Source organism: Idiotropiscis lumnitzeri, chromosome 10 (assembly GCF_059441095.1).
Source record: "Idiotropiscis lumnitzeri isolate Australia: NSW breed Sydney's pygmy pipehorse chromosome 10, RoL_Ilum_1.0, whole genome shotgun sequence".
NCBI lineage: Eukaryota > Metazoa > Chordata > Actinopteri > Syngnathiformes > Syngnathidae > Idiotropiscis > Idiotropiscis lumnitzeri.
This window is the reverse complement of record NC_142400.1, coordinates 18,331,371-18,558,294: the sequence shown is the minus strand read 5'-3', so window position 1 is coordinate 18,558,294 and position 226,924 is coordinate 18,331,371. Positions and strand designations below refer to the sequence as shown.

Genomic DNA, 226,924 nt, shown 5'->3' with positions numbered 1-226,924 from the left:
TGCTGTACTCTGCTCTCAGTTCTGTTATTAAAAAAAAAGAAAAGAAAAAAAGAAAATCAGTCTCACAACATATGAAACATAACGGTTATTAACTGGCTTCTGGAACAATCGGAAACATACTTAAAAACCTTAATGAACGTGACAAACTTCAGAACAGCAATGCCATGCCGTCTCTTCAATAGTGCAAATCTCGTTTGGTAACCAAACAATTAGATTGGCTCAATGGTCATGGAGCTTACTTTTGGTAGCTTTACTTAAAACTGTATCGTACTTAAAACACACAGCCTGTGGCAGCCACGTATTTGAGGAAAAGAAAAAACAGCCATGTGACAGTGCAACCTCAAACAGTAAATTGTAAATGGTAAATCAGATTGGCGTGGAATAGATGTGCTGTTTGGGAGCTGCGCCGGATTTCCCAATTGACAATCCCCCCCTCAATTAAATACAGCATAGTAATCGTTATTGTAGTTTTAACTTGATTTTAGCATATACAAAGCCGTGGCTTGGGAAAAAGAAGGAGCCTTCGGGTCAAATTCTTACTTTTATACATGTTTTCCTCACATTAAGATCATCAAACTTGCGCAAATATCAGACAGATGTTACTCATGTAAACATTAAATTAAGTTTTTAAATTTTATTCATTAAGGGTGAATAAAATTCAGATTTTCAAAGCGACTGGCCCTGGGTTGAAAAAGCACTTGCCCTCGAAACCGAATAACTGGTTAGACCACAACCCGAAGGTGGAGGGAGGCTACCTTCTCATCCACCGAGGTCAACTCCAACGCACAGGTGCCAAGCCGGGGGCAATAATTACACCCACACCTGCCTTCAACTTGAAGAGTGTACAACCCCTCTCGAGAGGACTGGTACCGGAGCCCAAGCTGTGTGTGGAGTTGATCCCAACTATATCTAGAACTTATCTGTGTCACACACCAGTTCGGGCTCCTTCCCTGCCAAAGAGGCGATATTCCATTTCCCTTCAGATAGTTTCTGTCGCCAGGGATCAGCCAAGGTCGATGCCTTTTGCCACCGCCCAACTCATAGGGCACCCGAAACCTTTTGCCCCTCCCACAGGTGGGGAGCCCATGGGAAGGTTTTTTGGCTGAGCCTGGCCGGGCCACATGGATGCAGGCCCAGTCACCAGGCACTCGCCAAAAAGTGCCATCTACAGGCCTGGCTACAGAGGGGGCCCCCAGTGACCTGTCAAGTGAAACTGTTTTTCAATATCGTTGTTCATCAGAAGTGGTCTGTTAGTTTTTGGAGGTCTAATAAGACGAATAAAGAGCAGGCTGCCTTCGAAAGTTGCACCCACTATTTCAACCTGTCCAGCAGTAATTTGTGATATACAGTGTCAGATTCGCCATTAACCTTAAATATAATCAGAACAGTTTCAGTATTGGAAACTGTACATTTTAATTGCTTGTATGAATACCCATGGTCCAGCCACCGGACGACACTGACTGAAACACTATCTTTCAGCGGCAATGTCATGAAAAAAACTCCCACAACCCCCAAGGGTGCAACACTCTTGCTTTCATGTGAAAGCCAAAAGCGAAGCAGAACTGCATTGAGTTATGTTGAATGCACAGATTAGCATTGGTCAGTGGCGATAGCTTCAAGTAACGTACTGTTCTTGATTAATCCATCAATTTGTTGACAGTTGTGGTGGAAGGTTATTTCACACATTGTAGTATATGAACGGCTTCCTCCACAATAGTAAATTGTCTCCACGGGCATTAACTATTTTCCACACTCTGGGCTTTGCTCCCACAACATCGTTAAATCAAGTAGCTCTACTTTGGTCATCATGGTGACAAAATCCATACCTGCCGTTGGCCAAGGAGTATATGAGACGCGGTGACAGGAGCATCCTTTCAAATGAGCCACTTCCAGCAAGAAAGAACAAATAAGTGCAAGAAGATGGATGGATGGATGGATGGATGGATGGAGTGTCTCCTTTAAAACTTGTCTCATGCACTGACTGTTCTGACGACGGGTCACCATTGGAAGAGATTGACTTGCCGCACAAATTTTATTCATAAAAAATAACATCTTTTACAAAGTCATTTTCATTATTGTTTTTCACAATATGAAAACGAAATCGGTGAAAAATACTGACGCAGCAAAGCAAGCGAGACACAAAATCGTAATCACTGCCGAAACTTTTGGCCATGACTTCTCTGTTGTGTCAAGGTATCAAAGGCAACAAGCTGCTTATCATCCAGCTGCAAGCAGAGGCCTGTGTGTTTTCCGGGGAGAGTTGTTAGTGGTGGGTCGTTGTGTGAAACGCTCCTCGCCGTGGGAGCTGTGCCTTACTCCTGTGTACCACCTGCCACTCCTCCAATCTTTTTCCATCCATCAAAGTTAGGAAGCACCCATCCCCATAGAGACAGAGGGCAGGCCTGGGCGGTGTTCCCCTGGATGACCGTGGTAATCCCAAAATAGCCCCACAATATATGTACTTTGGCAAACACCCCCCTTTTTTCCTGGCACTCTTTCTTTACCTTGGTCTTATTCCACTGGCAGCGTGATTCCCTGGAAGACAGTGAAAAAAATGACTCAGCCAGGCCATGCTTTCCACTCCTTTGTGCATACTTCGACAATTTTCTACTTGAACCCTGTGGGATTTGTCTTATTTTAATTTTCAATGGCCTGCACTGCTCTAAGAAAAATACTTAGTTTCAATTCTAAAATGAGGCATCCCACATAATAATAATACTACCAATAAAACCAGCATGCAGCATGAGAGATGATCTTACCAAAGAAATTAATTGGAAACTTCCAGTATTGGTACCAGTAATACATCACAGTTTATTATATATCAATTATTGCACACACACACACACATATATATATATATATATATATATATATACATTAGGGAAATGGGAGATGCAAGACGCTACACCTATCGTTAAAGTCTCTTGCAGAATATCCCAATCCTTGCAACACACTCTCTTGACAGAGGAAAGCATAGCTGTGGAATGACCACACTGGCACCAAGCCAGGTCTTCTCGCCCAGTGCAGCGTCTTAAATTTCCACTGAACTGTCGCTTTCTTCCTCTGACTGCTGAAGATTTTCGTCATTGGTGTACACCAGTTCGAATCAGTAAAGACGTATTGCACCTGCAAAATCCATCAGTCAATCCGTCAGCCGAAGGGCCACCAGAAGCAATGTAAAAACACATATGTCTCCAATTTTATCATTTTTAAACATGTTCGCGTTAATGGTATGTCTGTAATGCGGAAACCCCTTTAATATAAAAAAAAAAACATGAAAAAAAAATGGTCGTTTTTCACAAAACTGTGACTACAAACTAAGATGTGCCATAATTCATATCTAATATGGATAGAGTAATGATTATGTGTATTATTACTCTCTACCTAATGATAATTATGTGTGAATAAGCTCAGCTTGTGCATGAAGTAATAATGTGATGTTTTCAAATTCATTCATGAGACATGCACACACATAATTGTCATCTTTTTAATTATAAACAACACCACACTGGATTTCAAACGAAACGAACAAGATGTGCTTTAATTGCAGACGTTCATCGTTAATTTGAGGGGATTTGACGTACACCCAAATCAGGTAACAACCGTAGGAATTATTACCAACATATGTCTATTTGACTCCAAGTTTTAATGGTGGGTCCGGCTAGCTGCATAATAGCATAGAATATCCTCGGGTTAAAAACAAGCTTCCTGCGAGAAAAAAAACACTTCAGTCATGAACATAGCGATTTGCAGCCAGTTGGAATGTTCATTTTATGTACCAAAGAACTTGCTTTGGATATTTAAAGATTCATTGGCAATGGCTGTTGTGAAATGCGTAATCTAAATAAAGTTGTATTGTATTGTATAGTATGGTTTACAATGTTGATGCTATAGTGTCATTATGAATCCAACCAAAAAAAAAAAAGCTTCATAGACGTACAGCAAGATGAGTTTATCCGGACACAAGCAATTTAATAAACGGTGTTTTACACCATTAAAGTAGTGACCTATATTTTTTGTCAACCAAAAGCATTATACCTTTTTTTCTCACAAGACACTCAGTGGACATCTGATGTCCATTCAACATTAATATGTTTTCAAATTCATTCGATTGATGTCATACTGTTGTACAATTGGCATCAGATGAATCGTGTCACTTGAACTATGCTTGGTAAATACAGCCTAAAAGATTCCTATCAGGCTGTGGAGGATGTTTGCATGTCGCTGGCGTCGGACCAAAACCCCCCCTTTGTCACAATAAGTTAAGTTTCATATTTTTTTGCCAGTCTGTACTATTGGTCAGTCATATGTGGATGTTATTATTTTATAAATTATTGACCAATCTAAAACATTGAAAATGGCTTGCTTTCTATGACGATGCAATGTTTAATGGTTGAACAAATGTGCAGTTTTTGGGGTCTCCTGAAATGTTATGATTTTGGAGGTTCAAGGATTCCGCCTAATGCCAATGATGCATGCTTTCAATAGGTATGGTTTTTGAGGGGAGAGCTTCTCCAGGTGGACACTAAACTTTTCATGTGACATCTTCTGCAGATGACCTGCTGATGATCACATGGTAGAAGACCCTCTGACAAATGACCATTTTAAAAGACACCTTAAGGGGCACCCAGGAAGACAACCAGATGGCTCGTGGAAAATCTTGTGGTGTCTGATGCAGTCCATCTGCAAGCATTCAACATCTTTTGTGATGTGTGAAATGTTTTGCTTGATTTTCCAAACATGTTTCGACAGATGTTTGAGACCAAAAATGTGATGAGTGAGAATCATTGGTGACTCAGTTCCTTGCCAATTCATAGCTTTTGGTTTATTCACTCGTGCATTTTATTTATTTTAACACAATGTAGTGATTCAAATCCCAAATTGTTAATCTCATCTCATATTTCCACACTTCCATTTTCAATTCTTCCAGTCAAATAATCATTTAGCCAGTTTACTGTTTAACACTGCCATTAAAATAATGTATAATTTGGAAGTAAAAGATCATGATTTAGGTCAGTTTGGTCACATTATTCAGAATTTTATTGTTGCAAGTCACACAAAACTTTCAAATTAGCAGAAAGACAGAAGCAATTCTTGTAAAACCTCAATTCAGAGCGTCAGATGATGAACTCTTTGGGCCTATTTTTGTGCCCATGTCTATAGTGTTTTTATTCTTTCGGCATTTTGCAAGACTTTGTGGCTGTAGAATCGGGTGTACCTCGGTGTTTGCGCCTTTGTGCGCCAATATGGAATGGAGCATAGTATTTTCTCAGCCAATTTTCACTGCATCCTTAATTTGCATAAAAATTAGGCAGGTACGGAACACACATGAGTACACTGTGCATCACATGTGAAAAGATAAATTAGACTCGCTATATCTTGCATGACATTGGCAGGAAAATTTGAATATCTGCCCTTTCGGATGATGTAGTCAGCCGTGTGTGTGACGTGGAAAATAGGAGAGCTCGCGCCACCGGATTGTGCGTGCCTCCTCACCCGTCCTTCTAGCGAGGCTGGCCAGCCCGAGGCGGCCTCCGCTCCGCACTGGAAGCAGCCATTATGGCGAGGGTGCCTGACCTGTCACCAGGCCGCCCGCTGCCACGGAGTAAGTGGCAATAACCTGGTTGATCCTGCCAGTCATTATGTCTTTTTCATCAAAGTGAGATGTGAAGTCAGTTGGTCAGAATTTTGATTTATAAACTGCCGCTGCTACGGTCCGGTCAATCATGGCTTCGTCACATGATGTCTGGAATCTATCATACGGGTGGTGTGATTGGTCCGCGGATGCTGCAATAAAATGTTTGACTGAATTTTTTTTTTTTTTTCCTGATGGGCCCTTGTGTTCTGTCGGCCCGTGGGCTCAAGCCTGGGTAAGCCCGTTAGTAAAGGAGGCTCTGTCTACAGTGATTCTGAGGGATTGTCCCATGCACGTGTCACATTCCTAATGAAATGCTATGATCTCCACCACGCAAGCCTGCGAAGGGCCAAATCCATCTGCCTGCGCTTTGATTAACTATACCAAAATCGTATTAGACCATCTGCGCCACAAAATAGACCACCTTTTAGGCAGTCTAAAAAATGCCTATGTACTTTTTCTACTTTTTGTCACCTATTGCGAGTTACGCTGAGGGGTGCAGCGGGAACACCCATGAGAGGTTGCACGTCTACGAAATTCATTCTACTGAATTAGACCGCTGCTCCGACACGAAAATGAAGATACACCAGTTTTTACACCAAGCTCCACTATATGTCACCACTATATGTCCACAACTGAACTGGCGGCAGAAAAAAATGACTGGGGGGGCATTAAATTTTTTTTTTTTAATAAAAAGAAAATGTGAATGTATAAAATTCATAGCAGAAACATCACCGGAATAAACAAAATAACATTTGAATTAAAATAAAGTGAAACAAAATAAAAATACCAACCCTTCACTTTTTTAAAGTACTTTTATTTCCTGTATTTACAAAGTAAGTACAGTATATTAAAACCAGAAAATGATAATTGCTGTCAGATACTTTTAAGACTTTTACTCAAGAAAAATTTTAGAAGGTAACTAATTTCTGTCAGTTTTTTTTTTGGTTTGTAATTTTACATAAAACACTTCAAATAATGACATGAAATTTCGTAAGAATGATGCAAATATTTGCATTACGCCTTCGCAATTAATTATTTCAGCTATATGACTGAATGCTATACTGTTTTTTGGGTAGTATTTTTTCCATGTAAAAAAAAAAATAATGAAAAGGATGATTATTATCTTGAAGTGTGTGTTTAATCACAACTGTTCTCGAGTCTGCACATGTAAGTGAATGGAGTCGATATGTTCTTTCTGGTCCACTTTGTGCGCTGCATTTCTTCATGGAGACTTCCCAAGCAATCAGTCGTCCATTGCTGGCTGTAAATGTTTTAGCACATATGCACAATGTTTACGTTGAAGTATATTGTAGCGCACATTAGAGATATACCTAATGGGCTTCAGTAAAAGCCCTGGCTAGTCCAGAGTTCAGGCAGGTGCAGACTCTTACAGTAGATAAAGCAGACGGGCACTGAAGTGAGTTCATGACAAACACTGTGAGGCTTTTAGACGCCTTCTCCGAGCTCAATCTTCATTTCCCCTGACACTGATTTTGCAATAAGGATCCGGAGAAAAGGGGAATGTCCATCTATTCATTTTAATGATCCTTCATTATTGACTGCTGGCAGGGAGGGGGCGGGTAAAGGTAATGATTCTTTGTCTTTGCCGGCCAATCACTCCTCTTAAAGGAATCAGACTCTAAATAAGGCCACTAATGGATGCCCACTGTGACCTAAAACTGACCCCGAGTGCAATCCAGGACTTCCGCACATGCTGGAGATTGCAGTGTTGATCTTTTGTCTCAGTGTTGGTTACAACTTCTCACATCACAGAGGGTGGAACTGTGAACACATCCTATCCTAGCCACAAATTCAGTGCGGTTTGCGATAATTGATTCCAAAGACGAAGCACACTGAAATCATGATGACAATAATTATTAATAATATAATTGTAGACTATTATACTCTCCTTATTAGAGAAAGACAAAGCGGTTGACATTTTGGAAAATATGTCGAATGGCTTTCTTTCAGAGTTCGACGAATCGCACATGTCTCTACACTCATTTATAAAGCCACAGACTGAGGTCTGTTAGCTCAGTTTAGCGCAAAAACTTGAAAACAGACCCAGACAGACTCTGTCCCAAGGTTACAAAAGCTGCTCGTCATACCTGCCGCGTCCACAAGTATGCTAAGATCCACCACATGTCTGCGTGCAGAAAACAGAGAGGGTTTGTGTACCTGACAAATTGTTGAGTCTACTTGCAGTTGTCTGCTCACTGGCTGGACTGTGCATGGAGAGCATATGATGAGGTGACTGCGAATCACTTCTATCGCTAACAGTAAACAGCCTGCCGATCTTAAAATCTCCGAGTGTGTGTTTCTGCCAAATGGCTCCTTTTCCACACTAGTTATTCCCGTTTGGCCTATTTCATTCATTAGGCCTGCGTTTTGTTTTTGCTGTGGTGGACAAATGTTTTCCACAAGCTACAATTCTAAGATTTTACAGGTGTGCAGTTGAAATCAAATTGCATGCAAGTAATTATATCCATTTCGCAATGCTGTGCTTTGAATGAGAAGAAGTTGGTGATCAACCAAATATGACGGTACAACACAGTTGCACAGCCCTCTTCTACCATAAAAATGTGCATTTTTTTTTAATAATAAAAGAGAAAAAATATCTACACAATGACATCCATCCACCCATTTTCACCCAACCATGATGTCATTTTTAGTCAACAGAAAATGGCCACCCCCTGAAATAGATAAAAAAAAGTTTTGTTCTTTTTTTGGGATGGTATTGGATTTTGCTGCTTAATTTATATTCCACAAACAAAATATGAATCAGGATCCCGTGTTTAGAATAGTGGGGCTGCCTCAAACCTATTATTGTCAAGAATTCTTTTTGACTTGACCTCGCCTTTAACACTGCAATGACAACATCTGCAGAAAACTCCCCACATAGGGTCTCACCATCAGCTTGCTGGAATGCACCACATGTAAAACGAAGTAAAGCAATGTCATCACCCAGGGGACATAATGTGAAAAAATGTGATAATGTGGCCCAGCGCCAGGATCTGTTGCTATTATGTTGACAGTTAAAAAAAAGTGAGTTTGTTTTATTGTAAGCCGATTGGATGTATCCAATTTTTATATGGTTCAAACAAAAACTAATCAGAATGCCAATACTATGAGCACTGAGTTTATTTGTTGTACGTGCATGTGTCAGCTGTCATCAAGCTGTCAATGTAATGAAGCCTACTTCGGTCCAGCCTCCAACAGCCCTTTAAGGCATCATTCACGCCACTGAGGAGACACACTCAGGTATTAGTAGTCCTGCCTGGATGGTCCACTGGATGATGGGTGGGCGGGGATGTTATTAGCAGCATTCATCTCCAAGGCTCCCCAAGCTATACTACATTGAAACTGACCACAAGACAACCCTATCATCTTCAAAGATTACCTGTCTCCTGCACGCTATATGAATGTTTTATCATAAAAGCTTTTCTTTTTTTCTTTTTGCTAAGTGCCTCCTTGAGTGTTTGCTTTCAACTTTTGATTACTTTACGTCTTGTTGCGAAGAAGAAAAAAAAAGGCCAAGCCCATTTGAATATAATGGACCTAACGGGAAAGGTAATCTCCCATGCATTGGAATGATAAATGCGGAGGTGAAACTCCATGTAACAGGTGTGAAAAGGTTCTGAAACATTTTTCATTTTGGTAACCAAAGCATGTATTTCACCTTCAATCTCATTAAGATGTTGAGTAAAGGGAAAGATTCAAGGGCATCGAACTGTTGAGAGAAAATCACAAAATATGTTCCGTATAGAATCCATTTTTCCATGTGAGAAAAATTATAGGATGTGGTGCATTTGCGTGTAAAACGTCTCACTTAAAACCTTTAATACCAGTCTTTTTTTTTTTAACGGCCTCTATTGATGTGGCCATTCGTCTCCCATTTCTCAGTTTTATATACACGATGGCTTAGTTTCACTTTTACATATAGTCTTGAGTCATTTACAAGAAAAAATATTTGACACTCCTTTGGTCCAGACACTGAGGTTTCCAGGCCCAAGACACCCCCTCCGCACCCCTACCCGCTCTTGTCGAGGTTTTAGCAGACACTGCGTTGCGAGTGGGGAATGGACGATTGCATAACAAACAGGCGAGACGTGATTGTTCCTGGCCATTTTACAAAATTCATTCTCTGCAGTCCCATAACGAAACATTAAAAAGCAGCGTGAATGCGGATATTTAGTCATATGTTTTAGATTGAAATCCGAGGGCGCATAAAAGTGCATGGAGCAGAAGCAGAATTTCAGGGGGAAAGGAGACAATGTTACACATGAAGAACAGAAAGATAAATAAAAACTTAATAGTGGACTTGTAACTCGTTTTGCCTTTAAAATACATGCCACCCACATTTATTCTGACCATTGTCAAAGGGCCCCATTTAAATGAATGGACTCAGTCACCTCCCCTTGCAAATCCTTCCAAACTGCTCTGCAGTACTTACACAAAGCACACCATAAGTCATAGAAACTACTGGAAGAGATAAGCGCCAGCAGGTGATGTATGAGCCACAGAGATGATGACCCCAGATGTTCAAAAGGAACCTCTGGGGATCTGAATCAGACACTGACTAGTTATAACTTTGTCATTCTTACCTGTCCCTGTGGATTAAAGGAAAGAAAAATGAACACACTTCTTACACACATACAGTCTCTGATTTAGTGTGTGTGGGGGGGATATGATGCAGAGGCTTTAAAATGGGCAGACCCCACCCAGAGGGATGCATCATCAGGCCACCCCCGAAGTACGATAGCATTTGTATGCATTAGGGAAAATGCAACAAAGTTCTCATACGACAAAAGTTCATATTTTGGTTTTAAATTGGTTTCATGCATTTTATGTAATACCATTTGGACCATGGCGTCTGCGGAAAAAAAAGTTGAAGGTGCATCAATTCTTTTAGTTTCCCATTCAGACAGAGACACCTAGTGTTCATTTATAACATGTACAAGTTAGGCTCTTACCTAAAATACAGCCACCAACTCAAAGAATCAGAAAATCATCTTCACAATATAATGACAGCACAAGTACTGACATAAAAAAAAATATAATATTCTTTGCAATATGATGCACACTGTGAGAGAGGCATTTTCCTAACAAAATGGTTGAAGGGTGCATTACAGCAGAAAGCCTTTTTTCTTGATATTACAAACTCGTAAGTACATTATTTGATACATCCTTAAGAATAAGTGTTATTTTTAAACAATTTGCCGTACGACCACAAACAGGAACAACCCATGTGTATAATGACCCAGAACTATATACTACAATATTTATTTCGTTCCTGAGACTGCAATGCAAAAGAGAAACGGTAAATCTAACCTTGTCTTTGTTTGCACGTGGACCATCCCAACCTAAAGTCACTTGGTGAATGTTTCTTATTGTGCTCATATAATTCAGTATTGTGCGATCATTCACAGTGTATTTTTTTCATAGATATAATCTTTAATGCGTTACTAGAGTGCATCAATCAAAAATAATTATGATTCGATTGAAACAGGTGCTAATTACACTAATACAAAACCAGGAAAATATGAAAGACAATTGGACAATTTAAGACTCATCACATTATTAAATACAAACTACAACATTTTTGCTGGCTCTATTGCAGCAACACTAAAACGGGGAGTTTCAGACCTAATTAACGAAACACAATCACTATTCCTTAGAGACAGAAATATTCACGACAGCATTAGACTTGTTTTGCAGTTACCGGATTGCAAGTGATTTTATTGAAGAAAAAAGTTACATTTTTTTTCTCAGATTTTCACAAAGCATATGATTCAGTTGAACATCCCTTTATTTTTTTCAAACACTTTCTCATTTTGGTTTTGGGGAAAACATATTAGCACCATTGGTATGATATATTATGACAAAAATATTCAGTTTCTTTGGGTCGTGTCGCGTGTAATAAATTCAACATAAGTAGAGGTATTCGCCAGGGCTGTGGAAGCTCTCCCTTCTTGTTTGTAATGGTTGCAGAGATGTTAGCAATCTTAATTAAAAGTAGTGCAGTTGCAGGACTCGTGATAATGGGTAAACAGTTAAATAAATAAATAATAATAATAATAAATAATGAGTCCGCTAGCTGACGATACAAACCTGTTTTGGAAAAATGAATCTCAAATTCCATTAGCGCTGCAAATAATTGATCATTTCTCAAAGGCCTCTGGTCTACACCTAAATATAAATAAATGTGAACTATTTGCGCTGAAAGAGCACCCTATGCTATTGTCATTAAACATAAAAATTAAAAAAGAGGTTGACTATTTGGGGATGATTATAACAAAAGACAGAAACATTTCAGAAAAGGTGAACATTTTTTAGAATATCAACAAATGCAAATAATTTTTTAATCGGTTGCAAAACGATATCTCAGTCTTTGGAAGAATATTATTGACCAAGATGGATATTCTTTCCAAATTAATTTACCAATTCCCTTCCCAAACAAGTTGATTAGAGTAATAAATAACTTGAGCTTCTTGAACACTTTTGAATGATGAAGTTTTTTTGGGGGGTAGAAATTTCAAATCCATTGTACCAAGAAGAAATACAACCAAATAGTAAAAGCTATTAAACAAGATGTGGGGGCACAATGGCCTCACAGTGCAGAGCCTTCCTGTGTGGAGTTTGGAGATGTTCTTACCGTGCCAGCGTGGGTTTTCTCTGGGTACTCTATGAAAATAAACTGATTCTAACAGTCTAATTCACTGTTTTCGAAATATGTGTGTATTTATTACTAAGGACCAACATCCTTGACACACCGCATTATATTATACATGTCAAGAATAATGACAAAATGGCCACTAGAGGACACTGTTAAGCAACAAATGAACGTCAAGACAGCAGCCTAACTGCTCGACAGTATGACGCCAACCACGAACATTAAGTAGATAGTCTCACGTATTATACCATGCACATGTCACGACTAAAATGAAATGTGAGACTACTAAACAGAAAGAAAAGAAGAAACGAGGTGACTTTTTCACGACGGCACTACCTCCGGGATTTAACCACGTGACCTACTCAACTTGCTGCTCTTCAAGACCAAATGTGAGGTAAGCTTGACGTACCGTATTTTAAGTAATAAATCTACTTTAAGGATACTCATGTTTGTTTTTTAATGCAAATGTCCTAGACTCGTCGTTAGATTTGTTTTGTTTTAACCGTGTTTCGGCCATGTTTGTCTTTCTATCATTAATAAACAAAAAAGTTTTATCACACGTCTTCAACAGCCTTTGGAATACGTTTCATGAATGTGTGTGCCATTGTAAAAGGAGTGTGAGGAGAGCCCCTTTCAATCATCATCATCAGATTGTCAGAGAAACCAGTATTTTTGTATTTAATTTCAAATTTATCAAGAATAAAGAAAACAATCGGGAACCACTACCACCTCGTGGCCAAAACGAGACAACACATTAAGTGAAGCATGCATGTAAAAAAATAAATAAAATAAAATAAAAATAAATACATAAATAAAAAAGTCAATAAATATTCGACATTATTCAAAGAAAAACATACCAGAGATGGACAATATTGACACACAAGTTAAATAATCTTATTTATAATATGAAAAAAATATTCCTCGGTGTTGGTCACATAACCAGAGTTAAAGTCAATTTGTATAATTAAAACCATATAAATTATCTTAATCCCGGCTCCAGCCTTCCTGTGTGGAGTTTGCATGTTCTCCCCGTGCCTGCGTGGGTTTCCTCCGGGTACTCCGGTTTCCTCCCACATTCCAAAAAACATGCATGGCATGTCGATTGAACACTCTAAATTGCTCTAGATATAAGTGTGAGTGTGGATGGTTGTTCGTCTCTGTGTGCCCTGCAATTGGTTGGCAACCAGTTCAGGGTGTCCCCCGCCTACTGCCCGAAGATAGCTGGGATAGGCTCCAGCACCCCCCGCAACCCTAGTGAGGAGAAGTGGTACAGATAATGGATGGATGGCTGAATGACCTTAAAGGAGGACATGAGCCAAGATGGCCAATTTCTCACTAACAAGTTCAGTTTATATATTCTTTTTATCAGGAAAAAGAAATTTTCTTTTCATCTATGCATGTTGGAGAAATTAGGAAATAAGTGACGACTTGAAAAATGCCTACTTTGTATGAGGAATATGGCCGTGACCCCCTGCGCTCTCCCCATGGTACTGCAGAGTCAGTCAAGGTATCGATTACAAACTCTCCATTGAAAATTGTTGTACTTTCATTGCTTATAACGTCCAAAAACGGTGATCAATTGGCACCAACATTCATGTGGACATAACCTACCTTTGACCACATCAACATATATCGAAAGGATTAACCTCTCCGTGGCAGATTTATATGAAAATGAGGAAATGTGAAAGTGAGCATAGGTACATAGATTATGCTGCTAGGACACGGTACACCACTTCTTTGCTGATCACGGTGACGACGCACGGCATGAAAACACCAGTCGGAATATTTACAGAGGCTGAAGTAGGAATCAGTACACAGGCACATTTATTTGGATGAGGATTTTTATCAACTGTAGACGACATACCTACAACGCGCCGTTTTATTCATTGGAATGTAACAGCTACGGGATACGCATACACCAATCAATGGAGCATTCCAATGCGGCCTCACTCGGCTGTGGAGTTGGCATCCTTGCTGAAACTTTTTGTTCGCTGAACATTGACGCTCCCGAAGAGGCCCCGCAATGCGCACCGTTCAAGAAGACCAGCTCCAGGGTTGATCGATGAGGACTTTATCTGAAATCAACACTGATTCGCGCCGCAACGCTGACAGCTTCACAAATTGGCTGCTAGCGATGGTGGACGCGAACGTGCATGCATGCCAACAGCTAGGCATCAAGTAGCCAGTGAGAAGCTAGTTTTGTTGTGCTAACGTCATCTGTTTAGCAACCAAAAGCTAACTGCTGCCCTGAGCAGTGCTGTTAATTTTAACTCGATCGAAGAACGTACTATTACCGTGGGAGGTGGGAGGTCAAACTCGCCCATCAAGGTTTGGTGGGCAGGTCCTGACACCTGATTGGTTGGGCTGCTCATCAAGTCAAGGCAAATCAATTCCAGATTAATGGATCGATAACAACCGAGACCGTCCTGTGAAAATGCTCCGATACAGTGAGTGACGCTAATCACCTCTACATCGGTTTAAATGGTCAAGCAAAGCAACTAAATACAAGTCTCGACTGCTCAATCAAGGGAGCTCATGAAAGTCCTCCATCATCGTAGCCGCCATGTTTGCAATCACTTCATGCCAAAGCAATGGCTGAGGCGAGATCTGAGTTTGTCAGCGTTAAGCCCCGCCATCTAACTTTGATGGGCAGTTTGACAGATAAAATTAATCCATGAAACACTGCAATGTGGGACCATAGAATAATTAAACACAAAAATAATTCTGTATATTTTTTTAAATCTAATCATTGCTAATTTAATTAATTACATATTTATTTATTTAATTCCATATTTAATTAATAAATGAAACATTTAATTAATGACAATTCTAATTAAACATTTTATTGTGTGTTCATTTATTTAATTAATTTTGGTACTTTCAGTCCTTTACAAGGGGGGGGCATGAAGAAAAAGACAAATACATTTACTGTTGCCACCAATGCATTCTAAATTAAATATATGGGTAATTGTACATCTATTACTGAGTGTCATATTTTGTCAGGATTATAATTTTAATAGGGGCCCTTCTGGGTGCCTAGAATTATTTTCCGTATTCTCCCCTTTTTGACGCCCCTGACCACAAAGGTTAAAGATGCACTCCACAGCATATTTACCTTAAAATACCTTTACAATAGCTTATTTATTTAACCCTTTAAATCAGGGTCCTGAATCCTATTACTCGAGGGCCAGTGCCCTGCCTGTTTTCCATCTACCCCTGCAGCAACACATTTGATTGGGGACCTCAAGACATGTCAATGATATAACACTTCGAATGTCAACTTGATTTGTTTTTAGTGTCAAAATAAATGGCCTCCAATGCACCTTCTTTCCTACAATGTCGGATTCGCTTTGTGTTGTCAACTGAAAACAAAACGTAATAACAAAAATTTAACTCAGACGTTACAATATCCTTACTAAGACTGAGAGGCAGCGCATGGCTTGTTATGCCACAATTTGAGAGTGGATTTTTTAGAAGCATGGGCTCATGTGTCCGCTTTCAATGAGCTTTCACAAAAGCCGGCATCATATTTGAGGGGCCTGGCGGCAGCGCGACTGGCTGACCATGACAAGAGGGAAGCTGCCGTGTTTGATGGAAAACTCGTCCAGCTCTTCATTTCGGGTACAGAAGATGAGGACTTTGATAGATTTGTGGATGAGGACTGATCAAAATGTGTACATTGTTAAATACTTAAAGTACAAACAAAAACTTTGTCTACTTATGTTAAATAAAGTTGCTTGAATTTTTTAGTCTAGTGCGCCTTATGTTCGTGTGTTTACATATGCGCACACACACATACATATGTTTTCATTAAAAATAAATGAGAAACGTTGACATTCCAAAAAAACTCCTCTAAATTTCATTTTGGTTTTATTTGGCATTGTCTTAACAGTTTCTCCACCCCAGTAACATTATACAGCAGTTTGTACTTTAATGAAACAACATACTCTGAAATCAATATCTTAATAAAAAAAAAAAAAATAAAAAAAAAAGTACCACATCTTAGAGGCGCACACTCAAAATAATACTTAAATACTTTTATATTATTATTATTATTATTATCATCATCATTATTATTATTATTATTATAGCTGACCTCCTTAGCATCAACTAAGGAACTGAAAATGCAAAACTCAAAAAGACAGATGAACAAATATAACAACTGCAGCAATATTTAGATCTGGACTTTTTTTTATAGTCCTTACTCTTCCAGAAGACTGATAAAGAAAGTGAAATAAGAAATCTACAATGTATTACCAAGTCTGTTTACACAACAAAATGGAGTGACATAAGCAACCTGAGGCACTTCAGCTGTGTTGAACAGTTGGAATTTTGAAAGGCTTTTTAACACTCCTACTAATGTGCCCATATTACAGTACAAGTGCATGTTGAACTTCTGGTTTGTACAGCACTGTTTTGAAACATTTCTTGGTCACATGGGACACTTGGTGTTGCAAGGATCGCCTGACTTAAAAAGACCATAGACGCTAACGAGGGGAAACATGGAAAGGGCCCCTACCATGGAGCCCAACTGGACTACTGCCCCACACCACACGAGGGCGCTATGGCCCTCATCACGTAGAATTACTCCAATTATTACCTTTACATAGGACAGGGAGAGAACAAACACTATCCAAACCAGCACCTGAAGGACACAAGATGTAAAATAAGTGCATAAAAATAATACATTTGGCTGTATTGGTAGTAGCACAGGACAAAATCTAAAATAAAATAAGTAATAATGGTAAAAAAATGAAAATGAAATGAGATACAAAACATAAGCCATTTCTGGTGGAAAGGTCAGATAACATAACATTTGCAGCTGCCCATGTGTTACAAGCTATTAGGATGCCACCTAACTGACTGAATAATAACCTCCGTATTTAAATGCGTTATAACTTGTGTTTGTGTAACTGCCGTACAGTGCAAATAAAGTCCGTACTGCTGCAGCGTTACAAAGCTGGCCTTCAAGCAGCGGCAAAAAACATGACTTCCGGGAGTATGGGCAACAGTTTGACATAGACGTGATGCTTTTTCTTTTGTTTTTTTTTTTTTAAACTAGTTTGGCGCAGGTTAGTGTGACCTGTTTACTATAATATGGCGCTGATTTATAAACTTGGGCGGGGGGGGGGGGTCTGTAGAAGAAGAAGCAGCTTTGACTGAGATCACTGAGTGTGATTATGGGATGCATTGGCGGGTCATTCTGCGCATGCTTAAATTGCGTCAAATATTTTGACTCGATTAATTTAAAAAAAAAAAATCAAACACAGCTCTTTCACACAATAATTTTGACAGCCCAAATTGGAACATACATTGCAAATACGATCTAATGAGTTTTTCAGTGGAAAAAAGTTTCAGTTCTACGCTTCCATACGTTTGCTTTCGGTGTAGGGCAAAACAATTTATCATTTTGGGACTGAAAGCGCAATCTCAGACAACACGATTTTGAGATCGTCAAAGATGCATTTTTTCTTTTTTTTTTTTAAAGGGCTCATGTCCCACGCTCACAAAGCAGTTCACACTAACCAGTGGCATACTGATTAAAAAAAATAATAGTCAATAAATAAAAAGCGTTCCATAAGTCATTTCTTTCGCTACTGCTTGAATGCTTGGCACCAAGCTTCTTGCGCGGCAGCAGTATGGACTTTATTTGTACTATATGCATATCCATGCAAAACAGCAGCAATGAGCTGAGTGATCCAGATCATCGCCTCCGTGGTGACAAATGAACTACCCTTCTAAAAAGTAGCGTTTGAAGACATAAAAATCATTCATTTTTTTTCTCAATCTCCCACCCACCCTCAACCCCCGTTAGCCCCGGGAGGGAAAAAAAAATCCTGCCGCTGTACATGCTTTGTGTACTGTAAGTAAAATAAAAAGCTTGAGAATTGAAAGAGTCTTACTATAACAGCAGTTCCAGTTCCACTGTGGACCAGCAAAGGACAAGGACTAAGAGCAGCCATTGCCATGATGTAGGCTCCAAATCCAGTGCCAAACACAGTCAGAAAACACATGAAGATGAGTGACCTGGAAGCAAAGTAGATATTCAATGAAAACCTACATTTTCAGTCTTGATCTAGTCTTTTGGCTAAACGATCACTTATATTTAGCTAAAAGAACATCATTCATAAATTACTGTAATTATTAGAACCCCAGTATACATGCTACTATGTTTCCTGTGCCTTAGCTATAGTAGGTGTCATTACAGAAATATTTCGCCTTTGATTAGCTTATATTTGTAGATGAGGATTTTCAGAATGCTCCATTAGTCACACGTACCTGATTGGCATAAACATGGCAATGAAACAGGCCAGTGGGTTGGCAACAGCTGCCATTGTGGCAGCCAGATGGTAGGCCTGTTTCCCGTAAGGCAGACAGGAGTAAGACTGCACTGATGGCAGCACTGCATTGGTCAGAGCGTTCACCCAAGCCAGTACGGCAAAGATGATAGCCACCTCAGAGTTGCTGTACGTACCCCTGCCAAAGGAGCTGCGAGGTTCCCTCCTTGCAGATTCGAAGGGATTTAACATTGGTTTTTGCTCTGGTGTTTGGGTGTGTAAAGAGAGAACTTGCTCTCCCTTTCCCAGTGTCACTTCTTCAGTGAAAAACAGCTTCTTCTTCTTCTGCCGAGCAACAGCTGGGTGATGGTTAAGTAGAATGAAGGCTATCAAGCAAACCACCATCATAACGCTGAGGAACAGGAAGAAGACCTGAGCAGAGAATTTTGCAGGTTCATGGACTGTTTGGAGCTTCTCAGTGTCAATTGTGAAATTCTCAAGTGTTTTGTTCAATGAAACTGTCAATGTGGCATTATGACAACGATCCACACCGACACCTTGAATAAGAGCTACTAGTGCAGGCACCAGACCGCTGAGGCCTTCACCTGCAAAGTAGCTGGTGAGGTACTGGGGGCAAAGACGCATCATAAAAGGCAGAAAGGTGACTGAGGAGGTGCAGTCGACCACAGAGAGTAGGAAACATAATATCAAGAGAGGCAAACTGTGCGGGGAGCTCCCGATGATTACGGTGTGCTTCCAGAAGAAAGCCAAAAGGAATGTCGCAATGCTCCCCAACACAACGATGCTGTAGACCACCGGCTTCTCATCCAGCACTCCAGGGCGAAAATGATGCATCAAGGTGATGATGAGGGGGCCTATGTTGGCAATCTGGATGAGGACTGTGAGGTAGGATGGCAGGAACCAACCCTCAGGAATCTGCGGCACGATCAGCGGAAGCTCCACCCACATTCCGTTGATCGCCACCCAGGAGCCCATGCCAAACAAACATGCCAGCACGTGAGTCAGCACTGACATGATGGCGGTGTTGATGAAATGGATGAAGAAACGGAGGTCTATGCAATCTGGAACACATGAAGAAAGCACAGTTTGATCAGATTATTTGGTGGGGGATAAAAAAATACTTTCAAATATGTTGAACTTTTTTTCATTTCAAAAACAACTAGGTTTCTAATTATCTGCCAGAAAAAAAAATCATAATCATGGTTTAAAGTTGTGTAGGATTTGTGAAACTAATAAAGATATATGCAACTGCTAATTCCCATGTCCATCATTAATGTGACAAAATTTTGAAAAAGTTCCAACTTAAAGGATAAGGGACAAGTTTTGTACACATTTTAATATGTTGTATTACACACAAAAAAAATAGCCGTGTCGCCTCGAACAGGTTCTCAAATTGCTACACATTAACCAGCTGTTGTGAAATATGCTGTACAAATAAAGTTGTATTGTATTGTATCGGATTTAGTGTAACGGTTTGAAACACATCCAGATGGGGCCAGCGCCACTGCAAAATCGTGAAGGCGCCCAATATGACGTAATCGAGCCACGCCTCCGACTTGCTGGTTGTGAAGTGTGCCGTTGTAATTTTTCTTCTGATTCATTGTCTTTTTGTTTCTCTTGGATTATGCTGCTGATGCAATTTTAATCTAGGCTCCAATTCCAGAAGTGTATACAGGCCTGTTTTAAATGTTATTACTTTTGAACTTTGTTTTTTTTTTCCATTAGCAGTTACCTGACCTTCATTCATGATACTATTTGAGAGTGAGCATCATGCTCCAAATTGCAAAATACACTTGTATTTGCATGTGCATGTTTAGTACAACAAATGCTTGAGATATTCAAAACCCAAACTAAACAAAATTGACATACGCTGAAGACTGTACTCGACCTTCCCTCCTCATCTGGTGAAGGATGCCATGAACTTTCACACACTACCCCACTGCTCCTATAAAAAGCACTGTGTGGATGCAACGCACTCACCAAGGTAAATAAATATTGTTAACGTTTGCTTTATTGAGTTCTACACTCCTAATCAACAATCAATGGCAATAATGGGATGAAGCCGTATTGTTGTAAAAAACGATGTATGATGAACTAACATCACACTCAGTGACTTTGAACTCTTGGTAGACGTTGACACAATACAGTCGAGTGACATTGACGATGCGATAGTACACATATCACACACCAAAAACTATTCGCTTACCGTGTCACATGGAGCTCACTTCTCACGGCTTCCACAAACCGTCCCAATTGAATGAGTTGACTACGTTACGTCGGTCGCAAACGCGAGTATAAGAGCGCGCGTGTTTGATGTGCGTGTGCGCGTGCCGGCAGCCATTAAACTTCCGGTCTGGGCTTCGAAGGCAGTCATGCGCATGCGTAAATGACATCCTAAACTCCCAGATGAAAAGAGGTGACTGCTCTTTGATGTTTTCCTCTGCTGCTGTTAAACCAACTACCAGTGAGTGCAGCCGTCAGATTTTTAACCCCCTCATTACTTAAACCTTTGATCAACTTTGACTTCCCTCATTAAACACTGAGGCACTTAGCTGTTGGTTCCAGTCTTCTTGTAGTAATATTTTGGTTTCTGTGGCTCCATTGAAAATGATGCGGCCAAAAGTAAGACCGGGGGGGGGCATGGTTAATGAGAGAACTTGTGCAGTTAAACAATAATCCCGCAAAACTGACCACAGGTGGAAAAAAGACGGGCTGCGGATCTTGTATCAAATCCTAAAAGACTGCTGTCGCATTTACCAAAGCAACGTGAACGATAAACAATGAAAGTACAATGATTTCCAATGGAGCGTTTGCAATCGATCCCTTCCGTGATTCCCAAGGAGACACGGCGAGAGCGGAGGAGGGCGTAGCCGTATTCCTCATTAAAATTGGTCGTTTCTCAAGTCGTCAATTATTTCCTAATTTCTCCGAAATTAATAGATAAAACAAAGAATATGACAACTAATGTCAGTTTCCTGATCAAAAAATAAACAAACTGAGCTTGTTAGAGAAAATGGGCCATCACGGTTGGCTAATTCCTTTAAAGCAAGTAAATTGACTGAACTTTATAAAACAACATTAAATTCATCAAATTAATCTAATTCCGATTTATACGCAAACGCAAACAGTTACGCACGCACACACACAAACACACGCATGCGCGCATACCCGGATATAATTGGGAAACAATGTATGTTTTTTATCCGGTACTTTCCATTATTAATAAGATCTATTCTATAGAGTATATTTGGAAATTCCAGAATTTCTATACATTTTTTGTCCAGTCTGCTGCATGAAATTTCAAAATCATTGCACAAAATACAGAAACGCATTGTGTTGTGCTTAAGGAGATAATGAAAAGGTGATTCTAATGCTAAAACGTGGTTACAAAATACCTCTATAGTACCATCAGACTTTTTGTGTTTATTTTCTCTTTTCCCTCCTTCTTGGTGCTTCTTGGGGTGTTTGATAACAGACATTTTATAATCTCTCAACATTATGCAACCCCAGGCACGTGCCAGTATTTTTTCCCCGGGGCTAAGGGGTAGTTGACTTGACTGGTTTTTTTTTTTTGTGTCCTTGTTTTTTTTTTTGCGCGCAAGTCATAGCGGCCTGTGGTTTAAGATCGCCGATTATTTATTGTGAATTATTTTATTATTTATTTTAAACTATAGTATTTTCTTAATTGTACATATTTTACTAAATTAAATTCAGTGAATTAATCATTTCCATGGTTACTCTATCACTTTGATGTTCACACTTGCACTGCCCCTCGTTTGCACACTTTTTTTTATCTTCCCGTTAAACTTGCAATGCAATGCAGTGTGGTCTCTGGTAACCCGTTGAGTGACCATTGATGCTCACTACTTTTCCAAGTGCATTGTGGGTAAATTTGAGTGCATTTCTTTCTCTTGGGCTGTGTCTGAATGTCCACACTATTGGTGCTTATATTGTGGCCACACCAATTTATAGCGGCGTCCTAATATCCAGAAAGATGCTTTTAGATGGTTTTATCTTTGAAAAGTCTTTAGCAGACAAGTCAACCCCAGAGAGTGGTTGAGGTCTGTGTGCAGGTTTTGTTCAAATAGCATTTTGAAACCTTAGTCATTCTCCATGCTGGGTTTGTTGCGACACGCTAAATATGTGTGCCAAAATAATAAACTTGAGGGGACTATTTTCTCTTTTGTTTAATGGACAAGGCGGCCGCCATGCCGGCTGCAGCTTGTGGGTCGTCACCTGCATCAAAATAACATAAAACACACGTTACTTATGACCACATACCATTTCCGCTTCTCAACAGGAATTAAGGAGTAATCAGCAGAACTCGAACATTTTCCCGTATGCGCCCCACGTTTCCGTCTCTTTCCTCAAACTAACAGACATAACTCCTGATTAAAGTAACCACGCCCTGCCACACAATGTAACCTTTAACTATGACAGCCAGTTGCACAGTAACCCAAGTAATGTGGAGTATTTAGTAAATTACATTGCAATTTTACAATCACGTTGAAAGGAAAATATATTTGAATATAATCATAAGCCTAGAATCACAGCAGTTACACAATTATTTACAGATAACGATGATATGGTGATGATGTTATGTTATAATAATATTGTCAATGAAATATTCAAATTTTGTAGTTATTATTTAGTGTAATTATTTTGTAATCTTTGCAGATGACATCAAATACTACCTACCTGCCTGTGGGAAGGGAAATGTTGAGCCTGCTCTCGTGAAAGGTTTCACACCCGTGGAGGAAGGTATGCAGCTACAAAGACACTGCGCAGCAAATCAGCTTTGGCCTTTTGATGCTCCAGTGGAGTATGCATTATTCACTTTGACTCCAGTGCTTTACTAATCCGGATATTTGGATGTTGTCATGTGACTGCTGAGGGCTGAGACAGGGGTCCGGCCTGGGAATCAAACTCAGAGGAAACATGGGTGGGGGAATGGAATACGGCAAGCTAGAGCAAAATGAAATACCGTATCAAAAAGAATCCAATAAAAGTAAAGGGTTTTACCCTAACCTAAAACAAAAATAATTTTTGTTCCATACGAAAAAGCTAGTTATGTTTGGGACATTCAAGGAGGTGACATCAGTTCATTTAGTGGTACGCATTTTATGAAAGTTTGACTGGCCATCATTCATCATCCGTCAGTGACACCTTCCAGTCCCCCTTCATAAAAAGGGGAACCACCACCGCGTGTCAACTTTGACACCCCCACAACATCCACCCCCGGGCATTTCCCACCGAAGAGCTTTTTAAACACCTCGGTTACGTATACCCCAGAGGTAGGGGAGATTTCTTCTGAGTCTCCAGGCTCTGCTTCCTCAGTGGAAGGCGGTGGAATTGAGGAAGTCTTTGACGTACTCTCCCTACCGGCTCACAATGTCCAGAGTCGAGGTCAGCAGCACTCCATCTCCACTACACACAGTGTAAATGGTGCACTGCTTCCCTCTCCTAAGACACTGGATGGTGGACCAGAATTTCTTCCGGCTGTTTGCAATGGCCTCTCTGAACTCCTCCCACGCCTGAGTTTTTTGCCTCAGTGACCGGAAAAGATGCATTCCGCTTGGCCAGCAGGTATCTGTCTGCTGCCTCCGGAGTCCCACAGGCCAAGAAGGCCCTATAGGACTCTTTCTTCAGCTTGACCGTATCCCTTACCGCCATTATACAACAGCGGGTTTCCGGGATTGCCGCCACGACAGGCACCGACCACCTTACGGCCACAGCTCCGATCAGCTGCCTCAACAATAAGGGCACGAAACATGCCTCAATGTGCTCTGCCTCCCCCAGGATGTGGGCAAAGTTCTGCTCAAGGCAAGAGTTGAAACTCTTTTTGACAGGGGGATTCTGCCAGACATTCCCAGCAAACCCTCACAATAGGTTTCAGTCTGCGTGACCGGCATCTTCCCACACTGTTGGAGCCAACACACGACCAGGTGGTGATTTGTTGACAGCAATGCTCCTCTTTTCATCCGAGTGTCCAAGACATGCGGCCTCAAATCCGATAATGCGACTACAAAGTCAATCATCAAACTGTGGCCTGCGGTGTCCTGGTACCACATATGGACACAATATTTGAACATGATGTTCGTTATGGACAATTCGTGATGAGCACGAACACCGTGCCCTTTCAGGTTTCACTCTGGAGAGTGGATATCAGTTTCGAAATATAAAAGTGGGACTTGGTGCGGGCGGCACGGTGGACGACTGGTAAGCACGTTGGCCTCACAGTGCAGAGGTCATGGATTCGATTCCGGCTCAGGCCTTCCTCTGTGGAGTTTGCATGTTCTCCCTGCGTGGGTTTCCTCCGGGTACTCCGGTTTCCTCCCACATTCCAAAAACATGCATGGCAGGTTGATTGGACACTCTAATTGCTCCTGAGTATGAATGTGAGCATGGATGGTTGTTTGTCTTTATGTGCCCTGCGATTGGCTGGCAACCAGTTCAGGGTGTACCCCGCCTACTGCCTAGGATAGGCTCCAGAACCACCACCGACCCTTGTGAGGACAAGCGGTACAGATAATGGATGAATGGACTCGTTGCTGGGAAGATACCAGTTTGCATTCCAAGTTCTTGGAAAAGTTGTCAATTCGTCAAACTGTGGGAGCATACTGTATTTCACTAGGACTTCCAAATGCATGATCATAATAAAATCCTTACTTTAATGTGAATTTTTTCTGCAAGTGTTATGTAGATACTGTTAATAACAGATTGTGAACATTCTCCTGAGGGATTTTTGAAAGACTAAGCAAGTAAACATTTCCAATTCATTTCCAAATAGTGCACTTGAGCCAAAGAGTTCACAGGCTCGCTCACATTTTATTGCTTTGATAAAACCTGGCAGCAGGGTGTTGTTCTGATCTAGGGTCATTGTAAGTACATTCATCGTACAATACTCTGATTTATTTTTGAAAACTGTTGGCCTCTGTATTTAAACCAATATGACTGTGTTTTCAGCTCTGCATGTCTGCGGAAAGATTGAGGGTTTTTGGACAGCAGGAAAGCAAACTGAGATGAGCATTCACAGATACAATTTCTGCCACTAAGACTTGGTCATTACAAAACACACAACAGCGGTCTATCGTATGGCCTACGTTTTCACATAGCACCACCACTACTAATACTCATACTCTATTAATGTCATCAACTCCATTAGAGTTACTACAACTTCTACTACTACATGTGAGGGCAAAACATGGCGCAGGTCATATCCCCTACCTCCCAAATTAAAACAAAAAACTTTTGCAATAAAATCCACCAAAATCAGCAAATGACTAAAGCTAGACTGATTTTGTTGATAGCATCATAGTGACGTAATAATCCCAGACAATTGTCAAATTTTGTAACAAATTATGTATTTATTGGTACATGTAAACAGAAAAATGATTAGTGACCTAATGTTGGACATCGTAATGCTGGGTACAGAAACAGGTACAGCAGATTAAGTCAAGTGTGCATAGTAATTGAATTATGTATTTATTTATTTTTTTGCCCACAATATAATCCATTTCCCAAATACAAACAAATTGTGACCAAATGGACATTATTAGTATATAAAGGAGAAGTCTATGCTGTAAAAATATTTAATGAATCAATTCTACTGCATATACCAAATACAACTACCCTACAGTATTTCAGCTGCTGTCGGTAGTGTCAAATCTGACCCAAAAAAAAAAAAGCTGTGTTTATTCAGAATTTTTAAAAAGGCAGCAAATAGGCAAAACGTTAAAACTGACCAGTTTGTTAAATTGTATTGGATTGGCAGTTCTCCAAAGGGAAATTTTATTTCATGTCCACCAATGTAAAGTTGAGTTGTACTCCTCATGTACCACGTACTGAATCGATCATATGTTGTTTGCGCATGGGCTGACTATACGAGAGAGTCCACAAAACAGAAAAATAAGCAACAAGATGTACTTTTGATACAGATTGCCGGCTAAACAAGCAGAAAGAAATACTGTAAATTCTAAGGTTAGTATCGTTAGAAAAGACGGATGACTTTATGATTAATGGTATGTCCAAAAACATTAATTTCAGATTCTAGCATGTATCGCATAACTACTACGTTTCTTCCTTATAAATTGAACTGTAAAGCAGTCAGACACAGAAAGTGCTTATTGTGTGAAGAAAAAAAGAAAAAAAAAGCAAATCTTCTTATGAAAAAAAATATATCAGAACTATACTTTCACAGCAATGTTGCATAAAAATACATCAAAACTAATCCTCCCAAAAAAATAAAAGTAAAAATCAGCTCGTCAAAATGTCATTGCATTGCTGGATACACAATGTTCAATGATGAACCTATTCTAAAACTGGAGAGCATTAAAACAATTAAACACACAGCATCAGAAACCGTAAAAGACGTGAAGGTGTGGCCCTGCCAACAATATAATCTTTGCAGCAAAAAACAATTCACATTGTACAATTGAGTACCAACATAGTGGTTTTGGTTTTGTGTCTTTTTGGATACTCAGTGGGCAACACAAAGTGAGCACACTTTCTCCCCCCCCCATGTCAATCCTATACTATACAAATGTTCATGACTGAGTATTGATGTCCATTTACAGACAATTACTATACGTAGCAGTTGAGACTTTCTGATTCTGATAGTATTAAACTCAGAGGACAATGATAATGAGGAAAAAAATGCTCATAAGGCTACCATGCATTAAGTTTCCATGCAAAAACTTTATAAAAGTACGCCGTACACAATTATATTCTCATGAGTGAGCAGGAACTGAGGAATGAAAAATGGCGATTCTTCACACTTGAAAGGATAGTTTCAGTGTCTTTACTTCCCACGGACATCCCAACGCTGCAGATCTTTCTGCATGTTGACCTTCTGTACTTTGTCTTCAGGGTCTGCTTTTTGTATATGATTTCATTGCCCTTCGATCACAACACTCCTAATTGTCATCGTGTCTGTCTTTCGGGGCCATAAGGCAGTTTGGGTTTATTGCACACATGGACCTTGGAGGCAGAAGAAATCATGTGGGAAGCAGCCGCTCAGCTTCTTCTGTGTGGGGCGAAAAATGAAAATGTCATTTATAGTATAAAAAAAATATTCTATGTATGCAGTCGAGATGTGAACAATAAACAGCAATAAATAACTACTTGTGGTGGCATGCAGTGCATTTCACAGCTGTGCCTTCAATGAAGTCCTACTTAGTCCTACTTGAATAAATCCCCCTCATAAAACCATCAATTATGATACCATGGTTGGACAAATAATATACAGAAACAAACTTACACAGTGCTGAGTGAGTGTTGGACGACCTATCTTCTCTTGAAAGGTCCGTCTTAAAAATAACCTCGCAAGTGTATCTGCAATTAAATCCCCACTTTTCCCTCCTTCAGCCATTGTGGTTTAAAAAAGCAAGAATGTATTTTAGATCTCCGAACAATCGGCAGTTACGACTTTTGGGTGTGTTGATTACATATAGCGCTGCCCCCCCCCCCACACACGAGTGAGTATCCAATTACAAAATGTTTCCATCACCTTCAGCGTAAGGCCAGCAAGAAGGCCCACTGTAACTAACTTGTGATCTGATTGGCCACCGCAACTGTCTATCAACACTGAAAGCCCATCAACTTTGACAGAATAGATGCGCGCACGATTGTATCTGAAGGCCTTGGACGAATAGTGCGTGCTAGTGGTATTGTGAAACCTGCCTGGCAACACGAGCTAGCGGAATTCTGATTGGATAAAAACTCACGTAAAAATACAACACTAGGATATAATATGACATCAAGGTGAAGAATATGATCATTTTTTTCTTGATTATGTTAGGCCAGCAGAGAAGGCTTTGAAGGCCTTGACCGCCCACCATTGACTACTTGAGACTTCATATATATGCGGTGATTCCCTGACCTGATGGTGAGAGAGAGTTGAGCCCCTCCGTTGTGACAAACAAGAGTTCAGATCCCAATGCAGCAATGGAACTTCGAGGACGAATGCAACGGTCGCCTGAAAAACTTCGGCGCAGTAAAGCCTAAAAAGCAAACCGAGTTGATTGGTAGGAATCATTGGTGAAATAATCTACAGTGTTAATGTCAATGCCATTTGATTATTTAACATTCAGGGATGTGGAATTCTACAAACCAAAGGTGCCAAAAGGTTTGTAAGTAATAGCTTGCCTTGCGTGTCATGGGGCTAGTGGGGGCTGAGGCACTGCTGTAGAGACTGAGGCTTGAGTTGGACCTGATGACAGTCAAACCTTTCGAGGTGCTCCCTGTGGGAGACAAGTACTTCTCCTTGATCTTCAGGTTGGTTCGACCTTTAACTGTTGCCAAAAGAGCAGTTTTTAGGATGCTGTATTGTTGATTTTGTTTTATCAGCCATTCATCAAAAAACAGCCTGATGTTGGGATGTGCACATTAAACCAATGCGTCGTTACCCTGTTTAGTTAAAGAAATAATTCCCCAGTAATCACTGAAATAACAAAAGACAAAAGTAATGATGAATAAAATGAAACTAGAACTCAACTAATGACAATCACAATTGCTTTGAACTCTCATGCACATTGACATTGGAGTTCACCAATTTTAATGTTATTTTCCGCTATTTTGGGCACCATACCTATCTGTTTCTTCAATTTTCCTCTTCCACCGAGGCTAAATATGTTCTAAGCCAGTGCTTCTCAAATATTTGGGCCGGCCCTCCTGGGGGGGGGGCGCGTGTGAATCTGGGGAACGTGCCTATTTTTCGGCGTATCACAATGAAGTGTAATTGCACGTCCACTCCAGTAGTTGGCAGTGGCGCTCTCCTTGCACATTGTGTGCAGCGGGTATTAACTCTACGGTGTAGGTCTGTTTTGCAACGAAAATGCTATAATTTATAGTTGCAACGGAAAGTGGGTGGGGGCGGAGGCTGGGTGTTAATTGTTTCCTTCTTGCTGGGGGGTAGGCGTGACAAAAAAATAATTGAGAAGCACTGCTCTAAGCAATGTCAGACTTAGTTAATTTACTAATTTGAATTCATTATTATGAAATTCAAGTTGTGTCTTTGCAGATTCGTATTTGACTGACCATTATTGATTTTTTTCCTTTGTTTCTGAGCTTTTTAATTTCTGTGAAATTTTCACGTTAATACATTTGTTGAATTTTCCAACTTTTATGAATATATGATCTGCACCAAAATATAATGGTTTGTTTGTTTCCTATGACATTATTTCCACAAAGTTTTGTGGCAATTGGTTGGGTGTCAGAATATTTTGTGTTCTATCCTCGGAAGAATGTATTAATTTAAACAGCCTTGACAATACAGTCCTAAAACCTAACCGAGCATATTTTACACCTATTTATCCTAGCTTTTATTTTATTAATGTTATAACTTGCCTTCCAAGATGAAATGTCCATTTTTTATGTTGTGTTTTGTAAAATAAATTACCTGCAAACAATGTGACTTATGTTTGTATGTTGTTTTTTATTTACCTCATTTCTTGACACATTGAGTCATCAGTGTTCTTGAAGTAAAAATGTGATTAGGACAAGTCCAGTTTGCAGTAACCTTACCTCTGCAGGGATCATTCTTTACCAGGAACTCGTCTAAGGCAGTCCAGCCTCCTCCCACTCTGACCATCAGTGTGCTCCGCAACATCCGAACCATCCGCAACTGCTGGGAATCTCCAAACTGCACAAAATTTGCAATGACAATGCACTGTTAAAAATATTGCTTGTTACGTAAAAACAGATTATTAAAGAAGCAAATGTTAAAGCAAAATGATTAATCACTCTGTATCTGTTGGCACTGATCTGCTCCACTTGAAACCTCTTGGGACAATTACATTGGGATACCTGACGTCTCACCTGCAAAAACAAATATGTCTGTCTGTTGAAGCATCTGAGTAACGTGAGTTACGGCAAGTAATTGTTTGGCTAGTAAGAATTGTTTGTACCTCTTCATTGATTTGATCGGCATCCAGTGTTTTTCTGTAAGGATCTCTGCTAGGGTGCAGCGCGCTAACAAATTCATAGTAATCAATGAAACCATCACTGTTCATGTCAAAGATGGCTGCCACTGCATTCATCTCCAGGGAGTTGGTGGGGAATTCTGCAATGAAGGGGGGGAATTTTCAGACTTATGACAGACAGAAACTATATAGGATCTGGTGTACTATGGTAACTTGGATCTTTTTGAATCATTGATCTGTTGATATGAGTGCCTTATGATGGATACTTGTCATCTGTCATTCAAATCTGTTAATGGATTCATTTCACATTTTACACATAACAACAATAGACAAAGCCGTGGGTCTTACTAGAAGCCAGGACATAGTCGATGAACTCTTTTTGGCTGATGCGGCCGTCCTGATCCCGGTCAATGTTGCGGAATACATCTAGAATGCGAGACTTCAAATGGCTTATCCACTGAATGTAGCGTTTTCGCCAAATATTAAAGTCGAAGTTGGCAAATTCTTCTATCTGTATTTAAAAAAAAGAAAAACTAAGCAAAAAAGTAGGGCTTTCTTTCTAATGAAACATCAATACAATTGATCAAAAATAATGACCAAGGGTGCATACTGGACTCTTCTAATACTTGTTTCATACTGATATGACATTTTTAAAACACAATAACCTCTTTGAGTTTTTGCCGGTGTTGGTCAAGATGTTTTTGCCTTGCTAGTGCCTGGAGCCAAAGTTTCTGCCACTGACTGACCAGCTGACTCAGCTGTGGGGTCTGGGGGTCAAGGTGCTCAAGGGGGAGCGATACTGGAGGCGCAAACTTCAGAGTGCTCCGCCTCTCTGGGTAGACAAAGAGTCCTAGTCAGACATCAGTTCAATCAAGTAAACGCTACACACAAGCATTATCGGTTGTGTTTTTACTTGTGATCGGCCATTTTCTGGGGGAAACATGTTGCTTAGAAACACTCTTGTGTTTGCAGGTCTTTGTTGCATGTTCAACTTCTGGCAGCTTCTTATTTAGCTCCTCCATGAATACCTGCAGGTTGAAATCACATTTAGTAAAATGTGGATGTGTGGTAAAGTTACACTGGAATCTGAAGGTCTGATTCTATAATGAAAAGTTTTGCATGGTGGAAAATTTACAGCGTGCTGCTCAATGAGTTCTTGGTTCTGCTCTGTGTTTTCCGGCAAGGGCTCTTCATCTCTGATACTGAGAGCTTCTTGTGCTGAAGAGATCCATTCCAACAGCCTTTGGACTTGCTCTCTCTCTTCCCCCAGTAAAGCTAAACTGGTCTGGATCCTTAAGCCATGTTGCTGCACCCACGTCAAAACCTATCCCAGAAAACCACAAAAGGATGTTCTAATGATGACATTTGTACATTTAATTTACCTAACAGTCAGTGGCACACCCGTGTTTGAAGAATGAATGAATTTTTTTATTATTCCGTCAAACAAATCGCTCACCTCCTCATAGCGGGTTTTGGTGACACCCATCCAGGACTTGAGGGTTATAACTGAGTCTGGGTGACAAGAGGAGAGGATCTTTTTACCCAGACACTGGATATTCTCTAACTCTGCTGACTGAGATTTTAAGGTAAACATTGTCTCCTGTGGAAAAGGAAGCAAAAGCTTTAGTCCGCATACATTCATGTAATCAGTCATTCAATGGCCAATGCTTCTGAGCTTATTACTAAATGCTTATTGACTTGTTCTGTAGCCCTGACCCGCCTCCACATTGGACCTTCTCTGCATACAAAAGGAAACTGTGCTTACCTCATTCTCTTTGTGGAAGGTAAGCAAACTTTCCTCTTCCTCTGGTATGACTCCATATTTAAAAAGCCTCTCCACCTCAGTCAGACGTTCCATGAAAGAGTGGACAAGGACATCGAATTTCTCGGCCTCATGAGATCAAAGATAGCAATTAGCAATACTGGCAACTTTTATTAAATAAAAAAAAATGTCAATCAACCATAAAAACAATAATTATCGGTACTCCGAGTATGTTATGTTTTATTGTGTAAATTCTGGTGCTGCCAACTGATTACATTTTTTAACTAATTAATTAAACAGAATCTGGAATTAATTGTGATTACCGTATTTTTACGGCCATAAGACACGCTGCATCAAAGGGCGCAACACCAGTGGAGGGTGCTATTGCAGCATTTAATGCATATACTAGGCACGCCGGCACGAGCTCTAGCTCAGCGCGCGCTCTATAGAGCTAATGCAAGCTAGCACCAGCTTAGAGCTATCTAATACAAGCTAGCGCCAGCTTAACACGCTTCATGCTAGCTAACTCAGCTCAAGCCAAGATCAGCTAGCTAGCTGATGCCAGTTCACCAGGACTCAATCCCTTAAAGGATTGCTGCCAAAAGAATCACCTCAAATCAATGATAGATGTCCTGACACTATTAGGAATCACTGCCAGTAACATTGACTTTAACCAATCAGAAGTGTCATGGCAATACGTCTACTAGACAACGTCAGGGGAGGGACTTCACTGGTCACCACACTCCTTAGAGTCACGGTTTCAAATCAAAACCAAAAAAACTCATCATAAAAGCAAACAATGAAACAAAGAAATAAGATTAACACAAAACATGTATCTCTCATGCCATCTATATACCCAAAAGAAATAAAAATAACACCAAATGATTATAGCAATGGCTTCTTGGGAGCCACTCAGCCTTAGCCAATTACAGCAATGGCTTCTTGGGAGCCACTCAGACTCAGCCAATCACGGCTGTTTAGAGAGATGTGCATGGCTGTTTAGAGAGATGTGCTGTTGTGCTTTGGGCTTTTTGCAGTCTGTTGTCTAAACCTGGGACGTTTCTCGCTTGCAATAACATAAATGATAAGACAGACTACAACATTGTGGACAGCTGCCCTTTTGTCCAGCTTTCTCCTACACCATCACCCAAACACCATAGTCACATAATGTATAGTCACAGTCAATTCGGAGCATAGATGACTCAGACTTTGACCAGCAGGGTGTGCTAACATGCACTCCAAACAGCCCAATGAGTAAAAGGGTTGATGGTCGAGAGTCGAGAGTGATGTTTCGTCCAGTCGCTTTACAAGGCACCAGGCGCTTCGTTGGTTTTGGGGAAGATTTGGGACTTTAAAGTGTGCCCTTTGGTCCGGAAAATACGGTAATCAAATTTTTCAACTACTATGTGAAACTTGTAACAGATATTTACTTGAATAATATCTTGGAATTAATGTAAAATCATCAAATGTGAAGTATGTTTAAATTCAAAGACTTCCAATAGCTTTCTGTAATCCTTTAATACGATCTATAATGAGTCATCTTTACGAGGATTTTTCTTAGAAACACTTCTCAAAACGTATACATTTAGTTCTGCCCACAAGCACACTCCAACAGTGTTAGTTTGCAAGGCCCAGTGGTAACTTGAGCAAGGTGTTTTGTTCTGAGATAATGTGCTGAAAATGGACAGCTAATTAGTTACAGTATTTGAATTTGCCCTTGCAAAGTATACAAATTAATTTTGAAGTAAATACAACTGAGTTAACTGAGAATTTGTTTTAATTAATCTCCACAGTTAACACAGATTTTTTTACTGCCCTAGTCAATTACAAAACATAGAAAGTTACAGTTCACTATGCTTCAACTACCTGCTGAAGTGCAGCCTCAAGTCTGTCCTGTTTGCCGACGGACAGCTGACACACCACCTCCCAGCGGCCCTCCAGTTCATCCATTTGCTCCTGCAGCCAGTGTGAATCAGCCGTGCTACTTCTGGTCAGGTCCTTTACAGAGCGCTTCAGGGTCTTGATGCACCCTGCTCGCTTCCCCAGCTCCTTTTGAAATGCCTGGGTGAGAAGAACAATGATGAGAAATTGTAAAATTGTGACACTAATAAACTGTATGTGCAAGAGAGAATACAATCATTTCTGAAAGAACATCATTATCTGAATGAAAGTTTGTTGGCAATAGCTTCAGTAGTTTTAAAAAGCTCTCAGCTGGGCTGGGAAGAAAATGAAGAATCTGACAGTACATTAGCGCCGAATCAGTACTCACAGTTTTAAAGAGTCAAATAGAACAAAGAGAAATATGGTGATCAGCAGTGCAAATCTTGAGAATGTGATATAAATAAGAATGCATTTTGTTTTGCAGAACCTAGAACTTGACATAGTAATGTAAAAATTCAGTTTTGGTGCTTTACTTTATGTTTCTCTATCAGATTGTTGACCATGTCCTTGTCTCCACTGACAGGAACATCCTCAGCTAAGTGTGGCTCTGCTCTATAAAGCCAGTCATTCAGTGCTTGAAGAGCATCTGTGAACCTCCCTGAGAACAGCAAAGCTTCCTCCAGTTTGTGTTGTCTGCCAGAGGAATAAAACACAAGCAACATTTAGACTTAGTATGATTAAAGTTCTCCGGCCAACAACAACAGATCTGATACCTCTCCAAAGACTTTCCACTGATGGTGTCCCACGTGTCTTTCAATTCAGCCAGGAGGTTTTCCAGGTGCTGTTGGTCATGGCTACTTTGAGCTCTCTCATGAAGTTTGCGGCCACTCTTTAGTGTCGCCTCATACATGGGTCTCTTGGATCTTAGCACTTTCTGGAACTCCTAAACAAAATAATTGGGATCAGCGAATATGCAAAGAAAATAAAAACTTGTTGTTAAACATGGACTGCACCTTCTGCTCAGCTAGCTGCTGTTTGATCTCCTCATGCGTCGATGCAATCTCTTTATGGTTGTCTAAGGTTTCTTCTACTTCAAACATCCAGTCCACCAGGAGGCGCCAAGATTCATGAAACTGAAACGGATTAAAGGTGGTTGTTTCCCAGAAAGATAATCAATTACATGAATGGTAATAGTAAGTGTAGAAAACCCTCTACCTGTTTGGCATTCTTTTTAACCTCATCCAGCATGATGCTTCTCTCTGAAATACACTGCTGTAGTTTTTTATAGCGATCTTGAACAGTCATGATGAGGTTATGTATGATGTCACAGTCCTCTTTCCTACTAAACTCAGCAAGTCTACTGCCAGCACTCTCCACTGTTGTCTTCTTCTCTCCATAACCATTCACTTCATCCACCAGTGTCTTTACAGAAATGGAAATTAGAGAATAAACAGGCATTACATTATGTCATGCTGAAATTAATTTTATATGTCCATCCATTATCCGAGCCGCTTATCCCCACAAGGGTCTTGGGCATGCTGGAGCCTCTCCAAGCCTATTCAAGATCCCAACTGAGTGCCTGCCGGACAACCACTGGTGCTCACAATCACACCTAAGAGCCAATTTAGAGTGTTCCCTTAATGTACCATGCATGTTTTTTGACTGTGGCAAGAAACCGGAGTACTTCAAGAAAACCCATGGGGAAAACATGCAAACTCTACACAGGAGGGCCGGAGCCAAAATGGAACCATGCGTTTCTGTACTGTGAGGTGGACGTGCTAACCAATCGGTGACCGTGCCACCCTTTGAATTATGTATACATTAATAAAACGGTTGAATATTTTGCTTTGATTAAACTATGCAGGGGCGGCACGATGGACGACTGGCTAGCACGATGGCCTCACATTGCAGAGGTCGTTGGATCGATTCCAGCTCTGGCCTACCTGTGTGGAGTTGGCATGTTCTGCCTGTGCCTTTGTGGGTTCCTTCCAGGTACTCTGGTTTCCTCCCACGTTCCAAAAACACGGACCCTCTAAATTGCTCCTAGGTATGAGTGTGAGCGCGAATGCTTGCTTGTCTTTGTGTCCACTGCAATTGGCTGGCAATGAGTTCAGGGTGCACCCCGCTTACTGCAGGAGAAGCGGTGTAGATAATGGATGGATAAACTATGCAGCTTGTACCAGCATTTCTGAGATGTGTGTAAATGATGGTGCAGCTTAAATTGACGACAATATTGTGCCCTTAAAATCTTTTGCAATTATTGTTTTGTGCATTCTAAAATGCATCCAAAACTATACACTACGCAGAGTTGCACGAATACCGTGACACTATATATAAATACGAAAAGAAATAAATACATATTTCACTTTTCTTAGGCACCAACCATTTTTTTAAGTGTAGAAGGAAGTGAAATCAGAGGATTATATTAGGAAAATGCACTGTGCTGAAGAAAACTAAAATAAACACTTATATTGATTTTTGCTTTTATTTTTATTTAACCTTTATCCAAAATGTTTTGTTTTTCTTCACTAGTATGGATAATGTAATAGATCTACACAATCAATGTAATGGGAAAAAAAAATCTTTAAACATTTGGAGGAACATATTTTTTACATTTTGTTAGCACTATAACATAATATATTGCAACAAACTTAACTATGTGTTTTCTTGTTATGTGAGGCCAATTAGTGCTTGTGGCAAGCATATCATGCCCTGTTTCTTTGGGAACTGATATTTCCCAGCATTATGCCGTTTGCGAGAGAGTGTGTGCAATCTTTCTTCTTCACTGTCAAACACGGGCATACACACACTGTTTTGGAAGTTAATAAATGTGAGTTCACTGACTACTCCTTAAGCCCTAATCCATAATTGACGCTAAAATATGTTAGCGTACCAAAAGGACACCGTGTTACTGTTACAAAGTCACATCAACGACACACCGCACCTGCATGTGCTAACTATAGCAAGCTTCCAGACACGAATGTCCCTGCGTCAGAAATGAAGTCCTACATAAGCCACAATGTGCTTCCTTTCTTGATGATCGAGCATTGTCTTTGAGGTGAAATATGCCGTGACTTCAGGCCATGACACCCCTACCCATTATTCACGATGCTTTTAACATTACAAATGACTCGGATCACCACTACGCACATATGCACCCTCAACAGGCATTTACAGAGAAAATAAATGAATATATAAATATATGACCCATCTACTATTTATATATATTCAATTCTGACCCACCCTATGTTCCTGTAGTTGGTTATAAACCGTCTCCAGAACAAAGCTGGGAGCTGTGAGGAGTCCAACAGACTCTTTACACTTGGACATCTTGATGAGAAGGTCCTGGATGTCACTGTGGAATTCCTTGGCCAGACTCAAGCCTTTTGTAAGCTTTACCTAATGAAAAAAAAATCAAGAAATAACAATACACAATTATAGTATATTAATTGATGGCTAAAACTGTTAGAATAGAAAACAAACTGATGAGTTGAGAAACCTTTCGCTCTTGAACTTTGTTGTACACCAAAGACCACCTTTGTTCTAAGATCGACAGGCTGTGTTCTGTACTTGATCCCGGCACAACATTGCTGCTTTCCAGCATTCGTTGAATGGCATTTTTCACATTTGTGTATGTGTGAAGCTTTGACTCCATCTCATTGCACAGCTCCTGATGCGTTGCAGGTGTGCAGAACAAAGGGAATAGGAGGTTAACGTTGAGCTATGTCTAACAAGTGGTAAGAGTTTGTGAGTCTCACCAAATGAGCATTAAGTCTCTCAGTAGTTGATTCAGGCATACCCCACATGGATTTAGAAGATGGCAATCTAATGTCCGTGTTTTCCAGCCACTGTAGGAGGTCCTGAATCTCCATTGTAATGTCATGCACCTGCAAAAAAATAACATTAAATGCATTTCGCTAGGGTAAAAGAGCACAAACATATAATTGGCAACCCATCAAAGGAGACCTCATTGAAAAAAAAAGAATAAATGGAAAAAATAAAATGGCTGGAAGTGTGAATTGATAGAGATCTACAATTCTATTCACCATGAAAAAGTGCCATTTGTATAGCAGCTCACGATGAACATATTTCCACATTTGGCTTCAAAGACTATTTTTAAAACCAATGTGGCTTTTTTAGTCACTTTATCAAAGATAAATTTAATAGTTAAATCTGAATAGTACATTTTACAAATAAATCAAATGTAAATAAGAATATTGTTATGTTAAGTTGTTAAATTTAAATCTAAATGCCTCTAAATATTTGGACTTGACATATTTAGCTAATAGGCAAATCCAAATTGCTGATAACCAAAGTACCAAAATAAAACCTGTGGAGGACGGAGTGTATTTATAATATCCCAGAATGTATTTAAAACAACATTTTATTTGGGGAAATTGACTGCTGGAGATTGGACATGGATTATGGTGAGAACTACCAGAAATAACAGTCAGGTTAAGAGAAACTGCTTTTGACAAGAGTTTTTTTTTATTGCTAGACCTCCAGTCATAAGTAAATATTCTATTCTATTTTATTCTATATAAATATTCTACTTTAAGACCGAATTCAAAAAATTAAACCTTGATTGGCCAACTTTCTAATGTAAAGTGTGATTTTTAGAATTAGAATTAGAAATCCCTTTATTGTCATTGTACTCAAGTGTGCAACGAGATTAGAGGGCTCCCCTCTCCAGTGCAATACAACAATAATACAGACAAATATATAAATTGCAAGTCTCAGAAAAAGAACACGTTACACGCAGCTTTAGTTCTCAGCGAATCAGGCGTCTTTAGTATTTCTGCGTTCATATGCAGCCTATGCACGGTGGGTATGTCAGAAATCAAGACAAATGAATACACATTGATGAAAAACGCACCAGTCTCTGGGCGGAAAATAGGACATGCACAAACAAGAGAATATGGCTCTATATTGCGAAGGCCAGAAAAACTCCAAGTACATGTCAAATTAAGTTTGTTTTTTGTTTGTCTTTTTTCTCCATTCTCCGTCTCCATTCTAAACTCTCACACACACACACGACCACCCTTACCTTGCAGAACAGCAAAGTGATTTATTATTTTATATATACTATTCAGTATTATTTTCCATTGCACTAACTATTCTCTTATTTATCTAATTTATATATTTGTCTGTATTGTTGTTGTATTGGACTGGAGAGGGGAGCTCTCTAATCTCGTTGCACACTTGAGTACAATGACAATAAAGGGATTTCTGATTCTGATTGTTTGCGTTTGTTTTTTATTTCAGGTAGTTATGATCACCATAATCTATCTCCAAGAGTCTATTTCCCACAGTAAAGTGCTTTATTAACCATTCTTTAACATTAAACACCCTGAGCTCAAGACTTTATTTAGATATTTCCAGTTATTGGAAATTTGAATTTGCATAGTATGAAAATAATTAAGTATAGCTTCACGCACAATAAGTTGATTGATTGATTCATTCATTCATTCACATTTGTGTTAAAATTTCAAATTTAGATTAAAAATGTGACTTTTGGTTGGAACATTTAATGTTAATAATAGCTAAATAATGTATCTTTAAATTGACAAATATTATTGGAAGCTAAATAGGACAATATGGTGCTGTTATTTTCAGTGTGAGGCGCTTAATAAACAGCACCCCATAATTTTAGACTGACTGTACAAGTAAAACGCAATACCTGACTGAGTCTGTTCTCTAACTCCAACTGGTAGCGTTCAGTTTCACAACGAACAAACTCCCAGCTTTCACTAAGTTGGTCCAGACGAGACTGAAGACCATGTGAACAGTCCCCGGACCCATCTTCCAGCAACTCCTTGCCTGCCTGGTTCAGAGACTCCATTGTGCAAACGTGAGACATGACATCATTACGCAAGACCTGTAAAAAACAAAAGAGAGACTTACCATAGTTAATTTCAAAAGCAAATTCAGGGGTTTTGTCTGTCGGTGTGTTATAGTCGTGATACATATTTGTTAGAGATTTTTGTTAAAAGATTTTATTAAAACCTAACTTTTTTAGGATACTGGACATACTGTTCTACAGGCTGAGAGATTTGGTTTTACTCTTTTTTTGACTGAGATATTTGCCCCAGAGATTTACTTTTCCAGGTATTTGAATGAATTCTGATTACTATTATCTCATCACCAACCTTGTGTTTGGCCAGCTCGATTTCGCAAGCCTGTAGGTCAATGCTGATAGTTTTTTTGCCCTGTAATTGTTCAGCAGTATGGGCAAGCCATGTGTGCAATTCATCCAATGTGTTTTGGAACTGCCCCAGACCAAGTAGAGCACACTCTAGTTGATGCTGCAAGCAGAACAGAAATGTCAGACTTCAACTGCATGATAATTTCTAGTTTTCGGTAAAATTCAAGTATAGTGGGAGAACACAAATATACACCGTATTTTCATGACCATAAGGCACACTTTTAAGGCTTAATCCACATACATCCAAAATGGTCGGTGCCCCTTATCATGTCACGTGCTTTATGTGTGTACGAGTTCCAAAATCTGTAAATGTTGTTTTGTGACTTTGATGAGCTCTCCGCTTGAATGACTGAGCATTTCCTGCCGATACGCTGCTAATATAGAGGAAAGATGGATGTGACAGAGGACAACATGCGGATTGCGGACATTAAAGCGGGAAGTGTGAAGCCCGCTAGCTACCGCTAAGGGTCTATAAGTTTCATCAACAACATTCGTGTTTGCAACGCACACTTCATATTAGGTAAGATTTAGCATGAAGTCTACAATCATGAAATGTCTGATCAGTTTCAGCCAAGAAAATGATATAGATTTAGTTGTGACTGACATTACTTTAAGTGAGTCATTATTTGGTTGTTTCTTCTTATATTCTGCACTCATGTTAAACGCTTACTAAAGTTAACTGCTCCAGAGGACGGTCAAAACAGCGCAAAGGATTATTAGCTGCCCTCTCCCCTCACTGTTGGACATCTACACCGCCCGGTGCCTCAGAAGGGCTCTCAACATCGTCAAAGACAATACCCACCCAAACTCACACCTGTTCGACCTGATGCCCTCTGGCAGGCGCTACAGGTGCATCAAATCAAGGACTAATAGACTGAGAAACAGTTTCTTTCCAAGAGCCATCTCCATTCTAAACTTACACACACACACACGACCACCCTTACCTTGCAGAACAGCAACGTGATGTGTTTTTATATATCCTATCCAGTATTATTTTCCATCGCACTAACTATTCTCTTATTGATCTAATTTATATATTTAACTGAATTATTGTTGTATTGCACTGGAGAGGGGAGCTCTCTAATCTCTTTGCACACTTGAATACAATGACAATAAAGGGATTTCTGATTCTTCTTCTTCTTCTTCTTAACTTTGTATTAGTTGTGTCCAGGCGATAAGGTAGTCATAGGCTTTTAATGATTTATAAGCCTTCACTTTATTTTTGGTGTCAACACTCGGCTTTTCTATTAGGTAGGCATAAATGTCCGGCCATTGCACAGAGGGCAGTCCTGTTTTGTCTTCCATCAACTGAGTGAGGGAGTAGGAATTGGTAAATATCGTCCTGTTGGTGACTAACGTTTAGTCAGAGTCAACTTGTTTAAGTAAAATTACAGGTTGTGGTCAATGAGTTTACTTACATACTCACTGAAATGACAGGGTTTTTTTTGTGTCCATTCCAACGTGAATAACGCTGTTGAAATATGCTGACCAGCTTTTAAAAAAAAAAAAAAAAGTAGTTGTTTTTGCCTCCAGCTAATCCACGCCCCATAAATAACATCACGTTGTTTAAAAACTGTGGTATGACGAAGGCGAACACAGCTGGACTAAGACTGGGAGTTATGACAAAATTTGTGAAAGGATTGTTTGAGTTTTTGTAAGAGGCCACACAGCATTGAAATGACTCTGACAATGATGAGAGGGAACCTGGCCTGTTAAATACTTCACTACTTCAGTAAAGTCTAACTGAACACATGTTCTAAAATGCTCACCTGTCTGCTGACAGTCTCTGACTCCAAATTGTCCCAACGCAGTCGAAAGTCGCTCAGAGGTGAGACTGAGCATGGGCGCTCTGAGCCTGGAGACAATCGACACACATAGCGATGGTTTTGGCTTTCTATTTCAATCTTCTTCTGGTACAGTTCTCGCTTAAATTCCTGAGGAAAAAAAAATACAGAGTTATTCAGCTACAGATATGCAGTGGCCCGTGATAGTGAAAACCTGTGAATAATTCACAGGTTTTTTTTCTTTTTGTTTTACCCAATAAAAAGACCAATAAATTAATTTGCAGGTGCCGAACCGTGCTGTGAGGGGGTCCACTGTATGCGAATGCTATAATAGCATAACCTAAATAATTTTTCAACAGAACATATGGAGGAACTCATGGAAGCCACAGTGGTCCTCTCATAGTGAACTCACCTTGAGTTCTCGCAGCTGCTCTTTGACTGACTCCAGGTCAGTTCCAACCATGAACTCTTCTGTTGACCTCAGTGCTGCTGATTTCAACCACTCAAAAAGTCCCTGTAATATAAAACATCAATCGGACTAATTTTCATTAATGAAGAATAAACATAAAATATTTAGGACTTGCTCCTCTCTTCAACACAAAAGATTAATATTCGTATACGCACCTGCATAGTGTCTTGATAATTTAAGGCCATTTGTAAGGACTCCTCCAGTTTCTCATGGCATTCATTCCACAATGTATTCAAATTGTTCCACAGGCAATAAAGCTGAAAAAGTTCAAACACATTTTTAGTCTCATTATATCACAATTGATTCATTTCAATGTATTGTTTACTTCGTCCAGATTTTTTGTGACATCCGGTTTGTCTGTGACCCCGCATGCTGACATCAGATCCATTCCAAGAACACCAAGCGTGTCTAGATCACCTTGTAAAGTGTCAGTTTCCTCCCTGAGAGTCTGTTGGGTGTCAGAACAAAAGAAGATAATTATGTCAAACTTAGTTTATTAAAACTATGTGAGGCTTAAGAATTCCCAAACTCACCTGCATGGTTTCTAAGCTCTGGCGTATTGTTTCGGAGTCTGTCTGACTTGCATTGAGATCCAAAACTGCCTGCTGAGCATTATTGATAGCTGCTGTGACATCTGCAACATCTCTCCAAAACTTCATGGACAGATCCAGTAGTTTGAGCAACCAGCTTTCCCTTTCTTGAACCTGACTATATGTCTCGCCCAACAGCTTGGAAAGAGTCGAGGCTTGCTCCTGGATGGCTAGCATTGTAGGGTGAAGCAAATATGTTGTTAAGAAAAAGCATTGAAACAATAAATGTTGAATAATAATGTGAATAAAAGCATGTGAAATGGATTTAGGGCAACATCCACGTTCAAAAGAAGTTACATTCAGCCAATGTTTATCACCTGCGCCAATGGACGTAACCCCTGTCGCCTGTGTATTAGTCAGCAAGTCTTCTGCCTGTGTCTTGACATTTGTGAGGCTGAGTTCCAACTTGGACAGCTCAGACAGCATGTGCTTGTTGTCATGTAGCTGCTCTTGAATCCTCAGGGTCAAGCACTGAAGAGTTGTTGGAGTCTGGATGCGACTGCGCAGGCGATCAAGACTTTCTCTGATAAGAACCATCCTCTCATTCAGCTGCAGGAACAAGAATGGTTGTGTTATTATGTCAATGAGAAATTATGTCATTGTAACATTTTAGTTCTTGCTCTGATTTTTCTATGCAAATAAATGACTGAAAATCTGTATGTCTTTCCATTGAGTTCCGCTGTACATTAGGAGCAGTGTACAGCAACTGACTCACTGATTACAGTACATCTATCCATTATCCTCAGAAGGGTCGCGGAGAGTGCTGGAGCCCATCCCAGCTGTCTTGGGTCAGTAGACAGGTGACACCCTGAACTGATTGCCAGCCAATCACAAGGTACACAAAGACAAACAACCATCCGCACTCACACTCGTACGTAGGGACATTTTAGAGTGTCCAATCAACCTGCCATGCATGTCTTTGGAATGTGGAAGGAAACCGGAGTACTCGGAGGAAACCCACGCAGACACAGGGATAACATGCAAACTCCACACAGGAAGGAACCCTGCACCTCTGTACTGTGAGGCCATCATGCTAACCAGTCTTCCACCGTGCAGCCCGACTGCAGTACATAGTGCTAATAATTTATTTTCATATATATATATATATATATATATATATTTCAGACGGAGTAGTTATTCAATTAGAAATGAATGCATACTCATAATATATCGGATAGGCTCCAGCATGCCTGTAACCTTCGTGAGGATAAGGTAATGGTGAGTGATGTTGTAATGTAGTAGGTAATGGTGACGTGGTGTTTGGCTGACTTCCTCTTCCTGTCAGTTCTCCAGGGGTACTGCTGTGATAAACTAAATTATTCAGTCAAACAACCCCATGCCATTTTGTCTTCTTACCTTTTTTTTATTACATTCAATATCACTAATTCAGTTATCAGATTATTATGTTTCAATGTCCTAAATTTGCAATTGGTGAAACCTTACTTGAGTGAATCTGGGTAAGGACTCTTCAAGTAGAATGGCGGTCTCCCTGACACGATCTCTGATGGCTCTGTGTCGCTCTTCAGCCTCAGTAGCTTTGCGACAAAATCCCTCTCCCTGAATTGGGTTAAGTTCTGACAGGCGTTTTGCCAAGGAGCATAATCGGGAGATCAATGGCCGATGCTCAGCTATTGACTCTCTCAGACCCTTAACATTAGAGGAAAAGAATGAAATAGTTAAACATTGTGTTTAAAATAGGCCAAGCTTATAAGATCATCTTAAAATTCATTCTAAAATGTCCAGGGAGACAGAAAAGAACCGACCCGAGTTTGAGTTTTAGAGCATTTTGGACCGACTGGAGATGCTTGAAGGAGAGTTGTCTGCATCAAAGTAATGCTGCCGAAATGTAACAAAGGCATGGCTTACTGTTTCAAAAAGGGATGTTGAGAAAAGACAAGCCTCCTCAAGTTGGAACTCATGGGCTGCAAATACAGTGAAAACAGCAGGAGCCCAAGAATAGAACCCAGTGGAACACCATAGAGTAGTAGTAGTTTCGTGTGGTTTTTCACACCTCCTGTCTTTTTTTCTCCTATTCCATTTCCAATTTTTTGAGGTGTGTAGTCGAGAGCAAGTTTTTTAAGGCTTGGTTCGACCTACGACAGAGTGGGAGAGTGGGACTCAGAATCCTGCCTGCCAAATAGGATCTAAACCACTACCACAACCAAACGCACTACCACTAATGCCCAACTAGTGCTGTAAATGAGCCAACAGAATACTGTGGTCCACCATATCGAACGCTGTTATCAGATCCAACAAAATAGTCTTCAGTGTCATTAGCCAGGAGGATATCATTAAAAACATGTAAAAGGGCTGACTCTGTGCACTGCATCATCTTAAAACCTGACTGCAAAACCTCCAGAACATAATATTCATCCATTTGAACTTTTTCAAGATTTTCTTCTAAATAAAAGGCAGATGGGTCTGAAATTAGAGAGCACATCATGATCAAGGCCTGGTTTCTCGAGCAAGGGTTGGACCACAACTACAACTACGCCAAACTGCAGTTGATAATGGTCAAAACTGATTTACTAACACTGTGGTGCCTATGAATGACAAACATAATTAAATTTTAAATAAAATTAAGCTTTGTAAGTGAGTTGAGTTTTGGATACATTTGCATAAATTAGTTCCTGAATTTAATGTTGGTTTTCTGTTCAACAGTTTTGTGCCATCTTTGAATGGGAATGTCTATGCAAGCGAGCCCCTTGCACAGGGAGAAAAAAACACGTAGTATTTTTTTTCTTCTAGATGAAAAGTGGACATTTTATGCATTTGAGTGATAACACATGTTAAGATATTGTTCTGTACATTGGTTTGATTAAAAAACATGCACATATTTTGCCCCCAATTAAAAATGTATTTTTTGTCATGGACCTGGTTAGGAAGTGCGCAATCCTTATGTGTCCCCCCCTCCAGGAGCTATGATGAATGATTGTCATCATTTAAGGGCATGGGATTAGTTTGTGAGCACACAACTGAACAGCCGTTATTTGGGATCTTAGGAACTCAAGGACCTTAAAATTTGGCCAACAGGAAAAAGTAGTTATCCATAACACATACGTACAATACTTTCAGGATGTAAGGGAAAAAAATGTCCATTTGTTACAGACAACTAAAACAATGGTGAAATGATGTAATGTGGAGATGAAGGCTCCTGTTACCTGTAAAAGGTCTTGTTGTTCACGGAATGCTTCAAAGCTAATCGTGCTGGGGGAGAGCTGGTCAACAAGGCTTTGTGTTTCTTCCAGCCAGGGCGAAACTTCAGCAAGGCCCTCTGAGAACTGAACAAGAATTGAGTGTGCATGTTCAAGTTGCAGAACTCCATGGGAATTAGTTGCTGACGTGGTGGCGCATTGTTCCTGTAAGGCATCTAATGGTGTCTGCATAGAGAGATGAAAGGAGAGTTTAAAAACACATTTTTCATTGAAGGTATCAAATGTAATAAAGATTACCTGCAGATTGCGTGCTTCACTTTCCTCGCTGTATGTTTGCAAGATTTCAGCAATTTTTACCATCTTCTCAATGTTGAACCTGTGTTGAAGAATTTCTACTGCCAAAATCTATACAGGAAACAAAGAAACAGATTTGTAGGTGCTAGGAACTAGTTACATTGCACATTTAAAGCAACTCTTTTGCAGTACAATTTAAATGCATTGTTCATTGTTCACAACCTTCTGCTCATTGAGTTGTTCTGAAATAAGATCTGGATCCAGGTGAACAGTTTTCATCTTTTCAAGCCTTTGCGCTGCGTCTTTAAACCAAGCGACCTCTTTCACTACAGCCTGTTCCAGCTATTAAAACATTGGGGAACAAATGTATTGGTTAAAAAATAAATAAATCATGTTATAAATAATGTATACAATATACACATTTCACAACTAAGGTTACATTATTGTAGTGCATAAAAAATTATATCCTGTATGTAGTCCTACATTATTGTGAGAAGTATGAAAATAAAATGATTTTTAAAAAGTCAACTATAACATGAATAAGAATAGCCTATTTAATAAATAGTATTTATAAAAGTAACAAACACCCAAACCAAATGATTTTAATGTCCTTCAGAATTTCCTAACTAATTATGGAACTTTACAGTTACTTAGCTAACAGTGAATTGAGAACGTCGGCTATTTTGTCTCACAAAAATGTAATGCTAGATTTGTATTCATTGAGCTATGAGCTCATGTTGCTGCTTTAAGTAACGACATCTTTAACTCCACTTGGTCTCCCCTAGCATTAAGTAAACAGTGAAATTTGAAGTGAATAAGCTATTACATTTTTATTTGCTTAGCTGTCTTGCGAACGAGTGGAACATTATAGTTGGTGAACCCTTGGTGTTACCCGCTTTCTTTCAGCTGCACATAGAACTGCATCGCCAGCATGTGTCTGTGCCCCTGCTGCACCCAAGAGTTCTCTCTCAATCCGGCCCAGCCACAGGTGGAGGTCCTCCTGGCTGGATGTACAGCGATTAGAGGCTTCCAGAGCCTGCTCCAGCCTTTGGAGTATATCCAGACTACTCAAATTTAACACGGAGCATCGGATACGGAGTCCATCTAATTTCTCCTGCACCTGGTGTTCCTCCTCCTCTGAAATCACAGTCACACCAACAATCATTGGGTAATAATACAAAAAAATATATACAAAATACATACATGCATACAACAACCTAATATATAAAGAAATAAATTATATACATATATATATATATATATATATATATATATATATATAATATGTATTTATTTATTTTTTTGTACATTTGTTGGGAATATTCATGCAAGACAATCAATGAGATTAAAATTTGCGAGAAATCTCTGATATGAATTACTGTAGTTTCTCGGATAGTGACTTGGGAAATTTACTGCATTTATTGAACTGTAGTGAGGGTGTGTGGTTGAAAGAGGGATTGATTTTCGAGGAGGCCTTATTCAGGACTAGTGCAAGAATTGCCTTGTTTGTTTGATTAGCGGAGAATTGTTTCAGCAGTGTTTGAATGACAGTGGAATGTTTAAGTGGCTCATTTGTACTTTTCCCAAAGATTTCTGTTGCTATTACATACATTACATACAGGTTGTTGATCATCATCTTCACTCAAGTTTCGAATAGTCACTGGTAAGTACAGTATAAGCGGCCGACTGTGGCTGACTGGTAAGCTGAATTGCAGCTTGGTGTGTTTGTGAGTGTGGATGGTTGTTTGTATTTGTATGTCCTGCAATTGGCCGGCAACCCGTTCAGGGTGTACCCCGCCTATTGTCGGAAGACAGGTGTGATCGGCTCCAGCCTGCCCGTGACCCTTGTGAGGAGAAGCGGCTCAGATAATGGATGGATGGATGGAAGTACAGTATATGAATGTGTTCATGTCTACAATGTATAATTTGGGGCTAAAACTGCAGGGTAAATTCTTTGCATATTTTAATTTCTTGCCGTTATATTTGGAATGTAAAACAAAAAAAATGTGAGGTCACTGTTAAATCAGCATTCATCATCAAATCCTAATGATGGGTGTAACTTATTATTAATACCTGAGATCACTTCCATGAGCTCGTGACCAGTTTTTTGAACTTTTGCAAGCTCAGCAGTTTTAGTCTGAATCTCATCAGTGAATACCTGAAAAGAAATGATTGCACGTCAAGTATCGCTTCTGTAAATGAAAAATACAGTAGGTAGAAGAGGTTTCTACTTCGGACCTTAGCCCTCTCTGTGGCTTCTGAAACATTCAGCATCACTCTTTCAGCATTGCGTAGTTCAGCAAGGGCCTGCTCAATAGATATGAGCCACTGCTGCAAATTGTCTATGCCCTCCTGGAAGAGTTGGGCCCTAGGTAGAATGACCTCCAAACTGTCCCTCCTACAAAAAAAATGTAGTTAAACAATGAATAGGAAGTGTTGATGCGTATGTGTGTGCGCGCGTGGGGGTGTGCGTGTGTGTGTTTGTGTGCTGAAGTGTGATATTGCCTGTAAAAGTGGTTGACCTTTGATCCGCCTCCCACTGTATGGATTCCCACTTCTGTTTGAGAGCAGAGAGCTTGACCCTAGCCCGATCCCCCTCCTCTCCTGGGTGGGCCTCCACCAGTCGAGGACCCTCTAACATCATAGAATGCATACTTTTCCGTCGGTCTGTTAGGAGACGCTGCAGGAGCTAAAACATACAGTGTGATGCTCAGAAAGATTTAATGTGTCAACAATACTTAGCACATGTCAAAGGTCAACATGGAAATGTCGCTGTTGAAATGTATTTAATCATAAATATTGAGTACTGGGGGTCCAGAGGGCCCTCACTCTGAGGCTAGCCCACCTTATGCACTTGGCATATGCTTGGGAGCAGCTTGATCTAATTCAAAAGATTTGGAGGTATAAGATTACGCTTGACGACAGCAATATTTTACTATCTTTGCATCATTTTGCCCTTCTCATGTGTAAAGCAATTGATTAGTGCCAGGTAGGTTTCACCTCATCGGAAGAGCTCACAATGGCTGAGGTGGAAAGGTGAGAAATTTGGTTCAATCCCCTGGAAATGGCAAAGAATTATCATCTCATTGTCGTCACAAACTCTGCCCACTCACCCTTGAACGAACAGAGCTTTTTGTTCCTTTTTCTTTTTCAAAAGGGGTTTGACCTTGCTACACCTTTCTGGAACGGAACTATTTTAGTGTGTTTCCCAACTGGATATGATTATGGAGTGTGAAATGAGGTGATGAGAAACAAACCCTTTGTTCTTGAAGCTGTGCTTTCACCACTTTGACCTCTGAAGATGGGGGCTTCTGATTAGTTGTGAGCTCCTCTATTTCACACACCCATGTCAGCAAAGCTTCTAAGCTTTGAAGAAACGTCTCAGAATTGGTAGATATGTTTTGTAGCGCCAATGTCGATGTGGTTTCCTTTAGGAAGTCATAAGATAAATACAAGAGACAAGATATAATAGTGGCCACATTAATGAAATTAATTGAATGGAAAGCAGAGTCAGATATTTTTTTTACTGCGAAATGGTAAAACATACCTTCCATTTATCCACACAGGAATCTTGATCAGAGCTTGAGTGTCCATCACCTTGGAGCTGTGAAGTGAACAAAGTTGTTGTTAGATATACTTTTTGGACATGAGGCCACGTTCACTGAGACCAAGCATTGCTTTAAAAGAGAGAATGTTAATTTAGTGACAAAACAAAGGGATGAAATGGATGGAATGATGTGATTTAATAGGGTGAAAAGTTTTCTTTTCTATCAACCTCAGCAAGTTCCTGGGCAACTCCATTCAGGACTCGAACAGTTCTTGTGATTATGGGGTCCCCTCCCTTATCTCCTGTTGGATACTCTGTCACTTCCACGATCTCAGTCACGATCGTTTCTGTCACCTCTGTCACTTCCGTCACTTCCCGTGATGCCACTGTCTTCCAGGACCAGGGACTCCCTTCTCTCGAGTCTCGCCTCTGAAAACTAGTCCTCCTTTCTGCAGCAGTCTTGTCAGGGTAAGCCAAGGGAGATCTTGAAAACTCTGGCGGCATGGTTCTTCTTGTAAGTGTCCCATTGCGTGATGTCTTTATCGGAGAGGGTGTATTATGCCAAGCATTATCCATAGTACTGGTACTCCTGATTGTAGAGGCAGGGGAGCTCTGGAGAGGTTTGTCAGAAATTGGTGTATGAGTTCCTTCGTCCGTCTTGTGAAGAAGTTCTTGTGCCTCCTTTGTTGTCTCCACCACACTGTCCTTGTTCTTATCCTGCCCATGTTGAGGAGGATGCCACTCTTTCCTCCGTTGGTAGCACTCCTTCAGGAAGTCCTCATCCGATCGCACATGCTTGGACTTTTGGCCCAGGCAGCTGGGCCGGTTTATAAGGTTACCCATAATCTTCAGCCCAGAGGCCAATGAGGCTAATGCGGTAAGAGCCCCCGGCCATGCATGTAGATTCTCCTTTAGCTACCTAAAATAAGACAAATGAATCATCATGCAAAAATACATAGTTTTTTTTTCCACAGCACTACATGCCACAGCTAAAATGAAACCAACTCTCCACTCACTCCCCTCTTGGCCAGAGGGAACCCTAGCGAGACACTTGGCTCTGATATTTGCTGTGCCTTTGTTTTCATTTAGACCATATACACCCGCTCTGTCTCACAGCTCAAATATTCTGGGCTTACGAATCTATGTGACAGGCTTGTCAAGGATCCCACTGTCGGCATGACTAACCAGTGGCGATGATCCAACTCCATTCACTCAGCCAAGTCCAAAGGACCCACTTCTGTTAAAATTGTTGTCGAACTATTCTCAACAGCATCAACATATTTTTGACCCAGTTGTTTATGTAATTACAAGAGGACCAAACTGCTGTTTGTTTCTTCCCCGATGCTATGCCTTCATTGTATTTGAGAGTGGTTAGAAGTGAATGCATTTCTGTTGCTGTAGACTAGAGGAGCTAAGGTGAGTCCATCAGGTAACCACAGGAAAGGTCCCTTGCAAGAGGGTCCTTTCTCCAAGGCTGTCCCAATTCAGAACTCTCAAGATCACCTTAACTTGCTGACCAAAGTGGGTCTGTAATGTGGTCGTCGCATCAACAAATTGATGGTTGGTGAATCAAAAAGATATGTGAATTAACTGTTTGGCATTGGTTCATACTTTGATTTGGTATGTATGCGTTTAATAGCTTTTGGGTTGCAAAGAATCTCTCGCAATGGGAAAATTAACTGTTTGGCAGTGGTTCATACTTTGATTTGGTATGTATGCGTTTAATAGCTTTTGGGTTGCAAAGAATCTCTCGCAATGGGAAAATTAACTGTTTGGCAGTGGTTCATACTTTGATTTGGTATGTATGCGTTTAATAGCTTTTGGGTTGCAAAGAATCTCTCGCAATGGGAAATAAGGAATCATTTATTACGACATTGAATTTGAATATCATTTTTCTCATAAATTTGAAACCACTTACATTCTAGAAGGCATGGCTTTTAACTAAATGAGAGTAGTCTAAATATGATGCCTTCATGTGCATTAGTGATTCCATCTCATGTACCGTATGTCTCACCAGGCAGTTGATGCTGTCAAGAAACCCACAAGGGAGTACTAAGTCAGATCAGAGAGTGGTCCCAGACAAAGCCCCAACATCGAGATCAATGATTACCCAGTTAGCTCACATCACTGCCCACCAGTGGGGCACAGACTAGCTGGCCTAACATGTTCAATTCAAGAGCAAGGGTGTGCTATCAGTTTGGCTCTACAGTGATCTTGGAAAACAACTCATAAAGCTATACAAGCAGGTATATCAATGTAGAGTGATAAAGGAAAAAGTCATTCTATTCCCAAGAATATGAGTTTTTTTTCTTTTATAAGATCTGTAACACATTGTGTGAAGTCAAGTTATATACAATGTTGCCTTTCATCGTCCTGACTGACAGTCCATAATAATCAAGGCACCCTAAAAATCCCTTGCCCTTGCATATGATATGCAACGATGTCTGTGTCACTGTCTGTGACCTGACAGCCAAAATACTACCGATCCATTTAGTTAATCTTGCAATGACCTCACCATTTCATCACTTAACCTGGTTAGAGCTCTCCTTAAAATTTAAACCAGATGGCTCTGTGCTCTCAACAGTTATTAAATCAATGCACTCAGTTTAATACATGAAATACAAAATATGATCCTTTGGTATAAGTAAAATAATGTAATGTTAATTGCAATCAAATTATCAAAACAAACCAATTCATAAAATAATAAATTGATTTATAATAATGATGTGTGCTTAACATTAGATTTCATCATTTCATACATTTATATATATATATATATATATATATATATATATATATATACATACACTTTTGGGGGGGATTTGTAATTAGCAGCAGAGTAATAATCATCAATCACCGCAATAAAGCGCTATGTCGTTTTAACACACGCTGTTCAGTGAGGTATTAAAATAGTAATCATAGTAGTGATGCCTGAACGTGCATCTAGAGCAGGGGTCATTGGGATGCCCTATCCAGACAGTTTTAGTTTTCTCCCTATTCACACCTGATTCAAATGATCAGAATCATAATTAGGCTTCTCAGAGCTCGCTGATAAGGTGATCATTTGAATCAGGTTATTTGGAGAAGGGCGACATGTATACAGGTTAGATAGGGGCTGACGAGGACCACCTTGGGCAACCCTGATATAGAGCAATGCATTTACTTCCAAGATTCATTGAAAAGAAAAGTCTAAAGTTATCCTTAGACCAATTCCTAAATGAATCAAAAATGTTCAAATGTTAATCACGACTGGTTAAGGCCCAACTAGAAAGAAATGATTTTTTTGTAGGAAAAATGCAATCTGTCCAAAGTGAAAGCAGTTTATTGATTTATAGCCAAAACGCAGTCCCAAGTTTTTCTTAACAATGTGGATTCCGAGTCCAAGCACTGGCCTGCAATATCCAAACACAAATTTGAGTCTAATACTGCGAGTTTTGGCAGTTTGAGATTACGTGAACCACACTTACCCTATACCAGGGACCAACAGCATGAGTAAAGGAATCCAGCCAGTCTCCATTCAGCATTCAAAGAGTAAAGAAAAAAAGCTTTGTCTGAGCATCCTTTGAGTGGCCTCCCAGTTCCAACATCCCAAACTGAAGGCTGTGCACACAAACACATCCATGCCCTCTTGAATACACGCTCAATCACTGCAACTCATTTACACATGCTCACCTACAAACAGACTTTCTAAACACGAGCATGCACATGTCCTGATAACTCATGCTTTTCCGTTACCCACAGTCACAGGGAAACAATGTCCTCCTCCTTTCCACTCACAGTGCACCCCTCCCCTCAGCTCACTTCTCCTCCCACCGGCTCTGCTCCTCTCCCTTTCTTCTTTGTTGTGGGAGCTGTGATAGAGGAATTCCTTCCTTGTTAACGCCACTGATGGGATAGTGCACCCAGATGGAGACAATGTATTCCAACGACTCAGTTGAACTCCCACAGTTCTCTGCCAAGAGCAGCTTATACATGGGGGGTCAGAATCTGACGGATCCATTTAAACAAGGCGATGTCATTCTCACCAGCTATGATGCTGCTCAGGTTTCTCTTGTACCAGGCAGCGAGATGGTAAAGTGTCCCCATTTACCTTTCCTTTGGTTTTCCCCTCACACCCGACCTCATTTCACCCGATAAAGCCCATCCTCTGGGTCTGAAGGCAGCTTAAAAACTCCACGCTGCAGCGTCTTGAGTGGGTGGGGGCAAGAAAAAAAAATATTTTTCTAAAGGCCGCCCTCAAAACATTCATATGTTAAGTGACAGCTGCCTTAGCCCATTCCCCCTTTTGGTGGCAAGCGAGAGAAGTGCAGGCTACAAAAGAAGAGACCCACACCCACTCTGTTACCCACCCACTCATACAACATACCAACCCCCTTGCATTGCTCATTCTCCATTCAGTCAGTTCAGCAGTCTCCTCCGGAGCAAGAAAGGCTACTAATTACGGTGAAACATCTCAGATTACTTTTCATCAATCGTCAGCAACAGAGAACCTACCATAGTACCCAATAACTTAAATATGGTCTTTAGTTGGCAAAGAAAAGCAAAGGAAGTGACATTGTGAAATGATTACATTATATATATACATTATATATATACATTATATATATACATATATATATATATATATATATGATATATATATATATATCATATATATATATACATATATTATATATATATATATATAAATATATATATATAATATAAATATATATATATAATATATATATATATTATATATATTATATATAATATATATAATATATATATATATATATATATATATATATATATATATATATATATATATATATATATATATATATATATATATATATATTAGGGCTGTCAAAATTAAAGCATTAACTCAGGTGATTAATCCCAAAAATTTTAACTCAGTTAAATATTTTAACTCAGTTAATTCAGTTTGATTTACTTAAAAAATAATTGGCATACTTTGCAAATATTTTGCCATATTAGCTGTCTTTAGCACATCTCAGAACAAAACACTGTGTTTAAGTTACCACTGTGCCTTGCAAACCAATACTGCTGGAGTGTGGCGCTTGTGGGCAGTTTTGAGAAATGTTTCGAAAATAAATGTCTGCAAAGATTTAGATCGTATTCAAAAATCCAAGAAAGCTGTTAGAACAGTCTTTGAATTAAAAATACTTCATATTTGGTGATTTTGCATCAATTCCAAGATATTATTCAAGTAAATATCAGTTATAAGCTTTGCAAAAAATAGTAGAAAAATGTGATGAATCATGATTAATTATGGAATTTCTTGCGATTAATTAGTTAAAAAAATTTATCACTTACTTGACAGGACTTATATATATATATATATATATATATATATATAAATATATATATATACATATATTTAAAAAAAAAAATATATATATATATATAAATATATATATATATGTACCGATAGATAATAGATAGATAGATAGACATATGTGTGAACTACCAATGCAATTTTACTGCAACAATTGATGTTAACATTATTAGATGTTGTGAGCAAACCAGAGGGTGAATTTATTTCAATTAGAAATGAAAGATTAACATTCTTACTGTAAAAATATGTAATTGAGGTCTCTTTTGTTTATAAGCACGCAAGAAGTGTACACACGAGTCACTTCCCGAAAGTTTGTATGCCCTAAATTGTGCCCTCTTTATTTTGTTGCCTCTGTATTTCTCCAGCCAGCCAAATAATGAACCAAATCAACTGATCCAACCAACAGATGCACACACCCACACTCCCGTTTAGCAATTCCAATTAACAGACACGCATGCTCATTCACTTTTTTTCCGACTTAATCCACAAGGTCAATGAGTTGAATGATAGTTTGTTAAAGCCAACTTAACATTCAGTTTAAAACAATTCAAACATTTTTTAAACTTGTTATATAAATAATGGGATTACATGTTTTGTCTTTTTTTTTAATAAATTTTAATTACTTTTCCTGTTTCTACTTTTTGGAATTTATACAAAATACTGAAGTGGACAAAAAAAAAGTCAAGTCACTGTGTCTCACACATGGGCCAATGAGAGTGAAAAGGCATGAACGACCCCTGTGGTGTGATGTTATTCAAGTAGAGCTAAAGAAGAGTTCCTCACAAACCGCAAACACGCCGAACAAGTGTGATTCGAGCAGGGGCATTGCATGTCATGGACAATTTGGCTGCAAATGATGTACAGAACTGTTTCTTTAGGTCACCTTATGATTTTAAGTATTCAGCTTTTTTAATGAAATACTTGAGCCTGATCATATATCCATTAGAAAATACCGGTAAAAGAAAATAAATTAGTTTGACCACTTCTCTGCATTCGTGATTATGCTGCTTGCTTTAAATTCAATTAAATAAGACCTCAATCAGTCCTTTCCAGAACATCGTAATTAACCCTGTTCATGAGACATAATAACGGGGGTTCATTCTTCAGGTCAAACCCGAAGCCCTTTTCATGCACACTCATTTATCACCAAAGTAGTTGCTTCAAAGAAAACTGAATGAAAGGCTATGGTACTTCCCATTTGGGTTTCCTGGACCGTGTCGGGCTGCCTGGATATTGGAAATTACAGTCATGGTTTGGATGAGGTTCAAGTCACTTGGGGGTCAACCATATCATAGGCTCTTTGTTTGATTGTTTTACAGCCAGGGCCAAAGAACATGATATGCTATGTATGAAATATTCAAGATTCTATGGAATACAATATATTTGTCATGCTGTGTAATGGGTGGTGGAGGGGGGGCAATGGTAAAGTAATGTTTAGCATCTTCCAGGGAAAGAAACCCCTTTTCTCTGACGACAAGAAGACCACTCTTAGGCAAAGAAAATACAAAATATACAATATGAACTGATGATACATGTGTATTTCTATACCACAATTCAGAGGTGCAGGGTTTGATCCTGGGCTCCGGCCTTCCTGTTTGCATGTTCTCCCTGTGCCTGCGTGGGTTTTCTCATGGTACTCCGGTTTCCTCCCACATTCCAAAAACATGCTTGATAGGTTGCTTGGACACCTTAAATTGCCCCTAGGTGTGTTTGTGAGCGCGGACAGTTGTTCATCTTTGTTTGCCCTGCGATTGGCTGGCAACCAGTCCAGGGCGTACCCCGTAGTGAAAATGTATATGTCAAACCATTACAGATAATCTAAATTAAAATCCAAGATTGATGGTTGCACAGCGGTTCAGCATTGCATGGCCCCCAAGTCGTCGCTTTTCCATTAAACCTTTCTGGGGCCGTGCGCTTACAATGGAGCCGCTTTGCAGACTGTCCTCCAAGGTGACTGTACATGAAATTATTGGTCAACAGATGTTGGCATTTCTTAAGCGATGCAGCAACAATATTAATCCTTACAATTTCAGATGTACTAAGGGCAGCCTGGTGGACGACTGGTTTTGGACCTAAGCACAATGGGAGAGTCGCTGATAGTGTCGTGGTACATCGGCCTGAGTTGTGTGCAGGCAGCGTGGGGTCGGTTCCCACTCGGTGACGATGTCTATGTCTGCCCTGTGACTGGCTGGTGACCTGTTCAGGGTGTAGTGCGCCTTTCGCCCGTAGTCAGCTGGGATAGGCTCCCGCACCCTCCCACGACCCTGAAAGGGTTAAGCGGTGTGGATGATGACCTAAGCACAACGAGCTAGCTACACTGTTTAAGTGTTTTTGACCAAATTTAGTGAGGTAACATTTTACCACCACCATAATTTACGAAGGTTTGCATATGTGTGCCCAATTTAAGAAAAAGAAAAACAACAAAGCCTGTTTCAATGAGCCATGTTGAATCTGAATTTGGAAGATTTATTGATCCCATTTGGGAAACTTGAGAAGTCGTCCCGTTGTCTTAAATTAGTCAAGCTTTAACATAGTAACAGACAATTGGTTAGGGCGGCAGTCGCTCAAGTCCCACAACAACGAATGACAGTATGATTGCTCTGGTTTCTGCCACTTTGTTTCAGAAGGACTTGCCCAAACTATGTATGCGATATGTGTTGACCCCCATTCATTATAGTTCTTCCTCCTGCAACTTCCCAACATTACCAGTATTTTAAGTGTACATTTCCCAGCCAAGACTCACCAAATGGTCACAAACTGTGTCTAATTGCAAAGACTATCCACGCTGTCTGCTAATCAAATGTTACTCAATGGTAGACTTCTCTCAAGTCTACCCTGAAATTCGTTTAACGGCATGGCAGCAACTGATTTAAATGTCCATAAAGCTCAATAGACTATATTAGTTCTTTATAGTCATGGTTGTCATCTAGTGGATTCCGAGCATAAACAACACTTTGGAGTTACTAGCTATTTGTTTGTTAGTTATTTCTGGAGTTTCATCAAATATGATAGCAACAGGTTTTTTCTCAATGTGGATCTTCAATGCTGCTTTTTCTTGCGGGTCGACTGCATTTTCACGTGTTTAGAACTCGTGAAATTCTTGTTGATGGACTTTCTTTTTATATTCTATTCTTAAATTGCATTTCGAACAAAATAATTTACCCCCACTTTCCAAAGTCCTATGTCGGGATTTTAGTTGGTAAGTGCTTCGGTTTTTCAGTGCTTTCAGTGCGTTTTTCAGCTGACTTCTTTTTCTTCGATTTTTCGGTTTATAATGGAGTGAGGCATAATTCTCCGCAACTTCTTCACTATCCTCTAAAAGAGGATATGATTTGAAGTTTCTTATTCATGAGTTGGGCTAACGCTACCATTTCCTGTGGAACCGTGGAAAGTCCTTTCAGACGAGATAACAGAAAAAGAGATGAGAAATTTGCATGTTTTTTAAATGAAGTTGAAAGTTGCTGTGGAAAAAGTTGTGGTTAAGTGCGATTACACTGGATTTTCTGGAATTTGTGTTAATAGTTGTGATCGCAACTTTGGATAATGCTGCAATGCCTGCTTAGTGAGCATTTTTCCTTTGTGGAGATAATCTATCCCACCTCATCCCACCCGGGTGAAAGGGGACCCACGTTGCTGTTAAGGGCATATATATATATATATATATATATATATATATATATATACATATATATATATATATATATATATATATATATATATATATATATATATATAAAATATTCCGTCCGGAGCCGGAACCCATGACCTCTGCAATGTCTCACTGTGTGGCCATCGTGCTAACCAGTCGGCCACCTCTTGAGTAATATACAAAGGTCTGTATCCGGATTCCTCATTCAGGCTGATAACTAACGAGTCCCAATGGACCTAAGTCAAAATGTACAAAAAAAATAAATAAATTAGCAGAGCAGCTGATGAACAACATTACCATTACAAAGGTCTTTAACCGGATGTAGGATGACAAAGACATTATGGGGCCAGCTGCATATTTAACACAGTCTTTTTGGAGATACTAAGTTGCCACCCAAAACGTTTAAGCCAGATAGTTTATTTAGAAATATGCAGATGTGACATTACATGACATGATTTAATCACGCAAAATGAAGACTTTTCTTCTCTATTTCTTATATTATTCTTTCTCACTTATATGTCGAACTCTTTCAGAATTCGAAGAATTGCAAACCCTGAATGTCTCTCGACACTCATATATTACTAATTATATAATTAGAACAATTCACTTCAGACAATTTTTTTTTTGCGAGACACAAACCCCAAATAAAATGAATCAATAGTTTTGTACCTTTTTTCCATATTTAAAAAATATATAATTAACTATTATAAATACCTTTGATGAATTACTTTATGTTAATCACTTTTGGGGGTTTTTCTGCTACAGTGTCTGTCTTTCCATGTGGCACAATAAAACTACTTGATATAAACATTGACGTGACAGTTGTGATCAATAAAACAGTGGGATGTGAGCACATTTACTGCAATGATCCTCCTTCCTTTCTTTTTTTTTTTTTATGCTGCGCCCTTTGCTTGTCATCCCCACAGAATTTAATGCCTTTCAGTGTGTTCAGTCATGTGAGCAGAGGGCCTCCAGTGACAAACACTTGTGTAGCCTGGATGCCCAGACCAAGCACATAAAGCCTGATTTCCCCACACCTCTGCCCCCTGTGGTCTTAAGAGGTTTCCCTGCAGGAGTACAAATTTAAATTTCCATCACAGTAACTTTGGAAAGACAGAAGAAAAGAAATTATCCATCCATTTTTGGTTCAGGGCATCCTTGGCTGAAGTCAGAAAGACAGACAACCATCTCGTTTACAGTATTTTTCCCCATTTTGTTTTGATACAGTTTACAAATAATTGTTTTCCTCAAAATTCTTTATGTAAATTTATTACAAATAAAAAAAAACTGCGACATCACATGGACAATAATATTGCTCAAAAAAGGACTCAGAAGTGACCTCGAAGTGAAGTCAGAAAACAAGTCTTTTTTTTCCCCATCTTGCTCCGGACCCTTCAAAGCATTGCCTTTTTTTTATTTGCCCTTCCCCAGACCTGTGCCTCAGGACAAGACTGTCTTGGAGGTCTACAGATAATTCCTTTACAATACTTTACTTGTAAAGCGCATTTCACAACAGCTGCAGCTGCTTTGACTTCATACTTGATTTGTGTTCTGACATGCACTGTCAGCAGTGGAACCTTACATAAAAAGGTGAGTGCCTTTCCAAACCGAATACAATGAACTGAATTGAACACAGATGGACTCCAGGTTCAAGTAACCACTAAATGCACGATTCGTGGAAATATGATGGACTTAAGATCAAATTTGATCTTTGTGGCAAAAACTGGGAATATTGATGTACATGTGATTTCCTTGTGTTTCATTTTTAATAATTTGAAAAAATTTAAAAAACAAGAACAAAAAAAACTTTTCCCTTGTTGTATTGTGTTGTCTTTTATTATTTTGAAGGGATAAAAATAATTTATAGAATTTATATCATGGATAAAATGTTGATACATGTGATAGTCATTCTTCATCAAACTACTCGGTCATGGTTTTATGAAATAAAATGCACATATACTTCATATTACACATCTTGCCCAAGATATTGATAAGACAAGCAGGAAAGTAAAACAAAATCTTTAGAAGTATGGAGAATTAAGATATTTTGGTTTCATTATACTTTTTATACATGATTTAAATGAATGGCTAATCGTGGCGTGCAAAAAAAATGTTTTTCATCTGGGACAATTGATGAAATCTTGTCTGTGGAATGTATGATGAACAATGACTTTACAGTTACAGAGACGGTTATGAGTGGGGCTGAATTCATTGAATATTTTGTTATTCAGATATCCTACCTAAAATTCTATCAAATAATTGAGCATTTTGATGAAAAATATATTCTTTGCGTGAGAGAAAAAAAAACTATACTATACATAAAGAAAAAAAGAAACATTTCCACTTAATAATGAACGACCAACATTTTTAGATAATCAATATTTTATACTTAAATTTAAACTGCTATAAAAGCTCCAAATATCGTCTGAAGACGACACAAGTCAGCTGTTACACAAAGACACACAACTTCAAAATAAAACCATGCCAAGGCATTGATGTCCATATATTATTTGGTAAGGTATGGTCATTTTGAAGTTGGTCTTCTCATCGTATTGGCGGCTTGTTACTGGTGTTCTTTTTCACAGTGTACATGTAAATAAGTGGGAATTTGAGGCTTTAAAAATTTCGCATCAAGCATTTATTTAGAATTACCCAAAGACTTGTCATAGCCCCTGTTACGAGCATGCATGTGCACATGTGTGCGTTTGGCCACCACTCAGTGGGATGTTTCATCACCTTGGCCTCTCCACTGAAAATGTTCTGGCTATGTCGCTGGTGCTGGCAAAGATGAAAATGGGATGAGGGAGGGCAGAAGAGAAGGGTGGCAGAGAGGAGTGCAGGGAGAACAATAAGAAGACAAACAAAAACTGACCCTGAGATTAAAGGGGTGCAGCCTCATTTCCATGCACATCAGCCATTGTCTCAGTGCTTTGATTTGATCCCTGAACTCACTCTGCAATTGGCTTAAATCGTCCACGTCCCTCCTAAATAACAACAACAAAAAACAACAGCATGTAATGTCGTTAAATCACATTAATATTAATTGTATATTATACTGATTATTAGTGAACCATACTGACAAAAAAAATAGGCATGAAAGGGAACTTCATTTGTTGTTGACCTTCAGTGAAACAACCAAGAAATATTCCAATACTTGCCTCCCCGCTGTGACGTTGACAGCTGAGACTGAAAAGATAACGAAAAGATAACAAGCCAAACTCCAAAAGGGGGCGTGACATTTTGTCATAACTCTCATCGAAAAAGCCTTTAAATCACTACAGATTCTTTTCTATGGAGGACTGAAAGTGCCAAAATAAAATAAATAAATACACCACAAAAAGTTTAATTAAAATTGTTATTAATTAATTACATGTTTCATTTATAAATTTAATCTGGAATTAAATAAATAAATGTGTTATCAATTAAATTATCACTGATTATATTTTTAAAAATATACAATTATTTCTGTGTTTAATTAATTGTTTCTGTATTTAATTAATTATTGCTGTATTTAATTATTTCATGGTCCCACATTGCAGTATTTCATGACATAATTTTATCTGTCAAACTGACTCGTCAAAGTTAGTGGGCGGGGCCAAACACTGACAAACTCAAATCTTGTCTCAGCCGTTGCTTTGATGTGAAGTGGTTGCAAACATGGCGGCTACAATGACGGAGGACTTTCATGAGCTCCCTTGATTGAGCAGTCCAAGCTTGTATTTAGTTGTTTTGCTTGAGATTTCAAACCAATGTAGAGGGGAATAGCGTCATTCAGTGTATCAGAGTATTTTCGCAAACACTCCGTAGGCATCAATCCATTACTCCGCAATTGATTTGCCTTGACTTGATGAGCAGCCCAACCAATCAGGTGTTAGGACCTGCCCACCAAACTTTGATGGGTGAGTATGACAGATAAAATGAATTAATGAAACACTGCAATGCGGGACCAAAAAATGATTAAATTAAATTCATGAATAATTATATATATGTATTTTACATATAATCATTGGGATTTTGCATCAATTCGATTTGTTATTTAATTTTGGCACTTTCAGTCATCCATACTTTTCGGGTGGGGAATCTTAGTGCTGATGGAGTTCTTACATGAAAACTATATAAGTGCAAATGATCAGCCAGTCCAAGTGTCCTTTTAGACGATATTAAGGCCTCTACACACCAATCCGACATCGGCCATCGTGGGCAACAGTCACGTCGGCCTTGAAGTCAGCACGTCAGACTGGATTGACATAAATTTCTCTTGGGCTTTTGTAGGCGACCTTAATTTGAACTTTTAGTTTTGATAGTTTTGAATGTCCAACAGTACAATTCAACACTTTGTGCACAAGCCACTGTTGGCTAACTAGTGGCTACATGGCAAAATTAACAACAGGTGTTTGATCCATGAACATTTCAGAGGGCGTCCGCTTGAATAAAGTACTTGTCTGTGACTTCCAATTTCTCTATGTCACTATCGCAGGTGACCATCTAAGCTCAGTGGCCACTTCCTTCTGAGAAATTTGAAACCTTGCCATGGCAAAGTCCTATTCACTTATTACATGGACTTATCTTGGTTTTGTGATGTCAAAATATGAAGTGCAAGATGAAGAGCATTGTTTAAATTAGCGGTCCTCCGATCAATTGGACACTGATCGTGATTGTCCGATATTCTTGGAAAGTTATCGGCATATGCCGAATAATAATTGGTCTTTCCAGTCAGCAGCCAACTAGAGATCAGCCTTTGTGAAGTTGTCGCATTCCCTCACGCTTTCTGTAACACTGCGTTTGTTATGGTACAAACAAGTAACTTAATATAGGTTTGTACATTTTCTGTCATCTCAATTTTAAAAAATGGAAAATACGATAGAATTTTCTCAAAATTGACTTCATCAATGATTTACAAAAATAATAGATGTATCGCTTATTAAAATAATTGTTACTTAACAGCTTGAAGTGAAATATGGTTTATTAATGTTGTTTTACCACATAAATGCTGCATAATAACCATTTTATACCTATATACACGCGTTAGTAGATGTCTGTGTTTATGTGTTGTGAGAATTTGCACAGGCTGCATCTATGTGTTATGAGAATTTGCACAGGCTACATCTATGTGTTATGAGAATTTGCACAGGTTGTATCTACGTGTTATGAGAACGGGAATAATTGGAAAGAATTCGTACAGGGCCTAAGCACCAGGAATGTCTGACTCATGTGAAAAGGTACAGTCGATAACGAAAAGGGAGTGAGGATTGGCAGAGGCCAAAGTTGTGCGAAGGGCCATGCGAACCATCAAAGCGCACTCGAACGGGAGGGGTTGGGATGAAATATTGGCTATAAGAATGTGACGAAGGCAAAACGAAAGTAGAGTCGGCTGAGGGTTTTACGCGCGGACGCCCAGCATCGTATTTTTTGCTCGCATTACTGAGGACGCCGGGGCTCTCCGTCCTTCCAGCACACGGTAATGAGATTTATGTATTGCATGTAATCTATGAGCTGAAATACAATTGTTGCTTGCTTGCTTGCTTGTACACTTTATACTGTGGGTTAAATAAAATGTGCCGCTTGTTTAACGCAGTGAAGTGTTTGTTGTCCATGTAAGTCGCCGACGATCCGCGATCCTGAAGTTAATAATAAGTCATAGCAATTGATCATGAGTTGTGACTATTATATTATTTGATACTGTAATTGATTGTAAGCAGTGCCTACTCAAGGGCTCACGCTTGTCTGATTGGACATAACAGACAGCTTAACCCATTGTAGCCTGGCTATTGGGCATCAGTCTCGCTACTAGTCACTCTTATTGATGCTGTAATTGATCATAAGCAGTATCAGAAATTGTTTCAAAACATTTATGGCGTTGTCGGCAGGATCTCGGGAAAACTGCGACTTGGACATGGCTTGTTGTTTGAGTAAGAGTAAAACTTTGGATGAACCCGAGGGGGGTTTTGCTGACTGCGTCTCGGGAGTGCCGGGGTGGGACAGTCGTGAGTTTAGAGGACCCGAAGGGGGGTTTGCTGACTGCGTCTCGGGAGTGCCGGGGTGGGACAGTCGTGCTGACTGCGTCTCGGGAGTGCCGGGGTGGGACAGTCGTGCTGACTGCGTCTCGGGAGTGCCGGGGTGGGACAGTCGTGCTGACTGCGTCTCGGGAGTGCCGGGGTGGGACAGTCGTGAGTTTAGAGGACCCGAAGGGGGGTTTGTTGACTGCGTCTCGGGAGTGCCGGGGTGGGACAGTCATGAGTTTAGAGAAATTGGGAAATTGTTGACGCGGAATGGGGGACGCCCTGGTCCGTGGGTTAACATGCCAGTGGGGGCCAGCCCGACGTCAGTTAAGGATTTACTGACTCAGGTGGTGGTCTGTAAAAGAGCGCCTTTGGGGGGTGTGCGGAAGATGATGTGGATTTGTGCAGAAGCATGGCGGGAGAAGAAAAAGGCGTTAGACGCTGCTCTCCTCGCTGGTGCGCGTAAAGATCAAGAAATTCTAATGCAGAACAATAAGATCGAAGAACTAGAGAAGGAAATATCTAGATTAAATTCTGTGTTGGAAAAAACAATTGTGCATATTTCCAAGAAAGCACGAGCTAACCAGCGGAAAACTGATCGCCGCGTTGAAACGCAACAAATACGGGCGTTTACGAGAGATCTTGCGGGCGAATGGGAGCCGGAGGGCTGGGAAGGAGATATATGGGGGGATGGTGACGTTGAAGTAACAGCCCCTGCCACCGGGCAGTCCCTCTATCCAAAATTATCACATTTGCAAATAAAACCGATAGCACACAGGCGTGAAGAGCAAAATGTGGTATTGCCTATTGTGGATGTCGAGCGGGATGCTAATGGGGTTGTCGTAGTGGACGCTGAAGGAAACCCCATTGTGCGGAGACAGGAGTTTCCTCAACCCGCACCGCGAGTAACTGTAACTAAGGAAGATTATTCACAGGACGAAATCACACAAATTTCCACCAAATATAAACAGCGTGGTGGGGAGCCCACTGACTCATGGATCAGACGTCTGTACGAGGAAGGTGCAGATGCAATTGGGCTGGATCAGGGGGACAGACGCGCTATGTGGAGAGCGTTAATAGACGCGGGAGTCCCTCATTCGGAGATTGATGGACAATCAAACGAGTTTTTGATGGCCAGGTGCAGACAAAGAGGACTTAAAGTTAATTGTTTGCGCTTTGAAGAACGATCCGGTCGTTCTGAACTTGCAGAATTGGCAGGACTGCTTAAAGATATGATGAAACCAGCTGTGCCCTCTGCCCCTCCCGTGGAGGGGAACAGAGAGGAATGTTTGGAAAGCAGCAGTGAGGATGAAAGGTATGTTGCAGCCGTTCGAAAAGGAAAGAAAGAGAGAGGAAAAAACAAAGGCACGAGGTCTCAAGTCTTTGATCTCTTAGGATAGGATGAAGGTCAAGCCTTTGTTGCCAGCCAGTCAAAATTGTCAGAACGATGGAGTGTCGGTGATATTCGACCCCATGTAAAGCTAGCAATTTATTGGAATAATTCGGTTCAGTGTGTTTTGGCACTGGTTGACACAGGGGCGGAAGCCTCGTTGATTCAAGGAAATCCCTACAAAATGAAGGGCACCCTAGTCCCGTTACAAGGAATAGGGGGGCAAATTATAAATGGAAAGGCAGTAACTTTGCCTTTGAAAATTGGACACATGCCAATTCGGAAATATGAAGTGGTGGTTACATCCATCGCAGAATGGATAATTGAAATGGACACACTGGCTGGAATGACCTTGCACCTGAAAGGGCAGTAAAATCGCCCAGTTGGTAATAAAACCGTGCAATATGACAACAGTTCAGGAAATTCCTAAACCAGTGATAAGATCTGGACGAGGCTCAGGGGGCTTTGGCTCAACCGACAGGGCCGGAGCTAAGGTTTGGGTAAAACAAAACTCAGGGCCCCCCCGGGCTGCTGAGATAATTGCACAAGGAGACGACGCTACAGTGAGCGTCTTATTTGAAGGAGAAGAAAAATGTGTTATTTACGTGAAAACTAATCTGTGCCTTTCAATTGTAGGAACTAACTGTGTTCATTACAGCCGGTGTGGATGACGTGGTGGGAGTTGTTTGTGGGACGGGCCGGCAACGGATCAAGACGCCATGGCCGTTATCGAAGTCCGGTACGGTGGTGGTGTCGGCTGCTTGGTCATCCTCTTCCTTGACCTTGGTGCCATGGTCCAACTCTCCTGGGAGCAAACGACCGGACGCCTTCTGTACCCCCGAATGCAGGGCCCGCTGTCATGGAATCTGACCGGCAGTGAGAGGGTCAAGGGGGTCAACGTGTCCCAGGATGGAGTGACGTGTCCGGGGGGCGGGCTGTGTACGGTGGCCAACCTCACCGCTGATGCAGTATTCTGGAGTCCTGGAAAAGAATCAACCCAATGGCTGTTTCGTAACGGAACTAGAATCTGGATCAAGTCCAGGGTGGAGCTGTGCGCAGTGAAACCAGGTACGATGGAAGGAGATGTCAAGAGCTTTTGGTTCAGAGCAGAGTGTGATCCGACCCGTCAAGGAAAGAACTAGACAATGGTGTTAACAAGAACTGCAGGTGATTCCAAATGACTCATCCCAGAGAAGGGGAGAGGCGTTAGTAAAGCGACCCCCCCCCACGCATTACAAACACCCAGCTGGTACCTATAATTGATACATGTACACCCTTGGCACAATCAGCAATAACTACGAAAATGTATTGGAAAGTTGTATTCCCTGTTTTTCCCACGTGTGTTCGAAAGAAGAGAGAATGGTACGACACCTTATTAGGGGGAACCGGAACGTTATTGGGGGTATCTAACACCATTGATAATGAAGTGACACGCTATAAATTAGCTGGGACCGGACAGGGAACTCATGATGCCCTACTAAAAGTAGGAATGTGGCTTCCTAATTCAATAGTGGGACAAAACGAAAATGCTAAACTGTGGCAAAATGTATTTAAATGGGAATTAAATATGTGGAACGCCACTAGTGAAGTGTTAACCAATGTAACTAAACAGCTAAACTGGACCACATGTAGCATACAAAACCTACATGCGCAGACGCAAAAAGAGCGTTTCGTACGAGTAATGACTACAGGAAATTACCAGGAGTGGCGTAGTGTCTGGAATATATCCTCTGAGTTGTGGTGAACCCAAACACAAACCAGACCTTTAATACCGATCTTTGCGAAAACACTGATAAAGGACTAGCTTGTAAATTGCATCATGAATTTGTTAATCCTTGCTTAACCAACGTAAACTTCACCTTGTGCGATTGGTCGAGGGAACCTAGTAGGGACATTTTGTGGCAGGTGGGGCCGCACACCTCAGTGGGGAAACGGGACGTATTGGTTGACAAATTACACAGTTGCTAGCCGGTTTACGGCTGTACAATGGGAAGTGCTACGCACACCATGGCAAATCTCTTTGGAGCGTTTCAAATGCGCATTGGAACGATCCACTGAGGTAAAGAAATTGATAAAGTCACATGCGTCCAATGTTTCCCAACTGATGGTATCGACATTGATGGCTAAAGGAGAAATTTTGCATGCTGCTAAAATCATTCAGCAACAGTCTGCTCACCATTGGTGGGACATATTTTCAGGCTTGTCACAAACTGCTAGGGCAACGTTGCTTCCACCAATGATTTTGGTTTTAATAGCTATCGCTTTGACTACGCTATGCAATATTGGAATTTGTGTTTATGTTCGACGAATTCGATTAGAAGTAGAAAAAGAAATATATCATTGCATGGAACCATGAGAATAAAAATTGAAACTGTCAATTCTTGGTATAACCGTTATGTGTGTGAACTAACTTTAAATTTAGAAGAAGAAGGGCATATCTTTGAATATGTCCGCCGGATTGGAAATGAATATACCAGGCGAGAAATCCATTGTACCACGCGCATAGACATGTTGACTCATGTGGTGGTAAATGTTTTACAGGATCATCATTGGTTTTGCTTTGCTCACTCATATAATGTACCATGGTTTCAGTGGATATTGGATAATTGGGAACAATACGTTAACGGGTTAATAAATTAGTGGAACCTGTTTGCATCAATTGGTGGTAAAACACCAGGAGTGGAATGAAGTGAAATATGGTTTATTAATGTTGTTTTACCACATAAATGCTGCATAATAACCATTTTATACCTATATACACGCGTTAGTAGATGTCTGTGTTTATGTGTTGTGAGAATTTGCACAGGCTGCATCTATGTGTTATGAGAATTTGCACAGGCTACATCTATGTGTTATGAGAATTTGCACAGGTTGTATCTACGTGTTATGAGAACGGGAATAATTGGAAAGAATTCGTACAGGGCCTAAGCACCAGGAATGTCTGACTCATGTGAAAAGGTACAGTCGATAACGAAAAGGGAGTGAGGATTGGCAGAGGCCAAAGTTGTGCGAAGGGCCATGCGAACCATCAAAGCGCACTCGAACGGGAGGGGTTGGGATGAAATATTGGCTATAAGAATGTGACGAAGGCAAAACGAAAGTAGAGTCGGCTGAGGGTTTTACGCGCGGACGCCCAGCATCGTATTTTTTGCTCGCATTACTGAGGACGCCGGGGCTCTCCGTCCTTCCAGCACACGGTAATGAGATTTATGTATTGCATGTAATCTATGAGCTGAAATACAATTGTTGCTTGCTTGCTTGCTTGTACACTTTATACTGTGGGTTAAATAAAATGTGCCGCTTGTTTAACGCAGTGAAGTGTTTGTTGTCCATGTAAGTCGCCGACGATCCGCGATCCTGAAGTTAATAATAAGTCATAGCAATTGATCATGAGTTGTGACTATTATATTATTTGATACTGTAATTGATTGTAAGCAGTGCCTACTCAAGGGCTCACGCTTGTCTGATTGGACATAACAGACAGCTTAACCCATTGTAGCCTGGCTATTGGGCATCAGTCTCGCTACTAGTCACTCTTATTGATGCTGTAATTGATCATAAGCAGTATCAGAAATTGTTTCAAAACACAGCTCTAAAATGTAAAAATGTGCAACTAAAATATGTGATTGCTGGTGGAATCGGGGAATTTCATTCATGTATGATCAGAATCGGAATCGGCAGCATAAAACCCTGATTGAACACCTCTAGTTTAAATAAATTTAAGTGACTCAGAAAATGTATTTCCCACGTCATGGATCAAACCACTATTGTGAATTTTGACATTTCCACTCCATGTTGGAGCACAGCAAATAGTAGCAAAATATATGATTCGGATATGATTTAGACAAGGTCTAATTAAGTCTTCGTGTCAAGTCTCTTGGCTTTTCAGGTTCATCTTGAAGTTTCTCTCCTAAATCCAATGTATTTCTTTAAAAAGTGTGTTTACTCTGTAGTTAATTTTAATACTAGGGATTCTCTTTCAAGATTGCATGAAGTCTTCATAATTGTCTTGTTTATCCCTGCTCTAAGCATACCAGTGTTGTTGGTCCTGTGATGTGGGTGTTGTAGATTCAAACAAATCACCTCCTATATTCTGCAACAACACAGGAACCATCCATGAAGTATATTTCAAATACACGCGGTGTCTGAAGAGTAAGAAGCTTGATGCAATTCGATGGTCTACATGCTTACCTCACTGCTTGCAGAAAGTTCTGAGATGGAAAGATTCAAACTTGACAATTCAAGAAAGTTGTGTGAACAACTAAGTGACATAATCTCCTCGTTGCCTTTGCTTGAAGTCTTCTCGATTGGTGTCAGTGGCTAATGTTGACACACATAGCACAATATGCATGTATGCAAATTCACAATAACAATGCTAATGTTCATATACCACTATATATTGGTAAATAAAACTACCAGGCCAGAGCAACTAAAATAAATAAAAATTAAAATAAAAAAAATAAAAAATCCAAACCACAAATATAATAGTGGACAAGCAGTTAGATGGTGATGGGCCATGGCCAGTACACCGGCGTGTCGGTCCAGTACTGACCTTCTGGTCAGCTGGCCCAAATGAGCCAGTAAGAATTTACGTAAGAAAGTCTCAGTTGCCAAAAATGGCCCAAAAGTGTGCATTTATTTTGGACTAAATTACTTTTGTCACAGAAAAATGTGCTAAAACAGGATGTTTGATGATGCAAAATAAAAGCATAATATTATCACACTCGACAAAGGGGCATTTAATCAGGACTAGCTTCATGTCACAAGCTTTAGCTAGCCTGATTGCCGCTAGCCTAAATATATTTATACCAGCTGCAATGAGACCACAAAATATAAAAACAAGGGCAGCGATGCAATTTGACGCTTTATCGCCAGATTATGTCCAATAAAATGTGGACAACAACTGCGTGCTGACAAGAACTTTATTCATCATAGATGATTTAGGACATGAGAACGAAGACACGTTACGGCAATGTGTTGTTACAGTCGTAACTTTAGTCTAAATATGGCTTTTAGAAGTGTAGCTAATGGTGAGTGTCATTGTTGATCATTTGTTTCTATGATCATCCTTACATATAATCTGTCTTCACATTAAAATGGTCAGTGGCACTAAAAAGATTGGGGATGGCTGCCATTATAAAAATATATATATTTCAGGGAGTGCATTCTTGGACTGCCAATGCAGAGTAAATATTTTAATAATTTTGTAATTGATTTATGTCTTCAAGCATTAATATTAATTTGTGTAATTGCATTTTTAGTGAGGTTGATATAACATGTGTAAAGAGGCTAAATGTGAAATGATCACTAAAATGAATATCATGAATATACGCGGCCACATGGCTTCTGACAGGGCCACCACAACGTAGTTCAACTTCAAGGAGACTTTAAAATGCCGGACCCTGTTATTAAACATTGTTCACTCATCGAAACACTCCCCCCTTGTGGTCAATTCACTGCATCATATCAGTTGTGTGTGGTTTATACATAGTAGATAATGCATTATAGTCTTTTTTTGTTGTTGTTGTCTTTAAATGATTTCTTTGATTTTTTTTTTCATGACAATATATCAACAAATTAACCAATACTGAAAACAAGAAATATCAGATGTTTCAGATCAGATGGATATAAAATGACAAAAAGATAGCTCAAAACATTTATTTACATTTACGTCAAGAACATTCATCAGTCAAAAAAACATGACACAAAGCAAAATCGCTTCAAAAGCTATGATTGATATTGAAAATCCCTATTCCCCCAAACATTACTGTAGCAAATAAAAACACAAAGCATCATTGTTGCCACAACAAAATAGAAGATTTAAAGGGTCTATATCATGCTATTTTTAGATTACCACTGTTACCTATAGGCATACATGATTATATATTGCCTTTTTTCACAATGGCAATCGTATTTGTCAGGAAATGGGAGTTATTATGGCGGCAAACTGTTACACATACGATTGAGGAACCAATAATTTTCTTGGATTTATAAGAGAGCAGGAATGAGCAGGATTGCTCAGAGACTGATCAATAAGGAAAACACCACTTTGCTCATGTTTTTCATGACGAATTAGCATTTTAACATTGCCTAAACCTATATATAAAACGCAATATAAGAAATTAAAATTATTTGGGAAATGTGTGCGCGTGTGTGTGTGTCAAGGGGTGATATTGTGGAATAAATTTGAAAGTCGTTGATGAAGAAGGTTCCAGTACAAGGAAGCCCAGATGGTGTCAGGTTGAGTCTGTCTCTCTTCAATTGCAAAATACAACAAAATGATGGCAAAGCTACAAAAAACAAAAACAAAATTCAACTCAAACTAAATAATAATAATAATAATAATAATAATGATGTGATGGGCAAACTTTCAAATTAAATAATTTATAGACATCTTAATGACTGAAATGACGACGTTTTAGAAATTTACTATACCTGTGCTCCTATGTGATGTTGATACTGTTTGAATAATCCATCTAGTTTGTTGCGATCATAAACTGAGGCCACCTGGGTATCTAGGCTCAAAGGAGGAATTCTTAGGGACTGAGGGAGCTGTTAAAAAGAAGAAAAGCAATTGTAGTTAAACAGTAATGGAAAGTTCAAAATAAAATATTCTTAAATGTATCAACTTTGTATTGTATTGCTGGCTGTGAGAATAAAAATAAATGAATGTAATGAATTTGAGGACCACACACAAAAACAAAACAGGGGAAGGCAAAACAACTTACAACAAAATTAACAAAAGGCGGCTCTGCATCGTGTGTGGGATGAAGTCTGACATCATCTTGGGATTTGCAAGGAAGAATGATTATGAAGAATCCAGTGATGAGAGCGTGTATAATGAACAAAAAGCATGCAATCAAGTCCATGCTGTATAAAGTACAAAGCATCACAAAGACTCATAGTACTGAATATATACCGCATATATATATATATTTTTTTGCAAAACTTGACAGTAAATCTGACTGTTGTAGTCTGTTGTTGTTTCATTTTAGTGTGTTGTATACTGCAGTTACACAATCCAATGTTAGAATCAACAAAACACAAAAATCTGTTTAGACTCTATACAAACATTTGAAGCTGTGTATGACTTTAGATACATTTTACATTACTAGATTCTGTCAAAACATCGTAACTATGCATCTTAGTAGTGTCAAAAAAAGATACAAAATAAAAATTGTAATGACTTTCAAATAAAACAGGAAATTCAAGAAAAATATTTCAGTTTGACAAACAAGCAGCATTAGTTCACAAAACACAAATATATAACTTTTTTTTTTTTTTAATTTTTAGCCATAAAATAAGAGTTATGCAGCCAGTTTGAAAAAGGAGAAATGCCATGCTGGAAACACTCTATGTTGAGTTATTTATACTATAAAAAATATTATAATTTTCCTGATATTTGCAGCAATTCTTTGCTTTTCTTTATTTTTATGTAGGAATACACTTTAGACATGGTTCCTTAAAAACAATGATAAGTCAAGGTAAGGCTTAATTTGAACACATAGAGGGCAAAATAAATAAATTGTAATTTCTTTGCTGTTAATTTTTTTTCCGGAAGCAACAAACTTATAAAATATGCTGTTGATTCCTATGTTGAATATGCCAAATAATAAAGTTGTTTTGAGGCAGATATGGCCAATCAAAATTTGCGGCTATAGCTAGTTGAGGAGGATGTGAAGGAAGAGGATGAGTAGTTAGTGGTGAAGCCTGCATCAATACTGCCTCTCCTGGATCCTGATCGGGAACCTGTCCTTGACCCTGACCGTGAACCATATGCAGATCCAGAGCCACTGACAGTGTAGGGACTATAGAGGCCTTTGCTGGACTGTGAGGAGGCCTCCAAAAGTCGAAGACTAGAACCTTCCTCTACCATGCTTCTATCCATAGCATCTTTGAAAGAGATTTTGAGTTTAGTTTTTGGACATGTTAGGTATCTTGAGTAGGAATTAACATCTCTTAGTTTCTGGGCAGTGCGGGCATCTATTGCACCCTTCTTGATTGATTCATCCAGTGAGACTCTTCCCTCGACATCAGGCTCAACAAGTCCACCTGTCAGATATTGTACCTCAAGGAATCGCTGCCCAGCTTCATAATACAACCACCCCTTCTTTAGAGCTTGGGAGGCAGACATCCTTTCTTTAGTTCTGGGGTCTTCAAATCCATTGAATGCCTTTTGAGCCAGATTAAGACGATCAACCATTGCTTTGTCAACAAGACCTTTTTCTGCAGCATTGGCAACTGAAAATCTCTCCCCAGTTGAAGGGTCAATTATGCCTCCAGTACATGCTTGGGCCTCCAACAATCTTTGGCCAGAGATATTGTCTACCAAGCCTCTTCGAATGGCCTCAGTGACTGATACCTTCTCCAATGTGTCTATGTCCAGAATGCCAGCTATAGGGCCAGTCTCCTCCGTTGGATCATTCCATATGACTGCAGGTGGTTTTATGGACGGTATTGGGCTCATAGGAGAAGAGAAATCAGAACAAGTGGTGGAGCCAAATGAAGATGAGCGAGACCGGAAGCCTCCCATGTTTCCGGAAAGCATGTCTGCAAACTCTGTGATGGACAGGTGTCCAGATCGATATGTTTCAAGAGCATTTTGGTCAATGAGGCCACGTACAAGAGCATCATCCACATCATATTGTCTCCCGGACTTCCTGTCAATAATAATGGATTTGACTGTACCATCAGATGATGTCATTGTGATTTCTTCCCATTCACACTCTTGTTCAGCAAGCTCCAAGTAGGTCTGGTGGTCAATGAGTCCCTTCCTGTAAGCCTCATACACTGTCATTTCTTTGCCTGTATCTGGGTCAACAATAACAACTCTTCGTTTACGAACTGAGGATTTTGAGGAAGTCTTTCTCTCCCGCTTCTTTTGCTTAAGGAGAAGGAGAACCAGGCCAGTGTCAGGATCAGTAATACATCTCTCCATGAGTTGCAGATATGTTAGATTCTCTTCAGTGTTGGGGTCAAAGAAGCCTTTGGTGTCATCAGATGGGTCCGTCAGTATTTCATTCATTTCCTCATCGAAGAAGTCACGTTCATAGGCCATCTCAACTGGCAAACGGTGACTTTCCTCAGGGTCGATTATTCCTCCAGTGGCTATCTGAGCCTCCAAGAGACGGATACCATGATCTTTTAGGATGAGTCCCTTTTTCATGGCCTGGAAGAGTGATATTGTCTTGCCTGAATATGGATCCCTATATCCTGTCACTGCACGCTCAGCAGAGAGAAGTTTGTCTTTGAATTCGGGTCCAACGATTCCCATTTTCACTGCTTCATTAACAGTCAACTTTAGGTTTTTAATTGGGTCAATAACATAACCTGTGGCTGCCTGAGCCTCAAGAAGTTCAAAGGCTGTGCCCGGCCTGATCATGTTCTTCTTCATGGCTTGGTAAATTGACAGACGTTCTTTTGTGTTCTCAATGAACACACCTGCAATACAACTTGTGCCTTCAAGGTACTTTGATAATCTGTTACTGACCTCCTCCACTGAAACAAGACCTTCATTTAGTTCCGTGACAGTCTTCTGGTCAATAATTTGTGAAAGGAGAAGCTCTTCCATTGTGATTTGTTTTCTAAGGCCCTTGAACATCAGTCTCTTGTCTCCCAGAGAAAGGACACGCAATCCGTCTTCTAGCTTGCATCTCTTAAGTAGCTGTGCATAAGACACATTCTCGTCAGTGACTGGGTCAATGAAACCTTGAACGCCATCTGTCAATCTCTCATTGGTTTCCTTGTTGATATAACCTCTTTGCAGAGCAATGTCTGCTGGTAGGTGGAAATGGAATTCTGGATCAATAATTCCTCCTGTGGCAGATTGTGCCTCTAACATTTTCAGAGCGTAATCCTCTTTAACAAGATCTTTTTTCATAGCTTGGAAAAGAGATATGACTTTTCCACTGTATGGGTCTTTGTATCCGGTAACTGCTCTCTCAGCAGAAAGTAGTTTATCATGGATCTCGGGACCTACAACTCCCTTACGAACGGCTTCATCAACAGTAAGTGTCTCGTTTTTTACAGGATCAACTATATATCCTGTCGCTGCCTGTGCTTCCAAGAGGGTAAGAGCAATTTCTGGTGTAAGAAATCCCCTGTTCATTGCTTGATATATACTGATCTTTGAGCTTGAGTCAGTTTGGACGCCAGCAACACAGCCAGTACCGTATAAATACTGTTTTACACTACTCATCTCCATTATGTCACGGATATCTCTTTTCCCCTGTTTAAGAAGGTTGTAAGTTTCCAAGTCAATGATGCGGGCATTGTATAGCTCCTCAATAGTAACTTGTCTCCTAATTGTCTTGCATGACAGAGGAGTCTCATTTCGGATGATCTCTCTCTGCTCCATGATTTCAATAATAATTATGATCATTCGCTCTTTAGTCATGTTTCCAGAACGATATTCATCTATAAGCCGCTGCCTCTGCTGTTCTGGAATCAAATTGGAGTTCATGATATCCCAGAGGTTTGTGGGTTTATCAGCAATACCCTCAATTGGAATGTCAATTTGGGTGTTGGCCAGGTCACTCTGTGTTTGCTCCTCCGTGAAGAGATATGTCTTCTCCACAACTGTAGGAGACTGAGGCTTTGAGAGTGTAAGGATGCACATGCCTGTATCTGGGTCTCTTCTGCACTTGTCTTTAAGCTGTTTATATGTTACATTTTCATCAGTTTCTGGGTCTGTGAAAACCTTGTTGTCATCAGATGGCTCAGTGAGAGTGTTAGCTATTTTCTGACTGAAAATGTTCTTATCAAAAGCAACATCCATTGGGACACGGACACTGTTCACAGGGTCAATTATTCCTCCAGTGACCATTTGTGCCTCTAGGAATGGCATGGCTTGGTCTTTCAAAATTAGATCCTTTTGCATAGCTTCAAAAAGGCCTATTTTATTGCCGGTAAATGGGTCTTTATACCCTGTGACAGCCTTTTCTGCAGAGAGCAATTTTTCATGAAGCTCCGGGCCGACAAGGCCTGATTTTACAGCTTCATCTACTGTCAAAAACTGTTTTTTCACAGGATCTACAATGAACCCAGTGGCGGCCTGAGCCTCCAGAAGAGGAAGACCTGTGTTTTGTCTGATGAGATTTTTCTTCATAGCCTGATAAATGCTTAGTTTCTCTTTTGTTGGCTCTAAGAAGATGCCAGAAATGCTATCTGAGCCCTGGAGGTATTTCTTCACATTGGGATTCTCGCTAACCTTTTTTGGTGTTGTTTTGCCACGTTGAAGAAGATCAAGTGTTGTTTTGTCAATTATTTTGGACTCATAAAGACAGCCTGCTGGAACGGGTGATCTCAGACCCTTGAAGCTTAGCTGTTCCTGTTTCTTTGCCTCCTCTTCATCTATAAATGTGATTATAATCTTGAGTAACTTTTCAATTGTTATCTTTCCAGATTTAAATTGTCTGAGCAGATCAAGTCTTTGTGCCTCGGTTAAATAGTCAGAGTTGATAAGTTCCCAAATGGTGATTTTCCTGCCTTTGAATGGCCCAGAATCAAGTTCAATAGTTCCCTGAGTCATAGCCTCTTTTGCCTGGGCTTCAGTTAATGATGGCTCTTCCTTTGCATTGATTGCTTCATTGGTGAGAAGGAAATTCTGCAGACCAGTCTTTTCATCAGTTAAACATCTCTGGAAGAGTTGCGCATATGTGGCATTTTCTTTGAAATTGGGGTCATAGAAGCATTTTACTTCATCAGTCGGTTGGCTTAGAGCTCGTTTCATTTCGTCATCAAAATAATTTCGCTTGCAGGCAACATCATGGGGAACGCGATGGCTGTTAACTGGATCAATGATGCCACCAGTGGTCATTTGGGCATCCAGCAGTCTTATACCTTGCTCTTTAGGAATTAGATCTTTTTTCATTGCTTGAAACAGAGACACGGTCTTTCCAGTGTATGGATCTTTGTAACCCGTAACTGCTCTCTCTGCGCTTAGGAGCTTTTCATGCAGTTCAGGACCGACAACACCTGCTTTTACAGCTTCATCAACAGTGTATTTCTGATTTTCAACAGGGTCAATTACAAAACCTGTTGCCGCTTGGGCTTCAAGCATATTCAAGGCAAGACCAGCTTTCAATATGTCCTTCTTCATCGCTTTGTAGAAAGATATTGGCTCCTTTGATGACTCTGTAACTATACCTGAAATGCAATTTGTCCCCTTAAGAGCTTTGTGGACAGGTTCCATTTCAGACACCTCTTTGACAGTCTTGTTACCCTTTTGCAATTTGTTGTACAGGTCTTTATCAATAATTTTGGATTCAAGGAGCTCAGATGCAGGAACCGGTGCTCGGAGACCACTGAAGTTAATTTCATTCTTCTTCTCTTTCTCTTCTGCCACAGTGATTACAATCCGAATTATTTTTTCTATTGTGATTTTGCCTGTCTTGTACTGACGGAGAAGATCTTTCTTTTGCTCTTCAGTGAAATACTCAGAATTTATTATGTCCCAAATGGTGACAGTCTTTCCTTTGAATCTTCCGAATGGAACAGACACAGTTGTTTTACTGAACACATCCTTGGTCTCCTCCTCTGTGTACATACTTGAGCATTGTGCAGCTTTATCTGTGATTGGCAAAAGAAGCAAGCCAGTTTCAGGGTCAGTTGAACATCTAATCATTAATTCAGAATATGTCAGTGGTTCCTGGGTGCTGGGATCAAAGTAACCCTTTGTATCATCTGAGGGGTTTTCCAAAGTCTTGTTCATTTCTGGATCATATAGTCCCTGTTTATAGGCCACTTCATTGGGTACACGGTGACTATTGACAGGATCAATGATCCCCCCTGTTGCAATCTGAGCCTCTAGGACTCTGATAGCGTGATCATGTTCTATCAGCCCCTTCTTCATAGATTCAAAGACAGATATTTTGCCCCCTGTATATGGATCTTTGTAACCAATAACAGCCCTCTCAGCTAAGAGCATTTTATTATGCAGCTCTGGGCCAATTAAGCCTTCCTTGACAGCCTCATTAACAGTGTGCTTTTTATTGTTTATGGGATCTAGCATGTAACCAGTCGCAGCCTGGGCTTCAAGAAGCACCATGGCTGTGCCTGGAGTAATCTTCTTCTCTTGGGATGCTTGGTAGATTGACAACATTTTATTAGATGGTGTCAAAATGCCAGCAATGCTGTTCTTTCCTTTAAGTATGGATTTGAGGTGTTCTGTCTCACCAAGTTTTTGAACTGTAGTTTTACCATTTTTTAGCTTATCAAAATCTTTCTTTGGTAAAAGACCTAATTCGTGAAGTCTGCTTGCTGGGACTTTTTCACGAATACCATCAAAAGCTAAGGGATCTGCCTTCTTCCCCGTACTGTCTACTGTGTCACTGGCATTTTGCCCATTGAGAACATTGTCAACCATAGTAACTGGAACTTTGATAGTCTGAACAGTCTCTTTTGTTGCTGTCTCCATCTGCTGCAGTTTCTCGCGCAGTTTCTGGTTTTCTTCTTCCAAGATTCTTTCCTGCTCCAGTCTTTTTCTTTCCAGTTCTTGCATTTCTTTTTGCTTGTTTATCATCTCCTTTTCAGCCACTTTCTGTTTATTAAGAGCCGCATCCATGGTGGCCTGCAATTTCTTTTTCTCTTCCTCCATTTGTCGTCTTTGGCGTTCCTGTTCATCTTTCAGAGCTTGTGCCTTTTTGACTTCCTCTTCAAATTGGCTCTCTAATCTCCTTTTCTCATCTTCAATGAGCTTCTCCTTCTTCAACAGCATTTCCTTTTCTGTAAGGAATGTTTGCTGAAGCATTGTCTTCTCATGCTCAATTTGTTTCTGCTGGGCATCAGCCATCTGGCAGGGGAAAAAACAGGAAAAAAAACAAGTAAGTACAAGTTTGTGCTGGGCTGCATATACATTCTTCACACCAGTTGTGTCCCAATACACCACACCAAACACCATACAGTGCAATCTGCTGATGCATGATAAATTATTGTTCATACAATAATGTGGATTTATTTACATTTTCTTGTCATGAATGAAATTGCGAATTTAATCAAGCAACTAGTTTTACAACTGGAATAAACTTACTTCTCTAGTCTACACGATCCAGCTAAGCACCTGGTTTTCTCTTATTGCATATGTATTAAATATTATCTACTAAAATTATATTTTCACATTCTTGGTAAGTAACCATAGTGTTCTCCCTGATTAGGATTTACTTTTTAATTTGTTTTAATATTTGTTTTTTCTAAACAAAGAAATTATGAAATGCTCCTGAAAAATGTTCAATGGCATGAAGTGTTCAGGGTGGAATGTGCAGGAGCACAGTGCACTGCAAAAAAATAAGATTAAAGTGAATCTAAAAATCAAAGCTACATGGTTAGTTGAATCAAACAAAAGGGAAATTGGAAGGAAAAATTGGTTAGTTTTCAGAGAAGGGTTAACAATGGCATAAACAGCTTTGTTATGCCATTTTTGACACAATACCTCTTTAGACATATTTTGAAGTTCTTCAGCTTCTTTTTTCAGTCTAGCCTTCTCGTTCTCAAGTGCTGCGATAGCTTTGCGTAAATCGCCGGCTTCTCTGCTGTTATTTTGTCTCTCAACTTCCAAGTTCTGAACAACAGTCATTTTTTCTTGGGTGGCAATTTCAGTTTGATGAAGACGGGATGCTATTGTATCAGCTTGTTTCTTGAATTTTTTTGCTTCTTCCTCTGCTTTGGCCTGGGCTTCACTGAGCTGAGAAACTTGGAGTTTGAGTTTTTCTGCCTCTGCTATGATCTCCAATTGCCTTTTTCTTTCTGCTTCCAGTGACTTCTGATATTCCTCAGTTTCCTCCTCTAGACGTTGCTGCATGAGCTGTTTGTCCTCAAGCAGCTTTTGTGCTTGCTCTTGAGCCAAGTCCTTCTGCCTCTGGAGCATCTCTGCCTCTGCTCTAAATTTCGATGCTTCCTGAATGGCCTGCATCTTCTCTTTGAGCATTTTGTCTGCAAGAGCCCGTTGCTGATTTAGGTCCTCTTCAGCAATCTGCCTCAAGCGAGCTGCCTCTTGTGCTTCGACACTCAGTCTTGCAGCATCCTCAGCAAGCTTTTTCATGTTTTCAGCTTCATCTGCAAGGAATTTCCGAGTGTTGTCTTTGTCTTTCTTGATGAGGCGCTGATTTTCCTCCTCAATTTTCATTTTAAGCTTGAGCAGCTCTTCCATCTGAACCTTTACTTTCAACAGTTCATCTTCAACCTGGGCTTTTTGACTGACGGCATCGTCAACCTCATCCTTTAAGCGCTGCAGCTCTGCATCGAGGAGAGATTTTTGATTATCAGTCTCATTAAGCTGAAGTTTAACCTTTGTGAGCTCTTGTTCTACCAGGAACTTCTGCTTCAATGTTTGCTCAGCCAGTTTTTTGTGCTTTGCCATTTCAGCATCCGCTTGCTGTTTCTGTTTCAAGGCTGCAGCTTCCGCTTGGGCAAGTTTAGCAGCTTCTAATTCAGCCTCCTTCCTCAGTCTTTCAGCATCCTCCTGGGCTTTGGCTTGGTTTGTGGCTTCTAATTCAGCAGCGACTTTTTGCCGCTCTGCTTCCTCTGCTTGCTGACGGAGCAGTGCTGCCTCCCTTTCTGCCTTCTCCTTTGCAGCCTCGGCTGCTTTGGCGAGCATTTTGGCTTTCTCATACTCTTCCTTAAGCTTCTTCTGCATGATACTATCCTCCTTCTGTTGAGCGAGAACGCTTTGTGCTTGCTGTTCCGCTGCACTGCATTTCAGGGCAGCTTGCTGAGCGGCAACAACATGTTTTTCTGCTTCTTTATCAGCCTCTTCTTTCTGCTTCCTGGCTTCTTCTGCCTTTTTTTTCAATCGCTCAAGTTCATCCTGGGCTGCCTTGCGTTGCCGAGCTGCCTCTTCCTCTGCAGCAGTGATCTTCTTTACTTTTTCCTCTGCTTCCCTTCTCCTCCTCTCCTCCTCAAGGGCAAGCTTTCTTAGTTTTTCGGCTTCCTCCTCTGCCCGGAGCCTGCTTTGCTGGGTTTCCTCTGCAATATTTTTCAGCTTATTTAACTCGAGTTCCAGATCTAGTTTTCCGGAAGACGCTTTCTCAAAGTTAACCTTAAGGATTCTGATCTCTTCTTCGACAACTCGCCTCTGTTTGAGTGTGTCATCCACTATAGCTTTTTGCCTATCCATTTCAGCTTCCGATGATTTCTTCAGTTGGATTATCTTTTCTTCAATTGCTTGCTTGTGTTGATTGGCTTGGTCTTCTAATGCTTTCCTCTGGTAAGTCTCATCTTCAGCTTGTCTACGCAATCTCTCATTTTCTGCTTCTTTTTCTTTCAGAGCAATTTCTGCCTCTGTTTTCAAACGGGTGGCATCGCTGATGGCAGCTAGCTTCTCTTTGAGGATCCTCTCAGCTTCTGCTCTCTGACGAGCTGCTTCTTCCTCAGCAACTTGCCTTTGATGCTTAGCCTCCTCTGCAATGGTTCTTAGCTTGCCTGCCTCTTCAGCCAGGTCCCTCATTTTGGCAGCCTCGGCTTCAAGAAGCTGTTTGCTCTTCTCTGTGTTTGACATGGTCTCCTTTTCTGCCTTGGACTTAAGCTGAAGGAGCACATCCATTTCACTCCTCACTTTGGCTAGTTCATCCTCTAGTTGTTTCCTTTGTTGTTGAGCTGCAATGACCTCATTCTTCAGACGGTAAAGCTCGTCTTCTAGCAGGGATCGTTGTTGTTCTGCGTTGTCAAAGTCTGCCCTGAGACGAATCAGTTCCTGTTCTGCAGTGAGTTTCTGCTGCGCTGTGCTCTCGGCCATCTTCCTCTGCCTTTCAAGCTCTTTCTCAGCCATGTCTCTCTGCTTTAGGGCTGATTCTTCAGCTTTGGCTCTTTTTTTGGCCTCACGCTCAGCCTCATCCTTCTGTTTCTCGGCTTCTTCTTGTGCTAGATTCTTTTTGTGAGCTTCTTCTTCAGCTTGGAGCCTTAGACGGAGGGCCTCATTAGCTTTTTGCCTCCATTTCTCAAGTTCCTTTTCGGCCTCTTCCCTAGCCAATTCCGCATCTTCGTGTTGTTTCTTAAGGTGTGATGCTTCTTGTTGCAGTTGAAGGACAGCACCATGCTCCTGTTTGAGAGATTCTTCCAACTTTGAGGTCTTTTCCACAAAGGACAAGTGTTTGCTCTGGAGCTCAACAGCAGCACTCTTCTGTGCTGCTTCATGAGCAACCTTGATTTGTCTTTCCTTTTCAATTTCTGCTTGTTTCACTTGCCTTTCTGCCTCCTCTGCCTGCATTTTGAGCATTTCAAGGTCATCCAGTGCTCTTTGCTTTTGCCTTGCAGCTTCCTTTTCTGCCTCAAATTTTAGTTTTAGTTCCTCCTCTGCCATACGCTTTTTCTGTGACTCTTCATGGACTTGTTTGCGAAGCTTTTCTGCTTCTTCTTGGGCAGCCTTCCTAAGTTTCTCAGCTTCAGCTGCTCTGTCACGAAGTTGCTTTAGCTCTGACTCAGCTGTAGTTTTTTGTTTTACTGTTGTCTCAAGTTGGATTCTTACAAGGCGTATTTCCTCTTCAATCTTTATTCTGCTTTGAAGAGCGTCATCCACTTGCTGAGTTTTGTCTTTGATCTGTTGCTCTGACAGGTTTTTTAGCTCATGAAGTTCCAGTTGGACATTGTGCTTTTGTTTTTCTGCATCTACAGCAGCAATTTCTCTCTTGCTAACTTCTTCCTGCATTTTGAGTTTCAACTCTTGTGCCTCTTTTTCTGCCTTGGCAATGGCCTTTGCATGTGCTTCAGCTAACTGCTTCTGTTTGTCTAACTCAGCCTGCATCTCTGCCATTTTTTGCTGTTCTTCTGCTTTGAGTTTCTTTGCAGCTTTCTGCATTAGTGGAAGCAAACGGTAAAGAAAAGATTATAATTAAGCATGACATGTGGAAGGTAACAATTTACATTCACCAGCTCTAAACAGTGTGGGTTTAAAATTGTAATTACATTGGTAATCACAACATAATCACACTGGAGTAAGAGCAATGCAATGTAATCTATTACCAGTGCAATGTTAATGTTAAAAGTTAGCTCATAGCACAAGTCAAAGATCAATGTCAGATGCAAAATGGATTTACATTTAAGTGAGGTAAAATTCACGATGCAATGAAATTAATACATGACAAGGCAATGCAGTGAAAATGGATGATGTTATGAGTTAATGAAAAGATGATGATATAATGAGTTAATGGATGCATGGGCATAGTTCATCGTAAGAAAATCACATTGCATTCAGGTATAATTGGGCTAATCTTAAACTTATTTGAAATTTGCTTTCTACAGAAGACTGATATCGGAATCCAACATTTGGGGAAATAATTCAGTAGTGAGATTTTAAAAATGTATTTTAATTGTAGTTTACACTATCGCTTTACCACGTCAAATCAGATATAGTCATAGCATGTGTTTTGGTACACCAAATTTGACTAAAGTGGGTTCTTTGAATCACAGTATCCACCACAAAATAAATGAAACAAGTCAAAGAGACAAGGCTTCAGAAAATCCCACTGTTAGTCGGAACACCAAATATAAGTATAAAGCCCCCTCAACACCAAGATAAGATTGACTTATAGTAAAGAAAAAGTAAGCTCCCCTCGCTGTTATAGTAAGTGTCTAGATTTTCATTTTCTGAGGTTTCTTGCAATTGTCTATCGACTTTACTATGTTAGATCACCTTAATATTCAGTTTAAGATGTGAAACCTCTTAACTACTAAAACTGAACGAATTTACTGTATTTGATCACACCAGTCACCAAGCATGTCGAAATGATGTAATGTATTGTGAAAAATGCAAGAAAACCAAAAAGAATACATGTGAAAGAGCCTTCATCACGAAAAATTTACCTCTTTAATGCTCAAACAAGTTCAAGCATTCATCAGGGCAAACCACTGGCAAGCAGTTAAGAGAGGCAAACAAACACACCATTAGGGTAAGAAAAGAATGTAAAAACCCAAGCGTGTGAATTTGACACAGAAAACCCAAGATTGAAGGAAATAGATTTTAACTTAATGAAAGTGACTGCAGTTAGAACTAAATAAATAAATAAATAAATGCATAAATAAAAAGAAGGTTTTTATGAAAGAAAGAACCCCTGATCAATGGAACACTACATAACTGAAGACACTGTAAACTTAACATAAAAAAAACACACATAGTACTTAACCCATTTGAATTTAAACCCCCCAAAATAATTTTATCATATTTGATGTCCTGGACTGAAAAAGAACTGTGTTCTTTCTATCAAATACTGTATATTCATGCCGTGTGAGTGTGTGTTTAGGATTGTAAGGTTGTAACATTAGCGTCAGTATAAAACACACACATATTACACGAGTGTGGTGATGGGAAGATAAAAATGTTGCTTGTTTGGTAGATTAGTTTGTTGGTTAGGATCTGGTTAAATTTTGGTTTGTTTGGGATTCCCAGCTCAGAGCCACGAACCTCCTCATTCTCCAGGCGTTGCTGTGCATCAGTGATGAATTTGATGTACTGACTGGTCAAAGTCATCAGTTCACTGTATCGGGTCCTCAGTGTTACATACTGGTTTGGAAGAAGAGTCGTATGAGTAAGGATTCGGTCAGTGGGACTGAAATAATTTCATGACATGGATTTCAAGACCCATACCTCCTGAATGATGTTATCAGATGCAGAATCCAGTTTGGTTTTCTTTAAAGGAGAAGCAAAAGGCTCCACTTGGGCTCGATAGGCAACCAACTGGAGTTCATAGTCCTTGTGGGGGAAAAAAAGACATTGTAGTTCAGTGAATCAATAGGCATCGATTAAGGATACAACAGTATGGTAAATATTGTGGGGTCTCGGTTTTCCAATTTCACGGTATTACATGCCTCTGGTGTTAGATCACACGATAAGTGGTCAGCTGTGAAACACTGCACTCTGCTGTCAACTTTAAAACGCTACAAGCATCTTGGGGGATGCGATGGAGGCTCTAGGGCTTATCTCATTTCTCTTTTTGCCGAATCTCTGTTTTTCTTCACAGAGTATGGAGACGCAAGAAAGAGAATTGAGATTCATCCTCAGCCTCTCGATTTATTGCGGCTTTAAAAAATATCAAGGTTTCAATTACTGTCACTGGTAATGAGTTTTTCTTTTGTGGGGACTTGTAAAAAGATGCAAAATGATTGGCTGCTTGCAGACATAATTTAACGGGTCACCTCATTGAAGTCAATTAGCCAGCTATTTTAAGTTCCTTCTTCTTGGCTGAGCAGCATCGTGCGATACTGCATATTTTGGCATTGATCCGATACCACCTAAATACAATATTGATGCATCATTTTTCGTTTTACGTTTTTCCAGACCCAACATCCATTTTTTTTTTATACCGCTTAGCCTTTTAGTATTTCAATATTAGGATGAGCTGGAGCCTATCTCAGCTGACTTTGGGTGAGAAACAGGGTACACCCTCAACTGGTCACCAGTCAATCATAGGCTGGGCAAATTTAGACAAATAAGGTGAAATTTACATTACTGAACAATTAAGAACCTTAATTTAACCTAATAAGTATGTTTTTAGGAATTTATTATTTTTTGGAATGAAGCTGGAGTACCAGAAGAAAACAGAAGCCACAAACAACAAAATGCTGTATATCGTTTTTTTCTGCAAGAAGGTGAAAAGTAAGATGCCAGAAAACAATAGGACACTATAATTTAGATAATTAACAATTTTGTTCATTCTCTGTCCTTTCAGTGACATGTCAAAGCAGGAGAGCTACAGTTTTAACGTAATAAGACTAGTGTTGTCAAATGCTCACCTTGATAGTGTCAATGTATGCTTTCGCATATTTCTGACACTCATCCACTTTGTCTTTGTTCTTCTCAATCTCCTCCAGTAATTTCTGTTTTGGAAAGCAGGATAACATTGAAGTGAAACTGATTTGTGTCGTGAAGACAATGCATTTGGCCCCTTGTAAAATCAAAGTACATTACTGACCCTTTCGAGAGCCAGTTGCTCTTTCAGTGTTTTGCTGTCAGTGATGGGAACGGTCTGGATCCTTTCTTGCCTTTGCTTGGCGTCTGCTATCCAAGTGATAAGCCAATCATAACTGTCACGGTAGTAACCCAGCTGTCGGCCGAGCTGCTCAAGCTCTCTCTGGCGAAGGTCAATCTGTGTGAACATGGCCTTCCACCGGTCCTGAATGCTTGACTGAAGCTGCCGGTAGTGGTCCAGCTCAGCATCGCGCTCACTGTGCACCCGACTCATCTTGTCACTCACAGATGAGGCTTTCTTTAGTTCTTCTTCGAGGGAATCAAACACTGGCTGTTCAGCCTCGGCCTCAGCTTTCATTTTCTATATTTTTTTAAACCAAAACAAAAGTGAAAGGGCTATGAGTGGTGACCACAAAATAAAATCTTCACAAAGATTAGGGTAAATCATGAAAGTGCATGCTAAGTAAAGAGTGGGTGAAGAGTTACATTGGGCAAAGATGGAAATATTTGTTGTCAATCTCTTGTTTTTTTCATATGTAATCTATAATTAGGCATCTTTTCATATTTCCTGATTACCTTAAGCTTTGTACGGTACGTCTCAACAGCCTGGATGTCACTAGGCACAGTGTGGACTTCCCGCAGGTAGTCCTCATACTGCTTGAGGATACCCTCAGCTCCCTGACTGTTACGAATGACCATTTCCACATTCTTGAGCCTGGTGCAAGAGACAGCAAATCAGTAGAAAGCACACCACAGTGGAAGCAATAACAGCTTTTGTCTCTTAATACTGTGTAGAATCTTTTGAAGGTCTTACTTCTCGAGATAAATGGAGGAGAGCATGTAAGTGTGATCCATCTTCTGCACGGTGAGGTCGAGCTCAGAGCGCAGCATAGGACTCGAAGTAGACTCCTGTGGGGACTTCAAGATTTCTTGTGCCTTCACTGAGACTTTATCAAGGTTCTTCTTGAGACCCTCAAGCTCTGCCTGCACTTTCTGTAAAACAAACGGTCAATGTTTTTGGTTCAGAAAGATAAAGAAAGAAATGAAGGAGGTGCTTCTCAGTTGGAAAAGCAACAGCTCAGCTAACTTTTGATTTCTACTTTTCCACCCATTTTTGTCACGTAATGTTCATTCTGTGTCATGCTAAGCCATTGTGGAATGTGAACCGTTTTCTGAGATTTTGGTTGTGACATTCTTTGACGTATAGTATCGTTGTTTATTATTGTGTCTACAACGGTTGCATGTTTACAATAGCTTAATTTTTTTATTGGGTGGGGAATACACAATCATGAAGCTAAATGCATCCAGGAGGTGATGAGGCGCTATGAAGTAAAATGAAGCAATCAACGACTAAACAGAAGAATGTAACCAATAATTTTGCATGTTTGCCACTTGCCAATTTGTTGGTTGACTTTTTTCCATGCAAGTAGTAATTATAAGATGACAATTTCATCATGCTGGCGCCCTCAATATGGTCAGTGCAGAATTCAATTTTGCTCCTCACTCTCATCTAATCTCATCTGCTTCACCCAAAATGTGCATTAAAATGGATTAAAACTATGCATCTATTGTATGCCAAGTGGCAATGCAAAGGGACCTCTTGTAATGAATATTTTAATTTGAAAAAATACTTTGTTATTTATGACTAATATTATCGTTTTAATTATTGTCTTCTTTTTTATGTAGTGCACGTTGTTACAGCTGTGGTTGTTGTTAAAAGTTGAGTTCAGTTGAACAACATAAATTATTTTGATATTGTTTTCTTTCAACAGCAGCTGCACAAAAAGTGGGGAGAGAATTGACCATGAAGTTTTCTGCCTTTTCACATCGGTCAGATCAGAGTAATGATAAACCAGACTCACTTCTCAAGTATTTCATTCATTTGAGTGACAACAAGCTTTGGCAATGGACATGTAGTTATCTGATCGTGAACATGTCTTGTGACAATGTGAACAGTAGGGGTGAAAGTCTTCTTTCATGGTATATGAAGATTAATGTTGCATCTATTGTTTAGGCTCCGATACATTTTTCGGGAACTTTGTGTGAAAGAAGAAAAAAGTGCGGCATACCTGCTGGTTTATAGACTTCTGAACACATTCTTTCAGAGGTTCCTTATCCATTGGTTTACGTATGCGAGCCACAGACTGGTCTTCACAGTCCTCAATTCGCAGTCGCAGGTCTTTGAGCTCTGAGATATAGTTCTTACACAGAGACTCATTTTGTTGACCTATGAAGAAGAGTTTAAATGTCATTATGTGTGAATAAAAAACATTGTATTCAGCCAAAATAGCTCATCATATCGAAAAAAAAGAGCACATGCAATTCATGTTCACAGCATATGCACTCACCTGTAAGGAGGACCAAAAACAATAGATAATAGAAATACTAAATAATAAATAAAATATTGATACAACTCTTGCATCTCATTAGATTATGCAGGTGTACAAATAGTCTTTTATTTTTATTCGTTGATGTGACTGATTAAGCAATTTCATGAGATGAACCCAGAATTAAAGGCTGTACATTGTGTAGACTTTCCAGTGGAAAAAAACATGCCGTCAATCATCTACATCTACGCTCACACAAACATCTCCATGTCTACTCTAAAGCTTGGAAGCGTGTGCATGACTTTACATCACTCACCTTTGAGCTTAACAACCATTCGCCCTGGAATATGAATTAAGAACAAAACATGTATGCTCTATATACTACTACAATGGATATCATTTCTCCCCTTTCATCAAAAACAAGCCATTGCAAGATTGTTACCTTTCTCCATAGAGCGAAGCAGGCTGTCAAAGTGCTGAGTGGACTTGGTGTAGTCTGCCTCTATGTGTAGCCGGTCATCAGGGCCAAACAGCTCAGAGTCCTGGCTGTCACGCATGAAGTCCTGGTAGTGGAGCTCCAGGTTCCTCATCATTTGTCGATATTCTTCTGGTTTCATTGACTTTAACTGGGAATGAGAGAGGAAAATAAGTAAATAACTAGTAGAATTAAAATTGAAAATTCCTTAACTACCATGGTTTTGAAATATAGATATATAAAGATAGTTGATCTACAAGAGTTGTCAGTTTTAACAGATTGCACTCAGGGAATGACATCGTCGACTAAAATGATAATTACTTGCTGCTCCCGTCTTTAATAAAAATATTAATATTATTATTATTATTATTAAAAATATTATATATATTTTTTTAAATAATAGATCATGGCGCTATGGAAACACAGCGCCGCTGTCCCAGCAATGTGCGTAAGATTAGGTAGAGCCGTCAAATTGACTTGAAATAATGACTCGCAGCTATTTTGGGATTGTTTAATACCATACATTTGCACCATTGGAATGAAATATAGAGAGAATTTGGAAAAGTCAAGAAGTCAAGACGTATCTATCTATACGTGTATCTATCTATACACAGTTATAACTCCAAGTTTGAAAACTGTCAAAATGACTCTAGTAGTCCTAGTGAGAATGTGAATCAGCAGTAATTGTAATTCTAGTGAAGTAATGTATTCCATATGAATTTTGGCTTCACAAATCTCTTCTTTTTTTTCTTTAATTTTTTTTAAACAAACTACAAAATGAAACCTCATACACACACCACAAAAATGAATATGATTAAAATGCCAGTAGAACTATGATCCCGTATGTCATTTCATTTCATTTAAATGTATTTTTACATGAAACAAATTTAACAACAAAACGAAATAAAAGAGCAGCAGTTAGAACGCCAGATACATTTTAATAAGAAATGTGTCAACACACACCGTGGTGATGTTCCAGGAGCGAATCTGTGTAAAGTCCCTCATCAGGTACTGCCAAGATAGCAAACTCTTCATGTTGATATACAACGTCTGCCACATGGACACCATTTGCTGATGACCTGTATCCAGACTGGAAGTAGCAGATAGGGAAAATCTTTTGTTACATTATTGCTGATACCATAGCCTAGGATACTACTAGATTTTAGGTTTAAACAAAATAGCTGGAATCACAAAGTCTACGACTCACCTGGACACGCTGTCCATTGCATCTTTGTTTACTGGAGGAACCAGGAAGCAAACAGAAGGCACAGTTGCCTCATGTCCAGAGCGGCTCAGGACCTTCCATTTGAAAGGCTGCGAGTTGTTGAGGAGAGCGCACTCATCTCCTTTATGAACAGTAATCTGTGGAAGAATGCAGAATTTATCAATACAGTGGCTCTTTAGTTGTTCCATGTAAGCTTTTTGCATATCACAAGTAATCCACACCTCTTGTTGTTTGAAGTCACAGACGGCCTGAATGGGCAGTTTGCCTTTGATGGAGGTGGTGGGGTTACGTGGTTTCAGCTGAATGATGGAGCGAGCCCTTTTGTTCAGGCCATTCACATGTGTCTTGAATTCATTCAACTGTTCGCGCTCTTCCTGTTGACATAGAAGCAAACTAGATTCACACCAGGTGACTACAACAAGACTGTACATTAAGGTCGGTGAAGAGCAATCATCCCTACCACAGTATCCTGGAGCAGATCCTCCAGGCGTGTGGCTGTGGTGGAACGATCACAATTGTACTTCTTATTCATAGTCTCCTGCATTTTTTTCAGCTTTTCCTTAGCCTCTTTTACATCGGCAAAGAACTGTAAGGAGGAGGACAAAATTATTCCACTTTATTAATCCATTATGCAGGCACACCTTTCGGCGTTTGTTTTTTTCACCATTTATTTATTTTTTTTCACAGTCAGAGCTTTGTGCATGAATATGTTTTCTTGTTTAATAACATATCATCTGCCTATGACGCCATGGCATAACGTTGCCATCAAAATGTTGCTAACAGACAAAAGGCATATTCACTCAGTATTTGTGAAATGCAAAATAATATGCTGTAATAAACAAATGAACATAGTTCCCTTGGGCATTTAAATTTAGTGGCAACAGTTCTCACATGTCCGACTTGCCACTATTGTGAGTGAGAACAGATAGTTATTAAAACATAAAAGGAAGTATAGCTGCACTCCAAACAAAATAGTTTGCATCACTAAACACTATTCTGTAAGTTATATATTCGAATGGTTAAGGCACATTTAGATGGACTGACAATATTGAAAACTGCTGCAAATCCAAAGCACCAAGACTGATCCAATTCCATTCCCTCCGCAAAACAAGATACCCTATGATATAATAAATAGCTTCAGCATTCACCATTTTGGTTCAGCAATAGCATTTCCCCCAAATGTCTATGAAAATGGCCACTTAAAGTAATTGCTAAATCACAGATACCTGGTAGTAAGCTGTGTTCTCTTTAAGATGAGCCTCAATACAGCAACATAATTGAAGAATCCAACTCCATTGAGTCTGCAGAGCACCCGTGAAGGCCTGGTCGAGAGCAAGCAGATATCAGCACAGCAAGGTAGTACAAGTCAAAAACACATTTTTGCCAATGTTCCTGTCTCAACAAACTTGTTGTTGTAATCACCTCCACCGTCTTCTTGCCAGGATGGCCATCCTTGACAAATTTGTCTCCTGTAATCTGGATGTCATTGACTTTTTTCTCTCTGTGCTCCAACTCACGCATGAGAGCCTGAAGGATAAGAACAAAAAGGAACAATGAAAGCATAAACATGCAAAATACATCATTTTAAGACATGTGAAAAGAAACACACCGAGTAATTGTCTTTCTTTGCTGCCATGTTGGTGTTTCGGTCACTCCAGTCAAAGTTGACCTCCTCCTCCTCTTTGTCATTTAACCACACAAGCTCCTTGGTTGCTGCACTGACAAATGCATGCAGTGAATCCAAGTTGCGTAAGCGGGACTTTGAGGAGTTCTGAAAGGTGAAAGAATATTGAAAAGATGAGTCTATTATATTAACCAATTAATGTAAAAATGCATGTACCAATTGGTGTACGTGCAATAGTATAATACACATATCACTGTCTGGTACATGTGTATTTGTTTGCATATTTACCAGGAGTTTGCCATACTGAAGGTCCAGTTTACCCAGGTACTCTCTGTATGTGCCTTTGCTGGCAGGGGATAGCTGGTTCTGAAAACCATTAGGGGTGAAAAGGAGGTAGGAAAACCGCTTCATGAAGGTTCATTTGAATAAGCAAACTGGGAAAATAGAAAGACGAAAATAACTACCTCGTCGGCCTTTGCACGTTCAATCTTTGACCTGAAGTCTTCCACCGTCTGGTGCAGGCCTCTGTGACTGCCCAGCTGTGACTCCACAGAAGGCAGATCTGAACCCCACTCAGCTCCGTCGATACGCCGTTGATTCTCTTCCACCCAGGCAAGAAGATCTTGGGCATAGCGCAAGGTCACGTCATCCAACTCTGGTCGTGCCTTCATGGTAGTCTTCGTGGATGTTTGTGTCAAAGTAATTTGGGAAGACTTCAAGCGAAGGTTGTAATCGCTGCGCAAGTTGACGAGGCGCTCGTGAAGGCTGTACACCCTGCATAGAAAGAGGATCATATATTTACTCGAAGGCTATTTGGTGAAATCCCTATACATTAACTTTGTCTGTGATTATTTAATATAACAAATAGAAAACAAGATACAATACAGAAACTGTTTTCAAATAGAAACAGCAGGGCTGGGTTTTACCTCTGTCTTCTGTGGGATCAGGAAGTCAGGCCCGCCCACTTATGAGATAATGTTTTATAAATCAGCGCCCGCCCCTCCTTTCCTGGAAGAGTTGCCTATTCTAAAACCTACGCCTTGGTATGTGATTGCATTATTATTGTGTCATCAGTTTTATCAGAACAGCTAATGTGTATGTGTCCTACTGTTCAGTGAAAGATGCAGCATAAAAATATAACATGGGGTTGTGAATCGACTTTTTTTTTCATATGGATGCATATTTTGAGCAGTTTATATCAATATTAAGTTGATTTTTGATGAATCTTTACATCCCTACTAGTTAGTGATCAACATGCTGCCTCATGGTAAATTCATGTAGCACCCACCTGCGGTACAGCTGTTCAGCCTGAGGGTGGCGCCCATCCTTGAGCGTCTGTACGTCATTGAAGAGCAGACGAACAACGTTATCGGCTCTGTCCAGTTCGCGCTCAATTTCTGCTGTGTGCTGAGCTGGTTTCCCCGCATTAAGGAGGCGGATATCCTAATAGAAGAACACAATTTTTAAGTCAATATCAAGTACTGTCCTGTATATGGCAGTGGTCGCCAACCTTTTTTCCACCGATTCATACAACTCCATAATTTTTGCGGACTGTGTGCCGTGCAGGCGCTGTACGTGCTATTGTTTCTCATTTTGTAAGTGTTTAATATTAGTGTAATATAACCCAGAAAAAACATGCAAAAAATGCAAATTTTTTAATACATTTTTTTCATCTGTGTGGCACGGTACAAAGTGGCCCGCAGACCGTTATGTGGTTTGGGACAGGTGGTATAAAGCATTTGAAAATGTAATGTTATAAGGCTAGTTCTTTGTAGTCTTGGAACTTACCGTCTGGAGCAAGGTCTCAAGGTGGATTAGGTGCTCATCATATCTTCCTGACTCCATTTGGACTTTGCTTATAATCCTCTGGAGCCTCTCGAGTCTGAATTAAAAGAAAAACAAAATAAAAACAAAAAAACAAAAACAAAACAATCCATTCATCAACCCATTGTCTTCGGGCAGTCATCGCGGTACACCCTGAACTGGTTGCCAGCCAATCGCAAGGCACATATAGACGAACAACCATCCGCGCTCAGACTCATACCTAAGGGCAATTTAGAGTGTCAAATTAACCTTCCATGCATGTTTTTGGAATGTGGGAGGAAAGCGGAGTAGAAATCCACGCAGACACGGGGGGAACATGCAAACTCCACAATGGAAGCCCGGAGTTGGAATCAAACCCACAACCTCTGCACTGTGAAGCCATCGTGCTAACCTGCCGACCATCGTGCTGCTCCTTGAAAGAATCCTCCATGGTGAATTTTAATTTGTCATTGAAAATTCAAGAAAGCTTATAACTCAATCAACTATACTTACAGGAGGTTGTGCTGGAGCAGGTACTCCAGTTTATAAGGGTCACTCACAAATGCCATGATATCAACTATTCAGATTAACATCTCGGTAAAACAGCAAATAGTCAGCAGTGTAGCAGAAGAGAGTGTGACTGACAACAATGTCTACTTTTCCTGACTTTCCACGTCTCTGAAGCAAAACTAAGACTATTAGTCTGACAAGATGACTGGACAATCTTGTGATACACACCCTCCCATTTCTCAGTCATGACGCAATGTTTCTGTGACTACATACAAAATATAGCATGGCACATCAGATTGTCGAGCTTTAGTATGAGAGTCGATTTAGGAAGAAAAGTGCAAAAACTTTCTCTAGCAGCGTACTGCCGTAAATAATGGTACTTGATACTGTCTAGTCCTCAGATTAGTTATTCTTTTTTTATTTTTTTAATTTGTCTGCCACCACAATGATTGTGAGAGATAGTGGTTGATTTATTGGTTTGCAGTAAGCAAAAACTACACCAATCAAACTGATCCAATACATTTTGAATCAAAATGGACTAAAATCACATTTTGTATTCACTGTATTTTTACTGAAGCATCCTCCGTCCAGTACGGTGGCCGAGAAAGGTCACTACAATTACAAACTCCACTACACTAACAACACTGAACCTCGGCACGACTGCAAAAGCCATAACACAACGGCATTAAACTACAGTGTTATTGCAAAAGCAAAAATGGAGGTGACAAAAACTCACACAAAATGGGAAAAGGAACAAAGCAGGAAAAGTAATAAAAACAAAGTTGTTGTTTTATTGTTGGAGCCTGTGTCACTGTATCAATGTCAGAAATTGTTTATGCTGCGTTTTTCAAATTATTTATTTGTGATATTCCTGTGGTTTGTCCATGTGTACGACGGGTTCAACTTGTACGCGAGAACAGCTGTGACTTGCCAGCCACGTGTTAGACGTTGCTAATGTTGAGTTAATGTTAAGATAAAACAAGGCTGAGCCGGTCAATTGCCGTTTTGATAAGCGAAGTCGGAAAAATAAGAAAGTAAAACTGTGATTTATTTAAGTCGTGCTTTTTGAAGTATTGTAGCGTCTTCAAAAGATACATCGAAATTCTTTTACTTATCTCCTTTTTTCTTGTCACAATACGACTACAGTGGGCCGTAGCCGACGTTTACGACGTTAATAAATAAATAAATAATCATTAAATAAATAAATAATAAATATGAAATAAAAAAAATGTGAGTTTTCACATTTTTGTAATGATTATATAATATGCTGGTTATTATTCTTAATATACTAGTGACCTATTTTTTGAAGAGTCTTGAGAGTGACTCAGATGGTCCTTTAGGGGCTACAGGATGTGTTGTAGCCCAGCACACAGCCACACAAAACAAACATGTTTGTGGTAGTGTATAATTGTTATTGATCATTAAAACACATTTGCATTACAGAGTGAATTGAATTATATTTTATTTATTGCTGACTTTGTCATAACGTGCTAATTTTCATGCCTGTCAGTAATTTCTAGTTACACATCCTTTTTGGATTGATGTTAAACTTTTTCTAAAAAAAAAAAATAATAAAAAAAAAAACAATAGCTATCCGGAATGAATAATGAGATATGAAAATTGTGTCCATATCAACCATACCAATTGAGAGGTACATTCTATTCGGGTTTGTGTGATCAAAATGTCAGCTGACCTCTCAAACTCGGTCCTCAGCAGTCGTTCTCTCTCCAACATGGAAACATGAAGTCGGCCCCATTCTTTCTCCACATCAATAGGATGGTAGCCAGGAGGGACCTTTACCTGTCCAGCATGCACTGCACTCTGTGGGAAGTACAGAACATTAGTTATTGTTATAATATATAAGCATATAAGGATATAAGCAAATACAAAGAATTAATAAATAAAGATGGAGGGTAGCTTGCCTCAAAGGTTTGGTAGATATGTTTGGAGCGGTTCTTATCAGATTCTTTAGGTGGCAGCTCTGTCTCTTTGAACTTCATGAATTGGCGCCAAAGAAGCTAAATGAAAAAAACAGTAAGGAAACAATCCATTTGTATTTCATTTTCTATGAACTAAAAAGGCTAAAGTGCAGACTACAGAACAACCTCAGTGTGGCATTTGCATATGCTCTCACCTCTATTTCCTCATAACTGGCTGGGAATCTCCTCTCCTCAAAGACCATGGCATGGTGGCGGATCCACTGGAGCAGAAGAGTTACAAGCTCATAGTACTCCCGCCAGCGCAGCTCCAATTCCTGAAGGCAACGCAGCAAAACAGATTGCGACAACAGTTCAGTTCAACAACAGCAGACCACAACAAGGGACCTCTTCTTCTCCCGAGTCACCATTTTCCATCACTCACACACCACAGTAAACTTAATTAGGCATCACCAACAATGCAGGTTTGTGCAGAGGGTAAATGATGGGAACAGTGATAGTGGAAAAAGAGAGACGAAGAGTGGGAAAATAATAGGAAGGAGACAGATGAGGATATATTATTGCTTTGTCAGAACACAGTTTGAATACAGGATGAATGGTCCTGCGCTTTCAAATACATGAATGATCAGTTCTAAATTAGATTCACCTCATCGGAGAAAAACAAATACATTTAATTTTAAATGAAAGTGAACAAAAGCATTACAACAATATATATGTCTTTGAAAAACCACAGTATTTAGAAAATAAAACATTAAAAGGTCTATTCATTTAATTTTTTTCAAATTTGGCGGGCCGGATTAAAACGTATAACGGGCTGCATGAGGCCCCCGGGCCGTAGTTTGCCCACGCCTGCATTGGAGCTTCCTTCCTGTTAATTGCAGTATTTCTTTAGAATAAATAATGGTTCTGAAATTACCAAAGGATATATTTACAGTAAAATCCAGTCTCCGAGTTAATGTCTTCCAATTCTGAACTTCACAAAACCTACAATTCTATTTTAAAACAAATGTCACAAGCCTATTCCGTGCTAATTCAATCTGCTCAAAATAGACCCAGGCAAAGCCATGGGAATGCAGTTAAAAGATGTTTAGTCAGAGGTGATATGGCATGATTCCTGACTGCGACTGATTCCTGAGTCACTCCCTCTTCAGGTCGTTCGGAAGCTTACAAATTGCAATGTAAGTAGACAATATGTTGGAATAATTGTTGCTGCCGGTGAAGAAGTTCTACCTGGCTTTCATACATACAATCTAAAAATAAAAAAAAATAAAAATAAAATAGTCTGCGTAATTCATCTAAAGTTGGATAAATCTTGCACGTGCATTACATACACTTTTACTCTGTGCAACTTGAAGGCTGTAGCAATTCATCCCGTTTAACAGACACAGTTCTGGTTGTGTACATTCATTAGATCAGCTTTCACATCTTTTTGCCAGCGCAATCAATTATGCATCTGTTTTTGCATGTGCAAACCTGCCAGGCCCGTGTCACAGGTATCACATTTTGCCGTAACACAGTATTATAAGGCATTACTATTAACATTCCGATAACAATTTACCCGTTACAATCTCTAAAGTGATATCTTTTCCCAGGATGTCTAAATTTTCACACATGCAAAACATTCTGCTGGTATTCCTCTGTGTGACTTCACTAAAGAAACTCAATAATGCGGAAGTAGTGTAACACAAATAGTAGAGCGTAATATTGTCCAATATTATGCTGTAACGCCTTATTTTCAAATGACGGTATCTAGTAACGATACAGCACAATACATTGTGCAACAAACGTACACTGACAGTATATGGCCAGATTTGCACCATGCCAGACAAATTCGTGTTCTATGTTTCACTCACATTAGCTCTCATGGTGTCGTGTGCAGCAGCCCGAGGCATGACATCATACAAAGAAGACACATAAGTGATGATAGATTTCTCATCAGGGTGGGCAACATCGACATCTGAAAGAACAAGGTAAATTGCATTACAAGCAAATCTGTATTATACATGTGGTGCGATGACACAATCTGCAAAGATGGTTGCAGATTAAATGCATTAAGAAGGACTTCTTATAAAAAATACAGTTTTTCCGGACTATCAGCTACAACTTTTTCCCACTTTATGAACACTGCAGCCTTTGATGTGACCCAGTTTATATATGTATAATTTTTACTGACAATTTTCAAGCCGTCAATAGATTTACCCATAGTCTCGTCACATGTGCGGTGGAAGAGCACACACGAGCTGTGAGAGACAAACACGGAAGCGTTGTGTGTTTGTTGCAGTCTTGAGTCAAATGTAATGAGCATAAGGAACGAGTGCCACAAATACAGCGCTCTCTACAGTGCTACTCCAATCTCTCTTTTGTTTGTTTGTTTGACAACTGACTTCCACCGTCAATGGCAAGGGGCGACAGGTCAGCAAGCCCGGCCATGTAGCAACATCTCCCACGGAGTTATAAATACATAAGTCCATGCATCCCCTGTGTCTCCCAAACACATAAACTGGCTGCTATGCTGCGTGGTGAACCTTGTCGGCTAATTGGCCTCGGGTGAGAACAAGAGAGAAAGAGGGTTTGAGACACTTCTGAGTAACTTGCTGCATTCGGCATTGTTTGGGAAAAAAAGTGCGGAACAATTTCTAAGGTAAATAAAAGTTACAAAAATCCATGTGACTTTTTTCTTTGAAAATATCCCATTATAACATTGAGCACCACCGATATTACTACCAAACGGCCAGTGTGTAGATGAATTAGTTTTTTTGTCAAAATTGTGATTTTTTTTCCCCCCTACTGAATATAGAGTTTAACAATGTGTACCTTTTCAAATAAACACAATGACTAGAAAACTGCACCAAGTATGTTCTGGTACTGCACAAGAAAATTATCAGAATTTTGCATGATTTAAAAAAATTCTAATCATTTTTAAGTCATTCATACCTTCGGGGTCCAGAAGACGTGTCACACCCAAGTCTTTCTCAGCCACGTGGAAGGCCTGTTCGAGGTTCTGCAGGTTGGTCTGGTGATACACTTTCCCCATGTCAATTAGCCTGGGACTAGGGGAACACAGGGGAATTAACTAACGAAAAAAAAAACTCACAAGTGCGTGGGCGCGCGTGTTTGTGTGTGTGGGTGTGTGTGCGTGCCTGTGTGTGCACATGTACTGTATGAATACTGCGAGTATATAAATATATAAAGAGGGGGGCACATAAGTGGTGCGCCAGTGCGCTTGAGCACTGGAAATTGAATATTACGTTCCAGTTCAAGTCTGACATCGCACTTTAGCGCACTAATGATAGGTCAGGCCAGCCTCAAATCAAAGTCAACTCAGCTGCCACAAAGATGGGTTCCATGGGGCATCTTCAAAATAAAAGCTTTGCTTAGAAAGTCCATGTGCAGTATTGATTGTTTCGCTTTCAATTTGAAGTTTCCTATTTCATAGGAGCCTATGAACAACCATTGTGGCGGCTGGCATGACGAGGTTAGCTTCCTGCAAACAGTTACATTTACAGTGAACCCCGGCTACTTCGCGGTTCACCTTTCGCGGGTTCAGTGCTTCACGGGTCTAAAAATATTCGCCGGCATTGTAGTTTCGCTGAGCGGCACGACGGGGCGCTGGAGCGGTTAGACGGCCGGCGTGCGCCGAAGAAGAGCGTGGGCGAAGAGGAGAGTGGACGAAGAAGAGCACGTTCCCCCGGGCAAGATCGGGGGCAACGTTTCGCGCGGTTCGGACCGTACCAGAGCTCCGGAGGAGGCCGGCCGGCGTGCGTGGCAGTTAAGCCGAAGAGGAGCACCTCCCGCCCGGGCACGAGCGGGGCGACATTTTGCTCCGTTCGGGACCGTACGAGAGCTCCGGAGGAGGCCGGCCGGCGTGCGTGACAGTTACGCCGAATAGGAGCACCTTCCCCGGGCACGGGCGGTGTCAAGCGGCCCCCAAGTTTAACCGAATGGAAGCTCCGGAGGAGGAGGGCATGCTCGCGTCACAGTTAAGCAGAAGAGGAGCACCTTCCCCGGGCACGGGCAGTGCCAAGCGGCCCCTAAGTTTAACCGAATGGAAGCTCCGGGGGAGGAGGGCGGGCGTGTGTCACAGTTAAGCCGAATAGGAGCACCTTCCGCCCGGGGCACGGGCGGGGCGAAATGAAACCGAGTTCAACCGAACGGAGACACGCTTCAGGGGGAGCAGGTCCGGCGTGCGTGACAATTAAGCCGAAGAGGAGCACCTCTTCCGCCCGGGCACGAGCGGAGCGCGAGGCTGTCAGTTATGAATGAATAAATCAATAAATAAATAAATGAAGAATGCCACCTTTCATTTCACTGTCATGATCCGTGCCTGTCATGCCGCGTGTTTTTGTTTTTTTAGCTGTGTGGGCGTTCCTCCAGCGATCGTCTCGCGCCATGCCGTCAGCTGCTGCGAGACGCGCCCACCAGCCCCGCACCGGATTCCCATTCACTCACTGATTACACTCACTATATAATCCACCAACACTGACTACCTGGCATCGGATTGTTATCCTACTTGCTCATGCTCCCGTACTTCGATCGTTATCTTGTTCAAGTGTTTCTTGTTGTCGCGTTTTTCTTTCATTTCGTTATCAGCTGCAGCTCGGCTCGTTTTCTGTTCTCTTTTTCTGTCGATGATTGGTCTCCTCTTATCCTTCCGTGGTAAGCAATCTTCGTTAGTCATTCCTTGCCTTTTGCAAGCGTTTTTCATTCTATAGTTATTCCCTTTTCCTGGTGCGAGTGTTCCACCAGCGCTTTACGTTCTTTCCGCCGATAGATTGGTATTATATATATTATAGCCGATAGACCCTCATAGTCCTAGATTGTAATTGGACACTGACTATATTGTGATTATAATAAATATCTTTGTATCACCACCTTTTTTCCCGTGTCTGCGTTTGGAGAGTCCTGCTCAATCCTCCAGCTCTGCTGGAGGATCATAACATTCACAGGGCACACCGGACGGCGTACCAGCAGGTAAAAGTCGAAGTAATTAAATAAATACAAAAAGAAGTAATTGAATAAATACAAAAATAATGGCTGGGGAATAAAAAAATAATAAGTTTTAATAATAATTTGTTTTTTTTTGTAATAACATGAATTTCACTCTCTCTCTCTCTACCCGTATATATATATATATATATATATATATATATACATATAAATATATATATATATTTTATTTTTTTTTTTAAGCATTTTTGAACGTGCGCCGCTACTTCGCGGATTTTCAGTTTTCGCGGGTGGTCTCGGTCCCCATTAACCGCGATAACCGGGGGTTCACTGTACTATGCGAGACAGATGAACTCATTCCAGCTGCCGGAAAGACGTTATATCCGGGTTTGATGGTCTCCCAAAATATGTCCAAAAAAAGAGGTCACTGGAAGTCTGTACTTGGAGAATTGTCCTGAGTAAGCTAGCTGATCGCAGGGTCCCATACAGCAAGTCAGACGTGGGCCATTTTTTGAATGAACTCCTTAAGCATTCAATGAAACATGACACAATGACATCAACTCATTAATGAGAATGAACCAGTATTGGAAAATTCCTAATAAATCACTACATACATTTTACAATTAGTCATTTTTAGTGTTTTGATGTATGCCTAATATTGTTAAAGAGCCAAATCGAACATATCCTTATTGCCCCCGCCAACTCCGTTTTATATTTTTCTTGAAACTGTGGCATTAGCTTGTGATACGTCAATACAAAACACCCAAAAGCATTGGACTTCTGATGTCTAAACATATTTCGAGAATATACTGTCGCACATTTTGACAAGACCCAAGGTAAATACTGAGCAAATTTCTAAAAACAATATTCAATTTGAAGGTTGATGAGTCATGACAAGCGCTAACATTAAAGTATTGACAGCAAAAACGTGAGCAGACTCACTAGTGTTTATGTATGACAGCGTTGAAGAGTTTCCCGTCCCTCCAGCTGGTGCTGAAGTTGTCACATCGGAGGCCTTGGTAACCATCCGTCATCCTCTGAGACCAGAGAAGGAGTTTTTCCTTGGCCGTCATATCTTCAGACTGACCGTTGACCTGAATATCTGAGATCTAAAATAGTACATAAGAATTGTGTAGTTACACACTGAAACAATTAAGAATAGAAACAATTTCAGGAAATGTGGAATCAATAAATCACTAGTGGATACCCAAAGTTTGAACAAAATCAATATAAGAAACCCAAGGTAAACAATTCTTTCCGAATTGACTTTAACCAGCATCAGAATATAAATCAGAATTACTCATTCACAGCCATCCCAGGTAAAATGAATGCACTTTTTGGCTTCTATATCCGTCAATGGCAGTGAATGAGTTAATTAAGTGGGTTTAAGTTCTTTGTAATGAATGCTACTACAGAATCAATGTGCTTGCTTATAGGTAAAAAAATTTGAATAATATGAAGATTTTAATCCTGAGTATGTGGTGTGACAATTTATTAGACCCCCATCCAATATTGTTTATGCCACAGCTTCCTAAATTAATCCAATGGTAATGAAAAATATCATTCTTTTCTGTATCAGTTATTACAGCAATATGATGTAGTTGCTGGAGTTTTTATTCTGGAACCATTAATGATTTCTGCAGAAATCTGTGTATATGGGATGTGGTCTTGGCACACCCTACCCTTGAGAGTCAGGCACAGTGACTCGTACTCACACACCCTCTCTTTGCATTAGTATGTGTTAGAATAATATTTGGAGGTTATTATACATTTGCCATGACGCAACTTTATTTCAATACATGGTGCACATATCATGTTGAAAAGAAGGGCGGTGGCACTTCTTCAGAAGTGAGTCTGAAGCAAGCAACATCGTGCTAGGTCCTGATAAGAGATGCTGACGTCAAAGTCAGCTGCGACCCACGACGACACACCAATGATGAACCGGACCAAACCAGCTTTTGAGAAGACGAACTGTACCACCCTTGAGTGTAATCTGATTCCCCGATGTTATAAAAGGGAATGTGTGAAAAGCATCGAGGAACGGGAGGGGAGATAAAGTTGTCAAATAAACTTTGGTTAACCTTTCCGTCTCCAAAAGAGCTGTTTGTCTCTCCTTTTAGCTCACGAACACTATATGTCAAATTGGCGAACCTGACATAAAATTGGTCCTTCAGAGCCGTGGACCCAACATACTGGAGGCGTCCAGAGGCGAAGCCGACGACCGGGGACAATCGTGGCCACGACAAGATGAGGATTCTTTCTTTTTTTGGACCTGGTCCTCGACTTTGCTACTGGATGCTGAAAGTTGAAGGGAGGCTGCGGAGAGAGACGTTCAGCTCATCTTGGGTGAGTGTGTGAAGTCCGAATGTGATGAATGAGTGTGATAAATGTGGGCATTTGAAGGGGTACGTAGTTAAATTCTGCGTTAACAGGAGGGCGGACTCCTCTGCAAGTAAGTAGTTAAATTCCGTGGGGATATTGTGGGGACTAGACAGAGTAAGTCTTTAAAACTGTGTAAAACCGTAAGAATACTAGTCAATGTTACGTGAAGAGACAGAGATAGTCTATAACACTGATAGGGGATAACAGGGGTATATCCTCCACGCGCGTTTGAAAGGGAAAAAAAAGAGAAATAAGGGGAAAAAAAGACGAGGGGAAAAAAAAAATAAATAAAAAGGGAAAAATAGTGTGAATGAATAAGTGTGTATGGAGGCTTGCAACCTCATTTTGGAACAGGAAATTTAACCGACAACTGTCTGGGAAGCAGAAGCTTGGGAATTACCTAAAACAAAGTAATTGTCAGCCTGTTCAGGGATTGGAGAACAGTTTAGGAAAACATGGGGAAATCAAACAGTAAAAAAGCTAGCAAAAAGGATCCGAAACAACAATTGACGTGTAAGGACTAGAAATTTATAGAAAGCCAATGTCCGGAAAAAGTAAAACATTTAAACTCATGGATAACAAAATATGAATTCACTGGTCAGCTTAGTACACAAAAATACTTACAAAATAAAACGAAGAGAAGAGAGAAAAAAAAAAAAAAAAAAAAAAAAAAAAAGAGGTGGAGAAGCAGCTACCAAGCCATTCATAGGTGTGGCTGTGTGTGCGCTGATAGATAACGTTCTGCGAGGCAACATCATTGCAGACATACAACAACAAAGTCTTATGCAAGAGAAAATCTATGGCTAGAAAAAGGAGCTACTTTGACTAATGGCATATATGTCAGTTCAGAGGGAAAAAAAAAAAAAAAAACAATTCTTCCAAAAAATATTTTTCGCAATATTGACACATGTTGACACACATGTCAAACAGGAGGGATGGTATGGTAAGACAAACCAAACCAATTTTATACAACATATGGGTTTTAATTTTTTCTCAAAAGATTTTTTGAAGAGCCTGTATGATCTGTGCTCGACACAATTGTCAGGGAAACATAAGCCCAAAACGAGGACAGTTTCCCCAAGCAACATACACCTTGCGCATTGTAAGAGGGTCATCTCAACCGAGACACCCGACAAGGGGAAGGTAGGCAAGCCTGGTGACTAGGTGGGGGCAGATCAATAGGATCTGAAAACATTTTAGGCCAGTGAAGAACTATAAGCCACCCTACCCTATTAGGGGTCTCTCGGCCGATATGACTTTCGCGTGGATAAAATTGAGATTTTGTGTTGTGTAGTTTTGGTTGCACTAAAAGCTGTGTTTCATGCATGTGTCCGAGACCATTACTATGAGTAATTCCAACAGCTCTTCCATCAACATGCCTTTTAGAAGTAATGATGAAATTAACACCTAATGCGGACTGCATTGCTTGGAATGATGTGTACGCTGCGATTAAGGCAACGAAAGATAAGCCTATCTTTTCTACCGATGTGGCAGTGGCTAACTTTACTTGTGTTAATCTCACAGGAACACAAGTGGTGTAAAACAACTGTACTCCAAGCAGGTACACTACTGCCACGCAGCGATGTGTGGTGGTGGTGCGGGGTACTAAATTATTTGATTCATTAAAGGACGCAGTTGGAACTTGTGCATTGGTGTCACTTCTCTTACCAGTGTCTATTTTTCCATCCACAGCAAGGGATATTCAAAGGGCAGTTGAAGCCGACGAATACCCCTATTATTACGCCAGGAAAAGACGAAGTGCTTCCTGGAGGGATGGTGATATGACTTATTTGGATGCAATTGGCCAACCAAGGGGCGTACCAGATGAGTATAAATTGGTAAATCAAATCGCAGCGGGGTTCGAGTCCATCCTTCTTTGGATTACACCGAATAAGAATGTGGATCGAATAAATTACATACACTATAACGTGCAAAGATTGGGGAACTTCATTGAAGAAGGATTTATAGCTATTAAAGAACAATTGGTCCTACGTCGTCCTTCCATCTGGGGTGACGTAAAATTGGTCCAAAAGAACAATTGGCAGCAACATCACTCATGGCATTTCAAAACCGCATCGCGGTGGACATGCTGTTGGCAGAGAGAGGAGGGGTTTGCGCCATGATTGGGGATCAATGGTTGTACTTTCATTCCTAACAACACTTCTCCGGAAGGGTCCCTCACAAGAGCCATTACAGGCTTGCGCACCCTGAAGCATAAGCTGAAGGAACACTCAGGTGTGACTACCTCTGCATGGGATGAGTGGTGGAACAAAACGTTTGGTAAATATAAAAATATGGTATTTTCTGTAATGATTTCTATAACAATGTTCACCTCAATCCTTGTACTGTATGGATGTTGTTGTATTCCCTGCATTCGCGTTTTGCTTTTCCGACTTATCTCAACAGCTCTCGCTCCAACAAATTCCAAACGACAGGAAATATATCCTTTGATTAATTACAGAAGTGCTGGTGATGGAGGAGACAGTGATGACCAAGTTGATGACGACGACTGAATTTACCTGGGAGATCCTATTCGTTAATCCAAAACGCTCAAATACATTAAAGTTAAACAAAGAAAAATAGAGGGGTTTACATTTGCTATCAAGCTAATGATTTGATGGAATTAAATCTTTGGAAATTCCATTGATGATAATATTTGGGGCAAATGTAGAATAAACAGGGGGGAATGTTAGAATAATATTTGGAGGTTATTATACATTTGCCATGACGCAACTTTATTTCAATACATGGTGCACATATCATGTTGAAAAGAAGGGCGGTGGCACTTCTTCAGAAGTGAGTCTGAAGCAAGCAACATCGTGCTAGGTCCTGATAAGAGATGCTGACGTCAAAGTCAGCTGCGACCCACGACGACACACCAATGATGAACCGGACCAAACCAGCTTTTGAGAAGACGAACTGTACCACCCTTGAGTGTAATCTGATTCCCCGATGTTATAAAAGGGAATGTGTGAAAAGCATCGAGGAACGGGAGGGGAGATAAAGTTGTCAAATAAACTTTGGTTAACCTTTCCGTCTCCAAAAGAGCTGTTTGTCTCTCCTTTTAGCTCACGAACACTATATGTCAAATTGGCGAACCTGACAGTATGTTATGGAGACTTATCAGATTGTGGTAAGAATTGAATGTGGAGAAAGAGTATATTCTCTGAGAGCAGTATTGCAGGGCGCAGTCCATTCTGATTGGATCCAAATAGTTGGGAAGAGGCAGATGACAGGTGCAGATCCCAGAGATGGAGCGATAAAATAATAAAACACAACACTGACAGCGGAGGAGACCTGGAAGTGTAGGATGATGGTCCATATTAACCCAAGGGTCAACTTGGGGTTCCCGTCTGCAATGTCATCATTTCTGATGTTAACAAGCTTGACCTAGAACAACAACAACAACAAATAAAAAGAAGACAAAAATCAGTAATTTGATCAGAAAATACAGTTATGGCACATACAATTTAAATGTTTACTTTCATTAGATATTATATTGATTTATTTTACCTGGCGGTGCTTGAGGAAGTCCAGTGCTATTTGTACATTCTGCAGTTTGTGGAATCTCATGCGGCCTTTCTCTCTGGGCTGAAGAGAATAAGATATATAATTTAAGCATTCTATTTAAAAAGCTCTGACTGAATTAAAAAGGAGAACGAAAAGGAAAGGTGGATGCTGCTTGAGAATAGAATGATAAAACAATGCTGAACCAAAGTTCTCAGGCTTGATTGAAAAATAAGTGTAGTTGTGCGGAAGTTTGGTTGTTGTATTAGAATCAGAATCAGAAATTAAGGTTTGCAGAGCCTTTATTATCACGTAATAAAACAGAAACGTGTTGGAACGTTACAGATATAACCAATTCAACTGATTAGGGTGCCATTCTATGAAGATTGTAGAAAAGTATAGTCTTGTTATTCCTTGTACTTTATTTTATTTTTAGTTGTCTTCTAAAGTGAAGGAATTTTCCAACAAACAATACATACTTAAAGATAACCGTAACAGTACTGTAAGTCTTGCTAAAGCCAGTACGCAAATATGCAATATCTAAAAAAAAATAAAATAAATTTAAAAAAATAATTATAAGACCAAATTATATACAAGAAACAATGAGCTAAATACAGCAGACAATGCAAACCTATTGATGGAAAAAGTTAAATAAAATGTAAAAAGTTGCGTTGGCGATGAACCAAATGATGGGGGGAAGTGTGGGATACGACGATCCAATTCATAAACCAACTCACCAACTGAACTCCACTGAGAATGTTTCTTTCCCTCAGCTAGCTCCAAGAGGAGCAATGAAAAGATAGCCAGATGGCAATGATCAGTTCACACAGAGAAAGGTTAAAGGGAGGCAAACGGGAGGTGAAGGAGAAGAGGGAGAACAGGAGCTGGATGCAACAGGCCATCATAAACAAAGGCCAAAGTTTAAAGTCAAGATCATGTTCACTTCTGACCACTGAAAAAAAAACCAGTCTAATATTGGCAGGGATGGACATTTGACCATATTTCCTTGAATTGGGGGTAATGCATTCATTATAAAATAAATCAAATGTTTTTAAACACAATTTTAAAATCATGTTAGATGAGAGAAAATAAACTTTGGTTTTAATACTAGTTCTGCATTGAGCAGAGTAAGTGTGTGCATTTCTTCCATAGCAGAGGTCATGTGGTTACTTAAGGGCGTTAGTTGACACTAAATCAACACTGTCTCTATTACAGTTGGAGCCAAGTAGTGCATACATGGATGACAAAATATATCACAAATACGATCAAACTAACTAACTAACAAACTGACTTAACAAAATGAGCATTTGTGTCTTCAAATCAAATGTTGGGGACATGCAGCAATACTGACCAGTTTTTCTCCGGAGAGGACCTCCAGCAATGAGATCAAGTTATGTCCATCTCGAAGGTCCTCATACAGATCTGACACATGACGCTGAGCCTACCAGAAGAAACACGACAAAATATATGAGCAACGCTGTGACACTGGTGTATCTCAAGGAGCATTGTACAGTACTTGTACTTGCTAATTTAAACTAATTGGAAATAGCATCTGAGTTGAGCACTTAGTTTGTTAGATAAGAATTCCCCTACAGCTCCGTCTTTTCTGCCAGTACAATTATACATAGTCAAGAATGCATTGCCGAAAGCAACTCAAGTCTGAGCCCTTCTAAAAATTCAGAAGTGAGGAATCTGTGAGTTAAATCAGATTGTGCAATATTAAAGTCAACTTAACCACATAAATGAAGATCTAAAGATGACAATAAACTGAAAAATCGTGGTAAGTGATGAAAGTGCAGTTGTGATTCACATTTCACCAGTGTTCAAACAAGTGGGAAGGTGAGCAATGTGAAAATAGAGCACACACGGTAAATTTGAGGGGCTGTCACAATGCAAGTATCGTATCAGCCAACCTTCCAGTCCACACATGTTTAGAAGAGCTAAACTAAAACATGCTGGTACCTACCTCTGCTCTCCAGGGCTAAATAGAGAGATTAAAAAAGATGAGTAATGTATGAAAGGAATGGAAACAGGTCAGTGCTAGAAAATTTACATTTATAATGTATTGACTGATAGTAGTTGATTTGGTGGTTGGTAAGATAGATAAAAGAGAGAGACATTTTGATTTGCATAGTCAAATTTCAGCAATCCCAAGGACCGAATATTCCTAAAGGACGGCATTGTTTGGTCTTAGAGCAAAAGAAAGACCAGCCCCTAAATGGAATGAAACAAAATTGCCTTTACACGTTAGAACAGGGAATGACTCATTTTGGCAAGAATTGAAACCACCCTGAGCAGACTTGCATCCAGATTAAGCCGCAAAGTGGCCACCAGGCTTCACTGTTAACATACTTTAACTGCTTCATTTAGACACTTGGATAATACAGTATTTGTGATGTTATGCAAGTCATGCAACTCTAGTCAAAATAATGCATTTTTTTCAGTTTTATTGACTTGCAATTAATTGTCAGCGTAAAATGCACTCACTCTAATATGTTAATTTTAATAGCCAATTTGTCATCTTTAAAGTTGTTACTGCTTCGCTTTACTTGCATATCAGCACCTTTTAATAATATAGTAATGAAAGGCGGATGTGGATTCAACATGTTACCGTAAACTACCCTAAAAGCCAAATATAACGGTTTTGTACTCAAGGTGAAAATCATTCACAAAAGACGACTAGACAGGCCCTCAATCTTGTCATCAACTAATCTGTCGCAAGCACTTAATAACCCGTGCATTTGACATTAAGTAAACATTCCCTTACGTAATCCTCTCCAACTCATTGACTGAGCAAGGAAAACTCCACTCAGTCCCTGTAGAGCCCAACCACACCCAAACTATCATGTGTTCTGTAGCCCACTAGTTTACTATCACTATCAATCACTTTTGTCAGTTTAACCTCAGCACAACATTCCATATTGTAAACACATTCCTATCCAAATGTGAGTCCTTCTCATCCATGGTTGCCATTTAATGTATTATGTTCCCCATGTTTTGTTAAATTAAATCCATACCATGTTACTAATGATCTCTTGACGAAATGTATATTTACTTTTGGGGTATTATATTCACTGGAACATTTTAACCGCTGTCTTCATTGCTTATGACTAAAATAAACATGGCAGTGTATGGTACATATTACATACAACTTGCGTAGAAAAATATATTTTCAGTCAGTTCTACTGTTGTTAAGAAATACACTATTTCGCAAATTTAATAAGAACACAAATTAATTGAGCTTCATTGATACATTGCTATCCTCTGTTTTCAAATATAGACAGGGAAAATCAAATCAATAAACATAGTGTATTTATAAATGTTGCACTTAGTAACAGATTATTTACGACTGTGGTACTGAAGTCGTTTAATTAAGGAGCCCTCAATCACGTTGTCCTATTTTGTCTAATGAATTCCGTTGACATACAATGAAGAATCACTTGACAAGCCGTTTTCTTAAGATGCAGTTCAAACTTCGTCTCAACTGGAATTCGCGATGGCTAAAATATTTGCCTGAACGACTCTTGATTTAAAAAAAAAAACGTGTTATGGATGAATTGACAAACTAATAGGGAGAGAAGCTCCGGCAATGACAGATGCCTGTCTTGCAGATGGATGATGGATGATGGGAAACTTGAGAGACGAAGCACTGACCGAAGTGGACTTTCATTCGTCAGTGGAATCGTCACAAACTGGGTCAAGTACTGACGGACCTTTCAGTCGCCGATAGAAACACACCCCGTCTGTCTCATGCTTGTTAGCGGGGCTGAATGAATCAAGGTTGCTACCTTTGACTACAAATAAGAACATTATGCGCTTTCTGTACTCTAGGTGGCAGTATGCGCCAACGAACTATAATCCAATATTGAACTAAGAAGAAGAAGAAGAAGACTCAGATTTATGGACAGGAGTAGAGTGCGAGCGGCTTGGATTGGATGGATTGGATTTGATCCTTGGCCACAATGTGGAGAGGCTATTTGGCTAGGGTGGGCTATTTTGAACTTCAAATTAAAATTAAATTAAATTAAAATCTGATGGCATTTTAGGAGTTAAAACATGGGCTCCCGCTATACTTAACAGTGAACACATTTGCAAATTAGATTGTGAAATGTATGTGGGTGTTTGTGTGTGTGTAAAGCTCTTTGGACAGGCGCAATATGATGTAGATACACTGAAGTATAGTGCATGTTTTACCATTTTAAATAAAATCGGTAACGGACTGAGGGATTGACGATATATGGAATGGCGGACCGGTGAAATTTAATGACAGAAGTAATGACCTGAATGTGGTTGAAATAACATGACTGACTGACAATTACAGTTTGGTTCGGCTTGAAATAATAAGGGATTGACGATGATGGACCGGCAAAATTTTGTCAATTGTCCACCTCTACTAGTCGGTACAACTATTGTTACAATGATGTTTACACTTGGATTTAGAGAAAACCTGCATGCTGCATTTTGTCTTTTTCACTTTTAGATGGGCCGAAATGCAAGTGGTCCACTCAACCCTGCATAGCACATGTGCTGCTGTTAGCCTCAACAACCATGAGCCACCACCAAAACCTGACACCAAAATTTGACTTCAGGAGGAACTAAAATAATCCAGATGTCTATGAGTCACACTCCAACGTTTGCAGTGACCACATACAGTAAGTAAAATAAGAATGTGTGAATAAGTGCACGTTAGTGCTGCACTCACAAGGAAAGGAAAACACTGTCCTGTGCCACCCCCTCTCCACCCGCCCATCTTGTTCAATTTCTTAGGGAGATGAATGGACCCATTGAAGAAAATGTATGCCTAACAATTCAGCACTTAATGCCTCAAGGCTACAAATATATTGATGCCAACTGAAGTGTTTCGAAAGACAAGTGGCACAAAATGCATATATTTTCACTACTATGAGGTCAGTTTTGTGTGATATATTTTACTCATGAGAAAACTCCAGACAGCCCTCATTGACTGTTTACACACATGCATCAGCTATTCATCAGGTGGCTTTCAGTTTTAGAATAAAAAAAGTGGAGAGTGACAGTGGACAAATGGTGTATACAGATTCTGAGCTGATGACTGACTGCTTCTGGCAAGCATCTCTGTTATCCTTATTTGCAACATTAGTGATGAGAACAAAGGAGGGAAATGACCAACCCACTAGCGAGTATAAATAGTGACCAGTTTATACTGTATTTCTGAAATGTACCCAAGAGGGAGAGCCAACCCGGAAAATTCAGATGTATATGTAATCTATCCTAACTGTATATGATTATAATTATGAAAATGACAAAATCAATGTATTTTGATGAAACACGGAATGGTAGATATGGTCATCTGAAAATGGTGACTGCGGAATACTGATAGACAATAGTTTTATCAGAACTGGGCAACATTCCGTGTTAAAAATCTTAATGCTAAACAAGAATATTTCATTATTTTAAAACACAATTTTAATTGTACTTTTATGCAGCTTTTTTGACTCACTCTTTTGGAAAAAAAAAACTTTTAGCAAGTTATTCTATTAGCTGTATATATGTTTTGACGATATATTTGTTTATTTATGTTTTTTTTCCCCTTTGTATACATTAATTTGATCACAATTCTTGCCAACAAAAATGAAACACGCCCAGCTATTTGCTGTGATTGCAGTTTGTCCTTTTAATGCTTAAGGGTAAATTCATTAACTTCACCACATCTGGGTTTCAACAATCATTTAACACTGTACTGTGCCTCCTGTCATCAACAGAAAATCAGCGCAATGATTGGCAGAATAAACAATGTTGAAGACCCCAACATTGTTTTATTATTTTCTTAACCGCTATGGTGCTCTTAAGACAAAATAATAGCAATAATGCGATCAACTTTCTTCAGTTTTCTCCATGAGGAGCAGTGAATGTGGATTTGGGGGACAAGTGAATGTTTTTGGTGTACATGGATTATCACAAGATGGCTTGTAAAATGGCTATTACCTTAATCAAGTGCTTGTTCACCCATTTTGTGAAGGTCTTTTTCTGTACTCGATCTCGTTCATCTGCAAAATACAGAAGCCACAATCAAACATCAGAATAAGTCATTACCTGTACATTAATATAAACTTCCTGCAGAGTTGTAAGATGGAAACAAGTAGTACTGAAGGGCCATTGTGTTCCTTGAAACCCTACATCTAAATACAATGCGCACAGAGCGATAGTCAAGGTTAATACATTAAGTTTGTTTATATGGAGAAAGTGAACAAAAAGGTGCGGTTGCTCACTTAGTTTCATTTCAGGACAAACATAATTTGCCAATATGTGAAAAACACCAGACAACATATGACTACATCTGAGTCATACTGCAGCAGTGTACATGGATAATGTATAAACGGTACACCATTGTTTCAAAGACTTTGCAAGGAAATGTCTCAATCTGTCTATGCTTGATTCATGTGTTAACACACTGTCTCTATATGACATGACATGGCACACAGTACCTTGTGCAGAAAGCAATTACCCAACAAGACGCAGCAAGACTCAGGAACACACCCATTAATGCAAGTATAGTACCTGTATTTACCACCTCCTGTTGTGTCTCTTTGGGAGAACGGGTACAAACCCCAAGGTGTGTTTTACCAACATGTATTACTGTGTCTGCTCTGAACTATCAAGCCTACAAAGCATTAAGTGTATGAGGAACAGAGGAATTTCTAATACCACATGGTGACTCACCTACACATAACTATTGGCTCGCACAGCAAATCTCATATGAGCTCGAGTGACCTATGGCCATCCATATAAAGACGTTTATCTTATCAGTTTAAAGAGAGTGATGCAACCACTGCATGACGACACACCCAGTAACAGGTAAGCAAAGGGCAGAAATACAATTCCTCCACAGTAGATGCCAAATGCTGCATTAGTTTCCTAACACATTATTGAACTGTATAGAACTGGAAAGAGGTGGAGACTACCGACTAGAATACTACGTAGTGATGGGAAAAATATTTTTTGTTGACATGAACTTAATTGAACGACTTGTGCCGCAGAGTAACTCATGCATGTTTCCTAAAAACTGCTTTTGACAAGAGTTACTCCTTAGAAAATGGAGTCAACAATGCATTCGACCCTCGGGCTGTTTCCACTTCTGCACCTTGACATTTGGCTTTATAAATGCAGGATATGCTTGCTGATAGGGGCGAACTCCACTGTCACCAGACACAAACCCAAAAACCAAAACAGTCTAGCAGCCAACAATATTTGTGGCTGGTATTAGTCCTGAGTGTGACACAAGAGAAAAGTCAGCAGTAGCAATGTCAGTACAAGCTACAGGATTTCACTACTGCATGGCATGAGGTATGCATTTATCTCTTGAATAACCCACTTGGCATATCATGCACGCACCTTAGAGCACTGTCTTATTGTACTGAAACTTGAATGAATCATACTGTACTTACGTAAAATCAAATAAACATACAGCATTTGGTTTTGCAGATGAAAATTCAACTTGCACCGAACAAAGTGAGCTATGAAGAAAAATGGACGGATGCTGCAGAACAACGTATGACTGACCAACGCAGAGTAAAGTAAAAGGGACTACCTTTAAATTGTTTTTGAAAGGCATTACAACTTGTCATACTGGTACCTTTCCTGGTGTCCATAGCCTTCAACATCCCCTGGTAATAGATTTCATCTGAGGGCATCCTCTCTCTGCCCATGCTGTCAGATGAAAAATTCCTGTACCGCTGATGTGAAGACGCCATTTTTTTGTCACGTCTATCTCACACAAATAATATTCCTAATTTCAAAATACCATTGGCGACTAGTTGCAAATATGATCTTGCTCTTGGCTCTATCTGTCCTTTGGATTGTCCCAACAGTCTTGTGGCCCTGCTTCTCTCACTACTTGAAAAATCTACCAATTCCTCCTTTCTTGCTTTTGAACCTCCCCACTCCAGGACTGGGTTCAGGTTCCCCCTTCTTTATCCTCCTTGTGTGTATTTCCTATCCGTTTTCTCTGCTCACCGAGTCCCTTTCATAGTAAATGGTGCCTGTGGGCTATAAAGTCCAGGCCTGTCTTCCTATGTGTCGTTCCGAGTGTGTATTTAGTGGAGGACATTGTGGGTTGGGCTCTAAACACACCCTAAACCAGAAGAGGAGGGAGGCGGGAGAAGTGTGGTAACAAGCGTGTACTATCACTTAATCGTCCCATTTGTGAAAAATATCACCCACACCCTCTAGCCGAGTCAAAAAGCAAAATATAGCATATTTATATACAGATAACCCCTGCTATTCGCAGACAAAAAGGACCAAGCCACAACCCAAATAATTGACTCCTTAAAATGACTTTCTAATTACATATAGATGCCACCAGGTTATAATATATAAATTATTTACCACATACATACCATCTTCACGTGAGGTTCATCAATGGTATTAACTTGCATATTACATATTGTCTTTCAATTCACCGTTTGGCATTTAAACACAATAATATATGGCTAAATTGGTATGGTACATTCGTCTACACACGCAACTGGTGGCTGCACTGAGAGGGAAGCAGAAGCATACTTTCAGCTTTCATTTTCACTGAGCATGAGACACACTCAAGGACCACCAACAAAACAGAACTTCTTAAATGCAGACAAAAAAAAAGCTAGCAATTTTTTAAACTTAACAACACCAGCAACATTCCACTGGTTGGCACCAATCAAATTATAGTGGATAGGTTCCCTGAAACAATAATATCATAACGCATCAGTTTTATATAATCCAAAATATCGAATTGGGCACACCACAAAGATGTGAAGATTATCTGTATTTTTCATTTCTCATCTTTTATATTGAACTGACAAACACACACACAAACGCTCACCGTGTTAACCATTACTTTTGTACAACATCCCTTAGAAATTGGATGTTGGTGACAAAAGACAATTGGCAAATAAGTGTTGAGTTACGAAGGTTCTATGAGGAAGTCCGGGGGTCCGATGGAGACGCAATAGTTCTGACTTAATCACATTTAATTTGGCCTGGTCTTTTCACTTAAAAGAAGATGTTTGACTTGCTGCGGTCAACAGCTTTAAGAGGTAATCAGCAAAACGGCTCCGACTAATGACACATTTCCGGTGTTGTGGAATTCAATCCAAACATATGTATTTATTATTTCCTGTGCACCAGTGTGTTTTACCTTAGAGGTGCAGTGACACACCAGTGATTAGTCAAAAAAAAAAAAGAAATGGAGAGAAGTTGCTTATTATATTGTTTCCGACTTTAAGGAACAAAGACTTTTGGTTAATGACTAGGGATGGGTGAGTACCGATACTTATTTCAAGGTATCGGGTTCTCGTGAAGAACCGATACTTAAGGCAAAAATATATATCTGACATGGAATAGTCTTCCTTGCCAATAGGTGCTACAATGCGGCCGTTTGACACATTGGTAAATTATTGTGTTTGTCAGAAAGTTCTCTATTCAAAAATGATCTGTCATTGTGTTGATTGGAATTTTATGAATCATAAGTACTAGTGTTATTGGTTAGTACTCAAGAGTGAAAAAGGGCTAAAAATAGTGCTATTGAACGTCCCTAATAATGATTTTTGAGTTGTTTTTTTAATATAACAGTCCTCTATGTAGTTACGAAAGCTGGATTGGAAGGCAGGGTGTTTCCTCCTGCTAATCCCATTCATTTATTTTTTTTATTCTTTATTTTTTTTTAGCCGTGAACTGACTATATATAACAATGTATCAAATTTCCCCACCTTTTCTGACACAGCTTCTGAGGCTACCAAAGCCATTTTTCTAAGGTGCAAAGTACTAAACCCAACCTGTACGAACATGAAAGCTTTGAATGTGTCACTATGGGTGTGGGTGTGTATGCTCATTTTCATCTACGATTTTAAGATCAAGAGACACACCCTTGTAGTTCCATTGAATGTCTAGGCAAGCTTAGGAATTCAGGAGTGGTGCAAGGGTGGGAATTTGGAGCGAAAAAAGGAAAAATAATCATGGTTTGCCTTTTAAAGGAAGGTGCATATAGCATTGTGTCTGACACTGCAACAATGTTTTATTAATAATAATAAAAAAAAAATTCAGACTAGCCTTTTTTGTGGTTGGTTTGACAGGGGATGGACACAATATGTGAGTAATCGTTCCTTAACAATTAGGTCGACTGTGTAGAGTTATTGTGGAGCATTTGCCTTCATTCTGCCCACATGCACCACAATCCAGCAGTGTTGGGCCCAGTGGCAACTTGAGCAGAATATTTTGTTCTGAGATGATGTGCTTTAAGATGTCCAGCTAATACAGTACAATATTTGAATTCGGCTTTGCAAAATATAAAAATTATTTTTGAAATCACAAAAACTGAGTTAACTAAGTTAAAATATTTAACTGCGTTGAATTTTTTTTCAAATGAATCTTGAGATAACGCTTTAATTTTGACAGCCCCAGTTTTAAGAAATTATCAATTAATGAATGTCCGAAACTCTCTCCTTTAACTGTTTTGAAAGTTATAGTGTTTAGCGCAAACTGTTGTATTTATCTAAAAGGTTTCTGGTGCACACCAATACTCATTTTGCTGGACATAATAGGAACAAAATGATGCTCAGATTTTGAGTGGATATTCCACTAAATAAACTCTTGTGAGGAGTCATTGACCACAGGGCATCAAGTTAGCTTTGACAGTGGCATTTGGTCTTTGAGCTTCTCACATCAGGGGGGCGCACGCAGCAAGTCATGTTCGAACGGCTCAGGTTTTATACTGGATGTCTTTCCTGGCACAACCCTCCCATTTATCTGGGCTTGGACCAGTATTGGCATTAAATTGGACCCCATTTATTGAAGCTGTATGAAAAGAATCCATGAACCGTATACAGATAAAACCAACGTTCCGTCAGTGGAATATACTGTAAAAAGTCGAGCTACTCATGGCAAACTCTGAGAAGATCCAAATCATTGCTGACAAAGATACAGCAACTGTGGAACATTGTCGTCATGAGCTCTTTCCTCCTCAAAGGAGACGTATCATTAAGGTCTCAAAATGCCTAGTACTTGACTCCTTCATTAAAACCAGATGGAACACCCTGGTCTTATACAAGCAGTCAGAGCTTGGGAAAATTTTAAGGCCAATATGGGTTTTCGCTACATCACGAATAATACTGAATGACAATTTATTTTATGACAAACATGCATTTTATTATTTATATTACGATATTTTGGGGAGTTCCTATGTTTTGTACACAGTCCACAGATGAGGACCCACCAGTGGTTTTACACTGGAGTCTGCCTGCCTGTCATCACTTTAGAGCATGTTAAGTAAAGGTTTGGCCACATTTAGCATTTTCTTGTCTTTATCATATTAAATTATTATTAAGGTCGAAATGTGTGAACGTTCAGACAAACACCCACAACGGATACAATGATTAAGGACATTCCAACATATGCAGGCATTCATCTATAAATGCGCATTATATTCTTGTTACTATTATGGCTAACAAAACCTATATTTAGGCTGAGGACAAAAGAAGGCAAATTTCACTATTGCTAATAAAAATGTTGCACTCCTTTGAAGTTTTTCCGAACAGATTCTTTGTGAGGGCTGCTCAACACTGGCATTGATTCATTGAGTCACATTTATTGCTGGGCTCATATTTCTTCCATAACGGCAAGTCTTCACTGGTCCATTCAGGTGAGAGCGTAAATACTATTGCATTATCTGGCCCACCACACCTCAGCCATAGAAAAAGGAATGTTGATAAAAGTAGGAGTGACCTAAACACACCCTCTGGCTTACATTACAGGGATATCTTTCTAAGAAGAGGAGGAGAATATTGGAAAATGAAAGCCAGGACCAGATAGCTAGTACATCAATCACATCACATACCAGATTGGAAGCCTGCAGTCCTCTGCAATACCAAGCACCACTTTGATGAAAAGTTCTACTGATTAAAATAACTCCAAGATGTTATCCATGTTCTCTCAAAACTTCATTGGGTTCTCCCGAGTCGATGTGCCCCTCATCTAAAATGTCATTTGGCAAATCCTGGGTGCTCTAACAGTTAACATAAGTACAATGAAATAAACACGTTGTTCCTTTTAAAGAGTTTGATCCACTTAATTTTTTTTTAACCATACTGCACACATTCTTGCACATAAATTTAAATCCTTCAATTACTTGAACAGTGGATAAATTCCCAGAAAATGTCAACTTCTCAATAGTTAGATTTTATATGTTTTTTTTTTTTTGTTTGCTTAATGTTTCTGATTGTGTTTGCCCTACTATTTATCTTTTTTAAATTCCCAAAATGCTGAAAATGGTTATAAAAACAACACTAGTGGTAGCTGTTTTCGTGCACTGCATTACAAATTGGATGGAGCTTCTCGTTATCGTCCATTCACACTCCAACCGATGGCCAACATCTCATTGAGATGTCCGAATTCAGTGTCACAATCCATCTGAAAAACGAATTGAACTCAACAAGCCTCTGGATTAGACCCAACAGCTGAGTTTTAAAATAGCTCAGCTCTGAGTTACAGAGGCCTGGAAAGCCACCAAACGTCAGGCTGGCCATCATGTCAGTCGTTAAAACTGATCTATTTAACTTGGATAAGCATGCAACCTGCTGAAGACCAGAGCTGAAGGCAGTGCGCTTGCATTGGCTTGAAAACAGCGCCGAGTGTCTCCCTCTGCAGGTCAGAGAATCAAATATCGCTTCATCATGGTTGAAAGTGAAATGAGGTTAGGTCACATTTCCAATCAATTTGAATTGAGGTTGAAGAAGTTTTAATAGATGACAAAGGGATTTAAAGTTTATAAAACCAACAGCTTTGCTCAGTCAGTTCCCACTTATTGTGTTATCAAATTTATGCAAGACAAGTAGACAAGTAGTCTTGCTAACATTCCTCTTTTTAAATTTTTTTTAACTACTCTGTAACAACTACCAAACGTATATCCAATCAAACTGCAACAGTAAAACACAAATCACAAAATTACAGTAGGCTGCCAAAATGATATGTCCTTCTATAAGACTTCTGTTACGTTGCCTTAGTCATGAGCCAAAAACAAAACAAAACAAAACAAAAACATTCCTGACCAATGAATTTCAAAATTAAATAAATGTAGATTTATATATCTAATTCAAATTGAGACAAACTATAAATTTCAATTACAGATGTAATCAGTTAAAGAAAAAAAAAGCACAACCTAGATCAATAATGTGCCATTTCCTTAAATACTAATACATTTTGAAAAATAGAGGCACATGACAAATGGCGACTCTATACATTTAACAACAACTTGACATTACAGACGGGAGTGCAAGTCATTACTGTATTCTTTGCAAGACACACCACACCTTCATGCCTGACAAGTTTGCCATGGAAAATAAAATACTTTCCAAAAGCAAAAAAAAAAAGGAATTACAAAAAACAAAAAAGAACTACACTTTGGCCACTAGATGGCAACAGTATAGCAACAACCAACCACCTGCAGTCATTTATTTCCAACAAAACAAGGAATATCTAGTTGGGTCAATTCTAACAGTCAGCTACATCCATGAATACTCTACAATATATTTCTATCAATAATGATGATTTCATATGTTTTGCTTGTTTTTTATTTGCGTACGATACAAAGATTTCTTTTAGTTTTTGCAATTAATTTCTCTCCAGCTGTCCACAAGATCTCAACCCATCATATATTCTATTTCAATAAAGTCTAGTCACTCTTTTACCTTTTAAAGGCCTTTACTGAAATACTGTACATTAAATTGAATAGAGCAGAACAATTAATTTACTTTGACCATCTCAAGACTTCTTTTTTAAAACTGTTTCCAAATCCTTAATTGCTTACCATTACATTCACGATGAGATATATTTTTTATTGTTATGATTTCATTGGAGCCTTTCCTTACTCTGGCACACACAATAACTATATTTGCTCTAATTGTTTTTTGCACTGGATTACTCACGTTGAAACTGTCCTCCCATAAATGCTGGGACAGCCATAGCATCATCAGAATAATTATTTAATAATAATAAGAATTATTATTTAAGTCCACAATAGTTATGGGGCTCTATAACATACAAATTGCACAACTCTCATTCATGGAAGGAATGTTATATGAATCTGATCCTCACAAGGTTTTTCCATGTCCTGTCATGAGTAATACAAATTAAAGACTAGAGCCTGATTTATTAAGATCGCAAATAGCCAGCGCTAAATGTTGTATTCATTCTATCTTAGTGGGCACACTTTAGGTGGGCGTGTTGTGCATGATTGTAATCTTTTGCGATGATCCCAAATATCAGGGGGCTAAAAATAGGTTTGTATCTCACGCTAACAAAACTGTTGGCAACAGGTGAAAAAGTAGTGGCAAGCCTGGGTTTACAAGAGCGTTTTACACTTGTTTTTTCGCCATTGAACATTTGTGAGAGCGCCACAGAGTTAGAGAAAAATCAACTGAGTGCTTTGATAGTTTTAGGGAAGCCCACAACCTAATAAAAGCGATGTTATACTTGATTTAACTCACATGAGTGCTGTGCAAACGGACGTATGCGCCCATCCTGCTTCATATCGCATTTAAAACATTGAAAGCAGACCTGGAAAACTGCTTTTGTTGAGGGTGGCTCAGTTAGCTGATATGAGCCACTTGACGGACGGAATACATCATCGTTGTATTGCGTGACTCTTTGTGACTCGATCCAAGTCAGTCCTTTGATCATTTTACTTTGATCGTCTTCGTAAATCAGGCCCCATGTGTACTTAAATCAGCAGACTCTTTTAATGACAACCTACTGTCGCCAGTCAATTTTAGGATGGGACCATTTATGATCGGGCAGCTCCAAAGTCATCTTCGGAGGGAAAAGTCATCTAAATATGCCGAATTTATATCTTACAAGACAGTGACCTCTGAACTGAGACTGTAAATGGAAGTCTAATCTCATGTTTCTCACAATCACCTTCTAGGTGCTAAGAGAGAACGAATGTGTCAAAACGAACTGATGCTAAATAAAATTAAATATGACAAATTAAAAGCTCTACTAACTACTTTAAAACAAGTCATGCAGGGGATGTATTGCAAAAAGTTCCCATGAATGACTCACTGAATTCCACATGATCAGTACTGATGACATGATCAATACTGCAAATGCGAAGGTCCTACAATGCTGCGAAGGTACCGAAATATAAAACTGTTTATATTCATTGGAGACTAATCGCTCAGAAGAAAAGTAATCAATTTAACAGTACACGCTGATACGTTATTTAGGGGGAGGTGGACTCTTTGCTGCAGAGATGGGAGTAAGTGTGCGAGTTGCAAGTAACTCAGTTCATGTTTGAACAGAGTTGAGCTAAACTGTGAAGTAGTTTATATGATAGCTAGCCACACAACAATCAGTAGATTGGTCGACAGAGAATACTCATTTGGGGAAAAAAATAGGAATGGAATGGGGAAGAACACACGACACACCTTTTGTCATGTGTTCCTTTGTTTACAGTGTCACATTCCACTTGCTTGAATTAATCAGTGTCGCTGTGGTAGGACATCACGATATTCACACAGATGACTGAAATATTGCCATCATCCCGACACACCCTAAACTGTACTTTGATGTGCTCAATTGTACCAAACTGAACTAAAGAACCCCTGTGGGACCTACTCATCAGGGTTAACTCACTCGCTGGAGCAGCGGACACCAGAGGCCACTCTACTCATTCCCTTTTACATGGCACTGGTCCACCTTGGTAACAAAAGAATGTTAATGTCAATGTTCTCACATTTACATGCGCAACACAACACACTGGGTCCAAGCTGAAGCACTGCTGAGGACGAGGAAAGAAAATCCCAAAGGTTTGGTATTACGTGCTCACGACTGCAATAAATGATAGTTTACACAAAATGCATAGCTGTCACCAAAGCAGAGTGAAGACCTGAAAGCCCTGCATGACGTCTGCCTCTGTTCAGAGGTGCAGGGTTCGATTCCGGCCTTCCTGTGTGGGCAGTTTGCATGTTCTCCCCGTGGTTGCGGGGGTTTTCTCCGGGTACTCCAGTTTCCTCCCACATGCCAAAAACATGCACGGTAAGTTGAATAAACTCTAAATTGTCCCTTGGTGTGGGCATGAGTGGTTGTTCGTCTCTGTGTGCCCTGCGATTGGCTGGCAAGGATTTCAAGGTGTACCCCGCATATACTTCCTGAAGATAGCTGAGATAGGCTCATACAAGGGTGCAGCTTTTCTGTGGATTTTTCTTTCACCGCTCTATAGTTCAGAAAATATGCTAAATTAATCTAGATTTTTTTTTTCCTCTTGGGCCTGTTCTATTTTATTTAGCAAAGTTGTTGTCGTGTTAAAAGGCATTGTTTTAAGAATCTGTTTATGTAACTTTATGTGCATGCACTGTACAAAATCATTCTGTTTTTGGTGTTGTTGTTGTTTTTTTCCCCCCAAAAGACTTGCTGCGGCTTATATAATGGTGCGTCTTATATTCCAGAGAATATTTACTTTGCTTGTATGGATAACACAACAAATGTGCTCACATCAGAGCCTTTCTCGGGTGGCCCAGCTAAAATTTTAACTCCAGGTAGTTATTTTGAAAATAATTGGAATGCCTCAGTGGCTTTCTCAGACAGAGACACGCAGACAGCATTATTGTGCTAAGCAAACGTGACAAAACCGGTTTGGGAGGCACGGTTGTTGTAAAGGTGTCATCTGTAACTCTGCTGTAAAACGGCCTTCCACTCGGTGCTCTGTTGGAATCCTATCAGCGTCAACCATGCCTCGGCAACACGGAATCAATCAAGTCAGCTCCCCATTATCACAAAGAGGGTTAATTATTTGCAATTACAATTAAAAGGAGATATTACTATTAGATCTTAGAGCCACAACACAATTTTAAAATTGTTTGGGTGTCAGAAGAGAATCTAACCCCCCAAAAAATGTACAAATTAAATGTCATATTTGGTATACTGGACCAAATGTTCTGAAATTTAGTTCAGTTCTCTGTTGACTATTGTGAACTACTTTTGAGTCATTTTAATCCAACTTGCATCTCCCTCACCTTGTTTTTTTCGTCTTTTCTCAAACTTCAAAATACAATCAGAGTTTGCAGGCATTTCTTGGAACAGAAGGTAGAGTGGTGGATGAGAGAAAGAGCCTGGTTAGTGGTGACAGGTGGGGCCTTCATGGTTGGGGGAGGGGGGTCAAAGAACAGTGTGATGGCATGGGTGTGGCATTTTTTTTCTTTTTTAAGGAGACCCCGTGGAAGAATTCCTGCTGTTTTCTCCACCCTGAAATCGTCCATCTTGGAATTTTTTCCCCCTCTGTCCTATTTATTCAGCTGTCTCAAGATTTTAGTGACAAATGACACACAGTTCAAACCCTCCTCTTTCAATGTATTCTGAACTGTAATAATCTAAATCCAGGTTTAGATTTTAATCCCTATAGAACTATTCACATCTATTTCAGTTGCAGCTGTTTTTCTGACACACCATTGAGCCTTGCAACATGGACCATATGATGGGCTGGCCATTACCTACCAGGATGACATTCTGGATATCAGAGGCACAGAAAATGCAATATTGGACCATGATAATCCTGCAAAATCACACCATAGTAATGTAAGGCATATTATTAAACCAACGGAAGTGGATGGGTTTATTAGGTTAACGTAATAGGTGACACAAACTTGCAGGCCCTTATGTTATCATTACAATAAGCATTAAAAAAAAGTGCAAGATCTGGAACGAGATGAATCTTGTTTTAATAACTTAATAAAAGCACACAGTCTGTCGGTCCAGAATTTCACAATAAACCAAATTTAGAAAAATGTAAATGCTTTTAAAGTTGCCCATACTTTTTGTTTTTGTAGGCAACAAACAGTTCCTAAAAGTAGCAAGGGATGCAGGTTAGGCTGATGGGCGGCGGCTTTGGCCCAGTGCCTTCCATTGACACATTGTCGAATGAAATAAAGCAGTAGTGCAGCCAACCTTAATTCAATCCTTTAAATGCGACATGGAATGTGTGTGGCAGTAGCTGCCAGTTGCTGTTAGTGTAATGTGAACGCGCATATACAGTGCGTACTGTATCTAGTGTGTAGTGCTCGTGTTAATATGCGAGGGAGCTCCAGGATCACAAGACTTCCACCTTCATGTTTGCCAAAAGAATTCTGACAGCTCAGTACTCGACAAACAGTCAAGACAGAAAGACAAGACTAGACACATCGACACCACAGCAACCCCAATCTGGTGACCTACCAGGTATGATCTTCATCTAAGAGACGATAGAGAGGAGTACAGGAAGACGAGGAAGGAGAACGCGAGAAGTGAACAGGACCGAGGGGGGATGAACAGCAAAGGAGAGGCTGCTGTTTGTTTGCGCGGAACTGCCTTGTTTCTCCCTTGTGTTGACTTTTGACAGGCTGCGCCTGCTGCTCGGATCCGTCAGCCTGCTCTTCTGTGGCCAGGGGAGGAGGGACGACCCCAAGCCTGGGGAAAAGGGCAGGGGCGAGGGGCTAAGAGGGCTGGATGTTCAGGCAGAAAGGCTTGGTGCTGACTGGGCGCTATTAATATCTAACACAGCCAGATGATCACATAGTGTCACAGTTAGAAACTGATGGAAGCACTCTGGCGGGACATTTGGCAAATTTGCCCCTGGAGACGCAAACACCATCAGATGGCTCCCCATAATGATGATAAAAGACATTAATCCCATGAAAACACAATTAGACAAGCATTTGTCCCTGGCTAGCTTTATTCACAGCAGGCACACACAGTTTGTTTAATGCTACAATGTACATTTGTGAACAGTACCAGTCCCAAAATTCTGGATCAAAAAATAAATGTGGCAATGTAACAATGTCATGTTTCCAGGTATGAATGGAAATTGCCGTTTCAGATCACAAATGAATGGCGCAGACAACCAATTCCAATTTAAACTCTCTCACTCATGGTCTTCACTGCAAAATAGTTCAGCATCCCCTCAGCGCTTCTGGTGTAAATCCCATATTCCTTCTGGGATCACCGCAATGCACACACAAGGTCTAAATATAGTTTGCTTTGTTAAATGCACAAGACATGATGAATTACAGGGCTGTCAACATGTCGCATTTCTCTGCAATGTTAAAAGCAATTCAAACATGTGTCTTGGTACCAGACTAGAAATGTAGTTACTTTGCATGATGTCTATTGTGCAAACAAGGTATTTACATGGACAAACCATGTGGGGGCTTTGCAAGGGAATGTGGGAAATGTATCTCCTGAGCCTCCCTTTTTGCCTTTACAGAGGCCTCATGCACATAGCATACATGCTAAATTACATAACTGTAATGTATTTTAAGGATGTGTCCATATGGAACTACTATGTTCCCATTGACACGCATTGTCAAAGGGGAAAGAGACAAGCACTCAACAGATGGCATAAGAACATAAGAATCTTAATGTAAAATAAAAAAGTCTTATTTTAACATGCACAAAACGGAATCCCCCTTTGACGTTACCCTGAGACATGACTAATGTCATAAGTATTTTTCACTGAGCCTGCAATTATTTCCACATGTTATTGATCTCCATTTCCTGGATTTTGCTGAAACTGACTTTACAGTTCTATTGCTGAAGCAAAGTTGTCTCTGCTCACGGGCACCACAGCAACTGACAGAAAGCAGGCAGGCACTATTTATTTATTTGTTAGTCTCTATCAGGACTCAAACCACAACTCACTGGCTCCAAAGCTTGAATTCTTCCAAATAAGCTACTGCAGCCCCAAAAGTCAGTTTCTCAGGGGCAACCCAGCCATAGACAGTAAGCAGAGGAGCCCTTTTAATTTATTTTTATCTGCAATGGGACTCAAATGTATACTCTGGTTCCAAAGCCCTTTCAGATGAGCTGCTGCAAAGCCAATGACGTTTAAATACTGTGAGAAGCGCAGCACTGACCCTTGAAAAGGTTGTAAAAAGGGTCTTTCTAACTCGAGGTTCCACTTCTTGGCTACTGAATAATGCAAATGACTACCAGTTTGATCTTACACACTTCTGAAACAAGACATTTGCTCAAATTAACTTTATGTATTACTAGGAAATAGACAACTGTAAATGGGCAACATTATATAAATATCTGCCAGTGTTCATTTGGAAATGATCACTTGTACAACAATCTTACATTCTTAGTGATCTACGTGTCCCTTCTCTGGTGAGCTATTTCTAGAATAGACCTGCGGACTACAAATGTCATCCTTGAGTGCTACCTTGTGCCCACAGGCACCACGGTGGTGACCCCTGCATTGGAGTAACTATTATATGTATATACACATATATCGTATATATCAATTAAAACAATTTAGTACCGTACATTTAAAGTCGGACATGTTATTGGCCATTAGCTTTTGTCATGATGATGCTGAATAAATCAATATATAAGTCTTCTTCTTCTTCTTTTATTATTATTATTAATATTATTATCATCATTATTATTATTATTATTATTATTATGTTTGAATCAAGTTAGTGTCAGACATAAATTTCCCAGACAACTCAAAAATTGTACAGCTCAAAATAATGGCACTTTCAAAATAATTTATAATGATTACATTGTTCAACAGCAGTTTTGAATGAGAGCTATGTCCCTAAACATATTTCTAATTAAGAAAAAATATATATACTTTTTTGTAGGACATCAGGTTTTTGAGATATTTTGAGTTGAGGGCAGCATTGTTGAAGACTGTACAGCGCGTGCGCCTCACAGTACAGAAATGCAGGGTTCGATTCCGGCTCCGGCCTTCCAATTTGGCATGATGATTAATGAGATGACGAGCTCAATGTGGCTCTTTGATGACGAAAACATGACGCGACGTACATTAATTTTCGGTGACGAGACAAGACAAAACGAAGTTGTTAGCGTGTGGTCTGTCAGACGTTCAAAATTGATGACATCCCTTCCCATTGTACTTGTAATCTTTTATCTGTTTGCAACGTATAAACCTTAGTAGTCAATCAGAAAGTCTTTGCTAATGGGTGGAAACATTGTATGCCTTTTTTAAACAAAAACGGACTAAAACCTTTTTGAGTATTCGTCGACTAAAACTAGACAAAAACTATCATGGATAGGTATGACTAAACGTGGCAAAAACTAAAAAGCATTTTTGTCCAAAAGACTAAAACAAAGAGTACATATAAAATGCTTGGCAAAAAAAACACAGCTCCGGTTTCACCCCACATTCCAAACACATGTGTGGTTGGTTGATTGGATGCTATAAATTGTCCGTGGGTGTGTTAGTGACCGCGAGTCATTGTTTGTCTTTGTCTGCCATGCGATTGGCTGGCAACGAGTTCAGGTTAATCCCCGCCTATTGCCCGAAGACGGCCCGGATAGGCTCCAGCACACCCTTGTGATAATAAGTGGCTCAGATAATGGATGGCTGGATGGATTCTTTAAAGTTTGACCTATAAAAGCTTGTGCAATACATATTTTGCCATTTCACTAAAACCTACCTGTTGCTGAACCTCACCTTTAATTCCTAAATAGATCACTTTATCATAGATGCCTCTCTTGTATAATAATAATAATAATAACAACAATAATAGTAATTATTATTATTATTAATATGTTTATTATATATTATTTATTATTATCCGTATAACATTATTATTATTATTATTATTGTTATTATTATTATTATTATGAAAACCAAAACAAGGGTAGATTCAGAATCAGGACAAAAAAATTCTAGAAATATTTAATTGCTTCCTGATTAATTAATAATTGTAAAAAAAGAAAATCAATGCTAATCAGAATTTCAAACACTGGTGTTTTCATGTAAGGCACAAATCTTTACAAGCTACACACTTACATTAGAAGCCCGAGAAAGTTTTGTGCAGTTTTGCATTTTTGTGATTTTTTTTTTATTTAAACCCTTTAATTTGTGACTAGTGAGCATTTCTCACATGACTAATATGGTGCATTACCACGACGAAAGGCACTGAGCTGAAACATAGTGTAGTTGTTCATTTAAGCGGTTACACAAGTACGCACTGGGCAACGGTTCACTTGAGAACAAGGAGGACCTCAGTGGCACGTCCGTATTGTCTTCAAGTCCAATTGTCACTTGTGCCATGCGTGGGCAGAGTTGAAACACTTTCTCAAAGCATGTCTACTGGATTCCAATGTGGAATGTGCAAAATCTTAGGGCAGCACTCACCATTCAATGCATGTTCTTTGCACAGCTACAAACAGAACATTGTACACACACCCACACACACCCCCACACCCTCACCCACACACACGCACACACACTCACTTTTTTGATAATACATGCATGGCATGTGACTCAAAAGTAATTTTAGAATAATAAAATTAAACATACTGCAGGTAAGTACTCTTGTTGTATCATTATATGAAGGCAGGCATGTAAAAGACCAAGCACAAATAATCATAGTACTAAAAATAGCTTCAATGACAACCTGTGTGTAAGACTCAACTGAGGTCAAATTAGAAGGACACAGCTAGCCGAGCACCACCTGTCTAAACTTGTTGACATTAGCAGTCAAAGACAACAATGGTTGTGAATGGACAGCAGATGTCAGCAGTGGGACACCAAAAACTGATGAATAGACTTAACTGATTGAAACTCTTGAGCCTTATTTCACCCCTTCACATGTAAAATGCTCCACTACAAAAACCACAAAAGACAAAGAATTTCAAACGCAATCATCAAAAGTATGAAGAGTCTTTGAACTGTGTTGGATTAGTAGGCGGTGTTGGCTTTATGGTAAATTTGCATGAACTGTATTGATATTTTGCTGTGACTAGTTACATTTTGACCACAGATTCAATCATGTCTGCTAATTAGACACAGATCTTGTGTCATGTGTTGAACTAAACAAATACTACAGGCGAGCTATGAGCGAGCTGTTCCCTCACTCTTTGCCGATTACTCACACCCACACCAGACAACGCCCATGTGAAGCACTTCTTACACCCTGTCACGTGAGCAGCACTATTACATACACTTCACTTTTCGTCTGCATATAATCGGAGTCACAAGGACCCACTTCAGTGCCAATACTCAAGTTTGACCCAGCTGTTAAGCATAAAACCAGTTGGGTAACTATTTTCATGAATTGGAAAAAAGGAGGCAACCTCACAGAGCTCTTATCACATTGCATGCATACTTCCCAAATCCTACACATGGTATTGCATAATGGAATGTCAGCAAATCTCTCTCGAATACAAATCAGCTTGACAGGACAACCAAGACACAGCCACAGCACACTTTAGTGTCATGAAAACATCTTAACAGTGAGGAAGTATTATTGCCAGTAAAAGGATGAGAAAGGCTCCCAAATGTACCACACCTCCTTCACTTTAATCAGGCCAAGTATCTCTGCAGGGACCAGGCAAAGCCAAATATTAGCAAACAGCCCCACCTTACTGGAGTGACCTCAGGTCTGTATCATCTCATTTGGCAAAAATGTAAAGAGTGGCCCTAGAGAGAATGACTTTCACTCTACTCATCTGCAGCTCAGTTTATTATGGTGCAGAACCAAAATTCCCCACCCACAATGTACGTATGGGTTGCGTTTGTTTAATCAACTGCACATGCTGCATAGGGGAAACTCAGGGAATCTTTAGATATATACTCAATTTGATCTTTTATGAAAACTATATTTTAAGCGTTGATGTATGTACAGAAATGAATCACTTGTGTGATAACTGACAGTGACGAGAAAACACCCCTGGTATGTTTTAACAGCCTAATGTTTAAACTCTCATAACACAGATAATTAAATCCCATGCATACCTCAATGAATTTTTTACACTGTCTATTCATAAAAGTGACACCTACTTGGGCTTACTCAAAAAAGGTAGCACCTTGTATTATCCATTGCCTTAATCCATTTTAAAATGAAACGAAGAACATTGCATTTTCTTTGTATTCTCAGAGTAATCATTGGAGCATGGTGTGACTTTTAATCCACTTCAAAACAATGTGCAAGACAAAGTGCAATAGAGAAAGATACAGGAAGTAGCATAATTGGTTCACAAACCTTCTATGAAGTTAGGCCATGTCTTGTCCTCTGGCTCCTCCAGCGAGTGGTCCCAGTCTGCCTCAGGTGAAGCTCCATGCACCTTGGCAGGCGGCGCCCCTGACAGAAGTGCCCTCTCTGTGGCAATCTCTTCCAAAACATCCAAGTCCAACTCATCTTCTTCGTCTGCCTCCGGTTGCACAGTTTGTGGACTTGTCTGCTCCCCAGTTGCCTGAGGACTAACAAGCTGCTTCACCTCAACTATTTCTTCAACCACTACAATTTTCCTCTTCATGTTGTCCTCGTCTGTTTCCGAGGTTTCAGACGAAAAGGTGTCCCCCAGGTGAGGCCGGGCGCTTATGGGTGCTGCAGTGGCAGAGGGTGTGTCCTCTTGCAAGTCCTTCTTCTTCTCTTCCTTCTGCTTTAAGGCCACCGACACAGAGAGCTTTTTTGCTGTGTCGCGCTCTGCTGCCGGAGTGGCTGAATGTTGTGCAACTATGGGAGGCTCCTCTTGCTTGACAAGGGGGTTGGCCCGTGCCTGAGCTACAGCTGCCTCGGCTGTTACCACTGGCTCTGCTGACGCTAATTCTCTGGCTTTGGGTGCTTCCCTAACAGAAGAGGATGTTTTTGCTTTCGGAACCTCCTGCTTAGTTTTTTCTGCAAAGAGAAGTTCTGGCTCCACCTCCCCTTTGTCTGCTGGGGCCCGCGAGAGCGCAGCTGCTGCCTGTCTGGTTTCCTCACTGCACATTCTTTCAGGAGTCGTTTTTGGAGAAACATCATGTTTTTTCAGTTCAGAGGTCACACCAGGGCTGTCTTTAACTGTGTCCTCAGGCAAAGGTGTCATTTCAGTGGATGGCAGTGTTTCTGCTTCCAGCTTTACGGTTGAAGTCACTGAATTCTCAACCAGTTGTTTCCTATCCAACCTTTTCAACAAATTTGCCTGTTTTTTGTCAGGGTGGGCAAGTTCTTGTAATGGCTCTGCCACTGTTTGCAATTTAGCAGCACTGATTTCCCCACATTTCTGAGACTTCATGTCAGGCTGTTGTGTAACTTCTGTATGAACCACTGGGGGCACTGCAGCATTCTGGCCAAATGGCAAGGGTGACTCTTCAGAAATAGCCTTTGTTTGTTTGGAGGTGTTCCCCACTGGTATCACTGCCATTTGTTTAGAGACATCAATTGCTTGCTCCCTATCATTATTTAATTTTGGCTCAGCCTTATTTGTTTGCATAGAACGTGGTCCCTCGGCAATTGTGCTTGTTTCAAGGGTTTGGTCTTTGTCATGGGCTTTGTCATTCACATTTTTATCTTCAACCTTTGTCTCAGGTGTAGCCTCACTACTGTTGGTTTTCTCTGCTTGGGATTTCTTTTTCTTTCGCTTGGATTTAGAGCTCCCCGCAATCACTTGTTTGTGTTCAATAGCCAGTTCAGTGGGCACAGTAGTTTGATTGAGCCCAGGAGAAGTCCCTGTTTCCAAAGGCATAGAGACTTGTGCAGGAGTTTTACATGCTTCTTCAGGTGGCGATGTGTCTTCTTTTTTGTCACCATGACTTGCATTTACCTCACTTTTCTTCACTTTCGGTGCAGTTTTGTCTTTGACTGGTTTTGCCTTCTCAGCACTAACCATCATCGTTGTAGTAGGCCTAACTTCAGTTATTGAGGACTCCCCTGCTGTATTCTCAATAATTTCTTGATTTTGAGACTTTTCTGTGAGAGCCCCTGGGGTCACAGAGACAATGATATGCTGAGTTTCTTTAATTGTACTATTTTCTACAGATATAACTGGTTGAGATCTGTTTTTCTCTTGAATGATGGCCACGTTTGATGTTATTTTGGCCATTTTGTGAATCACTTTGGATTCAACTTCCTTTTTTGAAGTATATCTGGCTGGTTCATTTTTAGTAATTTCTTCTTTCACCTCTTTGCCCTCTGCGTCTTTAATTGAAGGTTTTATAACAGGAATATCAGTGCTTTTTATGAGCTTGGATGTTTCCTGAGAAGCTGGTTTAACCATTTTATTCTTCTTCTTCTCACCTGCTGTTTCAACTGTGGCAAGTTTTGCTTCAATATTAACCTTCATTTTTTCTTCTGTCACTGAAGTACTACTTCCCTGGGCAGAAAACTGAGAGGTCAAAGCATTTACCTCATCAGCTGGTACAGCAGTGGCCTTCATGTAAGATTTAACCTGTGCAGCAGCCTCCTTGTGGACTGCCCTTTTGATCTCTGTTTCAGGTGGCACTGAACTAGTTGAATTGTTGGTAGTCATTTTATAGGCATTTGCATCCTCAATTTTCAGCTTGTCTGTGTTTGCTTTAGGACTAGAGGGCCCACGTTTAATCCCTGGAGTTGCAGCATTTGTAGCCTCAGCACCATGGCCTACAGGAAGCAGTGGGGCTGCTTTGGAGGATCCTGCAGTCTGAGAGGGCTTTGGGACATCATTTTTCCAAGGTGTTTTTGAAGTAGAGAACAAATTCAATTGTTTCTCCATTTGAACATCAGATACTTTGGTCCCCTGTGATGTTGCCTTTTCATTGCTCACATCAGACTGCTGATGTGAGTGGTCCATCAACATTGGTTCACCCCGAGAGCTGTTCCCCTTTGTAAATAACAAATGAGACTGCTCAGCCATTTGTTTAGGCCGAACAGTTTGTGGAGACAGTGGACGGCCTCTGAATCTGGGGGTCCTGTCAGAGTAGCCCTCTTTTTCTTTGGGACCCATGATCCGATGGCGGTAGCTTTGACGTTCTGCCATTGCTTCTTGGCTTTCAGCCTCACCCCTAAGCCCCGGTTTGGGCACATAAGATGTAGGACCTTCAACAGATTGGACCCTTGCAGCTCGTTGAGCCATGGCGAGAGAGGATGTTGATTTCTTAAACCTCTGCAAGGAGGCAGGGACAATTTCAAGCGGCAGGCGGAGGTAGTCACGCAGGTAAACAATACCCTCATTCGTAAGGTACCAGTAGAAATGTCTCCATGCAAATGTTTCCTTCACAAAGCCTTTGGATTTAAGTGATCCCATAGCACGGATTACTTTTAGGTTGCACACTCCTTGAACCTCAGGATGCTTGGTCTGAGGTCGCTTGTCCTTTTTGGCCACCATGACACCATCTCGAAAGAGAACCTCGTAGATTGCCCTCAGGTCCCGCAGGGGCATGAGCATTCCCGCAACCATTTTGATTTATATCTACACTATCTCAAAAAAGAAAAAAATAAGACTCAACAGACCACACAGGTCTTACTGTGGGGAAAAAAAGTCCACTAGCAAAAGATGTGCTTCAATTCAATCAGATGGAAATGAAAGAGAAAAAAGTCTGTGTAATACACCCCCTTACTTTCTCACGCTTGTGTTCTCGTTGATCCTTCTGGTTTTGTTGAAGAAAAAAAAAATAATCCGTTCAATTGTCATTCAAAAAAAATTCAAATTATGTCGCCTCACAGCATAAAGATTTGCTCCCTTCTGCTGGGATGGCAATGACAGAATGGAAGAGAGAGAGTGCATGTGAGTGTGTGGAAGAGAAAGAGTGAAGCACACTTAGTTGGGCTCCTCCTACCTTCCTTCTCAATTCCTTATGGAAAAAAAGACGCACGGAAAAAAGTTCTCAGTTGAGTAAATATAGCAGCAACAAAGAAAAAGAAAACTGCAATAAACGGATAAACAATAAGAATGAGCAAAGTCAAATGAATAAAGCAACACACCAATGAAGTTTGTCTGAGCACATGTTCTTTGGCTCTGTGACTTCCACAGAAACGCCCACTCACGCACAAAAGTACACACCTCCTGTAAAGTCCACACAGAAATACACGCTCACCACATACACATACACACACGTGCACACACACACTTTTAAACTAACACCGTTGCTGGCTGACACACGCCCTTGTGTGTGTCACACACACCAGCTCAGTGAATGGGCTTTTCGAAACTCAGATACACGTTAGGGAAGCGAGAAGAACCAGATGGCATGTATCCGTCTGAGCCCGGAGCCACTCGTTATTCATGCATGTAGGTTACCAACAGCAAGGTGTCTAGTTTTACACATTTCCAGATCAGCTATCATTCTACATTGAAGGTGTAGCTTTCACAATCTTGGATCAGTGAAATAAAGACACACATTTACAACATGTTAAGGGACGAGCAATTATGAACTGTTTATATTGCACTTCTTGAATTTCAGTTTGCACAAAGACAAGGACAGAAATGATTGCTCTAATATTCATCTGTAGTATATTTCATCGACAAACTGCAAGTCTTTTTCACAGTTCATTAAAATGATGCAACTTGGCAATGCTTCTTAAAGGTTTATTGCTGGCTAACATTAGAACGCCATACTTCAAATGAGCTGATAACTCTTGCATAACTATAAAAAGAACTTTGCATTACAGTCAACCTTTTCAGCACTCACAGACATGATATCAGATTTCTATCCCGAGATCACTTCTCCCCTCTGCGCATCTGTCTCCCGTTCGTCTCTCTGTGTCAGAGAGAGTGACCTCTCATGGCCAGAGTCCATTTAAAAGCAAAGGTGAACTTTTCAAGGACTGCAAAAAAGCCCATCAATCTACTTCATGCAGTAGTGATGAACTCAGGAAAAGAACAGAATAGAGAGCAAGATGGCTGTATGAAACAGTTGCGCAATTTTACTGGGCAGCTATGAAAAGATGCATTCCTCCCGGGTGTTTGAAACCACAAACACTGTTACACATCCAGCCACTAGTGGAAAACTTTTTTCCCCCTTTTTGTTGTAATCGCATTTTCCATGGTAACAGTCAAATGAGCTAGTTGTAGAAGAGCCATGTGTGCTTTTTCAGAATAGCAGTGGAGCTGCAAGTTTCTAAACTGATGTTTTAAGACAGCTGGGCCAACATCAATGCCCTTTAGCCCGAAGATCACTTGCTACAATAAAGCCTAAACACATTTAGCAAACTGTTAAACTTGACCTTTTTTTGGTCATATAGCTTGTGTTTGATTACAGTCAGAAATGAAGTTTATGCTGCAGACAAAAATAAAATAGAAGTAGGTTTTACAAGATCATAATTTTGGGGCCGATCTCTCTCTCTCTCTCTCTCTCTCTCTCTCTCTCTATATATATATATATATATATATATATATATATATATATATATATATATATATATATATATATATATATATATATATATATATATACACATATATATATATATATAGAGAGAGAGATATATGTATATATATATTTTTTTCACAGATCTAATCAGAAGATGGAGCAATCTATTTCAACAACTTGTTTATTTCCTGCACAGCCAACCCCCGTCATTCGGGGGGATAGGAACCAGCCTGGCTCACAAATAGTTTTAATCAGTGTATAGTTGATGCCCATTGTAATGCATTGGAGGAAAATGTAATACCGCCCAAAAACACAACAACAATTTTAACAATAAATAATAAATACGCAGGAAATGGAGGGGAAGAATTGCACCCCCTTTCTCCATATATTTTTATTAAATATTGGAAAACAAATTGAAAGAAAAAAATTGTCAATGTGCAAATCCACAGTTGCTGAACCACAAGCATGTGGGCATCTACTGTTTATTCTGTGGATCCTCATAAGTTATAAACTTAATTGGTTACCCTAATAAGGGCAATTCTCATTCAGGTATTTATTTTTGTCTGTTTATTTAGTGATTCATTGGTTTATTTTGGCAAAACAAACTGAACCAGGGAAACTTGTCTGGTGTCACACTGTCATTTTAAAGATGACTTGTTCTGTTCGGTAATTTGCTGCACGTCTTTGAATCACTGTTATCATTTTTATGATTGCCTCCGTCACACGATCACAAGGGAGCAATCTTTTAGTCTAATAAACAGCAAACAACAACAATGATGCAAACAGTCAACAATGGCAGAAAAAGCACAGCGCAGATCTTTTCCACTATTCCTTGACAAACACACATACTAAATTTCACTTTATCTGCCATTCTAACTTTTTTACTTAATGTTAACCATTCCAATGATTATGTAAGGTTCGTAACAAAGATATAATGTTGCTTGCGTTTCTTGAGTGACTTTGATTGTAGGGCACAGACTTAGCTGCCACGCCACAACAGAAAAGAGGAGGGGCTCCTTCTCAGCCAGAAATGGAAAAAAAATAAATAAACAAATAGAATGCCCAAAGTGGACGGTGGTTTTGCTAAAACTTTGGCTAATGCTAAATACTATTGCTATTTTGGTTCAACTGCCGTAATATATACACTTACCAGCTACACTAACATTCTCACGCCACATTCTCCAAGCCTGCTCCTTTTTGGCTTGTATTGGAAGCTGGTTTTGTTGTAAAAGTCCCGCTGCCCAAAAATCGCAATGGCCGGCAGTTTTTCCACCCGCTACCTTCTATTTGCACCTATCTACGTAAACTGTATTGACTTCCTACGTAATCGCGATGCGAGAATATCTCAGTTCACGTACAGTCTGACCACAGTATGATCGTATTCTTGTTTAGCAAAAATTTAGTGCATGGACAACACACGTTCTTCAATGTTAGTTCAAACAGCATGGCAGCCTGCTCGTTGCATCTGTGATTGGCTGAATGTGCATAGCCGGAATTTCCAAGGCATTTCAGAGTGATGAAAGCTATTTTGACGTGTTTACAGCGACGTTCACCGTTCTAGATTGTAATTAAAGAGATGAAACAATTAAATAAATAAGGCACTTTTTTTTTTTACTTAAAGTGTTTTTCTGACTTTTTTTGGGGGGGTGAACGAGATTAATATCTTGCAAAATATCGGTCAATCCTATCCAGGTGATCAGAACATTGTAAAGTCTAAATAGAAGTAGAGTAGAAGACTCTTAAACAAGGTCTCTTTGTTGAATGACAGCGCACAAAGCCAGTTCATCGAGTCATGGTTGGATGAGCTGAGTGTGAAAGTACTTCACAGACCTGTAATGCCCCGACCTCAATAGCATCAATCACCTTTGGGCTGAACTAGAACAGAGATGACGAGTTAGCAGACCCTGCCTCCAATATTACATCAGTGATCACTGACCTCACAAATATTAACCTGAATGAAAATTATTGCACAGATACAGTCCAACAGCTTGGTGGGTGGTGGGTAGTCAAGCTCAAACTCTACATCTTTCATTTTTTTAACACTCTTAAATGTCAATAGTGAGGTGTTCCAAGATTTGTTCATTTTTCGTTTACGTAACAATGAGAGATAGTATTTTGTTTGCTCTGTACTGAAGATTGCTTAATATTTTTAACGAGCCTGACATTGTAAATTCCTTTACCGCAGGTCAACACTAGATTCCACCCCTTATTCAGCAGGAAAGAGGATGGCCAATGCCGGTATGTACCCTACCTTAAGTAAATATGTTTCAAAACATCCCTCGTGATTGTTGAGTTAATCATTCTTTCATAAACTGGGAGGTGGCAACTACAAACAAAGGGATTCTCAGGTACCTTGTACAGGGCGTATATTCGGCCTTGTGTTTTTGATCTACTAACTTTGAATGATTTAAAAAAAAAAAACATATACAAAACTGCTGCATGCACTAAATGCATCCATACTGAAATGCAGTTGCAAAAATATGCAAATAATCACTCTTAATTTTCCAATAGTTAAATAAAATTCTTGCTCTTTTGAGGACTTTTGCATAACCAGACACTGAGGCGCTCAGAGATGAATATCCTCGTTCACAAAGTAGCTACTAAACATCCCAGTAAATTTCAGGACTAGGAGTCTTGAGCCATTCAAATAGAAAATGTTTGCATCTACAAATGAGCAACCTCCTGATGAATGTTAATAACACAAGGATTCTGGCTTTCAGGTTGCAAATCTAATAGAATGTTTCAGACCTCCATAAGTCTTGGAATAGACCTGTCATGACCAATACTGTTGGCTGGTGACTGGCTAGATTTGTGCAACACAAGTAGCCTCCATTTTGATGTCAGTTCCAAGTAAAGATCAGCAAAGATCAGCAAACCCCTTTCAAATCCATGACAATAAGATGCAGTGAAAGTGAACCATGATCAACAATTCTTCATGATAAGGACTCAATGGCTTTTAATGGCTGTTAAGTTTACAGTTCGGGTCTAGCACCCAAACCCTCCTAAATTTTTGCTAGGCTGATGAGGAGCAGCTCAAAAGATACATGGCGGCTTTTTCCATTGTGCCACTGATTTCAATGCAAAAGTTATCATTGTTCTTTGAATGATAAGATGATTTTGATTGGACTATCTTTGTCACTTGACATGTTATAGTTAGAAGTTTGACCCCTCAGGAGGGACAGCTGTGACCCTTGACAGAGCTAAGGCATGATAAAGCTCCAACACCTCCAACCCAAGAAGCTTCTAAACTTAGAGAATGTTGAATGAGATGACTTGTATGCTGACATATACTCTTACAATTGCTGCTCTTTTAAATTAGCTATCAGATTTGATGTTTGTGTGTTTAATTATAAATCTATTAATAAATTTCAATGGATAAATGTGAATCAGTGTTTTGTTTTAGGTTTAGCCCATATAGACAATGGCTATATAAGTCAAGAATTAAGTAACTTAGAACCTTAGTAATGGAGCAAAGTATTAGGGGTGCAACGATTCATTATCTGCATCAAATTGTTCAATCCAGTGGTCACGGCTCCGTGCACACTCTATTGAACAATGGTTTCAAATAAGATTGCAAACAGAAAGTACCGTGTTAGCGGCCTAAATGTTGCTGACTCAAAAGTGTTTGATAAATCTGACTTCATAGGTGTGAAGCGCCTCACCCCATGTTATGTACGCTTGCCTTTTGAGCGCTTTCTGTTCATTCTATCTATGTTATCATAGTTGTTCAAATAAACACAGATGGTCATCTTGTAAATGCATTCATTTCAAACTTTCTTTTTTTTAATAAAATATAATACCAGTACAAGCAAAAAAGGGTTAAATTATAGAACTTCAATTAAATGTGAGCTAAAGTGAACTAGTCTGAGCTATAAAACTCGTGTAATCCAGTAATGTGACATTCTTGAATGGAAATTCAGACAAATTATTCTGGAAGTGAATTTCTATCGAAAGAGAAAAAAAAGTTCAAAACTTAATAACTAGAAAAAAAATACATGGATATTTTACAATAAAATGCATTAAAAAACTATCCAACCGTGACACAAATGTATAGTAATCGTGAATTTTGTGTATTGTCGCACCCCTAGTAATTATGGCCAGTTAGATTTAGAATTGTGTCCTGCGAAAATTTGAGCTGTGACTAAAAACGGCAAATTGGAATAGAACATACACATTTATTGCAATACTGTATTAGTGCTAAAGGGGTTAAATTAAACCAGCACAGGTCAGTTGTGTTTGTTTGAAATCCAGTTTGGAACCCCAAAAAATTATCTTTAACTCTGTTGATATATTTTGTTTTTATTTTTATTTTACATTTTTCTTTATCTTTTCAAACTAATCTCATTGAATGATTAGATAACAAACGATCCAATCAGCGACGAGTCGTTTATTTCTATATTTTTTTATTTGGTGCATTGCTTATTTCTTGAACCTGCATCGTCTCTGCCTTTTCCCTCAGGCTGTGTGCCTGTCTAGGGCGCACATGCACAATATTTTCAAATTGCCAAATCATCAAAATTGTGAAAAATAAAGCTCTTGCTTCCGGACACAAACGCTGGGGGCAGTCCTCGGAATGTGGTAAAAGCACGCCCCGCTCAGCAGTCAACTGTCAATCAAATACCACCCACCACTATAACTAGCATCTTTCTTTAGCCCCTACATGCTTGAGCTGCAAAAATACATCTGCTTGAAGCCTCCGATGGCCCGAATATATCCCACTGGGTCATCGCAGAACTTTCCTTACCACGACAGGAGGCGTTAGCCATGGGCTAGCTCTCAATCTACCCAGTGCTATCGACTGATGGATGGGCAACAGTGCCATCCGCATGACTGGCAACGGGGCCATCCGCGGTGTCACCCCCTCCCTTGGTGTTGATCCACATAACAGAGAAACCTCTGGAAAATTAACTGTTTATTAAACACAATAACAGACTCTCATCATTCTGTGGGTTACACAAAGGCAACAGCCATTTGAGCACATTGTTCCTGCTATTTATATATCCACAAGCCTTTCCGTTACAGAGGCCCGAAGAAAACTGAATTTAAATAATGACACCAAGCTGTTTTTAAACTTGTGGGTTTCAGTACAGATTTTTTAGGTTCATTCATAGCGAGATAGCTTTAGACAGATACTGTACTGGTTTAGGAGCGCATTACCTTGTTTCAACCACTAGATCCAAGAGTACTGTTGCGTATTTCTACCTTTACAGGCGGTAAGGCGGATAGGTGATTTAGATTTTTTTTAAACAGTTTCTGTGACTCTTAGCCAATGAAAAATCTCAGAATATACACGTTATGGTGGAGTGAGTGAGTCCTGGTAGGATACGCTGAATTTTATTCAGTTCTTCAAAACAGCCTTGATAGGAGATGATGAACCAAGCAATTAAAAAACGTACAGGCGTGACCATAGAGGTATACGAGCAGCCGGAGGAAAAAAACCTGGTTTCTTGGCTTTTGTTATACAAATTCAAGCATAAATCTACATGGAAAACCCCTCATACAATGTGGAGAAAAAAAGACAGTTGGTGTGCGTGTGTTCAAATTCTCTCGTAGCGGATCACAGTGACTTTCTGACTTTACCTTTTCCAGAGTGGAAATAAGTGAGGTCACAGATTTATGACTACAGTCACCAAAATAAGCAGAGGAACCTAAAAGACTCTAAATCCTCAGAGCTCTTCCTGAAGCGGGCAAGCAAGGATAGTAATGAAAGAGATTTGGCATATTAACACAATCACCTGTGGAAAATTTACCCAGTTGCTCAACTCTTGCCCAGCAACAGTTAAAAAATAGTAAGAAGTAGAGCAGTTTTACTATTTTTGATTATGCACTCTTTGCACAAAGCACTATTAAATCAAACGTCTTGTTTGGAAAACAATTGGTGGTATGAAGAGTAAGTTTTAGATCTGCAACAACACTGCAACAAACACGCACCAGGAATAAAAGACAAAAATTGCAAACAGACCCAAAACCAACAGCAGCAAGGAATTGCCATGTAGGAGGTATAATCCAATGTCTAGTGGCAACTCATGCGCAGTGCTGAATCATTTAGCGTCTGTCCGGCTAGAGATCCAATTTTTTTTCTGTAACATGGGACTTACCTTTTTTCGGACTGAGCCAGAATCTGTCACCGAGTGGATCTCCTTTGTTCATGGTTGTTCTTATAAACCCCTCAGAACAAAACAACTTTACAGCCGAGTTATGCTGTCACTTCTACATGTTAGCCCGGTGAAAGCAACTGCATGCCCGGCACCAAAATGGCATTAACAATTTGGGTGCGAAAGAGCGAAGGAATGAGAGTGGAGGGCAACAAGGGAGGGTACTACTGAGAAAAGAACAAGGGAATCTTTTCTTGTCTGTCGCAAAAAAAGCAGAGGAACATCTACACCGTAAATTTGAGGCCTCGCCAGCTTGGACACATTCTCCCTGCTGCCCAGGTTACCAAGTGCCATGTCTCACATACATCTACTAGCAGCCATAATAGTCAAATGGGAGAGAGCAGAAATGGCCCAAATGACAATGATAATTATTTAAAACGATAGAATAATTATGGATTCTTTACCATTCAAAATAAATAAAATCTGGTATTATCATACATTTCATTAAAATAAGGAAAAATGATTTCCAGTCTGAACAGAAAGATGAAAAGCACAAAAAGAATGACCATACAAAATAAATGTTCTGTATAAAAAAGGATGGAGAAAGGCACTATTTTTTTAAATACATTGGAAAGAACAAACTGTTAATTAATATTGTAAGAATTTCTTAAAGGTATAGAAATATCTTGAAGATTCTAAACTCCTGTTTCCACGTGTTGTATTGACAGAACAATGCTGAGTTAACCATCAGTATGTTGTTCTTCATCATGCAAATGAGTTTAGACTGACTGAAAAGTGCCTCTGACAATCGACAGAATTATTTACAATCATTTACATTGTGAAACGGCTCCAAGAAATATGTTACTGAAAATTAAAAAAAATGGTTAAGCATTTAAATATAATCTGTGGTTTAGACTTTAATCATTACAGGAATACTATATTCAGAACTCTAAACTGTATACAAATGGAAAATGTCAAACAAAATAATTTTTGCTTGGTGAGTCAGCGTTTGGGTGTGGCTTTTAGTTGCTGTAGCAACCAAACCCAAAGATTAGGCAAATGAGCTGTGCATCTCTAAGGTCTGAGGGGAACGTGGCCATGCAGTTGCTACGGGTAACCAACAATCACACAACAAAACTTGTCACATGATTCCCACATTGGCCTTCCTGACCACATGGCACAACGTGAGGATTTGCATTGTAACCAGAGAGGCGACATGTTATTTTAGGATCTGGATCCTGAAGATTGGTGTGTAATAAATTAGACAATATCACAATGTAGGTACCTCCTCTGGTCAACTGTACTCGCACACAAACACACACGCGCACGCGCCCACACACACAGACATGGACATGTACAGAAGTGATTTATCATGCCCACTCCCATAAAACGCCTCAGTCTGGAGAGAATGAATCCAATGCATTCTTTCTGTCCTCTGAACGGAGAGAAAAATGATTGCATGGGCTGTTACTTTCACGAACGACTTGCAGAAAACTTACTGAGTGTGTGCGTGCGTGCGTGTGGCTGAGTGAAGAAAAGGCCCATTATTCTGCGGCTTTGGAGTCAAGTTTCAGACAGCGGTGACTCACCACCATCAGGAACTTCAATATACTGCCATGACAAAAATGTCTGTCATTAAGCAGAAACAGTCACCGGAGAACTATTGTGACATCAAAATGGGTTTAATTTCTTGTCCCAAATCCTGTTTTTCAACTGTAATGAGAGACTAGCAGACATTGCCACGCCCAAGCAAAATTGTCAGACACGTGCAATCTCGAGTGCCTCGGGTCAGAGGTATCCTCTTATCAATTGTAAAGTAACAGGGGGGAAAAAAACTGTAAATGTTTTAATGCTACAAATCTGATTCAAGGCAACTGGAACCATGGAAATAGAAATTTAGTAAAAAAAAAAAAAAAAAAACAGTATCCTGTGACTTCCTGGCAACCCATCCAGGGCATTCATACTGCATGACATATTGCATTGCAGTATGGTACGGCAGCTGTACCAATGGCTGACAGGAAGAGGCTACAGAGGGTAGTAAAACCCTCAGGGAAGCACTCATTTATTTGGATTTTATTTTCTTGCATAAATATTTCTTTGTTGATAATATTTTGTATTTATGTTGTTTAAATATATATATATATATATATATATATATATATATATATATATATATATATATTAACTCAGTTTAATATTTTAACTCAGTTTGATTCACTTAAAAAAATATTTGCATACTTTGCAAATATTGTGCCACATTAGCTGTCTTTAGCACGTCTCAGAACAAAACACTGTGTTTAAGTTACCACTGAGCCTTGCAAACCAACACTGCTGGAGTCTGTCTGTCTGCAAAGATGTCTCCATTTAGATCGTATTCAAGAATCCAAGAGAGCTATTAGAACAGTCTTTGAATTAAATATCCGTCATATTTGGTGATTTTGCGTCAATTCCAAGATATTATTCAAGTAAATATCTGTTATAAGCTTGGCAAAAATAGTAGTTGAAAAATGTGATTAATCGTGATTAATCATGGAATTTTATGTGATTAATTAGTAAAAAAAAAAAAAAAAAATCACTTGACGGCACTAATATATATACACATACACAAATGGGCCACCATGTTGCAGTGCGCTGCTAAACGTCACTGGTCCTGTATATTCTTGAATGATACGTTTCAATGATTATTTGGTATTTAGAGTCTATATACTGTATTATTTATGCCTTTAAAACAGGGGTGTCAAACTCATAACCCATATGAACGTATGATCACCTTACGTTATCACGTACACACAACATATCGAAGGAAAGCCAATTTTGAAATCAGGAGCCAGTAAGTGTTTGTTCAACAATGTTTAAATGTCTTTTAAAAGTGGAGGATTGGTAACAAATAAATGATAATATCTCATATCTCAATGTTGTTAAAAGTGAAGAAAATGGGCTAGAAACAGGGAGTTGAAGCACAGGATTTGCCCTTTGCGGGCCACATAAAATAAGGTCCTGGGCCAGATCTGGCCCCGGGCCTTGAGTTTGACACCAGTGCCTTAACAAAACCTTAACGGAATAATTGGTCATTTAACATCAAACGAGTTCTGGGCTTTAATATCTTGTTCAAACCATTCCTCATGGAAGGATTTCGGCCGATGTACCGAAAAATATGTGCAGCACAGTAAAAACATTTATCTTGATTGATCAATTTAAGTGGATAAAACTCCAAATATCAAAAACATGTTTATTAATCATATTTATGAATGAAATGTCAACACCGGGTCGGCTGCATCAGTCACGTAGTGGCCGACGAGCGTAAAATGCACCTTCAGCTACTACTATGCAGCTATCTAATGTCACCGGAAACATGCACACTATCTAATGAGATCCACTACAAAGATATGTATCACAAATATTTTAAGACTCATGTTTTGAGTGACACAGTGACACAAATATTCATTGACCAAATTGTGGTTGGAGCTGTTCAGAGCAGAACTGCACTGCATCTTAATGAGAGGCGTTTCCAGTAATAGTCACATTCAGCTGCATAATATAATATCCCATATTGGAAGTAAATCTCTCTTTTTTTTATCTCTCTTGTGACAGAAGACACAAGATAGATAGACATAAGTGGCCTCACTCCAGGACATTTCTTAATTTCTTATCAGTTCGGCTGGTTGACTCCATATCCTGTTTCCACTGTGACATGCACCTCTGAATCTTCCATCCATAAAAAGATAATAGCAGCGCAAACAATGGGCCGCTTCCCTTCCCTTACCGTTTGAAAACACATTGAACCATGCGCCAAAAGCTTACTTCATGCAGTGAAGGGTTACACTCAGAAAAAATACGATGTTCTAGAAAAGGTGTTGCACTAGTGGGGCCAAAACAACTTCTCAAGTTGCTCAGATCATCAGTGAGAGCTACTTGCATTTTTAAGAACACCATCACTTTGCCAACCATAAAGCAAATTATGGAAAGTTAACATATGACATATAATGTATGCAATTCTTTCCAAATACAAAGCAGATGTGAAATATATGCTTCGGGTGCAATAAAAAGATAGTATCACAACAGAGCTCTTGCTTGTACTGCAAAGCCAAAAAAACTATGCAAAGTAAGACTGGGAGTAATTATCATCGCTCAGGGGCCGACACGTAAATCACAATGAATTCCAGCCTTTCAAAAATGGTAAGGCAGTGGAATGGAGGCATGTGTATTATTACAGCACACACTATAGATAAACACTGCTTTCATAATTGATGTGTGACAGTGATGTACACAATATGAGCCCCATTTTTCACCGAGGCGCAAGTAAAGCCGAAGCGGAGTCTAACTGTACACATGGGTGGAGGTGTCTTTCCTTTGGTATTTTACAAGACTTGCAGGGGTAGAATGGGGCATTTGAGCATTTGTACGCCATTATGGGATAGAACGTAGTGCATTCCCGTCTAATCCTTGCTTCAGATCTAATTTGCATCAAAATCGGGGTTGTATGGAGCGCTACTAACTAATACCCCCCCCCCTCGCCCCACCCCTAATAGGCGTGGTTAACATGACAAACTGAAATTAGACTCGCTAGAGTTCATGCGCGGCATAGGCACGTATGATGTAATATCTCCCCTTTCGGATGATGTGGTGAGCATGTGTGACGTGGGAAATTTGAGACTGCCTGATCATACGTCCGTCCGTGTGTGACTAGTGAGAGGGGTGCTATTAAAATACTTTTTACGATTATGATTACAATTCATTTTATTTCAACAGTGAATCAGAGGGATTGCCCCACCCTGGTGTCATAGTCAGGATTGAAATACCATGAGGTCCACCAGGCATGTCCTCAGAGCGCCAAATCTTTTAAATCGATTTAATACACCAAAATCGCTTAAGGCCAACTGCGCTGCAAAAAAAGACCACTTTCAAGCCAATCTAAAAGTTCATCTACTTTCTCTGACCAATTTGCGCGATGGCCTGGGGGTGTAGAAGGCGTCACGGGTCTACCAAATCCAGAAACACGCTGAACTAGACAATCGGGGGCGATGCTGCTTCGTGTGCTGGCACTACACGGAACCAAACATGCTAGACTAGACTTGCGCTGGCACGAGGTTACCACTGTTTTCATGCCAAGCACATGGGTGCAATGATTAATGCACATAATACGAATATATGTACAGTTCTTTTGTTGTTGTTGAGGCAGTTTTGAGTAAAGCTCTGAAAAACACACCACTCAGAATATCAGGGGTTTTTCCATGACACGCCTCAGTCTTGATCTATATAGGAAAGAAATGGAATGACCTATTCCCATGATGGGGGCTTGGCTACACACAGGTGTTAAACCCTCACTACAGATGTACTCAGTTAGATGTAAAACATTCCAGTTGAGCTTGAAAAGAACACGGTCAGGAAAGGAAGGAAGGTTTTTGAACCAAACCTTGAGAATCATGACTTGGTCAAGGATCGACCAGTGTTATCAAAACATAAAGCAGGCCTATGCAGATATACTGTACGTTTATCATTCACCTCTTTAAGACATATCTGTTGTAATAATTCTGTGCAATCGCGTGTCTGTGTGTGAGCGTGTGGTGTGTTTCCAGGAGGACGGGAGGTATCTGAATAACTGAGTACTTATTTTGCATGTGCGTGTGTGTGTGTGTGTCTTTTAAGAGTAAAGATCAGAGTACTTATTGGCCTTGACAACTTCAAGCGTTCACAATTACATCTTGTCCAAAAGAATCAAGTGAAGAATGGCCACTCACCTGAAAAAGAAACACAAAGAAAATGTATTTGAGTCACTTATATTTATGAACAATTTGTCTATGCATTCCCAAAAATGGAATTTAAACATGGGAAACTTTTAAGGGGCCGTCTTACGACAAACATTTAAGAAATTAGAGAAAATGAATATCTGGACAAGGGGAAAGACTAAAAATTTGTCTACATCAATGACTATAGAGGCGCTCTCCTTAGCTGGGTAATATCACCATCTGCTGGACAACAATAAAATGTCACCATTTTGTTGATTGTGAAAGTGTTAAGGTCTCCAAGGCATAATACTACACAAAAAGAAAATATGAGCTGCAATTCATTCCATTATCTAATCTCAAATGTGTTAAATGGATGTTGAAAATCAGAATTCACAAGCACAGTATTATGATTTAAAAAATAAGTCAGCTACAAAAGCAAGGCACAAATGGGTTGAATGCAGTCACAGGGATGAGAGTTTTAAAAATTCAGATCTATAGCTGCTATGTGCTAGGGCATGCCAACTTCATTGCTGACACTCGCCACCCACGTTGCTTTGCTACTGTATTGGACATTCCACATATTAGTGATAGTGCAGTTTCCTATGTGTATGACATGGAGCCTTTCTGTGCTGCAACCAACCCCATCACTTTCATGACATTGCTGACCTGGGAAATTTCACACTCAAACTAAAATAAGACCTGTGAACCTGATGAAAAAAAAAAGGAATAGCTCGTAGGTCATGAAAAGACTTGATGGCTTTTGATTGATGTAATCAAAGAGAGTCTAGCAGCCGATAAAGTGATGCAAGAAGCTGTGTGAGAAAATCAGGAAGTCAGTCTAAAGCCAACATAACATTTTGAATAACTGTATATTTTTCAGTGGATGCACAGTCGGTTGGAAACATTATTTTTTTCTGGAATTTACAAGCTAATTCAAATCCTATCAGTGAGTCTTACTCAAGAGGTGTTAGTATATCTGCAGGAATATAAAATCTCGAGTGGAGAGTGAAGGCCAAGAGATTAGGTGGAGAGCTTTGGAAAGATATTGTGTGGACCAAAGACAACATCACCAGATCTGGACTTTCACTGTGCACACTAACAGTAGAAAAGGAAAATATTTGTTATGCAGAACGGCAACGGGCCCTGGCTTGGATGTGACTGCCATATGACTCCAATAAGGGGGTGGGGTGCAAAAGGAACAACTGCCCTACGTAAGCCAAAGAGGTCAAACGATAGAACTGTATCAACAACGTTTCTTTTACTAAAACTCTTAATGTAGCATTCCCTTGAGTGCATGCCACTGAAATGGTCAAACCTCCTGCAAATGCATGGATATTGGAAATTGGGTTTATATACTCCTTTGACCAAAACATGTTAAATATCGTGTTCATAAGCCCGATAAGCCGTGTAGTCCATGTGACTAAAAAATATGAAATATAAAACCTCAAGTGGAAACAAAGGATTTTTTTTCCCGTCAAATACCATCATTTGCAAGTTTGCCATAGCGTCGGGATGTTTGATTCTTGCAAACAAGGAGGACATTTATGAGAAGTAAAAAAAATGTCCCCACTAAACCAGTCAGCTCCAATCATTACGAAAGGCTTTACATGTCATCCTACCATAATGAAGCTTTGCGGAATGAAAGTTAACATGAAAACTAACTTTTTTTGTATCATTATTTTTTTGTTTTTTAATGAATTTGAAAAAGCAAAACTCATTAAAATGTGGCCAAAATACACCCTGATAGGTGTATTTTCCCCATGACCCTTATCAAAATGAAACCTGATAAATGTGTGACAGTGGTGTTGCTTTTCGACGGGCCTCTAACCTGAAAACTGCCCAGTTTGTTTGTACTTGATTATAATATAACCCCGGCCGGCGTAGTACTCAGGGTCACGGAAGCAGACAAGCCTGCCCACCACGACAAGGTAGCAACTACAGGAAGTTCATTTTGCGTTTGTTTTTTCTTGTGCTTTTTTGTGTGTGTGTCCCCCCCCCCCATGAAGCTGGATCCTCAAATACCTTCATTTCACCCTCTTACAAGTTTCGGGCTTGTTTTTTGGTTAGTTCTGCGCCATACAGTCTGGGCTTCATTCCAACGATTTTCTCACTGAGTTTGGGCCAATAACAAAGAGAACCAAAAAATATATCACAGGAGTGTGACATCTGTAGGTTCTTTTTGTGTCCCTAACCTGTATAAATGGATTCATGCTTAATCAGTTCACTGAGTACGAGTGAAAAGAAAATTGACACGAGAGCTGAATATTATTAAAAAACAAAAATGTTTCAGTGGACTTCTTGCACTTCTTGGCCATTGTGCATGCTTTAACATGCAGTATGCTACAATTCTGACTCCTGTGAAATACATTTAATTGGTGCCTGCAAGAATTCAAATAAATACAGGATAGTGGATCTTGTGGTAAAACTAAAAATCTATTGGATGCAAAATAACATGTTACATGTTTACCTACTGTGTGACTCTTTTCTGATTAATGTATAATACATTTCGCTTTTTCAGTCCAAATGAAAACGCGTAACTGAAGTGATACATGCAAAATGTGAGATTCCAGGAAAGCAGTTGAATTGCAAGTTGTTGCTATTTATCTTCCAACAGCATTGCAAAAGTGACAAAGACAGCACAAGAATGTCAACATACACGAGGGCTGATACAATGTCCCTACAGCTCCGAAATTCTCTGTATGCTTTCCACCTGTATCACTTTACCACTAGTCTTTGTCACCTGTCTTTGTTTGCAGCTGCACCTCTGTTCATTTACTTACAACAGTGTGTCTTACCTTTGCTCGAGTAGAAGGACTCCATGGGGAACTAGGTATCAAAAATAGTTGGGAAATGCACAAAATTCCAAATCTCAAGAACTTTCCCTAAAAGTTAATGGATTTGTCCAGAGAACACTGACTTTCTTTCTCGACGTTCTTTCCTTTTCTCTTTCAAACAAGTCATGCTTCGTCGAACAGAATGGGAGTCTCTCACACGCCCTCCCACACAGGACAGAGCCGCCCTCCATGATAATGCCTTGACTTGTGTGTAAAGCTTGTGTACAGTAAGTGCACAAAGTGTCTGAAAAAAAGTTGCTCCCTCCAGGTCCTGCGTGATTATGCGATGAGTTGTTGAATAAAATAATTTAGAATATATTTACAGTGTATTCCCATGATGGCATTTACTTTGAGGTCTTCACTCTTTGTAGAATGAAGCTTTAACTGTATTATCATGGCCTCTCGTGTTACATAAATATTCTGACAAGTATTGTTGACAAACATGTGGAATAAAGTGCACTAAATGCTGACGAGGTGGAAAGAGGTGTTGCATATAGATGCGGATTATTCCCATCTCAAATATTTAGATTTTATCCAAGATTTGAGAAGGCAGAAGATATTATACATTATAATTTTTCCCGTGAGAGCAGGCGAGGCAGGCACTTGTAAATCTTGTATGGGAAAGTAAATAACATTGAGTTAATTGTCCGGTAAATGATGAATATGCCTCAAGTAGATGTGCTAAATTCCGAGACAAATAAATCCTCAATACGGACACACGTTGCAGTTGAGATATTTGACATGGTGGTGTAAAAGCTGAACTGTGAGGCAGGTGTTTAAATGGATACGTCTATACAGGAGGTTAATGATTAATACATCCCCTTAAATTGCAGCAAAGCGCCACACATATTAACCCAGCACATAGATATGAGAGTAACGTCTTACCCACTCATTCAGAAGTCCAACATAAATCCCTTAATTGAGGACAGCCTCCGTTGGACAAAAAAAAAACATATTTAGCACCCTTTCTGTTTTTCTGAGTCACATTTGGTTGTAACAAGTCAGGTGAGATTAAAAAAAAAAAAAAAAAGTGGTGACCGCAGACATTTCACACACAAGTCAAACATTGAAAAAATGTTTTTCTCATCACTAACGAATAATACAATGTGTCTTCCTGCTGTCGTTATGTGACACAAAAATGCATATGAGCAACTCTGAGATATTGCGGTAGTGCTGTTAAAAGCTGCAAACTAAATGGAAGTAGAAATATAGAACACTTGTCAATCTGCTGATTTTGAACTAAGCTATGTTAAATTATTATATCTTACTGATTTCATCAGAAAGGTGAACACTATTTTCGCTGAACAATGATTCCGAACTGTTTTGTGCAATTTGACAATGGCATCTTCAAACAATTGCAAATTCAAGACCCTGCAATGATAATTCTGATACGTCTTCCTTACCACATAGTTGCTGAAAGCCTGTGCAAAGCCAAATTACATAGTACTCAATGTGGCAATACTGTAGAATTGTTAAACATTTCTCTCATATTTCCTGTTATTTATTTATTTATTTTTGGTGGGGAGGAGGGGAGGGGGCTGAAATGTGCACTAAGGTGTCCAACACGCCCCTCTCCCACTATATAAAAAGTGGAGCATCTTTGAGCATATCAGGGTCATCACAAGCTACTTAATTTACATATTATGACTAGAGCCATTTCGACCACTAAAACATGGAATTAGATATCTAACTTGAATGCATAATGCTTGGATGCTACAATTTACAATACAGCTCTGTGTTGTCATTTAAATTCCCAAGTTAGAAAGTGACGACGTGGACAAGCACGCTGCCCATCTGCAAGCTGAGAGGCACACCAAATAGCTCGCGAACTGATTGATGGCCAGCTCGTCTTGTATTTGCATGGAAAGCCCCACAATGATCATCTAGTTGAGTATATTCCAGCTGACGGAGGCTTTAAAATTATATTTTTGTAGCTCAAATATGTGTGGCCAAAAGAGAGATGCTAGACAAAACAGCATCCATTTTTCTGGTCGTCATAATAATATTTGATTGACAGTTGACAGTGGGTGTGATTTCAAGACATTCTGCAGATATGCCAACAACATTTTGTGCGCACAGACAACGGCTTGATTTTTCACCATTTTTATTGACTTGCGTATTTTTTTTAATCATTCATATTTGGCTGGAATACGCTCCACCATGCTTGCGACCATTGTGAGGATAAGCGGCTCAGATAATGGATGGAAAGATGTATTTTCATTTCACAGTGACTTTGAAAAAACTGCAAATCCTGATGTATTGGAAGACGAACATTTTTTGGCTTTTTCTTTCCTATACCATGACATTGGAATGGGACTATAAAACACGAATTGATCAAAACGTCAAGATATCACAAAAGTATGGCACTCAGTATCCCAAAAATCCCTTTATCACAGTGGAGGTTAATTATTATGTCTCAAATGAATCTAGGAGCTAAGGTGAGTCAAACCCCCCGGGCAAACAGTGTCACGATCCGGCTGTTGGGGTTCCAGCGAGTGGGCGTGGCCCGGCGGCTCGCTCCGGGAAGCGGCCACGAGCAGGACGCGCTCCCGATCGCCACAGCTGCGACTCATCAAGTCGTTAATGAATGGACTATTTAAGCAGCCGACGCGGACATACCCGGATTATTATCCTGCGTTGCTCATGCTTTTGCTCATGCTCATGTTCACAGTTTGTTCTCGTCGCGATTTGATCCCGTGTGTTGTTGCGTATTTTGTGTTATTGTCTATTCACAGCTACTTTACGGCTCGCTTTAAGTTTCTCGTTTCAATTGGATTTTCCTTCACCCTTTTGTGGTAAGCATTGCTCTTTTTTCGGTTCCTTGCGTTGCAAGCGTTTTCTGTTCTTTCGTTATTTATTTCCTGGAGTGACTCGGTCACCCAGCGTTTTTCGTTTCGCCCTCCCGGCGTCTGTAATCATAGAACCCTTGCGGTTAATAAATTCATAAGAGATATCTTCATAGTGATTATTGTGTGTTGCTTGACGGACTTAAATAAACATCCTGTCTACTCAACCTCCTGAGTCTGCGCTTAAGGGTCCACCTTACACCCTGACAAACAGGTCCTCGCTGAAGGACCCGACAAAGAGCAGCTCAAGTAGAACGTTGAATGTCACATCTCTGGCAAGGAAGGAGGCTATGCTGTTGTGCCAGGTCTAAAGGTTCTGACTAAATATATTTAGATATGCTTGATCTCCGTGACCTGCCCCCCCCGAGAGGGGTTTAACTCTCTTCCACTGAGTAGTCGGCTCTGGTAAGCATCACTATGCACATATGGGCATGCTTATTGCCCACTTGTTTGGTATTTGTATGCTGGAGTTGACCCCAGTAGATAAGAGGGTAGCCTTCCTCCGCCTCTGAGTAGAAGAACTGGTCCTGACTATTGTTTTTGCCTGTGTACCAACCAGCGCAGGCAACAAAACCAATTGAAGTAGAGACTTTGAAGTGGAGTCTTTGAAGGTTTTACAAAGCTGGAGTAGAAAGGGGAATCTAACATTACAACAGGGATATAGTTTCCTCTTTGGGAATGTGCAACCATGAGTGTGCAGATTCAAGTTAAGCTCAACTGAGGTGAGAAAAAAAAATAATCAGTACGGGGCATATTCTCCCAAGAGCGTAAGTCAGAAAACATGCACTGCCACACACTTCGTGGGCTGTGCAGATTCTCCCATTTATTTACTCATGTCAGATGTGCATCATCATTTATTCATGTATGAATAATATATTTTGAATTATTTGGTCTTATATATTTTTACCATGCCTGTGCCCAATATTATGGTGGCCCGTATGTATGTGATAAATACAGATACAGCACCCATAACTGAGACTGCACATTTTAATACGGTGCACCTTACGGTCGTGAAAATACGATTTTATCACCTGAAGTTAAATACAAGTAGTAAGAACGACAACAGAAGCGAGATAAGATGGGCAAATGCTTTCATTTATCATTCTCATACAACCCAGTGGGCCTTAGGTAGCACACTTTACAACAGCAGATATTAAATAACCATCATACCTTCCAGACGGTGCAATGGTTAATCTAACAGTTTATGATAATTAATAAATAAAGTGGGTGAATCCAAATTATGCATCGCTCCATGGGAAAGAATGAACCAAACATAAATCTGTAATTATTAAATATTTACAAAAGAATAATGACAAGGCATGCTGGGTACAACTTCAAACTACACAAGGCTCTAAGTAAATGATTTCGAATAGTGGATTCCGAATCAAAATTAAAATTTTGTGCTTGAACGGTAGAGACGGGCGAACGGGTTGTCTGTAGGTAGACGGCATTGGTGCTCCTCGGCTGCTTTGGTTGCAACAGTTAGCTAGCAATGAGTGTCGGCTGGCAACCACCACTCATAAACGTGTTGCAATTTCACTCCTACGTCAGTCACAGTTTCGATCAAGGCGAATATAATACACTTCTTGCAAGTATCATTCTCAGAGATAAAGCTGGAGAAGCTATGCTACTTGCTAAGCTAGCGTAAAGTTATCGATGGAGAAAGATGTAATGAAGAGCTTGGGTGACTGAGTACGCTTCACAGAGTTCTCCATGTTAAAGAGGAATATATAAATAGTAAATGTAAAAAGTGTCTGGAGAGAAAATTACTCATCACACACCACTAACCAGGAAACGACCGCTATAGTAGTTACAACGTCTCATACGTCATCCCAACACACCCGAACGCTGAGCACCGGTTCCTCTCAAAGCTGCGTGCCGAGCCCTCTCCTCTATGCGCTCTACACCTATGACTGCAGGCCGGCCCACGGGACAACACCATTGTCAAATTTGCTGATGATACGACAGTGGTCCATTTGATCTCAAAAGGAGATGAGACAGCTTACAGGGAGGAGGTCCAGAGACTATATCGGCTTGGTGTGAGGACAATAAACTACAGCTCAACACTGCAAAAACCAAGGAGATCGTCATCGACTTTAGGGGGAACAAGACTGTATCAATGATATATTTAATTAAATTATTGTTATATTGCACTGGAGAGGTGAGCTCTCCAATCTCGTTGTACACTGAGTACAATGACAATAAAGGGCATTCTGATTCTGATCTTAGAGTGGCACAGAAGTCTATTCATATTGAGCATAAGCGAGTTAAATTGAGATACATTTCGATTACATATTATTTTCACAATATAGGCCTGAAAATTGATTTTCATTTCTGGGATGCGCAAATGCTCTAAAATTACCTGACGGTAGAATGCATCTAATTTTTTTTTTTTTTTTTTTTATGAATTTCTGTCAAAAGCAATAATTTTTTGCTTTTTATTTAGATTGATATCTACAATGGTGCAAAATATGAAGGTTATTTTACATTTTATGATTTATAATCCAAATTTTTCATAGAATAATTGAAAATATATCATGGCCTTAAAATGGCTTATATTGTAGCCTTGGAAAAAATAATGTCTGAATAACCGCAGCCTGTTTCTTTCAAAACTATTGATTGGCCATGACCATATTCTTAGATTAAAATAAAACATATATACTGTATTGTGAAGTTTTTCCGCGAGATATCCCTTGCACATGGTAATAGCCAATTGTGATACATGGCATTGCATAGTAACATTTTGTCTAGCTGGTTTCATGATGAAAAAGTGGAGATATTGAAAGGTGAGACTTGCTCCCATTCAACTGAATGGACTGGCGAGGAGCAGAGCTTGTGCCTTTTTACAACAAGCTCCACTATTTCATACACTGATACATGTGAAATTATAAATCTGGTCACGTAATGTTGAAAAAAAACACAATGTCACTTAATTTGTGAGCATTAGGTGACCAAGGATTGGTTGTTGGCTGAGCCCTCAACATATATGACTTAATTTTCAGTCGAAAGCAAGGGCAAAAGGTTTTAATTGTACATGAAAAATAATGAAGTTATCAAATTCATTATAGACAAAATAATAACCTTCCACTGCTGAAAATAGCTACATTTGTAAAGTAACACGTTCAGGAATGCAGAATAATATGCCAGCAGAATTTCCACGACTATGTACAAATTGTTGATGAAAAATTGGAAGTGCGTGAACACAAATATTATTCTCTAATGGTGCAAACGTAGAACATGTTCCCAAATGTAATTTGCAAATGTATTTCATTCATATATTTCTATATACTTACTATATGTAGCAGAGACTAGAAAAAAAATATATATACACACACACACACCCCAACACCCCCACACACGCGCATACACACGCGCATACATTATTATTTAGCATTTGCATGCCCGCTTCCACATTAAGCATGTATCTATCAAATAATATAATAAAAGGTTTGCTGCCCCCAAGTGTCCAAAATCAGCTTCTGCTTTCTGATATATTTAAGATATAGTGACACAGTAATTGTGATTCATCGCTCTACATTTTGTGCCCTCTGATTGGCTGTACTGCACTTCTCTCTACACATACATACATACACATGCAATGATGTGACGCCAAAATTATCTGTCTGGCTGGTTTATATCAGTTAAATAAATGGTTTAAATACATAAAAGATGATGTATGTAGAATTTCTATCGATACAGGATGTTTGAGCTTTCAGTGAAACCAATACTTAATGTATTTAATTTCATTATTTGTCCTGCGATTGGCTGGCAACCAGTTCAGGGTGTACCCCACCTACTGCCCGAAGATAGCTGGGATAGGCTCCAGCACCCCCCACGACCCTTATGAGGAGAAGCGGTACAGATAATGGATGGATGGATAATTTTGTGATTCAAAGTGCCAGAACATCATACGATGTGACTGTCCCATCACAACTTTTGTTTTTTGTTTTTTAAATTAAAATTACCCTAAATATATGCCTTTTTTCTGCAAATTTTGTATGATGATGCCCATTTTATGAACAGGTAAGACAGCAAAGAAGAAGCAGCATTTAGTTATTATGCTGAATATCTGAGATCTTCTCAAACTGTCAGTTTAAGACTCAGTGTTGTTTTGTTGTGTTTACGGTTTCATGTTATTAATTTATGGTTCTAACTTCTGTTGTAGTTGTCTGACAAATTTTTGCTACGTGTAAAGCATTTTGTATGCAGCGGTGGTTGTGTTAAGTGCTCTATTGAAAAAATTGAATAGACAACCGCGCTTCTATTGCACTTCAATTTATTTTGAGCAACGACTTGAACTTTTATTTCGCAGTTTTGTTGATTTATTTCAAATGAATCGTAAATCAGAGTGAGTCATTTGTGTTTTTATTTTGAGCTGAAAGCAAGTGCCATTTTATGGATCAAAATTACTTGTGGTAATGGTTAGTTGGTGTTGGTATTGGTGAGTACTCAAGAGCTGAGTCCTTTTACCGATACCAGTCTGAAATTAAGTGTTATCGAACATCCTCAGTTAACAGCCACACTGACAAACATTCACAAGAACGCAAGTACCTGCATTTAAAAAATTGACGTGATGCGGATGCCCTTCTGACTTTTGCCTCACACATTCAGTATCACCACATCATTGTAAAATGAGACATTAGGCAACCTACAAGGCAAAGCACTGGCAAATAAACACAAGCTCTGACACTACCCTGAATGCAAACATACTTACCTCACATCAGCAAACTGGCGACCAGTCAGTCGACGAGAGGCACAGTTCATCAACGCAGATGGCTGTAGCATGACAACAGCTACCAAGTTTTAACCCTCACCTACATGCAATAATGCCTCAAAGGACATTCCTCAGACATCAGGGAGACAATCAGAGGAAGGCAAGGGATAATTTCATCTACGCAACACATGACACTATTGTTGGACGGTAACCTTGCAGCAACCCACTGGAATGACCAAAAGTGTAAAATGTTGCTATCAGCTCTAAATAGCTTTCCTGACCAAGCGGTCGAGCAGGGTTAATGTATGACTGAAGGAAACACACAGTCAGCGTAAGTGCTCTTTGCAAACTAGAAGATGGTCAAACGGGTCAGTTACTGATTTTTTCTACAGTAGCAGTGGCACAGAAACTGAGAAAACAAAGCAGGATGACAAATGTTGGGTGTTGAACTTCAGATTGGAAACTCTAAATTGTACTCAGTGGGCATAAATCCTGAAATGAGCAGGATCTTACAATAGGATATTTTATGATAACTCTTTCATCCATCCAGTGCTTATCTTCATTCGGACATTTGTGAGAAGAACCTATTTTGGGTGAGAGTCAGAGTACATCCTGGACTGGTCACCAGTCTATCAATCACAAGGCACATATAAACAAACAACCCCTCACACTTGAATTCACACCTAAATACAATTTGATCTTGGAATAAATAATGCAGGTGTATTGGCCGACTCGTCACAGCACACAGTGCTCTTGTGTGTGTGAGTATTGTGCTTGGAAGCGCCACTCAATCTTGCGCAAAATCTATGTACAGTTGTGATTTTTTTTCTGAATGATTGCCTAATGAATGTCGTCTTTGTCAACCGGGAAATGTTTGGTGGGTTTGTACAGGGAGAGAGCAGGGAGGAGGAATGCGAAACGTTTACCTTTCATTTGTCCAACATTAAAATTGTATCTATCTATCTATCTATCTATATATATATTATATTTAAAAGTATAATTTATTGAATTGTTAAATCAAATGAATACCTACAAACTACAGGAATGGCTTCAACTTGCCGAATTGGATTCAGCGTGTCAGGCATTGCCCTGTATTCTAAATCCCAGTGACTTTTTTTTTTTAATCGTAATAATTGCATAAATTGTCATAATGATAATACAAGTATGCTATAACATAGTTACATTTCATAAATAAGCACATGCACAACATATATGGTTGGATAAACAGATTCTTCAGTTGAAGACGTCACAAATTACTAACAAGCAAGCCTATACTTAGGACGGTTGTGAGATGACCACTAACCTGTGGCGATCACAATAATAATTTTTAAAAATTGAGCACTTAGCAAAAAAAGCAAAGCTGTTGGCTGGCAGTCTCTCTCTACCCATTAAATTTCTTTAATTGTTAAACATTCCTAGCAATTTTTTTTGTTTTTGTTTTGCTGCCTTTGTCACATTCAAACAGACCAAGAGTGACTGTACTTTCATTAAGTAAGACCTTTGATCTAAGAAAAGAGATGTTGAGTTTGCAGGTTTGCATGGAAACTTTGCATAGCAAATTTGAGGTTTGAGTGCTTGGACTGATACAACCGATGTACACGAATTACATATATGTTCACAAAGCGTACACATAAAACACATTTTCATGTCCGCGTTACGAAGGCACCACAAGCACATAAAAAATGTTGCCTAATGTTTGACGTTTTGTAAAAAAAAAAAAAAAAATGTAAAAAGTATGTGCCAGTTACAACTGAGTGAATGTCTTTGCCGGGAAATACTTTCCCTTCCGCTTCTTTTCAAACAATGCCCGCCACAGATGCCCTTCCTTTTCTTTAATCTCAATCGGGACAACTTTTGCTTCTATAGATGCTGTGAAAGTCTAAAATATGGAAAATAATCTAATGTAATCTCATGTTGGATTGATCTTGAGTTGTCCATCGCTGCTGTTCTCTTTTGTGATGAATAAATTCTCTATACATTGATGACGTAGTGTAGCTTTGGGAGCGTTACCTCCTTCCTGTTTGGCCTAAGACGTTACAGAACTAAACACTTGCCTTGAGTTCTTTCTGTCTCTATTGGGCTAATATCCGCTTCAATGTAGCAATAATACAGCAGGTCTTCTGACTGGAAATCTTTGTTTTGGTATTTCAACACAATCCTACCCGGTCACAATTTGTGTTTACAGCAAAGTTCCTCCCTTAGCCCCTCCCACAAGTCCTCCACCAAACTGGGCTTTCACTCATGTAAAAATGACACTGGAAGGTGTTCCAGGAAGTATGTATCTATGGCGCACATGTTCAATTGTTTAACAGTTTTAGCACTAAAGGGAAGTGCGTGTGTAAGGAACACACCCAGACATCCCTGCAGTCATTTTAAGAAGGAATCTCATTTAAACAACCAATGAAAGATAACCCCAGAGGCCACAGAATTAGGTACATGTACTGGATGATATATGTATTGAAATCAAATACGGGTATGCCTGTGGTTGACACGTTCAGAGGGCTCACCAATTCTAATAATTGAACATTTTGACCTTATCATTTAGCTAGCAAAAACACTATCATAAACACCTCAATTGCATCCCTTCACAGTAATGGTATATATCACGATAGAAATTTATTAATTAATAATAATTTAAAAAATTTATAATTTCTGAATAGGTTAATTCTATACCCCATTAGAGAAGCAAAATTGCTTAGATAAGTTTCTATAAAACACGTTAACTCGGATTACATTTCAAAAATCTCAAATTAGAATTGCATTTACTAGTACAAAAAAATATTAATGCTGATACTTTAATGATAACAGTACAACTGGCTTTCTGTTTAGTTTTCTATAATTCATTCAAATTACCATTCTAATGGATTAATTGGCATTTACCCAAAAGTTTCAACAGTAGGAAAAGAGTATCCTCAATTACAGTCATCAGATCTCAAACAAAGCTAATTATATTTTAAATATTTATTATATTTTTACATTTTTAATATTATCCGTCCCCTCGTCTCAGCTGATGCATGCGGAGGGGTCTTGCGTCATTTCCGGTGTTCAGTGGCTGTCGACGTAAATCTGTATTATTTTCATCCGAGTTACGTTTGGACCCTATTTTTATAGACTGGCACCCCTGCACACGGTGTAAAAATTGACCTAACTTGAATTTTCATACGAGCGTAAGACTAATTGTGTGTGTTTGGGGCCGACAGTCTGGGTGTGCTGGCCCAAGAAGCAGCTGCTGATTTACTGTTAGACAGTAGTCTGCGCTTGGTGTTATAAAAAAGGCCACATCTTCATTTTGGAGCCAGACGGTCTCCATTTACACAGGCAACTACATCTTCAGAAAGGGGGGATATTGTTATATCATGCGCCAACTCCAGTTGTATTGTAACGCAAATGTAACGCAGTTCCAGAAAGACCTTTGTGACAAGTGCACTCTATCACACAAGCACTTTGTTTTATAAGTGCATTTGGAGATCTTAGCAATCAGGATGGCTTCCCGTCTTCCCTTCGTTTTTCTGATCACGCTACTTACAGAAGCCCCCTTTTTTTTTTTTTTTTTACAATTATTGGAGTTGTATTATTTTGTTGGAGAAATAGGGGATAGATATTTTATCATGCAAGCTCAAGATGACCTTGAGTTGTCTGTAAGCACAGACTTAAGACAGGATGCTGACAGGCTACAGAATGTATTGGTAGGATTTATTTGTTGGGGCCTATGTGGGGAATCTGCTCCAAAACCCTTACTAACACAAAGCCGCTATAAAGACTCAATCTCGAAAGAATTTGCCAGATTCTTCTCAGACCTCTTTCACTTCTTTACCTTTTTTAGCAAAGAGGAATTATATATATGTGTAATATTTTGGGATTACTTTGCTGTTTGAGATGATTAAATTGAAACAAATGTCAATAGGCATGCAATAACACAGGTAAAACTATTAATACGGTTAGGTTTATACTACAGATAATTTTTTTTTTATCTAATTTGTCATTTAGCCTGTTTTTCATGTCAATGTGAACAGTGCACTCCATTTTTTTTTTGTTATTTGACCGAGGCTTCTTTTATATGTAGACATAAATCGGGCATATTTCCTAAGTGGCTAAAGTCTAGGAGCTCAGGTTGCGCTCATCTGCCTGTATGTCATCAAAAGGTCAAAAGTGCCACAATTGTTGGTCACAGCAGGCGTGAAACGCACACAAGATGGGGGAAGAGTGATGGATGCAAGGACAGGCTTGTTTGTTCCAGCACACATGAAAACAACTCAGACCTGCATCCGGGGCCATAAACTCGACGTGTTTGTGTGCCCGTGTGTGACTTCATGGATGCATTGCGTTCACATTAGAAGCTGTTTTTGTAAGGTTAACGACTGCAGAAAAAGTATGTCTATGCTGTGTATGCTATAAGCTAAATATTAGCTGGGCATTTTTGATTTTTTGACTGACTGTTTAAGTTCCCGTTTGATTTGTTGGCTCAATTAAGGCCTCTATACACGATCCAACGTCGGCTTTTATAAAGTCGGTGCACGGCATCTGTTTGGTGTAGCGAGCAACGCCGGAAAGTTGGAGCCATTGTTGGCGTGTCTGCGGGGCATGTTCGGACGATTCAATATGTGGAATCGGGTCGGGCTGTCACCTAGTGAATCAGTGCAGTACACTGGAAAAGAACGACGAGAAATGACAAAATCGGACAAACAGTGAAATTTGAAGATACAGTGAAACCCCGCTTCTTCACGGTTCACCTTTCGCGGGTTCAGTGCTTCGCGGGTCTAAAAAAAAATATTCAAAAATTAAAAACTTTTTTGCCCGGGCACGATCGGGGTTCTCCATTCGCTCCGCTCCGCGGGGGCATTGTAGTTTCGCCGAGCGGCACGACGGGGCGCTGGAGCGGTCATACGGCCGGCGTGTGCCGAAGAAGAGCGTGGGCGAAGAGGAGAGTGGACGAAGAAGAGCACGTTCCCCCGGGCACGATCGGGGCGACGTTTCGCGCGGTTCGGACCATACCAGAGCTCCGGCCGCCGTGTGTGGCAGTTAAACCGAAGAGGAGCACCTTCCGCCCGGGCACGAGCGGGGTGACATTTCGCTCTGTTCGGGACCGTACGAGAGCTCCGGAGGAGGCCGGCCGGCGTGCGTGACAGTTACGCCGAACAGGAGCACCTTCCCCGGGCACGGGCGGTGTCAAGCGGCCCCTAAGTTTAACCGAATGGAAGCTCCGGAGGAGGAGGGCATGCTCGCGTCACAGTTAAGCCGAAGAGGAGCACCTTCCCCGGGCACGGGCGGTGCCAAGCGGCCCCTAAGTTTAACCGAATGGAAGCTCCGGGGGAGGAGGGCGGGCGTGTGTCACAGTTAAGCCGAAGAGGAGCACCTTCCGCCCGGGGCACGAGCGGGGCGAAATGAAACCGAGTTCAACCGAACGGAGACACGCTTCGGGGGAGCAGGTCCGGCGTGCGTGACAATTAAGCCGAAGAGGAGGACATCTTCCGCCCGGGCACGAGCGGAGCGCGAGGCTGTCAGTTATGAATGAATAAATAAATAAATGAAGAATGCCACCTTTCATTTCACAGGGCACACCGGTCGGCGTACCAGCAGGTAAAAGTCGAAGTAATTAAATAAATACAAAAAGAAGTAATTGAATAAATACAAAAATAATGGCTGGGGAATAAAAAAATAATAAGTTTTAATAATAATTAGTTTTTTTTTGTTATAACATGAATTTCACTCTCTCTCTCTCTCTACCTGTATTCTATATGGTGTACTGTATACAGGGGGGTATACTGTATACCTTGTATAGGTTTTTTTTAAGCATTTTTGAAGGGGCGCCGCTACTTCGCGGATTTTCAGTTTTCGCGGGTGGTCTCATTAACCGCGATAATCGGGGTTTCACTGTATTCCTCAAAAACTGAATCCACATTGCTCATTTTTCACATCTCTCTGGACATAACAGCTGGCTGGACAGAACTGTGCAAATATGAATTAATCACTCTCATTCAAGAAAGACCGCAGTTATTGGGCATCACCATGAAAGGCTACGCAATGACTATTGCCGCCAATGGCATTGAGGGATAATACTTCTCACACTAGCACAGAAGGTCAGGAGCAGTTGGCGTCTCCACTTTTGTGGTGTGATCTTAGGTCATTTTCGGGTCCGACGTGCCGACTTGTAGGCTGATGCGACAGTTGGCCACGACGGCTGATTTCGGGTTGATGTGTAGAGGCCTTTAGATGTTGACATCATTTTTTAACACACCTTATACCACAAAATCTTGTTAGAATCATGTTACCACTGCCTTTGTTGGAAGGGTGAATGGGGATCCTTCTGGACCAGGCTTTAGTTTGGAAATGTTTTGTTGCTGCAGTCACAGTCGGAATGGAGATTGAATCTCTAAGATATTGCCCTGACTGAGCATTTGAAAAATTCCAATAAAATGAAAGTTCCTTCCTGACTCTTGGTGTAGTTGAAGTAGTGATGGGATATTAAATACCGAGGTTGACGTCAAGACTCTGCACATGGATGTACAGCACCAGGCAAAAAAGATATGGAATCACCAGTCTAAGATTATGTTCATTCAGTTGTTTAAATGTGGAGGGAAAAAAAGCAGATCACCGACTGTCGGGCTGTAAGAACAAAATAAAGGAAAGCAAGGAAAAATGTAATTGTCAGTCATAGTTATATTATTTCCATCAAAAATATGGAATCACCCTTTTAATTTCCATCCTCAAAACCCACACAGACAAAGGCAGAACATGCAAACTCCACACAGGAAGGCTGGAGCCGGAATTAAACCCTGCACCTCTGTACTGTGAAGCCATCGTGTTAACCAGTCTTCCACCGTGCTGCCCGAAAACAGAAAGTGCACAGCAAAACTAATGAGGAACAAATGGGAAGAAACGAATCAATATCTGTGACCCAATTGCAAGAAACCAGCTAAAGAAAATGCTCAGCTATTTTTTTTCTAAACAAGCCTTGCAGGCCATGTCAAATGTCATTTTTAGCATATGCTGTGAGCCCCTGAAAAATGGATGTCGGGCCACAAATGGCCCCCATGCCATAGTTTGGACACAGATGGTTTAAAGGTAAACTAGACTGCATCCAACTTCTTAACAAAACATACCCAACTTTATTAGCTAGTGATGCACTTCAGAGCTTTTGAGATTGCTCATCGCTTCACCACCTAAAGCAGGGGTCTTCAATCCTGTTCCTCGCGAGCCGGAGTCCTGCCCGTTTTCCATCTTACACTGCTGCAACACACCTGAACGACCGTTATCTAACTTTTGTAGACCTTGCTGATTATCTGATTATTTGAATCAGCTGTGTTGCAGGTGGGAGAATTGGAAAACCTGCAGGATACCAGCCCTCGAGGAACAGGATTGAAGACCCCTGACCTAAAGTGACAATTGTTCAGATATTAGCAAAACATGCGATTGTAAATTGTGTCATTAACCACTTTTTTATGCTATCCTCTGACCCCCAAAATGTTATTTGAAAGCGACACTGAAATGTTTTTTTTTCTTTTATTGGTATCTGCATTTGTGGGAATTGGTTAAAAAAAAAAACCTTATCATGCATCCAAAAGTAATTGCTTTATTTGTTTTGGCTTCTTGGCTTAAACATGCAACTGTGACGTATATATTTTTTTTGTTTTTTATTTTACTGTTTTTATAACGCAAGAAATTTGCCATTTGAAATGACTTTAGTCTTGTGTCATATCCGTGATCTGCTTTCTGTCAACAAATTTAAACAAATGAATGAATATCATCCGAAACGAGTATTATATCCATATTTTTTAAAAGGGGCTATCTTTAGTATAAAATCTAAGTCAGTATAAAAGGCACTTGTTCAACACAGATAACCAATACCTGCCTTTGAATATTTCTGCTTTTTCTGAGGGGATGGGGCTTAACCAAAGTGTCTAAAAACCAATTTGAGCCTTTGGTATCTTCATAAGAATGGTAGCTTTGCAGTGACCATCCAGACAAAACATTCCTCCTGCCTGAGGTCAGACAGCCACCGAAATCTCTGTCCCAATGTTGTGGCTTAGAGCACTGAACACAAATCAGACAGAATCTGTGTTGTAATCCAAGACACACCCTACTGTTTTAGTCAATAATAAAAAAGTTAAGCCAATGGATGGAATTCCACTGTTCACAGTCTGGTGAATTGTGAATAGACAAGTCTGCTTTGGGCAATTCTTTCGGTTGTCTGAAACACAATGCCAGGGGCAGACTTGGTAAAAAGCCACATTGGGAAACATTGCCCCAAAAAAAATTAAAAAAATAAAAAAAAAAAATAAAAATATATATACATATATATATATATATATATATATATATATATATACATACATATATATATATATATATATATATATGCAATAATTTTCTGAGGTATAAATTGTATGCTTATCTGAATTTGACCAGTAAGACACAAACTTAAATGTGCCTCGTCACTCAATAGTTGGACATTATCTAGGGGAATTACTGTTAATTAGCAAAGAACACATTAAGTGTGATTATTTCGCCACATTAAAAAAAGTACTTCTTTAGAATTAGAAATTAGAATTAGAAATCCCTTTATTGTCATTGTACTCAAGTGTGCAACGAGATTAGAGGGCTCCCCTCTCCAGTGCAATACAACAATAATACAGACAAATATATAAATTAGATAAATAAATAAGAGAGTGCAATGGAATTTAGTACTGAATAGGGTATATAAAAACACATCACAATGCTTTCATTAGATCATAAAAATGTTATTTCTGTAAGTACATGTAACATGACATGTCACACCTCTCTCTCTCTCTCTCTCTCTTTCTCTCGCAGTCTCTCTCTCTCTCTCGCATCTCTCGCGATTGACCAAAGACAGCATGAGTGGATTCATCCCATGAGCTGATTGGGCGTGCATCATCGCAGCGTCACCCAGCATCTTCTCTTGTTGTATCTCCCCAGTTGCAGCGAGTTCATAAGCGGATCGTAAACAGCTGTGTTCAGAAGCTGTGAGTGGAGCACGGTCGGCATGCAACATTTTTGTTGTCGTATCATAAGAAATATGATTAAGTTTGTACTTGTCCAAAAGAAAACAAGGTTCAACAATAAAGCGCTCAACACGCAGGGATGAGGCAATGATGATTGTTTTGAGTAGACGACAAATACTAAGTATTGAAATCAATGAATAATTGATATAATTCATTCATTCATTCATTCTCAATCAAAATAATCTGGATTATTTTTCTCCACCATCGTCCAGGCCGAGGTGACGCTATACTAACAGCTCCTGTCCTTTTGCTAAAGATATACTTGCCGACCCGGAAATCCCCACGTTCCACTTGGGCCAGCCCGCCCCCCGCAACGCTCATGTAAAACTCTCTACCGTACATGGAGGTGATTTCCCTCACACAAAGTGACTGTTGAGATTTTGTGGTGAGTCAATCCATCCATCCATCCATCCAACCACCCATCCGTCCATTATCTGTTCCGCTTCTCCTCACAATCCCACGACCTCTGCACTGAGAGGCCCCGGTGCTAACCAGTCGGCCATCGTGCTGCCCGAGTCCAAACAATATATGTCAAATAAAAGAAAATTAAAAAAAAATTACAAGTGAAAAAAGATGCCTCAGGCATGCTTATACAAACTGACATTAACTTGCTTGATCAGAGTTGGACCAATGGCATCAGTGGAAAGATGCTGTCATTTTCATCTAAATATAACTGCATACTCTTCAAAGAGCAGAGTCTAATTCAAAATGCTACTAAAGTTTCTGCATTTCCATCTACATGTGTTAATTGATTCTGATTCAAGTATTTTTTGTTCATTATTTTAATTCTCTATTATATAATTCTCTACTATTGGTGGGTAGGCAACCCTCCAATCAGGGCTGTTCATTTACACAAGAGTGGAAATACTGACTTTGCCAAGTGATGACAAACAGGAGCCTTCGAGGGAAGAACCTGCAATAGAGCTGGCAGGACTTGTATGACTGTACAAACTCAACAGCTGAATGGAAAATGAAACTTTAGCACCTTGTGTTCATCCCTAAACTAAACAGTGTCCAGACCATGGCGACAATTGCAACACATGAAGAAGTTAGGTGGTGGGAAAACTTAAAAAGGCAAAGTGAGACAAAGATCGAAGGCTTTATATATTCTGGAATTGTTCTATGAAATGTAACCGGAATAGAAAACTTGCACAGGGTTGCAGAAGAGAAATAATGTGAAATTCACAGTGCCAATCACTCAATGTGCACAAGAGCAGAATGCGCTCAAGTACGGCAAAGCAATACGGCCTAGCAGATTATCATTCGCCCATCTCATTTTACCATTGCTCCCTTCTCGAAATAAACCGCTGCCGAGCATGAAATCAACTGCTCAACATACTGTCATTGTTACATGAGAAGACTTCCGAATCCCATTTCCTGTATATATACTTTTATTGATTTTCTATTGATGTATGCATTATGTGGCCTAGAGTTTCTGTTTTCATTGTCTTTTTTCCTGGTAAATTTCTCTCATGATGACACGTGAGACCTTCATTAATAGGCCAGTGTTTCCCCGCATATGCAAGTATCTGAGGCGGGCCACCACAAGGGAATTTTGGCCGTGATAGATTTTCATGCGACCTGTAAGCCGTGGCTCTGTGAATCTAGTGGTCGTAACACAAAACTCCTTTTTGTTTTTGTTGTCTTTTACAAATGAAGTAAAACAGTGTACATTACCAGGGTGCAGCAGGCTGCACGTTTTATGATTCCAATTCTAATTCAAGGCAGGACAGTGAGGGGCATGCCATCTCTGTAGCCTGCACTTCAGTGATGCAGTAGCCAATCATATTGCAGTGGGCAATGTCATGCCTATAACATCTAGATTCATAAAAACACTGCGGCATCATACAGCTTTACAGTATTTTTTTTTATTATGCTTGTTTGCCGAGGTGGGCATTCAGTCAGCACTGATGGAGGGCCAGTCAATCCGTCACTGACGGATGACCATTTTGCTGACAAATGACTGGAAAGTATCAACGGAAGTCGGTTTTCGTCCGTCACCGGAATTGTCACTAGTACCAACGCACCTTGTCAGTTTGGATTCCCGATTCGTGAGAACTAACCAAAACAAATGCAACGTGTCTGTGTTTGTTTGCAGGGGTGAATATACACCAGGGTTGCTTCGAGCGGAATGCATTGACTATGGTCTCATCTCAGTCCTCAAATTGCACGTTTCTGTGAGCAAACCAAAAAGAGTGACCACAAAACAGTGACATAAAACGAACCATGGTTGACCACATCTTTGGACATGTTGAATATTTGTCATGTTATTCAATAAGTGTTTTAATTTAAATAATTACCTTTTTTTTCAAATATTCTATTAAAAAAAATCGGGCTGGGCATTGATTACAATTTCCAAAATCGATTCAATTCAATACTGAAAGGCCTGATTCGATTAGATTTTCAATTCAATGAAGGATTTCATGCAGTATCAATTTTACTTTCGTATGGAAGGCATTCTCAGAAAAAACAATGCTGCTATTAGCACAAACTGCTTGCTGTGACTAGGTGCATTTGTAAAAATATTCACATTTACATCTAAAATTGAAGCCAGTGCATTTACATTAATTGTGCACATTTTATTTATGAATTGATGTATAAACTTTTAAACACAGTCTTATAATAATACAAGCTATATTTGTTTGGGTTGTAAACTGTTATGTACAAAAAACGCCCACAACCCAATCCCCCGGCACACACCCACACACACTCTTTCGAACAGCCAGATACCAAACTAAAGCCTGACTCAGCATATATATTCTCTTTTAATAATATACACAAGGTTGATTGCACACGCTCAATACTTACATCTAAGATATAGGTGACAAGTTGAAAGGTGGCTTGAGGGCAAACAGCCACACAGTGGTGTGTTATCCTGATGGAATTGTAAAGGGTAACTCCAATGTAACAGGAAAACCCAAATTAGCAGTGATTGGAGCTCTGAGATAAGACAAACAAATGGGAGCTGTTTTTGTTCCAGTGTTTGCCTTTTGACCTGTGCTCTGAGGGAGAGCAGCCACACCCCTCAGGGACCTCAGAGTCAACAGAAACACGAACATGCAGGAGGCGGCTCTGTTTAGTTTAACAGCCATTTATTATCTCAGAAGATTTTATTCATACCTTTTATGTAACTGAGCAGTGTGTAGCTCATGGAGTCAGACCTGCCATTTAGGGCAGTTTTTAACTAACCACATCTTCTGTCAGAGCTGGACAGAATTACTGTGAAAGGTATTCGGAGTTAACACGCCTCCTCCTTCTTTGGTATCCCTGACTCAGAAGAGATAAAGGGATCTGTTTAGCGGGTATGAGGCACCAATTCCAGTGTGTTTGCAAGGCTCGAAATAACTTACTGTCTTTGATGACGATGATGAAGAACAAAGATTAATAGATTTATTTATTTTTATTTTAAAGATGAGATTTACTTGAATTTAATTTTGAAAACAGTTATGTTTAGCTCAAAAGTCAAAAATCAAACGCAGGACAGTGGACTCGAGTAATAGATGGAATGATCAATGGAATTGTTGATTAAAAAAAGATTCATTGTGTGACAACCATATTTAGTCTTCAACGTGTTTAGCTACACTAAAAGCCACCCAACTGAAGCTTGTTCCTCGCTAGCTGGTGTGGCGTAAAAGGGGACAGTCTAAAACTCTTAATGTGCGTGCGAAAAAGCTTAACATGGTAGAGGTCTAGAGGTTGAGAGAGAGAGAGAGAGAGAGAGAGAGAGAGAGAGAGAGCAAGAGAGAGAGAGAGACACTCAGGCTCACTGGAAGAGCACATTAGGTGCATTCACCCCCGAGTGTCAGCTGTGAAGGGTGACCTGTCGAGACATTCCTGGACTCTGTGGTTGGTGACTGTCACACAGGCTCCAGTTGCTCTGAATACCACCGGCCACCAATAAAGTCAAAGCCTTTCAGTGTCAGGCAACGGGTGACAAGGAACAAGGCAAGACAGCCCACACATGCTCACTATCAAATATCAGTGCACTGTAATGCACAATAAGCATCAAATCAGGTGTCTGAGAGATTTTCATTATTATTCTCTTTGAAAGTAATACACCCAAAGACCTTAAGCCCCCTTGGCAGAAAAGAAGAAATATTTCCACTGCTCCTTTCAACAGAGCGCCACTTCATAAAAAAGTTCAACTGCAGTGAAACCGGAATAAACTAGCCAAATTGGCATGTCACTAAATAAAAAGGTTGAACACGTTGAGTGGTAAAGAAAAAAAAACCTGTTCTGACAATAAAGACATCCTCATTACTAATTTAATAAAAAGTACCAAAGAATGGTTTATGTAAAGTCAAAATTATACACGCATGAATGCCATTTAAAGGTTCAATGGAGAGATGAGCTGGTTGGGTGATTGAGTTGATTTAACGTTTTTCCAAACTGGAAGTTGATGATTGATGGATTAATAATCAACTTATGTTCAGTGATTACATGATTTTATTTCCAAATCTTTTCACAACAATACTCCAAAGATCATAATGTAAATGCTGATTTATTGCATTTGGTGTGTCTACCAGTAGTATAAACACAAATCTGTAATATCAAATAAGAAATCCAAGCAGTGAAGTAATAAACTGTCTAATGTAATTTTAGAAATCCTAACCGGAGAGGGAAAAGTCAATATAGAACAGCGTGCATGCAGATTAGCAACAACAGTAGCAGTTGTGTATTTTTTTTAAAAAGGGAACGTAGCTTGTATTTTGCTATATAGTGACAGTACACGTCTGACAGGAAGGATGTCAGCTTGGGGAAGCCTCCCTTTGGAGCGCTCTCACTCCCATAAAAGGCCCTGAAGGAATCCATTACAGTGGTGTTATCATGCCCCAGAGTCATGTTTTCTCGAGGCTGTATGCCAGTGCTGATCAATGCTAGGCAGCAGGATGCTTATGCCAAGAAAAGGTGAATATAAAACATAAATGAGCAACAAGTTTTGGCCACACACAGAATGACAACACATGGGAAGCGAAAAACCTTTCCAGCCTGCACTGTTGCTGACATAACAAGAAGCTCCCACTTCTGCTGCTGAGGAACTGGTCTATGACAAATTACGTTCTGGTTTGATTGCAACATAACTGACTTCACCTCACAGTTAGTATCCTTTCTTGTTTGATGGAGCATATACAGTACACACAAACAAAACAGTTTTCCTACGACTGACTACTTTTGTGAGTACAATGTAGCTCTCAGGCCTGTGTCCGTCTGACCTCAAAATGAATTTTAGAAGAGATTTCTACTCATGACATTCAATTATTCCATTTACACATTTGCAGTTCAGGCACCTCATCATCCGCATCAGCTTTCTTGATTGATGTGTGAAATGTTTGCAAATTCTACATAACTATACAGTGGAGGAAAATGGAGCACAGTATAAGACTTTACTACAACGTGCAGAGACACGGATGGGTGCTGCCACAGCTGTGTTTCTGAGAGATGTTGAGGCTTGATGGAGTGAACCGACGTCCCTACAGTGACTGGCAACGATTTAACCACTTCAACACGGATATATGCTGAAACAGAGAAGTGGAGAGGGCTTTGTGGCATCACAGCTAAGCAACAACGTGCCTGAAACTGACCCAAAACTTCATTTTAAACACAATGGCTCATTATTCATTATTGAGACAAGACTACAACAATGTCAAGGTACTTTTATTACTGCAATATTGTGATGCACCAGAAAAAAAATTCTTGCCCAAAAATCTCTGCTTCCTTCCAAGGAAATGCCTGCTTTCACAAACGCCAGAGGTGCATCCTTGGCAGCTAGAAAATCTTGGTGCTCCAGCTGCCGCGGCGGGGCAATTTTGGACATCAGTGCACGAATGGCTGACCAAGACGCACACGGGCGGCTACTGCGGCATGATAATGCGACCCATCATTCCCCGCACCCCCTTTTTGTGGTCGACCCCAGAGGTGCCCAAGTCCGATCCTCAAGAGCCACGATCCAGACAGTTTTAGATGTATCCTCCCCCTCCAACACACCTGATTCAAATGATCATAAAGTGTCATAATGATCCTGATCCGTAAGTCTCACATTTGAATCAGGTGTGTTGGAGGAGGGAGACCTCTAAAACTGTCATGATAGGGGTTCTTGGAAAAACAGATTTAGGCACCCCTAATCTAACTTTACCCCAAACTCAAAGGCAGTGTTCCGCTGCCAGCCCACCACGACGGAGAATCAGCATATTAGATCATATCAAATCTATTGCTGTTATATACTCAAACAGAGGTTGTCAACCCTCAGAAAGCAGAACATCATCTAAAATACAATAATAATAATATGCCATACTACATTACATCCAAATAACACAAGCTTTAAGATACAGGCAAAGGGCAATGATGATAAAAATAAATAAATAAAGCTACAGTGGATGTCACACACCCCGAACAAAACATCACATTTTTCTCATTTAAAAAAAGATACCAAGATTAATAACATCAAAGCTTCATTTATTGTGACCTATCACCTGTACAATTGGAGGAGAAAAATCTTTTCGAGAGGGACTCTCAAAATGACCAACTTTGTTCGAAATTAATCAATCACATCCAAACTAATGTTATATGGAAAATAGCTCACATCTCTCACCATTTAACGTGTATTTAACCCAAAGTTGAGTTGTTGATTTTACAGATTTTTTTGGGCTTTCTAACTATAGCCTGAAGGTTTTACGTTAATACCAACTGATAGTTGGCAGCATTCATGATCCATTCCACCTCAACTAATGCCCCAATTCCAGCTGTAGAAAAACAAAGCCAAAAGCATGTTGCTTCCCCCACCATGCTTCACTGTAGGGATGGTGTTCTTTTGGTGATGAGCAGTGCTGTGTTTCTGCCAAACATACCTTTTAGAATTATAGCCAAAAAGCTCAAACTTGGTTTCATTTGACCAGAACACATTTTCCCCACACACATTTGGAAGATTTAAAGATTTTTTTGCAAAATTCCTTCCACCTTACTGTCAGTCTCTTGACAGCCTCCCTGACCAGTTTTCTTCCTTTTCAATGTTTTGGAAGGAGATCAAGTTTTTCGAAATGTCACTGTTGGACACATTTTCTGCAATTGATGCATGTCTTTACTGCCTTCCATGGTTTAATGGATGCCTTGGAAATTTCTTAGAAATAATACCAAAGATCTCACTCTACTGTGGAAGGTCAGAGAGATTTTGGTATGTGTTCCTATATAAGACGACTCAAAAAAGCATGGCAACATTTGAACTTTAAAGAGAAACCTCATGCCCGTTATCATGTTGTACGGGTAAAAGATCACTTTCATGATGGAAAAGGTTTTAAAACTATTTATTATTTTATTTATTATTATTTATTATTGGTCTCATTTTTCATGGCACATAAAAAAAGGCCATTGAAACAGGATTGTACAGATTTTTTTAAATCCCCAAAAAACTGGCCTTTACCACATGTGTATAGACAGACAGCTTACATCCACAGTAGATTAGCGATTCAGATAGTCAATTAATGTGTAGGATTTCGGACCCGTCATTTGTACAAGTATGTACAGCCGGTATGAAATGGGAATTTTAATTGCTACTGTAAACAGTCAAGCTTGCCAAACCCAACAGGCTAATTGGATGATTAAAATGTCTCTGGCTAAATTGGGTGTATTTCAAGCCCTGCATACCAAAGGAAAGAGTCGTGTAGAACCCCGCTTTGGCAAAATATGGATGCCAGCCATGGTTGTGCTCCATCAGCAATCCACCCAGCAGAACAGCGTAATCCCCCCTCGGTGGCCCTGGGACATTGGCTTCAGCTGCTGCAAGCACACGTTGCCGAAGAAGTCAACGGGAGGACAGCCAGGACTCTTCCATCCATACTACCGCAATTTAGGGCAGTAAGTAATATGAGAAGTAGCATACTCACTCACTATGATTATATTATAAAAGGCTGGTGTGTTATTTTTAAAAGGGTAGTTCATTGTTTCCTTGGTCGACTAAGGGACAAATAACAGTTGATTAATCATCTCACTGTCAGGCACGGGAAATCCGGATCCAGAAAGTAAAAATCCTGCTACAGGTTAGCTTTAGCCACCGTTGCTTCTACTCAACCATTAAGGTGAGCGAACTTGTTTCCTGCAGGATTTCCCATCTCTGCTCACTTTTAATTAATTAATTAATTAATAAGAATGAAGGGAAGAAGGATGAATCTTTTGTTGAATGTTCTGAACTACTGACTGATTGAGAAGTTGTCGTGGCGAGGATGTAGCTCAACTCCCCATGGTTGACCCCACACTATACTTTTTTAGATCGCAAACTACTTGAGTGTAACAAAAATGACTAAATTTTGCATTATTTGCGATGCTAAAATTGATTAGGATGCTCAATCTTACAATGATGAGCATCGTTATGTATCATCTTCAATATAGAATGATGTGTAAGACATAATTTGGACATTCAAACGATCTGGCTCAAAAGGCACCATCAAAATGTAAACTAGAGCTCAAAACCTTCATTTGAGTAAATGTTATTTATTGAATTTTCAGCTCAGATCAAGTTTATTTACACCTTTAACTTCACTTTTCATTTTCTAAACTCGTTGTGGTAACCATAAGAGCATAAAACATTCTGTGCAAAAAGCAGAATGGCTTTGACAAGGTCTAATGAAAGAAACGTGAATTTAAAGATGAAAAGTAAACCGTCACAATGTGCCTTAATAAGGAGTGTAGACAGAAACTTAATGCAACACCGATTGTGTCTAGCAGTGAACAGAGTGGAACGTCTGAAATATAAACAGCTGCCACAGAGCGAGCTCCTGCTTCCCATAACCTTGTAAAGAACCAGCACAACAAACAGGACACTGATTCATGTTCATAGCCATGAATACTTGGAACAACTTTGAAGAATTATTGCAAAAATGTCTTCTTGCCTGCTCTCTCATTTTGCAAGTTGTTGAGTCAGTCCCTGTAACCCACTAATTGAAGAAATTAATTTGATGATTAATGAGCATCCTCTCACTCTGCATATTATTTTGTTCAAATATATTGACATGATAAAAAGCCCAGATTAAACTGAACATCCTTACCAAATAAATAATACCAGAAAGACGCTGCTATTAAAAATAAATATCACATTGCTACCAATAAAACAAAAATTAATGTGATTAAAGAAACATGCTTGGCCACTTTTGATAACAATAAAAGTCCCATAAAAAATCTGTAAAACATTTTGTTTAGAGTAGCGATATAATAATCAACAACTTCAAGATACACTGAGTCAAACCTTTTTATGTGCCTGCTCTTTGTAACCTTCCCATGTGAGATGTTCTCCCCAAAAAGGGGTCAAAGACAAACACAAACTGTGCTACGGGAGATGGAGTGACATTATCTCATCTAAGGGCAACTTTGAGATACAAATGTAACTGAGTTATCCTTATCCAAGGCAAACTAACATGCAGGTATTGTGCAAAGTGTCAAGGGTACAAACGCTGAGCACCAAAGGTGACAACACAGCGAATTGTAATACGATTAATTCAGATGACGCCATGTCTATGCCGGAAAAGAATCAGAAAACCATTCAGTCCTAATCTCCCATCTGATAGCCCCGTCAGGATCAGAGGTGAGCAGTGGAGGATTGTTGTTCCAGCCGCACATCAACGTGGAGGACTTTCGTTAAAGATGGTGGACTTTTGTAACCATCAACACACAAGAATGAAAGAAAACATATGTACGAATCAATAATTAATAGCTACCTTTCAAGTCCAAACACGCCAAACAATAAAGGCATATACAGTATAGACATTTTCAGGGTCAATAATTCCAAAAATAGATCAGGACTTGCGCAAACCCACTATACGTTCCATCACATGTTGTCGTCACGCACAAGATGCCATCAGACAGACTCTCACCTTTATACTTCTCTCTGACGCTTTCATAAGCCTGGATGAAGTCCTGCTCCTCAGCGTCCGGAGGCAGGTAGGCGGGTTCATACACGGCCATGCCAGCAAGCTCACCCTCTTCCCTCCTTCTGCTGCTAGTCTGTGTCTTCCTCTTACTTTCAATGAGTTTGTCTCAGAGCTTTTGGGAGTTTGTGAGGAAGTCTGTGCTGTTCAGCTCTCTCGGCAGTGTGTGAACCCTCCACAGCTGCCAGCTTCATTCCTCGACCAAAAGCTTCACACACATACACACACCCCCCACAACTCAAACACACACCCTCACAAAAAAACGAGTGTAAATGTCCGGCCCCTCCTTTTAAAGATACACTGACAAGAGGGGCAGGCACTCACTCACAACTTGCGCTTGCACAGTAGTAGGAGCAGAGTTCAAGCGCTGCCCTTAGTGGTAACACTTCAACTCAACCGGAATGTCATTAATGTCAGTATACACTCAGCAGACACATTATCAGGTACCAATAGATCAGATTCAAGAGCTGTGTCAAAAATGCCATAAACGCTGTCATAAAATACAATCAAGGTGACGGCGAGTTCTGACAAGTCAGAACGATGGTGGTAACATTCAACCGACCAAAATTAGATCATTGTAACCAATTTTGTATTTTTATTGAATTCTCATTATGAAAGTCATGAGGAGGCTGACGAATGTTTTTTTTTTTTTCAGAAAACTTGGCCACAATAAATGCGGAATGAAGTACTGTAATTCTTTCACTTGGATGCCTGAATAATTATAAACGTACATTAAACGGGAATTTGCAATGAGAAAGTTTGCATGCATCTATGTTGTTTTAAAGCTTAAACATGATTAATACTATTTGTAAACACGTTACCAACAAGGCAATGACACCTCAAATGAACTCTTAAAGGTAATTGATATTTTGTTTTGGAAAACCTTTCTTTTTTTTTTTTTTAATAATTGACTTGAACAATTGAACATGGGCATATTTTACAAAATGTATTTGAATATTTTTTTTTTATCAGTGTGTACTGTTTTGTTCTAGACTTGTCAAGCATCCCTTGTCGTACATTGTACCAAGGGAAGAAGATAATTTTCTGCGCTTGGCACTTCTGAATTGAAATGCCTATTCAATAATCTCACACAGTTGAATCAAAATTTACCGTTTCCATTTTTTGGGGGATAATTGTTAATTGATTGATTCGTTGATTAATTGAATCATCATCAATATTTTTTTACGTACTCAACCCCTGATTGTGACGGATATGATCCCAAGAACTGATACTTTTTGAACTTTAGATAACATTTCTCCTAAACATGACAGATAATTTTATGAGCTATATACCCCAAAATAGAAAGCACGGTGGACGGCTGGTTTGCACGATGGTCTCACAGTGCATAAGTCGTGGGATCAATTCTGGCTCTAGCCTTTCTGTAGGGAGATTGCACGTTTCTCAGGTGCATACGAGCGTTTTCTCCGGGTACCACAGTTTCCTCGCACATTCCAAAAATATGCATGGCATGTTGATTGGACACTCTAAATTGCCCCTCGGTATGAGTGTGAGAGCGGATGGTTGTTCATCATTGTGTGCCCTTTGGCTGGCAACCATTTCAGGGTGTTCTACTGCCTGAGGATAGCGACCCTTGTGAAGAAAAGCAGTACAGATATCCATCCATCCATCTTTTGTACCGCTTCTCCTCACTAGGGTCGCGGGGGGTGATGGAGCCTATCCCAGCTACAGGACAGATAATGGATAAATATCTCAATACAGCAGTTATCCTTAAAATTACATGAAATTTATTATTTTCTATTATCTTTTGTCTATTTGTTCCTAAAATATATATGTACATAACGGAGGAACACAGGCGTCATTCAAACCTTTAGGTAATAACTTTAATAATTACAGTGAAGCCTCTCAGTTTGTAGTTTCATGAGAACAATGTTTTTTTTTTATTTGTAAATAAAAGAAAGTCTTTTTGAACTATTGGTTTTGTTTGCAAATATTTCTTTTTTTTATTACAAATCCATTATTTTTGTTAGATTTTTTTTTAATTTTCAAATACGTTTTTGTTTGATTGATGAAATCAAGACATTTTATTTCTCTCCATATTCCTCCTATTTGCACACTGTACTGTATAAATCACGGCATGAATAGCAGTTTTTTGTTGTTGAATGTATTTGACATTGTTTGTTTGCATTACTGCCACCTACAATCTTTCAGTGGGAGAGCATCATGTATAAAGTTATTTTCCCAAAATGTTTGTTTGAGGGTCTCCACGTTTCATTAGAAAAGGGTGACCTGCTAAAAATTTGGGGAAATCACAGCATAATTTGAAACATGTTTACATGGGCGTGCCCGTCATAGTATACAGTGGGGTTGCATAGTGGCAAAAGGAAATCACTGCAGCCTCAATTCTTGGCAGTCCAACTTGGCAACAGTCAGGTCCCTTTCCTGGATGAAGTAAGGTTATTTCTTGGTGTGTAGGTTGAGTCTATAGTATTCTTCTACGAAATTTTAAGGAAGGCTTTGGCTATACGGCCATACACTCGGGATATGATGGTATGTTACTTGGTTTTACAGCACACTGTTTGGCACACTCGGAACTGGACCATAAATACCCATGGACTATGTTTTTTTTTTCCCAATTTGCTAATGATTTTGTTAACATAACAGAAGGTTTTATTTTCTGATTTATTCGGCAGGAAAGCTACATTAGGTAACAAATGACAATGGTCATTAATACTATATAGCATACTGTCATCATCCACATCCTGTACAGGGTTGCATGGCGATGCTGGAGCCTATCCCAGCTGACTACGGGCGAAAGGCGCACTACACCCTGAACTGGTCGCCAGCCAGTTACAGGGCACATGCAGACACCATCGCTGAGCAGGAATCGATTCAAGTCAGGCGAGTGTACCACTACACCATCATTGACTTCATAAAGGTATACTGTACAACCTTAACAGAGGCATCCTATAAAAATGTTGCTATAAATTGTCTGTATTAATAGATAAAACCACAAATATACAACAAACCGTGATCCCAAAACAGGCACATTTTTTTCACAAATCTAATTAAGAGCCCAGGCTAAACCTCTCGTCTCTAAATTGAAATGCAACTTGAGGCATTTACGCTCCAAAGGACACAGGCCAGCTAGTGATTTCTGATTGCATAGCAGAAAGTGCACAAAGAGTGTGCACCACAATTACACGTGGGATTACTCCATAATGTTACAATTAGAAAATAACCATTTAAATAAAAATGATAATAAGCTATTTACACATTAAAATATTACTATTTAATCAACATTCACAAGAATGTCTTCCATGTGCATTAATTTGTCCTCATTTTTAAAGTGTGCTGAATGGGTATAAGCCTTTCCGACTTCAGACTCTCGGGGGAAATCCCTCACTTCCCTTCACCATGCAGGAAATCAGAATCTTGCTAACATAAGGACATATGTTACTGCTTTCGGACACACTGCTCTTACCCGTGCTCACCTATAGGATCCACACCCGCACGTATACACAAACACACAAAACATCCCTGCACTGCTTCCTTGGGTGACGTTCTGAAAGACACTGAAAATAATAGTACTACTCTCAAATTAAAGCACCTGGTCTATCAAAAGTTTTCATTTAATTTCATAACCACCTTGTAAGGGTAAATGTTGTAAAAACTGTGCTGAATAATATCTAGTTTTGCTCCAAGTGTAGCCCAACAACACTTTTGTTTGTTTTTATTTTTTTAACACAACACCATATGAAAGCTTGAGACAGACACGCATGTGGCAACCTGATATGCAAGCAGCGCTATCCGATCTGTAGCGAACGTCATACGACATCACTGGATGGTAATCTGCTGAGTACATCCTATTATTTTCAACATTGTAAAAAATAAATAAATAAATAAATAAAAAATAGCCCCCCAAAAAAATCCATCCATCCAATTTTCTTCACCCCTTATCCCCACTAGTGTTGCCCCAGCTAACTTTAGGTGAGGTTTGGCCGCAAAGCCTCAACTCGCTGGTCGCCAGCCAATCACACAGCACATACTGAATAGACAAACAACCAATTCACTCTTACAGTCACATCAAAGGACAATTTTGAGTATTCAATTACCTAACAGCAACATGCATGTTTTGGGGAATGTGGGACGAAACCCACATGATTTTTTTTTTTTTTTTATAAATATCTTTATAAGATTTATAAAATAAAAATTGCACATTTTTGATATTTACATCTGTCTCACAGGCCTGAGGTTGTCAGTTCGACGTTCCTGTGTGGTCTGGATGTTCTCCTTGTGCTTGTATGAGTTTTTGTTTTGTACTCCGGCATAAAATATTATTTTATACTACTATTTTGCCCATCTCTAATCAACAACAGTACATGCATATAAAAAAAGGGAACAAGAAATCCCATTCTCGTGAGGAATTCCCCATTGCTACAGATCAGTGTAAAAACACACACCACACACAAGAAAGAGACCCTCATCATTTTAAATTATAACTGCCAATTTCTCTGATGGCGTATCTCCAAAATGGGCAGATGAAAAAAAGGAGGAAGTGGAAATGTCATAGTCGTAAAGAACAGATGAAATAAAGACATTCTGTCCACTTCGCTACGTCACTGACCATAAATCATATTGTCTTAGTGCACTGTAACACTGGCAGTACAATGGATACTCTATGTGCTCAAAGCTATTTGAAGTCAGTGTGGAAAATGAGGCACATTTTCCAGAGGATGTGGTGGTCTTTTGGAGGAAAGCTTTCAGCCAACGAGCCCTTTTGACATAAAGTGCCACCTATTGGTCAAATTGTTTACTGCTGTCTAGATCACAGCAGCTTCAACATAGTTTGATGTTGAACAGCAAAATATGCACTTGATTTGATGATGATTGAAGAACAGAAAGCCTGTATTGATGAATAAAAGTCATGAACAGAATAAAATGTTTTTTCTTTATACTAAGCAATGAAAGTTTATTCACAAAAATCATTTTATCGCTTATTCAGAACTCCAGTCAAAAAAGGAGAGAAATAAACTGCTTTGTGCTACAATGATAGCATTGATGCATAATATGTGTCAGTATTTATATTCTAACTAATCTGTTTCATGGTGGGCATAGTTCATAACAGCATGAATATGGATTGAATCGTAATTCCAAGGTGGAACGGTGGGCGACTGGTTAGCATGATGGCCTTACAGTGCAGGGGTCGTGGGTTCGTTTCCGGCACAGGCCTTCCTGTGTTGAGTTTGCATGTTCTCCTGTGCCTGCGTGGGTTTGCTCTGGGCACTCTGGTTTCTTCCCACATTCCAAAAATAAACACACACTGCGCTCCCACAAAGGGACAAAGGTCAGCAATTGTCAGGGCGCCTTCTACTAGGGAAATACAGGTATTGCAGAGGCAAGATGAAATGATTAAATGCTTCAGATTTTTTTTTTTTTTAGACGTTTATATTCAACATCCGTATATGTCTGGTCTAGTACTCACACTCTTACTAAAACGTAAACTATGTTGCAACATATGCATAATTTAGCGTGGCATTGTCTTGCAGTTGGCAGGGCTGTCCCTGAAAAATGCCTCACGACTCTACATGGGGAATCTCCAAGCGTGAAAGCTCTGTATACGCTATGTTCCAGCGGGCACCCAGAAGTAGTTTTTATATATATTTGGCCAGCTAATGAGCCTTAAATTCAACTGTAAAGCAGTCAGTCAATAAAGACCACTTAAAAAAAGATCTCAAGGCATACTGGATATGCCATCAAACTATACAAGCATTGAAGTTTTAATTTTGAGCCTCGTCAAAACACGAAAAGCAAAACTGAGAATCACAGATTTTTTAAAACGGTCTTTCCGATAATGAAATGGCGGAGATGTCCAAAAAACACTTTGCTGGGCTGCTTATGCCATTTGCAGCCGGCAGCAATAGCAAGTTTAGCCACGGCCGCTAAAAACGTTGCTGTTTTGCTCCCAACTGTCGTCGCACCCTTCATTACATTGCCACCATGGCGGCAACTAAGCTAACACTTCTGTTACTTGTAGTATCATTCTCACGAAGCGCTTATGAGGAGTAATTGACAGAGAGAAACCCAAAGAAGCCATGTTAATTGCTAAGCTCATGTAAGGTCATTGTGAAACCCCGGAATTACACGCGCTTGGGCGACTGTGTACACTTCACAGAGGTCTCGCTGGAACCACGTCAAAGCAACGCATATCCAACTTTGATCAGCAAAACAGCAGGCTGTTTAATAAGTATCTGGAGAAAAAAAATAATACAAAATGTTGCTTCACACAGCTAAATAGGAAATGTTATGGCATCCCGTACGTCACCCAGCAGAGGTGGCCTTGAAGAATAAATATATCTTAATATTGAGTATAAATGACACAGAAAATGTCTGCATATAGACCACTGAAGGCATATTATATTCCAAATGCGATTTATTTCCACAATACAGTCCTGAGTTTGGATTTTGACTTTTGCGATATTAACAATAAATGTTCTCAAAATTACTTTACAGTAAAGATCATCTTTTTATTTTTCTAATCAATTTTTGTCAGAAACATGATTTTTGTATGCCTCTCAATTAGATTGATATCTACATTTGCGAAAAAAAAAATATGCAGGCTACTGTGTTTCTTTATACATTAGAATATTTAAAATAGCAGCACTACTGCATGCATTTCTGATTTGACGCAGGTCTGTTTAATGTAACTTCAAAATAAAGTGAGAAAAGGTAAGCAGTCATAGTGTGTTGCATCCTTTTTTATGGGATAACTGAAAATCTATCATGGTATGTTCATTATAAAATGGCTAATATCGTGGAAGAAAACGTTTTAGATATTGCCCACCACTACTTCATGCTGTCTGGGGAACACCCCCATATTTATATAAAATATGAAATTGGGAATTCTGCCTACCACCCAAGGACAACAATATCAAAAGAAATTAATTAGATTATTCAATTAGTGATAATCTAACGCCGTTAATAACACTGTCATATTTAATTATTGCCAACACTGCCTTATGGGATCAGCTGATTTGGAGCAGTTCTCTCCGGCAGCTGTCCACAACCCACAGACTGGTTTAAACCCAAAGACAAAACAATAGTAATGGGCAAATGAAATTTCACAAAGCACTTCCACGTGATATTTTTACTCCTCTAGATGTTGCGCTTGGTTGTCAGATAAAGACTAGATTTCCACTCAATCTATAAACCAAAAGAGCCATTTAGAGGAGTCAAACACTATCACAAGTGCTTCATGAAGCTTCAATTGTCCATCACTACCAGAAAAAACTATTGCGAATGCAAAATTCTTGGTAGATGAATCTGCATAAATCTGGTGCACTTTTGAAATGTTCAATTTCAACACTTATGTACACCAATGTGTATTGTCCCATAATCACATTAAAATTCCAACAAATACCTCAGACCGAGTAACACACAACAAACATATGCTATTTGAGTAAAAAGTGGTATTTAAGTTACATTATGCATTTATTCCAAATATTTATACCAATCGCTGACTAAAATCAGGTGCCACATTTCTAGCATGTAATTAAGCGCTGGAACCGTGCGGCAAGGCAATAGTAGTCCGAGTCTCAGATTTGACTCGTACTCCTCTGCGTTTGACTCAGACTTGTCTAGGACTCGACCATTGACTCTGTAGATACTGAGTCCAATTAAAAAGTGGAGTCGTAAAAATAATATTTGATTCTTTATCTCATCTGAACTTGGACTTGAACTCGATCCTTGTGGACTCAGACTTCACTTGGATTCGGATCTTGAGGACTCGGACCTTCCTGACTCGAACTTAACTTGGATTCAATAAATGTGGACTTAACTAAGTCTACGGACAACTCTGTTTTTACAGTGATCTTACCTGCGATGCGGATTACCGCCCTCTCCGCTGGATCCAGAACCTCCCCCGAGCCTGACTTGGAGCGTTTGGCCCATTGATGTTTGGATAAGTTCCAGGGGAGAGTGTCACCTGGTAAAGGGACAAAGCTCCCTTCTCTTTTACTTTCCTCCAGCAGGATACGCTCACTGTGTCTTTCTTTTGAGGTTGCCATCACCGACCCACAGGAACAATTAAAGTGGCATGTCCACAGTGCTGCATAAAGCACAAACAGGAAACACAGAGCCACGTCAAGGTCCAAAACATGACACAGTCATGTATTTACAACAGGTCCAGCAGGGAAAACTTCACAAGACAGTAACAACATTATAAATGAAATGAAACTGTCATGTAAATAAACAGTGTTTTTTTTCCCCTCGATTAAATTCAGAGGGAACTACATGAGAATAATTTTGGAACATTATTCTGAAAATGATATTGAAATAATCCTTTAGCGACAATTGAATTTCGTTCTGCATTCAATAAAGACCACTGTGTATTCACTGTTGCCATTGCTGCTACGGGTTTTTTTTGTTAGTGTTTGGAGCTTTCTGTCAGTCCCTGGTCTTTATCTTTTGGTTAAATATTTGCCAGTTAATGGGTGTCAGAAGGCATAAATATTGGCTGAGGGGGAAAATGGTGTTCACCATGGCTTAACGTAATACTCATCCTGTTTTACATTCCCCAATATTGTTAGATGGCACAGTAAATAACTGGAAGCCCAAAACAAGTGTCCTACAAGATATCGTGACCTTGGTGGTGAAGTTTGATCAACCTGTCTTTAGAATGTCACCTGTATTTTTTGGGTTAAACATCAAAATCAATCAGAAAACTTTCTCTTAGCATGGATAAAAATTGAAATTGAAACTAATTTTATGTTTTTAAGGTTTCTTGCTAACTTACAAGATATTTTATATTCCTCTTTAGAAATGTGCCAATCTTGTTGTTGTTTTATTGTCAAAATGAATTAATACCATAACAGGGTCAAAGTCACTGAACTTCTCCACGCTCAAATCACGGATGCACTCCATGGGACAATTATTGTGTCAACATCCCACCACAAAATTGCTGAGCTGGCCCAGTTGATCGTGGCTATGATATGACACGACTAAAGGATCTAAATGACTTTGAAAGAGGAGACTGTTGGGCGGACGAAGGAAGAACAAAGTCTGCTCTACCTGGCTAATGTTTCAGTAGGAGAGAATAGAAATGCTGTACATGAAAACGCCACGCCACGAAGGGAGTAATGGAAGAGTATTGTAGAGTCCATAGCATAGATGTGCAATTCTGGCACCTTTGAGCAATTAGATCCATTATGACTGTGTGTCAGTGTATGTACATTCAAGAGTTTAAGTGTTTAATGTCTCTCCTTTAATTCATGTGCGTGTCATGTATTGACGTTCTTATTGTACATCCGTTTGTAAGTCTGATCAGAATTAAACATGTTAAATGTAGCAAACACATCCATTTAGCAACATTATTATAACTTAACAGTCTACCGAGATACAATACGACAGTAGTCGTATGTAACGTTGTATGAGGAAAAAACTATCTTGACAAATAGGATCCGCTTCAAATGAGTATCAGAGAGGTGGCCTTTTCATTCAAACACATATCATAGTGGGTATAGTTTATAGTGGTTTGCAACACTGCAAGCTCACCTGGCAATAAAATACACTCTGATTGTTGTTTGCAGTTACCGTTTGTTTGTTGATAACGTAATTTTTGAAAAAGAAAAAAATATATACTGCATACACTACTGCATATAGGGGTAATATTACATCTACTACGTGGAGCACCGAACAATATAAGTATAACGCTCAGGAGCCACATGTTACATCTTACTTACGATTAGTCATCAATCCGCAATGTATTAGTTCACCCTAAGCCTTGCATTATTCCAATGAGGGCATGTTCCATGCGTCGTCTTACCTTGCTACTTTTACTGCTGGCTCAGCAACGTTTGCAAAAGAGCAATGGATGCATGTTTTTATCCGCAGGTTGTGGGCGACACTCGTTGCAGAAACAGTACGCGTGGGTTACATTCAGCATGTGTTCCAGTTAGGGTGAACCAGCTCCTCCTTTATACTGTGGTACACTGGAAAGACAATATGAGGCTGTCTCCACTCCGGTCATTGTCATCCTTCCTCATCACAAATCCTACGACGCCAATAAACATTCCAGGCTTCGTATTCGTATTCGCATCTTGTTGGAACTGGCACAGCAAAGCTGAAACATCCTCCGTCTCGTTTTCACCACTGCAGAGGTGAAATGAAAGCAGACAGTCTCGTGGGACACGGCAAGCCGATCGACTGCGTTGAACTCAATTGGCTCGTTGTGTGCGTGTGTGCGTGCGTGATACGCGCGTGGTTGCTGTGAAGAGCTGCGTGATTCGATTGGTTGACAAATTTGTTTCAGTTTGAAGAGACCTACCAGTGTAGCAAAATTGTACCTGGATTGGCGTTTGCCAGCAATTAAACAAAACTATGTATTATTCATTCACTGTGGCATTTGGTGAATTTGCCTGCAGCAGTCCCCAAATAGTGAGGATGCTTGTGACCCCAGGGTTTTTTTTTGTTTGTTTTGTTTTTTTGTCATAGGCTACTAGAAATAATTGCAGATTGCAGATCCACTGCAGTAGGCGGCAGTGGTGCGCTCGTTTATGTGTTATGTACAGTGTTGGGAAAGTTACTTCCAAAATGTGATATTATAATGACACATCACCAGTTACTTGCATGTATCACTGGACATCTTCGGCTTCAGAAGACGGATTTACATATTCATTGCTAACAACCAATAAAAATGAGCCACAAAATTCATTAAAATCACAATTCATAAAAAGCGGATTGATTCTCATTTCTTCTCAATATATTATTTCATTTATACTTGGGTTCTTTCCTGCATGTATTTGGACTATATTTTTCCTTTTATTTTCTGAAAACACAGTGATTGGTATCACTAACAATAATTTCTCAGCCATGACAAATGATGACCATGTCATCATTTATTTCTTTCTTTATTTTTTTGCTGCTGTCGCTTTACGTTCCCAGGGAGTTAAGGTTTTCTGATTGTGGTAAGTAGTTGAGTAAATGGCTTAGCAGGGAAGTGAGATAATAAGCTGCTCTCCTGATAAAATTATATGCTTAATTTAATATGTGTTGTAGCCTCAAATTTGTAACTGTAATATTACATAACATAATGGAAATATAACTTGTTTTATTATTTAGTTACTGCCGAAATCTAATGTTATTGTAGTACGTTATATTGGCAAAGTCTTACTCCTAAAACCGATTATGTATTTATTGTATTTTTAATTCCAAGCGCTTGAATTTTGTTTTTTTCTGTGACAGTCGAAAAATCATGGTATATATATTATTATAATACGTCATGTCTTTTTTTTATCGTAGTTGCTTTGCATTATGTGTTTTTTTTTTTCAAGTTTCCTAAAACTTTTTAATTTGCATTATTTGTTGATGCATTGCAGCCATCGCCGTGACATCACAAACAGCAACAAAACCGAATTGAATTGATGAATCAGGGGCGGATACGACAAGGTAGTGCGACTGACCCAACAGGCTTTGTTCAAAAACTCGCTCACTACATCTCAAGACCAAAGAATTACTGATTAGTTCTTAATTTTTAGTGAAATTTTCTGCATCTTTGCTCTCATCCTGTGCATCTCTGGGAGTTTGAACCCTTGCATAAACTAGTGACGTCCCTGTCATTGACTTCACTGGTCCAAATTCCAAGCATCATACCCTTCAAGACAGTGACCGCAAAATCTGTATGTTACTTGACCAACACTGCCATCTAGTGTAAACATGCCCTCATTACTAAAACTGAAAAAAGACCCAAAGTTGAGAGCAGGCTTTTGAAATCTATTGGAATTGCATTTAACTGTTATCAAAATGCAAGCAAATATTTTGGGGGGAGTTATGTAATGGAACTCACAAAGTAATGATGGAAATCTGGAAGGCTGTGGCTAATTATATATTTCCATATGTCTATAGGATGTAGGATAGGGGTCACCATCTCTGGTCCTCCAGGACCATCCGGCACGTCTCCCTCCTTCAACACACCGGATTCAAATGATCAAGATCGTTATCACGCTTCTGCAGAGTACCGCAATTGATGAGCCCTGATAGAGGAGTGACACAAATAATAACTGGAAAGACAACAGACTCTGCAATGAGTCACTTTTGGAACCGACTACAGTGGAAGACTTTGGGCAGTCGATGGACGTGCCACACTGGTGATGTGAGCCATGATCGAGGGTTTATTAACAATTTTAAGTGGCTCGATAATTTGATTATTGCAAACCACCAACCCACAGACACCCAGGCATGCAGCATTTTCAAGATGTGCACCCTAACACACAATCATTTACCCACAAGTAACTCCAGTGCAAAAGCTGACACAGTTTACCCATAGGAGTAGTCTCTCGCCATAAACCGCATTGATGCAGCCTACCTCCCCATTAATGGTGCAGACCCAGACACCGCATGCCAGTTCACCTCGCTCCATGAGCCACAGGCCGCAGCAGTCGACGAAGAAACAGATGTGTACCAGCTGCTTGGATGAAAGCCCTAGATACACTGCTACTGTATTGCTCCACTCACATATGCTTAAACATAAACTCATGCAAGTTGTTTAACTTGAAAGTTTGCGTAAGTGTGGTTATCTTACAAACAAAAATAAGATAGATAAATGGATGCTGAATGAAAGATGGAATAGATGGGCTTGAACAATTTAAAAATAATCATTTAATCGGTAATTGTGATGCCGACCCCCTGTCAATATTGTAAATGGTATTTGATTTGCATTTATTTTTTTCAAGGTCCTCTTTCCCTGTATTTTTTCTTAAGAATACATTAAAAACTTAACCTATTTGGCACAAACATGAATCAACAAATCATACATCAACTTCCAACTATATTACAAACAAATCTATGGCGGCAAGGCTTCCACTTCACTTCATGTTTTAACAATGATAAACTGTCTATACTTCTTGAGCACTGAAATTATCCAGAAACAGTATAAATTCATATGTAAAATGTCCATATATATATATATATATATATATATAGTCACTGAATGAGTTGAAAAATAAATTAAAAATAGACTCCCTCCTGTAATCAGTTTTAAAATGTGTATATTGATCCATATTAGAAAGGAGTAGCATGCCTGATGCATACCTCAGCACTTCTGCACATACAACCGCGATAAATAACAAAATTTGCAGTTTCCATTTAGTCGTCTTTGTTCTTCAACTGGGACATCAGGTGCGTTTCGCCAGTCGGTCTGTTTGGCTGAAGGAAGAAATGTGGAGCGGCATTTCCGGACCATTGATTAAAAACATTAAGTCCAAGTATCATCCCAACATGACTGTCTTTGGGAGATGTCCACAAGGCGAGCTATCACCAGCTCCTGTCCAGACTCCATTCCTGGCTCATTCCATCAGAATGAAGTCATCAGAGTAAAGCAAGGACAGAAAATGTACACTAGGTTTATTTTCCATTATTTTTGATGCAGTTATGCAAGGTACGGCAATATATATTGTACATATTCTACTTCTAAGTATATTTTTAAATGAATGAATAAATAAGAGATCACTTGGACTTGGTCATTTTATAACACGCTCGCATGATAAAAAAAAAAAAGTGGGTGTACCACTGCTTTACAGTACGTAATGCAGTGCAAAAGAACTAAGTCAAAATGGTTCAGTAATTATGTTTTAAAAGTGAAAGCTGTGCGAATGTTGCGCAAGATGCCTCAGACTTTTGTGTACAATGCTTTTAAAAATGTAAATCAGTTCTCAGAAATATACAGTATATTGCCAACTTTATTTTTTGTGGTCAAGGGATGGCACTACACCGGGAGGCTATAGCCCCATCAGAAATCTGTTAATTTTCTGTTTGATTTTCTAAAATTGAATTTTGAAATGTGTATGAATACATTATATATTGGTGAAGCCCCCTTTAGCCCTGGGAAACAAAAAAAAAATCCTGGAGTTGTGAGAATTTCTACACTGGGTCTAACTAGTGTTTCTTTGTAATATTTAAAATGAATTCAGGTAAACAATGTCGTCACAGCTTTACTAAGTTGTTGTGGGCTTTTATAACTTCCCGTCACTGATCAGTGAAAGTTTGCATCCACAAGAGAGTGCTGCTGCTGCATTTTAGAATTGAGCATGCTTCAGGACCAGTGTTGTGAAAAGGGTGGAGAAAAAAGCAACTTCACATCCTTATCATCATATCTCCAGAATGCTGTGATGGTTCAGTAAGAGTGAGCGTAGATATGCCTCATATTGTTTCAATTACTTACAATTGATGTGAGCCTTGCTATAGGGACATGCTGAAAATACTTATGTTTGATGTTGTGGGCCTCTTGCGAAACTGAAAATGAATGGTGATTAACGAAAATGATGATAATCAGAGTGACATGATTTGGGTTTTTTTTCAACCGCAGGTTATTTGACTATGTGAGACAGCACCATAAGCCCCCTGAAAGGAAACTCCATTGCATGAATTTTGCATGCAAAGCCGTGTCTCATCCTTTTTGATGAGACATGATCTAAGTGTTAGTTTTGTGTTTGTATTTGCTATCTGTTTGAATAGATGTTGGAAACCTGCACGGGTATGTGGTGTAATTGGAGTCTTTGAAAAACCGTCAGTGAAACGACGTAATTAAAGTCTACACTAGAGCAAAGGTGGTAATTGGGATCCTAAACACTCACTTTTTCATTTAACCACTCTAATCAGGTATTTGCGTTTATTCGGAGCAGTTATCCACCAGAAAATAGAAGCTCTTGATGTTGTTTAGCGACTTCCCACTGTTACTAATTGCATATTATGCTTGTAGCTTTCATTATTCCAAAACAACCAGAAGTCCATGGCTAAGTTTTAAGATGAACCTTAATGGGTCAAATATTTGTTTTTGGCAAGCATTGAGAAAATACTCTAAATAAATGTTTATTTTTTTTCTCTTGGGTCTGTTCTGTTTTAATTAGCAAAGTTGTTACCGTGTTAAAAGGCACTGTTTTAGGAATCTGTTTCTGTACCTTTATGTGCATTCACAGGTTTATAGCCTGGTGCAGCTGGTATCTATCTATCTATCTATCTATATATATACATATATATATATACATATATATATATACATGTATATATATACATATATATATATATATATATATACGTACATATATATATACGTACATATATATATACATAAATATATATACGTACATATATATATATATATATATATATATATATATATATACATATATATATATATATATATATATATATATATATACATATATATATATATATATATATATATATATATATATATATATATATATATACACGTACACATATATATATATGTATGTCACTGACGGTGTAGTGGTATACTCGCCTGAGTTGTGTGCGGGCAGCGTGGGTTCAGTTCCCACTCAGTGACGGTGTCTATGTCTTCCCTGTGACTGGCTGGCGACCAGTTCAGGGTGTAGTGCGCCTTTCGCCCGTAGTTGTCTGGGATAGGCTCCAGCACCCTCCCGCGACCCTGTACAGGATAAGCCGTGTGGATAATGACATGACATATATACATATATATTCAAAACTGATCTATTTATGAATACAAAGCAGAGAACCTGTGGTATCTGCTTCTTTCAGTGTGCAACTTGAGGTGAAAGTTTTGGTTGCTTCAACATAAAAACAAACCTGCTCATGATGCCCTGAACATTCGACAGTTCCTGGCTGAGAAACAACCTCGATAATTATCTGACCTGGCGCTCTGTGATTATTTTCCTCTTTTCCTGACTTAAAGGGTCATCAAGGAAACTCATCATTAAGACATCAAGATGGCTGTGAAGTTGGCGTTTCAAAGCATCCTGGAATTTTTTTTTCTAGGAGTGCACTCAACTTTTGCGGTATTTCTTCAATAGGGGAAAACTTGCAGTTTTGATTTTTTTCTATTGTTTCGCTGCTAAAAAAAAAAAGAAAAAAAGGCACACTCTCACACACACGCACACACACACACACACAAAACACGATTGATCACCGTGGCTTTGTTGAGTTATTGTCCAACAATAGCAGAACAACAGCAGCAACAAAACAAAGCAGCCAAGATTCAAACAGCCGAACGTTCAGTTTGGGGAGCCCCGCTGTATGAGCTGAGCATCTGTTGCCCAGCAGGACATGTTGAACGTCAGCTGATAAAGATGAGTCTCACAGCATCATGTGACGCATGCTTAAGCTGCTGTTTTTATCTTACTGGTGACACTAGAAAGACCAGCATGAAAACACACCAGAACCATGGTGGTCTATGCTGATTTTTGTTGCGTGTTTGTTTTTTGTTTTTTTAAATCATGGTTGTCACTTTTAGGACACATTTTTTTTTACAATTGCACACGATTTGTAAACATGTCAACATCAATAATTAAATAATGAAATGTACAGAGCAAAATCAGCTGTTTTTGGTGTTAATGTTAAAATTCCCACCTCCCAAGACACGCATGCAATCTCACTCTGCCCTGTTATAACTTTTTACTATACGCTTGACGAGAGTGTAGAATGTGAAAATTTACTAAAAACATTTCCTATATAATGAATAAGGATTTAAGATGGCGACAGTTTTATTAGCGCCTAGGAATGGATTGTTTTTCGAAGTTTGGAATGTTACACGGTACTTATTCATTTGTTTTACCAGCATGGCCATGTGGTGTGGCCCCAGATAAAGGTGAGAGTAAAGGAACTTTATTTGTTACGCGTAGAGGACAATGTCATACTTTGCATGTAGCCGTGAAAGAATAGTGGGGAGGAACCGTCTATCACCCAGGGAACAAATCCAAATCTCGTGTCACTATTTTTGGCATTTTGAACTGGTAATTAACCTGAAATGTTTTTGAATGTGGGGAAACCAAAACACCCAAACAAAAACTTTTGATTACCCCAAACCTGCATTTGATGAGTGAATGAAGGATTTCATTTAGGTGCTCTTGAACAAGGCATTTCGACACGGCACCAATGTGCCACTGATGGAATTTTAGTGTTCTTATTCACAACAGAGGAAGGCTGCTTTTCACTCTCTTTTGTGTTCTTAGACTTGTGGCATTCATTATTTGCTTATGCTAACGAATTAACAAACATACTATTCTTGTGTCTTGTTCAAGTGTCTCATGTGTACAATTGTAGAGACTGTTTTGGTTTAATTTCTGGACCTCAGTTCTCAAGTGAGAACTTCTTTTGTCTCCACCTACTTATTTTTATTATTTGGCTCCACATTCAATGACTCCCACCACTAAACTCAACAATATTCAATTTTATCCCAAACTGTTTGGTGTGTGGTGTTACTGTGATTACTGCGCTGTGAACATGATGTAAATCATTTTAATGTTCATCACATGTTCTGTTTGGAACCATTGACATTGTTCTTAATAAGGCATCCGTTTCTTTCCCTTCAAATGAAAATGTTACAAACCTTGACAACAATGAATTCCAAGTAACGAGCAGCTTCGGCCATATTGGAGTACAGTATCACGTCTTCGGGGAAATTTACTGTATTATTGTAGAAGAAGAATCACCTTTATTGCCACGCACAGACAGCCCACACAATGCTCTGCATTTTAACGATTATAGTTGGAGAAACATCAAACACAATGTAGTGGGCCACACTAGGGCATTTATTTTCTCGCTTAGTGCTTAAGGGGGTCTTGACCAATAAGGCAGAGAAAATAATTGTTAAATATTTAATGCAGGAGGGATTTAACTGGAGCTATACACATTTCTTCCAAGGCTATACTTGAGCATCCCCTATCCCTGGTGTAGCGCTGTCCTTGCACAGACTAGAGCAGGGGGCTTCTTGAGCACTAGGTAGCTCTCAAGGGCACCACATTCATTGGTCCAGTGGATGCGGGTGCATCCTCCCAAGATGACGAGTTCTTAATTTAATTAAAATAAAACGTATTCACTGGGGTCCTACGAGATTTAAGATATATATTATATTCTGTATCCTGACTTTAAAAATAATTCCAAGTGTGGTTTCTCCTGGATGTCTGTATAAAAATATAAGGTTTAGTGTTTTATCAGAGAGGGGAGAAAAAAAATCACTTCTATTTAAACATCAATACCGAATTGTTTATATCAAGTGTCAAGCAGGAGATGTATGCTTTAAAACATGCCCCGCACCCGCTCGGTTTGCATCATCAGATGTTGCAAGGCCCAAAATATTTAAGCTGCTAAACCCTGCATGTACTTTCACTGCTTTGACAGTTGCTTTATAATGACTGGAAGTGTTTGAGTAAATATTACGCCTACCCTCTGGCTGCTTGGATTAGAATCTGTCTAACATTCTTTTCTGACCCGTTAAAAAGCAACTTGTGCCTTCAGTGTTTCCAGTTCAAGCCCACTTGAAACCTTTTGACTTTGCCATTTCCACGATACAGTAGAAGGACCATTAATTCATCAGAATTCTTTGAAGAAGGGGCCTGGAGGAAGCTCACCTAGTCCATGTTCCCATTTGCCATTCCGATTCCAAATCCAGTGTGGCATGTTTGACAAAGTGAACCAAGGGAATAACACCGGTTGTCAGGTAGAAAAGAGCCAGGCTAAAAGGCCACAGCAATCAGGAACATTTGGTCCGGCGTTAGGCATGACTTCAATAAAATACCTCCAGTCCCACTTTTAAAAGCATTAGTCCAGGGTAAATTAAAAAGTAGAGTGCAATTAAAAGAAATCACTGTGTAAATGTTAGCATGTGGAAGTTGTTCTTTTTCCTTTCCCCCTTTTTTCCCTCCTCCATGCCGAACAAAGAATGCCCCAGAGGCAGAGTGGCGCAGCTGCTGAATATTACGGCATCCATGTGTTTTAAATAAGACCCCATTATAATCCAAATCATAAAAAAAGGCAGTGGCTTCCTAAAATGGATCCTTCAAAAAACATTTAAATTCAAGTTAACCGATATTGGACTAAAGTGTTTGTGATTCATGGTGAAATAATAATTTGGAAAACAAAATTAAAGAGTAGAATAACATCAAATATATGTTTTTAAGCATTTGATTTAAAACTGACTGAAATGCTACAATTTCTCAGAACACATTTGCTGACTTTTGACGACATGACGAAATTCAGGAAATAACTCTGTTACATAAAACAACCCGTATTTCTAAAAGATATTGATTGAAAGTCTGCAGGGTGCCCCTTCCAATCAGCATAACCTTAAAACACTATTTGTTTTACCGACATCATGGTGATATTGTATGTCAATAGTTCAGTGCTCTTGCAGATAAGATCTGGCCTCAGTAAATGAGCATATTGGCTGAATGTGTTGTAAACTATTTTCCCAAAGTTCTTCTCTTCCCATTCTGGTTTCCAGATTTACTCTAACATTTAATCCCAAGGGAAGAAACAGGAGATTTAACATGGAATGATCCGTCATACAGAATTCAAACAAACATGGGGGAATAAACAGCTGATTTATAGCACTCACAAACAACCTGAAATTTTCAAAGAAGCTCTCAAGTGCACTTGAAGTTAAGTCATTTTCAAAAAAACCAGAGGACCAAATTGCAGATTCATTTTGTGGGACGCACTGCTCCGCAGCAGTCTACGCTCAACGCTTTAGTTAAAAGTCACCGAGGGTGTCGCCTCACACCAGGACAGATGAGTTTCCATGGGAGGAATGAGGATGTCTGGCCAAATCCACTTTTCCACCTTATTAAAATGGATATTTCCAAGTTGTCAGAGGGTGAAGTCTGGGTTTTGCAGACTCTCGCTGACAGTAGGCTTCCTTTCGCCACTGGTTGAGTATCTCCTGTGGCTCTCTCTCTTCCACAGTGCGGTATAGCGGGTTCCCTATTGGGCCGAAGCCAGCAGAGTTCTGGCAAAATGTACACTTTTCGCTTAGGAGCAAACACTAATTTACTGTGACTCCACACTGTTTTGGGTCGGCAGGGCAATTCCCAAATTCCATTTGACAAAATATATAATTTGTCCCCCATCGTGTAAATGCTTGTTCATGGTAAAAGAACTGGGTGTAAAACTGTCTGGCTAAATCAGCAGTGATCTCAAATGTGCATCACTTTGACCACCAGTCTGGAATAAAGAGTGGGCACTCAGGATTTCAGCCGACTAAAGGTTAGCTTCTCTTTAGTTTCCAAGGAAATTGAGATGCAATAATATTACATTATAGCTGCGGTATGGGCACCACAATGGTGTATGGTTAGCACATCTGCCTCACAGTTGAGTTTTAATCTCAGTCCAGGCCCTCCTGTATGCCGCTACCGTGCTTGTGTGAGTTTACTCTGGCTTCCTCCCACATGAATGAATGTAAATGTGATCGGTTTCTTATTCATATAAATCCTGTTTTTCAATAGCTACTGTAGTGCAGGATGTTGGATGGCAAATCCCAGGGATGGTGCTTCAATCTTTGTAGCCCCAGTTAAGACACTCCAGCATTTTATTTGATATTCTAAGATATATTTATGAATTATTCTCTCAGCCCTCCCTGTCTCGTCAAGCCCCCAGAGAAAAAAAAAAAATTCTGCCTCTTCGCAAAAGTCAGATGGGATAGCGTCCAGCTAACCTGCAGGACAAGTGGAAAATGGATTTGTAGAACAGGCGGTCCTCGGGTTAAGAACGAGTTCCATTCCAATTCCCAGATAAATTGGAAGTAACGCTTTGATACCAGCAAGATCCAGCTTTTTTTTTTTCACACATTATGGGACTAGTGACGAAATGGCGGACGCGACTCGAGCGTCGTGAAGTCGAAATGGTATAGGTCGTGTACTGCATAACCCGAGGACTACCTGTATTTTATGTTCATTTAATTTTTGATCTAATGTCTTTTTTTTAGTATGATCAGTGAAAAAAAAGTTAATTATCACATCAACACATGTAGTGACTCATCAAAATGTTATGACTTGTCTTGCTACTTGCTTGAACCAACTAATAACGTGTTTGAAATTTGGTGGAGACTCGACTTGAGACTTGAAGGATGCAGCTCTAGACTTAGTAGTGACTTGCACATGTGACTTACTGCCACCTCAGGCAAATTGGGACAGATGGGGCCAGTGACCAAACCTGGGTGCGACTGATAGGGGTATGCACCTATCGACTGATTTGGCCTTAGTATTGATAATAAAAGTGGAAAACACAAGGTCAAAACAAAGATGGCTGGAAAATCCAGAATTGGTCAACCAACATTTGTTTTAATGATGCAATACAACACCAAAACATGGTAGGTGCCGTCGGGATTTCTTCACACTGAAATCTTGACTACAAGGGCTTCCAAGTCCAATGTTGTTGCTAAAGTTTACAAGGTTAATCATTTTATTTAAGTTTCATTTCTATAAATTAAAAATGCACCACTATTCCCAGGTGTCGAAATACTGTAGCTCTGAAGTTCAAAGATCAAACCTTAATTGTTTTGTTTTTAAGTTTAACCTATAAATGCTTGTGCAATATTAATTTTACCATGTGTTGTACTTTTTTTTTGCGATGAGGTTTAAAAAAAAAATCAGCCTATTGCTGAACCTAACCCGTAAATCCTAAATATATTACTGTATTATATATTGTATAATATTATATGTTGTATATTATTATTATTATTAAAACCTGATGTTCCCGAGAAGAAAATTAGGGCAGCATTGGAATTGGTGCAAGGAATCAGAAAACTTTTCTTGCATCGTGAAAATTAGGTAAAAATGTGTTGACCAGTGTCATTATAGACATACTGTATTATAAGAGCACATTTCCAAATTGCGCCCCAGTCGATCTATAGAACCACTACCTACCGAGGTTAAAGTAAGTGTGTGATGCTGTTGCAGTAAATGTCTGACATTCATTGTATGCATTGCACGAGAGGTGTGAGAAACATGTCTGAGCTTTTCGTTATTCTAGGTTGTTAGCAACAACAACCAAAAGAAGCGCTGCAAAATTTATGAACCCAACAGGCATCACCAAATGGCGGACCTTTTTTTAACGTTCCACGTCACGTAGCTACATGTGCTTTCAGTGCTGAGGGCACTTTGTGAGCATCAATGTCAATATAGGACATCCGGCACGGCACGCACGCGCACAAATAGGATATGCAGTGCAGAAAACAGACAGATGGATGGACAGACTTTGGAAAAATCAGAGCACAAAAGTACCAGCAAGGCAACTGACTGCAAAAGAGAAGGGAGACATCTAAATTATACTGAATAGGTGCCCTTGACGACCGGAGTTGGACACCCCTGTTCTATACATCTTATCTCGAATAGGGCTGCGGGTGTGTTAGAGCCTATCCCAGCTGACTTTAGATGAGAGGTATGGTACACTCTGGACTGGTCGCCAGCTAATTGCAAGTCACATCTACCGAAGACAAACAACCATTCACACTGACATTCACGTCGATTGACAACTTAATTACATCACATGATGTTTTTTTTTTACTTGCCTATAGGAGGAGACTAGACTACCTGGAGAAAATCCACCAAATGTAGAGAACATAAAAAAACGTGACAGGCAGGCTGGAGTCTGGAATCAAAGTACAAACCTAAAAACTGTGATGATGTGTTAAGTGCTGGTCCACCATGCCACCTTAATGTCACACTGTCTATCGTAGCATCAGTGGCGCAAAAAGTATGTATATGGCGCATAGGGGCGTGGCGCTAGAGGGGGCGCCAAAGCGATGGGAGGAAAATAATTTTGTAGTGGCCATTTTATGTATTAAATGGCGGTTTGTTCACGGGTATGTTTTGATCTAATCACTAATAGTTTGTGCCACGGACAGCACAGAAACCAGAAAAATCCCCTATCATGTTCCAATCCTCAGTCGATGAGTGAAGCAAAGTCCATTCCTGAAGCAGGTAATGATGAAAGAGTCACCTTAGTAACGATATATATAGCAGCAGTCCGTGCTACTTTTGACAGGAATAACTCGGCAGAGCTAAAGAAACTAAACACAATCAATAAACAAAACACTCTCTGGTAGAGGATGAAGACCCTTAGTTTTTCTGTTGCTGTGATCATCATGCTTGCCTTCCTTTTTTTTGAAGAGGGTTCCACCTTCTCTACTTATAATAGGGTAAGAACGTCATAACAATTAATTTCTTGTCATTTTTCAAGACTTCAGTTTCATCCTGGACTATATCATTCATAGGATCCTGACCAGCATATGACGGACGCAAGAGATGAAACAGCTGCTGAGGTCCCAGCTGACCAATTGAAGGTATAATATTTTCATTCATCTTGCAGGATGAGTAATAATTCAAAACAGTGCTCAAGGCTTGTGTTGCTCAAACAGGTGGCAGTCAACAACAGGCAGAAACGCGACAGTGGACCTTGCCGCTTTTGCTGTAACTGCTGCGGTCATATGAATTTCTGCGGGATGTGCTGCGAATGGAGGTTCTAAGAATCGTCTGGATTGTCACATCACTCACAACTCTCCATCTGTTAATTTTTGATGTCTTTAAGCAATTGCATTTGGTAGAGTTGAACATGTTTGCATAATCAGTGGTGAGACCCTTCGGACCAAAAAATCGAATTCTGAAATGTCTGTACACATTCAAAGCCAATAAACAGTCTCAAGTTTCAAAGTGTGGTTTGAGTGGCCAATTAAAATGCACAAATAACGCATGCTAACTGAGTGAACATTTTATTGGAAAAGGTTGCTGGAAGAACAGACATTTGTAAGATCAACATGGTTGATTTCAATTAAGTTGATTTAAAAGTTCACCCACCAACTCCAACGTGACGTTACTCATCAATTGTGACTCCCACGGAGACACAGTTTCACACACTTTTGTGGATGGCAACACAGAATTTACTAGCTTCTAAACATCTTTTTAGCTTATTTATTATTACATTAATTTAGTTATTCAAAATGCCATCACATCACACAACGTGAGTTATTTCCCTGTATGTAAGTTGTTTGGTGAAATGAATTAAATTCTTTCAAAATAAGATATTCTTTTATTTATACAAATTAAGAAAATTATGGCGAAGGTTGCTGGAGGTCCTGTGATGAATTGGAACAAGAAACAATTTATCGGAATCAGACATCTTATATATATATATATATATATATATATATATATATATATATATATATATATATATATATATATATATATTTGCCTCGAACGCTTTGAGACGGGAACTGGGACAATCTGAGTGGGATAATTCTGACGTCCCACCTTTCTGGAATGCAGCAGCAGTTCTCTGATTCCGTTTCAGATTTTGCTTTTGTTGCCGTTTCTATCAGTTCCTGATTTTGAGTCCATTGCTGATTTTTTTTTTTCTTCTTTTTTTTTAGTTTAAGATGTTGCATCAAGTTTTTTGGACTTATATTAATTCAGTATTTTTGATTCGACATGCCTTGTTTGCCATTTTTTTTATTTGGGGAAAATAAATTGTTTTTGAATGTTATGTAATTTTGATCTTAAAATGTTTTATTTAAAATCACGAGAACCTTTGAAAGCTGTGATGTTTATCTCTTTTGTAATTTTTTTTCATATATTCGTCTTAATATTTAATTCACTTTATATTGCATTCCATGCTGAGATCATGAATACACATGCTTTCCTTTTTTGCTGTTATGTTATCTTAGATAATTTGATAATAGTACAGTTAATTGTACATATTGCTTTTAATTAGATTAAATTTACCTTTCAAGTGAGTACTGACTTGTACGTTTTGTTTTTTGTTTTTGCCGTTATTTTTCTCCATAATAAAAATTGAAGAGAGTAAAATGCCCCACTCATAAGTCAAAACATCACAAGCGTCAAATAGTTCACTCGTGTCACTCTGACTGAGAAGTTGTTTGGACCCTTGGACAGAACCAGCTGGACATACTGCCAATCATTTTGTTTTCCAAATCACTGAAACTTCAAAGCTTTGAGTTTGGATTCAATGCCAGGAAAAAAAACATTAAAGATTATTTGGGAGTTTTAAATGTTAAGATTGTTTTTTGAAAGATCAGCTAGCATGAAATAACACGTGCAATGAATGCATGTTACTCGTATTTTACATTATATGGAATGTGCTTAAGTTGTGCATAAAAGGGTTAATAACTGTTTTTCCAAACACTAGTCAGGTGGCAATGCAAAGTCCATTGTAACAACAGAGAGAGGCTGCCAGGGATTAGGAAATACTTAACTATAAATGCCAGTATTTGTTGCACACACTACACATGATCTTCTCAAATGAGATGAGCCAGAGAGACATTGGAAAAGAATTCTGCTTACTAAACAATTAAAACCAAGCAAGCTCGCAAAATGAAGACATTCAAATTTGCAGTTTCAGTCATCCTTTTGCTCACGTTTTTTTTAACACAGGAGAGCGGTGCCTGGCCTTCTACTGGAGTATGAGCTTGATTTTAACATTCTGTCTCATTAGCTGTTTTGCCAACATTCGACTCAAATCTGCATTTCCCAAACAGGCTCAGGATATGGAAAGAGCGAGAGAGGACATTTTGAAAGAATTTGAGATGCAAACTGAAGAACGAAAGGTAGGTTGAGATACAGATAATTGAAAGACTCAAGTGGAATGGTGGACTTTCAACCCACATGCTCTTTTTGGTTATTTTGTACCCAGATGAACTATGATCCCAGACACAAACTCATGAGCGATGAGAGAGATTGCCGGTGGTGCTGTGGCTGCTGTGGTCGGCCATCTACGTGGTGTGGTCTCTGCTGCCACTGGTGATTCCTGGAAACAATTGTTTGCATACGACACTATCCCAATAACATCAATCTGTATTATCGCAATAAACCTTGATAAGGTAAATTCACCATGAGTAAACTGATTTTTATTACTTTGTTGATATTTATACATATAAACCAAGCCATTATAAAAGCAATCAATGAAAATGCCCTCATTGTTTCTAACACTATACAAGAAGAATTTACACATTGAAAACTAGGTATACAATAGTATCTCATCAGTGAAATGAGTAAAATGATGAATGTGTTTTTTTTTTTTCAATTTTCTAAATAAACAGAGTAATTATGTTAGGGGGGTATTTTATTACAACCCCATACCTACTTTTTGATCTCCCTCTATATTTACGGTGGATTTATTGCAATAATTTCAATTTGCCATGTCAGTTTTATCAGGTTGAATGAATGTGTGTTTTGCATGTGTGAGTTCAGGTGTGCGTGTGGATGTGTCTTGTGGATGTTTTTTTGTTCTAAGTGGAATGTTTTTATTGTACAGCACTTTGAGCTTGATTTTATGTTTGAAAAGTGCGCTAAAATAAAACATGATTTGATTTGATTCAATTAAAAAATGTCATGGATTATGCTGAGCAGGTAGATTGATGATATTGCTGGAGCTGGGCTGATTTGCTCAGAGAATGTAAAAGCTACAAAAGAAAATGAAAATAGTTGGTTCGACAAGTGTTATATGGTCACAATTATGCATTGGAAATGCTATTATTATCATTTATGCATATAACCTTGAACTACTGTGTATTTTAGTTTCCTGTCACTTACACTTTAAATGGTGGTGCAGGACTACGATTGAATTCTAAACTGGTGATTAAAAGTTTATACACACTTTGGAGACAATATCTGGAACATTTATCATAAGATTTAATATTGATAGATTCATTGGCAGCAGTAGGATTGCAACTGGGGTGGCCAGTCACTTGGTGTAGTTGGCAACTGTCGCTTTTTGTCATGTGTTTCTTGCAATGCAGCTATCTGTACAAATTGATAGGAATATTGGCGATAATCAAAACATGATGCCCTATATGTAAGGGCCTGGATGTTGTTCCTGGGAGGCCATACAACTAGATAATTACTTTTATATAGTACCTTTAGTAGAAACTAGGCTGTCATACATGTAATCATATTTGTACATTAATGGCAGGGAAGTGAGAACAGACTCATAAATTGGAGTCCAAATGGGGTCACTGACCACATCCTGATTTGGTTGTTTGTACTTATTTCATTTTGCGTTGAATATGTGACTCTTTGCTGGTTCAGTAAAGGTTAAATAAATAGATAAACATTTAAGTACTGATAATAAAATTGAACAAGACAAGGAAAGTGCATGGCCCAAAACAAATATACTTGGAAAATCCAGAATTAGTCAACTAACTTATATTTCAATGACTCAAAACATGGTGTATAAATTTTCCTCACACAAAATTTAATATGTTTAACATGTTGATGACAATATCTTCCTAGACTGATTTTGTTGCTTCAGTTTACAAGAGAGAGAAAATAGAAATCTACAAATATAAAAAAAACAAAATGAGCCATTGTTCCCAGATGCAAAAACAGCTCAATGATCATTTATATTTGACTAGTTCATTTATAGCAGACAATTTCGTTTTAGGGTAGATTTTTTTACCTGACATGTTTCGGCGTGTCTTTCGCCTTCTTCAGAGTGTCACATGATGGCGAAGGCGAAAGACCCGCCGAAACATGTCAAGTAAAAAAATCTAACCTAATACGAAATTGTCTGCTATAAATGAACTAGTCAAATACAAATAAGAATAAGACAAAATGAACTTAATACAAATAGCTCAATGATCAATAATTGCAGACTTATTATTATTATTACAAGACATTTCTTGCCATGGTGAGGCTTTTATTTTTTTCCAAGTTGGCGCTTGGAAGCTAGTGTTAAACTGGAAGGTCAGCTGGCCTGACCACAACCACGCTGGTGGTTGAGCTCCAATATGCTCGGTACACAAATGTGCACTTACACAATCGAATCATGAGCTCTCCTACACACCACTTATATTCACAACAACAGCTGACTCATCTGAACTACATGAATCCACAGATTTATACTGCATATAAATGGCCTAGCAATGTTGCTTACGCATCGTCAGGAGGAGTGAAGCCACCGGTGGGCATATCAAATAAGTCCGCCTAACTTCACAATATTTTCCGTGTTCACCTGCGTTAGTTCTGTATTCGCATCAGCCTTATGTTGATGTAGTTTTTATTTTGGTTACTTTGCATTTATTCATTGCTAATGTTCACGTGGGCCCATCTTTCAATAAAGTTCTGTATTTGTTCAAGTTTGTCTTTGCCTCTGCTCACGTGATCGTGGCACTCCTTGTAATAGTAACTTTGAATTTACGAGTGAAAAAAAAAACTTCACTTGTTTTTTTTTAATTTTTCAGGTAATTATCACTCCTATTTTTATTTTTAATAAAATAATATTCTGAATATTTTGCTCTCTTACTAGTTTGCATTTTACTTTGAATAGGCCATGACTAAATATTACCAATGCAAGTTCTCAGCTCATTCTGCCTGCAAGACTTAACCCCAAGACACAGAAGCCAAGGTGCAACCAAGTCCCCAATAGAGAAACTGTCAGAGACCAAGAAACCCCATTTGGCACAGCCAAGCGTGCAGGCACATGCTGGCTATTGCTGGGTGGGTAGGCTCCAGAAACTGCAAGACACATTGAGACAAACATTCACACTGATATTCACATCCTTGGACAACTTACCAACCTAACTGTACACATATGACAGACAAGAGGGATTAGCCCAGAATTGAAGTTTCAACCTAAGAACTATGAAGCAGATATGCTAAGCACTTGTCCACCATGTCACCCTAATGAAAAATATAATGTTAAAACACAACACACATATAAAACCTTTTGATCACGTGATATTCATACTGTCTATCGTAGCATTTACAGTCTATCATACATGACACTCATACACATGGCAGCCAGCCAATTGATAGGCATCTAAAATTGGATTTACATTTGTGCCACGGACAGCACAGAAACCAGAAAAATCCCCTTTCATGTTCCAATCATCAGTCGAGGAGTGAAGCAAAGTCCATTCCTGAAGCAGGTAATGATGAAAGAGTCACCTTAGTAACGATATATATAGCAGCAGTCCGTGCTACTTTTGACAGGAATAACTCGGCAGAGCTAAAGAAACTCAACACAATCGATAAACAAAACACTCTCTGGTAGAGGATGAAGACCCTTAGTTTTTCTGTTGCTGTGATCATCATGCTTGCCTTCCTTTTTTTTGAAGAGGGTTCCACCTTCTCTTCTTATAATAGGGTAAGAACGTCATAACAATTAATTTCTTGTCATTTTTCAAGACTTCAGTTTCATCCTGGACTATATCATTCATAGGATCCTGACCAGCATATGATGGACGCAAGAGATGAAACAGCTGCTGAGGTCCCAGCTGACCAATTGAAGGTATAATATTTTCATTCATCTTGCAGGATGAGTAATAATAAAAAAATGTGCTCAAGGTTTGTGTTGCTCAAACAGGTGGCAGTCAACAGGCAGAAACGCGACAGTGGACCTTGCCGCTTTTGCTGTAACTGCTGCGGCCGTATAAATTTCTGCGGGATGTGCTGCGAATGGAGGTTCTAAGAATCGTCTGGATTGTCACATCAATCACAATTGTGCATCAGTTAACTTTTGTTCTAACTTTAAACAATTGAATTTGGTAGAGTTTAACATGTTTTCATGCTCAGTAGTGAGATCCTTAGGACCAAAAAATAAATAAATTCTGAAATGTCTCTGTCCACATTCAAAGCCAATCAACAGTCTAAGTGTGGTTTGAGTGGACAATTAAAATGCTCATGAAATGATACTCATGCCAGCTAACCAGTCAGTAGACAGCTAAAATTGGTTTGACATTTGTGCCACGGTCAGCACAGAAACCTGAAAAATCCCCTTTCTTGTGCCAATCATCAGTTGAGGAGTGAAGCAAAGTCCATTCCTGCAGCAGGTAATGATGAAAGAGTCACCTTGGTCACTGTATAAATTGCAGGCTTTACTACTTTAAACAGGATTAACTGAACAGAGCTAAAGAAACTAAACACAATCGATAAAACATACTTTCTGGAAGAGGATGAAGACCTTCAGTTTGTCTGTTGCTGTGATCATCACGCTTGCCTTCCTTTTTATTCAAGAGGGTTCCACCTTCTCTATTGATAATAGGGTAAGGACATGAAATACATTTCTTGTTAGATCCAACTCTTTTTCTAATACATCTTCTCATACTGGATATTTAAATAGGATCCTGACCAGCATATGGTAAAAGCAAGAGATGAGACACTTGCTGAAATCCCTGAGGATCAATGGAAGGTATAATACATGATTTTGATTGGATGAGTGATTATTCAAAACAGTGCTCATGTGTTGTGGTCGCTCTTGAGTGTCATGTGTTTTCAATGTAAAATACTCTTTTATTTAAAATCATCAGTCTTCAAAGTTTTATTTAGTGTTCATCGCGATTTTTTTAAACATTTTTTATTTCGTGTATTGTTATTCGTTCTTCTATTTGTTTTATTCCATGCTGGGATCCGTTAATACACATAGTTCGGGTTTCCCCCTGAGCATGATGACATTGTAGTGGATGACATCAGTCAGAAAAACAGCTACTATTACTACAACTACATTACAGTCTAATTGGTACAATAAATATGATTTTTTTTTTTTTTAAATCAGCAGTGCTTAAGTTGTGCATATAAAGGTGAAAAACGGTTTCAAACACCAGTCCATTGTTAAAATAGAGAAAGGCTGCCAATGATTTGGCAATACTTAAGAAATGCCAGTATTTGTTGCTCACAATGCTGTACACAGGAGCTACTCGAAAGAGCTGATGGAGAGAACATTTTAAGAACTTATGTGCTACTTCATGAAAACCAAGCAAGCTCCAAAGATGAAAACATTCAAATTCACATTTGCAGTCGTCCTTTCGAGAGCTGAACCGAGCCATTTACTGGAGTAATAGCATGAATTTGACAATCTGTCTCATTCGCGGTTTTGTCAGAATATTCTGACTAAATCTGCATTTCACAAACAGGAACATGTGGTAGGAGCAAAAGAGGATGTTTTGAAAACATTTGAGATAGAATCAGAAGAACGAAAGGTAGGTCAAGATGCAGGTAATTGAAAGACTCAATCGAATGAGTGATTATGAACCCCCATGCTAATTTTGGTTATGTTGCACACAGATGGACTATGATGCCAAATACAAACGCTGCTTCCGGTGCTGTGGCTGCTGTGGTCATCCATCTACATGGTGTGGTATCTGCTGTGACTGATGATACATGGAAATGTTTTACTATTGTATTGTCATGTTTATCCAAATAAACCAAGATAAAGCAACTGTTTTTCATCAATGATTTTTCACCACTGAGAAATGTATTGTTTATATTGATTATTAACTTCCTAGTATATTTTAGATTTGTTGTATCACATGAGCCATCACCTTACCGAGGTGGAGAGGTGTCACAATGATCCTAGGAGCTAAGTTGTCTGGGGCTTTATGGCCCTGGCAGGGTCACACATGACAAATATCTCCTAGGAGAGGGACCAAACCAAGCATGTCTCAGATGAGCCTAAGATGATTGCAAATATTAGCCCTAGTTTTCGCTTGCCGGACGCATGTTACCAGGGTTTCCCTCTGGAGTCAGGCCTGGAGGTGGGGCTCAAAGGCGAGCATCTGGTGGCAAAGTCTGCTCTGCTCGAAAGGAAAATGTGGGTCCCCCTTCCCGCCTCACTAACTGTGGAAGGGGCCAAAGGGTTTGGGTGCCCTGTGACAGCGTGGCGTAAAAGGCATGGAACTTGGCAGTCCGATCCCCAGCTACAGAAACTACCTTTTGGGACATGGAATGTCACCTCTCAGGCACGGAAGGAGCCCTAGTTGGTGTGCAAGGCAGAGAAGTTCTGACTAGACATAGTCGGGCTCACCTTCACACACTGCTTGCGCTTTAGTTCCAGTTCTCTCGAGAGGGCTTGGACACATTTTTCCACTCTGGAGTTGCCCAAGGTGAGAGGCGCCGAGCAGGTGTGGGCATACACTTATTGCCCCCTGGCTCCTTGCCTTTACATTGAGGTTCATCGCAGTGGACGAGGGCCACCTTCTGAATTCTGGTGGGGGGACGGGTCCTGATGTTGTTTGTGCCAATGCCGAGTCCCCACCCTTTTTTGGTGTCCTTGCAGGGTGTGATGGAAAGCACTCCCCCTGGGAAGTCCATTCTTCTGCTGGGGGACTTCAATGCCCATGTGGATAATGACAGTGAGACCTGGAAAGGTGTGGTTGGGAGGAACGAGCTCCTGAGTGGTATTCTGTCACAGTCTGTCCATAACAAACACCATGTTCAAACATAAGGGTGTCCATATGTGCATTTAGCACCAGGATGATCGACTTTGTAGTTGTATCGCCGGATTTACGGCCGGCGGAGTTGTCAACTGATCAACACCTAGTGGTGTATTGGCTCCGTCCGTAGGGAAGATACCGGTCGTATTGTGAAGGTTTTTCTTCACATATTGTGAAAGTTTTCAGCCTGTATTGGCCCAAATACAGACTGGTCAGTCCCTCTACCACTGTTGTCAGATTTTGGTCCGCATTGCAGGCAGTTGGATTTTCTTTCCAGTGAGGAATGGTCTCCGCCAAGCCTGTCCTTTGTCGCCAAATTAAGCCAAAATTTCTAGGCGTGGCCAGGGTGTTGACGGTGTCCGGTTTGGTGGGTTCAGTAATGCACCTCTGCTTTTTGCAGATGATGTGGTACTTTAGGCTTCTTCAAGCCATGATCTCTATCCCTCACTGGAGCGGTTCACAATCGAGTGTGAAGCAGTTGGGATGAAAATCAGCACCTACGAATCTGAGACCATGGTTCTCAGTCGGAAAAGTGTGGAGTGCCCTCACTGGGTCGGGAATGAGATCCTGCCCCAAGTGGAGGAGTTCAAGTATCCTGGGGTCTTTTTCACAAGTGAGGGTAGACGGGAGCGGGAGCTCGATAGGCAGATTGGTGCAACATCTGCAGCCCAACTACAGGAACCACCTTCACGTGGTGTTGGAGCCAACGAAGAGTTCCTGGCAACAACGAGATACAATTGGCCCAAATTATCTCGTGGCTCAACAACAACAACAACAACAACAGCAGCAGCATCTGCAGAGATGCGGACTCTGTATCGGTCCGTTGTGATGAAGAGGGAGCTGACCAGGAAGGTGAAAATCTAAATTTACTGGTCATTCTGTGTTCCTACAATCCTCTATGGTCACAAGCTGTTGGTCGTGTCGAAAAAAACAAAATCCCGGCTCCAAGTAGCCAAAATGAATTTCCTTCATAAGGTTTCTCTCCCTTTTGAGATAGGGTGAGTGGCTCAGTCATTAGAGAGGGAGTCAGAGTTGAGCTGTTGCTCCTCCTCATTGAGAGGAGCCAGGTTAGGTTTCTCGGGCATCTGATTAGGATGCCTCCTGGACCCCTCCCTAGTGAGGTGTTCCGGGCATGTTCCACGAACAGTTGGCCACGAGATTGACCCAGGACACGGTCTAGAGACTATGTTTCCTGGCTGGCCTGGGAACGCCTTGGCATCCCTCCAGAAGGAAGACGTAGCTGGGGAGAGGGAAGTCTGTGCTTCCCCGCTGACGCTACTGCCTCCATGACCCGACCCCGGATAAGTGGCAGATCATGGATGGATGGATGCATCACATTAATCAGTTCTCATTCGGGTTGTGGCTTAGCTGGAGCCAGTCTCATCTGACTTTACAACCATTTAAACTCACATTTACATACACGCAACTTACAATTAACATCCATCCATCAATCCATTATCTAAGGCGCTTCACGAGGGTCATGGGGGTGCTGGAGACTATCCCAGTTGTCTTCGGGCAGTAGGCAGGGTACACAAATATAAACAACCATCCGCGCTCACAATCACACCAAGGGACATTTCGAGAGCTCAATCAACCTACCATACATGTTTTTGGAATGTGGGAGGAAACCGGAGCACCCGGAGAAAACACACCCAGGCACGGGGATAACACGCAAACTCCACACAGGTAGGCCGAAGTCGTAGCCGGAAACGAACTCTGCACCTCTGCACTGTCAGGCAATCATGCTAACTAGTCAGCTAACATGCTGCTCTTCCAATTAACAATGAACGTAAAATGCATGTTTTTCGATTGTGAGAGGAAGCCAAAATAACTGGAGAAAACACACGCAAGCAATTAGAAAACAATCTGCATTAGCCTCTAAGATGAACTTTAAATATCTGAAATATATTGTCAAACACAAAATCTAATCTGATTTACATTGTAATAGGTTTTTATTTACTAAAAGCTCTCACACTGCCAAGTTTCCTTCTTTACCAAATGAAATCATTCATCGGTCTAATTACTCCAAATGGATGTTATTTTTGCATTACATGTATCCGAGAAGTTCCTTGTACTGTGTCGATTTGCCTCTCTCGTGTTGCACCTCATGTAAAATGGATGAGGTTACAAACACAACCTGAACAACATGGCCACCATTTGTACAGAGAAATAATATCATCCAGGGTTTGGAGGACATAATCAAAACATGAGGCTACTTGTGGGCTGGGATGTTGTTTCTGAGAGGCCAAATTACTGGATAATCACTGGGAATATTTCATACGGTGGCTTTAGTAGCAATTAGCCTGTCATATATGTGGTCACGTGTTAAAAATAAAGTTGGTAGGGACCCAAAATGATGTAGAAAGGAGAGAACAGACACATAAATTGAAGTACAAACAAGGACAGATGGGATCAGTGACCAAGACTGGTTGATGGCTATGTGCTTGCTCCTAACTGCTTTGGGGCAAGTATAGATAGAAATGAAACACACCATGGAAACACAAGCGAAAAACAAATATGGCAGAACTCAGGACTTGTATGATGTGAATTAAGACACCTTTAACACTTTATAGCAGTGCTTTGTTCACATTTACAATTGCAAAACTGCAAATTTAACTAGTGTAACTTCACCAGAAAGTTCTGTACTTGTTCTCCCTGCCTTGCTTCCCTGCATTTGGATCCAAAAACCTGCGCTCAAACCTGACATTCACTCCACTAATTTTCACTATGAAATTATTTTCGATAAATCGGCTAATGTGTGGAACAGAAGTTACTCAACAACAAAAAAGAAAAAATGATATCAGACCTACAAGACTCCAAATATTGTACAGTGTAGAAAAAATTATCAGTGAATTGATGCACTAATTGCAAGGTACAGGATGTGTCATTCTGCCTCTCTTTTTGTTTTGGAATTGTAGTTTTAATCACTTCAATGACTAGAATGGCAGAGTTCTTCGAAAGACAAACATAGTGCAACACCGAGAGTCCCCTTTTGCTTCATCGCAGTTTCAGTTCTGACCTTACATTCGGGAAGGATTGCATCTCTGTGATAATGGAGCAGTGCAGTTGGAATTTCTTACCTCATGAGAGTTTGTCAACAGTTTTCTTTCATTCTGATTGCTAAAGCAACATGCCCACTGAACGTTAGTTTTTCTTGATTTTATTAAGCAACGTGTATACACATTAACAGTGCAAATATCAATGGCATACGGTTCCCTGAAAAAGTTTTAAGATTCGTATCAAAATAATGACACATCTTGGACAATGTCATCTTCAGCCTTTAAAGTTTCACTGTAATGTAGTGCATGCTGTAACACGGCACAGCTCATTTTTGACTTAAAATAACTTTGACTGAAAAATAACTCAAAATATTTATTACATGATAATATATTATAACTAAGAAAGAAATTAACTAAACTAAAGGAAGAAAAAAATCAGTTTAATGGTGAAAAACAAATGAATGAAACATATTATAAATAAAAGTCTTGACTTAGACAGCTGTAAATAAACATTATAATGCAGTTAACCCATACAAAAATGCTTTATGAACTCATTATTTATTACTGCCCTATGATTGACTGATGAGCATTCCAAGGTTTAGTCCAAAATCAGCTGTGATGGGCACCAGTGCCATGAACAGCATAAGGGGTGTTGAAAATGGATGAATGTATTAATTCTTAAACTATACTGACACAAGAGTTTATTAAATTTATTCTGAAATGCTGCTTCACATATTTACAATAGTTATTACAGTAAATTAGTAAAACGTTTCTACGATCATCTCATTAAAAGCACATATAAATCTGGGTATGAAAAAAAAATCCATTACCCACTTTAATTCTTTTTTACTCACAATTTTCAAATTTCTCATGAAAACAACAGAATAATTGAATGACAAAATATCTTGTGCTACATGGTCATTCTCAATACGGTTGATTATAATGCATAAAAAGATTAACATTTAAATCAAATGTACACACACACACACTAATATATACATATATATGTGAATGTATGTATATATATATATATATATATATATATATATATATATATATATATATGAGCAAACATGACCAGTGCCACAGTCCTAATGTATAATTCTGTAATTTACTATATTTAATACCAACTTGTAACATGTGGTGAAGAGAAAAAAAGTATTTTAGTGAAGGTAAAACATAATAATAATAATAATAATAAAGTATTATTGTATTTTTTCTCATTGGTTTGTCCATACTGTATATTCTTAAGGATTTGGATCACAAAAACTTTTGATATGATTAGGATCAGACAGAGTTGAGGCTGTATGAGGCATAGAAAAATGCAGCAATGAAATTCAAACAAAGAAATTAAAAGATTAATGCCTCTATTCATATTATTTTACCTTGGAATAGAATTTCATTGGTTGTTGCTTGGTTCATGTTACACTTCTCAACAATTTTCATCGTAAATAGGGAGTGCAGGTTTTGTGTATTCCTGCTAATTAACAAACAATACACATAAAAAAAACAGGACTTCACACTTGATTTGCGGTAATCCAATATTATCTGGTAATTGTACTTACCCCCCAAGCTCCATACCACCAAGGTTAGTTTGTATAAACTTTTCAAAGGGTTTTGAAATTTTTTTTTTTCTTCTTCTTTTTCATTCACTTACAATAAATTCGTACTGGACTGTTTTGGCCATGAAATTTGGCCTGGGTTGTTTCAGCAAAACAGTATAATGGTATTCCAAGTCATTTCAACTGGGAAATGTGATACACAATACGGGGGATTTCATTTGAGCATGGGAACTGAAGAAATGAATCTTGTAAGTCAATGTTCAGCTATATTTACCAAGCTTGGGACCATCAAAAGCACAACTTTATATTTATTTAAAAAAATCTTAATAATGTTTTATCAGAACATTGAGTGGTGGAACATCGTATCATGGTATCTGCGATTCTACAACATTTTCAGTAAATTACACTCAAGCATGAAGAAAAACAAAGCATTTAGTCAAGGAAACATTGGGGAATTTCTGATATTGCCCAACAATGTTTTTTTCACAGACAATGTACATAGTGTACACACTTCCCTTATCTTCCTTTTCTAGAATTTTACTTAATGTTAATCAGCACACATATACTGTATATACATATATATACTTTTTCTTTGATATGTTAGAATCCTTGACCTTGACATATATTTCAATAAAATAAATCATACTTTCCCTGCGATTGGCTGGCAAGCAATTAAGGGTTACAGTCCGAACCTGGAAAGGCTCCAGCATGCCCACGATCCTTGTGAGGAGAAGCGGCTTGAAGTTAGTTATGAAGTCAAAATTGAACAATTTAGACATGATGTCAAGTATATACAATATATGCAAGTGTTGCAGTGGTATGTACAAAATGTTTAATATTTTTAGTCATTTGCATCTACAATAAGATGGATTATAGCTATTTTTTAGGTTGGTGGCGGTGGCCGGTTATTATACAGGCTTTGAGTTTTAGGCAGTTTGATGAGTTTTTTACAATTATTGATTGATGTGTGGGGTAGGGGGAGGCTGGGGAACTAACAAACACACACAATAATGAATCTTTCAATGACATAAAGTGAGAAATTCCCAGTGTACGCCCCATCACATCAAACAGAAAGATGCATTCTCTTCCTGGATGCAAGGTCAGTGCATTGAGACATTTATGAAGCAACTGAGGCCAAAATTCGTATAAATAACAGTAAACTGTGCACACTCCTCCGACACGATCAGCAGGATCAGGAGAAAGTTATTTGTTTCTGCCAAATTTGAAACAGTCAAGGATGAAGACTCTCAGTGTTGCCCTCGCAGGGGCCATTTTGCTGGCCTTTATTTGTCTTCAGGAGAACTCGGCCAGTCCAGTCGGTGAAGTGAGTACCATTGTGACTGACTTTTTGGATACTACCATTTCAATGGTGAGATTCAAATTGTGAACGTGCTTAATTTATTAACAGACAATAGAACTGGAGGAGGTGATGGACAGAGAGAGTCCTGACACTGCTTTCGATGAGGCCACTGAGGAATCGTGGAAGGTCTGTGAACTAACTTGGATGTTTGTCCAACTTATTTGTGAGGGATTTGATGATGCTGAAGTGAACATCTTGATCATGTCTGTTCCATTTGGTTACACAGATACCATATACCAACAGACATAAGCGTGGCATCAAGTGTCGCTTCTGCTGTGGATGCTGCAAGCCTGGTGTCTGTGGAATGTGTTGCAGGTTCTGAGCAGTCTTGCACCAACAAATATGACTTTGAAATTCATATTTGCTTTTGGCTCAATCATTCCCTTTTGGGGCGGTAACAGTTTTTTGTGGGATCATCTTTATAAGAATCATAACATGTGCCATGATAATGATCACACTTAGTGTCGGGATTTTGAGCTAGTTAATGTATTGGAATATTAAATCATCAATATGGACAAACCGTGTATTTGGGAATTGTGTGAATTTAATTTCCTACATATTCATGGTGAGCATGGTCTTTCGCCGTGCTTGTAATAAAGTATATTAATCAAAACCAATAATTGGTTAGTGCTTATAAACTCCCCTCCATAAGTATTTGAAGCTAGAGTAGAATGAAAATATCTTAACATCCAAAGAAAACAGATCAACTTTACATCTTTTATTCCCACCTACACACTCTAGATGATCACAGTACAAAAGTATTAGAATACAGTTTGTGACTGACAAGTGTTTAATTTTTATTCTGGGTTATATTGCATCGATTATTCAAACAATATAAAACTAATGTCTATGCTTTATTTCATATTTGGGTTTTGCACTTGCAGGCTACATTTAGAGCTGACGTAATACCAAATATGAAAAACAGAGATGTGTCTATGGGAAGGAAAAAATGAAAACTAAGTTGAGAGAAGCAGAAAACCAGTCATAGGAAATGTACAAACTACAAAATCACCAATTTGAATGAGAGAAACTGTAAAGATTAAAAAGAATAAAACTCAAGATTCATGTTACAGATGTTGAATTGGTTATTAACGAAAGTTTCTTGGCTAAAGATTTGGACTGGAAGAATAAAAGGTTTTATGTGTTTAGAAGACGAGGATAAACTTTTACCTAAGGTGTTGAAATGGCTCACGACCTCAAACAAGCACGCTCATTTGTAAAACACAACGGCTGTAGTCTCGTGGCTTGAACTTTTCTTCCGGGACTGTCGTAATTCACACACAATTTTATTTTAATTCATGTTGATGTTCCTTAAATATTTTTTTCTTATAAACCCTCGATTTGCTGAGTTGTTTTTTATTTTTACCCAGATGTATGATGAGGTGACATTGATCTTATCAACCTTCTTTGGATTTTCTGCTCTTACTTGAACTACCTCTTTCTGTGTTACTAGATTTGTCATTCTATTTTTTTTTTCTGTTATAGTGCAAATAATTACAAAGACACAAACCACTCTGGGGATGAAGAGCGAGCTATAAGATTGCATTGTTTGGTGTGCAAAGTAAAGATGATAATATCCAAATATTTTTTAAGGAAATCCCCATTCCAAAGAACACATCAGAATGCTCGGAAGTTTTGGGAGTGTTGCAAACTCAATCTTGAACGTGATGCTGACAGTCATGAGTCAACAGCTTTCCAGTGGTTGTAAACTATAAATCCCAGTACACTTTGGACTTTGAGTCATCTGAAAAAGCATTACTCAGCAGGCTCAGAAGGAACTAATTGATTATATTATTGAAACAAATATAAATAAACGTTTATTGTGAGCATTGCAGATTGCTCCATGCAGCCCTTTTGCTTTATGTCATGGAAAATTGCAAAGTATTGTTTTTGGAATACTGTCAGATCATTCCAATAAAGTTCGCTTTGGATTGGTCACGAGCAGGGCACATAAGAACAAGGAAAGCTGGAACATGAGCATTACTCTGTCACCTACTGTTAAATGGAAAGGTACATGAGAAATAGTGTTACTTTCTGTTACCTTCCTGGACTTTTTGGTCTTGCGCAAGTTGTCTGGAAACTCAGGTTACATAAAATTCTACTGACCCTTGACTTCAGTGCACACAATGGTGTAAAAAGAATTGGAATAAAGTTTATCTCAATAACAGTAAGAGTAAGGTTACTAACCATTCAGAAAAAAAACAATTCTATAAACACCAAATATGATCAAATGTGCGAGGAGTATAAATTTCAGTGACAGAAAAAGGACAGGCCAACAGAAAACAAGCCAGAGACTTGTTTTCATTAATAAATATTCACTGTTGCCAGAAACATACAATCAGTAGCAAAAAGACAGAATCTATAATAATAATAACAATAAAACATATTAGTTAATAATAGTTGATAAATAATAATAAAACAGATAATAGAGCACAAAGATCCAAGGATTTAATTTCTTTGGCATCCGTAGATTGTTGTAATGGTCCTATGATACTGTTAGAAATGAGTGGTTATTGTATCCCATTCAGCCAATTATGTGATGAAGTAAAAAATATAAAATGGGAGATTTGTTCACAAGGGGATAGGTAATGACGCCAAACAATATATGCTTAAAGCAAAAGGAAATATCTGGTTCCATACAAACAGAAATAAAATATCGTTTTGAATCAAAACACTTTATATGGCTAGAATCCTTTCATTCATAGAAAACTTTAATTTTATTATCAAGCAATTACTTTGCCGGTAAGGTTAATGACTTATCAGCAATACTCTTGTGTCATGTGATGATATCAGTTTGAAACAGTGTTTTCCTATTCGCTATTCATAAAAATATTTCTCCTTGACAAGATGACATATTCCAACTAAGGTTCAGAGAAGATGGCCTTGGGCTTATTTCTTCACATTTAAAAACTTCTCCCAAATCCTTCTTTCTTTCACTTGCTGGGATAAGCCAGTCAGAGGGCAAACACGTTCATACCCATTCAACCTTTCTGCAACATACACACACACTGCCAACTGATAGTCAACTGTGGCTCTCAGCAGTAAGACGTTCCACTAACCTTTAAGAAATACAATTTAATTGTGCAACGCATATATGCTTTCCAGCTAAATAGCTCTGTTAGTTATCCAATAGAGCAGTGGGCCACATGACTTATAACCGCAATGGTATGAGGTCGTTTGTGCTACTTTCGGTATGACTGGATTGTTCACAAAAAAATTATAACGACCACAAAGGTCAAATGAGTGGTCTGGTTAATTTGAACCAGAATTGGTTTGGCAACAGGCATACACAGATGGACTGATGGCAATGAGAATGGTGAAGCAATATAGAGAGAGGTCAACATATTACGAGTGACAAGCTGAACAATGGCAACACTGTGGTGCCTATTTAAGACAGTGTAATTGCGATTTAATTTACCCTCACAGACACAGAAGTCCATGTATGCATAAAGACACACACTTTTGTGCAGTATCTATATAAAAAGACTACTAGACTGAAGTCGGACAGACTCACTAATACTACCATCATGTATCCATGCGGGGGGCTGAGCAGCGTACCCGCAATGACTCGCGCCCAGACGGATGCCGGTTTTCCGCCCCCGTAAGAATAGAATTCCTGCCAAACCACATAAGGTGATAGTAAATGGAGAGGGTTTTGCTCAAGTTCTTCTTAAAACACGCACACACACACACCCCTGCGCATGCACACGCGCACACACACACTGACTCATAACCACATGGGCGCACACAAAACAGAACGCAGCCAGGCAGCAATTAGAGGCCTGTTCATTGTTGCCGCCAGTAAACTTGATCCATAAATTGAGACGCTAGTGCTTGAAAAAAAAAAGTACATTTGCTGATGTTCATGCAGCACGGACTGGGTGAATTTATGTGATAGCCCAATTCACTCGACATACAAAAACACATTGTAAAATATCACTGGAGTGATGTGTACTTTTTGGATCTCAATTGCTAATCATGTGAATTGAATCCGCCTTCAACATTAGCCGAGATTATTTTCAGATTGTCAAACTATTATTTGAGACGCCAGCTTGACTGCAAGGCACATTTTAAGTGTCCAGTAAGTCCTTTACTTTTCTTGCTATTTTATTTGCCATGTTTTTAATTAATATAATTTGACGCAAAAGGAGGATCTTTACTCTCTGAGCATAGCAAGATTTTAGAGAACTGCATCATCACAATATACAGTAATTCAATGTCATTTCAATAAAAAAAATTTTTTTTAGATTCATCGTTCCAAAAGTGCTTATTTTGCTCCCTCCATTGCAGCTCCACTACAACTTTAATCTTTGGCTACATTGGACTAGCGAGTAAGCATTAGTAATACCGTACCATATTTATTTTACATTAAATAAAATTAAAAAACAGATTTATTGTAATTTTATTTCACAAACTGTTTTGCTAGCATTGCAAATCTTCTCAGGCTCAAACTGTCACTATTCTAAAATCTTCATTTATTGAACAGGAACAAGTTTCATACACATCTGTTCATCTTAATAAGTAAACAAAATGAATCATATCAATCTGAAATTGAATGACAAAGGTGTAATGAAAATTTGATTCACATTACAGAGGGGCCTCATTTTGTCAATTGAAATACCTGTCACATGAATATAAAAAGAAGTTAACCGTTTGAATAGCAAAATACAATAAACTGATGATAGTTGACGACTCACACAGTGATAATCGACAACATATTGAGACAATACGAAAAACAGAAAAAAAAACCATAACATCAAATAAAAAACAAAAAGACTACATCAACAATTTAAAAAAAACTATAGAAATAAATATCTAAACAATAAAACAGCAAACCCCAAAAAATAAGTCATTAACAAATGATGACCCACAATGACATTTTCCTACTGGAAGTGGTTAATAGGTAGGGTGAGGTTGAGGGTAATCAGATTCATGGCTCTTTGGACAAGAGGGAGGACTTGATTGGACGTGCACACAGTTCATCTTTGAGTAGCAAGTTGTCCAGTGTGGGTGTTGTTTTTTGGGGTTTTTTCTTTTTCAAAATGGGTGCTACGAGTAATTAAAACGTAGCTTTGGCTACCAAAGACCATATGGATTCTGGACAAACAATGACTCAAGTCTTGAGTCTTTAGTTGAGTTGCACGTCTCAAAAACTAGCAAACTAAGTCCCTTTACGAGCCGCAAGTCCCAATCTCTGCAATGGCCCACTTGCATGAGACCAAATGATAATGAACATATGTATCAGACGGAAATAGATAAGCTCGGGTCTCAGCAACCCACTAAAATATGAAGATGAACATGAACTGAAAAGTGGGTGAGCTGGGCTGCATAGACGGCCTAACTATTTTTCAGAGTAATAGAAGCTGTCCGAATGGTTTATGTTGCATGACATTTTTACATGTTCACACTCTACCTCATAGTGACTATATCACATGTGTAGGATAATTTCGGAAACTATTACAAGATTTGTTGTCACTACAACTATGTCACGACAACTATGCATTAACAGCGCCATGTTCTTACAGGCTGTGTTAGGGACTGTTGACAAATTACCAAATCCAGAGTGATGAGGCAAAAATCAAATCAATAATATATCAAATAAAATGTACTAAATACGCCTTAACCTGCGCAATATCTGTCAAACACTTCAATATTGAATTGTGAGCTTGTTAAACTGCTGACAGTTATTCTTCTGAAAAACCAGTGATGAATGGATAGCTGACATCCTGAAATATAAATTTGGAATTGATTTAAAGTAGTGTTCTCCTTGACCACACTTTTTTCAGACTCTTAACCAACAAATGAGTCATCACCCTTGTACAGTTAATCATCTAAACTAGCACCAGGCGAAAGCTTAGTGTGAACCAGAGACTCCACCACAGGTCACACTCAGCAATAAAATCTGTGAGCCATCCACCTCCGTGCACTCCTACGTAGAGACACAAACAATGCCACTAACATGAGGTCAAAACCTTCTCAACAGCTGAGGTGATTCAACATACTTGTACAACCCACACACTGACCAATACACTCAGCAGTGCTGAGGCAGATGACTTTTCTGTATAATCAGAGAATCAATCCCAGCAATTTAGGTACAACACTTTGAGCGCTACTTCCACGCATTTGAGATATTTCCTGTTTTGTACTTATGAATTTAAGGTTGTATATTTCCTGTTCAGACCCTCCAAGTGAAGGCAAAGGTTGTTTCTGATTCATTGCTCAGCATAATCCGACTCTGAATGAATGGTGGGAGGCTAAACATTCCGGAACAATGGGACCCCCGCTTGCCCCCCTACTGTACTCATACCCACTCAAATCTGCTAACTTACAATGCAACACTTGGTTCGAATAAACAACCCCCCCGAGAACCTGCGCAATGCCCACTTCAAGAAGCCACAAGTGTCAGCCATGGTGCAAATACATCCTTTCCTGGCGCTTAGTGAGCAAATTATATCCTCTTCAACTGGTCTTAATATACTTTAATAAGACCTGTTTTCGATTATTTCTCCCTGGAAACCGGTAGTAACACGGCTACTCGGCACATATAAAATTGAATGAATGGAGTGGGATTGCCAAGGAGTCAGGAGGGGGAAAAAGAAAACTTGTGGATATGTCCACACCAGCTGTATTTAGAGCCCAATATAATACTTGTGCCCATGGCTCCGAAAGTACCACTATGAGGAAATATATGCCCAGCCCGTAAGGTTTTTAATGTGTGCATGATTCAGCTCAGATCATAAAGCACTCACATGTCACATCCTGTGTGGAAGGACATAGAGTCTCAATTTCCCTCATGGGAACAAGGACAATGGTTAATGTGTTGTGTTTGGAAACCAAATTTCAGAGCAACATGGGCCAAGAACTTATTGCACCCTTGAGGAATAAAACTAAACCCATTTGGTGAGAAACGCCTGCAGCTACATAGATGGTTTATAAAAATCCCTGTCCCCAATGCACCTGTTGTTCGTAAGATTCAAAATTATTGGAACAGTGTGAGGCCAATTCCATGATTTTTGCTGTAGACTGTAACTGTTCCGTTTGGTCTCAAGAAATGAAAACAAGACAACAGTTCTTTATGCTGTATTTAGGCTACATCTAATAAATAGGTGAGTGGAAGTACTGGAAAAGAAAAAATTAAGAATTAAGTTCTTCTATTCAAAATAGGTCCAAGGTGTGGGTGTAAATAGCTCTTTGAACATTCGAGTATGGTGCAGTTGTCAGAAAATAACACCCAGAACAGTGATAGCTAATATATGCATATATTAATGCTGCAACTGTGCTGACCTTTGGCTTTGACATGATAATCAGAATTCCATGTAGTACAAAAATCGGACAACTGGGCTTCTTTTGTTCATGAAAGGAGAAACTTAGTTGTCATGTAAATTGTGATGACACAATTCGAGAAAATTCTGAATAGCTCACTCACAGACATTTTTTCAGAAATAGGAAGATATATAATTGTATTATTCTTTGGCCTTTAAAAAAAAAAAAAGAATCAGTCTCAAAATAAAATTGTATATCCTTTTGTCAAGTGAGGAGCAAAAGTTGGCCCTAGTGTCAGACAGGACAAAAGTAAAAGTAACAGTCTTGTGAAAATACAAAGTAACAACAGAAAGCAAATACCAAGTAAACAGAGCGCAGGGTTAGATGCAGAAGGCATGGAAGACAGCTTGCTGTCCTGACAGCTGCATACAAAAGGCATGGAGAAGAGCGTTCTGTTCTGACAATGTGCCGAGGAACTTGATTTTGAATACTAAGGGACATCAGGTCATGCCCAATTCTATATTACAAAAGATAGGACCATAGCAACTAACAACATCGGTGAACCAACACACAACACAGTGACAATTGGTTAAAACATTCCCCCCGCTACAAGGGGCACCGCCCATTGCCCTACCCAGCTTGTGAGTCAACTCCCGGTAGAAGACGGAAAGGTTCCAGATTAGGGACCTTGAGACCCAGGAACGTTCCTCGTGGCTGTTCGCAAGGAGGGCTGCGGGGGCTAGAGGTGTTCAGGTACAGGAGGGAGACATAAAAAGGAAGGGCGAGTCCGGCAGGTCACCCAAACGATAAGCACATGAGTCTTTAAATAGCCATTTGAGAGGCCACTCTTAAGGGAAGAAGAGTCTCAGAGCTTATGCCGCTGGAGCAGGATCCTGTTGCCAAAGCAGGATCAAGTGGCGGTTGCGGGACATGCACTGCCAGAATAGTGATTGGGCACTGCAGGGCTTGAGCCGCCAGAACAGGGACTTAGGACAGCCACAGGTTATGCGTCTCCCGAACAGGGACTGTTGGCAGCTGTGGGTTGTGTGTGTTGGAACAGGAATAGGTGACGGCTGCAGGACGGTGCCGCTGGAACAGGAAGGGTGATGGGTCCAAGATGTGCGCTTCCAGAAAAGGAAGGGGTGTTGGCTGCAGGTAGTGTGCTGCTGGAACAGAAAGGTGTCAAGGATGTGCTGCTGGAACAGGAAGTGGTGTTAGCCACAAGACATGTAACACCAGGGCAGTAACGGTTGGCTGCCGCTGGTCATGCGCCACAGGAACAGGAAGGGGTGGTGGCCGGAGGTCGTGTGCCACTGGAACAGGAACGGGTGCTGACCGCAGGTCGTGTGCCGCCTGTACAAAAAGGAGTCCGAGAAATGGAAACAGTCTAGCGTTGTCTCAGTCTCTTGGGGGATTTCGTCAACATCACTTTCTGGTAAGGGCGAGTCCGGAGACTAGCTCCTGTGGTTGCACAAGCACTCTTGGGTCAGAGTGGGCACTAGTTGACGATGCCCAGTTTCCACAAAAAATGCAAGGAGCGTGTAAAACCCACCAGGCGCATTACTCCTGAGAGAGGCATGTTCCTCAGCGCTGAATTGGTTCTTCCCCAGCGGCAGTAGGCATCTAGAGGCTTGTGAATGGCTGTGTGACTGCTCAAGGAGCAACAGTACGAGTGGAGAAAGGTTCGGCTCAACCAAGGCTATCTAAGATGCGAGTGTAAATCGTATTCACTCTAGAGATTAACTGCTTGAGAAACTTTGGATTATCCCGAGTCGACATCTGATCTTGTTCATACTCAGTCTGGAATAAAAAAAAGATGTCTTTTGTCCGACTAAATTCCATCCACTCTCAGAGGCTAAAATCTCGAATATAGCTACAGCTGACTGAACGCACTAACGAAATGCCCTTAGCTGCATCTCTGTCTCACTGTCATTGCCCACGTGAGAAGTCCCTCAGCAGAAGAATGGAGCCCCCAAGGGGCGCGCTCTCCAGCACACCCTTCAAACAACAGTAAGGACCCATCGCCCATTCTAAGACGGAGGGAAGCTACCATCTCGTCCACCGAGGTGAACCCCAACGTACAGGCGCCAAGCTGGGGATGCACACACCTGCTCGGCGCCTTTCACCTTGGGAAATTCCAGAGTGGAAGAGTGCAAAGTTCACAGGGCACGGGACCCCTTTGGCCACTCCCACATGGGGTGAACCAATGGGAAGGGGGTCCCATGTTGCCTTTTTGGGCTCAGCCCAAAAATTGGGCTGTTTGGTTCAAAACAACACCTAGAATACCTAAAATACCGAGAAACAAATCAAAAATAGAATGTTGATTTAGTGTCTCATAGTCATCTTTTGATGTCAAACTCATTTCGGTTTCAAGTTGACATAAAAAAGAAAGATGTTTATCTCACGTTGGAGATACTTTTGGTGTGAGTTGTACGTTTGGTTTAAATATCATTATGATCCCGAAAAATTATTCCAATGGAAAAGGTGAACATAGGCACTGTAGTGGCACCTCTTTCGTGTTACTTGCCACTGTAGGAGCGGGTGAATAATAACCAGTCTGACGCGACAAAATTTCCAACTCAGGATCTTCGTTTCACAAGTTTACTAATATTTCCAATAACTCAAACATGAGGTGGTCGAGGTCGTCGATCGATGTGGCTTGAGGTCGCTGATCGTCGTTGCCGCTGTCGGAGCTCGTTGACCAGCGTCGGTGTCGTGGCTGTCGCCGTGGCTGTAAGAGTTCGCTGATCGGCGTCGTTGTCGTTCGAGTTCGCTGATCATCGTCGTCGTTCGAGTTCGCTGATCGGCGTCGTTGCCGTTGATTGGAGTCGTTGATTGGCGTTGTTGATTGGCGTCGGTCAGGAAAACTATGTCACCACCACCCGACCTTCTGAATGTGTGTTTTCATGGCATGTCACATGACTACTATTTATACTGCACGTCACATGACTACCTTCTCACGTGTTGCTCGTTAGTTAATCAATACAGTTTCTAACGCACGCAATGCTAAACTAAATTTTCTTCTTTCATGAAATAACATTATGCATCTCAATAATGTTTAAAGGATTATAATGAATTCAAAATAAGAAAACATTTCTCAATATGGCTCTTACAGGCACACTGACAGTTTTATGTAGTCATTCAGTAGTAGTACAGTACATTCCATCATATGATGTTTTTTTTTTTCATTACAGAATTCTGTTTTTCCACTCCAGCGCCATAATCGTTTTTCATTTTCCTTTCTCGTCGTTTACAGTTTGACTAAAGCATAGTAAAAATGGCCACAGACAATTTACTTTTATTAAAAACATTTATTTTATAACATATTTTGGACATTTTAGCCAGCAATAC

General features: G+C 39.6%; 8 protein-coding genes, 3 long non-coding RNA genes and 1 pseudogene across 21 annotated transcripts; 9 read left to right on the top strand and 3 right to left on the bottom strand.

The window, feature by feature from the left end:
• Positions 1-16,164: 16,164 nt before the first annotated feature.
• On the bottom strand, positions 16,165-20,985 carry slc52a3-2b (solute carrier family 52 member 3-2b). The gene is made up of 4 exons (XM_088305788.1): positions 20,817-20,985; positions 18,591-19,671; positions 18,215-18,338; positions 16,165-16,956 (listed from the first exon to the last, which is right to left on the bottom strand). Exons 2-4 carry the CDS (start codon positions 19,622-19,624, stop codon positions 16,744-16,746), a joined length of 1,371 nt encoding a protein of 456 aa, XP_088161914.1. The 5' UTR covers positions 19,625-19,671; positions 20,817-20,985; the 3' UTR covers positions 16,165-16,743.
• LOC148329575 (uncharacterized) lies at positions 20,906-29,104 on the top strand. Its single transcript, XR_015845540.1, has 3 exons — positions 20,906-21,074; positions 23,288-23,371; positions 28,410-29,104. It is a non-coding gene; the product is annotated as an uncharacterized LOC148329575 (long non-coding RNA).
• Positions 26,015-62,247, bottom strand: macf1b (microtubule actin crosslinking factor 1b). 4 transcript variants are annotated; one of them, XM_088305784.1, is made up of 40 exons: positions 53,686-54,320; positions 50,447-51,137; positions 50,219-50,275; positions 49,929-50,099; positions 49,194-49,360; positions 48,910-49,069; positions 48,745-48,829; positions 47,564-47,808; positions 46,894-47,013; positions 46,675-46,782; positions 46,384-46,602; positions 44,666-44,869; positions 43,540-43,771; positions 43,166-43,392; positions 42,958-43,080; positions 42,788-42,889; positions 42,576-42,677; positions 42,149-42,313; positions 40,324-40,479; positions 39,855-40,052; positions 37,933-38,061; positions 37,674-37,844; positions 37,418-37,573; positions 35,390-35,596; positions 35,188-35,307; positions 34,948-35,117; positions 34,708-34,867; positions 34,160-34,354; positions 32,297-32,422; positions 31,988-32,131; positions 31,667-31,855; positions 31,445-31,559; positions 31,197-31,363; positions 30,880-31,042; positions 30,517-30,671; positions 30,353-30,427; positions 30,134-30,251; positions 28,757-28,902; positions 28,491-28,611; positions 26,015-27,635 (listed from the first exon to the last, which is right to left on the bottom strand). In XM_088305784.1, exons 2-40 carry the CDS (start codon positions 51,059-51,061, stop codon positions 27,607-27,609), a joined length of 6,312 nt encoding a protein of 2,103 aa, XP_088161910.1. In that variant the 5' UTR covers positions 51,062-51,137; positions 53,686-54,320; the 3' UTR covers positions 26,015-27,606. The 4 variants fall into 4 exon arrangements, with proteins under 4 accessions (XP_088161910.1, XP_088161911.1, XP_088161913.1 ...); XM_088305785.1 differs by having other exon boundaries at positions 28,757-28,851; XM_088305787.1 differs by lacking the exons at positions 50,447-51,137; positions 53,686-54,320 and adding an exon at positions 62,081-62,247.
• Positions 62,248-67,670: 5,423 nt separating this feature from the next.
• LOC148329573 (uncharacterized) lies at positions 67,671-68,958 on the top strand (annotated as a pseudogene).
• Positions 68,959-72,855: 3,897 nt separating this feature from the next.
• On the bottom strand, positions 72,856-188,605 carry plecb (plectin b). 8 transcript variants are annotated; one of them, XM_088305776.1, is made up of 36 exons: positions 188,220-188,605; positions 186,273-186,503; positions 114,192-114,253; positions 110,194-110,208; positions 109,579-109,668; positions 108,234-108,311; positions 108,018-108,110; positions 103,281-103,447; positions 100,326-100,441; positions 99,245-99,348; positions 97,589-97,708; positions 97,377-97,472; positions 97,148-97,275; positions 94,930-95,023; positions 94,430-94,584; positions 93,606-93,915; positions 93,430-93,507; positions 93,127-93,288; positions 92,940-93,044; positions 92,744-92,839; positions 91,978-92,103; positions 91,739-91,891; positions 91,500-91,654; positions 91,256-91,382; positions 90,260-90,443; positions 89,560-89,717; positions 88,305-88,483; positions 88,067-88,205; positions 87,495-87,851; positions 87,316-87,399; positions 86,171-86,275; positions 85,988-86,086; positions 81,026-84,379; positions 73,326-80,389; positions 73,033-73,149; positions 72,856-72,887 (listed from the first exon to the last, which is right to left on the bottom strand). In XM_088305776.1, the coding sequence occupies exons 2-34, from the start codon at positions 186,460-186,462 to the stop codon at positions 74,240-74,242; spliced, it is 13,629 nt and encodes a 4,542-aa protein (XP_088161902.1). In that variant the 5' UTR covers positions 186,463-186,503; positions 188,220-188,605; the 3' UTR covers positions 72,856-72,887; positions 73,033-73,149; positions 73,326-74,239. The 8 variants fall into 8 exon arrangements, with proteins under 8 accessions (XP_088161902.1, XP_088161909.1, XP_088161906.1 ...); XM_088305783.1 differs by lacking the exons at positions 186,273-186,503; positions 188,220-188,605 and adding exons at positions 108,965-109,000; positions 132,230-135,395 and having other exon boundaries at positions 108,006-108,110; XM_088305780.1 differs by lacking the exons at positions 110,194-110,208; positions 186,273-186,503; positions 188,220-188,605 and adding an exon at positions 178,385-178,663 and having other exon boundaries at positions 108,006-108,110.
• LOC148329572 (uncharacterized) lies at positions 104,084-107,765 on the top strand. Its single transcript, XR_015845538.1, has 2 exons — positions 104,084-104,684; positions 106,413-107,765. It is a non-coding gene; the product is annotated as an uncharacterized LOC148329572 (long non-coding RNA).
• On the top strand, positions 115,410-120,295 carry LOC148329571 (uncharacterized). Its single transcript, XR_015845539.1, has 4 exons — positions 115,410-115,550; positions 115,689-115,780; positions 119,767-119,883; positions 119,996-120,295. It is a non-coding gene; the product is annotated as an uncharacterized LOC148329571 (long non-coding RNA).
• A 12,613-nt stretch (positions 188,606-201,218) lies between the features above and the next one.
• On the top strand, positions 201,219-201,873 carry LOC148329569 (hepcidin-like). Its single transcript, XM_088307838.1, has 3 exons — positions 201,219-201,362; positions 201,438-201,506; positions 201,582-201,873. The coding sequence occupies exons 1-3, from the start codon at positions 201,273-201,275 to the stop codon at positions 201,687-201,689; spliced, it is 267 nt and encodes an 88-aa protein (XP_088163964.1). The 5' UTR covers positions 201,219-201,272; the 3' UTR covers positions 201,690-201,873.
• Positions 201,874-203,451: 1,578 nt separating this feature from the next.
• Positions 203,452-204,068, top strand: LOC148329568 (hepcidin-like). Its single transcript, XM_088307839.1, has 3 exons — positions 203,452-203,640; positions 203,718-203,786; positions 203,873-204,068. Exons 1-3 carry the CDS (start codon positions 203,554-203,556, stop codon positions 203,981-203,983), a joined length of 267 nt encoding a protein of 88 aa, XP_088163965.1. The 5' UTR covers positions 203,452-203,553; the 3' UTR covers positions 203,984-204,068.
• Positions 204,069-207,177: 3,109 nt separating this feature from the next.
• On the top strand, positions 207,178-207,819 carry LOC148329567 (hepcidin-like). Its single transcript, XM_088307091.1, has 3 exons — positions 207,178-207,325; positions 207,401-207,469; positions 207,545-207,819. The coding sequence occupies exons 1-3, from the start codon at positions 207,236-207,238 to the stop codon at positions 207,647-207,649; spliced, it is 264 nt and encodes an 87-aa protein (XP_088163217.1). The 5' UTR covers positions 207,178-207,235; the 3' UTR covers positions 207,650-207,819.
• Positions 207,820-207,933: 114 nt separating this feature from the next.
• LOC148329566 (hepcidin-like) lies at positions 207,934-209,395 on the top strand. The gene is made up of 4 exons (XM_088307090.1): positions 207,934-208,223; positions 208,301-208,369; positions 209,091-209,156; positions 209,242-209,395. Exons 1-4 carry the CDS (start codon positions 208,134-208,136, stop codon positions 209,329-209,331), a joined length of 315 nt encoding a protein of 104 aa, XP_088163216.1. The 5' UTR covers positions 207,934-208,133; the 3' UTR covers positions 209,332-209,395.
• A 6,663-nt stretch (positions 209,396-216,058) lies between these two features.
• On the top strand, positions 216,059-216,834 carry LOC148329565 (hepcidin-like). Its single transcript, XM_088306484.1, has 3 exons — positions 216,059-216,274; positions 216,359-216,436; positions 216,537-216,834. Exons 1-3 carry the CDS (start codon positions 216,188-216,190, stop codon positions 216,630-216,632), a joined length of 261 nt encoding a protein of 86 aa, XP_088162610.1. The 5' UTR covers positions 216,059-216,187; the 3' UTR covers positions 216,633-216,834.
• The last annotated feature ends 10,090 nt before the right edge of the window (positions 216,835-226,924 follow it).

Excerpts from the sequence above, each read along its gene's own strand:
- slc52a3-2b (XM_088305788.1), bottom strand. The coding sequence starts at position 19,624 with ATGTCAGTGCTGACTCACGTGCTGGCATGTTTGTTTGGCATGGGCTCC. Across the intron at positions 18,339-18,590 it reads GCCATGTTTATGCCAATCAG|GTCACTCATCTTCATGTGTT; the intron begins GTACGTGTGACT and ends CTTTGCTTCCAG. Across the intron at positions 16,957-18,214 it reads GAACTGGAACTGCTGTTATA|GTGCTGGTTTGGATAGTGTT; the intron begins GTAAGACTCTTT and ends TGTGTCCTTCAG.
- macf1b (XM_088305784.1), bottom strand. The coding sequence starts at position 51,061 with ATGGGTAACCTTATAAACCGGCCCAGCTGCCTGGGCCAAAAGTCCAAG. Across the intron at positions 30,672-30,879 it reads CGACTATGTCCTGGCTTCTA|AATTCCCCACCAACTCCCTG; the intron begins GTAAGACCCACG and ends CCTTCATTGCAG. Across the intron at positions 28,903-30,133 it reads AAAGAATGATCCCTGCAGAG|TTAAAGGTCGAACCAACCTG; the intron begins GTAAGGTTACTG and ends TTTTGGCAACAG.
- plecb (XM_088305783.1), bottom strand. The coding sequence starts at position 135,380 with ATGGTTGCGGGAATGCTCATGCCCCTGCGGGACCTGAGGGCAATCTAC. Across the intron at positions 91,892-91,977 it reads ATCTGCTCCAGGATACTGTG|GAAGAGCGCGAACAGTTGAA; the intron begins GTAGGGATGATT and ends CTATGTCAACAG. Across the intron at positions 89,718-90,259 it reads GCTTCGCTCTATGGAGAAAG|GTCAACAAAATGAGTCTCTG; the intron begins GTAACAATCTTG and ends TCTTCTTCATAG.
- LOC148329569 (XM_088307838.1), top strand. The coding sequence starts at position 201,273 with ATGAAGACCCTTAGTTTTTCTGTTGCTGTGATCATCATGCTTGCCTTC. Across the intron at positions 201,363-201,437 it reads CCTTCTCTACTTATAATAGG|GATCCTGACCAGCATATGAC; the intron begins GTAAGAACGTCA and ends TATCATTCATAG. Across the intron at positions 201,507-201,581 it reads TCCCAGCTGACCAATTGAAG|GTGGCAGTCAACAACAGGCA; the intron begins GTATAATATTTT and ends TTGCTCAAACAG.
- LOC148329568 (XM_088307839.1), top strand. The coding sequence starts at position 203,554 with ATGAAGACATTCAAATTTGCAGTTTCAGTCATCCTTTTGCTCACGTTT. Across the intron at positions 203,641-203,717 it reads GTGCCTGGCCTTCTACTGGA|GCTCAGGATATGGAAAGAGC; the intron begins GTATGAGCTTGA and ends TTTCCCAAACAG. Across the intron at positions 203,787-203,872 it reads TGCAAACTGAAGAACGAAAG|ATGAACTATGATCCCAGACA; the intron begins GTAGGTTGAGAT and ends TTTTGTACCCAG.
- LOC148329567 (XM_088307091.1), top strand. The coding sequence starts at position 207,236 with ATGAAGACCCTTAGTTTTTCTGTTGCTGTGATCATCATGCTTGCCTTC. Across the intron at positions 207,326-207,400 it reads CCTTCTCTTCTTATAATAGG|GATCCTGACCAGCATATGAT; the intron begins GTAAGAACGTCA and ends TATCATTCATAG. Across the intron at positions 207,470-207,544 it reads TCCCAGCTGACCAATTGAAG|GTGGCAGTCAACAGGCAGAA; the intron begins GTATAATATTTT and ends TTGCTCAAACAG.
- LOC148329566 (XM_088307090.1), top strand. The coding sequence starts at position 208,134 with ATGAAGACCTTCAGTTTGTCTGTTGCTGTGATCATCACGCTTGCCTTC. Across the intron at positions 208,370-209,090 it reads TCCCTGAGGATCAATGGAAG|GAACATGTGGTAGGAGCAAA; the intron begins GTATAATACATG and ends TTTCACAAACAG. Across the intron at positions 209,157-209,241 it reads TAGAATCAGAAGAACGAAAG|ATGGACTATGATGCCAAATA; the intron begins GTAGGTCAAGAT and ends TGTTGCACACAG.
- LOC148329565 (XM_088306484.1), top strand. The coding sequence starts at position 216,188 with ATGAAGACTCTCAGTGTTGCCCTCGCAGGGGCCATTTTGCTGGCCTTT. Across the intron at positions 216,275-216,358 it reads CGGCCAGTCCAGTCGGTGAA|ACAATAGAACTGGAGGAGGT; the intron begins GTGAGTACCATT and ends ATTTATTAACAG. Across the intron at positions 216,437-216,536 it reads CCACTGAGGAATCGTGGAAG|ATACCATATACCAACAGACA; the intron begins GTCTGTGAACTA and ends TTGGTTACACAG.